This window comes from Muscardinus avellanarius (assembly GCF_963383645.1).
Source record: "Muscardinus avellanarius genome assembly, chromosome: 10".
In the NCBI taxonomy this organism is placed as follows: Eukaryota; Metazoa; Chordata; class Mammalia; order Rodentia; family Gliridae; genus Muscardinus; species Muscardinus avellanarius.
The window spans coordinates 112482984-112717627 of NC_137796.1; the positions used below are offsets into that span (position 1 = coordinate 112482984).

At 56.7% G+C, this 234644-nt stretch overlaps 12 protein-coding genes across 14 annotated transcripts; 7 read left to right on the forward strand and 5 right to left on the reverse strand.

Annotated features, from left to right (window-relative positions):
- Positions 1-20447: 20447 nt before the first annotated feature.
- On the reverse strand, positions 20448-34619 carry TELO2 (telomere maintenance 2; the record flags this gene model as incomplete). The annotated part of the gene is made up of 20 exons (XM_080703036.1): positions 20448-20554; positions 22361-22476; positions 22718-22782; positions 23039-23138; positions 23647-23738; positions 24509-24700; positions 26069-26140; positions 26299-26415; positions 26671-26768; positions 26932-27020; positions 27303-27404; positions 27556-27632; positions 28490-28626; positions 28710-28851; positions 28985-29053; positions 31294-31396; positions 32145-32292; positions 32588-32656; positions 33239-33516; positions 34285-34619. The coding sequence occupies 20 exons, from the start codon at positions 34617-34619 to the stop codon at positions 20448-20450; spliced, it is 2508 nt and encodes an 835-aa protein (XP_080559162.1).
- A 3554-nt stretch (positions 34620-38173) lies between these two features.
- PTX4 (pentraxin 4) lies at positions 38174-43994 on the forward strand (the record flags this gene model as incomplete). Its single annotated transcript, XM_080703272.1, has 3 exons — positions 38174-38314; positions 40841-41510; positions 43354-43994. The coding sequence occupies 3 exons, from the start codon at positions 38174-38176 to the stop codon at positions 43992-43994; spliced, it is 1452 nt and encodes a 483-aa protein (XP_080559398.1).
- Positions 43995-49802: 5808 nt separating this feature from the next.
- On the forward strand, positions 49803-84795 carry CLCN7 (chloride voltage-gated channel 7; the record flags this gene model as incomplete). 2 transcript variants are annotated; one of them, XM_080702306.1, is made up of 25 exons in its annotated part: positions 49803-49940; positions 61209-61280; positions 64972-65043; positions 65153-65218; positions 65629-65761; positions 66079-66188; positions 66953-67033; positions 68886-68948; positions 69050-69133; positions 73707-73800; positions 73914-73978; positions 74261-74377; positions 74785-74839; positions 75973-76033; positions 76578-76716; positions 77503-77596; positions 78912-79081; positions 80869-80920; positions 82240-82367; positions 82444-82529; positions 83175-83304; positions 83905-83964; positions 84035-84211; positions 84453-84533; positions 84709-84795. In XM_080702306.1, 25 exons carry the CDS (start codon positions 49803-49805, stop codon positions 84793-84795), a joined length of 2415 nt encoding a protein of 804 aa, XP_080558432.1. The 2 variants fall into 2 exon arrangements, with proteins under 2 accessions (XP_080558432.1, XP_080558433.1); XM_080702307.1 differs by lacking the exon at positions 61209-61280.
- A 78-nt stretch (positions 84796-84873) lies between these two features.
- On the forward strand, positions 84874-93519 carry CCDC154 (coiled-coil domain containing 154; the record flags this gene model as incomplete). The annotated part of the gene is made up of 20 exons (XM_080704012.1): positions 84874-84929; positions 85585-85647; positions 86630-86733; positions 86976-87165; positions 87238-87427; positions 87595-87641; positions 87907-88002; positions 88260-88383; positions 89635-89736; positions 89820-89948; positions 90044-90168; positions 90461-90587; positions 90680-90817; positions 91808-91927; positions 92073-92149; positions 92361-92478; positions 92593-92679; positions 92884-93071; positions 93167-93224; positions 93466-93519. The coding sequence occupies 20 exons, from the start codon at positions 84874-84876 to the stop codon at positions 93517-93519; spliced, it is 2193 nt and encodes a 730-aa protein (XP_080560138.1).
- A 588-nt stretch (positions 93520-94107) lies between these two features.
- Positions 94108-94911, reverse strand: PERCC1 (proline and glutamate rich with coiled coil 1; the record flags this gene model as incomplete). The annotated part of the gene is made up of 1 exon (XM_080702824.1): positions 94108-94911. The coding sequence occupies one exon, from the start codon at positions 94909-94911 to the stop codon at positions 94108-94110; it is 804 nt and encodes a 267-aa protein (XP_080558950.1).
- An 8310-nt stretch (positions 94912-103221) lies between these two features.
- Positions 103222-103687, forward strand: UQCC4 (ubiquinol-cytochrome c reductase complex assembly factor 4; the record flags this gene model as incomplete). The annotated part of the gene is made up of 2 exons (XM_080704013.1): positions 103222-103253; positions 103333-103687. 2 exons carry the CDS (start codon positions 103222-103224, stop codon positions 103685-103687), a joined length of 387 nt encoding a protein of 128 aa, XP_080560139.1.
- Positions 103688-107699: 4012 nt separating this feature from the next.
- UNKL (unk like zinc finger) lies at positions 107700-153408 on the forward strand (the record flags this gene model as incomplete). 2 transcript variants are annotated; one of them, XM_080702308.1, is made up of 15 exons in its annotated part: positions 107700-107788; positions 111149-111358; positions 124101-124277; positions 126159-126292; positions 127896-128031; positions 129677-129794; positions 131299-131383; positions 132289-132374; positions 135283-135345; positions 141210-141375; positions 149504-149596; positions 149875-150084; positions 152138-152358; positions 152505-152762; positions 153253-153408. In XM_080702308.1, the coding sequence occupies 15 exons, from the start codon at positions 107700-107702 to the stop codon at positions 153406-153408; spliced, it is 2202 nt and encodes a 733-aa protein (XP_080558434.1). The 2 variants fall into 2 exon arrangements, with proteins under 2 accessions (XP_080558434.1, XP_080558435.1); XM_080702309.1 differs by lacking the exons at positions 107700-107788; positions 111149-111358; positions 124101-124277; ... (6 more) ...; positions 141210-141375; positions 149504-149596 and having other exon boundaries at positions 149898-150067; positions 152109-152358.
- Positions 153409-155449: 2041 nt separating this feature from the next.
- On the reverse strand, positions 155450-165227 carry GNPTG (N-acetylglucosamine-1-phosphate transferase subunit gamma; the record flags this gene model as incomplete). The annotated part of the gene is made up of 12 exons (XM_080704014.1): positions 155450-155528; positions 155862-155982; positions 156071-156152; positions 156229-156360; positions 156429-156511; positions 156583-156697; positions 156768-156861; positions 156934-157017; positions 157083-157137; positions 164898-164965; positions 165035-165092; positions 165176-165227. 12 exons carry the CDS (start codon positions 165225-165227, stop codon positions 155450-155452), a joined length of 1023 nt encoding a protein of 340 aa, XP_080560140.1.
- Positions 165228-165365: 138 nt separating this feature from the next.
- Positions 165366-167348, forward strand: TSR3 (TSR3 ribosome maturation factor; the record flags this gene model as incomplete). Its single annotated transcript, XM_080702586.1, has 6 exons — positions 165366-165477; positions 165558-165768; positions 165961-166154; positions 166622-166798; positions 166907-166970; positions 167183-167348. 6 exons carry the CDS (start codon positions 165366-165368, stop codon positions 167346-167348), a joined length of 924 nt encoding a protein of 307 aa, XP_080558712.1.
- Positions 167349-168125: 777 nt separating this feature from the next.
- BAIAP3 (BAI1 associated protein 3) lies at positions 168126-176569 on the reverse strand (the record flags this gene model as incomplete). Its single annotated transcript, XM_080704015.1, has 32 exons — positions 168126-168229; positions 168316-168521; positions 168597-168720; positions 168787-168907; positions 168974-169054; positions 169151-169222; positions 169670-169778; positions 169851-169930; positions 170017-170085; positions 170171-170362; positions 170437-170529; positions 170615-170758; positions 170830-170953; positions 171109-171239; positions 171349-171400; positions 171482-171579; positions 171653-171709; positions 171792-171882; positions 171957-172081; positions 172530-172650; positions 172847-173115; positions 173202-173309; positions 173526-173628; positions 173736-173813; positions 173905-173949; positions 174198-174393; positions 174471-174537; positions 174682-174741; positions 175684-175791; positions 175947-176027; positions 176191-176278; positions 176439-176569. 32 exons carry the CDS (start codon positions 176567-176569, stop codon positions 168126-168128), a joined length of 3528 nt encoding a protein of 1175 aa, XP_080560141.1.
- Positions 176570-186928: 10359 nt separating this feature from the next.
- On the reverse strand, positions 186929-199000 carry UBE2I (ubiquitin conjugating enzyme E2 I; the record flags this gene model as incomplete). The annotated part of the gene is made up of 6 exons (XM_080704471.1): positions 186929-186992; positions 191703-191782; positions 191885-191994; positions 197845-197917; positions 198744-198827; positions 198935-199000. The coding sequence occupies 6 exons, from the start codon at positions 198998-199000 to the stop codon at positions 186929-186931; spliced, it is 477 nt and encodes a 158-aa protein (XP_080560597.1).
- A 15493-nt stretch (positions 199001-214493) lies between these two features.
- On the forward strand, positions 214494-227676 carry LOC308268914 (serine protease 29-like; the record flags this gene model as incomplete). The annotated part of the gene is made up of 11 exons (XM_080704016.1): positions 214494-214554; positions 214684-214864; positions 214998-215263; positions 216368-216534; positions 216644-216790; positions 217509-217558; positions 218555-218726; positions 218809-218936; positions 220332-220475; positions 225229-225370; positions 227497-227676. The coding sequence occupies 11 exons, from the start codon at positions 214494-214496 to the stop codon at positions 227674-227676; spliced, it is 1638 nt and encodes a 545-aa protein (XP_080560142.1).
- Positions 227677-234644: the final 6968 nt, after the last annotated feature.

Consider the following 234644-nt stretch of genomic DNA (forward strand, 5'->3'; position numbering starts at 1 on the left):
ACAGACTGGCTCAGACAACAGGAAATTCTCAAGACCTGGACGCAGGACATGAGGCGGGGGTGTTTACTTCTTAAATTTATGTCAGATGCACAAAAGCCCAGAACTCCAGAGTGGAGTCAGAGCTGTCCTCATGGGCGAGTTGTCTGCCAAGAGAATGTTAGGAATTGCATGGGGGCTTGAGAGTGTCCTGGGCCGGGAAGCTGCTGAAAGTAAGTGCAGCGTGCTGTTTGTGGGGGAAGCTTGCAGCCATCTCTGGGTCTCTGCTCTTCCTGTGGAAGAGCCCTGGTCCAGTCAGGGAAGGGGCCCTTCTCTCCCTGTGATTTACACACTGCAGCCTCAGCCCAGTAGGAAGGGGCCTGTCCTGGCGCCTTCCCAGCCTCCTCCTGCCCAGCTGCAGGCAGCAGTTCCAGCACATGCTCTTCCACATCCCCCTTGGTAGAGACTGCTCCTGGAGCAGAAGGCAGTGTAGAGTGACCAGGTATTTCTGTGACCTGGACAGATGTTTGTCACATTCAGGGCCAAGGAAGAAAAGTGACACTGAGTTAGATTTCCAAGTCTCTGTCTCCTGCCAAGCAAGAGGCCAGTGGGAGGTGAGGGGCCTCAGGGCAGACAGTCTGGCTCCCCCCACCTTGCTCTCCAGCCTCTCTGCTTACCTGTAAGTGGGACCTGGCTGGAGTACCACAAAAAAAAATTATTTTTATATGTGTGTGTGTGTGTGTGTGTGTGTGTGTGTGTGTGTGTGTGTATGTATATGTATATGTATGGCCGGGGGTATAGCTCAGAGATAGAATACCCCTGGGTTCCATCCCCAGTATGGCAACAATTTTTTTGTGTATTGGGGATGAAACCCAGGGGTATTCTACCTCCGAGCTACAGCCCCAGCCCTATTTTTTTATTCTTTATTTTGAAACAGGGTCTCACTGGGTTGCAAAGGGCCTCACTAAGTAGCTGAGGCTGTCCATGAATCATGATCCTACTGTTTCAGCCTCCTAAATTCTGGGGTTACAAGTGTGCACCACCACACCTGGCTTAAGAATAAACAATTTTGTGTGTGTGTGTGTGTGTGTGTGTGTGTGTGTTACTAGGGATGGAACCCAGGGGCATTCTACCTCCGAGCTACATTCCCACCCCTATTTTATTTTATTTTGGAACGGATTATTACTAAGTTGTGGATGGCCTAAGTTGCTAAAGCTGGCCGCAAACCTGAGACCCTCCTGTCTCAGCCTCCCAAGTATTAGGATTATAAGGGTATACCACACCCAGCTGAAGAATAAACTACACACACATACACATACACATATTTGGTTTGTATATTTGTAAACACTCACACATATATATACATAAACACATACACATATTTATACACATATGTAGATTTATAGATAATTTTTTCTTTTTTTGGCTATGGGGATGGAACCCAGAGGTATTCTACCTCCAAGCTACATATACCCAGCCCTGTTTTATTTCTTATTTGTTAACAGGGTCTCACTAGGTTACTGAGAACCTTACTGAGTTGCCAAGGCTGGTTTTGAACCTGTGATCATCATACTATCTCAGCCTCCCAAGTACTGAGATTTCAAGTGTGCACTACAACACTTGGCCTAAACAATCTTTTTTAAAGTTTTCAGTCATATGAACAGGATGACAGAGACCTCCTGTCAACTAGTGTCTTGTGATTAATGAAGCAGCCGCATGTGCCTTGCGCGCTCAGCTCGCACAGCAGGCCTGGAAGGGCACCGGCAGGCCGAAGAAAGCTCTGTCCTTCCTGTACGAGGACACGGGCTCGAGCTGTGCTGTGACCAAGTACTTCGTTTAGAGTCCAGACCTGACCACTGGGTCCCACGTACTCACAAGCTGCCATCCTAGAACCAGAAGGTCCCTGGAGAGCCCTCATCTGCTAAGTTGATGACTCTCCCATGGGATCCTGGCATGGGACCCAGAGACCCCCACGAAGGATCACTGTGGACCATTTATAGACACTGGTTCTTCGGGTTTTTGGTGTGGTGCCGGGGATTGAACCCAGGGCCTCATTTGTGGTAGGCAGAAACACTCTGCCACTGAGCCAGAACCCACCCAGACAACTGGTTTTACCCCCACAGTCATGGTGCACTCAACCAGCGCCTCAGGATGGAGGATACAGGCAAGCTTTGGGTTAAGTGCAAAGACGGCCTTCTGGCCTGAGGCCCCTGGCCGACCCAGCAGCATGAAGCTCTGCCACCAGAGTGGAACTGGCAGTGGAGAAGGAGCCCAGGCTGTAGCTGTGCTCTGCCAAGTGGGTTTCTGCAGCATCTACTGCCTCACCAGTACTGTTAGTCACTTGAACTCTGTGCAGCAAGTCTGTCTCCTCGAGAAAGGAAGCAGGATGGTGCTGCTCACGACTTGGGGCCTCCGCGAGGTCCTGCCCAGCCTGAGCTTCGCTCTCACCAGAGCAGCTCTTTTGAGTGTGCACAGTTGCTGACCCAGGAGAGGTCACCAAAGAATGAGCCTGGTGCTGGGAGGGAAGGTGGGCATGCTCCCCGGAGCCCGGGCTGGAAGAGGAGAAGCCTTCCTCGGCATAGCACGCTGACCCGGGTGCCGTGTGACTCAGTGTGGACTCCGCTCGGGCCTGACCTCCCTCAGGCAGTGCTGCTAAGATACAGACTTCACACCAGGCATTCTGCCATTCATGGGCGTGTTGAAACCAAAGCACTGACTTGCAGGAGAGGGCCTAGATGTGTGGAGTCCCAGCCACAGGGACAGACGCCCCACCCTGCGTGCTCCTGGCTGAGTGCTGCTGCTCCCAAGGAGAGCAGGTTTTGCTATAGTTCCATTCAAGTTGGGAACTCCAAGATGAAGGTCACCCTTTTTTTTTTTCTTTCTTTTTTGCGGGTCTGGGGATGGAACCCAGAGACATTTGACATCCAAGCTACACCCCTTGCCCAATTTTTTATTCTTTATTTTGAAACAGGGTCTCACTGAGTTGCAGAGGGCCTCACTAAGTAGCTGAGGCTGGCCGCAAACCGCAATCCTCCGGTCTCAACCTCCCAAATGCTGGGATTACAAGCGTGTGGCACCACGCCCGGCCTGGTCACCCATTTTTCATGGAACTGTCCACAATGGGACCAGGCCCAGCAACACTGCCCTCTCAAAAGAGGCCATTCCCTCCCTTGGCCAGGTGTGGGGGCACATGCTAGTAATCCCAGTACTTGGGAGGCTGAGACAGGAGGATCATAAGTTTGAAACCAGCTTTAGCAACTTAGCAAGACTGTTTCCAAATAATAAAAGGGGCTGAAGGTAGAGCTTAGAGGTAGAATACCTCTGGTTCAGTCCCTAGCACCACAAAAAATAACCTGCCCCCTCCCCCTGACCTTCTGTCTGGGGCAGGCCATCAGAAAGTGCCCAGTGCACTTGGTCTGCGGGCCCTGAGTGCCCTTACTCACCAGGACAACAGCAGTTCCTCATGGACAGCTAACTTGTAAGACCTTTGTGCTGCTGAGGCTGGGAGGCTGGAGGGAACTGCCCCTCTCGCTCCTAAGCTGGGGCTGCCACTGGCCAGTCTTTATCTGGAGGGAGCAGCTGGAATGTGGTGGGAGGGCCTAGGGAATGCTGGCTGCTCCTGCCCACACGTCTCCAGGCCCCTCCCTGAAGTTTGCTGCATACCTGTGTCTGTGCATATATGTGACTGTGTGTGTGCTTGCATCATGTGTGCATGCTGCAGTACTGCCATGATCCTAAAATAGGAAAACTCACCAGGCATGGTGGTGCACGCCAGTACTTGGGAGGCTGAGATGGGGTTTGCAGGGTTGGAGCCAGGCTCAGCAATTTAGTGAGGCCCTCTACAACTTAGTGAGACCTTGTTTCCAAATAAAAAATAAAATTCAGAGGTAGATCGCCCCTGTATTCCATCCTCAGTACCATACACACACACCAAAAAGAAAAAAGAGTAGAAAAATGCATTTCAGATGCAGCAGCTCAGCAGGAGTACTTGAGTGGCTGAGACAGGAGGATCACAGGTTTGAGGCCAGTGCATGGTGACTTAGACCACGTTTCAAAATAAAAAGAGCCGCCAGAGCCGGGCGTGGTGGCGCACGCTTGTAATGTCCGCGCTTGGGAGGCTGAGACAGGAGGATTGCACAGGCTCAAAGCCAGCTTCAGCTACTGAGTGAGGCTCTCAGCAACTCAGTGAAACCTTGTTTCTAAATAAAGTATAAAATAGGTCTGGGAGTATAGCCCAGAGGTAGAAAGCCCATGGGTTCCAGCCCCAGTACTACAAAAAACAAATACATAAATAAATAGGGCTGTGAATGCCCCTGGCTATCAAAAATGGGGGTGGGGGTAAATGAGTGATGTGTGCATGTATGCCTCTGTCATCTTGTACCCCATTGAGATGTATGACTAAAATGCACCTTTAAAAAGAAGAAGAGAGAGCCGGGTGTAGTGGCGCACGCTTGTAATCCCAGCATTCAGGAAGCTGAGACTGGGGGATCATGGTTCGCAGACAGCCTCAGCTACTTAGTGAGGCCTCTGCAACTCAGTGAGACCCGGTTTCAAAATAAAGAATAAAAAATAGGGTAGGGGGTATAGCTCGGAGGTCAAATGCCCCTGGGTTCCATCCCTAGACCCGCAAAAAAGAAAAAGAGCCGCCAGGCATGGTGGCATATACCTGTAATCCCAATACTTGGGAAGCTGAGAAGGAGGATCACAAGTTCAAGGACAGCCTCAACAACATAGCATGACTCAGTAACCTTAGCAAGACCCTGTTTCAAAACAACAAAAAAGGGCTAGGGCTGTAGCTCAGAAAGTGAATCTGGGTTCAATCCCTAGTACCTCGAGAATAATAAAGAGGGCTGGGGACATGAGGAGCTCGTGTGGCAGAGACGGTGTGACAAGCAAACTTGACCCATTTGCCTTTCCTCTGTTCTGTGTCCCAAGTTGTTTATTTACGAAGGCCCCCGTCTGAGGCCTCAGGCCCCGTGTCGAGATCTGAAGAGAGGCCATGCAGCATCAGAGACATCTGTAGGGTCTCTGAGGAAGGCCAGGTGCCCTGAGCCACTCAGAATGAGGTGCCAGGAAGTGTTCGGCCCAGGACCGGCCGTGAATTGATAGCCTGCTCCGGGCCGCTGGGTTGAGTTGAGGTGTGGTTCCCTCCCCCTTCTCCCCTCCTGCCCTCTCTCCCTGCGGGGTCCCCAACACTGGGTTAGTTTATGAGAGGCTCTGCTGAGTCTCAAGTCTCCTAAGTTGGGAGCAGGAGACGCCGCCCTGCCTTGGCGCCAGTGACAGAGGAGCCAATGGGGGGCTGACGGGACCTATCTCCTCTGCCACAGTGAGGCTGTCTGGGAGAGCATGGCACGCGTGTGTGTGAAGACCCAGCGGTTGGACGTCGCCAAGGTGTGCCTTGGGAACATGGGCCATGCCCGCGGGGCCCGGGCACTGCGGGAGGCTGAGCGAGAGCCAGAGCTGGAGGCCAGAGTGGCCATGTTGGCCATACAGCTGGGCATGCTGGTAAGCGGGCCACTTCCCCTCAGACCGACAGGCATCCCCCCAGGAGCCAAGGAAGGAAAGTTCCCACTCCTAGCTGTGCCTGCTGTAGAGAGGGCAGAGGCTGCCAAGCACAGACCCTCCTCAGCTGGGTTGGTGCCGCCCCGGGGGTGGGGGAAGGCCAGCAGGACAGAGGCCAGCTCTGGGTTCCTCAATGCCCTGTGTGGCTCCCCGAGGGGAGGCAGTGGGCATGCTGGTCAGGCCATTTGGTTGCAAACCTAAGTCCCTCAGCTTAAGCCCAGGGGATTGGGGATGTGGGTTGCCAGGCTGCCTCCTCCCTCTGCACTGTCAGAGCTCACTGCACACCTGCTCTTGCAAAGGGGCCCAAAGCAGCTGACGCCTTCCCAGGAGGGAGAGGCTGAGGGCCTGGCTGCACACAGGGACAGATACCCTACTCCAAGAAGTACCTGGAGACTCGGGACTCCTGCCATGCATCTGCCGCACAGCAGAGGCACACCAGAGGGCCTGCTCACTCGCGGGGGAGCAGAGGAGTTCCACAGGGGTGGGTCCCACAAGAGAGCCATCAGGGCAAAGGAGCCAGGCTGCCTTGAGGTGGTGTTCAGGCCTTGCTCTGCAGCTGCCAGGGAGGGTCACAAGGGCATGTGGCTTCCATCTCCGGCATGTCAGCCTCATGTGTGGTGCCCACATGCCCCTAGAGTGTCTGTCCTTGGCTTGTGCATGTGTCTTTTATTTAGTGTGTGTGTGTGTGTGTGTGTGTGTGTGTGTGTGTGTGTGTATGGGTATGGTAGTGGGGATGGAACCCAGGGGCTTTTCTACCTCCAGGCTATACTCCCAAACAGGGTCTTGCTAAGTTGCTGAGAGCCTCACTCAATAGCTGAGGCTGGCTCTGAACCTGTGCGATCCTCCTGTCTCAACCTCCCAAGCGCTGGGATTACAAGCATGCACCACTATTCCCGGCTGTGTCTTTCTTTTGAGCTCAGTGGTGGCAGCAGCTGTCCTGCTTGCCCTCTCCTGTGTAATGAGCTTCACAGCACAGCTGGCAGCTGCAGCAGGGTCCTGAAGACCCTGACCATCTCCTTAACTGTCCTTTTGTTGGGAGGGGCACTGGGGATTGAACCCAGGGGTATTCTACCTCTAAACTACACCCCGGCCCTTTTTATTCATTCTTTATTTTTATTTATTTATTTTGCTTTTTTTTGTGGCACTGGGGATAGAATCCAGGGCATTCTACCTTTAAGCTACACCCCCAGCCCTAATTTTTATTACTTTGAAACAGGGTCTCACTGAGTTGCAAAGGGCCTCACTAAGAAGCTGAGGCTAGCCATGAACCATGATCCTCCTGTCTCAGCCTCCTGAATGCTGGGATTTCAAGCATGTGCTACCACACCTGTCTTATTTATTTATTTTATTAGTACTTTTTGTGTGTGTGGTACTGGGGATGAAACTCAGGGACATTCTACCTCTGAGCTATATACCTAGTCCTATTTTATTCTTTATTTTGAAGCAGGGTCACACTGAGATGCAGAGGGCCTAAGTTGCTGAGGCTGGTTGCAAACTTGCCACCCTCCTGTGTCAGCCTCCCAAATGCTGGGATTACAAGCATGTGCTGCCATGCCCAGCTCCTTTTATCTTAAAACATGGTATCACTAAATTGCTGAGGCTGGTCTCAAAACTATGATCCTTTTTTTTTTTTTTTTTTTTTTTTTTTTTTTTTTTTTTGCGGTACTGGGGATGGAACCAAGAAGCATTCTACCTCTTCTGAGCTACACTCCCAGCCCTATTTTTTATTCTTTATTTTGAAACAGGGTCTCACTTAGTTGCAAAAGGCTTCACTAAGTAGTAGCTGAGGCTGTCTGCGAACCCGGATCCTCCTGTCTCAGCCTCCCAAATGCTGGGATTACAAGCATGCGCCACCATGCCCGGCTAACTATGATCCTCTTATCTCAGGCTGTCAAGTACTGGGATTTCAGGCCTCTGCTGCCATAGCTAGACGAGGCCTCACTGAAAGCATTAGCCCAGTGACTATGATGACATGCCTGTCTTTCTTTTCCAGGAGGATGCTGAGCAACTATATAAGAAATGCAAGCGCTACGACCTTTTGAACAAGCTCTACCAGGCCTCAGGCCAGTGGCAGAAAGCAGTGGAGGTGGCCGAGCTGCACGACCGAATCCACCTGCGCACCACCTGCTACAACTACGCCAAGCACCTGGAGGCCAGCGCCGACTGTGCCCTGGCCCTCAGCTAGTAAGTGTCAGGGAGGCGGCCAGAGTGGTTCTCACAAGAAGAATCTGCCTTGGCTGCTGGCTTCCTCCAGAGTGGGAACCTGTCCAGGGGAGCTGGGTTCCCTGGCAGCAGGGGAGCTACGGAGGTGTGGGCTGCCCTCCTTGTACCCTGGCTTTGAGGAAAACAGGACCTCCAACTCACCTTCAAGTGTCAGCTGCTGAGGCACAAACTGGGCTGGGGCTCCACTAGGACACAGGTGCTGCTGCTGGGATCTGGCTGCAGAGAAATTCCTCCCCAGTCCTTGAAAGCCCACAATGTGGAGCTGATGTGAAGCGCCCAAGCCTGCCTGCCTCCTGGGCCACACAGTACAGAATGCCCATTGCCCGTGATCACAGCACACAGGCCCCGAAGCTGCAGGTCAGGCACACACTTCCCACAGGCCATCGCCCTGACTCCTCTGACACGGCCATCACAGGGCCAAGACAAGAGGGAATAAGGCCCTCCTGTCGCTCCCCATAGCTACGAGAAGTCAGACACACACCGCTTCGAGGTGCCCAGGATGCTGTTCGAGGACCTGCAGTCCTTGGAGCTCTACATCAGTAAGATGAAGGACAGGTGAGTGTCCCCAGCGGGGTGCTTCTTGGGGCCCCTTGCTGCCTGTTTGTCTGGTAAGAGGGGGCAGCTATTCCTGGGACACGAGACCCCTTCAGGCCCCAGACCTCTCCCTTCCATCCTGCCTGCCCCTTGCTGGTCTGAGGGCGGTGTGGGGACAGTCATTTCCTGTGGCCTGGGGCCGCTCCTCAGGACTCTGTGGAGGTGGTGGGCCCAGTACTTGGAGAGTCAGGCAGAGATGGATGCCGCGTTGCACTACTACGAGCTGGCCCAGGACTACTTCTCCCTGGTGCGCGTTCACTGCTTCCAAGGCAACATTCAGAAGGTGAGTGATCCCGTGGGGCCGGCCTACACAGGGAGGGAGTCGGCTGGATGCAGACAAGGCCTCCTGGGTTCTTTGGGTCGTCCTAGGCTGCCGAAATAGCCAATGAGACCGGAAACTGGGCGGCATCCTATCACCTGGCCCGGCAGTACGAGAGCCAAGAGGAGGTGAGGCAGGCAGTGCACTTCTACACGCGGGCGCAGGCCTTCAACAACGCCATCCGCCTGTGCAAGGTAACCAGGATGCCCTGACGTCCGCCTGGGCAGCTGGCAGCTGGCGCCAAACTGCTCCTTCCAAGATTTTCAAACACACCTGTCAAGGGAGGGAGGGGGGGCGTATCCTGAAGCCTCACACCCCACCCCTGCTTTCCACCACTCGCTCCTCGCTCCACCTCTCTGAGTTCTTCCATCTGAAGTTGGCAAAGCACTGAATTGTCAGTGTGCGTTCCTAACATCCAACCTTCTGAGCTGGTAGTAGGCTGGCTCCTTCCCTACTACCTGGCCCTGCAAACAGGTAGACTCCCAGCCCAGAGTCATGTTAGGTTTTGGTTTTTTTTTTCTTGTTTTTTTTTTTTTTGGGGGGGGGGGCGGTACTGGGGATGGAGCTCAGGAGCATTCTACCTCTGAGCTATGCTGCCCATCCAATTTTTTATTCTTTTTATCGTTTGAAACAGGGTCTCACTGAGTTGCAAAGGGCCTCACTAAGTAGCTGAGGCTGTCTGCCTCCCCCAAATGTTGGGATTATAAGCATGTGCCACTATGCCTAGCTAAGTGTTTCTTACAGTGCTCTGTAAACTAGAACAGAAAGCATCTGAAAGTCCTGGTACACAGACAAAGACATCTTGCAAAGTAAAAACCAGGGTGGAGGAACTGGGGGTATAGCTGAGTGGTAGATGCTTGTCTACCATGTATGAGGCCCTGGGCTTCAATTACCACTGAACCACAAAAGGAAAAAATGTAAAAAGCCACAAATCCCAATGGCCTAGCAACACACCAAACAAAAGGGAAGCAGACTCCCCCAAGCCACATTCACAAATCTCACCAGGACCGGGTGTGCCAGCCTGGGACTGCCCACATCACCCTGCTGCCCTCCTGCAGGAGAATGGCTTAGATGACCAACTCATGAACTTGGCCCTATTGAGCTCCCCAGAGGACATGATCGAGGCAGCCCGATACTACGAGGAGAAGGGCGAGCAGATGGACCGGGCAGTCATGTTGTACCACAAGGTGAGCGCTAGCCCCAGCTGGGAACCTGCAGGGAGCTCCTGCTGTGGCCCTGGGCCCTGATGGGAGGAGGGCAGCAGGCCTCTGCAGAGACCAGGGACACGTGCTTTACAAGGCTGCAGGAGGCCCAGCCAGCTGAGTTTTGGGGCCCCTGGGCTGTCCATCACTATCTGCAGGCCGACCACTTCTCCAAGGCCCTGGAGCTGGCCTTCGCCACCCAGCAGTTTGCAGCCCTGCAGCTCATAGCAGAGGACCTGGACGAGAAGTCGGACCCTGCCCTCCTGGCCCGTTGCTCAGACTTCTGCATCGAGCACAGGCAGTTCGAGAAGGCCGTGGAGCTCCTGCTGGCTGCCAAGAAGGTGCAGGGCTAGTGGGGGTGAGCCCCGCACACTCGCACCCAAGCTGCTTCAGGGTGGGAAATGACCTGCGCCGTGTGTGTGTGTGTGTGTGTGTGTGTGTGTGTGTGTGTGTGTGTGTGTGTGTGTGTGTCAATTTCATAAAGAAGTGGGATATTTTGGCACTTACCTGTAATCCCAGTACTTGGGAGACTGAGACATAATTGCAGGTTTGAGACCAGCCTCAGCAATTTATAGCAAGGCCCTCTGCAACTTAGTGAGACCATGTTTCAAAATAAAAGTAAAATAGGACTTGAGAGTGTAGATCAGAGGTAGAACACCCCTGGGTTCAATCCCTAGCAATAAAAAAAAAAAAAAAAATCTGAAAAAGACTAGTAAGAAGTGAAGCTCCCAGATGTAAAAGGTATTATATTATGTAAGAACTAAAACAATTGGGACCTGATGCATGATGAGGCATCCAAATCAGGGGATGTTAGTGTAGAAATTATCCAGGCATGGTAGTACATACCTGTAACCCCAGGACTTGGGAGGCTGAGACAGGAGGATCCCAGGTTCATAGCCAGCCTCAGCTGCGTAGGCCCTCTGCAACTTAGACAGTGTTTCAAAATAAGGAATAAAAAACAGGGCTAGGGGTTTAGCTCGGAGGTAGAATACCCCTGGGTTCAACCCCCAATACCAGAAAGAAAGAAAAAAAAGACTAAGGGTTTTGCTTAGAAGTAGAATGCCTCTGGGCTGGCACAAGTTTGTAATCCCAGTACTTGGGAGGCTAAGTAGGGGAATCACAGGTTCAAACACAGCCTCAGCAGCTTAGTGAGGCTCTTAGAAACCTAGTGAGACTCTGTTTCCAAAAAAAAAAGAAAGTCTGCTTGAGAATGTAGCTTGGAAGTAGAATGCCTCTAGATTCAATCCCTAGTACCACCTCTAATCCCAGTACTTGGGAGGCTGAGACAGGAGAATTACAGGTTCAAGGACATCCTCAGCAGGTAGTGGGACTCATCAACCTAGTGAGACCCTGTTTCAAAATGAAAGATAAACGCCGGGCATGGTGGTGCATGCTTGTAATCTCTGCGCTTGGGAGGCTAAGGCAGGAGGGTTACACAGGTTCAAAGCCAGCCTCAGCTACTTAGTGAGGCTCTTAGCAACTTAGTGAGACCCTGTTTCCAAATAAAATATAGAATAGGTCTGGGAGTATAGCCTAGAGGTAGAAAGCCCCTGGGTTCCACCCCCAATACCACCAAAAAAAAAAAAAAAAGGAAGAGATAAAGCCAGGCCTGGTGGCTCAGGCTTATAATCCCAGCATTTGGGAGGCTGAGATGGGAGGATCGTGGTTCACGGATAGCCTCAGCTACTTAGTAAGGCCCTTTGCAACTCAGTGAGACCCTGTTTAAAAAAAATAAAGAATAAAAAATAGGGCTGGGGTGTTGTTTGGAGGTAGAACCCCCCTGAGTTCCATCTGTAGTACTATAAAAAAAGAATAAAAAATGAAAGATAAAATAGGGCTGAGGGTATAGTAAAAGAATTGTAGAAGCTGGGTGTGGTGGCACACGCTTATAATCCCAGCATTTGGGAGGCTAAGACAGGAGGATCGCGGTTCGCGGACAGCCTCAGCTACTTAGTGAGGCCCTCTGCAACTCAGTGAGACCCTGTTTCGAAAAATAAAGAATAAAAAATTGGGCAGGGGGTGTAGCTCGGAGGGCAAATGTCTCTGGGTTCCATCCCCAGACCCACCAAAAAAAAAAAAAATTGTAGAAAAAATAATTTCTCGTTTGAGTTTTCCCCCATGACAAATGCTTATGCTCTGGAGCTCTAGAGTGCTGAGAGCACAAGGGTGAGTGGTGCGCTGAGTCTCGCGTCCTCTGGGATGGTGAGTGTGGGGCACCCTTGGCCCTCCCGTGTCGGCCTCAGCTGTGCAGGGGACCCAGCTTCCTCTAAGGCAGATGTGGGGCACTGGGCTCTCGGCCCTGCCGCCACTCACCAGCTCGGGTAATGGCCTCTCTGGCTCTTGCAGTACCACGAGGCTCTGCAGCTGTGCCTGGAACAGAATATGACCATCACTGAGGAGATGGCCGAGAAGATGACTGTGCCCAAGGACTCCAAGGACCTGTCCGAGGAGTCCCGGCGTGAGCTGCTGGAGCAGATAGCCAACTGCTGCATGCGCCAGGGCAACTACCACCTGGCCACCAAGAAGTACACGCAGGCCGGGAATAAGCTGAAGGTGAGCCTCCTGCGCGCGGCTCTGGTGGGGTTAGGGTTAGGGTTAGGAGGTGCGCTCTGCTGGCTGGGGCTCGGAAGGGAGCCTGTGGGGGCAGGACACGAGGCCGCATCTTGCCTGCTCTCTGGTGAAACTCATGCTCTGGCCTACGCAGGCTGAGGTGCCGCGCCCAGCCCCAGCCCTGCTCATCCAGCCCTGGCTCTTCCCCGTCTAGGCCATGAGAGCTCTGCTCAAGTCTGGAGACACGGAGAAGATCGTGTTCTTCGCGGGTGTCTCCAGGCAGAAGGAAATCTACATCATGGCTGCCAACTACCTGCAGTCTCTAGACTGGCGGAAGGAGCCGGAGATCATGAAGAACATCATCAGCTTCTACACCAAGGGGCGGGCCCTGGACCTCCTGGCCGGCTTCTACGATGCCTGTGCCCAGGTACAGAGCCTCCTGGGGGCCGCGCAGGCCCAGGGCGGACAGTGGGCCTGGGCCTGACGGGTCTGTTTGCACAGGTGGAAATCGACGAGTACCAGAACTACGACAAGGCCCATGGGGCACTGACCGAGGCCTACAAGTGCCTGTCCAAGGCCAAGGCCAGGAGCCCCCTAGACCAGGAGACCAAGCTGGCCCAGCTGCAGAACAAGATGGCACTGGTGAAGAGGTTCACCCAGGCCCGCAGGTGTGTCCCCGGAGATGGCGCAAGACGGGAGGCGCCACCGCCCTACCGCTCATGTGCCCGTGGAGACCGTGCCAGAGCAAGCGTTTGCTCCCAGCAGACACTGGTGAAACACCCAATGTGCCTCTGGCTCCCTCAGCCAGGCACTGACCAGGAAGCCTGTTCCAGAAACACCCAGAGACCGTAGAGTTGGAGGGGAGGAGGAAGCCAACGGGGTCAGGAGGAGTGCGTGTGCTGAGTCCTTGGACCTGGTCAGAGAGCACGGGCTGGATAGGCTCATCCTGAGGGAGGTGCCGTTGTGTGGCACAGTGACAGGGGCCCTAGGGACTCTCTCCAACTGCTGCCTGGCTCTTGGTGTGTGGGAGGAGGTCCAGGCAGGCAGTACATCGTCTCGGTTTTCAGCAGTGGCCAAGAATTGAGATTGGCCCACTGGCTCTGGGGCCTCTGGAAGGAGAAGCCTGGACCTGCCGTGGTTCTGAGCCAGGCCCACAGCTAGGCTCACTCCCTGCCTTACCCTGCTCCACCAGACCCCTGCCCTCAAGTGTGCAGGCATGTACTCAGGCCAGCCCTTCTCTCTGCTTGGAAGGTCCTTCTTAACTGCCTCGGCAAGGCAGCACGTCCTTCCCCACATCCCTCCTCCACATGCCCCTAAGACCCCCCCAGGCCACCCTTAGCCTAGAAGTTTCTTCCCCTCTAGACTTCCTGGGGAAAGACAGGGTTAGAGATCCCTGATCCTGGTGGCCAGATACAGGGCCTGGCACTGACAGTGAACAGTGAGTGTTGAATAAATGGGTGGACTTAGGAATGAGCAAATGAAGGCATTGAGGTAACTTAGTTACCTTTCTAAAGTATATCATCCAGCTATTCCTCAGAGCCACCCTTGCAGCACAGGAGCCGGTCTGGCCTGACATGCAGCCTGGGCTCTGGGCATCAGGACTTGGGCCTCCTTTCTCCGGGCAGGACCTACACAGAGGACCCCAAGGAGTCCATCAGGCAGTGTGAGCTGCTTCTGGAGGAGCCGGACCTGGACAGCACAGTCCGCATCGGGGACGTCTGCAGCTTCCTGGTGGAGCACTATGTGCAGAGGGAGGAGTTCCAGATGGTGAGGCAGCGCGGCTCAGGCGCACGTTCAAGCGGCTCCCCGTCCTGTGCACCAGAGCTCACGTGTAGTAGCTGGAAGACTGTCGGCTACTATTTGACTTGAGTGACAGCCTTGTTGATTTTTGTGTGTGGCATGAGGGTTTGAAACCAGGGACGTTCTATGTACAAGGTAAACCGCCAGCCCTTTTTATTTATTTTGAGATGGAGCCTTGTTAAGTTGCTCAGGCTGGCCTCAAACTTGAGACCCTCCTCAGCTTCCTGAATCACTGGGGTTACAGGTGTGTGCCGTTGTGCCCAGCTTCACACTTTACGTCTCATCTTCCTGACTGAGGATGTGCACCTGCTGGCTCCTGGTCAGGAGTAGATAGCCGTTTCCTGTACATCCCTTCATTTATTATCATCCCTGTGCGGCTCTTTATTCTTCCTTGCTTCCCACCACTGGCCCTCCCTCAACCCTGAGCAGCCAGACCTCAGCCCTTCCCCGACTTCTGCCACCCTCTGTTCACCCTGCCTCCAGCTTGCTATATGTCCTGTGTACTCAGCACATGTAGGCAGTTGGTAAGCACTCAGGAAAACATCTCTCCATCCCTTGCTCCAATGAGGTTTGCAGAGGGCCATCCCACCAGCCCTAGCAAAAATTTCTGAATATGGGTTGATTGCTTGATGTCAGTGGGCCATCCAAAAAGCAGGGTTTGGTTTGGTTTGGGGCGGTGCTGAGGATTGAACCCAGAGGCATTCTACCTCTGAGCTATCGCCCTGGCCCTATTTTATTCTTTATTTTGAAACAGAATCTCAGTAAATTGCAGTCTCACAAGTTGCTGAGGCTGGCCATGAACCTGTGATCCTCCTGTCTCAGCCTCCCAAGTACTGGATTTACAAATGTGCACCACTACACCTGGCTTCAAATAGCAGATTTTATCTTTAATGATCTTTACAGATGTATTCATCTATTTACTAGTTTTGTCTTTTGTGGGGTGTTTCTATTTTTTGTTTTTGTGGTGCTAGGGATTGAACCCAGGGGCATTCTACCTCTGAGCTACACTCCCAGGCCTATTTTATTTTTTACTTTTTTTTTTTTTTTTTTTTTTTTTTTGGTGGTACTGGGGTTCCTGGAAGCCCTTCTACCTCCGGGCTACACTCCCAGATCTATTTTTATATTTTTGAAACAGGGTCTCTTACGCCAGCACAGCTGGCTTTGAACCTGCACAATCCTCCTGTCTCCGCCTCCCAAGCGCAGGGATTACAAGCATGCGCCACCATGCCCGGCTATTTTTTACTTTTCAAACAGGGTCCCACTAAGTTGCAGAGGGCCTTACTAAGTAGCTGAGGCTGGCTGGCTGCCAATGTGTGGTCCTGTCTCAGACTCTCAAGTACTGGGATTGTAAGTGTGTGCCACCATGCCCAGCCATTTTTTTTTTTTTTTTTTTTTTTTTTTTTTTTTTTTTTGGTGGGTCTGGGGATGGAACCCAGGGACATTTGACCTCCAAGCTATAACCCCTGTTCTAATTTTTTTTTTTTTTTTATGGTACTAGGTGTGAAACCCAGGGACCTTCTACCTCTGGGCTACCCTCACAGACCCTATTTTATATTTTATTTGGAAACAGGGTCTCACTAAATTGTTGAAAACCTCATTAAGTAGCTGAGGCTGGCTTCAAACCTGCATGATCCTCCTGTCTCAACCTCCCAAGTGCAGGGATTACAAGCATGTGCCACCACACCCGGCCCCTGCCCTATTTTTTATTCTTTATTTTTAAAACAGGGTCTCACTAAATTGCAGAGTGCCTCACTAAGTAGCTGAGGTTGTCTGTGAACCACAATCCTCTGGTCTCAGCCTCCCGGATGCTGGGATTACAAGCGTGCACCACCATGCCCGACTCCAGCCTATTATTTTTGAAACACGGTCTCACTAAATTGCTGAGCGCAGCCTGTTTTGGGAGTGAGCCCGAGAAGGGGTCCATCCCCAGTACCACCAAAAATTAATTAATTAATTAATTAATTGCTGAGCACTTCATTAAGTTGCTAAGGCTGACTCCAAACGTGTGATCCTCCTGTCTCAGCCTTCCAAGCACTGGGATTTCAGGCATGCACCACCACATTTGGCTTATTCATTAGTTTTATCTGTCCAAACAAAAATTGGTCTAAGAGTTTTACTAAACGTTAAGAAATATCAATTGGGAGGCTGAGAAAGGAAGATTACAAGTTGGCGGCTAGCCTGGGCAACTTAGTGATACCCTGTTTCAAAATAAAATAGGGCTGGGGTGTATAGCTCAGAGGTAGACCACTCCTGGGTTCAATTCCCAGTATCAAAAAAAGTATTATCAAGATCTAGCCAGGTGTGGTGGCACAAGCTTGTCATCTCAGTATTTGGGAGACAGAGACAGAAGATTGGCACAGGTTCAAAGCCAGCCTCAGCTATTTAGTGAGACCCTGTTTCCAAATAAAATATACAAAATAGGTCTGAGCCAGGTGTGGTGGCGCACGCTTGTAATCCCACCATTCAGGAGGCAGAGACCAGAGGATCACAGTTTGTGGACAGCCTCAGCTACTTAGTGAGGCACTCCATAACTTAGACCCTAATCCAAAGTAAATAATAAAAAATAGGAATAGGGATGTAGCTTGGAGGTAGAATGCCCCTAGTTTCTATCCCCAGTACTGAAAAAAAAAAAAGGTCTGGGAGTATAGCCCGAGGTAGAAAGCCCCTGGATTCCATCTCCAGTACAGAAAGAAGAGAGAGAGAGAGAGAGAGAGAGAGAGAGAGAGAGAGAGAGAGAGAGAGAAAGGGAAAGAAAAAGAAGGAAGGAAGGAGCTCACTGGGCATGGTGGCACACACTTGTAATCCTAGCATTCAGGAGGCTGAGATGGGAGGATCGTGGTTCGTGGACAGCCTCAGCTACTTAGTGAGGCTCTCCCCAACCTAGTGAGACCCTGTTTCGAAATAAAGAATAAAAAATAGGGCAGGGGGTGTAGCTCAGAGGTCAAATGCCTCTGGGTTCCAACCCCAGACCCACAAAAAAATAAAAATAAAAAAAGATCAAGCTCTAGCTGGAAGTGGTATAATCCTAGTACTTGGGAGGCTAAGATAAGAGGATCATGGGTTTGAGGCCAGCCTCAGCAATTTCGTGAGATCCACAACAATCTAGCCAGACACTGTTTCAAAATAAAAAGAGCCAGGGGGTTGTAGTTAAGATATAGAATGTCAGTGGATTCAACCTCAAACCCCCCACACACACAATGTTTTTTCTTAATTAGGGCTGGGAATGTGGCTCAGTTACAGAGCACTTGTCTAGTATGCACAAGAACCTGGACTCACTCTCCAGCACCACCCAAAAAAAGAATAAAAGCTACTAGAAAAGCTGGGCATGGTAGCACACGCCTGTAATCCCAGTACTTTGAAGGACAGGCAAGAGGATCACAGGTTTGAGGACAGCCATGGCAAATAGTGAGACTCTCATCAACCTAGAGACCGTTTCCAAAAATAAAAAATAGGAAGCCAGGTGTGGTGGCGCACACTGTAATCCCAGCATTCTGGAGGCAGAACTTGGAGGATCGCAGTTCCCAGGCAGCCTCAGCTACTTAGCGAAGCCCTTTGCAATTCAGTGAGACCCTGTTTCAAAATAAAAAGAATGAAAATAATAGGGCTGGGAGTGTAGCTTGGAGCTAGAATGCCCAATACCGGGAACAAAAAAAAAAGGAAGCCAAACGTGGTGGCACAGGCTTGTTATCCCAATACTTGAGAGGCTGAGATTGGATCCCGGTTTGTGACCAGCCTCAGCTACCTAGTAAGGCCATCTGAAACTTAGTGAGACCCTGTTTCAAAACAGAATAAAAGCTGGGCATGGTAGTGCACCCTTGTAATCCCATCATTTGGGAGGTTGAGACAAGAGGATCGCACAGGTTCAAAAACAGCCTCAGCTATTTAGTGAGGCTCTCAGCAACTTAGTGAGGCCGTTTCCAAACAAAATATAAAGTAGGTCTGGGAGTATAGCCCAGAGGTAGAAAAGCCCCTGGGTTCCACCCCCACCACACACACACACACACACACACACACACACACACACACACACACAAATAGCTGCTAGAAGCCAGGTGTGATGGTGCATACTTGTAATCCCAGTACGTGGGAGGCTGAGACAGGCTCTCAGGTTCACAGCCGGTCTCAGCTTTTGTGGCCAGTCTCATCAACCTTGTGAGGCCCTCCACAACTTAGTGAGACCTTGTTTCCAAATAAAAAATAAAATAGGGCTGGGGATGTAGCTGAAAGGTAGAATGCCCCTGGGTTCAATTCCAGTACTGCAAAAAACAAAATAAAATGTTGGTTACAGTCCCTAATCAGATGGATCATGGGGGTGAGCCCTAACAACCTGAGGCCACCTTTCTCTTCCTACCATTTGTCTGTGACCCACCCTGAGGATGAACAGGTGCCGGGCATGGTGCTCTACCCTGTGCCCTCACACACTCCCACCAGGACCAGATGAAATACCACAGGAGCACCTGACAGTTCCAGTTCACTGGCCTAGAATCGGGCCATTTCATACAGGAGACTCAATGTAGGCCCACATTTACAGGGGCAAACCTGATGCTTGTTCGAAGTAAAGGCACACCATTAACACTGCCTGCCCTCCACTCTCACCAGCACACACCCGTGGGCAGCACCAGAGGATCCGCCTTTCCTTGGCAGTCTCTGTGCACACACAGGGTGAGCGGCTCAGGGAGCATGGCTCGGAATTCTTTTTAAGCCACATTCCTGTGTCTGAGCTACCCGAAGAGACTCAGCAGTTCTGGTTTCCAGCTGCTCATACTGATCACAGCGTCACTCTTCAGAGCCTGGAACACATGCTGCCCCCTTGTAGATGCCGACAAGCCCCAGAGTGGCCCTGAGTGCGTGTTAGAAGGCAGCAGGGATGGCTTCCCCTGGCCCTTGGGGCGGAGAGCTGGTACCCCATGTTTGGGAAACCGTGAGACAGTGGGCAGATGACACAGCTTCCTTGCTCTCATGTGGACTAGACAAGTCACCAGTCATGTCCACTGGGCTGTGGAGTAACCAGTTGCCTCTGCCCTAGGCCTACAGGTACCTGGAGGAGATGCGGAAGAGACTGCCTTCTGCCAACATGTCGTACTACGTGGACCAGCGGACCGTGGACGCTGTGCACCAGGGCCTGGGACTGCCTGTGACGCGCATGGTGCCTGAGCGGGTCCGCCACAACAGCATGGAGGACCAGGAGGAGGTGGTAGAAGAGGTGGAAAACGACCTGTGACGGGCCTGGGTGCGGGCCGCATCCTGCCGCCGCCGGCGCTTCCTCTGGAGCTTGCCAGTTGCCCACAGCAGCAAGAGCAGCTTTGGTGGCAGGAAACCCACTTCTGTGTCGGAGCGGTGAGCAGGGCCGTGGGACGCGTGGCCCCGCTTCTACAGCCCAGGAAGAAGGGTGCTCCGTCGGTCAACCTTGTTTTCAGGCTTGTGCTTTTAAACCTCCCCATCAGCACTCCTGCCTCTGGGACTGGGGCTCAGATGTTTGGTGCAGTTCCTTTTAAAGGCCATTAACTCACCCTGATCTCCCAAACTTATGGGCCTGAGGAGCTTCCAGGACTTCATGCGCTAAGGCCGTCCCTGAGCCTGGAGGGCACCATACCATCAAGCATGCCCAGTTCAAGTAGGGACCACCACACCCGGGCCTGAGCCCTGATGGCTGCACCCTTGTCCCCAGTGGGGAGTGGGAATGTACTCCCCACCCACCAGCTCCACCCCTCTGTGACCCAATAAAATCTATTTTCTGAGGTCCAAGCCCCTTCCTGCCTTCCCTGCCCCCTATCACACAGAAGTGTGCCTGAGCTGATGTCCCAGTGAGAACCACAAAGGAAGACTGGGCGACACCTGCTGCCCTGTTTATTCTCCTGGGGATGGCGTGCTGAGCCCACTGGGGTCTCCAGGGCCAACCCTGCTGTGCGGCCTCTGAGCACCCGCCTCCTGTCCTCCCTTGGTGCTCCCTGGTGACAGAGCCCACGGGGAAAATGCCCCCAGGTCTTGCAGTCAAGCTGCCCCATCTTAGAGGCCTTCTGCATCTGGGGCTGGACACTCAGCCTTGCCAGGATATAAATAGCGGCAGGTGGGTGGCCTTCCTGCGCACACTGGCACCAATGGCCTCCAGACCTGGCAGGCTACAAAGCCCAGATGTTGCAGGGCTCGCTCCTGGAGGCCTCCTCTCCCCTACTGGAGATGGCCCAGGATCCAGCTGGCCTCTGTGGCAGGAAGCTTTGGGACTAAGGAGAGGAAAGGGGGAGGAGTCTGTCTCTGAGTTTCTCCAGAAGCAGCAGAGCTCTCAGCGCCAGCTTCCGGCAGTCCTCGTCCACATCCTTCTCAGCCACATCTGCCAAGGTGAAAGGGACACAAGCAGGCAGCTTTGCGAGGCGGCATCTCTTCTTCCCATCCCATTTCAGTCCCCCTGTGGGAGCCACCTGTGTGCCTTGAGGCCCCACTCGGACGCCTGGCAAAGGGCTCTCTACCAGGCCACTCCACAGGATCAGGAACCAGCCATGGTCAGGTCACACCACTCGTCACCAACCTGGGGTAAAACCAGCTCAAGGAAAGCAGCTGGCTAGACTCAGTGTGATGCAGTGGAGCCAGCGCCCCCCGCCGGGCCTCGTGTATGCACACAAGGGCACCAAACCCTATGAGCTGGGAACCCTCCCAAATGCCAGAGGGAATGGGGCAGAGGTTCTGAGCGCCCCACTCCCCTCATGGTTGGGAAAACGCCAGCATAAAGCTGGGGCCATGCTGTTTCTCCAAGACACAGGCTCTGGTGACAGAGTACACTCATGTGACCTGGCACCCTGAGCCTACATACTGGAGAGAGGCAGCGGAGGCTCACTGTCCCCAAGCCAGGACCACCCTGTAGAGAAGCCCAAATAATAGACCCATGCCCACCATCGCCCAGGCAGGGAAGGCAGCCTTCCGCCAAGAGTCCTGCCCAGAGCCCTCTACAGGGGTGCCCACCACAGCACCCGACAGGCATAGTCAGGGGAGCCTCCCTCAAGCCAGCCAGCCAGAGGAAAAGAAAGCACCAGAAGACACGCATGCCCCAGCACAGCTGGGAGCTCAGAGGGGCAGGGCAGCTGCAAGCGTGGAGTCTCAGCTGAATGCTGTGCAAGGACCAGATGGAAAGAAAAGGCCACCATCTACTAGCTGAGGCCTGCCGGGCAGGTCCCAGGGTGGCGATGGGTGGGCTGTCCAGAGGCCCAGAAATACAGAACCTGAGGGGAGGGCTCTCAGCACATGGAACTGGCCTTTTTTGTACTGGGGATGGAACCCAGGGGCATTCTACATCTGAGATACACCCTAGCCCTATTTTTAGTCTTTATTTTGAAACAGGGTCTCACTGAGTTGCAGACAGCCTCACAAGTTGCTGAGGCTGGCCTTGAACCTGCAATCCTGAACCTCCCACATACTGGGATTACAGGTGTGCACCACCACACCTGGCAAACCAACCATTTTTTTTTATGCTGGGGCTCAAACCCAGGGCATTAAACATGCAAGGCTAGCACGTTACGCTGAGCTAAAGCCCAGCCCCAGAACTGACTTTTTAAAGAGCGTGCATGGGGGAGGGGACCAAACGTGGCAGAGGGTTGCACTGGTGAGTCTGAGACAAGGGTCCCAGCCTTTGCTCTACTAGCCACATAACCTTTACAGATTTGGAATTATTTTTGTTTTTTGTTTTTTTGCAGTACTGGGGATGGAACCCAGGGGTGTTCTACCTCCAAACTATACCCCCAGCCTTATTTTTTTCTTTATTTTGAAACAGGGTCTCACTGAGTTGCAAAGGGCCTCACTAAGTAGTAGCTGAGGCTCTTCTCGAATTGTGATCCTTCTGTCTCAGCCTCCCAAATGCTGGGATTATAAGCGTGCACCACCACGCCCAGCTCAGATTTGGGGTTATTCTGAATACAGACTTCCACATGAGGCCACCTTCTATCAAGACCCCTGCAGAATTCCCCAAGTGACCATGACAACTGTCCCGCTGGCCCCCGTTCCCACCCAGGGTCACCACGCTTCTCAGTGCCAAAAGAGATGGAGTACCCATGCGGACAGGCTGGCCCATGCCCAGTAGCTCAAGCCACTCTGCACACCTGGATGGCCTACTGCCTGCCTGGCTGACAGCCCAGGCCCAGATACTCACCTGCCAGCCAGGAACTGGCTTCCAGGAGCTCGTCAGGCAGGTCCTCCAGTAGCCGCTCAGCAGGGACACTGAGGAGGACGGAGGAGACGGCAGACAGCAGGCCCCGGCGCACATAGCTACCAAGCAAGAAGGCAGGGAAGGGTGAGGCGGGGCTTTGTGGATGGAGCCCAAACTGGCCTTGCCAGGACCCAGGCCAGGAAGGCCTCCCACTGCCCAAGCCCTGCAGACAACGCAACCTGCAACAATGCATGCTGAGCCCTGTGTCCAACCCCCGACCCTGCTCGCATACTTCCCACTGTGGCAGCACCAGGCCAGGCTGCCTCAGAGACACCACCCTCAGCCTGGCAGGCCACTCACCTGTCAACATGGAAGCGAAGGGCCCACACGAACTCCAGCAGGGCCCTGCCCATGGGCACAGCCACCTGAAGACAGCAGAGAGACAGGTGGGCACATCTGCCACGTGCACTCCCCAGCCAGCACCCAGAGATGGGCTCCTGTCCCCAGCAGCAGCCAGCCAAGGCTCATCTGAGCTGAGGGTTTGCACCCAGTACCCCACGGAGCTTCTTCACACAGGCCTGTTGCAGGGCCAGAGAAGACGCCAGGCCAGGCGGGGCTCAGGTGATTCCACCTGTGCAGACGAGATGCAGTAGGACCCTTAGCTCCCACTCCCCAACTCACTGTGGTGTTAACAGCCAGGTACATCAAGGCCCCTAAGGTGTGGGTCAGTCTTCCAAGAACCAACTGGTCATCTCCCAAGAGGTCAAAGGTCACCACAGGCCTACGACACAGAACCAAGCGACTGATGCAGCCCCAGCACCTCAGAGCCGGCTGGCCTCCTGGCTCTGGGGGAGGTGCCTGGCTGCCCCACAGAGCCTTTCCCTGGCTACCACCTGACCCCACAGGGCACCAGCAGAGCCATGAAAGTCACTTTCAGATGCCCCGGCATGCTGCAGCCTGCCAGCACAAGCTGGGCCCTGGGTCAGGAGGGCCCTTCTTTGTCGCTGGGGACCTCAGAGCCTGAACGTGGGCAGGAGCCAGCTCCAGCCGAGGCAGGAGAAAATGAGCAATGGCGGGCAGAGTGCAGGGCGCTACACCACCCCCTCCCCAAACTAAGATCTAAGACTAATGCTTCCACTGCAAAGCTCATCGGCAAAGGGAACCTTCCAGCAAGCTCCGCATCACTTAATTTTCTCTTAAGAAACACGTTCCTGCCCAAAGCCCCACTTCAGACCCATTTTTGCAGTACCCGCCCATAGGTTGTATCCAGGCTCTAGAAAACCACACACCTGTCAAAGTGTTGAATGAGGGGGAAGAAGAAGTAGCCAGCCACGGAGTTGAATTCATTGGGGCCAGCTGCCAGCTCCCGCTGGGGACAGCCCTGCCAAACGTACACACAGTGCTCACTCAGGTGCGAGGCCTCTCACTCTGCAGAGGACATTTGGCCCAGGACGCTGCACAGCCCCCTAGGCTGCTCTGCCACCTGGCTCCAAGCCCCACGCAGAGGGCAACAGCCTCCAGGCTGCTGTGGCCAGGGTCTGGGGGATGCCCGGGACCTTGCCCAGCAGTCCAAACCTGCACACCGAACATTCACCCCTCACCATGGGGCTGCCCTGGGCACTGTGGGTACTGAGCAGCCCTCATGGCCTCCACCCTCACCCGTGACAACTCGTACCATCCCGACCACTGAACATCTCCATTTGTTCCTGATGGCACTTAGAGCACTTTTTTTTTTTTTTTTTTTTTTTTTTTGCGGTACTGGGGAGCCAAGGGCATTCTACCTCAGAGTTACACCCTCAGCTCTATTTTTATTCTTTTTTTTTTAAACAGCATCTCATTGTGTTGCAAAAGGCCTCACTAAGTAGCTGAGGCTGGCTGTGAACCACAGTCCCCTGTCTCAGCCTCCCAAATGCTGGAATTAAAAGCCTGTGCCACCACGCCCAGCTCTGTTCACTTTTTTAAACCACGATGGTCTGAAAAGCGTCAGTTTGTATGATAAACTCTCAACACAAGGAGCAGCAGCATTGGTGCCATCCCCACCCCAGTATCTGGGCACCCCTTATTCAGACAAAGCCAGGAGAAATCGGAACTGCTCATCCTGCCACCCCAAGTCCCCACGCCCAGGAGAGCCTGACCAGGGTCCCAGCTGACCTTGGAGAACCTCCGGGTCTTGCTTTTGATCCGCTCCTCCACGACCACCCGCCAGTTGGGAGCCACAGTGCTGGTAGGCTGAGAGACAGCTGGTGCCGGTGAGCATGGAGAGCCGGGCGCAGGGGCGCTGAGCTGGGGAGACCTACCAAGGCGCCCTGGCCGAGAGAGTTCCTGGGCAGCCAGAGTCAGGACCTATGGGGAAAGACCCGAGGTGGGGCCGTAGTGCTGGTCAAAGAGATCTTCTAAGAGTCCAGTTACCAACCAAGCACCACAGAGCCCCAGACCCGCGACAGTGGCCAGCAGCCCTTGCAGTCTGTGGGAAGGGGGCAAGTTCTGGCAACCATGGAGTCATCACCAAGTATCTCAGAATCCCTGTGCCTTGCTGGGAGAGGCAGGAGGAGAGTCGGATGAGAGCACACGTGGCCAGTGCCACCTGGAACCACACTCCCTTCTCCCAAGGCCTCAGCCTTATGTAAAAGCACCCATAAGACTGTTTGAGCTGAGCATGGTGGCGTACACCTGTAATCCCAGTAGTTGGGAAGCTGAGACAGGAGGAGTACAGGTTCGAGGACAGCCTCAGCAGTGTAGCAAGACTCAGTAACCTAGCAAGACCCTGTTTCAGAACAAAAAATAAAAAGAGCTGGGGGTGCAGCTAGGAGATAGAATGCTCCTGAGTTCAATCCCTAGTACCACAAAAAGAAGAGGAGGAGCCACCGCCTTATGTAAAAACACTGACACCTGTAACATATGGAAGAACCCAAAATCATACTCAGGGAGGGGAACCAGTCACGAAAAGCTGCGCGCCACCTGATCCCACCTGTGTGCGATGCCCAGGACAGGCATGTCCAGAGCCAGGAAGTAGGATGGGGAGGCCAGGACTGGGGAGACAAAGAGTCGGGGCGGCTCCTGGGGTGAGGCCCTGTCCCGGGACTACATGGAGCTGGTGTTCAATATTGCTGAGCATGCCGAGTCACTGGGTGATTTTTCACTTTAAGATGGTGCGTTCTTCTGGCATTTTCTTAAGTTTTTGGTTTATTATAATAAAATATACATACAACTTACCATTTGAACCATTCTTAAGGGCAGTTTAGTGGCCTTGAGCACACTCATGTCACACCCCCCCATCCATCTCCATAATTTCTCCATCTCCCCAAATGGAAATGCTGTCCTCTTTCAGTGTGAATGCCCTAGACCCTGGGGACACCGTCTGGCCTGTCTGTGCGCTGCCATTCTGCAGGTCATACACATGCAGCATGCCACAGGATGCCCTTTGGACTGGCTCTAACATGTTTTCAGGGTTCGTGTATGTTACAGCATGTGTCAGAATTTCATTCGCTTTTATAACTGGGCAGTGTTCAGTCACAGAGAGACCACATTTTGTTCATCTTTGAAAGGTGATTTTCGTTAACTCAGCTGCTGGAGCCCCAGCACCTACACTGGTGACCCTGCACACATGGCGGCACTCAAATAGCAGCCAGAAGCCGCCAAGGCCTCGGGTCCTCATAGAGGAGCCATCGATCACCGGCCATGTAGATTTTTACCTCCCCGCGGGACACTTACATCCAGGATGTCCATGCGCTGCCGGAGGCTATAGTTCAGAGCGTAGAACTGCGAGGTCAGATACTCGGCTACCTGGGCCAGGCAAAGCAGAGGCTACTAAAGGCCAGGAACCCAGAGGCCACAAGGCATGACTTCCAGGTACTACACAACCCACCCAGGTACGGAACAGGGCTGCCAGGGTGCCTTCCACTGCACCTGCTCTGGCTGGACCCACCAGTGCTGGGACTCACCCGGGCCGGGTCTGTAACTGTGACAGCCACCAGGGCTCTTTGGCGCAGTCCCTCAAATCCCACCACACAGGTCCTCTCCTCTAGGTGCAGCAGCACCTTGGCCAGCTCCACGCTCACCTGCACATAGGGGGCAGTGTGCCTTCAGAACCCAGCCACCTGACCTGGTAACGCCCCTGCCACCCTCAGCTCAGGGATCCTGGACTGCCCAGCCGCTGCTGCCCCAGCAGAGGCTCCAGGCTGTGGGTCTCCTGAGAAACGCAGCAGCCAGTGAGATACCTCCACCCTCTGCAACACAGGATGCAGACGGCACAGGGCTGCCATCACGGGGACCTGCCACAGTATGGCTTCTCACCTCCCCTCTGCCCCGCTCACCTCCCGTGTGGCCGCAGGGCTCCTGCAGACCAGGCCCTCAAGGGCCCGCAGCGCCGCCTCCCATCGCTCCACGTCCTTATCCTCCACTGTGACGAGTGCTGCGCAAAACCCAGACAGGCCCTGCTCAGGCTCAGCCCCGACCCCGAACGAGGGGGAGCGAGGGCCCAGTGTGTCAGGACGAGGTGAGGAAGGCTGTGTTCAGCCGTCCCTCCAGGAAAACAGCCACGGGCAAGACCTGCATGCGACCCCAGCAAGGCCCACCTTCCATGCAGTCCCGGATGTAGAGGGGCGCTTTGCTGCTCTTCAGCTCTGTGTCCCCTGACATGTCGTAGGGGATGAAGTCGTCGTCACTATGACAAGATGAAACAGGTGCTGAAGCTGCCCATCCCCAGGGAGGGAGAAGGGCGCTCGGTGTCCCCACCATCCCTTCTGGAGGACAGGTCTCCACAATGCGGAACTTCACTCCCAAGTCCCTGAAGCCTGAAGGGAGCGCTGCCAGCCAGAGGCCGAGGTGCCACAGCAGTAGGGCACCCCCGCACAGCACACCTCCCACCATGCTGGCACTCACACAACCCACCCTCTGCCACCATGGCCACAGGGCCCCCTCAGCTGCCGAAAGAGTGCCAACCTACCTGTCCAGCTCCGAGTCAGAGCCCTGTGGCGGAACCGTGGGGGCGCCACCATCCCGGGTCTCTGCAGAGCTCTCTGCCACACCAGGAGCCAGGGACAGGCCTCTAGGAAGCGAGAAACAGCGCTCAGTCGCCCCTAGAAGTGCTCCTGTCGCCTCCACCCACGTCTTCCCTGCCTTCTGTCCCGGGGACTGGAAGCCAGGACGATAAGGCGCGCGCAGACTCAGGGTGGGGACCTGGGATTTGGAGGCCTCACCCTGCCTCTGAAGAACTGTCACTGGCAGGCTGCAGGGTGGACAGGGCCCGCATCTCACGGCTCAGCTCGTCGTCACACTACAAGTGCGGAACACACCAGCTTGGTGAGCAGGCCATCCGAGCTCCTTCACAGCCTGGCCGCGGGTAGCCGCCCTTTCTACAGCAACTTGCAAGTGTCCACTTGGGGCTGAGGGCACCAGTGAGCAGTGGGTGGCTGAGGCTAGAGGGCCTCCTGCCCTCTGTGAAAGGGTTGGGGATCCCCTAGGATTCTGAAGCCCCCAAGCACATCCCAGGGGATCAGATGAGGGGAGAGGTCTGCCAGCAACAATGAGCAGGGCCTGGCATGGTCAGGGCCCATGCTGCCACACTAAGTGCACCACGTCCAGCTCAGGCAGCAAAGGCCAGTCCCCTGCTCTGCCAGCCCAGCCCAGGCCTCGCACGCCAAGCTGCCCAGGCAGGCCGACCCTGAGGCAACAGCCCCTTCACCAGCCTCACTTGGTTCCTCTCCAAATCTGTGAACACATCCAGGGCCTGCCCTGAGGAACACGTGTTCAGCCCGACTCCCAGGGAGCTGAGGCCTGGTCACCTCACCCCTCGAGAGCTTTGACCAACGTGAGATACTCCATGAGCCTGGACCCTAGGAAGGTGAGGTGCCCATGAGGGTTTTTTTTGTTGTTTTTTGTGGGTTTTTTTGGTGGCACTGGGGGTGGGACCCAGAGACTTTATACCTCCGAGCTATACTCCCAGACCTATTTTCTATTTTATTTGGAAACAGGGTCTCACTAAGTTGCTAAGAGCCTCACTAAGTAGCTGAGGCTGGCTTCGAACCTGTGCGATCCTCCTGTCTCAGCCTCCCAAGCACAGAGTTACAAGCGTGCGCCACCACGCCCAGCTCCCATGAGGTTTAAATGACATGGAGGGGATGGCCTGCTCACCTGGAATCTCAGGGGAGGCCCCTCGGGGTGGATCCGGGAGCTGATGACCTCGGCCACAATCATGCCCAGGCGGCGCACAGGCGGCAGGCTGCTGTCGAGGCGGCACTTCACGCCTGCCATCATGCTGGCCAGCAACTCTGGAAGCAGTGGAGACATGCATGCCGAGGGTTCTGGGTGCACCGGGGCGGGAGTGGGGGGAGTGCCTGCACTGCCTGCTCACCTTCCCGGCTGTCCCGCAGCTCCGGCTCCCCCAGGTGTGCCAGGCAGATGAGCACAGCTGTGCTGATGTAGCGCTGCTGCTCCAGGGGTGCGTGTCGGACGGCGCTGCTGCTGCCCCACGTCTCCAGCAGCTCCTTCAGTGCCTGGTGGGCAGCGCAGCCCAGGATCACATGGTGCCGGTGCCAGGCTGCTCTCACCACACCCATGGCCACCCCAAGGGGCTCCGGCAGCAAAGCTGGGAGACACCACAGGGTCAGAGGGACAGGCCACGCTTACCTGCACGAGGAGTGGACGCCGCTGACTGTCCAGAGCCAGGTACCCCAGAAGGCTCTGCAGCATGGATGTCTACAAGAGAACAAGAGTAGCCGGGCATGGTGGCGCACGCTTGTAATCCCAGTATTTGGGAGGCTGAGACAGGAGAATCGCGGTACATGGACAGCCTCAGCTACTTAGGCCCTTCGCAACTCAGTGAGACTGCTTCAAAATAAAGAATAAAATTGGACTGGGGGTGTAGCTCAGAGGTAGAATGCCCCTGGGTTCTATTTCCAGTATGGTGTGCGCACGTGAGCGAAGAGAGAGAGAAGTGTCCCATCTACCAGGCAGAGACTGCCCTCTCTGCATGGGCGTTCCCGGGGACCGGATGCCGAAAGAGTCTGGGCTCAGAGTAGTGGGCAGGGAATGCAGACAGCAAGAGGGGACCCACTAGGAAGCTCTCGCCTGTCCCAAAACCAAGAGTGTGGGCTTTTCAGGGGCACTCTACTTCTCACTCTACTTCTCTTATTGGTCAATTTCTTTTTCTTTGACGGTGCTGGGGAAGGAATCCAGGGCCTGTGCATGCCAGGCAAATGCCCTACCACTGAGCCACACCCCCGCCTGCACTATTGGTTGGGCACACAATTTTCTAAGGAAGTTTTCTATTTCATTGCAGTTGAGAACCAGTTGTCGCACTCCAGGCTGCCTGTCCCTCCCGTGGGGGGCACCGCAGCACGGGGTCTAGGCCTTCTCAGCCCTTCTCACCCAAGTGTGCGCCCCACATCGGCACCTCCCGTTCTGCCAAACTGTTTTTTTCTTTGCTTCTTCCTCTGGTAGAACTCCTAGACTCTCAGCTCCTACTGCTCTCCCTTTCCTTCGTTAGCATGGTTTTTGATGAACTTCTCTCCCTATTACTGCATCAAGTGAATTCTACTGCTTTTTTTCTTTATGTACTGAGGAGTGAACCAGGATACTCTACCACCGAGTCACATCTGCAGTCTTTTCTTGTCTTTTTTTTTTCTCTTGGAGACAGGATTTTGCTAAGTTGCCCAGACTGACCTTGAACTGATAATCCTCCTGCCTCCGTCTCCTGAGTCACTGGGACTACTGGCATGTGCCACCACACCCAGCTCATACTGTTTATTGCTGGCTTCTGTGCGTGGTATCTGCCTCCCTGCCTATAACGTGAAGTCTAGGAGAAAGGACAGTGGCTCTTGCATCCACAGCTCAGATCCAGCTCAGCACACGGTGGGCATCCGAGAAACATGTGCTGCATGAAAAGATGAGCGACCACAAGAACACGGTGCACCCACTGCGCTCTGGCCCCTCTGCCTCGGCCCTGCTCCTTGCTTTCCTCGCTCTGACAGCAGGCCGGCCCTCAAGTCACAGCCTGGCTGCAGGACAGCAGCAGCCATGTGCCTTCAAGTCCCCTGCGCGCAGCATTCCTAGGGCGCGCTGGCTCGGTGCCTGGGTCACAGTGGGACAGCAGGGTCCAGCCGCGGGGCAGGGATGTGCCGCCTTCACTGACAGTTCCCAGGCGACTGACCGCTGCTCTAAGACCTTTTTTTGTTTTTAGTGTTGGATACCAAACCCAGGACCTTGTGCCTGTGCAGCACACACTCTTCACTGAGCTATACTCCCAGCCCCTCCAACTCTACTGAGGACTGAACCCAGATGCATTCTGCCGCCAAGCTACACCCTCACTCAGCCATATATATATATGTATATGTATATGTATGTATATATTTGTATATATTTGTAGTACTGAGAATTGAGCCCAGAGGCATTCTACTTCCAAGCTGCACTCCAACCCTGTATTTTGTTCTTTATTTTGAAACAGGGTCTCACTGGTTACAGAGGGCCTAAGTAGCCGAGGCTGTCTGTAAGCCTGCAGTTCTCTTGTCTCAGCCTCCTAAGTACTGAGATTACGAGTGTACGTCATCATGCCTAGCTTCCTTTTTTTTTTTTTTTTTTTTTTGCAGTACTGGGCATGGAACCCAGGGGCATTTTACCTCTGAGCTACACCCCAGCCCTATCTTTTTATTCTTTATTTTGAAACAGGGTCTCACTGAGTTGCAGAGGGCCTCAGTAAGTAGCCGAGTCTGTCAGCAAGTCTCAGCCTCCCAAGTACTGGGATTACAAGCTTGTGCCACCACGCCCAGCTGCTCAGCTTCCTTTTTATTTTTCATTTTGAAACATAGTCTGTTTCAAACGTCCTCCATTCAGTCTCCCAATTGCTGGGGTTAAGGCCATGCACCACCTTGACTAGCTAATTCCACGTTTCCTAATGATTCCTCCTGTGGCGGGCAGCCTGCAGCCCCCCGCCTTCTCACCGAGCAGCGGTACTGCAAGAACAGAAGCTTCTGTGTCATCACGAACTGTGCCTTTTTACTCTTCACCACCAGGTTCCCCAGCAGTCGCGACAGGACTTCAGGCCTAAAGGTGGGATCAGAAGGGCCAGAGCTGGGTGGCAGGCGGGGAGCCCGTACACATTCCAGTACCATGATGGGGGGGGGGGGGCAGCAGCCACTGGCTCACTGCGGGCCTCCGGGCCAGCCCCTTCACTACCTATTTTGTTCCCTAACTCTCCCTCCCTCCCAAGCTTAACCGTGGAAACCCAGACAGGGCCTGGGCCCTGCTCCCAAGCTGCAGGGATCAACACAAGATGCGTCCTCCAGCTCGGCAGAGTCCAAGGCCACATATCACACCTAGAACAGGTGGCCAGCCTCTGCGGTCAAGGGCGGTAGACAGACGTATAAAGGAGTCAGCGCTCAGCTGTGTGCCAGTAAAACCCAAGTTACAAAAAGCACCAGATGGGCCATGGTGGCCCAAGAACAGAAGGTTGCAGACCCCTGATCTAGACTAAGATACCCCCGCATCCTTCAGCAAGCCAGAGCCTGGCAAGCCCCTGCCAGCATGGAGAGATGGGGCTCACTCATCACATAAAATTCCACCCAAAGATAAGACTGAAAAGAAGAGAGGGGGAGAAAAACCTAAAAAACTAAAGAAAACCCATGCACACTAACATCCAGCTTCACGTGAAGGTGGGGAGGACTAAGCTGGACACAACCCAGATGCCAGGAAGGGTCCACGCTGAGCAGGTGCCCTCTCAGGGGTGGTGTGTTCCCCAGAAGACAGGTGAATAGGAAGGAGGCGTGCCAAGTGCACAGGGCCGGCTGCTTACCCAGGAGCGGCCTCCACCAGCCCAGTCAGCACAGCCTCCATGGCACGGTCAGGAACTTGCTCCACCAGGCGCCAGCAGACCCGCTGCCACAGGCAGCTGCCCTGTGTGAGCTCCGCCAGCTGGGGTACCAATGTGCCCAGGATCTCCTCTGAGGGGAAACACAGAGGCCCTGAGACTTGGCAGCCAAAAGCAGATAGGGGCCACGAGCTCCAGTGTCCAGGGGCTCGCCACCGGCACAGCTGACCCCAAAACTGACATCAGTGGACCCAGGGCCAAGGCCAAGCGAGGGGACCCTACCGAGGGCTGGAGTCAGCTTTCCTGTTGCAGCTGTGGGTCTTGCAGGGATTCTCCCCTCCCCCAAGGGGCCTCCAGGGAGGCCAGGAGGCAGGGGAGTGACAGAGCATGGTTTTGTGCCAGCTCCCACCAGGGCAGGCCCTACTTACTCTGTCTTCCCTGGATGCAGACCTTCCCCAGGACTCGAGACACGAAGGACACCGAGCAGTCCAGGCCACCTGGACGGAAAGCAGACCCAACTGTAGGGGTGGGTCAGAGGAACACCTGACTGAATGGACACTCACCCTTAGAGGCGACTCTGAGCCGTGCAGTACCAGTCCACTCAGAACAACAGATCAGCTGACACCAGCCAACACCTGAATGGAACTCTTAACTTGAAAAGCTAGTATTATGTCTTAAAAGCTTCCACATTGGTGGACGCAGCTCAGTGTGAAGGACATGCCCATGCAGGCCAAGTGAACAGGCCCCATCAGATGATGCCACCCAGTGTCCAACCAAGAACTAAGGGACCAAGGCCAGACCCACCTACCAAGGTCAAAAGCTAAAGAGAGGGTGAAAGCTCTGCCTGGGGGTGTTTCTTCCTGGTACTAGGAAGTGAACCCAGGGCCTTGCATCTGCAAGGCAAGAGCTCTACCACTGAACTACAGCCCCAGCCTGTGGGCTGCCACTGTCTGAAGGGAGGGGTGTCATCTGACCTCTTGTCACTGCTACCCCAAGACCCCAAAGTCCCCAGAGGCCATGAGGGAAGGGAAGGAAGAGGATGACGGCCTGGGAAGAGGGACACCGAGGTAGGCACGCACCTCGGAGGGCGTCCACAACCGCCTGCAGCGCCCGCACAGCCTCTTCGCCCAGCAGCGGGACATAGTTCTGGGGGAAGAACTGGGCCAGATTGTCCTGCTGCAGACAGTTGCCCAGGCGGTCAGGCAAGCCCACCACCTTGCTGAGCAGCGTCTCCCGGAGCAGGGGGAAGCCAGGCCTCGCCTGTGGCCGACACTGCCCCTCCATCAGAGCTGCCATCCTGCCCTTGGTCAGAAATGTGGCCAGCAGCTGCGCCATCTTCATCAGATGGAAGCTGGGGCTGAACAATGGTGGATGTACTGAGTAGAGCCCTGAGCCCCTCCATCCATGGCACCCCCTCCCAGCCAGGAGGACCCCGCAGCCCCTCTCAGACAGGTAGCCCCAACAGCTCCATCAGCACTTCATCAGCACTGATGCCCTAACTCACAGGCTGAAAGGAAACGCTTTGAGCGCCACTCGGGCACAACCCATGGCTAGAGGACAAGAGGCCCTGTCCAGCCGCCCCAACCTGGAATCACACTGGACACTGCCACCTCCTCCCCCTCTAAAAACCCAGCCTCTCAGGAACAGTCCTCCTAAAGACTGTTGTGTGGTGTGATGTTGAACCAGGGAACCACATGGGGGCGGGGGTCCATGGCAGACATATGTCAGACAGGCTGTGCTTCCCTCAAAAATCTGGAATGTTCCAATGAGGCCCAAGAGCTGGCCGTGGTGCCTGGGAAGCCCCCTAGCAGGGCTGAGAGCCGGAGTGAAGGGCAGGGCCGCACAACAGCTGTGCGGTCTGCCCTGCTGGCTGGGGCAGCAGAGGCTGTCCAGAGTTGGCTACTGCCTGTGCCATGACGTAAAGAGCCCTCCTCAGGGCTCCAAGGGCCTTCTTGAAGTGCACCCAGGCCCACCTTGCCACCTAGTGCTTCTGTGTTCAAGTGCTCAGCAGGGCACAAGTTCTGTTCTCTCCCCTGTACATTTCATTCAGGATGCCAAATTCTCACAGAACTTAAGACCTGTCCACAATTCCTCAGGCCCCACCATCAGACCTGGCCCTGCTCACCCCGCCGCGCCCTCGACGGCCTCCATCAGCACCAGGAAGGCTTGGTCAGCAGGGCCCTCCAGGAAGAAGCTGGCCCAGAGCTCCTCCAAGCGGCCGTCGGGGCACAGGTCCAGCCAGCCCGGGCTCAGCTTGCCCGCCAGACATCTGAGGAAGGAGGAAAAGTGGGCCGCGGCGAACTCCTCCTTCTCCTCTGGGCGCGCGGCATCCTCGGTTTCACCCAGGTACCGCTTCAAGGACCCCAGGACAGAAAGGATGTGGCCACCGTCCTCGGAGGAGGAAAGGGTGTCAATGGCTTCCCGGACGGTGAGCCGGACCGCGGAGAGCGCGGGGTCCATCCTGCAGGGCGGACCTGGGGTCACAGGAAAGTGCAGGTGAGGCGGCCAGGGCTGCGCGCGGGTGACGAGGGCCCCCCAGTGCCCGGCTCTGGCCCGCCCGCCTCCATCCCGCAGGGTGCCCGCGTGCGCGGTGCCTAGACAGGTGGCCCTGACCCGTGGACGAGCTCGCCGTCCCGGCCGGGGGCACCTGCGGCGTCGGAGCAGGCCGAGTTCCGACCCCCGTGAGGCGCGCGACCCGGCGGGCGGCGGGGGCGCAGACCCGGCCCACAGCGCGCCCCAGCCAGCCCTGCTCCGGAGAGGCCGCCCGCGCTCACCGGAGAACAACCGCCGATTCGCCACGGGCCCGGGCCCAGCTCGGCAGCAGCCAGCGGCCGTCAGGAGCTCGAGTCCTCGGCGGGAGCCGGCCGAGCTGCGGGAGGTCCTCGGGGCCAGGCACCGGTGCGCGCCCGCGGCCCCTCGCGAATCTGCGGAAGGCGCCGCGCCGCCGCTTCTGCGCCTGCGCGGGGAGAGCGTGGGCGGGCCCGGGGCTGGGTGGGCGGGATCTGTGGCCCGAGTGGGCGGGGCTTGTCTCCCGGCTGGCAGGTGCGCGGAGGGAAGCCCAAGGAGGAACAGGCTGGCCGGGAGGGAGGCAGGCAGCTGGGCCGGCCATGGAAAAGCGAGTTTGCTCCAAGGTCTGGATGTGGTGATCCAGACTTCACTTGAGAGGCCAGCGCTGGGTGGAGTCAGCAGACGCCTTAGTGAGCAACCTCGGAGGCGCAGCAGAGCCGGTGTGGACAAGGCTGAGGCAGTCTCTGCCTGAGAGCCCCCAGGACCGGGCTACAGCCCTCTCCAGTTCCCCCAGTGCCTCCTTGAAGCCCACCCTCCAGCAGCCTCCAGCGAAGGTGTGCAGAGGACACACGTCTCACGCTCTTGCCATGAGAGAAGCCTCAATTCTGTGTGGGTTATGACCACAGAAGACCACAACAGGAGGTGATGCCAGCCCAGCTCCGCAGGCTGGACGTCGGGAGCCAGGGCTGTCGGCTCCCTCCGGAGGCTCAGGGCGGGTCCTTGAGCGGCTCTCCCAGCTCCAACAGTTGGCCCTGCTCCCATTCGCCTGTCTCGTGTGATTGTCCCCTCTGTCTCTTACCAGAACGTCTGTCATGGGAGTTAGGGCCAACTGGACGATCCAAGGCCGACCGCATGTCAAGATCTTCAGAGAGCATTTCCACACGCACTTTCATTCTCAGGTCCTGGAGCTTGGACATGACTTTTCAGGAGTATCATCGACCACACATGCAGCCTGTGCCCAAGAACAAGTTAGGAGAAGCTAGGTTATGTAGCACCTAACACTGCGCGTGTGTGTGTGTGTGTGTGTGTGTGTGTGTGTGTGTTTTACTGGGGATTGAACTCAGAGCATGCTACCTCTGAACCACACTCTCAGACTGGTTTTATTTTTTATTTTGAAACAGGACCTAAGTTGCTGAGGCTGGCCATGAACCTGTAAGACTCCTGTCTCAGCCTCTTAAGTACTGGGATTACAAGTATGTGTCACCACACCCAGCTCACCTGATTTAAAATTACATGATGAGCCAGGTGTAGTGGCACAGGCCTATAACCCCTGTATGTGGGAGGCTGAGACAGGAAGGTCTCAGGTTCAAAGCCAGCTGCAGCAATTTAGTGAGGCTCTCAGCAACCTAGTAAGACCCTGTTTCCAAATAATAGATAAGACTGGGACTATAAGCAAAGTGTGATGGCACATGCTTGTGATCCCAGCATCTGGGAGGCTGAGACCTGAGGATTGCAGTTCGCAGACAGCCTCAGCTACTGAGTGAGGCCCTCTGCAACTCAGTGAGACCCTGTTTCAAAATAATAAAAAGATTGGGCAGGGGTGTAGCTCGGAGGTCGAATGCCTCTGGATTCCATCCCCACACCCGGAAAAAAAAAAAAAAGACTGGGGGTATAGGCTGGAGGTACAATGCCTCTGGGTACAATCTCCAGTACCAAAAAATAAAATTTGCACAATGAACTGGGTGTGATGGCACACACCTGTAATCCCAGTACTTGGGAAGGTGAGGCAGGAGGATGGCAGGTTTGTGGCCAGCCTCAGCTACTTAGTGAGGCTCTCAGTAACTTAGTGATACCCTGTTTCCAAATAAAGTATAAAATAGGTCTGGGAGTGTAGTCTGGAGGTAGAAAAGCCCTTGGTTCTACCTCCAGTAACACACACACACACACACACACACACACACACACACACACACAAAGTAGAGGCCAAGCGTGGTGGCGCACGCTTGTAATCCCAGCATTTGGGAGGCTGAGACGGGAGGATTGCAGCTTGCGGCCAACCTTAGCTACTTAGTGAGGCCCCTTGCAACTCAATAAAACCCAGTTTCAAAATAAAGAATAAAAAATAGGGCTGGGGGTGTAGGGGTGTAGCTCAGAGGTAGAATGCCCCTGGGTTCTATCTCCAGTACTGCAAAAAAGGAGGAGGAGGAGGGGGAGGGGGAGGGGGAGGAGAAGAGGAGAGGAGGAGCCAGGTGTGGTGGCCCATGCTTGTAATCCCAGCACCAGCATTCAGGAGGCAGAGACCAGAGGATCATGGTTTGCGGACAGCTTCAGCTACTTAGGGAGGCTCTTTGCAACTCAGTGAGACACTGTTTCAAAAAATGAAAAGACTAAGCAGGGCGTGGTGGCACACGCTTGTAATCCCCAAGCTGGGGAGGCAGAGACAGGAGGATCGCACTGATTCGAACCCATCCTCGCTGGCTTAAGAGACCCTGTTTTCAAATAAAAATATAAAATAGGTCTGGGAGTCTAGCCCGGAGGTAGAAGGGCTTCCAGGAACCCCAGTACCACCAAAAAAACAAGAAAAAGAAAAAAGAAAAGACTAAGAGATAGGACTGGGGGTGTAGCTCGGAGGTAGAATGCCCCTGGGTTCCGTTCCTAATACAACAACAAAGAAGAAGGAGAAGAAAGAAGGAAATAGGGCTGGAGCTGGAGCTCAGAGGTAGAATTCCCCTCGGTTCCATCCTCAGTGCTGAAAAAAAAACGTGGGCCGACTTCTTGTAATAAAGACTCCTAAGGGAGAAATAAGTTAAGGTGACTCTGGGCCACCTTTCAGTTCCCCTCCTGAAGGGAGAGATGAGGCCTCGTAGGATTTGGCCATGCATGGCCGGACACTGGGCGCCAGTGCAGTCCTGGCTCCTGAGACTTCCGGGCCCCAGTCTGGTTCCCTGTCTTGCTTCGACTGCTTGTTGGGAACGTGAGACCATGTGCTCCTGCTAAAGCCATCAGCTCCCGCCCACCTTCGACCAGCCAGACAGGGCCTTGCACCCAGTAGAATGATTTTCCAAAGAGACTATTTGCATCTGTTTTAGGCTTGTTTCCTTGGAAATCTTGGATTCTCGGAGCTGTTTGGCTTGAAGGTAGTTGCTTTCATTACGACAGCAGGAAGTACCTGACCTCAGCCAGAGCCAAAGAAGGAAAACTGCAGAGCTGGGAGGAGTGAGGGGCGAGGCAGACACGGCTGGTGCCACTCCTGTGTCGGGGAGACTGCCGGCTCCCCTCACCTCAGCATGGGCTGCTCGGGGCGGAAGGCCCTGTCTTTCCTCCTTATATTTGTGCCCATGTATCTACATGGGGCTTCATTGCAAGAAGTCCATCCAACAGGGCAACGAAAACCATTTTTTGAGAGGCTTCGTAGGCTAGAAGAGCAGGTAGGTGTACCACTCTTGGGGCAGTTGGTTTTCTTAAATTGGCAACAAAAAGGGTGGATGGTACAGAAACATCTGTGAGAGTATGCGCTTGGTGGACATTGGCAGCTTGTGGTTCTTGCCAGCAACTAGCACATTCTCACCTACTGTTGGAAGCCAGGAAGGGGTTTGCTGGGCTCTGCTCTAAAGATGAGCCAGAGGGTGTGCAGATGAGGAGACTAGAAGGAGGCTCTGGAGGCCTGAGGAACACAGCTGGAGGGGCTGCGGGCTGGGCAGCATCCCTAGGCTGAGAGCTGTGAGGTCACTAAGCAGAGGGTGTGGCTGGCCCTACTCCTGTGTGGGGCCTCTGGATGGTTCTCCAGCACCAGTAAAGTGCTTACTATGTAGCCAGGCATGGTGGCTTGTGCCTTTTGTGTGTGTGTGTGTGTGTGTGTGTGTGTGATACTGGGGGTGGAACCCAGAGGCTTTCTACCTCCAAGCTATACTCCCAGACCTATTTTCTATTTTATTTGGAAACAGGGTCTCACTAAGTTGCTGAGAGCCTCACTAAATAGCTGAGGCTGGCTTCGAACCTGTGCGATACTCCTGTCTCAGCCTCCCAAGCGCAGGGATTACAAGCGTGCGCCACCACGTCAAACTGGCTTGAGCCTTTAACCCCAGTACTTGGGAGGCTGAGACAGGAAGACTGCAGGTTGGAGGCCAGCCTCGGCAACTTAGTGAAACCCTGTTAAAAAAAAAAAAAAAATTGGCCAGGCACGTTAGCACATGCTTGTAATCCTAGCATTCAGGAGGCGTGCTGCACCTAGAGAGGCGCATCCGCCGAGACAGGAAACAGACCAGCAGATGGCAGGCCGCCGGCCTGGGGAGCAGCCGCACAACACTATGAACATGCGCAACTGAACATACTAAAGCCACTCAATCAGAAACTTTATTTTATTAAAAAATTTGTGTGTGTGTGTGAGTCTGAGGATGAAACCCAGGGGTATTCGATGCCCGGCTTCAATCAGAAACTTTTTTAATTTTTATTTTTTTGGTGGTGCTGGGGTTCCTGGAAGCCCTTCTATCTCCGGGCTACACTCCCAGACCTATTTTTTATTTTTGGAAACAGGGTCTCTTAAGCCAGCGCGGCTGGCTTCGAACCTGCGCGATCCTCCTGTCTCCGCCTCCCAAGCGCGGGGATTACAAGCGTGCGCCACCACGCCCAGCCCAATCAGAAACTTTAAAATGGCTGATAGTTCAAGCTGAGCATGGTGGCGCACGCTTGTAATCCCAGCATTTGGGAGGCTGAGACTGGAGGATCACGGTATAAGGACACCCTCAGCTACTTAGTGAGGCCCTCTGCAACTCAGTGAGACCTGGTTTCAAAATAAAGAATAAAAATTAGGGCAGGGGGTCGGAGATTGAATGCCCCTGGGTTCCATCCCCAGACCCACAAAAATAAATAAATAAATAAATAAATAAATAAATAAATAAATAAAAGGGCTGAAGGATGTAACTGGGAAGTAGAAATCCTCTGGGTTCAATCCCTATTACCAAAACTAAAAAGTGCTAGCCAGCTGTGGTGGCACACACTTGTAATTCCAGCATTAGGCAGGCTGAGACCGGAGGATCATGGTTCATGGACAGCCTCAACTACTTAGTGAGGCCCTCCGTAAGTTAGATCCTATTTCAAAATAAAGAATAAGCCGGGTGTGGTGGCACACGCTTGTAATCCCTGCACTTGGGAGGCTGAGACAGGAGGATAACGCAGGTTCAAAGCCAGCCTCAGCTACTTAGTGAGGCTCTCAGCAACTTAGTGAGACCCTGTTTCCAAACAAAGTATAAAATAGGTCTGGGAGTATAGCCCAGAGATGGAAAGCCCCTGGGTTCCACACCCCCAGTACCACCAAAAAAAATTAAAAAAAGAAAGAAAGAAAGAAAGAAAGAAAGAAAGAAAGAAAGAAAGAAAGAAAGAAAGAAATATAGGGCAGGAGGCTGGGCATGGTGGCACACGCTTTTAATCCCCTCGCTTGGGAGGTGGAGACAGGAGGATCGCGCAGGTTCGAATCTAGCCGCACTGGCTTAAGAGACCCTGTTTCCAAATAAAAAAAAAAGCTATAAAATAGGTCTGTGAGTGTAGCGTGGAGGTAGAAGGGTTTCCAGGAACCCCAGTACCACATACACAAAAAGAGACGGGGTGTAGCTTGGAGGGCAAATGCCCCTGGATTCCATCCCCAGACCCACAAAAATAAAAAAATTAAAAACTGCTTGTGCAACCCATCCTGCCTGCCCCTCTGCTCACTGTGAGGACCCTGAGGACCACAGCAGTGATGTGACTGCCATGGCCATCCAGGACGTGGGGATCAGAAACTGGGCTGTGAGCCTGGAGTCCCAGGAAACCTGGGGTAAGCCATAGCAGTCTGCCCGCAATCCTAACAGCAATCGAGGTGCGATGCTGACCAGAAGCTCAGCACACTAGGCACGTCTAGAGCCTGGGCGGGAAAGCCTCGTCCCCGCCCCTGCCCCATAATCACAGTGTCCTCTTTACAGTTTCGGAGATTCCAAGAGGTGACCTTAACGCACCTGCAGAGCATTGCCAACAACTACAACGTGTCCTACAACATTGATGCCCGCTTCCAGAGCTTGGCAGAAGAGAATCAGGCCATTGCCCTGGCAGTCAACAGGTCACGCGCGGCCTTCCAGGGGGACGTGGCTCACCTGAAGACCTGGATGAGGAAGACCCGGCGCAGAAGCCGGAAGGTGGATTTGCGGCTGCAGGCCTTGGACCTGGCCCTGACCGAGAGGAGCAGGCAGCAGGCACGGGCAGGGAAGGAGCAGAAGGAGACTGTCTCGGGCCTGGCCCTGGACACACGGGCCCTGCAGGATGCGCTGACCCGCCTGATACAGCAGGTCCACGGCCAGGACACCAGGTTGGCGGCTCTGGAGGGTCAAATACAGATGACCACCTCTGGCACTGCTGCCCTGGGGCTAACTCCGGCCCCAACTCCAACCCAGCCTGCACGGCCAGGCCCAAGCTCCCAGCAACCACCAAGGAACAGACCTACACCCCAACACAGGAATCCCCCCCGGGACTTCCCTACCCATCTCCAGGAGATGCATAAACTCTCAGCCCCAAGCAGCCATTGGGCACCGGATGGGGCTGCTACAGCCCTGAGGGACCCTCCCCAGCCAGGACGGTCCTCCCAGGGGCCAGCAGAAAGTAAGTGTCACGGGCTTGTCCCCTCCCCACCAATGTCTGTGTCTCCTTCTCGCTCCTCCTGAGCCCACAGGTGTCTCGCTCCTCCACAGGCTTTCCTCCCAAGGGCGGTAAGGGGAGGAGCCCGCTCCAGGGCAGCGGGTGGCCACACTGTCCCCTCATCGGCTGGCCGCCTGCGTGCAGGTCCCAGCAGTAGGCCCCCTGGGTCCCTCTTATGGCAGAGGCACCTCTGCAGAGGTGGTCAGGTCAGGACCTTGGGAAGGTGACGCTCCTGGGGTCCTGGACGGCCCGGTGTGGTCAGAGATCAGTCAGAGTGAGGACAGTGACAGAGGCTGGAGGGTTCATGTGGAAGTCAGGAGGGGCCTCAAGCCCAGGTGAGGGCGCCTCTTGAAGCTGGGAAGGGCGAGCAACAGACGGCTTCTCCCAGGAACCTCAGAAGGAGCTAGCCCTGCCCACACGGTGACGAGCCTCCCAACTGCAGGGATACAAATTCATAACATAGACTGGGGTTTTGGGTTGTTTTGTTTGTTTGTTTGTTTGTTTGTTTGTTTTTGGTACTGGGAATTAAACCCAGGGGCATTCTATCTCCAAGCCACACTAGCACTTTTTATACTAAGATTACATGTGCCACTCTGCCCAGATAATCTGGACTTTGGAGAACATGCATGTGTGTGTGTGTGTGTGGGGGGGGTTCCTGGGAGGCATTCTACCTCCAAGCTAAACTCTCAGTTCAATTTTATTTATTTATTTATTTATTTATTTATTTATTTTTGCGGTCCTGGGGATGGAACCCAGGGGCATTCTACCTCCAAGCTACATCCGCAGCCCTATTTTTTATTCTTTATTTTGAAACAGGGTCTCACTGAGTTGCAAAGGACCTCACTAAGCAGCTGAGGCCAGCCTTGAACTGTGATCCTCCTGTCTCAGCCTCCCAAATGCTGGGATTTTATTTATTTATTTATTTATTTTTGTGGTACTGGGGTTCCTGGAAGCCCTTCTACCTTCGGGCTACACTCCCAGACCTATTTTTACATTTTTATTTGGAAACAGGGTCTCCTAAGCCAACGCGCATGGCTGGCTTCGAACCTGTGCGATCCTCCTGTCTCTGCCTCCCAAGCGCGGGGATTACAAGCGTGCGTCACCACGCCCGGCTCAAATGCTGGGATTACAAGCATGTGCCACCACATCCGGCCCCTATCCCTATTCTTTATTCTTTATTTTGAAACAGGTCTCACTGAGTTGCAAAGGGCCTCACTAAGTAGCGGAGGCTATTGACGAACTGTGATCTTCCTGTCTCAGCCTCCTAAATGCTGGGATTACAAGTGTCCGCCACCACGCCCGGCTCCCAGCCCTTTTTATTTAGAAACAGGGTCTCACTAAGTTACTGACAGCCTCACTAAGTGGCTGAGGCTGGCTTTGAACCTATGATCCTCAGCTTCTCAATTACTGGGATTACAGCATGTACCACCACACCTGGCTTCCTGGAGTGTTTTAAGTCACCAAGTCTGTGGTGATTTGTTATAGCAGCCACAGGAAGCTCAGCCAGAGGTCCTCTGTGGCGAGGCCCCAGCTTGGCTTCCTAGGCAGCCAACTCTGGCTCACCTGGACTCAGCCCTCCTCCCTCGGGAGGCGGCCCTCCTCCTCAGTTCCAGCTAGGGACCAGGGCTGCCTCCTAGCAGGAGAGTGAAGGAGACCTTTCCAGGCCAGCCTACAACAGTGCCCGAGGGAGGAAGTCTGGCGGCTGAGGCACAGGCCCATCCCACCTAGGGGTAGGGGCACCTCTGCAGTGCAAAGGCTTCTGGGTGGCCTCTGGTGCAGGGCTGACTCTCCATCCCTCTGTTTCTAGTTTGCAATGTGGGCCAGGTGATGGTTTTCCCCAACGCCTCCACGGAAAATGTGATCTTCCTCAGCCCCGGCTTCCTCAGCGCCCTCCGGGCTCTGACCTTCTGCAGCTGGGTCCAAGCACCCTCTGACCACCTGGGCACCCTCCTTTCCTATGCCACCGAAGAGAATGACAACAAGCTGGTACTGCACGGCCGAGACTCCCTGGTCCCCGGCTCTGTGCATTTTGTGATTGGAGACCCGGCCTTCCGGGAACTGCCCCTGCAGCCGCTGCTGGACGGCCGGTGGCACCACCTCTGCGTCATCTGGACATCTGTCCAGGGCAGGTACTGGCTCTATGTGGACCGCGGGCTGGTGGCCACTGGCTCCCACTTCAGGGAGGGCTATGAGATCCCTCCCGGAGGGTCCCTTGTGCTGGGCCAGGAGCAGGACAGTGTGGGGGGAGGGTTTGATGGCGCTGAGGCCTTTGTGGGGAGCCTGTCTGGCTTGGCCATCTGGGACCGGGCCCTGGCCCCTGGGGAAGTTGCAAACCTTGCCACTGGGAAAGAGCTCCCCACAGGTGCCATCCTGACACTGGCCAATGCCGTGTCAGTAGGTGGATTTGTGCAGAGGACCCACTGCACCTGCCTGGAGCACTGTCCGTGAGTCCTCAGCCTGCAGGCGCCATGGTCGCACTCTGGAGCAAGCCCCACCCAGCACACCGGAGCGCCCGCCTCCGGGGTAGGAAGCAGCCGGCAGGGGAGGGGCGCCGCCAGGGGTGTTAGGGACCCACAAAGGCTACATCTTCCCAGCTTCCTATCCGCGCGTGCAGCGCCCGCAAAGCCGCAGGTCACCGAGCGTGAGCTGGCCCAACAGCAGTGCTAGACAGCGGGTCTGCGCTCCGCTGCTCACAGGCCGGCCCTGGGCTCCCCTTCCCTTGGACCTGCAGAGAGCATCTGTGAGTCACTGCCATCTCTCAGGGCACTTGGGAAAGGTTTCCTCCAGACAATGGCTATTCCAACATCTCATGGACAGGGCCAGAGTCGGTTTCCTGGCCCTCAAAACCACAGTCCCCTTTCCCAGAAGCCCCAGAGATCCCCTCAACATCAGCTGGTCAGTCCTGTCCTGTTGCCCTGCGGTGGTGGGCAAGGCAGCCAGGCCACCCTTCAGAATAGCTGGGCAGTGCTGTCGAATCGACTCCCTGAGGCGTAACCGTCACATCGCATCCTCGCACTCCCAGGGCACGGTTCAGAGGCGGTCAGGAATGCACGAGGTGTGCAGCCAGCATCACCGGCTAGCTTTAGAGCACTTAGGTTGCCCGTCAGTGGCCGCTGCTCCCTCGGCCCTGGCACCCCTTGGCTGCTTTCTGCCTGGGCATCGGCCTGTCCTGGACACGGCGTGTAAGTGCCGTCCCTCCACAAGGGTCCTTCGGTGTCTGGCTTCTTTCAGCAGAGTGTTCTCACGTCCACCCATGTGTAGCCTGAATCAGAGCGTCAAGCTTTTGTGGACAAGTAATGTCCCACTGTATGCATGGCCACATTTTGTTTAACCAATCGTCCAGCTGATGGACATTTGGGTGGGTTGCTTCCAACTTTTGGTTATCGTGAATAAAGCTGCTATGAGCATTCTCATACAAATCTGAATTGATGTTTTTATTTGTATTTTTTGCAGTGCTGGGGATTGAACCCAGTGTCTTGTGTATATCAGGCAAGCCCTCGGTGGAGATAGATATTTTTATTTATCTTGGGCAGATGCTCAAGAGTAGATGAGTCACATGGTAAATTCACGTCTACACACTTTTTTTGAGGTTCAGATAGTGGAAGCAAGGGCCATTCTACCACCAAGCTACACCTTTAGCTCTTCTTATTTTATTTTGAGACAGGGTCTTGCTAAGTTACCCAGTCTAGCATGGAATTTGCGATACTCCACCACAGCCTCTTGAGTAGCGGGGATTATAGGTGTCAGCCTCTGCGCAGCTCGTATAGACTTGCAGAGAGACTGCCGAACTGCTTTCCAAAGTCGCATGACTACCTTCTGGCCAGCAGTACACGAAGGTTTCCAGTTTTCAACATCCAACACTTGGTATTATCTCTTTGACTTTTTTTTTCAAATTCCAAATTGTGGCAGGTAAAAATAAATAAACATGCATTGACAGCTAGAATAGGCATTTTTACTTCACTAATTTGGGTACTGGTATTGAACCCAGAGTCATTCTATCTCTGAGCTTACATCCCTAGCCTGATTTTATTTTATTATATTATTATTATTATTATTATTATTATTATTATTATTATATTTTTGGTGGTACTGGGGATGGAACCCAGGGGCCTTTTACCTCCGGGCTACACGCCTAGATCTATTTTATATTTTATCTGGAAACAGGGTCTCTTAAGCCAGCTGAGGCTGGCTTCGAACCTGTGCTAGCCTCCCAAGTGCAGGGATTACAAGTGTGCGCCACCCCCCACCCAGGCTATTTTATTTTATTTTGAAACAAAGTCTCACTAGGCTGCTGAGAGTCTTGCTATGTTGCTGAGGCAGTTCTTGAAACTATGGTCCTCTGCCCCTGGCCTTCCAAGTACTGGGATTACAGGCATGTACCACCATGCCCAACTGCATTTTTTTTTTTTTTTTTTTTTTTTTTTTAGGTACTGGGAATAGAACCCAGGGGCCTTCTACTTCCGAACTACACACCCAGCCCTATTTTATATTCTTTACTTTGAAACAGGACCTCGCTAAGTAGCCAAGGCTGGCCATGAACCTGTGATCCTTCTGTCTCAGCCTCCCATGTACTGGGATTACAAGTGTGTACCACCGTGCCTGGCATTGCTTTCTTGTTTTTTTTTTTTTTTTTTTTTTTTTTTTTTTTTTTTGGTGGTACTGGGGTTCCTGGAAGCCCTTCTACCTCGGGGCTACACTCCCAGACCTATTTTTACATTTTTACTTGGAAACAGGGTCTCCTAAGCCAGCGCACGCGGCTGGCTTCGAACCTGCGTGATCCTCCTGTCTCCGCCTCCCAAGCGCGGGGATTACAAGCGTGCGCCACCACGCCCGGCTGCTTTCTTGTTTTAAAAATAGGAGGGGAAACTGGACATGGTGGCCCACACTTGTAATCCCATCACTTGGGAGGCTGAGACAGGAGGATCACAGGTTCACGGCCACCCTTGGCTACTTAGTGAGGCCCTCTGCAATTTAGTGAGACCTTCTTTCAAAATAAAGAATAATATTAGGGTTAGGGCTGTAGCTTGGAGGTAGGATGCCCCTGGGTTCCATCCTCAGTACTGCAATAAATAAATAAATAAATAAATAAATAAATAAAGGCAAAAAAGCAAACTAGAGAAGGCCTACACCCAGTTTCCCCAGCCTCTGGCAGCTTCGGGAAACCCCTTACTTATGGGGAAGCAGCCAGCCCCACCCAGCTGCTGCCGTGGGGACAAGTTGTCCCTGAAGTCCCTCAGCCTCAACTCTCTAGTGGGGGTGGACACAGCACTCCAGAGCAATCAGCCCCGCGGCTCCACTAAAGCTGCCTGCTGCGTCAAGGTCAGGGAGGTGTTTAGAACTGGAAATTCTCATGTGCACCCCGTGGTGCTCCCTGAATCACTGGCTTCTGCTTCCCCAGGAAGGCTCAAGGTGATGCTCTCTCTCTCTCTCTCTCTCTCTCTCTCTCTCGCTCTCGCTCTCGCTCTCTCGCTCTCACTCGCTCTCTCTCTCTCTCTCGCTCTCGCTCTCTCGCTCTCACTCGCTCTCTCTCTCTCTCTCGCTCTCGCTCTCTCGCTCTCACTCGCTCTCTCTCTCGCTCTCTCTCTCTCTCTCGCTCTCGCTCTTGCTCTCGCTCTCTCTCGCTCTCTCTCTCTCTCTCTCGCTCTCGCTCTCTCGCTCTCACTCGCTCTCTCTCTCTCTCTCGCTCTCGCTCTCTCGCTCTCACTCGCTCTCTCGCTCTCACTCGCTCTCTCTCTCTCTCTCTCTCTCGCTCTCGCTCTCTCGCTCTCTCTCTCTCTCTCTCGCTCGCTCTCGCTCTCTCTCTCTCTCTCTCTCTCTCTCGCTCTCGCTCTTGCTCTCGCTCTCTCTCGCTCTCTCGCTCTCTCTCTCTCACAGAGGATATTGGATCCAGGGACATTCTACCTCCCTGTTAACCCCTAGCCCTTTTTATTTTTCATTCTGAAACACTGAGTTGCTGAAGGTCTAGCTAAGTTGTTTAGGCTGTCCCTGAGCCTGCCATCCTCCTGTCTCAGCCTCGCTGCCTCCATTTGTTCTTTTTTTTTTTTTTATTCTTTATTTTGAAACAGGGTCTCACTGCCGGGCGTGGTGGCGCACGCTTGTAATCCCTGCGCTTGGGAGGCAGAGACAGGAGGATCGCGCACTCGCTTAGGAGACCCTGTTTCCAAATAAAAATGTAAAACTAGGTCTGGGAGTGTAGCCCGGAGGTAGAAGGGCTTCCAGAAACCCCAGTACCACCAAAAAAAAAAAAAAAAAAAAAGAAAGAAAGAAAGAAAGAAAAGAAAAAAGAAACAGGGTCTCACTGACTTGCAGAGGGCCTCACTAAGTAGCTGAGGCAGTCCGAAAACTGCGATTCTCTGGTCTCAGCCTCCCGAATGCTGGGATTACAGATGTGCGCCACCACGCCCGGCTCTCCATTTGTTTTTTGTTTTTTTGTTTTGTTTTGTTTTGGTGGTACTGGGTTCCTGGAAACCCTTCTACCTCTGGGCTACACTCTCAGACCGATTTTTATACTTTTTTATTTGAAAACAGGCTCTCTTAAACCAGCACGGCTGGCTTTGAACCTGCGCGATCCTCCTGTCTCCGCCTCCCAAGCGCGGGGATTACAAGCGTGAGCCACCACGCCCGGCTCCCATTTGGTTTTATGTGAGTGTTCCCCTTCTGAAGAGTCTTGGGGTAAGCATCTCTTAGAGTGGGGTACTGAGAATTGAACCTAGGGGTAGTTTACCTTCCAGCCTTCGAGTCTGTGTGTGTGTGTGTGTGTGTGTGTGTGTGTGTGTGTGTGTGTTTTGCAGGGGATTGAACCTAGATACATTCTAACTCCAAGCTATAGCCCAGACCCCCCTTTTTTTTGTGGTACTGGGGATGGAACCCAAGGGCATTCTACCACCGAGCTACACCCCAAACCCAATTTTTTATTCTTTTTTTCTTCCCCTGTACTGGAGATGAAACCCAGGGGCATTCTTCCTTCGAACTGCAACCCTCACCTATTTTATTTATTTATTTATTTATTTATTTATTTATTTATTTATTTATTTTTGCGGGTCTGGGGATGGAACCCAGGGGCATTCAACCTCAGAGCTACTCCCTCTGCCCTATTTTCTATTATTTATTTTGAGACAAGGTCTCACTAAATTGTGGAAGGCCTCACTAAGTAGCTGAGGCTGTCTTCGAACTGTGATCCTCCTGTCTCAACCTCCCGAATTCTGGGATTACAAACATGTGCCACTACACCCGGCTTTTATTCATTTATTTATTTATTTATTTATTGGTGGTACTGGGGTTTCTGGAAACCCTTCTACCTCCAGGCTACACTCCCAGACCTGTTTTGTATTTTATTTGGAAACAGGGTCTCTTAAGCCAGCTGAAGCTGGCTTCGAACCTGTGCGATCCTCCTGTCTCTGCCTCCTAAAAGCGGGGATTACAAGCGTGTGCCGCCACGCCGGGCTTTATTCTTTATTTTGAAACAGGGTCTCACTGAGTTTCAAAGGACCTCACTAAGTAGTAGCCGAGGCTCTCCTTGAACCATGATACTCCCGTCTCAGCCTCCCGAATGCTGGGATTATAAGCATGCTTTGAAACTGGGTCTAATTAGGTTGCAGAGAGCCTATCTAAATTGCTGAGGCTGGCTTTGAACCTGCAATCCTTCAGTCTCAGCTTTCCAAGTACTGGGACAGCAGACATGCACCACCTAGCCTACACAGGGTAATTTTCTTTTCGCTTCTTTTCTTTTTTGTGGTACTGGGGACTGGACCCAGGGGATTCTCACTCCAAGCTATACCCCCAGCCCTCTTTTATTCGCGCGTGTGTGTTTTGTGTGTGTGTTACTGGCTGGGGATTGAACTCGGGGGCTTTTTACCTCTGAGCTACACCCCCAGCCCAATTTTATTTTCTATCAATAAGCAGGATGTTTTGTTTATTTCTAAAAACATGTGCTGAGGCTGGTCTCGATCCCGCGCTCCTCCTGTCCCAGCCTTCCAGGGACTGGGCTGACAAGCGTGCGCCACCAAGCCCGGCCCGGGTACGCTTCTGTCGGCCTGCGAAGTGCCGCGGCGTCCAGCGGGGCGGGGCCCCGGGGCCGAGCTGAGCGGGCGGCGGCGGCGGCCTGGGTCGGCCGGGACCACAGCTCCCAGGAGGCCTCGCGCGGGCTCGGCGCCGCCGCGCGTCACGTGGGTCCTCGGCGGTCACGCGGCGGCGTCACGTGACGGGGCGGTCACGAGGGCGCTCCGGGCCGGCGGGCGCGCCTCGCCGCCGCGGACCATGGCCAACGTCTCCAAGAAGGTGTCGTGGTCCGGCCGCCGCGACGACGAGGAGGCGGCGCCCCTGCTGCGGAGGCCGGCGCGGCCCGGCGAGGGGACGCCGCTGCTGAACGGCGCGGGCCCGGCCGCCGCGCGCCAGGTGAGCGGGAGGGCGCGGCGCCCCGCGAGCTGCGGGCCGCGCTGAGCCCGGGGCGGCCGTCACCGGCCGGGCAGCGCCCCGGGCCTTCTGCCTCCGACATCCGCCCGGACGCTCGGGGTCCTAGCGAGTCCCCGCTCAGTGTCCGTGTCATTGAAATGTACGGCCAACGCAGCCAGCAACAAGTCGGGGAAGTTGGCGTGTCAGCTGTCAACATGCACTCTGTCTGTCCGTGCATCAGGGGTTGGAAAAGGATTGAGGCCTGTTTATGCCCCCTGGGCTAGCCTGCCCGGGTCTACTGCAGTGCATATATATATATACATACTGGGGATTGAACCCTAGGGGATTCTTCTACTTCCGAGTTATAACCCCCCTCCCAGCCCTTTTTATTTATTTATTTGTATTTTATTTAGAAGTGGTGGCTTACTAGGTTGCAGAGAGTATCACTGAGTCACTAAGACTGGTCTTGAACTTTTCACGCTCCTGGCTCAGCCTACCAGTTGCTGGAATTACAGATGGGAACTACCAAGCCCAGCGAACTGTGTCAGTTTTGAGGCAATGAATTGTTTGGGTTCATTCCGAGGTCTTAATGTGTTTTGTAACTTGGCGCCTTTTGTTTGGTACTGGAGATTGAACCCAGGGTCACTCCACCTCTGAGATGTACCCCCAACCCTATTTATTTATTTATTTATTTATTTATTTATTTACTTTTCCAGTAATGGGGATTGAACCCAGTGGCATTGTTCCTCCGAGCTACACCCCTGGTCCCATTTTTTATTCTTTATTTTGAAACAGGGTCTCACTAAGTTGCAGAGGTCCTCACTAAGTAGCTGAGGCTGGCCGAGAACCCGGGGATCCTCCTATTTCAGCCTCCCAAGTACTGGGATAACAGGTGTTTGACACCAGGCCTGGCTTTTTATTTTTATTTTGAAACAGGGTCTTGCTAAGATGCCCGGGCTGGCCCTGACGCTGCGATTCTCTTTGTCAGCCCCCAAGTACTGGGATTACAGGTGTATGCCATCGTGCCCAGCTTTCAGGGCCCTTTTGAACTAAAATCCCAACCCAGGCCTACAACTCCTGTGGGAGGATTCTGGTCAGTGAAATGCGGGAGTCTGCTTGTCGGCCTCCCTGGCCCCTTGGGGTTTGTTGCAGGATTTCCAGGATTGACCAGTGTTGCCACTTTGATGCGAACAGAGTGGGCCAAGCACCACAAAGCACCACAAGGTCGCCGCTGTGATCGGGAAAGGCCAAGGAGTGGCCTGTTCATGGCTGGACCCTGTTGAAAGGTTTCAGCCCCTCAGAACCACGCGTGGTCCCTGTCCTGTTCCCAGGCCCTTCCTGCCAAGTGTGGGTGACGGCGGGACAGGGAAGGGGTGAGGTCAGCCAGCCAGTCATGGTCATGTGTGTGGGCAGTAGGAAGTGGAACGTTTTGAGGACACTTTGAAGGAAATCTGAGCCAGGAACAGTGGCGCCAGGGTGGGGCGGGCGGGGTGGGCCGGTGTGCATTTGTGGCATTCCTAAATGTAGGGCATTCTTGCGGACTCACGATGGGAAGTGGCATGACTTCCGACATCCAAGACCCCCAGGAGAGGGTCTGAGATTGGTTTGGGACATTTTCCTGCCCTGGTAACCCGGAGCCACAGACTGTACTTTGAGGGTGCTGGGGGGTGCTGGAAACCGGGGGTGTATTGAAGTGGCAGGGAAGGTCTTCTGATCATCCCCAGTGGCCCTTGAACTCTGCTGTCTTCCAGTGGGTGACAGTCATTCTCAGCCCCCTCTAGGAGGTGTGTGCCCTCCCTCCGACAGCCTCCCACTCGCATCTCCACTCTGTGGGGCCAGCAGCACGGGTGAGTGAGCCAGCCTGAGACGCAGGTATGGCCCAGAAGGGTGCAGAGAGCTGAGGGGTGCAGCTGCTTTGGACCTGGTCAGCGGCCACAGCGCACAAAATAAGGTGGGATGGGCAACCCTGTTCCTGGCCCTTGCCCGTGGTGCCTGCGCCTTGCTCAGCTTTTCGCAGGCCTGGCCCCTTCTGCCATTGGGTGCCAGCCGAAACGCCTCCTGTGCCCAGAGACCCTCAGGCCACCATGTCCGGAGAGACCTGTCCCTTGTCTTTTGTTGCTGTTGTCACAGCTGCACTGGCCTCACGCCTGACCTTCATCCTTTAACCGCCCCTCTCCCTAGGGTAGCCTGTGCACCCATAGTGCTTAGCATGGGGCCTGGATCATGGCAGCTGCCCCATGAATATTAGAATGCAGAGCAGTCAGCGTGGGACAGCCAACAGTCTTAAAAGTTAAAAAAATACGTAGAGCTTGGGCGTGGTGGCGCATGCTTGTAATCCCCACATTTGGGAGGCTGAGACAAGAGGATCGCAGTTTGTAGACAGCCCCAGCTAGTTAGTGAAGCCCTTTTCAGCTCAGTGAGACCCTGTTTCAAAATAAAAAGAATAAAAAAATAGGGCTTGGATGTGTTGCTTGGAGGTAGAATGCCCCTGGGTTCCATCCACAGTACTGCAAAAAAAAAAAAGTGTGTATATGCACACACATACATGCATGTATTATTGGGGGGCTACTGAGGATTGAATCCAGCGTCCCTCTACTTCCAAGCTATATCCCAGCACTATTTTTTTTTTTTTTTTGGTGGTACTGGGGTTCCTGGAAACCCTTCTACTTCCGGGCTGCACTCCCAGACCTGTTTTATGCTTTTTTATTTGGAAACAGGGTCTCCTAAGCCAGCGTGTGCAGCTGGCTTCGAACCTGTGCGATCCTCCCATCTCCGCTTCCCAAGCGCAGGGATTATAAGTGTGCGCCACCACGCCCGGCCCAGCACTTTTTATTGTGTGTGTGTGTGTGTGTGTGTGTGTATTACTAGAGATGAAATCCAGGAGCATTTACCTCCAAGCTACATCCCGAGCCCTAATTTTTATTCTTTATTTTGAAACAGGGTCTCACTAAGTTGCAGAGGGCCTCACTAAGTAGCTGAGGCTGGCTTCGAACCTGCAGTCATCCTGTCTCAGCCTCCCAAGTACTGGGATTACAAGGATGTGCCACCCCACCTGGCTTTCATTCTTTATTTTTTATTTATTTATTTATTTTTGTGGTACTGGGGATGGAACCCAAGGGCATTCTAACTACAAGCTACACACCTAGCCTGATTTTTATTCTTTATTTTGAGACAGGGTCTCACTAAGTTGCAGAAAACCTCACTAAGTAGCTGAGGCTGTCCACGAACTGGGATCCTCCTGTCTCAGCCTCCCAAATGCTGGGGTGACAAGTGTATTTCACCATGCCTGGCTCATTCTTTGTTTTTGAAACAAGGGATCACTAAGTTGTGGCGGGCCTCACTAGGTAGCTGAGGCTGGTCTCAAACCTGCAATCCTCCTGTCTCAGCCTCCAGCACTAGGATTACAGGACTGTCCTGTGACTGTGGCTGGCTACCCTGTTTTTAAGTACATAATTTGTAGTGTTAAATATATTCTTACTGTCTGCAGCCAATCTCCAGAACGTTTTCATCTTGCAAAACTGAAACTCTGTACCCACTAGTCTGCCTCCTCCCCCAGCCTTCCCAATCATCACTTTCTGTTTCTGTGGCTTTGACTGGACTGGGTGCTTCATGATAGGGAAGCAGAACTTCTTAGCTCCCCCTGTGTTGTACGTGTGTTGGTGCTTCATGCCTTTTTATGGCTGAGTAAGATCTATTGCACGGATAGGCCACAGTGTGTCTGCTGTCCGTCGGTGGACACTTGGGTGGCTTCCACATTGCAGTCACTGTGTATGGTGCGTTGTATATAATGTGTGGGGGGTGCTGGGGTGGAACCCAGGGGCTTTCCACCTCTGGACTATACTCTCAGACCTGCGTTTTACTTTATTTGGTAACAGGGTCTCACTAAGTAGCTGAGAGCCTCACTAATGCAGTCCTCCTGTCAGCCTCCTGTCTTACATAAACTTTTTTGAGACTACTTTGAATTCTTTTGGATCTTTACCCAGCTGTGGAATGGCTGGGTCACGTTTATGTGTGTGTGTGTGGTCCTAGAGATTGAACCCAGGGACATTCTACCGCTGACCTTCATCCTACCCTGATACTGTTTTTTGTTTTGAAATAGGATCTTTAAGCGCAGGGTGTGGTGGCGCACGCTTGTAATCCCTGAGCTTGGGAGGCGGAGACCTGAGGAGCGCGCAGGTTCAAAGCCAGCCGCGCTGGCTTAAGAGACCCTGTTTCCAATAAAAATATAAAATAGGTCTGGGAGTGTAGCCCAGAGAGGGTTTCCAGGAACCCCAGTACCACCAAAAAAAAAGAAAGAAAGAAATAGGATCTTAAGTTGCTGAGGATGGTGTCAAGCCTTCGATCCTCCTATTTTAGCCTCCCAGGTATTGGGATGACAGCAGCATGTGCAGCCCCACCTGGCTTCACTTGTATTATGTTTTTTTCTGAGATGATACCAGACTTTTCCACATTTTCCACAGCGGCTGCACCATTTACAGTTCCCTCTGGACACAAGGGTTCATTTCTCCACAGCCTCAACAGTACTTTTTTTTTTTTTTTTTTTTTTTTTCCTTTTTGGTACTGGGCTACACCTCTAATGCAATTTTTTTTTTTTTTTGGAGCAAGGTATCACTAAGTTGTGGAGGGTTTGCTAAGTTGTTGAGACTGGCCACGAACCTGCAATCCTCCTGTCTGGGCCAAGTGCTGGCATTACGGGTGTGCGTCACCACTTCCGGATGTGAGCTGGTTTCTCATTGTGGTCTTGAGCATCTTCTCCAAGCTGGTTGGCCAGTGCATGTTGGTGTATCTTCTCTGGAGAAATATCTGTTTCCATCCTTGGCTCCTGTTTGACTCCTGCTTGGATTTTTGTGGTTGAGTCATGAGAATTCTTTGTGTATTCTGCTTGTCCGTATCTAAGCAGATGTATCCGCTCCTGATTTAGAGCCTGCCTTTTGCTCTGTTGAGGTTTCTTTGATGGTAGAAGTCTTGTTTGATGTAACTTTGTCATAATTATGGATTTGCAGGAAGTCGTGATGCTGGTGTGGAACAGGCCTGTGCGCGCCCCATCCAGTCTCCTGTAGTAGTTGTTTTTTTTGTGTGTGTGGTACTGGGGGTGGAAGCCAGGGGCTTTCAACCTCTGGGCTACACTCCTACACCTATTTTATACTTTATTTGGAAACAGGGTCTCGCTAAGTTTCTGAGAGCCTCACTAAGCAGCTGAGGCTGGCTTCAAAACTCAGCAATCCTCCTCTCAGCCTCCCAAGTACTGGGATTACAAGCGTGCACCACCATGCCCAGCTTCAGAGTTTTTATTCTTTATTTTGAAACAAGATCTCACTAAGTTGCGGAGTGCCTCATAAGCAGCTGAGGCTGGCAGCAAGCCCGGATCCTCCTGTCTCAGCCTCCCAAGTACTGGGTTTACAAGCGTGCACCACCGCGTTGGGCTTAGTGGTTGCCTTTTGTATACTTGAGGATCAGTATGGAAGCCAGGTGCTCGCCTCAGTTCCACCTTTACGGGAGCCACGGCCATGACGACCTCCCTTGTTCCCTCTCTTCCTAGTAATGCCCCTCTGTTTGGCCCATGCCCTGCTAAGGTGGGGGCACCTGCAGCCCGCAGTGCACTGATCTGTCTGCAGCAGTGGGGTGGCAGGGCTCCCTGACTGTCCTGCTGTCACACGCCCTCTACGTGGAGGTCGTGGGTTTGCGGTGGCTCTACCACTGTTGCCAGCAGTGCTGTCAGTGGCGTGTGTTGCAGCTTTTCCCCGTCTTGCTGGCCTGCCTAGGCTGTCTCTTCACCTCTCCTGTGGTCTTTGGAAGCATCCAAGATGCACTTTAGGGCCTAGCTCCAGACACTGTGGTGCAGTGGCATGGCGCTAAAGGCCCTTGGCCTGTCCAGCTCACTTCAGTAAAGGGTGCGACAGTGCAGGTGGCCAGTCCTCTCTGCTGTGTCCATTGGGGCTGCCTCTTCACTCACCATCTGCCTGGCTGCTCAATGTGTGTGGCAGTTTCCCAGAGGAGGTTCCTTGGGTTTATGGTGGTCAGTAACCAGGCACTCTGTGAGGTCAGGCCTGGCTAGGCACACTGCCTGCCACATGCATCTCTGCTCAGACAGGGAGGCTCGAGGTCGACATCGGCTCTCCTCCTGGGCAAGCTCAGCCATAAGCTAGGACTTCCTTTTTGGATTGGCACAGTGGCCAGTGGGCTGGGAGTGCGCCTGCCTTCCTGCTGGTCGGCAGTTTGGGGCACCACTGATCATTTAAGAGGAGCAGGTGTGGCTGAGCGTGGTGGGCACGCTTGTAATCCCAGTACTTGGGAGGCGGAGACAGGAGGATCATACAGGTTCGAATCCAGCCTCAGCTACTTAGTGAGGCTCTCAGCAACTTAATGGGACCCTGTTTCCAGAAAAAGTATTTAAAAAAAAAAGGTCAGCCGGTCGTGCACACTTGTAATCCCTGCTCTTGGGAGGCTGAGACAGGAGGATCGCACAGGTTTGAAGAAGCCAGCCTCAGCTACTTAGTGAGGCTCTCAGCAATTTAGTGAGACCCTGTTTCCAAATAAAATATAAAATAGGTCTGGGAGTATAGCCCGGAGATAGAAAGCCTCTGGGTTCCACCCCCAGTACCACCAAAAAAAAAAAAGGTCTGGGAGTGTAGCCCAGAGGTAGAAGGCTCCTGGGTTTCATTCCCAGTGCCACCCCCCCCAAAAAAAAAAAAACCAAAAAAACCCCCAGCATATGTGCTTTTTCATGGGTGACTAGTTGCACTGACATTTATGTGCACAGTCATGTGGGGAATTCAGTGTCATGAAGTGAACTGTATCCGTGTTTTAAGATGAGTGGTGGCCGGGCGTGGTGGTGCACGTTTGTAATCCCCGCGCTTGGGAGGCAGAGACAGGAGGATCGCGCAGGTTCGAAGCCAGCCACGCGCGCTGGCTTAGAAGACCCTGTTTCCAAATATAAAAAATGTAAAAATAGGTCTGGGAGTGTAGCCCGGAGGTAGAAGGGCTTCCAGGAACCCCAGTACCACCAAAAAAAAAAAGAGGAGTGGTGGCTCCAAAAGGGTGTGTTCACATCCTACCCCCCAACCTGTGAATTTGACTGCCTCAGTTAACATTCTTACTGTTCTTACTGCAGTAATTCAGAATGACTGGCTACACCGCTTACAGGAAGGACAATTTATTTTCTCACAGGTTTTGGAGAGTGTCAGTCCATGTGAAGCTGGGTTTGCGGAGCTCAGGGCATTGGGGATGGGAAGAGAGAACAAGGAGAGGGAAGGACCTCAATCCCAAAGCCACAGCCCCAGGCCCACCTTAGCACCCAGCCCTGCATCTGCCACTGCCACCTTGTTTCTATGAGAGTTAGGGAGACATTCTAAATCCAAACCATTGCAGTGACCTTCTATGGAAGCAGGGTCTTTGCAGATCCCACTAGTTAGAACAAGGTCCTCCTGGGGCAGAGAGGGGCCTACCCCACCACTGGTGTCTTCAGAAGAGAAACCTGAGCTGGGTGTGCTGGTGCATACCTATAATCCCAGCACTTAGGAAGCTGAGTCCCAGCTGGGAGGCTGGGACCGGAGAATAGTGGGTTCGAAGCCGGCCTTGGCAACTTAGTGAGGTCCCTCGGCAACTTAGTGAGACCCTGTACCTAAAAAAGCTAAATGAAGAGCTGGGCATGGTGGCGCACGCTTGTAATCCCAGCACTTAGGAAGCTGAGACAGGAGGATCGCACAGTTTTAAAGCCAGCCTCAGCAACTTAGTGAGACCTTGTTTCCAAATAAATTATAAAATAGAGCCTGGAGGTAGAAAGCCTCTGGGTTCCACCCTCCAGTACCACACACACACAAAAATGAAAATAAGGCATAGCTTGGAGGTAGAATACTTCTGTGTTTAACCTCCAGTATCTACCCCCACCAAAATAAAAAATAAAAAAAGGAGAGAATTTGGACACTGAGACACACAGGAGATGCTGGGAGGACTGAGGCAGAGACTGGGGAAGTGTGTTCTTAGCAAAAGACGCAGGGAGCCTCAGAAGCTGGGAGGGGCAGAAGAGCTCTGTCAGGAGCACGGTCCCGCTGGCACCCTGCTTGGGGCCTGGCCTCCAGCGCCGTGGGCTTGCGTTCTGTTTTCAGCCCCTAGCATGCTGTCACTGGTCATGGCACCCTCAGGATCGGCTGCATCCCCAGCAGAGCTGGCGGTGTCCCCACTGTCCTTTGAGCCCTTGCTTTGCTGCGCCGTGCGTCCTTAAGGCGCCCATGGCCCACAGGCAGGCTGGGCTGTGCCCAGTACATGAGTGGAATTGTTCACTCATGTCTGGCTTCCATGTCCTGGTTAACTGGTGTCCACCACGTGTAGGACGCCAGGTAAGGCATGGGACACCTGTTAGACTTGCAGTGGGGGAAACAAGTAGCTTTTAATGTGTGTTCCATGCAATATTGGGGGCAGGCTAATAGTAAAGAAGCATTTATTTTTCTGAAATTGCTGAGGCTTGCCTCAAAAATTTTTTTTTCTTATACTAGGTATTAAACTCATGGACATTCTCTCTCTAAGCTACACACTAGCCCTTTTTAGTTTTTATTTGGAAATAGGGTCTCATTAACTTATTGTGGGTCTTATGTAATTTCTGAGGTTGGCCTGAAACCTGTGATCCTTCTCCTCTCTCAGCCTTCCAAGTTCTGGGGTTACAGGTGTGTTCTACCAGGCCCCCCTTGTCTGAAGTTCAGGTACAATGGAGTCCTGTGCTCATTGGCCCTGCAGCCCTCAGGCTGCTGCTCCTCTGCAGGCGCAGGAGGGTGGTCCGCCCGTGCCGCACGCCCACGTGCCTGGCGTGGTGAGCTTGTGCTCTCACGTGCCATGTCAGAATGGGAGAGGCTGCTCTTGGGCACACGCCTCCCGCCTGGCTTAAGAGGGCGAGGTGGACCCCAGAGACCAAACAGAAAGCAGCTGGGATGCGCAGTGGCCTTGCAGTGGCTTTGTGGTGGAAATTGGAAGTGCAGGCTCCTTGCATGGGCTGGGGCTTGCTCTGCCAGGGGACCCTATTCCTGGGGGAAGTGGTTTTTGTTGTCTCATCTGCGGTGCCCTTCTCCCAGGACTCAGGGCAGCCCACAGGTCTGTGTTTCTGTGGTGGGACCTGGACCTGGACCTGCTCCCTGTCCCCAGGGGAAGGGTGTGTGTCTGCAGGAGGGAGAGCAGGGGCAGCCGACCAAGCACCCTGTCACTGCCCTGGCTCTTGGAACACCTGCCCACTGACCACACGCATTGTTACTGACCGGTGAGGGGCACTGAAAGGAGAGATGCCTGGCACATCAGGCTGTGGGTGCACCGTGAGTGTCTCAGCTTGTCCTCGGCTCCTGGGGAGCGTGGCCCACTTCACAGATGGCTGAGGGGGCTCCTGTTGAAGATGGAGGAGGAGCCTTTGGCCCTGTGTCTGTGGCACCTGGCTGTCTGCAGTATCAGGCTATGGTCCCTGTGAAGCCTGGAGTGAGCAGAGAAAGATGGACTGTGGGATAGGAACCCCTGAGGGTGGCCCTGATTCTATTATTTTTTTAGATTAACGTTTACTTATGTAGCCGGGTGTGGTGGCGCACGCTTGTAACCTCAGCATTTGGGAGGCTGAGACTGGAGGATCGCGGTTCGCGGACAGCCTCTGCTACTTAGCCCCTCCGCAACTTAGTGAGACCCTGTTTTAAAAATAAAGAATAAAAACAGGGTAGGGGTTGTAGCTTGGAGGTCAAATTACCCTGGGTTCCATCCCCAGACCCGCAAAAAAACAAAAACATTTACTTATGTATGTATTTGCGGTACTAGGAATGGAACCCAGGGGCATTCTACCTCTGAGCTACACTCCCAACCCTACTTTTTCCTTTTTTTTGTGGGTCTGGAGATGGAACCCATGGGCATTCGACCTCCAAGATACACCCCCTACCCTGTTTTTTATTCTATATTTTGAGACAGGGTCTCACTGAGTTGCAGAGGGCCTCACTAGGTAGCTGAGGCTGTCCATGAACCACGATCCTCCTGTCTCAGCCTCCCAAATGCTGGGATTACAAGCGTGCGCCACCATGCCTGGCCCTACTTTTTTATTCTTTATTTGAAACAAGGTCTCACTGAGTTCCAAAGGGCCTCACCAAGTAGCTGAGGCTGTCCATGGACCTGGATCCTCCTGTCTCAGCTTCTCAAATGCTGGGATTATGAGCGTGTGCCACCATGCCCAGCTGGCCCTGATTCTTCAGGGACAGAACATGGCAGGCTGAGAAGTTCAGTTCTGGGACCTGTCTGGGATGTGGTTTAGGGGCCAGCTCCCCAGAGAGGCGGGACTCCACCGCCCCATCTCGGGGTCCTCAGGACCAGAAGCTTCCTGCTCTGCTTTGGCTTCCTTGCCTGCTGCCGTGGTCATGACCCCCAGTGGGCAGAGGTCTGAAAACACACTCCCAGCCAGCCCTACTGGTTGTCCCTGGGCCGTGAGGTGCATCTTGGTCACCAGGGAGCACTTTGGCGCCTCTGGATGAGCCTTCCTGAGGAAGGGCTGACGTAGGAGCAGGGTACATTCCGGAAGATTAGTTGGGGAAATGTGAGCAGCGGATTGCCTGCTGCTGGAGGCAGGGAGACAGCTCTGGGGACTGTGGCAGCTGCTGGGTGTTTCCCTTGGTGCTCATTTGCTTTCTAACACAGACGTCAGGGTGCCAGCAAATGGCTCTCCCCCAGCTGAAGACTTGGAACTAATTGAAACTGTAGACCTAAGGATGTCTTTGGATAGTGTTGCCTCCTGCCAGGTCACCTCCGCAGGCTTTGTTTCTGCGGGCCCAGTGGCTGTGTCCTTGACTGGGGTCCTAGAGTCAGAGGAGCATCACACAAAGGGCACTGGCCACCTCGTGCCTGCCCAGGCTGCAGCAGCAGAGGCCGCAGTGGCCAAGATCCACCTGTCCTGTGCCATCTCTGCCATCTCCTTGGGAGGCCGTGTGGGCACAGCTGAAGCCAGGCGGGTGCAGAGTGCCCTGGGCCTGATGCTGAGCTGCTGGGCAGCTGACCCCCCTGGCCAGCAGTGCGTGGCGAGGGCCGGGGCTCACGGCACTGGTGTTGGCCAGTTTGGGGACATTCTCCAGTCCTTCATCTGAGTGCCCGACAGCGCTGTCTCTGCCTAGAGCAGGAGGATGTGCGCTGGACTTTGTCGATGGCTGCAGAAGGTTGGGAGCAGGCCTGGGTCCAGCAGCTGCCAGGACAGCAATGGGGCAGGGAGTGAATGCACATCCCACCACGCCCGGTGTCCAGCTGCCTTCATGACCTCTCTTCTACTTTTAGTCACCCCATTCTGCATTTTTCCGAATTGGACAGATGAGCAACGTGGAGCTGGATGATGAGCTCCTGGACCCGGTGAGTGGCAGCCGTGCGCCCCGCTCGCCCAGGAGAGGGCTGTGGAAGTGGGGCGGCTGCTGCCTGGGAACGTGGCCCTGCCTGCGGCCAGGGGAGCAGCGTGGGTGGAAGGGCGCCCGGCCGGGTAATAGGCGGAGGTCCAGCAGGGGAGCGTGGGGAGGCGGGCCGCTTGGTGAGCAGAGTGGGGATGTCCTCTGACTCCCAGAGAGGCCCTGTCCGTGGGGCTGTGTTCTGAAGGCCCCTGCGTTCTGCTTCCTCCTGGGTGTTGCTGGCTCCGGTTAGTCCCGTGGCAGCTGGTGCTGAGCGCCCTCGTGTCTTCCCGCCCGCTTGTGCGCTGTCTTCATAGAAATGCCAGCCCAGATCCTGTGCTGTGCTGCTTTGGTTGGATCATTTGGCTTTTTGTTATTTGCTTTTCATTTTGCTCTCGGTGTGTGGTACTGGAGATGAAATCCAAGGCCTCAGACGCGCTAGACAAGCACTTTACCACCGAGCTCCAGCTCCAGCTCCAGCTCCACCACTTTTTTTTTTTTTTTTTTTTTTTTCGGGTCTAGGGATGGAACCCAGGGGCATTCGACCTCTGAGCTACACCCCAGCCGTATTTTTTATTCTTTATTTTGAAGCAGGGTCTCACTGAGTTGCAGAGGGCCTCACTAAGTAGCTGAGGCTGTTCGAGAACTGCGATCCTCCGGTCTCAGCCTCCCGAATGCTGGGATTACAAGCGTGCCCACCGCGCCCGGCTCTCCTGGATGTATTTCTTTTACGTGTGTGGTGCTGGGGATTGAACCTAGGTCTATTCTACATCTGAACCACATCTTCAGTCCCTTTTATTTCTTATTTGGAAACAGGATCTAAGTTGTTGAGGTTTCACGCTAAATTGCTGAGGATGGCTTTGTAACTATGATTCTCTTATCTCAGCCTCCTGAGTACTGGATAATGGGAGTACTACCATGCCCGGCTGCATGTATTTTTTAACTCCCAATTCTGTTCCATTTACTACATCTTTGTCCTTATATCACCATATTCTCTTGGTTACCCTAGCTTTATACTGATTTTTGAAACTGGGAAGTATAAGTTTTCCAACTTTGTTCTTTTTCTAGATTGTTTGGTCTGTTCTGGGTGTCTTGTTTTCATAGATTTTAGAATCATCTCATCAGCTTCAAAATAAGACAGGATAAAATTCATTCATTCTTTCTTTTTTCTTTGGTAGTACTGGGGATGGAACCTCTGTGCTAAACTCCTAGACCTATTTTGTTTGGAAACAGAGTCTAAGTTGCTGAGAGCCTCACTCCGTAGCTAAGGCTGGCTTCAAACCTGCGCAGTCCTTCTGTTCTCAGCCTCCCAAGTACTGGAATTACAAATGTGCATGCGCCACCATGCCTGGCTGCCAGCAGAAATTTCAGTAGAGGTTGCATTGATTCTTTGTTTCCGCAGTACTGGGGATTGACCCCAGGGTGTGCCACCTAGAGTTAGATTCCCAACCCTTTTTTTTTTTTTTTTTTTATGGTACTGGAGATGGAACCCAGGGACATTCTACCTCCAAGCTACATCCCCCAGTCCTATTTTTTAGTCTTAATTTTTGAAACAGCGTCTCAATGAGCTGCGAAGGGCCTCGCTGAATAGCTGAGGCTGTCCATGAACCACTATCCTCTGGGCTCCACCTCCCAAATGCTTGAGCCACCATACCCAGCTCCTTTCTTTTTTATTTTTTTATTTTTTTATTTTTTGCGGGTCTGGAGATGGAACCCAGGGGCATTCGACCTCCGAGCTACACCCTCTGCCATATTTTGTACTCTTTATTTTGAAACAGGGTCTCACTGAGTTGTGGAGGGCCTCACTAAGTAGCTGAAGCTGTCCGCGAACCGTGATCCTCTTGTCTCAGCCTCCCGGATGCTGGGATTACAAGCGTGCGCCATCACGCCTAGCTTCATTTCTTATTTTTTTATTTTGAGCCAGTGTTGCTAAGTTGTCCAGGGTGGCCTCAAACCTGTGAGCCTTTTGCCTCAGTCTTCTGAGTTGTGGGCTCACTATATGGGTGAGCTACACCCAGCTGCGGTTTATTTTCAATACTATTATAAGTTTTCTTAATTTTGTTTTCAGGTTGTTTGTTGCAATATGTAGAAATACAACTGGTTTTTATATCCTTCGATCTTTCTGAGAGTGCCTTTTTTCATGTGTATAATTTTGGAGATTGAACCCAGGGGTATTCTACCTCTGAGTTACACCCCCCAGCCCTATGTTTTATTCTTTATTTTGAAACAAGGTCTCACTGAGTTGCAAAGGGCCTCTAAGTTGCTGAGGCTTTCTGTGAACTGTGATCCTCCTGTCTCAGCCTCTCAAATACTGGTATTACAAGCTTGCGCCACTACACCCGGCTCCCAGCCTTATTTTTATTCTTTATTTGAAACAGTCTCACTAAGTTCCAAAGGGCCTCACTAAGTAGGTAAGGCTGGCTGTGAACCTGCGATCCTCCTGTCTCAGCCTCCCAAGTACTAGGATTAGGAGTTTGTGCCACCACGCTCAGCTTAAATTTTCATTTTGTTCTTTTTTTTTTTTTTTTTTTTTTGGTGGTACTAGGGTTCCTGGAAGCCCTTCTACCTCTGGGCTACACTCCCAGACCTATTTTTACATTTTTATTTGGAAACAGGGTCTCCTAAGCCAGCACGCGCAGCTGGCTTCGAACCTGCGCTATCCTCCTGTCTCTGCCTCCCAAGCATGGGGATTACAAGCGTGCGCCACCACGCCCGGCCTTAAGTTTTCATTTTGAAACAGGGTCTCACTAGGTTGCTGAGGCTGGTCTCAAACCTGCAATCTTCCTGTCCCGTTCTCCTAAGTACTGGACTACAGGTTTGTACTACCACACATGGCAGAGAATGTTTATTTTATTTTATTTATTATTATTATTTTTTTTTTGGTGGTACTGGGTGTGGAACCCAGGGGCTTTCTATCTCTGGGCTATACTCCCAGACCTATTTTATATTTTATTTGGAAACAGGGTCTCACTAAGTTGCTAAGAACCTCACTCAGTAGCTGAGGCTGGCTTTGAACCTGCGCGATCCTCCTGTCTCAGCCTCCCAAGTGCTGGGATTACAAGCCTGTGCCACCACGCCCAGCCGAAGAATGTTTATTCTAGTAGTTTTCTTGGTATATCTTTTATATCTCCTAGGATTTTCTGTATACAAGCTCATGTCATCTGCAGATACAGTTTCACTGCTTCTTTCCCAATCTAGATGGCTTTCGTCTGTCTCTTGTCTGATTGCCCCCTGGGACCTCCAATATGCCATTGTTGCCTACAGGCGGGGAAGGCCAGTGTCCTTGGCCTGGCCTCTTGGGGACGCTTCCAGGCCCCCCTGCTGGGCACAGTGTTACCTGTGGGTGCTCTCTTCTATGCGTTGAGAGTTCTTATCACAAAGGGCTGTTGGATTGTGTCAAATGCTTTCTCCATCTACCATGATCCTGTGGGCCTTGCTCTATGTCAGTAGCGTTTGGAATGTGAAAATAACCTTGCATCCCGGGACAACCCCTGGGCCATGGCATTCTGGAGTCCCTTTGCCCAGGTCTCGTTGGGGGCTTTGTGTTGTTCTGGCTACCCGTGGTATCAGGACGATGCTGGCCTTTGGGGTGAGGTGAAACATGGTCCTTCCTCCCCTGTACTTCATTCCTGAAGACAATGTGTGACTCTTTCCTTCCACAGGAAATGGACCCGCCCCATTCCCTCCCCAAGGAAATCCCGCACAATGAGAAGCTCCTGTCCCTCAAGTATGAGGTGGGCCCCATCCTCTTGACCCTGGATCCAGGCCCCTTCCTGTGCCTGGCTGCACTTGCACCTGGGTCCCCAGGTCAGTAACTGTGGTCCCTGCCACCCTGGTCTGCAGAGCTTGGACTATGACAACAGTGAGAACCAGCTTTTTCTGGAGGAGGAGCGGCGGATCAACCACATGGTGAGCGAGTGGGCCTGAGGGGCACCCTGGGCCACCAGCTGCCTGCTGTGCACCATCTCCCTCCCCTGTGGGTTCCAGAGCCACCCTTCCATCCTCTGGTTTGTGTCTTTAGTGGCCCTGAGCATGTGACCTCTGGCTCCAGGTGCTAGAAATTGGAGAAATGGGTCAGGTTGACTATGGATTTGTTGGGAAGATCACCCACCTCCCTCCAAGTTATGCAGTCTGCACCTGAGTGGTCCACGGTCATTGGGACATCGGGCAGTGGCTGAGACATCGACTTGCGTCCTGAGCACAGTGTGCTGTGCCTGGTAGTGGCCTTGGAGTTCCAGGAGCCATTCACGCTGGTGCCAGAGCCGCCCCTGCCTGGGCATCTGGCGGCCATGCCCCTACTGACCAGGTCTTCCCTGCAGGCCTTCCGCACCGTGGAGATCAAGCGCTGGGTCATCTGTGCCCTCATCGGGATCCTCACAGGCCTCGTGGCCTGTTTCATCGACATTGTGGTGGAGAACTTGGCCGGTCTGAAGTATAGGCTCATCAAGGATAGTATCCTTTGCAGCACAGAGCGAGGGGGTGGGAGAAGCTGAGCTGAAAGCACAGGACAGGCCCTGCGCTGCGAGATGTTCCCAGCTCCCAAGCCTGCTGTGTCGTGGTCCAGGAGGAGGCATGCCTCTCTGTCGTGCTGGGGCCAGAAGCAGTCTCGGCTGTCCAGTTAGTGCCATGGCCACGGGAGCCAGTGGCGGCTGTGCTGGTCTGCGCCTTGGGAGGCCGTGGCCAGCAGGCTGGCCACCCAAAGGAGGCAGGCAGGGAGCGGGGTGAGGGGTTCAGGTGGTGCAGCCGTGCCCATCCTTGACAAGTACCAGATATTGACAAGTTCACCGAGAAGGGCGGGCTGTCCTTCTCCCTCCTGCTGTGGGCCACGCTGAACTCCACCTTTGTGTTCGTGGGCTCCGTGATTGTGGCCTTTGTAGAGGTGCCTCAGACCCAGGCGGTGGGGTCCCGGCAAGTGGGTGGGGCCCTCTGGCTCATCCGTCCGTCTTGTTTGTGTGAGAATCATGGTCTGATTCTCGTCACACTAGGCGTCACAGACGGGATAGCAGAGTGAGCCAGGGCCCCTCCTCTCAGACCAAGGCACCTGGTAGTGCTTTCCAGCCCAGCAGCCCAGGCCTGCCGCCCCTGCACCACACAGCACGGTGCCTGCCCCGCTCACGCTAGCGGGATCTGCCCGAGATGCTGCCACAGCCAGACACTGGGGTGCCCCAGGGCCTGTGGGGCCTCGGGAGTGAGCTGGTCGCCCAGGGGCCTGGCAGAGGAAGGAGCAGGACCGTGCCCTCCTGCAGGGATGGCGTCTGCAGCTTGCTCCTTCAGCCCAGGGCCTCTTCTAAGCCCTCCTCTGCTTCCCTTTCTTGTCTTGGGCTGGTAGAAGAAAGAAGCGGCAGCATCCAGACCTTCTGTTGGGTGCAGGACAGCGGCCCACGCACAGGAAGCCCTGTTGCTTCTTGATTGGTGCCTGACAAGGCCCTGTCTGTCCTGTGCCCCCAACCCCTGTGGGCACACCGGGCCTTGCATCTCTGCCTGCAGCTCCTTCACCCTGTTCTGGGTGGGGGGTGAATGGGAGAACATTTTTCTCCCAGACGTGAAGCTCCTTCCCTGGGACTGGCTCCCCATGACTTCCTGGGCTGTAGGGGCTGCGTCTCTTCACTCTGCCTGCTCAAGGGCACCTCGCTTTCCTTCTAGCCAGTCGCTGCTGGCAGTGGGATCCCCCAGATCAAGTGCTTCCTCAATGGGGTGAAGATCCCCCACGTGGTGCGGCTCAAGGTGAGGTACAAAGTGACCTAGATGGGACGCCAGGTGCTGGTCTGGGTTCATATTGGAGCAGCAGGTCTTGTCCCTTGCCCTCCACACCTAGCCAGGCCATTTGTGCTGTTGAGGGTATGTGCAGATGAGCTAGTAGGCTGTACAAAAGGCAAAGCTTTTTTGAAAGTGGCAGCTGGGCATATGGCAGATACCTGTAATCCCAGTTCTTGGAGGCTGAGATAGGAGGGTTGCAGGTTCAAGGACAGCCTCAGCAGGTTGTGAAACTTTTACCAACCTAGCAGGACTGTTTCAAAAATAATAATAAAATAGGGATAGGGGTGTAGCTTGAAGGTAGAGTGCCCCTGGGTTTAGTCTCAAGTATCATACATACAAAAAAAAAAAAAACAAAAGGCAAAAACTAGTGTTTACATCTATTAAAGAAAAAACCAGACACAGTGACACATGCTTATAATCCCAGTACTTGGAAGACTGAGGCAGGAAGATGACCAGTTGGAGGCCAGCCTCAGCAACCTAGTGAGGCTATCTACAACTTAATGAGACCCTGTTTTAAATAAAAAATAGCCGGGCATGGTGGCGCACACTTTAATCCCCGCGCTTGGGAGGTGGAGACAGGAGGATCATGTAGGTTTGAAGCCAGCTGTGCTGGCTTAAGAGACCCTGTTTCCAAAAATAAAAAAGTATACAATAGGTCTGGGAGTGTAGCCCAGAGGTAGAAGGGCTTCCAGGAACCCCAGTACCACCAAAAATAAAATAAAATAGGGCTGGGGGTGTAGCTCCTAGGTAGAATGTTCCTGGGTTTAATCCCTAGCACTACACAAACCCAAAAAGGTTTTTCTTGTACCATTTAGAAACTTAGAATGTAGCCAGGCGTGGTGGCGCACAGTTGTAATCCCAGCATTTGGGAGGCAGAGACCAGAGAATCCTGGTTTGTGGACAGCTTCAGCTACTTAGTGAGGCCCTTTGCAACTCAGTGAGACCCTATTTCAAAATAAAGAATAAAAAAATAGAACTAGGGGTGTAGCTTGGAGGTAGAATGCTCCTGGGTTCCATATCCAGCACTACAAATAAATACATAAACAAACAAACTAAAAAATAGGGCTGGGGATGTAGTTTGGAGGTACAATGCCCCTGGGTTCCATCCTCAGTAACACACACACCAAAAAAAAAAGACGTACACTTTGTAAACTTATTGTGTAATAATAGTCGTGGAACCGGACATGGTGGTGCATACTTGTAATCCCCCCTCCCCCCATGCTTCGGAGGCTGAGACAAGAGGATCATACAGGTTCGAAGCCAGCCTCAGCTACTGAGTGAGGCTCTCAGCAACTTAGTGAGACCCTGTTTCCAAATAAAATATAAAATAGATCTGAGAGTGTAGCTTGGAGGTAAAAAAAAAAAAAAAAAGCCCCTGGGTTCCACCATCAGTACCACAAAATAATTAATAATAATAATAATAATAATAATAATAATAATAATAATAAAAAAATCCGGGCGTGGTGGCGCACGCTTGTAATCCCCGCCCTTGGGAGGCTGAGACAGGAGGATCACGCAGGTTCGAAGCCAGCCTCAGCTACTTAGTGAGGCTCGCAGCAACTTAGTGAGACCCTGTTTCCAAATAAATATAAAATAGGTCTGGGAGTATAGCCCGGAGGTAGAAAGCCCCTGGGTTCCACCCCCAGTACCACAAAAATAATAATAATAATATGTTGTGGAGGAAGGGCACTGGCCAAAGCTCTGCCCAAGATGTGGGCTGCAGTCAGCCTCGCTGGAGCCTTACACCCCTCGACAGGCCTGTGGTCCTGCTGTCCAGGCACTGAGTGTGTCTGTTCTCTGTTGTTTCCTTCTGTTCCAGACGCTGGTGGTCAAGGTGTCGGGCGTGATTCTGTCCGTGGTGGGAGGACTTGCTGTGGGGAAGGTAACTGTGTGTGAAGCTGTCCCAGGCCTGTGTTTGGGTCCCTGTCCTGGAAGGTGCTGAGGTGCTTAAGTGACTCTGAGCTCTGTTTACTCTGCTCCTAGGAAGGGCCGATGATCCACTCCGGGTCCGTGATCGCTGCAGGGATTTCCCAGGGAAGGTCAACCTCACTAAAGCGAGATTTCAAGGTGAGTACTCTCCCCCATGTGAGTTTGGACCTTGGATCAGTGGGCACCAACATCCCTCAGAGCTGGCTGCTGCCCCATGCAGAGTCCTTAGTGGGCTTTTGGGCCTTCCACGGCTCCTCCCTGACCATCTTCGTCCCTGCCGGAGGGACAAGCCTGCCCTGCACCCAGAAGCAGGCTCAGTCCATCACTTCTGCACACACACCCCCACGCGGCCCCTTGGGGCTTGTCCCATGGCTCCATGGTGGGCACAGGTGCTACGGACCAGCTCAGTCGGGCACTAAATCTGCTTGGGACCAGGGTTGCTGGAAGGTGGGCAAAAGGCTTCGGCTGTCTTCTGCAGAGGCCTCTCTGCAGCGATTCCTCTCCCTTATCAAATAAAACTCCTTCAAGTCCCCGTTCACAATGCTAAACGTTGGGATTCGTCCCTGGGGGCTTGGGAGAGAGATCTGAAAAATGACTGACACGGACAATTGCCTCCTTCTCGTGCAACTGACCACTTTATTTTTTATAAACAAGATTTTTTATATATCCCTATTTCCCAGTGATTCCCTAGTAGAAAAATGTAAACACCAAAAAACAATAGTGAAGTATAGAGTGAAGGACATATAAATCACCAACCATAAACAAGACAAAAGTAAGGCCTGTGACATCACGGGTCTTTTGTGATTGAGATCAGCCCCCTGACCCCGCAGGTGAGTCTTGTGACTCAAGTCAGCCCCCTTGGCCTTTCCTTGGCCTTGCAGCTGGAGGCTTTTAGAGCGCTAATTCCAGAAGAATAAAAGTCACACCCAAAATCATTTGAGGAATTTGGTTCTTAGAGTTCCCTTTAACCCTTTTGGAACCTTCTGTTCCTAGGGCTTAGTCCAATGTCCTCCTCTATCTAGCAACCTCCTTTGAGCTGGATGGAGACGAAGTCGGAGGTTCCAGCTTTCATACATGTAGTTGGCATGGGGGAATCCGTGCCGTGTACATCTATGATGATCCAGAGGATTGCAATGAATGTCTGCCGGATTTTGTCTGCAATACCATCTGATGTCTGAACACTTCAACACTATTAAACAACACTTAAAATATATTTTAGCAGACAGGGCCCAAAAAGCAACATGAAGTTTTTAGATTTAATTGTCAGATGTACTCCTTTAGCCTCTACCATCCTCTTTTAATAATCCATCTTCATTACATATGCATATCACAAACTTTCTGTTTTTTATCCTGGTCCTTTCTTTTCCCATTTGGGACAATCTTAGGATAAACTTTACTTCATACAAAATGCTTTCTTATTCTCAAAAGATTTCCTTTCTTTATAACCACCAGAACTTCATACCTGCACATTTATATCTGTCTTTTGTTCTGTCATAACTATTTCCTAACCAGGTGGTGCCTCCCTGTCTCTGTAGCACACATACTAAGTGCAAGGGTCAAGATTCTTCCCGGCCTCGCCCTCGGCTCTATTGTAATGATTAGAACGAAGGTCTTAGATAGGGAGGAACTCTGCATTTGTAATTGCTGCAGTTTGAATGCTCCCACAGCACCTAAATTCTGACTAGATTTTATTACTGCTTGGAGCAAAGCCGAGGGCGTTTAAAGGCCCAGACATATTTTACCAGATAATTTATCCCAAAGTTTTGGTTTTTGAACTCTTTTACACCATTGGAGCCATAAGTATAGAATCATTACCAAAAGAACAATAGCTTATAAAAGAATATCTAAGAGCAAGGGGTACTCTGGCCAGGGACAAAGCTCCCTTGGGGCTGCTTTCTTTAAGCATTTGCCGAGTCATGCAGACTCCGAGGAAGACGATGCGATGGCACACAGGCATGCATCCTGTGGGAGGGTCTGTAGCCAGGCCCAGCTTCTATGGTGGATGTGCCACCATAAGCAGTCAGAAGCGTGTATGAGCCAGGTATGGTGACAGATGCTTGTACTCCCAGCGCTGGGAAAGCCGAGACAGGAGGTTTGCAGGTTTGAGGTCGGCCTCAGCAACTTAGACCCTGTTTCAAAATAAAAAGTAGGAAGGGCTGGGAGTATAGCTCCGAGATAGAATGCCCCTGGGTTCAATTCCTAATACCAGAAAAATAAGCCTTCAAAAACTATGTGGCTGGGTGTGATGGCACACTCTTATAATCCCAGCATTTGGGAGGCTGAGACAGGAGGATCACTGTTTGCAGACAGCCTCAGCTACTTAGGCCCTCAGTGAGACTCTGTTTCAAAATAAAGAATAAAAATAGGGCAAGGGGTGTAGCTCATAGGTAGAATGTTCCTGGTTTCCATCCCCAGTACTGCAAAAACAAAACAAAACAAAAAAGACTATGTGGACACATAATCCTTTTTTTTTTTTTTTTTTTTTTCTGGTGATACTGGGGATGGACCAGGGGCTTTTCTACCACTGGGCTATATTCCCAGACCTATTTTATATTTTATTTGGAAACAGGGTCTCACTAAGAAGCTGAGGCTAGCTTTTTTTTTTAATTTATTTTTATTGGTGCATTGTAATCATATATCACATTGGAATACAGGACTTAGGATATACAAGCACACATCATCCAGTTAGCCCTCATCCAGTCCCCATCCCCTTTCCTCCCCCTCCCTGGATCCCATGCTTGTTTGGTGATTAACTTTGATACATTTGTTTATGTACCTTCTGAGTTTTTAAGAGGCTCCATCCTCCCCTATTCCATACCCTCTGATTGGTCACCTTAATTGCTTCACTATAGGGCCCTTTTATAACTCGACCTCTTCCTGTTACCCCTTTCCTCCTAGTTATTGCTGATTAGGGGAAGCATCTGCTTTTTATTTTCTGCAATATTTCTCTGTGCATGCCGCATTGCAAGTACCGATCCCACTCTTGACGACCCCAGTGGTGGCCTGGCTACCCGGTGGACTGATCCAGACCTCGCTGGCTCAAGCAGCGGCCTTGCCTCATGGGAGGCCTCAATTCTGGCCTCGCTGGCCCCCACACTGGACTAACCCCTCGGCTGGCTTCGATCCTGGCCTCGGTGGCCCCAGAACCGGCCTAGCCTCAAGGCAGGCTCTGTCCCAGCCTCGCTGACCCTGGCACCGGCCTAACCCCTTGACAGACTCCTCTCCTGGCCTCGGAGGCCCCAGCACTGGCCTTGCCTCACAGCAGGCTCTGATATTGACCCCGGCATCGGCCTAACCCCTTGGCAGGCTCCAATCCCGGCCTCGGAGGCCTCAGTAGTGGCCTTGCCTCACAGCAGGCTCCGATGCCAACCATTGGCTCCGGCACCAGCCTAACCCCTCGGCAGGCTCCGATCCCGGCCTCAGAGGCCCCAGCACCGGCCTTGCCTCATGGCAGGCTCCGATCCCGGCCTCAGAGGCCCCAGCACCGGCCTTGCCTCACAGCAGGCTCCGATCCCGGCCTCGCTGGCCCCAGCACCAGCCTAACCCCTCGGCAGGCTCCGATCCCGGCCTCGGAGGCCTCAGTAGTGGCCTTGCCTCACGGAAGGCTCCGATGCCGGCCACTGGTCCCGGCACCAGCCTAACCCCTCGGCAGGCTCTGATCCCGGCCTCGGAGGCCTCAGTAGTGGCCTTACCTCACGGAAGGCTCCGATGCCGGCCACTGGTCCCGGCACCAGCCTAACCCCTCGGCAGGCTTCAATCCCGGCCTCAGAGGCCCCAGTAGCAGCCTTGCCTCACGGCAGGCTCCGATGCTGGCCATTGCCCCTGGCACCGGCCTAACCCCTTGGCAGGCTCCAATCCAGGCCTTGGAGGCCCCAGCACCGGCCTTGCCTGAGGCTGGCTTTGAACCTGTGCGATCCTCCTGTCTCAGCCTCCCAAGTGCTGGGAATACAAGCGTGTGCCACCACACCTGGCACTTTTTTTTTCTTTTGGTGGTACTGGAGATAGAACCCAGGGTGTCTTCTACCTCCAGGCTACACCTCCAACCTATCTCATTTTATTTTATTTGGAAATAGGTCTTAATAAGTTGCTGAGAACCTCACTAAGTTGCTGAGGTTGGCTTTGAACCTGTGGTCTTCCTGTCTCAGCCCCCCAAGTACAGGGATAACAAGCATGTACCGCATTCCTGGCTGATGCTTTTTTTTTTTTTTTTTTTTGGTGGTATTGGGGATGGAACCCAGAGGATTTCTACCTCTGGGCTACACTCCCAGACCTATTTTATATTTTATTTGGAAACAGGGTCTCTTAAGCCAGCAAGGCTGGCTTCGAACCTGCGCAATCCTTCTATCTCAGCTCCCAAGCACAGGATTACAATCGTGCACCACCACGCCTGGCTTTGATGCTTATTTTTTGAGATAAACTTGGGGCGGTTTTGTCCAGTTCCTCACAGAGCCATCAGTGTTTTGATGTTAACATTTCTCAGGTCTCTGGTAGTCGACTCATGGACTGGCTGTGCTTTTGCGAGTGGTGGTTTTCTCAGCTGTGTGCTCTCGGCCTGTGTTCTTCTGTCACTGTCTGAAGGGTCGCTCTCCGCGGCTCTGGTGCAGCGTGATTGTGGGGAGACCCCTCCCCAGCCTTCCTTGATCTCTTCACCTCCAGCCCTAAGAGGATTGTCTGGGACGTGCCCACAGTGCTCTTGACTCTTGTGTTTCAGATCTTCGAGTACTTCCGCAGGGACACTGAGAAGCGGGACTTTGTCTCAGCAGGAGCTGCAGCGGGAGTGTCGGCTGCATTTGGCGCCCCTGTGGGTGAGGAGGGGCTGGGGAACCTGCAGACCCCCCCCCCAGAGGCCCCTCCCTGGGGCATGGTCCGCCCCCGGCCTCCTCGCCCAGCCGCTTTGCAGACCTGTGCTGCCTTGCAGGTGGAGTCCTGTTCAGCCTGGAGGAGGGCGCCTCCTTCTGGAACCAGTTCCTTACCTGGAGGATCGTGAGTGTGTGCTAATGCCTGCCAGGGGCCTGAGCCCTCTCCTGTAGGTTGGGCAGTGGCAATGGCGTCTCCTGCCCAGCATTGACGCTGGTGCTCACCCGCCCTGAGTCTCTACATCCCTCCCCTAGCTGTGTTCACAGGGCTGGGCCTCCCGTGTCTGGGCAGATCCCCGGGCTGGCCTGAGGCGCGGCCCCCCCTTCTCTGTCCACAGGGCTGGGCCTCCCCGTCTCAGGGGGCGGGCCCCGGGGTGACCCTGAGGCGCGGCCCTCATCTCCCCTGCAGTTCTTTGCATCCATGATCTCCACCTTCACACTGAATCTCGTTCTGAGCATTTATCATGGAAACATGTGGGACCTGTCCAGCCCGGGCCTCATCAACTTTGGAAGATTTGACTCAGAGGTAACCCGTCCTCCTGCCCACACTCCTGGGTGCCAGGGAGGGCAAGACCTGGACTTGGACCTGGGCTTTGGGAAGGTATAGCTCTTGGCCTCGGACTTGAGCTGCTTGTGTGGCTCCAGGAATGTGCACGGACTCTACCCGGCAGCGCTGGGGGGGGGGGCTGGCTCCTGTGTGGAATGGGATGTGCTAAGCCCTGAGGCCTGGCTGCATGAGCCCCCAGGACAGCCAGGCTGTGAGCAGGGATGAGGCCTGCTCCTAGCACCCTTCCTCCTGCCCATGGGGCCTGTATGGCCCTGTCTGGAGGTGCTGGAAGGTCCCACGCACGTAGGCAGATGCCACCTCAAGTCTGAGTGGCAGGAGCTATGGACACAATCCCTTACAGCCTTTGCTTTCTCCCCTCTGCACAGAAAATGGCGTACACCGTCCATGAGATTCCTGTCTTCATTGCCATGGGCGTGGTGGGTAAGGGCCCCTCCCCCAGGACAGACCCGTGAAAGCCTGTTTTGGACTGGGTGTAGTGACGCACACTTGTAGACCCAGCAATTAAGGAGGCTGAGGCAGGAGGATCGCAAGTTCCAACCCAGCTTGAGCAACTTAGCAGGACCCTGTCTCAATATAAAAAATAAAAAGGGCTGGGATAGCTCAGTGGTAGAGTGCCCAGGGTCCAATCCCCAAGACCACACACACACACATACCAAAAAAAAAAAAAAAAAAAAAAACCAACAACCTGGACTGGGAGAATGGGCCCTCACTGCAGATAAGGCTGAGTTCTCAGCACTGGAGGGCGAGACCTCCACCTGCCACGAGGCACCGCCTCTCTTGGGCTTCTCTGCGGGGCGCATTCACTGATGGTTGCTCAGAAAGAGCCAAGAGCTGTGTTCTGTTGCTGCTTCTCCATGGCAAAGTCCCCGGGGATATGGCCAAGGAATCAGAATGGCTGATGCTATCAATAATGAGGATCCCCAGCTGGGTGCTTTTAGCTGGGTGTGGGGCGCACGCCTGTAATCCCAGCATTCGGGAGGCTGAGACAGGAGGATCGTGGTTCGCGGACAGCCTCAGCTACTTAGTGAGCCCTGCAACTCAGTGAGATCCTGTTTCAAAATAAAGAATTAAAAAAAAAAAATAGGGCAGGGGGTGTAGCTCGCAGTCGAATGCCCCTGGGTTCCACCCCCAGATCAGCCTTAAAAAAAAAAATCAGGATCCCTCATCTAAGATGCTCGGGAGCAGATGGTCTTGATTTAGGATTTCTTCAGATTTTGGAACATTTGCATGTACGTAATTAGATATTTGGGAGAAAGGACCTGAGTCTAAAGTTTGTATCATGTGCTTTGGACGCATAACTTGAAAGTCATTTTGGACGGTACTTGTAGCGTGCCTGCGCTTGGACTGCGCCCATCCCGTGAGGTTGGGTGTGGAGCTTCTCGCTTGTGGGGCGCGTCTGCACTGAGTGTTGGGCTTGGGTGTTCTCATTAGGAGTACTTGGCCTGGATACGTTAACCCTGCCACCCGAATGCCCTGATGCAGAGGGCCCTCTGAGGCGCTGAGGCCTGCCTACCTCCCTGTGGAACTGAAGTTTCTTTGCTTGCTGCTTGTAGGTGGTGTTCTTGGAGCTGTGTTCAATGCCTTAAATTACTGGCTGACGATGTTTCGAATCAGGTGAGAAGGAGCTTCTTTCCATCTCGTACCCTGTCATGGCCTCTGGAGTGGCAATGGTAGTGCAGCACTGTGCTGTGGCCCCTTCCGATGGTTTGCACTGGCTCGACTGCTTGGGCCAGATGGGTTGGACATGAGGCTGCTGGAGAGGGAGAGGAACAGGCTTGCCTGAGGCAGCAGGGAGCCGGTGGCCTGGGGTGGCCCGCTGGACACCCTTGAGCTTTGGCGTGCTAGCCACCTGCACTCCCCTCTGTCAGGAGAGACACGAGTTGTTCTGGGCTTGCAAGCAGCTGGCACCAGCTTCCCGGGGTGCAGGGGAGGGTCGCTGCTGAGAGCCATGCCCCACACCTGAGAGACCTGAGCAGTCTCGCTGCTGGGGAATCTTAGTCACCATGGGGAAGAAGATAACCCTGGGACAGCCTGGAGTCTGGGCGGATTGATCATTAAACGTTCTTTGTCACCCTCCTGATATGTGTCCTGAGTTCAGAAGGCTGTGGCCACCGTGGTGCCGCCCACCTCCCTGCAGTGAGCCTGGTTTTGGTTCTAGGTATATCCACCGGCCCTGCCTCCAGGTGATCGAGGCCATGCTGGTAGCTGCCGTCACAGCCACGGTCGCCTTTGTGTTGATCTACTCATCGCGGGACTGCCAGCCCTTGCAGGGGAACTCCATGTCCTACCCCCTCCAGGTGGGTCTGGGGCTGGCTCACACAGGAGGGTTGGTGGCCAATGGCACCCCAGAAGGGCGTGGCCGGGATGCCTCAGGCTGGTCCTATCTACCCAGGCTCTCAGAAGGCCCAGACCGCCTGTGGGCACAGGGCAGGGCTGGCGCTGGGCTGCTCTCATGGTCCCTTTCCGGATGGTGGCTCGACAAGAGCCCTGGAGGAGCTTGGAGCAGACTCCCACGCCGTAGAAAACTCACATAGACCTCCACGCACTCACTCCTGTCAGCCCCAGAGTGAGAACCACCTGCCACCCATCCCTCCAGTGGGTAGCGCCCAGCATGGGAAAGGCAGCAGCAGCATCACCGCCCCAGACTGCGCTCAGCAAGAAGCCAGACACGCAGGCCACTGGGACCACGATTCCAGTGAGAGGTGCCCAGGTTGATCCGGGCCTGGTGACACACACTGGAAATCCCAGGACTTGGGAGGCTGAGACAGGAGGATCGTGGTTCAAGGACATTCTCAGCAACCTAGCGAGACCCTGTTTCAAAAAAATGATGATTAGAAAAGGGACTGGGGGTGTAGCTTGGTTAGGATAAAATGCTCCGGGGTTCAATCCCCAGTATCTCACACACACTCAGACGGGGGTGTGCTCAGAGCAGGGAGAGAAGAGCTGTTGACCAGCCCCCAACAAGGCTGGCTGTGCCTGCTCATAGTGTTTGGGCCTACACATGGGCCTCTAGCCACCAGTGTCAGTGCCAGGTCCATGTCTTTGCCCACAGGCCCTCAGTCCTGATACGTCCTTTCTTGTAGCTCTTCTGTGCAGATGGCGAGTATAACTCCATGGCTGCGGCCTTCTTTAACACCCCGGAGAAGAGTGTGGTGAGCCTTTTCCATGACCCGCCAGGTGTGTGCAGGTGTGGTCCTTGGTGGTGACACTGGGTGGGTCTTGTCCCAGAGGCCGTGGCCCTGGGAAGGAGGGGTGACCCCGGCACGGGGCCCAGGACAGCAGCCTGTGATCGGCAGGGCAATGCATGCCGCTGTCCGGGCCCACATGCTTTGGGTGCTGGGCACCTGGAGTGAGGCTGGCCACTGCCCCTCCTCCCTGGGGAGGCCATCCAGGAGGGGACCCTTTCTCTGACCTCTCATCCCACCCACCAACCCCGCTGGAGTCAGGACACCCAGCCTGTGACTTCATGCACAGGCACTCTGGCCTTACCTGGTCACCTGAGAAGGCCGCAGCCTGTGTCCAGCTAGAGCCCTGAGTGACCGGGCCACTCAGACCAAGCGCCTTTGTGCCTGTCTCAGGCTCTGTTCCCTCCTGACTTGTGTGGGCACCTCAGTTTCTAATTGTTTCCTATTTTGAGGCCCTGTCCTCAGCCCTGTGCGCACGCACACGTGTGCGTGCGTGTGTGTGTGTGTTGGGGGGTGGTTCACAAAATTCAACAGAAACCCTTGTAAGTGTAGGGGAGGTGAGCCCTGGGCCCTTCGTGAAGCAGCTGACCCTCTGGGTGGACATGTGCGCCGTGGGTAGTAACCACGTGGAGTGTGCCGGTGGCCTTCCACACAGGCACCCTTCCCTTCACTTACTGTGTCCTGGTGTTCTTGGCACACAGGCTAATGGTGTTCATGGCACCACCCTCTGCCCACCATACACCTGCCCTTCTACTTGGCCCAGTCTCCCTGCTTTTCTATCCTCAAGCCTGAACTCTCAGCACCTTGTCTAATGCCTTGCCTCCCAGGGCTTGGAGTTTAGCCTGGAGTGATGTCTCTGGGGCCCTGCCACCTTCCACCTTTCCCCTGAGAGGCCAGCAGGATGATCTCCACTGCCCCTGCTTTCAGGAAGGTTCTCTCTGGGCCACAGGGACCAGCTCTGAAGCCCTGGCCATGTTTAAGCCTTTCTTAATGAGTGGGTCAGCTGAGAATGGTCAGTGCCCATGGATGGAGCAGGCCTGTGCTGCCGGTGGGCTGTGCACTGCACCCCGCCCCGGGAGGGCCTTCTAGCCATGTGGCTACCTCCGGGGGTTGCTGCGTCAAGGGGGGTTGCTGCATCCTTGACGGTGCCCTGGGCAGCCCCCCCACACTGCTTCTAGTTCTCCAGTTCCTTTCTTTCCTGGGGAGGCTGAGAAGTAGAGCCTTCAGGGGAGCCACTGGGCTCAGCAGGTGAGCACTTGGGTTAGGCACCAGTTGTGTGAGCAGCCCAGCCGCCGCCTCTCCCACAGGCTCCTACAACCCCATGACTCTGGGCCTCTTCACCCTGGTCTACTTCTTCCTGGCCTGCTGGACCTATGGACTCACCGTGTCAGCCGGTGTCTTCATCCCATCCCTGCTCATCGGGGCTGCCTGGGGCCGCCTTTTTGGAATCTCTCTGTCCTACCTCACTGGGGCAGCGGTGAGTGGGAAGGGTCCTGGTGAGCCCTGGTCTGGGGGGTACTGCCAGCAAGAGCAGACTCCAGTGCAGGTGGGTGGGAGCATTGGCCCTGGGCGTGGCTGCAGCTTTGCACTCTGCAGATGAGTCCAGGAGGTACTTGATTCTTTATTAATGGGAGAATGTAATAAGAAATGTGCCAGAAGTCCAGGCCTGGCCAGGAGATGCTCTCCAGGGGTCCGTGCACTAGAGCAGGCTGCCCACTGCTCCAGGCCTGCAGAAGGGCAGCCTCCCAGCCTTTCTTTCCTCTCACCAGCCTCTTTAGAGCTCAGGCTTTTATTTTGTCCATTTTTTTCTCAGTCATTCCAATAAGATTTAAGAAATACATATATATATGAAAAGCTGGTCATGGTGGTGCACGCTTATAATCCCAGCGTTTGGGAGGCTGAAGCAGGAGGATCGTCAGCTACTTATGCCCTCCATATCTCAGTGAGACCCTGTTTCAAAAATAAAGAATAAAAGCTGGGCATGTGGCGTTTGTAATCCTAGCGTTTGAGAAGCTGAGACAGGAGGATCGCACAGGTTCAAAGCCAGCCTCAGCTACTTAGTAAGGCTCTCAGCAACTTAGTGAGACCCTGTTTCCAAATAAAGTCTGGGAGTATAGCCTGGAGAAAAGCCCCTGGGTTCTACCCTCAGTAACACACACACACACACACACACACACACACACACACACACACGTAATGATGATGATGATGATGATGATGAAGATTTTTTTTTAAAATAGGGCTGAGGGTATATCCCGCAGGCAGAATGCCACTGGGTTCCATCCTCAGTACTGAAAAAAAAAACTATTACTTTTTTTGTTTGTTTTTTGGTACTCAGGATTGAACCCAGGGCCTTTCTAGCTCTATGCTATATCCCCAGCCTATCCATATATATATAATTTTTTTTTTTTTTACTTATTACTTAGAAACAGGTTCTCACTAATTTTCTGATAACCTTGCTAAGTAGCTGAGGCTAGCCGCAAACCTTCAATCCTCTTGTCTCAGCCTCCCAAGTATTGGGATTACAAGCATGCACCACCACCAGGTTTCATTAAGTTGGGGAGGGCCTCACTAAGTTGTTTGGAGCTGGCCATGAACCTGCGCTCCTCCTGTCTTAGCCTCCCAGATACTGGCATTACAGGCATGCACCACAACTTCCAGCTTGAACTTTTACTTTCAAAGTGAACAGTCGGTGGCATTTAGTACATTTGCAGTGTTTGCACTGCCACAGTTCCGAGGGTGCTCTTCATCTGGAGAGGACCTGCCCCACCAGCAGTGCCCCCACCCCTGCCTGGCCTCCGCCAGGCTCTGCTGCCTCTGCATCGGTGTGGTTGCAGAGCGCGGCCTCTTGAGCCTGGATCTGCTGCGCATGCCTGTGTGGTTTGTCCGCGTGGTAGCATGTGGGGGTCTCACTCCTCTTCAGGGCTGAGAAACATCCTGTGTGGTCTTGGCGAGTCTGCACCATATGCTGTGCACACTGACTCCGGCTTCCTCTCGCCAGGGCCCTGTCTACTGGTTTCTCACATCCAGAGCACAGCTCTGGGTGGCGGTGTGGTTCCCATCCCTGTCCTGAGTGAGGCCCTCCTGGGTTGTTTTCAGGATTGGACTGTAGCCGTGGTGCTAGGGCAGAACACTGTGCATGTGTGCACATGAGCGGTGGGGCTCACTCCTGTGGGCGGGACCAGCCAGTTTCCTTGGTGTGCCCTGGTGGGTTGGGCAGAGAGCTGCGGCCTTACCCTGATCTCGCCCTGTGTGCCTCCACAGATCTGGGCGGACCCTGGCAAGTATGCCCTGATGGGAGCTGCTGCCCAGCTTGGTAAGTCCTGGCTCCTGTGTAGTTGGTGGATGGGTGGGCCCACTGAGGTCAAGAGGGGGCACCTGCCTCTTCAGGCAGGGGGTGACCAGGCCTACCCTGGAGAGCATAGCCAAGGCTGGCTTTGTTGAAAACGCAAAGCTGACTGGTGTTCCACACCTGTAATCCCAGTACTTAGGAGGCTGAGGCAGGATGATTGCAGGTTGAGACCAGCCTCAGAAACTTAGACTCTCTCAAAATAATAAATAAAAGTAGCCCGTACTTGGGAGGCTGAGACAGGAGGATTGCAGATTTGCAGCCATCCTCAGAAGCTTAGCTAGGCCCTCAGCAAGTTAATGAGACCATATTTCAAAATGAAAATAAGAGCCGGGTGTGGTAATGCACGCTTATAATCCCAGCATTCAGAAGGATCATGGTTCATGGATAGCTACTTAGTGAAGCTCTCCACAGCTTAGTGAGACCCTGTTTCAAAAATCAAGAATAAAAAATAGGGCTGGGCGTGGTGGCGCACGCTTGTAATCCCCGCGCTTGGGAGGTGGAGACAGGAGGATCGCGCAGGTTCAAAGCCAGCCTTGCTGGCTTAAGAGACCCTGTTTCCAAATAAAAATATAAAATAGGTCTGGGAGCATAGCCCAGAGGTAGAAGGGTTCCATCCTCAGACCACCAAAATAAAAAATAAAAAATAGGGCAAGGGGTTTAGCTCAGAGGTAGAATCCCCCTGGGTTCCGCCCCCAGTACTGCAAAAAATAAATAAAAATGAAATGAAAAATAAGAGCTGGGTGTGGTGGCACACACTTGTAATCCCAGTACTTGGGAGGCTGAGACAGGAGGATCACAGGTTTGTGGCCAGCCTCACCTACTTAGTGAGGCCTTCAGCAACTTACTGAGACCCTGTTTCAAAATAAAGAACTAAAAATAGAGCTGTGTGTGTAGCACAGAGGTAGAACTCTATGCCCCAGTGCTGTATACGCACGCTAAACAAGTACGAAATAGCGCTGGGGTATAGTGCAGAGGTAGAACAACTTTGGGTTCAGAATCCAGTACTGCAAGGGGGGAGTCTGTAGATCAGAGGTAGAGTTCCCTGGGATTCAGTCCCCCAGTACACGTAAAAGTGTGTGTACATAACACACACATATATGTGTGTGCACGTGTGTATACATGAAGGAACACGGAAAGTTGGCTGAGGCAGGAGTGGCCTTTGCCCCGTGATCACTGTCCTTGCAGCTGGGGTGTGGAGGGTGGCGGGCAGGCCCCGCACTGCAGAGATGCAGCCCGCGGGGCCCGGACCCACGTCACGAGGGCCGGGGCTCGTGGCTCCCCAGGAGGGATCGTGAGGATGACCCTGAGCCTGACGGTCATCATGATGGAGGCCACCAGCAACGTGACGTATGGCTTCCCCATCATGCTGGTGCTGATGACCGCCAAGATCGTGGGCGACGTCTTCATCGAGGTGCGGAGGCCCTCCTCAGGGCAGGGTCCTGGGGAGCCCTAGCAGCACAGTGAGTCTTGTCTGCGCCTGTCCCCAGGGGCTGTATGACATGCACATCCAGCTGCAGAGCGTGCCCTTCCTGCACTGGGAGGCCCCGGTCACCTCGCACTCGCTCACTGCCAGGTGAGGCTGTGCAGGGAAGGGGCCTGCCTGGAGGAGCTGCCCAGGCACCCAGGGCCTCATGTGAAGAGGGAGGGCTCTGGTTTCCTGAGCCTGCAGTGTGGCGGGAGGGCCCTCAGCTCCTGCTTCCTGGCCTGGCAGCTACATGCTGTGAGCTTCAGTGTGATTCAGAGAGGCCATTAGAGCCAGGTGTGGTGGTGCACGCCTGTAGTCCCAGCACTTGGGAGGCTGAGACATGAGGGTAGCAGATTCAAAGCCAGATTCAGCGGCCGAGCGTGGTGGCGCACGCTTGTAATCCCCGCTCTTGGGAGGCGGAGACAGGAGCATCGTGCAGGTTCAGAACCTGTTTCCAAATAAAAATATAAAATAGGTCTGGGAGTGTAGCCCGGAGGTAGAAGGGCTTCCAGAAACCCCAGTACCACCAAAAAAATAAAAAATAAAAGTAAAAAAAAAAAAAAAGCCATACTCAGCAACTTGAGGCCCTGTTTTAAAATAAAAGAATAAAATATGACTGGGGTGCAACTTGGAGGTAGAATGTCCCTGGGTTTCTGGTACCATTAAAAAAAAAAAGACCCTTGAGAAAGCGGCGGCCCGTGCACAGTGAACACCCTGGCCGTGAGCGCACTCTGGCATGGGCTTCCCCGGCAGGGAGGTAATGAGCACACCAGTGACCTGCCTGAGGAGGACAGAGAAGGTTGGCGTCATCGTGGATGTCCTCAGCGACACGGCGTCCAATCACAACGGCTTCCCTGTGGTGGAGGACGCGGACGACAGCCAGGTACTGCAGCCTGCCCTCGGCCACGCGCCGTGGCGTGGCGTGCCTTTGGTGGGTGTGGAGCCCGCATCTGGGGCAGGTGAAATGCGCCGACTGCAGGAGACAGCCGCGGCGGTCAGTGCACTGGGCAGAGGGCACCTGCCTGCGGGCTGCAGCCTCGGGTCCTCGCCAGACAGGGCTGGTCAGCGAGGCCTTGGTGGCTGCAACCTCGTATGGTGACATGGCGGGGTGTGAGCCCGGCCACCTCTGTCCTCTTACCGGGGCGCTCGCTCTCCTGCTAGGGCCGTTAGATGGGCGTGGGCAGCTAGGAGTTAATTTGGAGCAGTGCTCAGTCGTGTCTCGGGCACCTCTGGGCACTCTGCTCCTGCTCCCCAGGGTCCTGATGCACCTCATTCCCTCTCTGTGGGCTAGGGTGGCCAGGGTCGGACTGCCCTGCCTGATCCTTCCGGGCTAGTGGGGAGTGTGAGTGGGATATCAATGGCCGGGCCGGCGAACAGCCACCTCATACGGTGGGGATCAGGCCGGTGCCGATGTCCTGGGGCTGCCCACCGACCCCACCCTCTGTGGGCCCTCCAGCAGCCCCTCACCCTGCTTCTCCCGCAGCCGTCCCGGCTCCAGGGCTTGATCCTGCGCTCACAGCTCATCGTGCTCCTGAAGCACAAGGTACGCCCGGTGCCCGGCGGGGGAGCCCAGGGCACGGCCCTGCGCAGTGCCTGACAGCTGCCACCCGCAGGTGTTTGTGGAAAGGTCTACCATGGGCCTGGTGCGGCGGCGGCTGAGACTGAAGGACTTCCGCGACGCCTACCCGCGCTTCCCCCCGATCCAGTCCATCCATGTGTCGCAGGACGAGCGCGAGTGCACCGTGGACCTCTCTGAGTTCATGAACCCCTCCCCCTACACGGTGCCCCAGGTACCCAGGGCACAGAGCAGCGGGGTGGTGCGGGCCGGCTGGAATGCTGGGGAGTGGCACCTTGGCAGATAGAGAGGCACGGCCTTCAGTGTGGGAGCAGGCCCCGGGCACAGGCAGGACTGGAGGACGAGGAGAAGGGACAGCCCGGGAGCATCTCACTTACCGTCCTGAGCTAGAGGTAGCACGGGCTTTCGGCGGCTTCTCCTGCGTGGACCGGCGGACTGATGGCCCGCCCTTGCAGGACGCGTCTCTCCCTCGGGTGTTCAAGTTGTTCCGGGCCCTGGGCCTGAGGCACCTGGTGGTGGTGGACAACTGCAATCAGGTGAGTCTGCCAGGCTGTGCCTGCACCACTCGCTGCGTTCCAGGCGCTTGCTCTTGCCTCCCTCCAGGGAATCCGTGTCGGCGCTGCCCTTGGCCACCAGGCAGCCTTGGGCTTGTGCACAGCCGCGTGGGGCAGGGGCCCCATGGGGCTGTGTGACCTCTCCTTGCTCCTCTAGGTGGTCGGGCTGGTGACCAGGAAGGACCTGGCCAGGTACCGCCTAGGAAAGGGCGGCCTGGAAGAGCTGTCGCTGGCCCAGACGTGAGGCCCTGTCCCATTTGTGCCTGCACCTGGGTCCCTGGTCTCTGGGCTGAAGTCCTGCGCCCCTGGCAGCGCAGCAGGCATGAGTGTCCCCCAGACGGGGCAGCCATGCATGGACCCGAGCCTCGTGGGCAGCTGGTCTGTGTCTTTAGTGCTTCCCTGTACCCGAGCCCTCAGCTCCTCAGATGTCACTCCTCCGGGTTCCCTCGCCTCTGGGTCTCATGTGTGCAAGCAGCAGCGCTGCTTCTAAGCCAGTGGGAGGGTCTAGCAAGAGAGAGAGTGCGTGTGTGTGCGCGTGCGTGTGTGTGTGTGTGTGTGTGTGTGTGTGTGTGCACGTGCGCGCACGTGCGCGCCTGCATGTATAAGAAGGACACCTGATGAGCCGCAGAGCCAGCACTGCTTCTGTACTGTCCCCGAGGCCCTGTTCCACCACCCCAGCTCTTCAGGTCCGGATCTGCAAACCTGATGGCAGCCAAGAAAGGTCTCCCCTCAGCACCACGCACCCACATTGGTGGTGACCTCTCCTGACTACAGGCTGCCGCCTGGATGGCCTCCTGGCCTCAGAGGGCCCCAGGCCATCACAGTCTCTGTGGGGCTCTGGGGAGCTGAGAAGTCCCCTGCTCACCCTGTGGCTTGTTGGCCATTCAGCCAGGCCAGGGTAGATCTGGTGTTCCTCATCACCCCAGGCCCCTCCCATGGCCACTTGGGGCCGCCTCAGTCTCCTGGAACTGTTTCGAGGCCACAGGTCCTGCAGAGGCCTGGCAGGCGTGGCCTCTGCTGTGCTCCCTCCCAGGGAGTGGTCCTCCGCTGGCTTCCACAGGCACGTGGGCCTGAGGGTGCTGTGTAAGTGTGAGAAGTAATGGGCTCACTGCAGGAGTGAGCTTCATTCACTGCAGGCGCCAGCTTCCCTTCCCGCCGCCCGGCCTTAGCCAGGTGGGTGCTGAGGCGGCGGTGAGCCTGTGGACACGCACCTCCCATGGACAGCAGCCCAGCCCGAGGAGCTCCACAGATCTAGGCGCCCTCCCATGGGACATCGCGTCCTGTCCATCCCCCAGGCCTCGCACCCAGGGACTCTAGAGCCGCGTCCACCGCCCCTGCTCTGGCAGACGGCCTGAGCCTGGCTGTGTGAGAACGCTGCAGGAGGCCATTTCCCAGGGACCCCTCAGCCCCACACACCCAGGCCCTTCCTTGACCTCCTTTCCTGGCCCTATGTGTCTGGATGGGAACAGTGTACAGCTGAGCTGGCCCCAAGTGGCCAACAGACCACCAGGCCTCAGACTTGGTACCAAAAAAGCACGTGCAATCTGTTCACAACTGTTTTGTGTAGCGTACACGTTGAAATGATATTTTGGCTATATTAGGTTAAATAAAACAAACAATCAGAAGTCTTTTTCCCGGCTCCTGGCCTTCTTGGTGTGTGTTCTGGGAGAGTGAGGTCCCGAGCAGCCCCTGTGTAGCTGTCCCCTCTCGCCCTTGGGCCCCACCCTGTGGGGTGCTGGACTGGCTGTGCTTGGTCTGTTGGAGGTGCTTGTCTTCTGGCCTCTGGTCTGTGCCCCGAGGGCCAGTTGCTAGCTGCCACCCCTGGAGGAAGCCCCTTCTCAGGAGGGAGGCTGCGGCCTTAGAAGTTCTGGAGGCCAGCAGTTTGACGGTTGAGGACGGGGCAGGTTCCATGGCAGTTGGGCCGTGAAGTCACAAGGACCTGGTGGGGAGGGAAGATTCCAGAATAGCTCCCGTGCCCAGCTGCCCCTGCCTCCCTTGGACTGGATCCTCTGGGAAGGAGCAAGAAGTGAGGGCAGCTTCTCCTTCAGCCCTCAGCCCCACTTCCCTGCCGCTCCCAGCCAAGCCCCAGCCTCCCTGGTGTGGCGTCCAGCTCTGGGCAGCCACTGGGCACTGGGCCAAGGACCAAAACCACAGGTGGGAGCCGTTGGTGGAGCCATGTCAGGTGAGCTGGACACCATGAGCTCGGATCCTGGAGGAGCAAGGCCCAGGCAGGCCGCAGAGGCCGTCGGCTTCCCAACCCCCGGCTGGGTGGGGGCACCACCCTCTTTCTACTGTCCGGCGCTCCATAGGATAGGCAGGGTCCTGGCTGGGCCCTATGTGACTCTGACACTAACAGGCTGAACTCTGTAGTTGGCTGGTGTTGCTGTGAGCTTCAGGGTGAGCTCCTAGGGCTCCTCCTTGCAGAGCTGGCTGACACCCCCTTGTCAGGGTTGTCACCCCCCTCGCAGCAGAGCTCCATCAGCCTGGAGGACCTGGAACTCCTTCTGGCGGAAGGCCTGGCCAGCCCTGAGCCCTTGAGTCTGGAGATCTCAGAGTCCAGCCCTGCTGTCCCTGAGCAGGACTCTTCGAAGCGCTGGAAGCAGCTGGAACAGTGGTGAGCCCCCAGCACAGGACGGGGTGGGGGAGGCTGCCCTGGGTGCAGCTGGACCGTTGCTCTGTTGAGCAGGGTGGCCGACCTGCGGTCTGAGGTGGTGCGCCTGCGGGTGCACAAGGAGCGCTGTGAGCACGCCACACTGAGCCTGCTGCGGGAGCTGCTGCAGGTGCGGGCCCACGTGCAGCTACAGGCCTCTGAGCTCCGGCAGCTGCGGCAGGAGATGCGGCAGGCTGCCTGGGCCCCCGAGAAGGAGGTGCTGGAGGTGAGCCGGAGGCGAGCAGGGCAGCACCTCCAACCCATGAGTCACTTTCCCACTGTCCTGGGTGCTGGGCCGTTGTTCCCTGGACCTTGAGCCGGGCTCAGCCCCTGCCGAGGCCCAGGGCCCCGAGCCCTGGCTGCCTGCTCATCTCTACACCTTTCTTCTTGCAGTTCCCTGAACCCCAGAATCAGAACCAGATGCAGGCCCTGGACAAAAGGTACCTACACCCACAACACAGGCTTCAGCAGGAGGGAGAGGGGCTTGGACTCCCGGGCAGGGGTTGGCACCAGGGCCTCAGGGGCACCAGCCTCGGGTTTCCGTTTCCACGGTTAGCCTTCTGGCTCAGAAGTAGTACCAGTGCATGGTCTGACTGCACCTGGGCAGCCTGAGGCCCTGGGCTGGGTGGGAGGCTGACTGTGGGCTCTGCCAGACCTCCGGCCCCGGAGGCTGCCCAGCCTGCGGTGGGCCTGCTTGTGTGCCAGGCTGGTGGAGGTCCGGGAGACCTTGGCCCAGATCAGGAGACGGCAGGCACTACAGGACTCGGAGCGCAAGGATGCAGAGCAGGAGGCCAGCCTCAGGTGTGCCGCCACCTCTGGGAGCAGCCCCAGCACCGCCAGCAGGAGTCCCCTGCCTCCAGGCCTCAGACCTGCGACCCTCAAGGGGCCCCGCCCATCCACCCTCCCTGGCTCCCCCTGGGGGCTCTGGGGCTCTGCTCCTGTGTTACCCAGGCGGGTTGTGTGCCCTGGTCAAACACTAGTGCCCCAAGGCCCCACCAGCTCCCTGTGGCCAGGCCAGCCCTGAGCTGAGCACCATGGTAGCTGTGCCCTGGCCCTAGGCTGGCCAAGCTGACCAACTTGCTGAGGCAGGAGGAGCAGGGCCGGGAGGCAGCCTGCAGCGCCCTGCAGAAGAGCCAGGAGGAGAGCAGCCAGAAGGTGGACCGCGAGGTGGCCAAGATGCAGGTACACAAGGAGCTGGGCCCAGCCCGGGCCCCGGGCAGGCAGACCCCAGCGTCCCGCCCTAAGCCCAACTCCTCAGTCACACGAGCCACATTGCATGTGCTTGGCAGCCATGTGTGCCTGGTCACCACAAGCTTGGGTCTGCCCCACAGAAGGCCATGGTGGGGATCTTGGTCGCTGCTCCCTCCCTCTCTTATAGAATCATCAGGGCGGGGAGTTGGGAATTCCCAGGACCGGCCCCTCCCGCCATGACCCTCTAGTGGGTCTTCTGCCTCAGGGTAGGGTGGGGGACAGGACTGCCAGCTCCTCAGTGCTGTGAGCGCAGGACTGCGCCCTCCACACACACACACGGTGCCTCGCGGAGCCCGGCTCCCAGCTGCACCAGGTAGCTGGGCACGGCGCTCCCGTGTCAGCGCCTCCTCAGGAAGCTGTGCTGGCTGGGTCCCAAGGGCCGGCTCCAGAGCGCCAGGTGGGGAGGCCACCCCATGGTGCTGTCCCTTCTCCCTGAGCACAGGTGTGTCTGGAGGCTCTGCAGGGTTAGGGCCTGCACACCACAGCCCACGACTTCCTGTTCCTGTAAACGGAGCTCTATCAGCACAGAGCAGTGAGCATTCCCTTACTTACTGTCAGTGGCGGCCTTGAAGCCATAGCTGCAGAGCTGAGGGGCTTCAGCAGAGACCCTGCGCGCCTGAAGCGTCTGCTGTCTGGTTCTAGGGAGAAGGTTGCCCACCCCTTGGTGGGGGCAGTGGGGGCACTGGCAGAGCAAGGGCATCCCTGGGGCTCTCTGCTCCTGGGCTGTGGCAGCTCTGGCCCCAGCCCGGCCCTGGGCACCAGGGTTGATAGCACAAGAGCCTCGGGGCTGGGCAGTGCCGGGCGCCCGGGGCCTGTGAAGCAGGGCGCATGAGACGGGGAGCTGCTCTGTGCCTCGTCCCTCTCCAGGCCCTGGGTCTACGGGAGGGCCACTGCGGGCCAGGGTTCACACGGGGCTGGTCGCAGACGTGGGCGTCATCGCATGCGCACCACGCCCTCCCTGAGGCTTCAGCACGGGGCCCAGTGGCCACTGTGCAGCCTTTCTAAGTGCATCGGGGTCAGGGTGCCTGCAGCCCTGGGAGCCGGCCTTCAGGACCTTACGACCCATGGCTGGTCTTCAGGGGCATTGGCCCCCTGCCTTCCTTCCTGCCAAGGGAGATGTGACTTGGGACCGGGCAGGACGTCCTGCGAGCAGGCTGCGGGTGACAGTGAGCCGCCCCCCAGGCCCAGGTGACCAAGCTGGGTGAGGAGGTGAGCCTCCGCTTCCTGAAGAGGGAGGCCAAGCTGTGCGGCTTCCTGCAGAAGAGCTTCCTGGCCCTGGAGCAGGTGGGAGCCGCCGGGATGGGGGGGCAGCCTCACGAAGTGCCTAGGCCGGGGCCCAGGCTCAGTGGGCCGTGGTGTCCCCACAGAGGATGAAGGCCTCAGAGAGCTCACGGCAGAGGGCGGAGGGCAGCCTGCGGGAGGAGCTGCAGGGCCGCTGGCAGGAGCTGCGGGAGCTGATGGAGGAGCGCGTGCAGGCCCTGGGGGCGCAGCACAAGGTGGGACCCCCCTGGCAGCTGCAGTAGGTGCATGCTGGGTGGTGACCTGGGCAGCAGCTGGTGAGTACCGCGCTTCAAGACCGCTTCCACTGCAGCAGGAAGAGGGTCACTTGCTGGGGCAGTGCCGGGGCCTGGACGCAGCTGTGGTCCAGCTAACCGAGTTTGTGCGGCAGAGCCAGGCATCGCTGAACAGCGCCCTGCTGGCTGAGCAGAGGGCTCGGTGGGTACCCTCACTCCAGGGCCTGGTTCAGCAGGAAATGGCCCTGCCTCCCCGGCAGCCATGGGTGGAATGCAGGCTCTGCTGGACATACCAGGGCTGAGTAGGGGCCCTTTGGGGGTGCTCCCAGCCCGAACCTGACCCTGGCTCCTGGTGGTACAGCGGCAATACCCTGCCTTTTGATCACCGGGATCTGGAAGGTTCCAGAGCTAGCAGCCAGCTCCTCCCCCATCAGCCGGGAGCTGAGGGTCAGGCTGGCCTCAGCTGGGGACAGTTTTGTGACCTTGGCCCACAGGGATGCCCAGGTGTGCTTGGAGGAGGTCCAGGCCGGAGATCTGACCTCCTACGTGCAGGAGAACCTGGAGGCTGTGCAGCTGGCTAGCGAGCTGGCCCGGCAGGAGACGCAGAGCGCACTGGAGCTGGTAAGGGCGGCCAGGGAGCCACAAGGGGCCAGCAGGGACCATGCATACAGCTGTAGACACACACCTGGACCCTCCCTGGCCTCCTCCTGCAGCTCCAAGAGAAGAGCCAGGCCGTGGAAGGGTCAGTGGCAGAGCTGGACCAGCAGCTGAAGGACCTGGGTGACCACTGTCTAGCGCTGAGCTGGAGGCTGGACCTGCAGGAGCAGATGCTGGGCCTGAGGCTGTCTGAGGTGAGCCTGGCCCCAGGCCTGCTCACCGCACCTGAGCCTCCTGCAGCCTCGGCCCAAGGGCCCGGCACCACTGCCCAGGACCTCTGGATGCCCCTGGGGGTGGCAGGGCAGCCTCTGCCCTTGGCATTCCTTCCTTTTGGAACAGCTTCACTGACATGTAACTGACACAACAGACAGCTTACCCTTTGAGGATTTCAGTGGCTTTTAATGCACTCCCAGAGCCGGCAGCTGTCACCCTTTTCTTGTGGTAACTTGATCATCCTGAATGGAAACCCCAGACCCATTCGTGATCTCACCCATCCCCACCCCACTGCCAGCCCGCCACAACCGTGAAGCTGCCTCTGTCTCTGGGGTGCCTGATCTGGACACTTCATATTATGAGACGCACATCTATGGGCTTTCATCTCTTGCTGGGTGTGATACGATAGCAGTGCGTCCCTGCTGGAAGCAGCCAGGTGCTTCTTTCCCTCTGTGGCGTGGGAAGGCCCTTGTGGTAACAGGCCATGTTTCGTGCACCCACTCGTCTGTCCACAGACCTGGGGCTGCTGCTCCTTTTGGGCTTTCCTGAGTAGCGTCGCCGTGATCACGAGAGCCCGCCGGCCCTGCAGCCCCTCTGGGTGTGCCTGTGGTCAGAACAGCTCTTGGTGGGGCCTGCTTCCCTCCTGCAGTGTGGCCAGTCTGTCCTCAGTCTCTGTCCCTGTCCACTCACGGGGTAGCAGGGGCTGGCCTCAGCGGTGTGGCCCTGCCAGTCTGGGGCCTGCCTGGGAGGCCCAGAGCGACCTTGTCTGGCATGTCTGTCCTCCGAGGCGCCTGGCCAAGCTGTCCTGGAGTGCGTGTGGGTCTGTGTAAACATGCCCAAGTCAGAGGCGGACGTGGGTGTACCACGTCCTCCGCTCCAGGAAAGGGGCTTCTTGTAGCTCCAGTTGACCCCATCTGTGTGTCCATCCTCCCTCTCGGGGCTCCAGCCCTCACTAGGTGTCTGAATCTCAGGTGAAGACCCAGTGGGAAGGTGTGGAGAGGAAGTCGCTGGAGGACCTGGCCCAGTGGCGAAAGGAGGTTGCAGCCCACCTGCGGGAGGTGCGGGAGAAGGTGGACGGCCTTCCCCAGCAGGTGGGTGCAGGCCAGGGCTGCAGGCCTCGCCTACACAGGCTCAGCCAGCCTCAGGGATCCAGGCCCTTGCTAGGCCTGGAACAGCCGGGGCCCCGAGCTGGCTGTACTCAGTCACCCCTGGGACTCTGCCACCTGCACATTTTAGATAGAAGGCGTCTCAGACAAGTGTGTCCTCCACAAGAGCAGCACAGACCTGAAGATCTCGGCTGAGGGCAAGGCCAGGTGAGGCTCTTGGTGGGCTCGGGCCTCCCTGGTACTCCTCCCACCCCTAGGTGTCTGCAGCAGCCCTGGCCCAGCCTCCTGCCCTGGGCTCACCTCTGCCACCCCCTGGGCCCACTGTCCACACTGGAGGGACAGTGTGGCTGCAGCAGCCGGAGGGCCTCTTCTCTGCCGGCCCAGCCAGGCACCCACAGCCAGTCCTCGGTGCCCACAGGGAATCTGCACTGGGGGCAGTGCGGCAGGAGCTGGCCACCCTGCTCACGTCCGTGCAGGTGCTCAAGGAGGACAGCCCGGGACGGAAGATCGCTGAGATCCAGGGCCAGCTGGCCACGGTACCTCTCGGGGCCAGGGGGGCGGGGTCTGGCTACCTGCTGAGCTCCTGGTGCCCAAGGGATTCTGGGAGGGGCCGGCTGGCCCCTGTCTGCCCTCAGCCGAGCCCTGCTTAGTTTCAGAAGCAGATGATGAGATTGGAGAACAGCATCCAGGCTCACAAGACCATTCAGAACCTGAAGTTTAATACAGAGACCAAGCTGGTAAGAGGCACTCCAGGCTGGGCTGCCGGCACCCTCCACTGCCCGTCCCTGAGCCAGCCTGGGTCCTTCCAGCGGCCACGGAGTAGCCCACCAGCCATCTGCTGCCTGAAAGGGGGCTCCGGCCTGGCCCGGGCTGACTTCCCGCAGCCACGCAGCTGCCCCACCCCATGGCTCCTGGGCAGCAGGCCCCTCTGTGTCCTGCAGCGCGCGGAGGAGATGGCCACCCTGCGGGAGAGTGTGCTGCGCCTGTGGAGCGAGGAGGGCCCCTGGCCGCTGACGCTGGGCAGCAGGCGGGTGCTCATGTCCCTGGTGAGGCAGCGCTTCTTCATCAAGGATGTGGCCCCTGGCAAGCTGGTCCCTGTGAACTGCTGGGGCGTGTACCAGACTGTGAGGTGGGTGGCCTCCCACCAGCTGCAGGGTCTAGGCTGGGTCCCGGGGACAGTGGCGTACTGCAGGGGTCCCGGCTGCGAGCTGTGTCTCCCAGCAGGTGGCTCCAGTGGAAGGCGGTGCTCATGAACCTGGTGGCCCAGCAGAGGACTGGAGCGGTCTCCAAGACATCTCACCAGGGGCCCACGCCCCAGCTCCCAGCTTTGTCCCTTTCCCCAAAATAAATGTGCTAGCTCTTGTACCAGCAGAGCCTGAATCCCTGACTCCAGCCAGGGAATCCTCTCTGCAGGCCTGGGCTCCGGGCAGGGGTTTGGGCAGTGGCAGGCATCCAGTTCTTCAAGCCCCAGGACCACTGTCCTGCCCAGCCCAGCGCCAGGCGCAGCCACCTTGCCCTCCCAGGAGGAGGGGCTGACCGGCTGCACCAAGGGCACCTGGCAGCCCAGCCAGGGGTGAGGTGCTGCCGGCCAGGGGCCTTTCACCCCTCGTGCTGTCAGAGGAAGCGGTCTCTTGGCACTGATCTGGGGTGTAAGCCGTGCTTGCTTGTGCGATCAGGGGGCGCCCCTTCTCCCACCTCTCCCAAGAAACCCTGGGCTCCTGCGGTCCCTGACCCTGCTGCCTGTCTGGCCAGAGGAGGGCTGTGGCAGGGATCACTGGCTTGGGCCCTGGACACATTATCAGGCATGGTGTGGGCTCCTCAGGGCTGCCCCTTGCCACTGACCTGAATCTTGGGGGCCGATTTGGCAAAGAATGGGCCTCCCCCAGAGGGCCACAAGTGTGTAGGTGGCCAGCCATGGCCTTGGGGAGCTGTAGTTCCTGCCCAAGTCCTCTGTTCCTGTGGGCAGAGCTCTGTGGGAGCACTGGGACTGAGGGCTGGGGGCCCAGGTCTAGACACTCAGGAGAAGCCCAGATGCTCCTTCCAGGCCAGGGAAGGATGCTCGTGAGCCGGGAGCCAGATGTTGTGGTCATCCAGGGGAGAGGACCCGAGGAGCAGGGAGGAGAGTTAGGGGCCCTAGGAAGGCCTCTTGCTGCCTCCAGCACATCCTAGGCTTCGGCCAGCTGTACCGCCTCCAGGGCCTGGGTGCCCCCACCCTGCAGCTCAGGGCCAGCCTCAGCTGACCAGCTGGCCAGCAGGTCGCTGAAGTCTGGTGTGCCAGGGTGGAGCAGGCCCAGGGGGCTGGGTGCTGGCTCCTTCCAGAAGGAAGGAGGCAGCTTCCTCTGGGTCATAGGGGTGATGTGTCCATACTTCCGCTCCAGCCTCAGTCTGCGGCCGGCCGACGCCCGGGGCCCCAGGAACTGCCGCAGCCCGTAGTCGAAGAGCTCAGTCAGGGGCCCCAGGGGCAGTGCCCCAGGCCTGGTGAGGCCCGGCTTGCACACCCACCCCTCCGGCTCTGGCTCCTTGGGCGAGGGGCCCCGGGGCTCAGCAGGCTCCTCTTCATCCGGGGCCCCGCCCTGAGCCAGGCGCACCAGGTCAGCATAGTAGAGCTCCCGGGCTGAGTGGCTGGCCCTGTGGCCGTCCTCATAGATGTCACGGGCATCTGGGTCCTGCCCCTTGTCTTTTCGGCCAAAATACCGCTGGATGTCGCAGCTGATGAGCTCTGAGAAGCGTAGCAGCCGCAGCGGGGTCTCGGGGCTGCCTGGGCCTTGGGGGGCCTCTCCCGAACTCTGAGAGGCCGGGCTGCAGCCCCCTGGCCCCTCGGCTCCCAGCTCCTCCTCCTCCCCGTCCTCTTCCTCCTCCTCCTCCTCCTCGGAAGTCTCTGGGGGCTCCGGGTCTGAGGGCAGGAAGGGCTGGTGGGCTAGCAGGGGCAGCCGGAAGCCACAGAGAGGCCGGATTACACCTGCAGCCATGTCTTTGCCTGCGGGACTCAGGGACCTGGAGGTGGAGGGCCGGACAGGCCATCAGGGCTGGAGCCTTGATGGACTCAGCCCACGTGTGTGCCCCCCAGGAGGCCCCTTGGCTCCCCCTCCCTGGAGCCCAAGGCTGAGTGGGTGTGGTGGCCGGACAGTCGGTCAGGCTCTGTTTTGCAGAGTGAGGAGGGTGGGGTGGGATGGGGAGCAAAGGGGAGGGAAGTGGCTTGGCTCACCCCACTGGGGTTGCCATGCCTCTGGGCCAGCAGCCTGGCGCCCACCCCAACGAGGTCCGGAGCCCTTGGGCTGCCATAGGGGGCTGCAGAGGGCCATGAGGGCCCTGGCACCCCAGGCGAGGATGGGCTGGCCTGGCCCACTGCACCCCGCAGCTGCAGACCCGGGTTCAAGTGACTCTCGCTGGCATTGCTGAGTAGAGGGCACCTGGCCGCCCTGACCTGGGCACCTGCGGGGCGGGGAAGGATGAGGCTGCAGAGACCTCGGGAGTGGGGTCCTGGGCCCCCTGTGCCTATAGGAAGGCCCTAGGAGGCTGAGCCTGGGGCTGGGGAGGTGGGGTCTCTGGAGGAGACCCCGGGGACAATGTGCTGGAGGCAGCTGGGTGCTCCCAGGGGGAAGGGAGGAGGAAGGAGCCCGGCCCAGGAAGAGCGGGGCCCTGCTTGCCAGAAACAGTCCTTTCCCTGTCTGTAAGTGGCGAGGCTCTGGGGCAGAACTCTGCCAGCCAGCAGCAGCCTTGCACCCTGCTTGCTTCTTGAGGCCACTGGCCTCCTCTCTCCTGGGGTCCTTTTTGTGCTCACGCAGTGGCCCTAGTGCAGGTCATCGGGATGCCATTGGCCGAAAGCCCCCTGCAGAGCTCCCAGGTGACCCGCCCCAGCAGCCCTCCCCACCACCACGGGCCCTGGCTCCTACCTGGCCCCAGCTGCAGCTTGCTCCACAAGCCCACCTCCACCTGGGCCGAGCATTTATAGCCCTGCTCCGCAGCCGCCTGGGGCTGACAAATATTTGGCGACGGCATTGTCATTGCAGACTGGGCAAATAGAGCCGTTTGCTTTAGCGCCCGGCAACCGGGGCCCCGCGGGGGAGCACCCGAAGACCTGCCTCACCTGTGTGCATCCTGCCGGGGGACCGTGGAGTGTTTGCTGCAGGCCCAGGTGGCCCACACCCTGGACCCGAGGACCCTTATCTCTGCTGCTGATTGGGGCCAGGTCCAAGCCTTGTCAAATAGGCGGAAAATTAAATTTCATGCTATTTTGAGTTCTGGAGTAGGCCTCTCTAGAAGACATCCTGCTCGGCAGGCAGCTTGCTGCGTGGGCTGCGCTCCCCCCAGCAGGGGCCGGGGAAGCGACACAGGCCTCCCACACAGCATGGGATGGTCCTATGCAGCCGGCCCCCTCCAGCCCGGGGTCCTTTTGGGCAGCTGGGGCCAGCGTGCACCAGGCCAGGCTGTGATGAGGACCCAGCAAGTCTGCCCGCCCACCTGCTGGCTAGGCAGTCGACCCAGTAGAACCTGCTGCTGCCTGGGCTTGGGGGCTCTTCCTTCCCTGGTCCCAGACCTTCCTCTGGCCTTAGCCACCCCAGGCGCAGCGGAGGGACTCCTCAAATCCCCCCACGTGGTGCTGCGCCAGCTTCCTGGGGCTGCTGTAGCAGTGACCACAAACTAGGGGACTAGAACAGCAGCATTTGTTCTCACATGGTGTCCCCAGGGCCTCTTCCTTCCACAGACTCCGGGGCTCTGTCCCTGCTGCTCCCAGTCCCTGCGGTTGCTGGCGATCCTCCGCATGCCAGGGCCACATCATTCTCTTTTCTACTCCGATCTTTGGCCTACTTACTCCTACATCTCCAGATCGCCTCGTGTGTGTGTGTTACTGAGGATTCAACCCAGGGATGCTTTACCACTGAACTGCATCCCCAGCCATTTATAATATTTAGTATTGGGGGTTGCACCTAAGGGAGTTCTACCTCCGAGCTACACCCCTTCCCTAAATTGCAGAGGGTCTCACTAAGTAGCTGAGGCTGTCCTCGAACTGCAATCCTCCAGTCCCAGCCTCCCGAATGCTGTGTCCCAGCCCTTTTCTCATTTATTTATTTATTTATTTATTTATTGGTGGTACTGGGGGTGGAACCCAGAGGCTTTCTACTTCTGGGCTATACTCCCAGACCCATTTTCTATTTTATTTGGAAACAGGGTCTCACCAAGTTGCTGAGAGCCTCACTGAGTAGCTAAGGCTGGCTTCAAACCTGCGCGATCCTCCTGTCTCAGCCTTCCAAGCGCGGGGATTACAGGCGTGTGCCACCACGCCCGGCTGCCCTTTTCTCTTTTGAGACATGGCCTTGCTAAATTGCTGAGGCTGATCTTGAACTTGCGCCCCTCCTGCCTCAGTATCTGGGATTCCAGGCATGTGCCACCACGCCCCATGTGTCTCCAGACGAGGACACTCATCATCAAATTTAGGGTCTCCATCATCCAGAATGGCCTCAGCTTAGCTAGTCGCATCTGCAGTAACCCTGTTTCCAAATGAAGTCACATCATGAGAAGGATATCCACTTGTGGGGACACTTCCTCCTGGGCTGGACACCCTCCTCAGGGGTGTGGGCCTGCCTCACCAGCCTCAGTGGGGCCACCCTGTGGTGTGTTTGGAGGATTCTAGGGCCATTGCTGTGGCTCCGGCTGCTGTGGGCTCTGAGATTGGGATGGCAGCCCCTTCCCAGCCTTGCTTGCGCGGGCCGAGGGCCCAAGATGCTCACTGTGCTGAGTCTCCAGCTCCTGCCCAGGAGCCAGTAGCCATGTGGACACCGCCCAGCCCTCCCTGGTCCTGGCTCCTTGGCCCGGGGCTCCCCTTCAGGTGGGAGATGTCCCCTTCCACCCAGTGACATCCCAGCACGCTGGGACCAGAGCTTCCCTGCACTGGGCCTTTGCTGATCGCTGGAGGACAGATTTCAGGGCACCCTGCAGCCACTTGGTGCCTGAGGATGCAGGCAGGACCCCTGGCCCTGGGGAGGGACTGGGAAGCAAGCGTTCAGCCAAGGATGAGGCCTCCACGGCCAGGTGGGGGGCAGGACAGGAGGGGCAGCCAAGCTGCCTGTCTCAGGATGGGGAGGGTGGCAGCGGCAAGGGGCAGGCCACCCAGGTCCAGGGAGGGCCTTAGGGCAGGGGGAAGGCTCATGACCCATCATTCCTCGTCCCCGGCAGGAAAATGGGGAGGGGCTGTGCCCCAAGTGGGACCAGAACTAGCCGGGTGCGTCTGGCCAGGCTCCGCGTCCCTGCTAGGGGACTGTCCCCAGAGGCAGACCTCAGGCTTAACTGAGTCTAGGAAGCTGTAAAGACATCTTCCTGGTCCTGGCCACGCAGGGCCCTGGCCTCTCTGGCCTCCCCTCTGACCTGGAGCAGCCCAGCTGCCGGCCCAGCCGGCGGGAGGCCCAGGCCAAGGGTCCAGGCAGCTGCCCCAGGGCGCTAGGGCACATAGGCCCCTTTCTGGACAAATACAGCTCCTGCCCAGTCCCCGGGTGCGCCCAGCCTCCAGAAGGGTGGAGACCCCAGCAGCTCTCAGCTGGAGCCACAGCGTCCCCTGCTGCTCCATCTGGGAAGGACAGGCGGCCCAGGGAAGGGGCTGCAAACTGGCTGAGGCCCCCCACCTCTGTGTTGCAGGGCAGGCTCTGAAGGGGGAACTGGGAGGCCTCAGTGGGGGTGGAGGCCCCAGAGGGCATGTGGGCAGGAGCCTGAAGAGACTCACCCGGGGGCAGTGGAGGCTCCTGCTCCCTGCAGCCAGCCCCTTGCTGTGGTCTAGGCTGAGCATTGTGGGGAGAGGGAAGGAGATGAGGCTGCCTTGGTCCCATCTGTGTGAGCAGAGAAGTGGCTTTGAGGGCCATGCTGCAGAAAGGCGGAGCCCGAAGAGACCTCAGACACCACCATGGAGCCAAGCCTGGCAGAGCCAGAGATGCTGCCGCTGGCTCCAAAGATGAGGAAGGGGATGGGGGGCAAGGGATGCAGGAGCTCTGGAAGCTGCAGAGCACGAGGAACCCGTTTCCTCTGCAGTCTCTGGAGTGGGGCCTGCCGACACCGGAGCTCAGTGAGGCCACGTGGGCCCTGCCCCCTCCAGAGCTGTCCTGTTCAGCCCTGGAGAGTCACAGGCAGGGGACTGTGAAGGACCTCCTAGCCGCTGTGAAGTGTGGTCCCCCCCACCGCCGCGGGAGCCCCGAGCTCCAGGCCTGGGGGAGTCATGTCCCCCACCCTGGGCAGGCTGAGAGCGGGCGTGCACTGGTGTCCAGGCCCTTGCTCTAGGGCACTCCCAGTGGGCTCCTGCGAGGGCCTCCCTCCCCCTCCCGCTCCCACATCTCCTGCAGGTGAGCTGCAGCCTCCTGTGTGTGTGGTGCTGGGATGGAACCCAGGGCATTCGACCTCTGAGCCACATCCACAGCCCTCTTTTTTATTCTTTATTTTGAAACAGGGTCTCAGTAGCCGAGGCTGGCCGCAAACCGCGATCCTCCTGCCTCAGCCTCCCCAATCCTGGGATTACACGCGTTGCAACCTCCTTTTGCCACCTGCCCAGGTCCTCCAGACTTCCTTTCTGCACCTTCCTCCTCAGTCTTCACCTGGAATTTAGACACAGGTGAGGTCTGGAGCCCCAAGAGGAGGACAGACAGACAGACAGGTCAACTGGAGTCAGGAGGTAGGGACCACAGGGCGGATGCAAAACTCTGGAATGGGGAGGAACTAGAGCAGACAGGTGTTCTGGAAGAGGAGCTCGAGCCACATCTGGGGTGGCGGAGGGCGAAGCAGGAGGCCAGGGAGGTGCTAGTGTCAGTTCTGGTGATCCAGGAGGGGTCCCGTGGGGTGTGACGACGGGGAACAGGCCTGAGAGCAATGTAAGAAACAGAGCTGGGTGCCAGGCATGGTAACACACGCCTGCAAGTCCACTGCTTGGAGGCTGAGACAGGAGAACTGCGGGTTTGAGGACAGCCTCAGCAACTTAGACTCAACAATCTGGAGGCCCTGGGCACCTAGCAGGGGGCGATCAATGAATTACCTCCTTCTTTGCCCCATCTGAGTTTGAAGCCATGTTTGAGTTGGACCAGGTATCTGCAGGATGTGTTAATTCCAGCTTCGTTTCTGGTGAGGCCAAGGTGGGGAGTGGCAGGCCGATGGGACTGTGGGTCAGTGGAGAGATATGCCTTCCCAGAGTCATTGCCCGCATGCATCAAGCCAGCTCCCGGTGGGTGGCTAGAACCAGGCTGTGCAGCCTGGCGCCCCTGGGCCCCTGCTCCGCCTGCCGGGCCCTGGCTGAGAGCCTGGCTCTCACTGTGGCTGTGCTGGGCCCACTCCCCCGGCAGTCCCTACCTGACATCAGGCCCCAGGCCCCAGGAGAAAGGCTCTGTCCCCAGGCACTTTATATTGATCTTCCAGGGAAAATCAATAGCTCCAATATGTCAGCTCTCAAGTGCCGCTACAATAAATTGCCCGCCATAGAGCACACGAGGGCTGCAGCCTCCGCCCCATTAGTGGGCGTGAGGCCTCCCGTGAAATTCTCCGTGTGCTCTGAGATGAGCTGAGTGCTGGTTTATATCCCAGGAGAGGGGAGCAGGCGGGGAGGGCAGGGCGGGGAGGGAGGCACAGTGCTGGCACAGCACCTGGGCAGTAGCTGCCCTCCCTCTGGTGATGCTAGGAAGGGGTCGCTGTCACCACAAGCCAGACTTAAGACAGCAGAGGCCCCAGGCATGGCCATGCCTGAGATCCCAGCTCCTTGAGAGTCAGAGGCAGGAGGACGGCAAACCCCAGGCCAGCCTGGGAAGCTTGGCAGGACCCTGTTACAAAATAAAAATAAAAAGAAAGCCGGGCGTGGTGGCGCACGCTTGTAACCCCAGCATTCGGGAGGCTGAGACAGGAGCATCACGGTTTGCAGCCAGACTCAGCTACTTAGTGAGGCCCTTTGCAACTCAGTGAGACCCTGTTTCAAAATAAAGAATGAGCTGGGCGTGGTGGCACACGCTTGTAAATCCCCGAGCTTGGGAGGCAGAGACAGGAGGATCACATCACGCAGGTTAGAAGCCAGCCACGCTGGCTTAAGAGACCCTGTTTCCAAATAAAAATATAAAATAGGTCTGGGAGTGTAGCCCGGAGGTAGAAGGGCTTCCAGGAACTCCAGTACCACCAAAAAAATAAAAAAAAACAGTGCCAGGCGTGGTGGCGCACGCTTGTAATCCCCGCGCTTGGGAGGTAGAGACAGGAGGATCGCGCAGGTTCGAAGCCAGCCATGCGCGCTGGCTTAGGAGACCCTGTTTCCAAATAAAAATGTAAAAATAGTTCTGGGAGTGTAGCCCGGAGGTAGAAGGGCTTCCAGGAACCCCAGTTCCACCAAAATAAATAAATAAATTAATTAATTAAATAAAATAAATAGCCGGGCGTGGTGGCGCACGCTTGTAATCCCCGCGCTTGGGAGGCAGACAGGAGGATCGCGCAGGTTCGAAGCCAGCCGCGCGCGCTGGTTTAGGAGACCCTGTTTCCAAAATGAAAATGTAAAAAATAGGTCTGGGAGTGTAGCCCGGAGGTAGAAGGGCTTCCAGGAACCCCAGTACCACCAAAAAAAAAAAATAAAAAATAAATAAATAAAATAAAATAAATAAAAAATAGGGCTGGGGGTGAAGCTCAGAGGTAGAAGGTCCCTCAGTTCCATCCCCAGTACTGCCAAGTAAATAAATGATAAATAAAAAGGGCTGGGGCTTAGTTCAGTGATAGACACCCCTGGGTTCAATGCCTAGTACTGCAAAACGAACAAGCAAAAATCTCTGCTAACTGCCTCAGGGCTAAGGAGACCAGCTGTCCAATACCCAGACCCAGTGAGCCACCTCCCACAGGTGAGCGTCATCCCTGGCTCTGCGCTTCTCCTACGGCAGCCCTTGGCAGGCCTCAGCTGCATCGCCTTGCCATCGCCTCCGCCTCTGTTGTTGCCTTTCTCCTGTGTCTGTCTTCTTCGCTTGTGAGGACACGTGTCACTGGATTTATAGCCACCCCAGGGCCTCAGCTCAGCTAAAGGTGCTTGCACTTTTCCACGCTCTCGTTTACTGAGTGGGGCCCACGGGCCCTGTGAGTGGGAGGCGTCGCTCCTGGCTTACTGCTGAGGGAGCTGAGGCTCCAGGATCCAGGTGTCCCCCAGGAGCCTCATATCTAAAAGGACAAAGTTTCACCACACTGGAGACCCAGCAGACTTACACCTCTGAGCTGCACTCCCAGCCCTTTTTATTTAGTATTGATTTTGAAACAGGGTCTCACTGGGTTGCTGAGTCTCCTGTATTGCTCAGGCTGCCCTTGAACCTGTGATCCCGTCTCAGCCTCTCAAGTACAGGGATTATAGGTGTGTGCCACCACACCTGGTTATAAGTTTTTATTTTTTTCTTTTCTTTTGGTACTGGGGATGGGACCCAGGGACATTCTACCTCCGAACTACACCCCCCAGCCCTATTTTTTATTCTTCATTTTGAAACGGTCTCACTGAGTTGCAAAGGGCCTCACTAAGTAGCTGAGGCTGTCCGCGAACCGAGATCCTCGTCTCAGCCTCCCGCATGCTGGGATGACAAGCGTGCGCCACCACGCCCGGCTCGACAAGTCCCATTTCTAAATCAAACTGAACTTATTGCTGGCCCTACTTCCCAGAGTGGGTATAATTCAAGTTCAATTTTGCTGCCCAGGGCCTCTGCCTTCCCTAGAGCACATTGGCCTACCCTCTAAGTCCAGCAGGACCTGGTTTCTAGCTAACACAATGCCGTGAAGCTAGGCACACGGGAGTTAATATTCAGTAGGGCTGGCTGTGAAGTGCCCAGATCACACTACTCGGTCAGCCACCTTCTGTGGCAGCTGGCCTTCTGCACGCGCCTGCGTAGCCTACGACAGAGCCAGGCTCTGTCTGGAGGGCAGAAGGCTCCGGGGCACCTGGGGCGCCCAGCGATCGCGAAGCCCCTCCGCAGGGCCGCGTCCCTCCCGAGCGCGGCTGCTGGGATAACGGGCTGGCCACCCAGCGGGCAGCAGAGCACCGCCCCCGGGGGGCGGCCTCCCCGGGCGGACGGGCGAGGACGGCAGGAAGGCGGGTCGGCCCTCCGCAGAGCCCCGGGCCGCGGCCGGCGAGACCCTCGGGGTCGGAGGGAGCATGCCCTTCCGGCGCGCCGGCGCGGGCGGGGCCTGCGCGGAGCCCGGGGCCGCGTCACTTCCGGCGCGCGGCGGGGCTCACGTTCGGCCGTCGTGAGGCCGGGGATGGCGCCCGGCTTCCGGTCGGGCGCGCCGGAAGTGACGCGCGGGCCGGGGTCGCCATGAGCGGAGTGCTGCGAGCGCCTGCGGCCGGGTGAGCGCCGCGGGGTCGGGGCCGGGGCGGCGGCGGCGGCGGCGGCGGCGGCGGGCGCTCACTGCTCTCTCTCTTCCAGGGCCGCGCGGGCGCTGAGGCTCCTGGGCCGGGCTGCGCGCAGCCTGCACCCGCCGCCCGGCAGGCAAGGTCGGGCCGCGCCCGCGCCCGCGCCCGCGAGCGAGGACGAGGAGGACCTCAACCGCCCCATCCGGTTCTCCTCCAGCCGAGCCGCCCCGTCCCGCTGGACGGTGGGCCACTCCCTGGGCGAGGGGCAGCAGCGGCCCTGGTGGCAGGTGCTGCCCCTCAGCCTCTCGCTCATGGCGCTGGTCATCTGGTGCTTCCTGAGGCAGGAGAGCAGCGCGGACCAGTGGCTGAGACGCGTGCTGGGAGAGGAGGAGCCCCGCGAGCGCCCCGAGGAGCCGGGAGCTCCTTAACAGGGCGCCCCCGGGCCGGCGGGAAGGAACTGGCAGCGCCCTTGCACCTGAGGCCTTACCGTCCACCTCTGACCGGGCTTGCGTGCGGCTCGCTTTGGGCTCTTTATGCTGACACGAGTGAAGGCGCAGAAGCCAGCAGCTTACCGGACACCGGTGCCCGCTGGTTATGGCCTCGAGACTTTGCTGATCCCTAGAGAAGATTTTGGCTGCAGTGTGTGACGTCGGATTTTTAATGCCTGTGTACAACCTCACCATGTTTCCAAAGCAATTCTGGTGATCTTGCAGATCATTTGCTTTCTGGAACAGCAAAACTGGCAGAAATGTGAAACCTTATCGTGTATTGTAGTCACCTGTTGACGTTTGTTATACATACTAACAGAATGAAAATACGTCTTTAGCTGGATGTCATGTCCCACGACTATAATCCTAGCTTGGAGACTGAATCACTGGTTCGAGGCCAGCCTCAACTACTTAGCCAGGTTCTCAGCAGCTTAGACCCTGTTTCCAAATTATAACAACAACAAAATAGTCTGGGAGTGTAACACGGAGGTAGGATGCCCCTAGGTTAAATCTCCAGGAAAACACACACGTACACACACAGTACATTTTAATATAATATGCTAATGTTTAAGGTGATTCGGGTTCTTTCTTACTTTTTTTTTGCACCTTGTTAAAAGAATCTGGGTGCGGTGGCGCACGCCTGTAATCCCAGTACTAGGGAGGCTGAGACAGGAGGATCCAGGTTCAGGGACAACATTGACAATGTAGCGAGACCTTGTTCAAATAAAAAGTACAGTAGGAGCTGGGCATGGTGGCGCACACTTTCATTCCTAGCATTTTCAAGACAGACAGGAGGATTGCACAGGTTCGAAGCCAGCCTCAGCTACTGAGGCTGCCCTTTGCAACTCAGTGAGACCTTGTTTCAAAATAAAGAATAAAAAATAGGATTGGGGTGTCACTCGGAGGTAGAATGCCCCTGGGTTCAGAAAGTTCTTGGGGGGGTGTAGCTCAGAGGTAGAATGTCCCTAGATTCTATTTCCAGTATTACAAAAAAATCTAAATGCAAATCAAGGAATATGTTAAATGATTCCAGAAATAAGGAACATTTCCAGCTTCCTGCAAAGCTATTTTTAGCACAGCAAGAACTTTCTGAGTAAAATACAAGTGATAAGCATTTTTTTTTTTTTTCACAAATTAAGTGCCTTATTTTGGGTTACCTACATTCTATTTTTTTTCAAGTACGACTTAAGAAAGAACTTGCTTAATTTTAGATTAAATGTAAGATGCATAAAAGGAAACCTATTCACTTAAGCTTCTAGTGGGAGCTTTTGTTTTGGTGTGTGGCGCTGAAGGTAATGGGCTCTCTTTAGGATGGAGACGTGTGGAGAGCAGGTGTCTGGCCCTTGTCCGGCAGCGCCCGGCCTTCTCCCCAAGGCCTCAGCAGAAGCGTTCTGAGGTCTGCCCTTCATACGTCGGGGAGGAGGGCAGCGGGGGCATATGTGGTCACTTCAAGACAGGCTGACTTCTGAAAGACTGACATAGTCTTAGCTCCGGTTACATCGTCCCAGTGGGTGCTTGGTGTAGTTGTAATCTGTGTGGCTATGAGCCAGTTTTGTGTGAGCAGCAGTCATTCAAGCCAAAACCTTCACATACATACGTTTATTGATTGACACTGGGGATTGGAACCAGGGGCATTCTACTTCAGCTACACCTCCACCCCTACTTTTTGTTTCAAAACAGGACCTCACTAAGTTGCTGAGACTATCCTTCCTTAAACCTGCCTTGGCCTCCCAAGTACTTGGGTTGCAGCCGTGTACCACCACAGCCCATCAGAACCATTACTTTTGCTAGCTCCTGTAAGGAAAGTCAGAACTAAGTGGCCGAGGTGGCCCAGTACTTGGAAGGCAGAAACAGGAGGATTGCAGGTTTGGGGACAGCCTCAGTTACTTAGTGAGGCCCTCTGCAACTTAGTGAGACCTTGTTTCAAAAAAAAAAAAAAGAAAGAAAGAAAAGAAAAGAAAAATGGGCTGGGGGTGTAGCTCGGAGGTAGAATGCTTCTGGGTTCCATCCCCAGTACTGCAAAATAAATAAAATAGGAGCCGGGTGTGGCGGTACATGCTTGTAATCCCAGTACTTGGGAGGCTGAGACTGGAGGATTTGCAAGCTTCAGCTACTTAGCCTCTCTGCAATTTAGTGAGACTTTGTTTCAAAAATAAGGAATAAAAAATGGGAATCAGGCAGGTAGCACACACTTGTAATCCCAGCATTTGGGAGGCTGAGACAGGAGGATCATGGTTCACAGCCAGCCTCAGCTATTTAGGCCCTCTGCAACTCAGTGAGGCCCTGTTTCAAGATAAAGAATAAAAAAAAACAGGGCTGGGGTGTAGCTTGGAGGTAGAATCCCCCTGGGTTCGATCCCCAGTACCACAAAAAATAGAAAAATAAAAAATCGGGCTGGGGTAAAGCTCAGAGAATGCCCCTGGGTTCAATTACGAGAACCACAAAATAAATTCATTTCTTTCTTTCTTTCTTTCTTTCTTTCTTTCTTTCTTTCTTTCTTTCTTTCTTTCTTTCTTTGTGGTACTGGGGATGGAACCCAGGGGCATTCTACCTTTGAACTACACCCCCAGCCCTATTTTTTATTCTTCATTTTGAGAGACTCTCACTGAGTTGCAAAGGGCCTCCTCATTAAGTAGCTGAGGCTGTCTGCGAACTGCGATCCTCCTGTCTCAGCCTCCTGAATGCTGGGATTACAAGTGTGCGCCACCGCACCTGGCTGAAGAACATGCTTTGAAAGCATGACAAAAGGGCACTTTTTATTTTTGCAGTACTGACAATAGAACCCAGGGGCATTCTACCTCCAAGCTACACCCCCAGCCCTATTTTTTATTCCTTATTTAATTTATTTTATTTTATTTTTTTATTTTTGGTGGTACTAGGGGTGGAACCCAGAAGCTTTCTACCTCCAGGTTACACTCCCAGCCCTATTTTGTATTTTATTTGGAAACAGGGTCTCACTAAGTTGCTGAGAGCCTCACTCAGTAGCTGAGGCTGGCTTTGAACCTGCGTGATCCTCCTGTCTCAGCCTCCCAAGCGCAAGGATTACAAGCGTGCCCACCATGCCCTGGGAGGCCCTGTTTAAAAAAATGGCTGGGCTAGAAGAGTGGATTTGTATTAAATCCCTAGCACAACAAAAGCAAATAGCTAATTGTTATTCAGTATCAGGGATGGAACTCAGGGACATTTCTACCTTCCAGCTACGCCCCCAGTTCCACTTTTTTTTTTTTTGGGGGGGGTCTGGGGATGGAACCCAGGGGCATTCTACCTCTGAGCTACACCCCTGCCCTATTTTTTATTCTTTATTTTGAAGCAGGGTCTCCCTGAGTTGCAGAGGGCCTACTAAGTAGCTAAGGCTGTCCGCGAACCGTAATCCTCCGGTCTCAGCCTCCCGAATGCTGGGATTACTTACGAGCGTGCGCCACCACGCCCGACTGAGATATAATTCACATATTATTCAGTTTAGCCACTAAAAGGGCACAATTTTGCTGAGGCTGGCTTCGAACCTGTGATCCTCCAGTCTCGCTTCCCAAGTACTAGGATTAAAGCGTGCGCACCGGGCCCGGCTGAAGCGCGCGATTAAGCCATCGCCAGGGCCGTATGGGGGCGGCCACGGCCAGGGTCGAGACTTGGACGTGGGGTGGGCGCTCCCAGGACCAGCGCCGGCCACCTGCCTCTGCCCCGGGATTTCCTGGCCGTCCCGCGGCTCGCTCCGTCGGGGCGGGGCGGGGCTGGGGACGGGGCCAGCGGCGCGCCCCGTCGGGGCGTGGCCGGGCTGTGGGGGCGTGGCCAGCGGCGCGCCCCGTCGGGGCGGGGCGGGGCCGGCGCGCTCCGTCGGGGGCGGGGCCGGGGGCGGGGCCGCCGCGGCGGGGGGCGCGGGGGGCTCCGCGCGGGGGGAGATCCGGGGGCGGGGGCGCCGGCGCGGCGCATGCGCGCTGCATTGTTTTGACTGAAAATGCCGTCGGTTTCGAAAACGGCGGCGGCGGCGGCGGCGGCGGCGCTGAACGGGTCCCCCCCGCAGACCGAGAAGCCGACCCACTACAGGTCAGTGCCCGGCCCCGCCCTGGACGCCGGCGCGCCGCCGGGGCGGGAGGCCCGCGCCCGGCCGGCCTGCGTGGCCGCGAGCTGCCGCCGCCCGCGCCGCCGGGGCTGGGCCGAGCGGGCCGGGCGGGCCGGGGCCGCCGCCGCTGCAGGGGGGCCCGCGCCGGGGCCGGGGGGGCCGGCCTGCGTGGTGCTAGGTCTGCCGCAGGGACGGAGGCCGCGGTGGCTGGGGTCCGAGCGGCTGTCGCGCCGGGGTCGGGGCGGTGGGGTGCGGGAGGCCGCGCCGGGACCCAGGGGAGCCTGCGGGGCGGGGGTGGGGATGGCCACGTGGGGTCGGTGGGCTCCGAGGGGGGCGCTGCGCCTCGGGGAGGGCTGCACGCGAGGTCCGAGACTGTGCCTCTGGGGGCCGGGGACAGGGGCTGGGGTCCCCGGGGGGCTCCCAGGAAGAGGGAGGGGTAATGCAGTCCAGGGTCGCGGGGCTCCGAGTCGGGGGCGGCGTGCCTAGGATGGAGGCTGCACTTGGGTGGGGGCCGCGCTCCGGGTTGGAGAGCGCGCCTGGCCGGGCGGGTTGGGCCGCCTGGGTCCTCCGGGCTCCGTGTGGGGCGTTCCGTCCGGGACCGAGAGGCGTGGGAGGCCGCGACTGGGGATGGAGGCCGTGTCTGGGGGTGTCAGGGGTCCCGGCGATGCTCCCGGGCTGGGGAGAGGTTATGGCCACCTGAGGGCGCTGGGCGCCAGCGAGGGTCTTTGCACCTTGGATGGAGAGCCGCGTGTGATGTTGGGGGACCACCTCTGGGGTCCGGGAGTCCGCGCTGTGGGCCAGGGAACTGTCCGGGGTCGCGCCTGGGGTGTGGGGGTCAGGACTGGCTGGGGTCGCGCCTGGGGTGTGGGGGTCAGGACTGGCTGGGGTCGCGCCTGGGGTGTGGGGGTCAGGACTGGCTGGGGTCGCTCCTGGGTGTGGGGGTCAGGACTGGCTGGGGTCGCGCCTGGGGTGTGGGGGTCAGGACTGGCTGGGGTCGCGCCTGGGGTGTGGGGGTCAGGACTGGCTGGGGTCGCGCCTGGGGTGTGGGGGTCAGGACTGGCTGGGGTCGCTCCTGGGTGTGGGGGTCAGGACTGGCTGGGGTCGCGCCTGGGGTGTGGGGGTCAGGACTGGCTGGGGTCGCTCCTGGGTGTGGGGGTCAGGACTGGCTGGGGTCGCTCCTGGGTGTGGGGGTCAGGACTGGCTGGGGTCGCGCCTGGGGTGTGGGGGTCAGGACTGGCTGGGGTCGCTCCTGGGGTGTGGGGGTCAGGACTGTGTGGGGTTGCGCCTGGGGTGTGGGGGGTCAGGACTGGCTGTGGTCGCGCCTGGGGTGTGGGGGTCAGGACTGTGTGGGGTTGCACCTGGGGTGTGGGGGTCAGGACTGGCTGTGGTCACGCCTGGGGTGTGGGGTCAGGACTGGCTGGGGTCGCTCCTGGGGTGTGGGGGTCAGGACTGACTGGGATTGTGCCTGGCGTGTGGGGGTCAGGACTGGCTGGGGTCGCTCCTGGGGCGTGGGGGTCAGGACTGACTGGGATTGTGCCTGGCGTGTGGGGGTCAGGACTGGCTGGGGTCACGCCTGGGGTGTGGGGGTCAGGACTGACTGGGATTGTGCCTGGCGTGTGGGGGTCAGGACTGGCTGGGGATGCTCCTGGGGTGTGGGGGTCAGGACTGGCTGGGGTCACGCCTGGGGTGTGGGGGTTAGGACTGTGTGGGGTCGCTCCTGGGGCGTGGGGGTTTAGGACTGTGTGGGGTCGCGCCTGGGGTGTGGGGGTCAGGACTGTGGGGTTGCGCCTGGGGTGTGGGGGGTCAGGACTGGCTGTGGTCGCGCCTGGGGTGTGGGGGTCAGGACTGTGTGGGGTTGCGCCTGGGGTGTGGGGGGTCAGGACTGGCTGGGGTCACGCCTGGGGTGTGGGGTCAGGACTGGCTGGGGTCGCTCCTGGGGTGTGGGGGTCAGGACTGACTGGGATTGTGCCTGGCGTGTGGGGGTCAGGAATGGCTGGGGTCGTTCCTGGGGTGTGGGGGTCAGGACTGGCTGGGGTCGCTTTTGGGGTGTGGGGGTCAGGACTGGCTGGGGTCGCTTTTGGGGTGTGGGGGTCAGGACTGGCTGGGGTCACGCCTGGGGTGTGGGGTCAGGACTGGCTGGGGTCGCTTCTGGGGTGTGGGGGTCAGGACTGGCTGAGGTCACTCCTGGGGTGTGGGGTCAGGACTGTCTGGGGTTGTTCCTGGGTGTGGGGGTCAGGACTGGCTGGGGATGCTCCTGGGGTGTGGGGTCAGGACTGACTGGGGTCGCGCCTGGGGTTTGGGGGTCAGGACTGGCTGGGGTCACGCCTGGGGTGTGGGGTCAGGACTGGCTGGGGATGCTCCTGGGGTGTGGGGTCAGGACTGGCTGGGGTCGCACCTGGGGTGTGGGGGTCAGGACTGGCTGGGGTTACGCCTCGGGTGTGGGGGTCAAAACTGACTGGGGTCGCGCCTGGGGTGTGGGGTCAGGACTGGCTGGGGTCACGCCTGGGGTGTGGGGTCAGGACTGGCTGGGGTCGCTTCTGGGGTGTGGGGGTCAGGACTGGCTGGGGTCGCTTCTGGGGTGTGGGGGTCAGGACTGGCTGGGGTCGTTCCTGGGGTGTGGGGGTCAGGACTGGCTGGGGTTGCTTCTGGGGTGTGGGGGTCAGGACTGGCTGGGGTCGCACCTGGGGTTTGGGGGTCAGGACTGGCTGGGGTCACGCCTGGGGTGTGGGGTCAGGACTGGCTGGGGTCGCTCCTGGGGTGTGGGGTCAGGACTGGCTGGGGATGCTCCTGGGGTGTGGGGTCAGGACTGGCTGGGGTCGCGCCTGGGGTGTGGGGGTCAGGACTGGCTGGGGTTGCGCCTGGGGTGTGGGGGTCAAGACTGGCTGGGGTCACGCCTGGGGTGTGGGGGTCAGGACTGGCTGGGGTCTCGCCTAGGGTGTGGGGGTCAGGACTGGCTGGGGTCGTTCCTGGGGTGTGGGGTCAGGACTGACTGGGGTCGTTCCTGGGGTGTGGGGTCAGGACTGGCTGGGGTCGTTCCTGGGGTGTGGGGTCAGGACTGTCTGGGGTCGTTCCTGGGTGTGGGGTCAGGACTGGCTGGGGTCGTTCCTGGGGTGTGGGGTCAGGACTGGCTGGGGTCGTTCCTGGGTGTGGGGTCAGGACTGGCTGGGGTCGTGGGGGTGTGGGGTCACGACTGGATGGGGTCGTGGGGGTGTGGGGTCACGACTGGCTGGGGTCGTGGGGGTGTGGGCGCCCGTGCGGCGGGCACCTACCCACGCCCAGGATCCCAGGCCGCCCTCCGGTGGCGCTGGTGGCGGGAGCGAGCGCAAGGCTGTTCGTCTTTCTAGGTATCTGAAGGAGTTTCGGACGGAGCAGTGCTCCCTGTTCCTGCAGCACAAGTGCGGCCAGCACAGGCCGTTCACCTGCTTCCATTGGCATTTCCTAAATCAGCGTCGACGCAGACCGCTCCGCAGGCGGGACGGCACCTTCAACTACAGCCCCGACGTGTACTGCTGCAAGTACGACGAGGCCACCGGCCTGTGCCCGGACGGGGACGAGTAAGTGGGCTGGGGGCGCTGCGGGGTGGGGGCGCTGGCCCAGCATGGTGCTGAGGAGGGAATGCAGTTTTGTTCTCAGGCTCTCCAGTGATGTCCCCTTGAGGACGGTTGGAAGGAGTATGCATTTGGGATAGCTTGTGTGGTTCAGGCTTCTCTGTCTCTCTTTTTGAAATGTGGTACTGGGAACTGAATCACACCTGGCCGAAACTTCTCTCACTCTTGATTTCCACCCAGTTCCCTCCCTTCCCTTCCTTAGGACCTCCCCAGAAGAGACGGTGCTTAGACTTGTGAGGCACAAGTGGTCAGCTGCTGTTCAGTCAGCTCTCCACATGCAAGTTGTTTGGGTGTTTTTTTTCTTTATATATTTCAGCTTTTAAAGAATTGATAGGACCATATGTGAAGTTATATGCTTATAATACCAGTACTTGGGAGTACAGGAGAATCAAATTCCAGACCTCCTCAGCAATTTAGTGAAACCCTGTTTCTCAATAAAAAAATAAAATAGGGGTGTAGAACAGAGGTAGGACATTTGGGTTACTCAGTACTATAAAATAGTGATATGAGCCGGGCGTGGTGGCGCACGCTTGTAATCCCCGCGCTTGGGAGGTGGAGACAGGAGGATCGCACAGTTTTGAAGCCAGCCGCACAGGTTTGAAGCCAGCCGCGCTGGTTTAAGAGACCCTGTTTCCAAAAAAAAAAAAAAAAAAAAAAGTATGAAAATAGGTCTGGGAGTGTAGCCCGGAGGTAGAAGAGTTTCCAGGAACCCCAGTACCACCAAAAAAAAAAAAAAAAAAAAAAAAGATATGAAAGTTGTTTGCAGAGTATCATTTTATGTAAAATTTCCAAAGTTTAGGAAATTAGGATTTTGAAGCTGGGCGTGGTGGCACACACTTGTAATCCCAGCATTTGGGATATCATGAGAAAGGAGGACCATGGTTCAAGAACAGCCTCAACTACTTAGTGAGGCCCTTTGCAACTCAGGGAGACCCTTTTTCAAAATAAAGAATAAAAAATAGGGCCGAGCGTGTAGCCCAGAGATAGAAAGAATGCCCTGGGTTCCATCCCCAGTACTACAAAAAAAAAAAAAAAAAAAAAAGATTTTGAGCCGGTGTGGTGGCGCTTGCCTATAATTCCAGTACTTGGAAGGCTGAGACAGGAGGGTCACAAGTTTGAGGACAGCCTCAGCAATTTAGTAAGGCTCTCAGCAACTTAGTGAAACTGTTTTTCAAATTTAAAGAAATTAAAAATAGCTGAGGATTACAAGTGCACGCTTGTAATCCCAGCATTCGGGAGGCTGAGACTGGAGGATCACAGTTTGCAGACAGCCTCAGGTAATTAGTGAGGCTCTCTGCAACTTAGTGAGACTCTGTTTCAAAATAAAGAATACAAAATAAAGAATACAAAATAGAGCTGGGGGTATAGCTCAGAGGTAGAATGCCTCTGGGTTCCATCCCCAGTACTACAAAAAGAAAAATAAATAAATAGATAGGAAATAATAAAATATAAAAAGGACTGGGGTATAGCTCGGAGGTAGAATGATGCTTCTCTAGCACCACCGAAAAAAAAAAAGAGAGAGAGAAAAAGAAAGAGTTTTGAGCCGGACGTGGTGGTGGCGCACGCTTGTAATCCCAGCATTCGGGAGGCTGAGACTGGAGGATTGTGGTTCGCGGACAGCCTCAGCTACTAAGTGAGGCCCTCTGCAACTCAGTGAGACCTGGTTTCAAAATAAAGAATAAAAAATACGGCAGGGGCTGTAGCTCGGAGGTCAAATGGCCCTGGGTTCCATTCCCAGACCCCCCCCCCAAAAAAAAAAAGACTAAGAAAATAGGACTAGGGGTGTAGCTTGGAAGTAGAATGCCCCTGGGTTCCATCCTCATTACTGCAAAACAAAAGAAAAAAAGAAAAAGAAAAAAAAAGAAAGCTTTGTTTGAATTGGTTTTTTTCTTTTCTTTTTAACAAGTTTCCTAATGGTGTTACAAACAGATGTCTTTATTTTGAAATACAAATACAAAGTCCAAAGCAGATGGCATCTCCACGTCATGGTGTAGGGTCTCAAGAGGCTTTACCTCTCCAGGCTTTGGGGAGGATGCGGGGCGCTGTCCTGCCGTCCTGAGGGGGTCAGGGCTGCCTGGCCCTTTGAAGGGATCTGATTCTTATGTGCTCTCTGTTCTTTTTTTTTTTGCGGTACTGGGGGTACTGGAGTTGGAACCCAGGGTACTCTACCTCTGTGCTATACCCCCAGTCCTATTTATTTATTATTATTTTTTTGAAACAGAGTCTCACTAAGTTGCAAAGGGCCTCACTAAGTAGCTGAGGCTGTCCACAAACCTGTCTCTGGCTCCCACATCCTGGGATTACAAGTGCTACCACGCCCAGTTCTCTTTTTTTTTTTTCCTCGGGTCTGGGGATGGAACCCAGGGGCATTCAACCTCTGAGCTACACCCTCTGCCCTAGTTTTTGTTTTTGTTTTTGTTTTTGTTTTGGTGGTACTGGGGGTGGAACCCAGAGGCTTTCTACCTCCAGGCTATCCTCCCAGACCTATTTTATATTTTATTTGGAAACAGGGTCTCACTAAGTTGCTGAGAGCCTCACTAAGTAGCTGAGGCTGGTTTCGAACCGGTGAGATCTTCCTGTCTCAGCCTCCCAAGCGTGGGGATTACAAGCGTGCGCCACCACGCCCGGCGCTCTCTTTTTGAAGACAGTTTTCACTCTGCCAAACATGGACAACTGTTTCCTCCCTCCCTCCCTTTCTTTCTTTCTTTCTTTTCCTCTTTCATAGGGATGGAACCCAGGGGCATTCTAACTCTGAGCTATACCCCAACCCTGTTTTATTTTTTATTTTATTTTATTTATTTTTGGTGGTACTGGGGGTGGAACCCAGGGGCCTTCTACCTCTGGGCTATACTCCCAGACCTATTTTATATTTTATTTGGAAACAGGGTCTCTTAAACCAGCTGAGGCTGGCTCCGAACCTGCATGATCCTGTCTCAGCCTCCCAAGTACGGGGATTATAAGCGTGCGCCACCACGCCCGGCTTATTTTTTATTTTTATTTATTACTATTATTATTATTATTATTATTATTATTATTATATTTTTTTGGTGGTACTGGGGTTCCTGGAAGCCCTTCTACCTCCGGGCTACACTCCCAGACCTGTTTTTACATTTTTTTATTTGGAAACAGGGTCTCTTAAGCCAGTGAGGCTGGCTTCGAACCAGCTCGATCCTCCTGTCTCCGCCTCCCAAGCGCGGGGATGACAAGCGTGCCCACCACGCCCGGCTTATTTTTTATTTTGAAACAGAGCCTTGCTAAATTGTTTGAGGGGCTCTCAGTTGCCGAGGTTGTCCTCAGGCCTGTGATTCTCCTTTCTCAGCCTCCCAAGTACTGGGATTTCAGACATGTTTCACCACTCACAGTTTTTTTCCTTTTTGAGACCCTGTTTCAAAAAATACTTCAAGCCAGGTGTGGTGGCGCACACTTGTAATCCCATTGCTTGGGAGGCTGAGACAGGAGGAGCGCACAGGTTTGAAGGCAGCCTCAGCTACTTAGTGAGGCTCTCAGCAACTTAGTGAGACTTTATTTCCAAATAAATTATAAAATAGGGCTGGGGGTGTAGCCCGGAGGTAGAAAGGCCCTGGGTTCCACCCCCAGTACCACACACACAAAATAATTTAGGCCAAGCTGGCTGTGGTGGCCATGCCTATAATCCCAGTACTTGGAAGGCTGAGATAGGAGAATATCAGTTTCAAGGCCAGCCTTAGCAGTTTAGCAAGATACCCTGTTTCAAGGTCCTGGGTTCAGTACACACACACACACACACACACACACACACACACACTCCCCCCCCCACCTTAGTGGTTATTTGGGTTCCAGAATCTGAGTGGTATTGAGTTCTTACTAGGGGGATGAGCAGAACAGTACTGCAGTGAACACCTTCTTTTTTCTTTTTGTTTTGCAGTACTGGGGATGGAACCCAGGGGTATTCTACCTCCAACTACACCCCTAGCTCTATTTTTTCTTCCTTCCTTCCTGTCTTCCTTCTTTCCTTTCTTTCTTTCTTTGCAGTACTGGGGGTAGAACCCAAGGGCATTCTACCTCTGAGCGACACCCCCTGCCTTATTTATTTATTTATTTATTTATTTATTTATTTATTTATTTATTTATTGGTGGTACTGGGGTTCCTGGAAGCCCTTCTGCCTCTGGGCTACACTCCCAGACCTATTTTTTATATTTTTATTTGGAAACAGGGTCTCTTAAGCCAGTGCGGCTGGCTTTGAACCTACACGATCCTCCTGTCTCCTCCTCCCAAGCGCGGGGATTACAAGCGTGCACCACCACACCTGGCTATTCTTTATTTTAGAAACAGGGTCTCACTGAGTTGCAAGGAGCCTCACTAAGTAGCTGAGGCTGTCCACAAACCGCGATCCTCTGGTCTTGTCTCCTGAATGCTGGGATTACAAAAGTGCCCCATAGCTGGGCGTGGTGGTGCACGCTTGTCATCCCAGCATTCGGGAGGCTGAGACCAGGAGGATCGCGGTTCGTGGACAGCCTCAGCTACTTACTGAGGCCCTCTGCAACTTAGTGAGACCTTGTTTCAAAATAAAGAATAGAAAATAGGGCAGGGGGTGTAGCCCGGAGGTTTCATCCCTAGACCCGTAAAAAAAAGAAAAGAAAAAAAAGTGTGCCACCACACCTGGCTTCATTTTTTTTTTTTTTTTTGGGTGGAGGATACTAGGGATGGAACCCAGGCCCTTTCTACCTCCAGGCTATACTCCCAGATCTATTTTTTAATACTTTATTTGGAAACAGGGTCTCACTAAGTTGCTGAGAGCCTCACTAAGTAGCTGAGCTGGCTTCTAACCTGCGCGATCCTCCTGTCTCAGCCTCCCAAGCGCGGGGATTACAAGCGTGCGCCACCACGCCCGGCTGCAGTTTATTATTGGGCAACACACCAGGACTAGGATATTGTTTGATGTGCTCTGTTTGGACACATGCTGTGTACATCTATACCTAGTGAGATAGTGTCACGTGTCTCTCTTTTTTCTTTTCTTTTTTCAGTAGATGAAATCCAGGGACATTCTATTTCTGAGCTACACCCCAGCCCTATTTTTCAGGTCTTTATTTTGAAACAAGGTCTCACTAAGTTGCAAAGGGCCTCACTAAGTAGCTGAGGCTGTCCACGAACCACGATCTTCCTGTCTCAGCCTCCCGAATGCTGGGATTACAAACGTGGGCAACCACACCTGACTTTTTTTTTTTTTTTTTTTTGATACTGGGAATTGAATCCAGATGCATTCTACCTCTGAACTATAGTCTCAGTCCTTTAATTTTTTTTTTTTATAAGTTGCTGAGACTGGCCTGGAACCTGCCATCCTCCTGTCTTAGCCTCCAAGTGCTGGGATCATAGGAGTGTGCCACCACCCCGGGCTGCCACGTCTTATTACAGATTTGTTTGCAGCTCTTTTCCTGTAGGTGAAGGGCTTGTTCCAGCCCTTCAACATGCACTGGACAGGCCGCCTCCCTCGGGAATCTTGCCTGTGTACTTAGTACTCCTCCTGAAGTGGGTGTGGTGGCCTATGCTTGTGATCCCAGTGGGAGGCTGAGATAGGAGCATCACAGGTTTGGGACAGCCTCAGGAAGTAGTGAGGTTCTAACTCACCTAGCGAGGTCCTGTTTCAAGATAGGGCTGGGGTGTAGTCCTGAGGTGGGGTGCCCTGGGGTTCACTTTCAGCCCCCGGTACCCACAATAACAGAAACAAGTAGCGCCCCTTCCGTGGCGGGGGCTCCCGCACTGCACATGGAGTGGCCAGTTGGTCCCACTGAGTTGCTTATTTTGCATCATGCGGGTTGCCATGGAGACTGTACACATTTTAGAGCAAGGATGGGGTCTTCTTTTTTTTTTTTTTTGGTGGTACTGAGGATGGAATCCAGGGGCATTGTACCTCTGAGCTACACCCCCTGCCCTAGCTTTTATTTTGAAACAGTCTCACTGAGTTGCAAAGAACCTCACTGGTCTCAGCCTCCCAAATGCTGGGATCGCAAGCGTGCGGCACCAGGCCCAGTCTTTTATTTGTGTATTGGGTTTCAACATTTCTATTTTGGGGATAGAAATATTATTTATTTATTTTTTGTGGGACTGGGGATTGAACCCGGAGGAATTTTACCTTTAAGCTAAACCCTCAGCCTGATTTTATTTCTTATTTGGGAACAGGGTCTCGCTAAATTATTGAGGCTGGCTTTTTTTTTTGTTTTTGTTTTTTTTTTTTGGTGGTACTGGGGTTCCTGGAAGCCCTTCTATCTCCGGGCTACACTCCCAGACCTATTTTTACATTTTTATTTGGAAACAGGGTCTCCTAAGCCAGCGCGCGCAGCTAGCTTCGAACCTGCGCGATCCTCCTGTCTCTGCCTCCCAAGCGCGGGGATTACAAGCGTGCGCCACCACGCCCGGCGAGGCTGGCTTTGAACCCGTAACCCTCCTGTCTCAGCCTCCCAAGTACCAGGATTACAAGGAGCACCACCACGCCTGGCCAACCTGTTATTTTACCCATGAATGTGCACCAGAGAGCAATGACCCGTCAGCCAGTGCCAAGCAGTGTATCTGTCCTTGGTGCTGCTAGGGCCACTGTGGCAGAGTGGTAGGGTCCCAGAAGGCTGCCACCCTCCTCCCGTGGCAGCCCCCTTCCCTGCGGCTACCCCGCCATAATCCCGGTTCTGCAGGGTTCGGCCTCTCCACCCTGTAGCTGTCATTGCCTCACAGGGTGCTTGGAGTGTCCTTCCACATCCCCCATGGGCACCCCTGCGGTTACCCCCTTCCTGGGTAGTCAGTACACCCCCCATCACCCCATCTCCTGGGTGCCCTGAGCACTCCCACGGTCACCACCCTCACCCTCTAGGGCTCACTCCCGCCCAAAGCCTCCTAAGGTCAAGCCGGGCGTGGTGGCGCACGCTTGTAATCCCTGCACTTGGGAGGCTGAGACAGGAGGATCCCACAGGTTCAAAGCCAGCCTCAGCTACTTAGAGAGGCCCTCAGCAACTTAGTGGGAACCTGTTTCCAAATAAAGTATAAAATAGGTCTGGAGTATAGCCCGGAGGTAGAAAAGCCCCTGGGTTCCACCCCAGTACCACAAAACAAAACAAAAAAAACCCTCAGGTCTTCTGGCCCCTGCTCACTTAGTACCCTTGTTCTGGTGGACACGCCCCCATCGCAGTCTAGACTGTGATTGGCTGCTGCAGGCACACATGTCGCCATGGGAACTGGCCTCCATAATGAGCAGACTGCCTGGGTGGCCAGGCCTGGGGTGCGCATTCACACCTGTGCATGCCCAGTACAGGTATTTTTCAGGCTGTACTGGTATTTTTCAGGCTGTCAGGAAGTTACAGCCTCAAAGCTGCTCCTGGGCCCCATGTGGGTCTTTGCACTTGATACAGGTGCTCACGCTCTGGTGAGTAGTCAGGGTTTTCTGTTGTTCTTTTTTTTTTGTGTGTGTGGTACTGGGAGTGGAACCCAGAGGCTTTCTACCTCGAGACTATACTCCCAGGCCTTTTATTTGGAAACAGGGTCTCACTAAGTTGCTGAGAGCCTCACTAAGTAGCTGAGGCTGGCTTCGAACCTGTGCGATCCTCCTGTCTCAGCCTCCCAACCTCCCAAGTGGGGTGGGGGGGTGTTTACAAGTGTGCGCTACCTCACCCGGCTTATTCTTTTTTATTTTTTTATTTTTTTGTGGTACTGGGGGTGGAACCCAGAGGCTTTCTATCTCTGGGCTATACTCCCAGACCTATTTTTATATTTTATTTGGAAACGGGGTCTTACTAAGTTGCTGAGAGCCTCACTAAGTAGCTGAGGCTGGCTTTGAACCTGTGTGATCCTCCTGTCTCTGCCTCCCAAGCGCGGGGATGACAAGCACGGCCACCACGCCCAGCTCTTATTCTTTATTTTTGAAACAGGGTCTCACCAAGTTGCTGAGAGCCTCACTAAGTAGCTGAGGCTGGCCCAAACTGCAGTCCTCCCATCTCAGCCTCCCAAATGCTGGCGTGCGCCACCCTGCTGGCTTTTATTCTTTTTTTTTTTTTTTTTTGGTGGTACTGGGGTGCTCCCCACAAGGACTGGAGGGAGGTCCTGGGGACTTCCTGAGTCTCCACCACCACCACCACTACCACTACTACTACTTTTTTTTTTTTTTTTTGGTGGTACTGGGGTTCCTGGAAGCCCTTCTACCTCCGGGCTACACTCCCAGACCTATTTTTACATTTTATATTTGGAAACAGGGTCTCCTAAGCCAGCGCGCGGCTGGCTTCGAACCTGCGCGATCCTCCTGTCTCTGCCTCCCAAGCGCGGGGATGACAAGCGTGCGCCACCACGCCCGGCTTGGTGGTGCCCTGTATATCTCAGACGCGTAGTTCAGAGGGAGGATACCTCTGGGTTCAGTCCCCAGTACTGCACACAAATCAGGGCAAGAGGCGAGCCGGGCGTGGTGGCCCACGCTTATCATTCCAGTGCTCAGGAGGCTGAGACGGGAGTGTGGCAGCTTCGCGGACAGCCTCAGCTACTTAGGCCCTTCACAACTTAGTGAGACCCTGTTTCAAAATAAAGAATAAACAGTAGGGCTGGGGGTGTAGCTCAGGGGTAGAATGTCCCTGGGTTCTATCCCTGATACCGGGAAAAAAAAAATAGGGCTGGGGACTAGCTAATACCCCTGTGTATACTCCCCTGCTGTCAAGCAGGTAAGGAGCTGGGCTGTTAGTGGCTGAGCAGACACGCTCTTTGGCAGCTCCGTGCTCTGCGGCTGAGCTGAGGTTTATGAGGTCCACAGAGAAAGGCCGGAAGTGCTCCCAGGCTCCCAGGTCTAGCCACGAGACATGGCAGCACCCGAGTTCTCGCCGCCGTGGGGTGGAGCAGGGCCTGGAGGAGGTGCAGGGAGTGTTGCGAGAGGGTCCTGAGGCATGGGACACCTCTGGAGGAGTAAGGGGCGTGCTGTCTCAAGCTCTGTCCACTTGGTGCTGTGTTATTTCAAACTGAGGTCACTTAAGCATCTGTGACCATTTTCCTACATGGAAAAAAAGGCTGGTTTTCTTTTTTTTCTTCTTTTTTGGTGGTACTAGGGTTCCTGGAAGCCCTTTTACTGCCAGGCTACACTCCCAGACCTATTTTATATTTTTTTATTTGGAAACAGGGTCTCCTAAGCCAGCAACGCTGGCTCCGAACCAGCGCGATCCTCCTGTCTCGTCCTCCCAAGCGCAGGGATCACAAGCGTGCGCCACCACGCCCGGCAAGGCTGGTTTTCTTACAGGTAGCCAGCTATAAAGAGTCTTTTGGAGCCAGGTGTAATGGCACACACCTGTAATTCTAGCAGTTGGGAGGCTGAGACAGGAGGATGGCAGGTTTGAGGCCAGCCTCAGCAATGTAGGGAGACTCAGCAACTTAGTGAGACCCTGTTTCAAAATAAAAAAGCCGGGAGTGGTGGCGCACGCTTTGTGATCCCAGCATCTGGGAGGCTGGGACAGGAAAATCGCGGTTCCAGGACATCCTCAGCTACTTAGTGAAGCCCTTTGCATCTCAGTGAGACCGTGTTTCATGATAAAAAAAAAAAAAGTAGAATGCCTCTGGGCTTCATCCCCGGTACTGCAAAAAGAAAAAAAGAAAAAAGAAAATAAAAAAGAAAAATAAATAATAAAAATAAAAACATAGGGCTAGGGGTACAGCTCGAGGGTAGAATACCCCTGGGTTCAAACTCCCATTCCCTCAAAAAAAAGAAAAAGTCTTTGGGGAAGGATGTCCTTCACATACCAAGGCCAGAAAATACCCCTTGACCCCAGAACCCAGTAATTGGGCCGCAGTGGTCCTGAGTGAAGAAGCAGCCCAGTCTCCGGGGAGCTCCGGGTTCGGCAGCCCAGGCCCGAGGCCCAGTTCTCTTCCTGTTCCCTCAGATGTCTCGGCTTTGTCCTCAAGTATAAAAGCATGCTGCTTGGTCCTTCCTCTGACTGCCCCTGCTTGTGCGGGTCCCCAGGTACTTATCATTTGCTAAGTTCCTGCTTCCCTGGGGTTAACTGGTTCTTGCTTCAACTGGGTTCCTATATCCATGGCCCACACGGGAAGGGGCTGGCGATGGCCTGCCCTCATCAGCTCTGTGGGAGCCGAGGAGGGGCTGGCCTGCTGCCAGCCAGGGTGGATGGGTGGCACTGACCCCTGAGGAGCTGAGCGAGGCTGGCGAGCCTGGGCATGGGCTTTGCGGGGGCTCCCGCACCAAGAGAAGGCAGACCTGGAGGGCCCGCTGGCTGCCTCCAGGCCCTTGGCCAGCCACACAGGGCTGGTTCCTGGCTTGTCCCTGCTGTCCCGTTCCCTGGCTCCCACCTGGGAATTGTCATGGATTGAGAGCCTTATAGGAGGGCCCCAAAATAGGGGACAGACACTTGTTCAACACTGTCCTTCATAGCTGAGCGTGGTGGTGCATGCTTGTAATCCCAGTATTTGGGAGGCAGAGACAGGAAAATCACAGGTTTGAGGACGGCCTCAGCATAGTGAGACTCTCATCAACCTAGTGAGACCCTGTTTTAAAATGAAAACAAGCCGGGCGTGGTGGCGCACACTTGTAATCCCCGCGCTTGGGAGGCAGAGACAGGAGGATCGCGCAGGTTCGAAGCCAGCCGCACTGGCTTAGGACACCCTCTTTCCAAATAAAAATGTAAAAATAGGTCTGGGAGTGTAGCCCAGAGGTAGAAGGGCTTCCAGGAACCCCAGTACCACCAAAAATGAAAAAAATAAAAAAAATAAAAAATAAATAAAATGAAAACAAGCCAGGCATGGTGATGCGGACTTGTAATCCCAGTACATGGGAGGCTCAGACAGGAGGACTACAGGTTTGCTGCTAGCCTCAGCAACTTGTGAGGCCCTCTACAACTTAGTGAGACCCTGTTTCAAAATAAAGAATAAAAAAAAAAAAAAAACAGGGCAGGGGGTGTAGCTTGTAGGTTAAATGCCCCTGGGTTCCATCCCCAGACCTGCAAAAAAAAAAAAAAAAAAAAAAAAGGCTTGGGGGTGTAGCTCACAGGTGGGATGCTCCTGGGTTCAATACCCAGTAAAAACACACACTATCCATCCTAACAAGCAGTGCTGGTACGTTCCTGTAAGTCCAGTCCTTGCCAGGCTGAGGCAAGAAGATGACAGTTTCAAGGGCAGCCTCAGCAATGTAGGGGACTCTCAGCAACCTAGGAGACACTGTCAAAACAAATAACCAGTGGGCGAGGGGGCACAAGTCTGTAATCCTAATACTTGAGAGGCTGAGACAGGAGGGTTGCAGGTTCGTGGCCAGCCTCAGCAACTTGTTTATTTATTCATTTATTTATTCTTGTGGTCATGGGGATCAGATTAAACCCAGGGGCATTCTACCTCTGAGCTACATCCCCCAGCCCATTTTTTTGTCTTTTTCATTATTTATTTATTTTATTTATGTATTTTGCGGGTCTGGGGATGGAACCCAGGGGCACTTGACCTCTGAGCCACACCTCCTGCCCTGTTTTTATTATTTTGAAACAGGGTCTCACTAAGTTGCAGGGGGCCTCACTAAGTAGTTGAGGCTGTCTGTGAAGTATGATCCTCAGGTTTCAGCCTCCCGAATGCTGGGATTACAAGCGTGCACCACCACGCCCAGCTCGGTCTTTTTTATTTTTGAAACAGGGTCTCACTGAGTTGCAAAGGCCTCACTAAATAGCTGAGGCTGTCCACGAATTCTGTCTCTGCCTCCCAAATGCTGGGATTACAGGTGTACACCACCATGCCCACAGCAATTTTTTTTTTTTTTTTTTTTTTTCGGTATTGGGGATGGAACCCAGGGACATTGTATTTCCAAGCTACACTTTCATCCCTATATTTTTGTCTTTTTTTTTTTTTGTGTGTGTGTGTACTAGGGATGGATGGAACCCAGGGGCATACTACCTTCAAGCTACACCCCCATCCCTATTTTTTGTTCTTTATTTTGAAACAGGGTCTCACTGAGTTGCAAAGGGCCTCACTAAGTAGTAGCCGTGACTGTCTGCTAACCGCGATTCTCCTGTCTCAGCTTCCCAAATGCTGGGATTATAAAAGTCCACCACCATGCCTGGCAGTCTTTTTAGTTTTGAAACAGGGTTTCACTGAGTTGGGAAAGGCCTCGATAAGTAGCTGAGGCTGTCCATGAACCATGATCCTCTGGTCTCTGCCTCTTGAATGCCAGGATTACAAGCATGTGCAACACCAGCCACAGCAATTTAACAAGGCCCTCTAGCAATTTAGTGAGGCCCTGTGTTAAAATAAAAGAATAAGCCAGGCATGGTGGCACACGCTTGTAATCCCAGCATTCGGGAGGCTGAGACCGGAGGATCGCGGTTCGCGGACAGCCTCAGCTACTTAGTGAGGCCCTCTGCAACTCAGTGAGACCCGGTTTCAAAATGAAGAATTAAAAAAAAAAATAGGGCAGGAGGTATATCTCGGAGGTCGAATGCCCCTGGGTTCCACCCCCAGACCCACAAAAATATAAATAAATAAATAAATAAGAGTAGGGTACAGCTCAGAATAGAAAGCCCCTGGGTTCAACCCCTAGTACCACATACACAAAAATAATAATAATGTCCACCCTTCTGGCCATCCAGACACCTGCACGAAAGAAATGGGTCAGTTGCCCCAGGTGCTCATGCAGGTGGACAGGGCAGGCTGAGGGTTGGCTCCACGTCCCCAAGAAGCAGACAGCGTGTTTGTCCCTCTGCTCCCCAGGTGTCCCTACCTGCACCGAACGACGGGGGACACGGAGCGCAAATACCACCTGCGCTACTACAAGACAGGCACTTGCATTCACGAGACAGATGCGCGTGGCCACTGTGTGAAGAACGGCCTGCACTGTGCTTTCGCACATGGCCCCCTAGACCTGCGGCCGCCCGTGTGTGACATCAGGTGAGTGCGCCCGGCTGAGGCCGGCTCGCCTCTCTGCTGCTTGCAGCTTGCTGGACCAACGCCCGTCTTCTTTTCTGAGCCCCAGTTTTATTTTTGTTTTTGAGAGGGACTGGAGATTGAGCCCAGTGGCTTTCTACCTTTTTATTTTCTCTTTTTGAGATAGGGTCTCGTTAAGTTACCGTGTGCTGCCCTTGAACCTGCAGCGCTCCTATCTCATCATCCCAAGTACGGAAAGTATAGGCTTATGCCCCCGAGCCTGGCTGCAGCTTTATTTTCTTTTTTTGGGGGTGGTACTGGGGATGGAACCCAGGGGCCTTCTACCTCCAGGCTGCACTCCCAGACCTGTTTTTTTTTTTTTTTTACTGTGTTTCAAAGGGCCTCATTAAGTAGCTGAGGCTGTCCGCAAACCATGATCCTCCTGTCTCAGCCTCCTGAATGCTGGAATTATAAGCGTGGCCACCACGCCCGGCTACTCCCAGACCTATTTTATATTTTATTTGGAAACAGAGTCTCACTAAGTTGCTGAGAGCCTAAGTAAGTAGCTGAGGCTGGCTTCGAACCTGCGTGATCCTCCTGTCTCAGCCTCCCAAGCGTGGGGATTACAAACATACAAGCATGCACTTCCACACCCAGCTTGAAGCTTTATTTTCTTTCTTTCTTTCTTTCTTTCTTTCTTTCTTTCTTTCTTTCTTCCTTCCTTCCTTCCTTCCTTCCTTCCTTTCTTTCTTTCTTTTTTGTGGTACTGGGGATGGAACCCTTCTACCTCCAGGATACACTCCCAGACCTATTTTTTGTATTTTATTTGGAAACAGGGTCTCTTAACCCAGCACAGCTGGCTTCAAACCTGCGCAATCCTCCTGTCTCTGCCTCCCAAGTGTGGGCATTACAAATGTACACCACCACGCCCGGCTATTTTTTTACTTTTAATTATTTGTTTTGGGGTTTTTTTTTGTGTGTGTGGTAGTAGGAATTGAACCCAGGGGCATTATACTTCTGAGCTACATCCCCAGATAGACTTTTTTTTTTTTTTTTTTTTTTTCAGAGATACAGGGCAGCAGGGGAGAAGACAGAAAACCTTCTCTCTGTTCTTATTTATTTATTTATTTATTTTGCGGTACTGGGAATGGAATCCAGGGGCATTCTACCTCCGAGCAACACCCCCAGCCCTATTTTTATTCTTTTTTTTTTTTTTTTTTTTTTTTTTGCAGGTCTGGAGATGGAACCCAGAGGCATTTGACCTCTGAGCTACACCCCTTGCCCTATTTTTTATTCTTTATTTTGAAACAGGGTCTTACTGAGTTGCAGAGGGCCTCACTAAGTAGCTGAGGTTGTCCAAGAACCACGATCCTCCTGTCTCAGCCTCATGAGAGCTGGGATTACAAGCGTGCGCCACCATACCCAGCTTAGACTTTATTTCTTAATTGGAAACAAGGCCTCACTCGGTTGCCGAGAGCCTCACTAAATTGCTGAGGCTATCCTTGAATCTGCAACCCTCCAGTCTCAGCCTCCAAAGTATTAGGGTTACAAGTATGTACCACCCCCCTGACTTTTTTATTTTGAAACAAGGTCTTGCTAAGTTGCTTAGGCTGGTCACAAACCTGCAATCCTCTTGTCTCAGCCTCCCACATACTGGGATTACAGGTGTGCACAGCTGCACCTGATTTAAACACAGCCCCGCCCCTACGTGGTTGGGATTTGAGTTGGGCCTCAGGTCACAGGACAGGCTGCTTCAGTGCTGCGGAAGACCCTGTCCTGCACCCTGGAGGCAGTGAGCTTGGTCTGTGACCGAGCCAAGTGGTGCTGGACCATGACCCTGCTGACTTCCTGCACCTCGGGGAGGGCTCTGGGCTGGGGGGTTGACTGCTGTGCCGTTGATTGCAGGGAGCTGCAAGCCCAGGAAGCCTCGCAGAATGGCCAGCTCGGGGGTGGGGACGGCGTGCCTGACCTGCAGCCCGGGGTCCTGGCCAGCCAGGCCATGATTGAGAAGATCCTGGGCGAGGACCCCCGGTGGCAAGGTAAGCCAGGGCTGGTGGCAGGGGAGAGCCGCTGCCTCCCCGGCGCCTGCTCCGCTCCAGTCAGGCCGGGTGGTAAGCTGCAGGGTGAGCCAGTGGGGACCACGCTCCTCCATCCAGGACTGACTCAGCCCCTCGGGTGGCCAGCAGCTCAGCAGGTGCTCCCTAGCACCGGACCTCACGTCAGCCAGTGCCTGGGCAGGCATAGCCCCCACGCTGCTTCATGCCCTGTTCAGCAGTGCCAGCGGTGGTCCTCAGTCCCTGGATCTCGTTAGAAACTCGAGTCAGTGGGCCTACCGCTTGGAGATGCAGGGCTGTGGGGGCAGTGAAGAGGGGTTTTTCCTTCACTGCAGGAAAATACATATAAAATTTGCCCTTTTAAAGTGAGCAGTTAGCCGGGCGTGGTGGCACATGCTTGTAATCCCAGCATTCGGGAAGCTGAGACCGGAAGATCGCGGTTCACAGACAGCCTCAGCTACTTTTTTTGTGTGTGTGGTACTGGGAGTGGAAACCAGGGACATTCTACCTCCGGGGTTACACTCCCAGATCTATTTTTTCTTTTTTTTTTTTTTTTCGGGTCTGGGGATGGAACCCGGGAGCATTTGACTTCCGAGCTATACCCCCTGCCCTAGTTTTTTTATTCTTTAATTTGAAACTGGGTCTCACTAAATTGCGGAGGGCCTCACTAAGTAGCTGAGGCTGTCTGCGAACCGCGATCCTCCGGTCTCAGCCTCCCAAGTACTGGGATTACAAGCGTGCGTCACCACGCCCGGCTCTCCCAGACCTATTTTATACTTTATTTGGAAACAGGGCCTCACTAAGTTGCTGAGAGCCTCATGAAGTAGTTGAGGCTGGCTTTGAACCTGTGTGATCCTCTGGTCTCAGCCTCCCAAGTACTAGGATTACAAGCGTGCGCCACCACGCCGGGCTCTAGCCTCAGCTACTTAGTGAGGCCCTTTGCAGTGCAGTGAGACCCTGTTTCAAAATAAAAAGAATAGCCAGATGTGGTGGTGCATGCTTTTTTTTTTTTTTTTTTTTTTTTTTTTTTTTTTTTTTGGCAGGTCTGGGGATAAACCTCAGGGGCATTTGACCCCCAGGACTCGCCCCCACCCTATTTTTTATTTATTTGAAACAGGGTCTCACTAAGTTGTGGAGGCCTCACTGAGTAGCCGAGGCTGGCCATGAACCGCGATCCTCCGGTCTCAGCCTCCCAGGTCCTGGGATCGCAGGCGCGGTCCCCACGTCCAGCCAGTGAACCATTTGGAAGCGCGCCTCCCAGGTCTTCAGTGCGCTCAGAGCAAGCAGCTGTCCCTCCCGCCTCCACGGGCATTGCCCGAATGCTGCACTTGCAGGGGCGCCTTCTGCCAGCCCGACCCTGGGCATTCTCTGTCCTTGCCCTGTCTCTGCACCTTCGTCCCTGCTCACACCGCTGCAGAGTCCTCGGGCGCCCTCTGGCTGCAGGCGTCTGGCTTCCTCGTGAGGCTGAGTGGCTCCCCCCAGCCTGCATGGGCTGCAGCCCTCTGGCCTTTTGGCTGCGCTAGTGTTGCCTGGAGGACCCGGGGCCGGGTTTCCATGCACCTGGTTCCATGCAGAATTGGTTTTTCAGATACCAACTTTGTGCTGGGCAGTTACAAGACGGAGCAGTGCCCCAAGCCACCTCGCCTGTGCCGCCAGGGCTACGCATGCCCACACTACCACAACAGCAGGGACCGCCGGCGGAACCCCAGGAGGTTCCAGTACAGGTGAGCCGGACAAGCCCCAGGGCCTATCTTGCAGGGTCACACGCCACGGGTCCGCTGCGGCGTGCCTGCATGCTGCACCTGTCGTCCCTGGGGGCCTCCCCACTCTGCAGGTGCCTGCCATTAGGCTCTACCTTCGTGCCCTTCCTCCTGGTACCCCTGGCCCCAGCTGCGGGCTGGAGTGGTTTCTCCCGGCTTGTCTGGTGGTCACTCCTGGGGTCCACCTCTTGGGAAAGGAAAGATAGGGCCCATGGGAGGCAAGACCTGAAGACCCGAGTGTCCCAGGGATGACCCAGCTCTCTGTACCCAGCACACGCTCAGCTCCACTTGCCACTCCGCAATCCCTGGGCCATGTGGATATGTGGCGCCTCACTCACCCGGGGCGGGAGGGGGGTCCAGGGACGGGAATCGGATTTTATGGTCAGGGCTGGTCAGCAGGAGCAAGGCACTGGGGACTCAGTGCTCGGTCTAGACAGCCCACGCCCCTCCCGGGCCTCACCAGGCGTGGGCCCTGGCATCCGCCTCCTCCAGGCAGGTTTTGCTCCTCCTGCCCCTCCTGCCGCTTCTCCACTTCCCTCTGGGTCTGCGGCCCACGGGGTCTGGGCCGCCAGCCCCTCTAGCCCAATTTTCTGGGCTCAGCCTTTTTGCGCTCTGGGCGCTCTGGTGGGCCCCTCGGCATGCATGCCGGGGGGCCTGTCTTCTGGGGACAAAGAGGGTTGGTTTGTGGCTTCATAGCTCTTCTCTGAATAGTTTCAAAATGAGGATGTGAACAGAGAACTGCAAAATAGGAGTTTCAAAGTCTGGCCTCTAGGTGTGATGGTGCATGTCTATAATCCAGTACCTGGGAGGCCGAGACAAGAGGATTGCAGGTTTGAGACCAGTCTCAGCAGCTTAGCGAGACTCTCTGCAAACTAGTGAGACCCTGTTACGAAGCAAGGCCAGGCATGGGTGCGTGTTTGTAATCCCAGTACCTCGGAGGCCGAGACAGGAGGACCTCGGGTTCACGGTCAGTCTTAGCTACTTAGTGAGACCACCTGCAACTTACTGAGACCTTGTTTCAAAATAAAGAATAAAAAATAGGGCTGAGGGTTTAGCTCGAAGGTACAATGTCCCTGGGTTCGATTCCCAGTACCACAAAAATAAATATATAAGGGCTCAGGGTATAGCTCAAAGCTAAAACTGCCTGGGCCCAGCCCCAGCGCCTAAGTAATGAACAAGTAAGTAAACAAGCAGGGCTGGCAGCGCACGCTTGCCATCCCAGCAGTCGGGAGGCGGAGACAGGAGAAGCACAGGTGTGCAGCCAGCCTCAGCTGCTGAGGCCCTCTGCAAGTTAGACCCTGTTTCACAATGAAAATCAAATAGGACATAGGTATAGATTGGAGGTAGAATGTACCTGGGTTCAATCCCCAGTACTGGGGAAAAAAAACAAAATAAGAAAATAATGAAATTGTAGGATTAAGTCTTGGGCTCGGTTTTTGGGCAGCCCTTCTGGACACCGGGTGCTGGCCGCGGCCTGCCATGGGCCTGGTGCGGCTTGGGTCCTGGCCTTGCTGGCATCAGTGGGAGCTTGCCTTTTCTCCTGCCCGGCAGGGAAGGGTCCTCGCCAGGCACAGGGTGCAGGTCCCTCCATGACCGTCCTTGTCCCCAGGTCCACGCCCTGCCCCAGTGTGAAGCGTGGTGATGAGTGGGGCGAGCCCTCACGCTGCGACGGTGGGGACAGCTGCCAGTACTGCCATTCCCGCACGGAGCAGCAGTTCCACCCCGAGGTAGGCGCCAGGACCGCAGGCTCAGCGACTCCCAGAAGAGGCCCAGCCTCAGAGCCATCAGCACAGAGAGCGGGCATTAAAACCCAGACCGACCCCGAAACGATAAAAAGTCACAACACACCAAGTAAGGCCGGATTGACGGCAGCCAAGGAGGTGGCATGGGGCTGCCCCTGGGGAGCTGGGCCGCATGAGCCAGGCCATCTCACCTGGGGCTGCCAGGCGCCGTCCTCTGCAGAGGAGCCTCGTGGTGAGGCCCTGGCCTCCTGGCCCAGCCTCAGGCGGCGAGGCTGTCAGGCTGGGTTTCTCCGGCACGCGGTCACCCAGGAGCTGGGAGCACGCTTGCTTCCTGTGCTTGCCCTGAACCCAGGGCTGCCCGCCCTGCTCCTCCTAGAGCCAGGCTGTCCCCGCCGGGCCCGAGCGTGCGCTCCTGTCCCGCCGAGTGGGGTGGCAGAGGGCCCTGTTGTGGAATGGAAACACGCATGCGTCTCACAGGCACTGCTTGAGCACCTGCTAGATACCAGACACCAAGTTAGGTGCATCTTTCCAAGATTGTCAGGTGGGGAATGGCGTGGCCTGGGATTTGACCAGTAGCTGCCACAGGAACACCACCACATGCAGACTCGTTCCTGCAGTTTCTGCAGAGAGGAGGGACTTGGGGACCAAGGGTGTCCAGTGCAGAAGCAGTGTGTTAGCTTCCTGTTGTTTCTTTGGGCCTGTGGCAGGTCAGCCTGCCCTGATGGGAGCCATGGAAGAGCACACCTGTTCACCTCGTGGCCAGGAAAACGAAGAAGGGAAGCCAGGCGTGGTGGCGCACGCTTGTCATCCCAGCACTTGGGAGGCTGACATAGGAGGATTGCAGGTTGAAGGCCAGCCTCCGCTCGCCACTTAAGTGAGGCCTCCACAATTTACTGAAGCCCTGTTTCAAAATAAAGAATAAGCCAAGGGTGGTAGGGACGCTTGTAATCCCAGCATTGGGGAGGCTGAGGCAGGAGGATCGCAGTTCTTGGACAGCCTCAGCTATTTAGTGAGGCCCTTGGCAACTCAGTGAGACCTATTTCAAAATAAAGAATAAAAAATAGGGCTGAGGGTGTAGCTGGGAGGTAGAATGCCCCTGGGTTCCATCCCTGGTTCTGCAAAAAACAAAAACAAAGAATAAAATAGGGCTGGGGGTGTAGCTCAGAGGTAGAATGTCTCTGGGTTCAATCCACAGCACTGCAAAAGGAAGAAGGGGCCAGGGTCCCACAGTCCTCCCTGTGGGCACTGCTGATGACTAAAGCCCCGCATGAGGCCCTCCACCGTCCAGCAGCAGCACGCTGGGACCACGCCGGGGACAGTGGTCCTGGGGGATGCCCTAGATCCAAGGTGTAGCAGGTGGCATCCTCACTCTGATGTGGAGACGGGTTATGATTTGGAGGTCTGTTGTACTGGGATAAAACCAGTTCTAGTCTCACAGAAGCCCAGATCCAGCCTGGCCCTGCTAGTTTATCCTATTTTTACTTCCTAGATCTACAAATCTACAAAATGCAACGACATGCGCCAAGCTGGCTACTGCCCGCGGGGGCCTTTCTGTGCCTTCGCTCACGTTGAAAGTGAGTACCAGCCTCCTGCCTGCACCTGCACGCGGGCACTGCAGCGCCACAGACCCCAGGGACCTCTGAGGACCAGGAGGGCGGGTGGGAGCCTGGGTCCAGGCTGGGGGCTCAGAGCGCCTGCATGTGCCCAGCAAGCTCTGGGGGGAGGGATTAGCGCCACATGAGTGAGGCCCCTCTGGGTGGAGCCCAGGCCCTGTGTATCTACTACAGGCCCGGGCCAGGCAGGGTGCAGGAGGACTCTGGCACACACCTGTAATCCCAGTACTTGGGAGGCTGAGACAGGAGGATCGCAGGTTCCTGGCCAGCTCAGCAGTTTAGCGAGGCTCTCAGCAACCTAGCAAGACCTTGTTTCCAAATAAATAAAATAGGGCTGGGGTGTAGCTCAGAAGTAGAATGCTCCTGGGTTCAATCCTCAGTACCACAAAACAGAAAATAAATAAACTTAAAAAGTAAAAAGGGAGCTGGGCGTGGTGGCGCACATGCTTGTAACCCCAGTACTTGGGAGGCTGAGACTGGAGGATCGCAGGTTCAAAACCAGCGCTGACAACTTAGCAAAGCCATCACAAATTAGTGACACCCTGTTTCCAAATAAATAAAATTGGATTGGGCTGGGGTTTAGCTCAGAGGGAGAATGCCTCTGGGTTCAATCCCCAGTGCCACCAAAAAAAAAAACGTAAAAAAGGGGCTGGTGATGTATCTCAGCGGTAGAGTATCCCTGAGTTCAATCCCCAGTACCACAGGAAAGAAAGAAAAAAAGCTTCTGCTGCCCGTGGCTTGTGCTGCCGCCTCCACCGTCCTCCCCTCCCGGGAAGCTGAGTGCAGACTCGGGGCCCAGTGCCCGCGCCCGTGGCTGCCTGCCTGCCAGTGGCTTCTCAGTGCCCGCTGCTCCTCTTTCTTGGCAGAGACCCTTGGGACGGCGAGCGGCTGGGGGTGCCGCGATCTCAGCTCTGTCGGCAGCGCCGCGGCCCTCGGCGGCCAGCCTGGAAGCGTAAGTGGATGGCGCTGAGAGGAGGCGCCGTGCCCAGTTTAACTGAACTGGGGCCAGAGGTGGAGGGCTGCGCGGGTGGTGTGCTGGGGAGGAGGCGCATCTTCCGTTCCCGCCGAGTCTCAAGGTCTGGCCATGTTCGCGCCTGGCTGGCGCAGGCGAACTGCCAGTGTGCACTCAGTGGCCCGGCACACCCCAGCTTTTAGAGCCTGCGCTGCTCCCGGCCCCAAGTCTAGGTTGAGGGGCCTTGGGTATGATGAGGAGGCCGAGGCGTCTGCTTCCACCTGCAGAGCGGCTACCCAGGCTGCGGGCCACCAGGCTACGGGCAGGATCTCGGCCAGTTTTCAGAAATAGAGCAAACAAAGGGCCGGGGCAGAGCTTGGTGGCAGTGGTGCCCGCAGGTACGAGGCCCTGGATTCAAGCCCTGGTCATGCAAAAAGGGAAAAAGGCAGTAGCTGATTCCTGTAGAACCGTGCCAGGGATGGGAAGCGCTCAAGCTCAGCAGAGCCGCACCGCCCAGCGCTGCTCGTCCTCGGGTGAACGGCTCTTGCCAGACAGTCTAGGGCTTGGGGCACCTGGGTTGGGAGCAGGCCCCCGAGTGTCTGCTCACATCAGGCGAGCCCCGCCACTGGGCAGGGCTTCCCCACTCCTGCCTTTCTCAGGCTACCCACGGGCTGGAGTGCACCAGGATGCAGGCTCCACTTGCCCCGCTGTGACGGTCCCAGCAGGGAGCCTGTGGTGGGTCAGCCTGCCCCTAGCCCCCACCCTGCTCACCGAGGGGGACCCCTGGGCCCATCTCCGCAAACGGGGCTGCAGTCATGAGTCCAGGTACCTGCGGTGAGAACCCAGGGGCACTCTACCTCGAGCTATGCCCCCAGCCCTATATATATATATATATATATTTTTTTTTTTTTTTTTTTTTTTTGCGGGTCTGGGGATGGAACCCAGGGTCATTCAACCTCCGAGCTATACCCCCTGCCCTATTTTTTATTCTTTATTTTGAAACCGGGTCTCACTAAGTTGCAGATGGCCTCACTAAGTAGTAGCTGAGGCTGTCCATGAACCGTGATCCTCAGGTCTCAGCCTCCTGAATGCTGGGATTACAAGTGTGCGCCACCATGCTCAGTTTCTATTTTATTTTTTATTTGAAAACAGGGTCTCTCTAAGTTGATGCAAGCCTCAAACTTGCTGAGGCTGACCGCGAACCGCAATCCTCCTGTGTCAGCCTCCCAAGTACTGGGATTACAAGTGTGCACCACCATGCCTGGCTAAACTCAGCCCTTTAAGCAATTTGGAAGCCGGGAATGGTGGCACAGGTTATAATCCCAGCACTTGTTGGGAGGCTGAGACTGGAGGATCGCACAGGTTCGAAGCCAGCCTCAACTACTTAGTGAGGCTCTCAGCAACTTAGTGAGACCCGGTTTTCAAATAAATTATAAAATAGGGCTGGGGTGTAGCCTGGAGGTAGAAAGCCCCTGGGTTCCACCAAAAAATAGAATAAAATAAGCAATTTTGCAGGATTTAGCACACTGTGCTGGGCAGCCACCAGCTCTGTCTCTTTGGAGAACTGGGCTGTGTTGCACAGGGCGGGACTAGCGGACAAGAAGCAGGGGAACTGAGGACGGTGAAGCTAGACCCATTGAGTGTGTGAAAGCCGGGCGTGCTGCCCCATGCCTGTGCTGGCCAGTTTGTGACAGCCTCAGCTACTTCGTGAGACAGGAGGATCGTGGTGCAGGGACAGCCTCAGCAGTTTAGCAAGACCTTGTTTCAAAACAAAAGATAAACTATGTCTGGGAGTGTAATTCAGAGGTAGAATGCCCCTCGGTTCAGCGTCTAGTACCAGGTGTAATGGCACACGCCTGTGATCTCTGCTGCCCAGCCGGCTGAGGCAGAATTTTAGGCTTCAGATCAGCCTGGCCAACGTAGCAAGATCCTGTCTCAAAATAAAAAATAAAGGGCTGGGAATTATATAGCTCCGTGGTAGGACATTCCTAGGTTCCATCCCCAGTAGCACGAAAAGGAGGGAGAGAGCGAGCCATGGATTGAGATGCTCCCATCCACACACTAAGGCCTCAGTGAAGCGCCCACCTCCTGCGACCTGGGGATTGTATACCATCGTAGCCGAGAGCAGGGAGGTGCCATGTCGGGAATGGAGAGGCACAGGGCTCGGGCTCGGGCTCGGGGCCAGCGCTGTGGCAGGGAAGGCCATCCTGGTGACCGTGCTGAGGAGCGCAGTCTGTACCGAGTCCCGTCACAGAACACATGCCTTTCTCCCGGGCAGAACAAGCGAGGCAGGGGCCTCTGCTACTCTGCTTTCTCGCTGCCTTCAGTTCATGGTAGCCCCAGCTGAGGGGGATCCTTGGGGTGACCTGGAGCCCCACTGGGTTCTTATAGTTTCAACACGAGCCTTGACTGCAGGTTGTGGCCTTGTCTGGTCCATGTGAGGTTGTTGACCCAGGGTATGTGAGGATCACCCTGCTTCACAAAGCAGTCCAGAGGCAGAGGCCAGGGCCCAGGTGTGAGATGGAATCAGCAGAACCGACAGGAAGGCAGCCATGTGAACGCCTTTTCTGCTATGTGAGACTTTAAGATTAGCATTTTCCAAATTCTATTTTTTTTCTTGTGGTACTAGGGATGTTCTACTAGTAGATGTCTACTAGTAGATGTCCAGGGGCATTCTACACCCGAGCTATACCGCCAGCCCTATTTTTTATTCTTTAATTTGAAACAGGGTCTCAGTGAGTTGCAAAGGGCCTCACTAAGTAGCTGAGGCTGGCCTCCTGTCTCAGCCTCCTGAATTCTGGGGTTACAAGTGTGCGCCCCCATGCCTGGCTCCCAGTTCTAGAGTAGCTTAGGTCTGTGTCTGTTTTCAGTTGACCTTTCTCTGACATGAGTAACTTTTCCATTGCAGGCCATGCGGAGAGACTTGGCCACCGAAGGCAGCCAGAAAGCCAGCGAGCCGGATGGCAAGCAGGTACAGCTTCGCACCACTCCGGCACCGGGCAGTATGCCATCCCTAGGGCGCTTTACCACCCTGGCTCGTGTGCGCTCTGCTCCTCTGGTTAATGCCATTGTGCTTTGTAATTACCTTTTCACTTGTATTCATGTGTCCTTTGTTTTGTTGTTTAAAAATATTTGTGTCAGCCAGGTGTGGTGGCGCACGCTTGTAATCCCAGCATTTAGGAGGTTGAGACAAGGAGGATCACGGTTCACAAACAGCCTCAGCTACTTAGTGAGGCCCTTTGCAACTCAGTGAGACCCTGTTTCAAAATAAAGAATACAGATAGGTCTGGGGGTGTAGCTTCGGGTAGAATGCCTCTGGGTTCCATCCCCAGTACCAAATAAAAAAAAATGGTGTCAGTCCTGGCATGGTGGTCACTGGTATGTGCCTGTAATCCTAGTATTTGGAAGGCTGAGGGGGGGATCACTAGGTTGAGGCCATCCTCAGCAACTTATTTATTTTTATTTTTTATTTATTTATTTATTTATTTTTTTGTGGGTCTGGAGATGGAACCCAGGGGCAGTCAACCTCTGAGCTACACCCCCTGCCCTATTTTTTATTCTTTATTTTGAAACCGGGTCTCACTGAGTTGCAGAGGGCCTTGCTAAGTAGCTGAGGCTGTCCGCGAACCGCGATCCTCAGGTCTCGGCCTCCCGAATGCTGGGATTACAAGCGTGCGCCACCACGCCCGGCTCATCCTCAGCAATTTAGAAAGACCCTCAGAAACTTAGATCCTGTTTTAAAATAAAAAGGGCTGGGGATAGCCAGGCATGGTGGCACACAACCTGTAATCACAGTACTTGGGAGGCTGAGACAGAAGGATCACAGGTTCATGGCCAGCCTAGCAATTTAGTGAGGCTCTCAGCAACTTAGCAAGACCCTGTTTCCAAATTTAAAATAGAAAACGTATATTCTATTTCTCTCTATATTTATATATATGTAACGGGGCTTGGGATGTAGCTCAGAGGTAGAATGCCTCTGAGTTCAATCCCTAGGACTATAAATACATTTGTGTGCGTGCCTGCATGTATGTGTGTGTACATGTATGAACGAACCCAGGGGCATTCTATTTTTTTTTTTTTTTTTTTTGGTGGTACTGGGGTTCCTGGAAACCCTCCTACCTCCGGGCTACACTCCTAGACCTATTTTTATACTGTTTTATTTGGAAACAGTCTCCTGTGCGATCCTCCTGTCTCTGCCTCCCAAGCGCGGGGATTATAAGTGTGCGCCACCACACCCGGCTTCCAGGGGCATTCTACTTCTGAGCTTTACCCCCAGCCCTATTTTATATTTTTTGCTTTTATGTTTTTTAATTTGGAAACAGGGTCTCAAGTTGCTGAGAGCTTAAGTTTTGCTGAGGCTGCTTCAAAGCTGTGTTCTTTCTGTCTCAGCCTCTCTAACACCGGGATTGAAGCCGGGCGTGGTGGCGCACGCTTGTAATCCCAGCATTCGGGAGGCTGAGACCGGAGGATCGCGGTTCACGGACAGCCTCAGATACGCAGCCGCTTTGGAGGGTCCTGGAAACCTCCAGGGCCTGGTGTGGTGTCTACGGCCACTCTAGCCACGCTCGGCCATTGTCTGCTTCCTTAAAGCCTGGGACGTTTACTTTGTGTTTTGGTGTGTGTTGTACTGGTGACAGAACCCAGGGGCATTCTTTTTTTTTTTTTTGTGGGAATGGGAATGAAACCCAGGGTCATTCTACCTCCAATTATAGCCTCAGCCCTTTTTTTTTTTTTTTTTTGGTATGTGTGTGGGGGTCTGGGGAACGAAACCCAGGGGTCATTCGACCTCTGAGCTACACCCCAGTCCTGTTTTTTATTCTTTATTTTGAAACAAGGTCTTACTGAGTTGAAAGGGCCTCACTAAGTAGCTAAAGCTGTCTGTGAACCGCGATCCTCCTGTCTCAGCCTCCCAAATGCTGGGATTCCAAGCGTGTGCCACCACACCCGGCTTCCAGCCCTGTTTTTATTCTTTATTTTAAAACAGGGTCTTGCTAAGTTGCTGAGGCTAGCTTTGAACCTGTGATCCTCCTGTCTCGGCCTCCCAACTACTGGGATTACAGGTGTGCGCCACCACCCAGCTATCCCTAGGGCCTCACTCAGTTGCAGAGGGTCTCACTGATTGCTGAGATTGGTCCAAACCTGCGATCCGCCTGTCTCAGCCTCCCACATACTGGTATCATAGGCACGTGCCATCGTGGCCATTTACCCTGGCCCTTTTTTTTTTTTTTTTTGGTGGTACTGGGGATGGAACCAGGGGCTTTCTACCTCCAGGCTACACTCCCAGACCTATTTTTTATATTTTATTTGGAAACAGGGTCTCTTAAGCCAGCCGAGGCTGGCTCCGAACCTGCGTGACTCTCCTGTCTCCGCCTCCCAACCCCGGGGATTACAAGCGTGCACCACCAGGCCCAGCTTTTTTTTTTTATTTTGAAGCAGGGTCTCAGTAGTTTCTGAGGCTGGCCTGGAGCCTGCACCCCTCCTGTCTCAGCCTCTCCAGCCCTGCAGTTGGAGGCGTGGGCCAGGACACCTGGTGGCCTTAATTCCCGAGGGGCGTGTCCGCTGTGCTCACTCTCTCCTGAGGATCGCCCACAGCGGCTGCGGGGAGTGAGCTGTGAGCCAGCCTTGTGGCACCACTATGCAGACATTCAGAGCCCGCAGGTTGCAGGCCTGCCTCCTGGCAGGCATTTCCCCAGCAGCTCAGGTGACCATTGGCATGTTCTGGCAATCAGGGTTTGTGTTTCAGTACAGGGGATTGAGCCCGGGGGCACTCTGCCACGAAGCTACACCCCAGCCCTTTTTATTTTTTGTTTTGAAATAGGGTCTCACTAGGATACTGAGAGTCCCCTACACTGGTATTGAACCTGCTGTCCTCTCGTCTCAGCCTCCTAAGTACTATGATTACAGGTGTGCACCACTATGCCAGGCAAAGCTGGCATTTTTTTTTTTTTTTTTTTGGTGGTACTGGGGTGCCTGGGAAGCCTTCTACCTCTGGGTTACACTCCCAGACACCTATTTTTTATATTTTTTATTTGGAAACAGGGTGTCTTAAGCCAGTGAGGCTGGCTTTGAACCTGCGCGATCCTCCTGTCTCAGCCTCCCAAGCGTGGGGATTACAAACATGCGCCATCACGCCCGGCTTCCCAGACACCACGGCCGGCTTCTTTTTTTTTTTTTTGTGGGTCTAGGGATGGAACCCAGGGGCATTAGACCTCCGAACTACACCCCCTGCCCTATTTTTTATTCTTTATTTTGAAACCAAGTCTCACTGAGTTGCAGAGGGCCTCACTAAGTAGCTGAGGCTGTCCGCGAACTTGATCCTCCGGTCTCAGCCTCCCGAATGCCGGGATGACAAGCGTGCCTACCACGCCTGCTGACACTTAAATGAAGGTGTACATAGTTCTTCCAGACATGCCAGTGCAGGCCGAGTGGGTTACTGCGTGGTGTAGATGCAACATGTATAGTATGTGCACTGGGAAACCACAAGCCTACATGGCTGGCTTTTTTGATACTTGTTTCATTGCTGCGACCTGGGTGCTGTGATCTGCAGTGTCTCTGAGGTTTCCTGGGTTTAGTTACATATTTGCTACCAGGAGTCCATGAAGCACATTTAAAAAGTAGCAGGTTATGATGGGAGACTACAATGTACAAATAAAGTGTAAAAAGAAAGAAAGTACATTTTGAGAAGGTAGCAGGACAGTTGAAAGCGAACGTAACTTAATTTAGTTATTCTGTGATAGCTTTTTATTATTTACGTATTTATTTTTATTTTTGTGTGTGTGGTACTCGGGATTGGACCCAGGGGCACCTCCAAGCTCCTCTTTCAGCCTATTTTATTTTTATTTGGAAACAATCTCAGTAGGTTGGTGAGAGTCTCACTACTGCTGAGTGTCCTCAAACCTGCGATCCTCCTGTCTCAGCTTCCTAGTACTAGGATTACAGGTGTGTGGCACCACACCAGCTTGTGATCACTTTTTAAAGAGTAATTGAGTCTGGGATAAGTGGTGCACGCTTGTCATCCCAGTACTTGGGAGGCTGAGACAGGAGAATTGCAGGTTCGCAGCCAGCCTCAGCTCATCGGTGCGGCCCTCTGCAGCTTAGTGAGACCCTGTTTCAAAATAAAGAATAAAAAATAGGTTTAGGAGTATAACTTGGAGGTGAATGCCCTGGGTTCAAACCCCAGTACCACAAAAAAAAAAAAAAAAAAGCAATTGAACCCCTGGTGGAGCTCAGAATCTGAGACAGGAAGTGTTGGCGGCAGTGTCCAGGCGTGTCCTGCGGCTCACGAGACTGTGGAGGAAGGGCCTGGGCACCCCGCACGCAGAGCGGACCCGGGCTTTCACACAGGCCACCCTGGGCCGGCCTCGTCTGCGCAGGGGCTCTCAGGCAGGCGGCTCGGCCCCGCTCCTCTGTCTCTCATGGTTCCAGTGCTTTCCAGGAACGGGGCTGGGCGGTGTAGGGCCAGGTTTGTCAGGCAGTTCTTGCTGCACCCAGTCCCGGGGCCCAGACCAGAAGAGGGGTCCCAGGCTGTGTCTTATCCATGGGCTGACGTGGCGCCAAGGGGAAGGCGTGGTGCTGAGGCCGGCCCCCATGGCTGGCCCCGTCCCCCCCACCCCTGCGCGCCGTGTGGCCCGCAGGTCCTGTGCCAGTGCCTCTTGCGGCCACTAGGGCGGCCCGGGTCTCTGTCGGCAGCCTTCCAGCCACTCCCTAGCCCCATCCCCTTCCTGGGCAGCGCAGCCTGTAGCCTCCAGGACCGCCCTCCCCCTGGCCTGTGCTCGGGCCGCACTGGCCCCGGCACTTGCAGAATGCAGGGCTCATAGCTCAAGGCCTTGGGGCCCACGCCCCCTCTGGAGGTGGAGCCCAGCGCCCCGCGTATGCAGACAGGAGCGCGGTCACCTCCTCGTCCTGGGACACGGGCCTCGTGACCCAGCACAGCCGAGCACGGAGCCGTGGCCCAGCCCCTCGCGGAGCTCACCCCTTAGCCAGGAAGGCTGGCTTTTCAGATGGTCCCTCTGAGCCCTTCATGTCACACATAGGCCCTGGCAGCCGGCACAGCACAGAGGCAGGCAGAGAACTTGAGCCTGTGATGGCTTCGGGGTGTGGCGCAGAGGCCCTTTTGATTTGGACATAGGTCTTGCTAAGTGGCTGAGGCTGGCCTCAAACCTATGATCCTCCTGTCTCAGCCTCCTGAGTACTGGAATCACAGGTATGAGCCAGTGTACCTGCTCCTGGCCAGTTTTTCTTAAACTAGTGGTGGCACTTCTTGTGACCCACCTTGTCACCCCACCCGAAGGTCACTTTTCTTGATGTTTTGCCATTCCAGCCACAAGGCTTTGCTGCCATGGCTTTGAGTGGTGATCGGCCGTGGGCTCCTGGTGCACCGTGTGGGGCTGGCCTCGGGGCCTCGTGGCTCTGCGCTCCTGCCTGTGGTTACCAAGCATTGTCCAGTGGCGTCCTCCATGTCTGTCCCGGCGCACCGCTACGCACTACTTCCTTTTCTCTTTCTCAGTGACGATGGGAACTGCCCACTTCCTCAGGGAGGAGGTCAGGGGCGCAGCGCTCGGTCTTCACTGGGTCCGTCCTGGGTGCGGGTGGGTGAGCCGTAAGGGGGCAGAGGAGGGGCGGCAGGCGCCAGCTCTTGGCCGCACTCGCTGGCCTGGCCTTTGCGGGTGAACACCTGCCGCTGAGCACCGTTTCCTGTGGAGATGCCCGGCAGACACTGAGGCGCAGCGGCCACCCAGCTCCTCTGCGGCCCTGAGAGCTGTGGGTCACGGCGGCCGTGCGCTCTCGTGCGCCGGCCTCGGCGGCGCTGCTCATGTTGTTTGTGTTTTTGAACAGAACCACCTCGCTGTGTTTGCAGTGCTTCGCCCGCCGGCCCCCAGCGGCAGCTCCAGCGTGGCGTCCAGCGCGGCGTCCAGCGGCTCGGGCAGCTCCTCCCCCACCGCACTCCCCGCCCGCGCCCTGCCGCTCGATCCTGCGGGCAGCACCGTGGAGGCCGTCCTGGGTGAGTGGGGCTTCCCTCTTCCCCCCAGCTCCCTGTATCTGTTCTGCTCAGGGCCGCTTGGCCCCGGGAGGGCCAGGTGCACACACCTGGCGCCAGCACCCCCACTGTGTGGGCTCACGGGGAGGCTGCACCCGGGTGCAGTCAGGCTCAGCTGCACAGGCACCAGAGAGGGAGGCGTCCGGGGACTGACTGCCTAGCGCTGTGGGGCCGGCGGAGTGTGGGAGGCGTTGGCACAGCTGGCAGGAGTCATGAAGGGCTGGGGTGCGGGAACTGATGGATGGGGGCTGGGCAGTTCGCTCGGGTCCTGGCCAGACCTCACAGGGTCCAGGTCTGGGTGGCGCTGGAGCCTGTCACACGTGTGGGGGCTCCTCGGAGTGGCCTGTGGGCCCGGTGCCCAGCTGGCCTGCCCCGTGCTTCTGTCCCTGCAGGCTGCTCCTCTCCCACATCGTCTCCTCTGGGGCTCTGGGCAGGAGGTGGGTTGGGGTGGGGAGGTGAAGGTGGGTGGCGGCGCACCTTCGTCAGGGCCCTTGTCAGCCAGCCAGCGGGGCACCCTGTGATGCTTGCAGCCTGAGGGGACTGGTCAGCACCTGCTGGTGGCAGCGTCATTCTCCCTCCTGTGTGGCTGCAGTAAGTGCCAGCTTTGCAGGCCTGCTACAGCCTACTTGGGGCACATGTTATGTCCCAGGAGGGCAGAGGAGAGAGCCTCTTCCCGCTGCCCCTCAGCGCACAAAGCATGGCCCTCAGAGGCCCTTAGAGATGGTCCTGTCCTGCGCGTAACTGGGAGGGAAGCCGGGAGCACAGGCGTCCTGCTGAGGCGCCCGGCCCAGTGCAGCCTGTGCGCAGCTCTGCCTGGCCGGGCCTCCTGGACCTGCCCCACTCGCGGCACACCATGTTCCTCCCACCTCCAGGCACCACTTTTCCAAGTCCCCAGGACCTTCTGGGCCAGCATATCTCCCCGGGTGGCCCTGGGGTTCCTACGTGGGCTCTACTCTGAGCCTGCCTTATCTAAAATGAAGGTTTGTGCCAGCCTCATGGAGCCACAGGGGCAGTGGAGGCCTTGATGCTGCGGGCTCCGGGCCTGAGGGGCTCTTACCAGGAGGCCAGGCCGCCTGCTGCACATCCTGAAGTAACTCGACAAGCCTGTAGAGGTTCTGGTGGAGCTCACAGGTAGACTGCCCTGGGCTCAGTGCCCAGCGTCCGTCCGTCCATCTGTCTCTCACATGCACGCGTGTGCACTCCCACCTGTGGCCACACCTCCAGGAGGGTTTGGTCTTGGAGCAGCTGCTCGTCCCATTGGTGAGAGTTGGAGTAGTTATTAAAAGACACATCTGTGCCAGCGTGGTGGGCACGCTCGTCATCCCCGCGCGGGAGGCGGAGACGGGAGGAGCGCGCAGGTTCACAGCCAGCCGCGCTGGCTTAAGAGACCCTGTTTCCAAATAAAAATATAAAATAGGTCTGGGAGTGTAGCCCGGAGGGAGAAGGGCTTCCAGGAACCCCAGTACCACCAAAAAAAAAAAAAAGCCACATTTTTTTAAGTACTAGGGATTGAACCCAGCGGCTACCCCCTTCTACCTCCAGGCTACACCCCCAGCCCTATTTTTTATTTATTTTGAAATGGTCTGAGTTGCGAGGGCCTCACTGAGAGCCAAGGCCGGCTGTGAACTGCGATCCTCCTGTCTCAGCCTCCCCAGTGCTGGGACTACACGCTTGTCACTGCACACCTCAGACTGGAAAGTATTTATTTGCCTATTAATTTTTCTAACCATTATTTATTTTATTTTATTTATTGGTGGTACTGGGGGTGGAACCCAGAGGCTTTCTACCTCTAGACTATACTCCCAGACCTATTTTATATTTTATTTGGAAACAGGGTCTCACTAAGTTGCTGAGAGCCTCACTAAGTAGCTGAGGCTGGCTTCGAACCTGTGCAATCCTCCTGTCTCAGCCTCCCAAGCGTGGGGATTACAAGCCTGTGCCACCACGCCCGACTCTAACCATTATTTAAAATACAAAGAGTGAGCCTGGTGTGGTGGCACACACTTGTAATCCCAGCATTCGGGAGGCTGAAACCAGGCTGAAACCGAGGAACGGGGTTCTTGACAGCCTCAGCTACTTAGCGAGGCCCTCTGCAACTCAGTGAGACCAGGTTTCAAAATAAAGAATAAAAAATAGGGCAGGGGTGTAGCTCGGAGGTCAAATGCCCCCTGGGTTCCATCCTCAGACCCGCAAAAAAAAAAAAAAAAAAAAAAAAAGACTAAAAATTGTGTGTGGGTGTGTAGCTCAGAGGTAGAATGCCCCTAGGTTCCATCCCCACTGCCACAAAAAAAAAAAAAAAAAAAAAAAAATACAAGGTGTGGCAGCCAGGAGTGGTGGAGCAGGCTTGTAATCCCAGCATTCCGGAGGTCGAGGTTCGCACCCACACTCAGATACTTAGGCCCTTTGAAACTCAGTGAGACCCTGTTTCAAAATAAAGAGTAAGATACAGGGCTGGGATTGTAACTCAGAGGTAGAATGCCATTGGATTCCAGACCCCAGTACTGAAAAAAGAAAGAAAGAAAGGAAGGAAGGAAAAAAGGAAGAAAGGAAGGAAGAAAGAAAGAAGGAAAGAAAGAATAAGGTGTGGCCAGGTGTGGCGGCACATGCTTGTAAATCCCTGTACTTGGGAGGCTAGACAGGAGGACTGCAGGTTCACACCAGCCTCAGCTACATAGTGCGGCCCTCCACAGCCTAGTGCGACCCTGTTCCAAAGGAGCTTGGAGGTAGAATGTCCCTGAATTCAGTGCCCAGTACTGCAAGGGGGCAAAATACGAGATGTGCCTCTGCCCTGCTCCATGTTCGGTAGACTTGTAGTAGCACATGCTTCTGTTGGCCAAAGTATTTCCTGAAGCATCCCTGGCCCACGCGTGTGATCCCGGTGCTTGATGGCTGAGATAGAATCCCAGGTTCACAGCCAGCCCCAGCATTTAGCAAGGCCATCAGCACCTAAGACCTTGTTTCAAAAGAAAATCGGACTGGGCTTATAGCTCCCAGGTGAAATGCCCCTAGGCTCAGTCCCCAGTCACACACACACACACACACACACACACACACACACACCTCCACCACCATCACCCCCCCCCCCAAAGAAAGAAAAGATTTCCTCAATCCACCCAGAGGAGGTGGGCAGTCCTCCAGGATCGACCCTGCCTCAGTTCACAGGCCTGGTGTTGATGCCCCGCCCCAGGGCTGCCCCCGCCGGCGCCCAGGCCTCAGTGGCGGTGTTAGAGGGTCTGAAGCTAAAGAGGGGCCACTGGGTGCGGCTCCGCGAAGGACCAGAGCGCGCTGGCGAGCCGCGGGCCCGCGCGGGAGCGAGCGCCTGGGCCTCTGCCGCGCTCGCCAAGGCCGGCCTGCGCCTGGGGCCGCGGAGGGGCCTGCGCCGTCCCGGGGGCGGGGCCTGCGCCGTCCCGGGGGCGGGGCCTGCGCCGTCCCGGGGGCGGGGCCTGCGCCGTCCCGGGGGCGGGGCCTGCGCCGTCCCGGGGGCGGGGCCTGCGCCGTCCCGGGGGCGGGGCCTGCGCCGCGTTTGAATCGGCGGCGGCGGCCGGCCGTGAGTCAGCACAGGCGGCGGCCCTGCCCCGCCGGGCGGCGGTCACTCGGCGCCGTCCCCAGGGCGCGGCCGCCGGGGACTGCAGCGCGGGGCGGGCGGGCCTCCCGCCGACCGCTCGGACGGCGCCCCGTGGCCGGCAGGTGGGCTCTGGCGGGTGGGGCAGGCCCGGCCGCTTACGCAACCAGGTTCGCCGAGATCTGCAGCTCCTCCTACGAAGTGGGTTCTTCTCGAGGCACGTTCCGGAAGACCTGGGTCTGACCTTGGGATCCCTGAGCTGAGGCGGGCGGGCTGGGCGAGCCCGGGAGGGGCCCGGGAGGGGCCCGGCGGCGGCGCCCCCCCTCCTCCCGGGAAGCTCCCCGCCATTCCTGGGCCCGGGTCTGCGCGGAGCCCACCTTCGCAGCTGTCAGTTCTGAAGTAAGGCTGGGGCGCTCCCCGCCCAGGACTTCTCTGCAGGTCCTCCGCCGGCCGCTCGCGCTTCTGTCCCAGTTTGGCCTCGCTGTTGCGAACTCGGGCTCTGCTGCGCTGCCCTGCAACCCTGGGGGCACCTTCGTGCTGAGCCCTGGAGAGAAGCAGACCAGATTGTCAGCCAGGGGAAGGAGAGCGCCCTGCCCTGCCTCGCCTTTGTGCGGTAGTGCTTCAGAAAGAGCCTCTGGAGCCTGCCAGGCCACAGGGAGCCAAGGGCCCCAGGTCCGGGGCTAAGTCCAGGCTGCCAGGCGACAGGCTGGAGAGGTGGCCAGGACAGGTGCCCTGGGGGTTGGGGGCAGGGCTGGGCCTCAGCCAGCACTGTCCAGGGCACTGGCCTCCTGCGGCCGACTCACAGGAGTGGAAGCAGGGACTTCGTCCTTGCTGTCGGAGGCTGAGCCAATCCAGGATCCGTGGGGTGAAGGAGCAGGGGTGGAGGGCCTCTGTGGGGCATTGACCAGTGTCAAGGTTCTAGAAGGCCTGAATCAGGACACACGGAGTCAGCCCAGGAAGTGCAGCCAGGGGCAGCCACAGAGCTGGCTGAGGGCCAAATGTGCCCCAGGCTGCCTGGATCTTGGCTAGTGTGCCAGGGGAGTTGTTTAGAATTCCCAGAGGTCTGCTCAGCAGCCAGCCCTGGAGAAGGGACCCTGCGCTCTAGAGAGGCTGAGAAGGTACAGGGTGGCGGCAGTGCCTGCCAGCCTCTCTCCATGGGAGGGAGGGATGTGTGTGGTCTACCACCCAGGGCCACAGGTGAAGGCCGCAGAAACCAGTGCTGGGCATGCACCAGGCACAGGACAGGTTGCCAGGCCTGAAGAGGGCAAGCATGCACCAGCTCTGCAGGGATGTACTGGGCCGGTGGCCGAGCTGAAGGATGGGGCCTGGGGAGGCTGGGTGGCCTGGCATGCACTCCCTGCAGGGGCAGAGGGGCTGATCTGAGGATGGAGGGGTTCTGGGCTGGGGTCTGGGGGGGAGGGCGTGGGGGAGGGGTATCTCCAGGTGGACCCTGTGGTTATGGATTGAAGTGTGTTTCCTAAAAGAATTGCTTTAAATTTTACGTCCCAGGACCTGTGGATGCAGCAAAATTCATAAGTAGGGTCTTTGTGGGTGTCAGCAAGTTAAAGGCTTTGTTGGGGGGGGGGCATTCTACCTCTGAGCTATACCCCAAGCCCTATTTTATTTTATTTTATTTTATTTTGTGGTACTTGGGTGGAACCAAGGGGCTTTTCTACCTCTGGGCTATACTCCCAGACCTATTTTTTATATTTTATTTGGAAACAGGGTCTCACTAAGTTGCTGAGAGCCTCACTAAGTAGCTGAGGCTGGCTTCGAATCTGTGTGATCCTCCTGTCTCAGCCTCTCAAGTGCTGAGATTAAAAGTGTGCACCACCACACCCAGCTGTTATTCTTTCTTTCTTTCTTATTTATTTATTTATTTATTTATTTATTTATTTTGTGGGTCTGGGGATGGAACCCAGGGGCATTTGACCTCAGGGCTACACCCTCTGCCCTATTTTTTATTCTTTATTTTGAAACAGGGTCTCACTGAGTTGCAAAGGGCCTCACTAAGTAGCTGAGGCTGTCCTCAAACCATGATCCTTCTGTCTCAGTCTCCCAAATGCTGGGATTACAAGTGTGTGCCGCCATGCCTGGCTAAGATTTTTTTTTTTTTTTAATTATGGGTGATGAACCCAGGGACATTCTACCTCCAAGATATACCTCCAGTCCTATCTTATTTTTATTTTGAAACAGGGTCTCACCAGATTGATAAGAGCCTCACTACTTGCTGGGGCTGTCATTGAACCCGTGATCCTCCTGTTCTAGCCTCCACGCGCTGGGATTACAAGTGTGCGCCGCCACACACAGCTAAAGCAGGCCCTGGCAGCAGCGGGGTCCCGTAGGGGAGTGTGTGCCGCAGACACACGAGACTAACTGGTGCGCTGACACAGGCTTGGAATCCCACTACTTGGAAGGCTGAAACTTCTCAGCCAACCTTAGCAACTTAGCAAGACCCTTTGCAATTTAGTGAGACCCCGTTCCCAAAAATAAATAAATAAAACAGGGCTGGGGATGTAGCGCAGAGGTAGAATGGTGCCCCTGGATTTCATGTCCAGTACTGCAAGAAGAGAGACAGAGCAAGCAGGCTGTGGCGGGGATATCAGGCGTCAGTGAGGGCGCCCGGGGCTGGTTCCGGGCGAGCGCCAGCCTTGGAGGCCAGGATGGGGGACAGTGCACTGCCTCCTGTGGCCTGCTGGCCGCACACCAGCGCCTGGGTCCCAGGACGCCAGCTCCTTAGCAGTGCCCTGCGTTGCATCCTTCACTGTCTGCGCCTGCGCCAATTCCTCAGGTGGCTGCTCTGAGTGGCAGCTCCCACAGCCTTGGCCACGGCCCGGTGCTCACCACGCACGCTGTTAGGGATACCCACCGACTGGACTGGGTGGAGCCTCTTCCCAGAGCCCGCTGCTCAGCCAGGTAGCCTGGTGGGGCCTGGTCTCACCCTCCTCCAGGCACCACTCGGTGTGATAGCTTTCTTTTCCTTTTCTTTTTTTCTTTTCTTTCTTTTTTTTTTTTTTTTTTTTTTTGATACTGGGGATTGCGCTTGGGCATTCTACTTCCAAGCTAAACCCACAGCCCCACTGCTCTGTTTTATTTTGTTTATTTACTTATTTATTTATTTATTCATTTTGCAGTACTGGTGCTGGGGATGGAACCCAGGGGCATTTTACCTCTGAGCTATACCTCTAGCCCTATTTTTTATTCTTTATTTTGACACTGGGTCTCACTAAGTTGTAGAGGGCCTCACTAAGTAGCTGAGGCTGTCTTTGAGCCACTATCCTCCTGTCTCAGCCTCTCAAGTGCTGGGATTATAAGCGTGTGCCACCACACCCAGCTTTATTTTTATTTTATTTTATTTATTTATATTTATTTTTTGTGGCCGGGTGTGGTGGTACACGCTTGTAATCCGCGCGATTGGGAGGCAGAGACAGGAAGATCGCGCAGGTTCAAAGCCAGCCGCGCTGGCTTAAGAGACCCTGTTTCCACATAAAAATGTATAAAATAGGTCTGGGAATGTACACCCCCTGCCCTGTTTTGTATTCTTTATTTTGAAATTGGGGTCTCACTAAGTTGCAGAGGGCCTAAGTAGCTGAGGCTGTTTGTGAACTGTGATCCTCCGGGTCACAGGCTCCCAAATGCTGGGATTACAAGCATGCGCCAGCACGCCTGGCTTATTTTTATTTTAAAACAAGGTCTTGGTAGGTTAATGAATCTCACTACTTGCTGAGGCTGTCCTCAAACCTGCACTCTTGTCTTGCAAGCCTTCCAAGTACTGGGGTCACAGGTTGTGCGCTGCCACACCCGGCCGGTGTGATGGCTTTCTCAGAGGAAAACGAAGCCTGTTGGACTTGCCCGGGGGCAGGGGGACTTGGCAAAGCTTGTGCTCAGCAGCTGGAGGGCTGGGCAGAGACAAGGCACGGGCGCTGGCAGGTGGCCACCCTGCTGCAGAGGGGAAAGATGCTAGCGCCCCTTGGGGACGGGTGGGGTGGCATGTGGCTTCTCAAGAGTGTGGTTCAACACCACTGGGAATTGAGGGAACGGACAGGCAGGGCCGCTCAGGACCTGGTGTGCAGGGGAAGGTGCCACCGGCCCACGGTCAAGTCCCCGTGGCCACCCTGCCAGCCCACCCCCCACGTGGAGCACTTTGCTGTAGCCCAGTGGGAGGTGCGCTCGGGCTCTCCACGAGGGAGGGGCTGTGCTCAGCACTGTGCAGACTGCTTTTGTAGGACGAGGCCTTGGAGGGACATCAGCTTCTGGGTTGACAGTCTGCGGCAGCTTTGGGAGACAGCGGCCCCGAGGTACCCTGGCTTGGGAGCACCAGCCAGAGCTGATGGCCGGGGGAGGGCGGCTTTTGGCCCTGCCCACCGTCCAGGAGTCAGGAGCCGCTTACTGACTGAAATCGCCCTCCTGAGAAGTCTCGTGTTGCGGGGAGGGCTGGCTTTGGGGCCGCAGCCTGGCGCGGTGCCAGCCACCTGGGGACCCGGCTTCCGCGGTGCGGGTGCTGTGGGTGACACGCGGCTTGGCCCACAGGTTCTGCCTTGGACCTTCGTGTTAGTGACATAAATATTGCGTCCCTCGACAGAGATCTGGGAGAGCAGGACGGCTGTGACCTTGGACAGACAGGTGAGCGGCTCTCCAAGGCTTTTGTGACATAGCGCACTACATTGCCCTATCCTGAAAGCTCCTGTTTTTCTCTGATTTTAAAAGAAATTAAACCATTTCGGGGGCTCTAGACACCCTAAGTACTGAGCCAGCACTGTCTGCCCAGGCCCCTCGCTCCAGGCCCGCCCAGGGCCAGGCTTTCCTGGCTCCATCCCCCCGCAGCATGGCTGAGTACCCGCACCCACGGCAGGCCTCCTGCCATCGCTGCCCACCTTTCTCATTGGCCGCCTCCTCTCCAGGTCCCAGGCCTCTGGCGGGCTCTGCGCCCGTCACCATCCCAGGCTCCCTGCCGCGCTCGCCGTCCCTGCAGTCATCCTCGTCCCTGTCCACCTCCCCGCTCAGCTCGCTCTCCCAGTCCTTGCCGGGGCCGCTGGTCTCCTCAGCCATGACGCCTCCCCAGCAGCCGCTGCCGCTCAGGCCGGAGCCGGCCTCGTCCTACGGCTCGCTAGGTGAGTCCCTGCCCGTGGGGTCTGCCCCACGCCGGCTCAGCGCGGTCCTGAGGCCGAGCCGCGGGGAGCTGCGCCGGGCAGGTGGGACCCTGGGCCTGCTCGGGCTCCAGCCTGCCGCCCAGGCCGACTAGCTTCCTGGCACCTGTACAGGCCGTGGGACCGCAGCTCCCACGAGTGGCAGGCATGACGGGGCACCAGTGACGGCACCGCTGGCCAGCACTCTCTGTCCACCGAAAGCGATGCTTACCTCTCGTAACCGTGTAAAGAATGCACATTCATTTTTTTTTTCTGTACTGAGGTTGGAACCCAGGGGCCTTCTACCTCCGAGCTACACCCTAGCCTTATTTTTTATTTTGAAACAGGGTCTCATTAAGTAGCTGAGGCTGTCCATGAACTGCCATCCTCTGTCTCCCAAATGCTGGGATTACAAGTGTGCACACCACGCCCGGCTCGCATTTTTTTTTTTTTTCGGTACTGGGGATGGAACCCAGGGGCATTCTACCTTCAAGCTATACTCCCAGCCCTATTTTTTATTCTTTACTTTGAAACAGGGCCTCATTGAGTTGCGAAGGGCCTCACTATATAGTAGCTTAGGCTGTCCTCGAACTGTGATCCTCCTGTCTCCGCCTCCCAAATGCTGGGCTTAAGGTGTGCACCACCACGCCCTTCCGTGTGAGCTGCCATGCCAGGCTCGTATTTACTTTTGAGATCTGAACTCACCATCCTCCCACCTCAGTTTCCCAAGCAGAATACACCATGTTTATTTTTCTGAACTGCAGATCAAATCCCGGGGGCATTTCTACCTCTGAGCGACACCTACAGTCCCTCTTACTGTCTTTATTAAGGTTTTACTAATAGTAGTGGTGGTGGTGGCACTAGGGATTAAGTCCAGAGGTATCCACCTTAGCTACGCCCCCGACTTTTTTTTTTTTCTTTTGTATTTTGTGGTACTGGGGATTGAGCCAGGGGCATTCTACCTCTGAGTGACACCCCCAGCCCTAATTTTTTATTCTTTTTCTTTTTTTTTTTGCGGGTCTTGGGGTGGAACCCAGGGGCCTCTGAGCTACACCCCCTGCCCTATTTTTTTAATTATTTTGAAACAGGGTCTCACTGAGTTGCGGAGGGCCTCACTAAATAGCCGTGAGGCTGTCTGTGGACCTCGGTCCTCCGGTCTCCACCTCCCCAGTGCTGGCTTCCATGCCCAGCCGATGTTCACTCTGAAACAGTCTCCTAGGTTGATGTGCTTGCCTCTCCACTCCCTGAGGCTGTCCTCGGACCTGAGGTCTTCCTATCTCAGCCTCAAGCCCTGGGTGATGGAGTGCACCACCACACCTGCACACCCCCAGCCCTTTTCTTTTTCTTTTTTTCTTTTTTTTTTTTTTTTTGTGGGTCTGGGGATGGAACCCAGGGGAATTTGACCTCTGAGCTACTCCCTCTGCCCTATTTTTTATTCTTTATTTTGAAACTGGGTCTCACTGAGTTGCAGAGGGCCTCACTAAGTAGCTGAGGCTGTCCGCGAACTGCGATCCTCCAGGTCTCAGCCTCCCGAATGCTGGGATGACCAGCGTGCGCCACCACGCCCGGCCCTCATCCCTTTTTGTTTGAAACAGGATCTTGCTAATTTGCTAAGAGTCTTGTTGGACTGCCGAGGCTGGCACTGAGCCTGACCGTGAACGTGTGATCCTGTCTCAGCCTCCCAGTCCCGCCTGCCGGCGTGCACCACGTGTTCCCCTAGAACACATGCATCTAGCACTCCTCGTGTACACGTGGAGCGGTGGGCGTCGCCCAGGAGCTCTGCGCTGTGTGAGGGCTCTGGGCGCTCCACACAGTGCAGTCACACGCACCCCGCACCCCGTGTGAACTCGCCCAGTGGCTGGGAAGGTCTGGCCCGGGTGTCACCGTCGGCCTGGAGCCTCCTGAGCGCCGAGGCCTCCCGGGGGGTGGCTCCTGCAGCCCCGGGAAGCCTCGGGGTTCTGGAATTACAGGGTCCTGGGAGGAACGTGCCCTCAGACCCACTTGGTCAGCGCAGCGCGGTCTTCCCCGCTCTCCACAGGTCTGAACGGCGTCCCCGGAAGCATCTGGGACTTTGTTTCTGGCGGCGGCGGCGGCGGCGGCGGCTTCTCTCCCAGCCCATCCCCCATCCTGAACCCTGGCCCTGCTGCAGCCTCAAGCGCAAGTCCAAACAGCGCTGAGCTGGCCCGGGTCAGGCGGCAGCTGGATGAGGCCAAGAGGAAGATCCGGCAGTGGGAAGAGTCTTGGCAGCAGGTGAAGCAGGTGAGCACGCGGGAGGGTCCGGAGCGGGAGCCGGGCCGTGGGAGTGAGGCCCAGCTGGACGTGCAGGCGGTGTGTGCCGTGGGGCCCTGGCGAGGAGCGGCATGGACAGGGCTGGCCGCTCCCTGCACGGGCCCCTTGGGTTCCAGGCCTGTGATGCGTGGCAGCGGGAGGCTCAGGAGGCCAAGGAGCGGGCCCGCGTGGCCGCCAGTGACCGGCAGCTGGCCCTGCAGAGGAAGGAGGAGGTGGAGGCCCAGGTGAAGCAGCTGCAGGAGGAGCTGGAGGGCCTGGGCCTGCTGTCCACACTGCCCGGGCTGCGGAGCTGCGGCGACGTGGGCACCGTCCCTCTGTCCAAGCTGCACTCGCTGCAGAGCCAGCTGCGTCTGGACTTGGAAGCCGTCGACGGGGTGAGTCTCGGTAGGAGGCGCTGGCTTGGGTGCCGAGGCCTGGCCACTTCCACCCCTCCCTGCTGCTGCCACCACCGAGGCGGCCCTGTCCACTGCGTCTGGGGGCTTCACGGAGGTTGCGGCATGCCCAGGGCCCTCGAGCTCTCCGTTTCATTCGCACTAAGCAGGGCTGGAAGCTCCTTCGCGCCAGGCGGTCTCGCCAGGTGTTCTCTGCGAGCATCTGATGTCCACGGCCCCCTGCACCCCACCTGAGCTCGCGTCTTCCCTGGCTCTGCCTCCAAGGTGTGTCCCGCATCCACACCGGGGCACCCAGCCCCACATGGCCAGCCAGGCCTGGTCCACCAGGGAAGGCTGAGGCCCCCCCCCCCGAGCCTGCCCTGCGGGCCTCCAGGTCCCATGCCCCAGGCTGCTCCCAGGCTATCTGCGGCAGTCTTCCTGCCCTGCAGCCTGTACAAAGGCCCCAAGCCCCACCAACAGCGTCTCCCCACAGGTGATCTTCCAGCTTCGCAGCAAGCAGTGTGTGTCCTGCCGGGAGCGGGCCCAAGGCACCGTCCTGCAGCCTTGCCAGCACCGTGTCCTGTGCGAGCCGTGTGCGGCCAGCGCGCCCGAGTGCCCGTACTGCCAGGGCCAGCCCCTCCCCTGGTGACCAGAGCCAGGGCCTCGCTCCGTCCTGGTGAGCTGCAGCCGCCTCATGCTCCATAGCATGAGCTCACTTCTGGGCCACCTGCATCAGGACGTGAGTTCCTGCCCACTGTCCACCCGACGGCCTTTTGTATTACCATTTCTTATCTACCTTGTCCCACCAAAGGTTTCAAGATATTCTAAAAAATCTAAAAACAGCACAGAAGCCACCCGCCTGTGCCCACGTGGCTCTGCGCCCGGGTGGGCCGAGCACGGTCAGTGCCGGGGTCCTGATGCTGCTGTGGCCAGGCCACTGGGAGGCGGGGTCTCTTCAAAGCACTTTGTTACCCAAGGATTTTAGTTAGGTGTTATAAATTGTATAAGCTGCTTTCTAGGTCCGTGTTTTTAATATGCGATAACATGAAGCTTTATATGTGTACTGTGAACTTGAACTTTCATATCAGTTTATTGTTAACTCATAGTATGGTGGATATATTAGATTCCGTATTCTGAAACTACTTAGGAGACGAGCATTTATCTAGTAGGGAGGGGACCTAGGATTTTTACATTTCCAAATTAAGTACAAATAGTATTTATAAGCAGAGTGATTATTGAAAGACATATACGTTTAGACATTTTTAATTTTATGAAAGGACAGTTTCCCTGAACGTGTGCCACACACGTGCCTGGGCTTTCTCTCCCGTGTCAAGAGAGGGTGCCGAGCGCCCCATGCGTCTGTGACCCACGGCCACTTTTCCAAGTGCCTGTGCCTGGCTAAAGAAGCGGAGGGCTGTGTGCTTGGATCTCCCCCTTGAAGCTCTGAGAGACAATTGATGCTAATGAAGGCTGCGGAAGGGATCCTACATTGGAGGATTCTGAAGCTCACTCGGAGGCTGCTGTGTTGCTAACAGATCTGTAACGGGCAACGGTGCTTTGTAACTTCTCAGACGTCCGGGCGTCCGGCTCGCTTGTGCTGAGCGCCGCGGACTGTGAATCCAGAGACATCTGCCTCCCACACCGTGGCCTGAGGCTCCGGCTCACTTGACGGGAGGTGCCGTGGTGGCCGTGTGTGGAGTCCCCAGTGACCTCGATGGGACCCGGAGGTACCTCAGCGAGGCAGACCCTGGCCCAGCTCGATTCCCCACCCCGACGCTGCTGGGATGGCGGCGGGCCAGGCCTGGCAGTACTGCTGAGAACATGTCCACGCCATGACTCGAGCTGTCCTGGTCAGGGCTGGGACTGTCCCTGCGGCCCTCAGGCCTGGCCCTCGGAGGGCAGCCCAGGGCCATTGTAGGGGCGCTGGTGGGGGCAGGCCCCACCCCAGCCTGGAAGTGACGTCACGTATCTGCTCCTGTGGCTTTGCCAAAGACTTTTAATAGCATTTTCTAAAGTGCACAGTGACTCGGTAAACATTTCTATCAGTGACCAAACTAGAATGTATTTAATGCAGTAGATTTAAAAGCGTTTTTTAATGAGATGGGTAGGAAAGTCTTGTCAGTTTGAAGGCAGTGGGTCTGGGGTTCTGCAGCTGGCCCACTGCTAAAGGTGACTATGGACTTGGCTTAGTGAGTGTTCTGATTACAGTGATGACGGCTCATCAGCTCAGTACCTAGAAATGACGTATATTTTGTGCTACTGTTTTCACTGTTTTAAGATTATTTTTAATATTTATGCACTTCCCATTTCAGGCCTCTGGTCTCTTTTGGGACAATGTTTATTATTGGTATCTAGCCTAGACATTTTCAAATTATAAACAACTAAGAGCGGGTAAGCTTTAGGTCTGTGTAGAAGCTACTCTGGCCAGTGCCCCAGGACCAGCGCTGGGGCTGCAGGTGGCACTGGCGGTGGCACTGGGGTCGCCTGCTCTTCTGGGAGTGGGCGATGGGTCAGCAGTGCAGGAGCCTGGGGTGCCCGCCTCCTTGTGGGCTCTGGTCTGCGTGCCAAGGCCCACAGGATCATCTGGGTGGCCCAGGAGCACAGCAGCACGTAGAAGGCTCCAGAAGCCAAGGCCACACCATGGTGACCGGCCATCGCTCTTTGCCGCCTCCCGTTTTCTGACTCTAGTGTTACAGCATGAACAGCAGATTGTCGTGTGTGACCACGGTCGGTAGGAGCCCTTCGTCCAGCGAGGGCACTTCACGGGCACTGGCTCATGGGGCCCGCGTATTTGCTCTCAGCGTTTAGGTGAGAACGCCATGTGAACAGAACTCTCAACCCGGAAGGTAGTATTTATAATGTATAGTCATTTCCTTGTAGTGAGTTGTTTAAACACTTGTTTAATTTTTTACACTATAGCATTTATGCAATGGTTTACAGAACTCATGGGATTATTTTTATCAGTATGGAAATTAATTAAAGCTTTGGATCTTTAATCTTTATTTTGTCTGTGTCTCTGAGCACAATAAAGCTTGGCCGGCAGGTCCCTGAGCGCGTCTAAGAGGAGCCGGGCGGCCTTAGGCTCTGGATCATGGTCTCCACCCCTCGTGGCCGCGGCCGCAGCCGCAGTCACAGGACAGTCCCTCGAAGTCCAGGATCACCACGCGGCCGCTGTGGGAGCCCCCCTGTGGGAGCCCGCTGGCCCAGGAGCTCAGAGCGGGAGCTCTCTGCAAAAACAGCAGCTGTGGTCAGGGCCTGGCCGCACTCGCCGAGGGTGCCCGCAGCGTGCACGGCCCTGGCCCCACACTCACCTGTGGGCCTCTCGTGGGGAATGCCATGCCGGCTGAGCAGATTAGTAAGCCTCTTTATCTCCTTTGAGAGTTCCGAATGCGCCTAGGACAAGATGTCAGCCACACTTGAGGCCCCGGGGGGGGGGAAGGGGGCAGCCAGGGACCCCTTCCCTGACTACCTTCTTGCACTCGTCCAGGGTCTCAAGCCCCAGGCCGCCGGGCCCTCCTTCCTGCTGGGTGGGTTCATTGTCTCCTGGGGCTTTGAAATAGCCAGCATCCTCAAAAAGTGCCCTCAGCAACTTCTCATAGCCCTGGAGGTGGAGGAAACAAGGGAGCGTGCGGCAGGGCCACGCGGCAGGGCGCCCGAGCCCCTGCTCACCTGGGGGGTGATGAGCTCGTCGGCCAGGTCCTGCTCCACCTGGTCCCACCGCTGCTGCAGGGCCTCCGGCAGTGTTGGGTACACTGGGAATCCCAGAGAGGCCGGCTTAGCTGAGCCCCACACGGGGCCCGCCGCGGCCCGCCCCAAGTCCTACCTAGCAGCGAGTGGGGGTGGCAGGCCAGGGGGGTCTCAAAGGTCAGCGCATAGACGCAGGTGCTTGGCTCAGACACGTGGGCCAGCCGGTGGCTTTTTCCGCAGGTGAGCTCCACCTGGGGAGGGCACCTCAGTGGATGGGTGGGTGGGGAGACCCAGCCCGCCCTGACACCTGCGCCCACCTACCTTGCTCTGCCGGCTCCGAGAGCGGCAGGAGTCACCATCCCTCATCCACATGCCCACGAAGGTGTTGTTGGCAATCTCCCACTCATGCCAGATGCTGGAGAGGACAGCACGTGAGGCCGGGCCGGGGTGGGCCAATGGCAGCCGCCCGCTGCCCGCCGCCACTCACCCCAGGATCCCGCTGTAGGCGTTCCAGCGGAAGGTCTGCTCGTGCTGGGTCACGTTGTGGAATGGGCAGAACTCATACTTGTACCTGGGGGCACAGGGAGTCAGGGGTCCCCAAGCCCTGCCCTGGCCCCCGCCCCAGCCCACACTCACGTGGACTCCACCAGGCTGAAGCACTTGCCAGAGAGTCTGGAGAGGTGAGCAGGCCCTGGAAGGGGAGCACCTCAGTGAGTCCCGCGTGGGGACCCAGACCCCCGAGGCGAGGTGGCCAGGACAGCTCCTGACAGCAGCAGCAGGTTCAGCCCTGGGGGGCCAGGGACCTCCAGAACAACAACAAGTCGGGGGACACAGCCCGAGGTTTCCAGCAGCACAAAGCCACCCCCAGGCCAGCACCTGTCCCCTCCTGTGGAGGCCTCGGCTCCAGAGTACGAGCCCGGGGCTGCCCAGCACCGGCCCCACAGTGCCTTCCTCAGCTCTTGGTGGCACCCAGCAAGCCCAGGAGAACCCGTGCGACTAGAAAATGGACAGCGAGCACTGTGCAGGACAGAGGGCGGTGCGGGCTCCGGAGAGCGAAGGCCCCGCGGGCCCCAGGCTTGGCGCACACAGCCAGTCTGCAGAGACTGCAGAGCTGTTTTCCAAAGGACCGGCTTGCAACTAAAAACTCAGAAGGCACACAACAAGACGAGGCACGTCCCACTCAAGGGCAAAGGAGAAGCTAATGGAGGCCGCTTCTCCGGGCAGCAGCGGCCGGGGGCAGAGCGCTCTTTTTTGCAAGAGACAGCTCTTGACGGCCTCTGCTCCGAAAGCTGCGACAGCCTGGCTCTGCTGGGTGTGCAGGGCGTGTTTTCCATCCCTTCAAGCACGTGTGTGTGGAGCCTACATGAGTCTTAGGGCAGCTACAAGACATCAGCCCCCATGTTCAAGAGCACAGGCGTGGGCCCGGCCAGCAGAACCACCAAGGACAGCTGCTCAACTCCAAGCGAGACGCTGCAGGAGCTGGGTGCATATTTCCATTAGGGGAGATATATGGGGGCAAACAAAAAGCCACGCACAAAACCAACCCGGAATCTATGCCAGTGAGCACAAGTGTAAAGATAGGATTGAGGGGGGTGTCTGGGGATGGAGCCCAGGGGCATTCAACACCCTAACCCCCTGCCCTATTTCTTATTCATTATTTCCTTTTCTTTTATGGTGAGGATGGAACCCAGGAGCTTTTCTACCTCCGGGCTATACTCCCAGACCTATTTTCTATTTTATTTGGAAACAGGGTCTCACTAAGTTGCTGAGAGCCTCACTAAGTAGCCGAGGCTGGCTTCGAACCTACGTGATCCTCCTGTCTCAGCCTCGCAAGCGCGGGGATTACAAGTGTGTGCCACTCTTGGCCATACCTACACACTACTTCTGATAAGTGATTAGAATGCCCCTGGGTTACATCCCAAGTACTGAAAAAAGAAAAGAAAAAAAAGCAGGCAGAGCCCTTTCTCCAAGGAGTTATGTCAATAGCCTACAAGCGTGTGAAAGACGCCAGCGTCACTGATCTCAACGAGAGACGGCGGTATAGCATTAGAATGGCTAGAACCGAAGCCAGTCCCGGATGTGCCACAGCTGTGATCCCAGCACTTGGCAGCTGAGGCCGGAGGATGGCGGGCTCACGGCCAGCCTCAGGACCTGGCGAGGCCCCTGCAGCTTCAACACTCGAGACTGGAGGTGTAGCTGGAGGTAGACTGCCCACACCAAACAAGCCAAACAGTACACAATGGACCTGGTGCGGGGTGAGGAGTAAGACTGCGTGCACTGTGCTGGAACTGTGACCGTCTTAGCCTCCCTGAGAGATGGGCAGTTCCTCAAACAGCAAAGGCAGCGCTGCCTGTGCTCCTGCCAAGAGGGGAAACCAACCGGAGCTGGCTGGCCGCTGCTGGCCACCGCAGGCGGGGAGGGGACAGGGCTGTAGAGACCACAGACCCGCACCCTGTGCTGGTTACGGCAGCAAAGGTCCTTTGAGTCATGTTTTACTTTGTGATGCTGGGATGCCGCCAGCCGCGGGCCCTACACAGGCCAGGCAAGCAGTCCGCATTGGGGTACACCCCAGCTTCAGTCTTTTTCTTTTTTCAGTACTGGGGATGAGACCCAGGGACATTCTACCTTCAAGCTACGCCCCTAGCCCTATTTCTTATTCTTTATTTGGAAACAGGGTCTCACCAAGTTGTGGAGACCCTCACTTTACTAAGTAGCTGAGGCTGGCCACAAACTCGGATCCTCCGGTCTCAGCCTCCCAAATGCTGGGATTACAAGCGTGCGCACCACGCCCGATTCTGATTGATTATTCTTTTTTTGGAACAGGGTCTCACTAAGTGTCAGATGGCCTCGCTAAGTAGCTGAGGTTGGCCACAAACCTGTGATCCTACGGTTATAGCCTCCCAAGTACTGGAATTACAAGTGTGCACCACTACACCCAGCTCCCTATTTTTACATTTTTATTTTAGAACAGGATCTTGCTAGGTTGATGTCTCACTAATTGCTGAGGCTGTCCTCAAATCTGCAGACTTCCTGTCTCAGCCTCCCAAGCACTAGGATCACAAGCATGTGCCACCACATTGGGCTCCCCCACTTAAACAAGAGCGCTTTAGTTCTTGTCTTTAGAAACCATGAAGACGACTGTGGTGGTACACACTTGTAATCCCAGCACTCGGGAGGCTGAGACAGGAGGATACCAGTTTTCGGTCAACCTTAGTTACTTAATGAAGTCCTTTGCAAAAACTCAGCGGGACCCTGTTTCAAAATAAAAAATATATTAAAAATATATAAAAGCCGCGCATGGTGGTGCACGCTTGTGATCCCAGCATTTGGGAGGCTGAGACAGGAGGATCACAGTTCGCGGACAGCCTCAGCTACTTAGTGAGGCCCTCTGCAACTCAGTGAGACCCTGTTTCAAAATAAAGAATAAAAAATTGGGCAGGAGCCGAGTGTGGTGGCGCACGCTTGTAATCCCAGCATTTGGGAGGCTGAGACCTGGAGGATCGCGGTTCGCGGACAGCTTCAGCTACTTAGTGAGGCCCTCGGCAACTCTGTGAGACCTGGTTTCAAAATAAAGAATAAAAAACAGGGCAGGGGGTGTAGCTCGGAGGTTGAATGCCCCTGGGTTCCAATCCCAGACCCGCAAAAAAAAAAAAAAAGCAGGCGGTGTAGCTCAGAGGTCAAATGCCTGGGTTCCACCGTCAGACCCGCAAAAAAATAAAATAAATAAAGACTAGCCGGGCATGGTGGTGCACACCTGTAATCCCCGCGCTTGGGAGGTTGAGAAAGGAGGATCGTACAGGTTTGAAGTCAGCCTCGGCTACTTAGTAAGGCTCTCACCAACTTAGTGAGACCCTGTTTCCAAATAAAATAGAAAATAGGTCTGGGAGTATAGCCCAGAGGTAGAAAGCCCCTGGGTTCCACCCCCAGGACCACAAAAAAAAAAAAAAAAAAAAAAAAAAAATATATATATATATATATATATATATATAGAGAGAGAGAGAGAGAGAGAGAGAGAGAGAGCGCGCGCGCGCGCGCACACACCAGGCTTTGTAGCAAACACTTGTAATCCCAGTACTTGGGAGGCTGATACAGGAGGATCTTTGGTTCATGGAAAGCCTTAGCTACCTAATAAATAAAAAATAAAATAGGGCTGGGCTTGGTGTTGCACGCTTGTAATCCCCGCGCTTGGGAGGCAGAGACAGGAGGATCGCGCAGGTTCAAAGCCAGCCGCGCTGGCTTAAGAGACCTTGTTTCCAAATAAAAAGCATAAAAAGAGGTCTGGGAGTGTAGCTCAGAAGTAGAAGGGCTTTCAGGAACCCAAGTACCACCAAAAAATAATTAATTAATTAATTAAAATAAAATAGGGCTAGGGGTGTATCTCAAAGGTAGACTACCCCTGGTTTCAATCCCTAGTACCACACACACAAAAGGACTGCATATGTGATTCAAAAATAGGCCTGCAGCTGGGCAAGGTGGTGCACACTTTGGAACCCCAGTACTTGGGAGACTGAAATGGGAAGATTGCAGGTTCGCAGCCAGCCTCAGCTACTTAGTGGGACCCTGCGCCAAAATAAATAATAATGGGCGGGGGTATAGCTTAGAGGTAGAATGCCCCTGAACTAAGTCTCCTCCCAAATATAGACAAAAAAAAGAAAGAGAGAGAGAGAGAGAGAGAGAGAGAGAGAGAGAAAGAGAAAGGCCTGCACCGCTGCCGAGGAACCACCTGTGCCATGCCCCGCAGTGTTGCTGGCGCTGACAGCGAGAGTTGGCCCACACACTGTAACCCCGCGCCCACTCCCCCGCACAGCTCGGTCCCTCTGACACACCAAGCCACCCCGGCCGGACCTGGCTTGCTCTTCTGGGGTTCGGTTTTGTTTTTTTGTCCTTCAACGGATGTCACCCATTTGGTATACTTGACTGATCCCAGGCCACATTACCTTTGTTGCTAAAAAAATACATATACTAGCCGCGCACGCTTGTAACCCCAGCATTTGGGAGGCTGAGACCGGAGGATCACAGTTTGCGGACAGGCTCAGCTACTTAGTAGGCCCTCTGCAACTCAGTGTGACCCGGTTTCAGAATAAAGAATAAGAAATAGGGCAGGGGGTGTAGCTTGGAGGTCAAATGCCCCTGGGTTCCATCCCCAGACCCGCAAAAAAAAAAAAAAAAAAAAAAACATATACTGTGATTAGACTTTTTCCTTCCGCCCATCTATCTCGTGGCGTGGCAGAGTTCTGACCCACTAACCCAGGTAACTGCGCGATTCAGAGACCTTTCTCAAGAAACAAACTATTTCAAACACACGCCTTACGAACTGACGAAGTTCAGGTATCACGTACAGGTCTTTGGATCTTTGTGTTTTGTTGAACTGGGGATGAACCCAGGGGCATTGTACCTCTGAGCTACACTTATTGAATTTTAACTTAAGAGCCGGGCGTGGTGGCGCACCCTTGTAATCCCCACGCTTGGGAGGCTGAGACAGGAGGATCACAAAGGTTCGAAGCCAGCCTCAGCTACTTAGTGAGCCTCTCAGCAACTTAGTGAGACCCTGCTTCCAAATAAAAAATATAAAATAGGTCTGGGTGTATAGCTCGGAGGTAGAAAGCCTCTGGGTTCCACCCCCAGTACCACCAAAAATAAATAAGTAAATAAATAAAATAAAATAAAAAATAAAAATAAATTTTAACTTAAGCCAGGCGTGGTGGCGCACGCTTGTAATCCCAGCATCTGGGAGGCTGAGACCGGAGGATCGCAGTTCGCGGCCAGCCTCAGCTACTTAGGCTCTATACAACTCAGTGAGACCCGGTTTCAAAACAGAGAATAAAAAATAGGGCAGGGGGAGCCGAGCGTCGTGGCACACGCTTGTAATCCCTGCACTTGGGAGGCTGAGACAGGAGGATCACACAGGTTCGAAGCCAGCCTCAGCTACTTAGGCTCTCAGCAGCTTAGTGAGACCCTGTTTCCAAATAAAAATATGAAATAGGTCTGGGAGTATAGCCCAGAGGTAGAAAAGCCTCTGGGTTCCACCCCCAGTACCACCAAAAAAAAAAAAAAAAAAAAAAATAGGGCAGGGGGTGTAGCTTGGAGGTCAAATGCCCCTGGGTCCCATTCCCAGACCCGCCAAAAAAAAATTTAAGTTTTGCCACAATAAAAAAAAAAAAATTATGCCCGTTGTGATGGCGCATACTTGTAATCCCAGTACTTGGGAGGCTGAGACAGGAGGATTACAGGTTCAAGGTCAGCCTCAGCAACTTACTGAGGACCTATTTCCAAATAAAAATAGGTCTGGAGAGAGGTTCAACGGAACCCAGCACCACCAAGAAAAATGTGTAAAATGTATAGCCTCAAGACTCGGCCCTGCCCGACACACAGAAGTCTCAGCAACCGGGAACGCGCGTAGACAGACTCGCACACAACTGACTGTTTAGCACACGACACAGCTCCAGGCTGTGCTCCTGGGCTGTCTGCAAACTCTTCCGCGGCTGTGGCGGTCACTGCAGTGGGCCAGCCCGGCCCGGCAGGGCTGTGTCCATGGTAAGCAAGGCTCCAGAACAAGTATTACGGAGCACCTGTGCGTTCCAGAGGCTCCTGCTGCCCTGGGTTTACATCTGCAGTCTGGAGGCAACCCAAAGTCCACGGCCGGAGACACCCTGAAGGTACGGTACACAACTACAGCAGGGCGCTGACGCGGGCAGTGCCTCGTAGCACAGCAAAGGCAACTCAGCAGAGTGCAGTGCGCACACCTGTAATCCCCGCGCTTGGGAGGCTGACAGGAGGATCACAGGTCCCCGACCAGCCTTAAAAGGGTAGCGAGACTCACCCGGCGTGGTGGCGCACGCCTGTAATCCCCGCGCTTGGGAGGCGGAGACAGGAGGATCGCGCAGGTTCGAAGCCAGCCGCGCGCACTGGCTTAGGAGACCCTGTTGCCAAATAAAAATGTAAAAATAGGTCTGGGAGTGGAGCCCGGAGGTAGCAGGGCTCCCAGGAACCCAGTACCACCAAAAAAAAAAAAAAAAAGTAGCGAGACTCTCGGCAATCTAGCAAAACGCTGTTTCAAAGCAAAACAAAAACCTGGGCATGGTGGCACACCCTCGTAATCCCAGGACTGGGGAGGGCTGAGACAGGAGGACTGGATGTCAAGGACAACCTCGGCAATTTAGTGAGGGTCTCAGCAACCTAGTGAGAATAAAATAAGGAATAAAATCGGCCTGGGGGTGTAGATTGGAGGTAAAATGCCTCTAGGTTCAACTCCCAATACCACAAAAAACAAAAAGGGCTCGGGGTATAACTTGGGACATTGAATTCCCCTGGGTTTCCCCCCCCCCCCGTTTTTTGTTTTTTGCAGGTCTGGGGATGGAACCCAGGGGCATTCAACCTCCGAGATACATCCCCTGCCCTATTTTTTATCCTTTATTTTGAAACCGGGTCTAAGTTGCAGAGGGCTTCATTAAGTAGCTGAGGCTGTCCGCAAACTGCGATCCTACAGTCTCAGCCTCCCGAATGCTGGAATTACAAGCGTGTGCCACCACGCCTGGCTTCCCTGATTTTAATCCTCAGTAGTATTTAGGAGGGAAAAAATTGCATTCTTTATAATCCAGCCATTTCACTTCTGAAATTCTGCCTTAGGAAATCACTCACAAGGGTAGACAGTCAACTACATGAACGCTCTCCACAGCACTATTTATTTATTTATTTATTTATTTATTTATTTTTGCGGTACTGGGGATGGAACCCAGGGGCATTCAACCTCTGCGCTACACCCCCTGCCCTATTTTTTGTTGTTTATTTTGAAACAGGGTCTCAGTGAGTTGCAGAGGGCCTAAGTAGCTGAAGCTGTCCCCGAACCGAAATACTCCGGTCTCAGCCTCCCAAATGCCAGGATTACAAGCGTGCGCCACCACGCCCGGCTCCACAGCACTATTTCTAACGGCCAAAAAAACAATGTAAGCCACCTAAATACCTGCCATTCTTTATATGGCAGGCAGTGAAAAGAATGGCAATTTATACCCAACACCATGGAGAATCCCAAGACACACAGAATGACAAGACAACGATCAGCCAAGTACTTGTGTGATATTACCGATAAAAAGAGGAAAAGGGCTGGGCGTGGTGGCACACGCTTGTCATCCCCGCGCTTGGGAGGAGGGGACAGGAGGATCGCGCAGGTTCGAAGCCTCCACGCTGGCTCAGGAGACCCTGTTTCCAAATAAAAAAATGTAACACAGGTCTGGGAGTGTAGCCCGGAGGTAGAAGGGCTTCCAGGAACCCCAGTACCACCAAAAAAGAAAAGGAGGAAAAGACAAAGACCGTGAAGCTTGCTACGTTTTCTGCTTGCACACTTGAGAATGGCCGGCCGGTTGCCGGCGACTACTCCACGAGGGAAGTGAGCCCGAGGGGGAGCCGGCTCCCAGCTCCGGTCCCGGCACGGCCGCCCCGCAAGGCCCAACTCACCCGACACCGGCGCGGGCTCGCGCCGGGGCTGCAGGCGGCTGGTCTGGGGCAGGAACGGGTTGTTCAGCCTAGGAGCGCGGCAGGTGAGCGCGGCGGGGGCCCGCAGCCCGGCCCGCCGCCGCCGCCCGCGAGCTCACCCGAACGCGTTGGGCTCCTCCACCACCTTCATCCTGGCGGCGCCGGCGGGCGCGGGCCCTGCAGGATGGAGTCCGTGAGGCGGCGCGGGGCGGCGCGGGGCGGCGCGGGGCGGCGCGGGGCGGCGGGGGAGAGGCACTCACCGCGCGCCGCCAGTCCGAGAAGCAGCGCCAGCCGCGCCAGCGCCGCCGCCATCGCGCCGCGGATCGCGTGCGCACGCGCGGCCGAGCCGGAAGTGGCGTCGCCGCGCCGGAAGCGGAAGTGGCGCTGCGCGTGCGCAGAGGCCCGCGCGGCGGCGGCGGCGGCGGCGGAGAGCCGGAGAGCCGGGCCGCCATGGGCCGGCGGAGGGCGGCGCGCGGGCACGGCGCGGAGGGCGGCCGCGCTCGACGGGCCCCGGGCCGCTCCCTGGACGCGTTCGCCGAGGAGGTGGGCGCCGCGCTGCGCGGTGAGTGAGTGGCCGGGGGCCGGGCCGGGCGCGCCGGGGAGCCGTGCTGAGGCCCGGGCCCCTTCTCTCTCCCGGTGCAGCGTCCGTGGAGCCGGAGGCGGCCGAGGACGAGGGCGGCCCGGCCCTGCCCTGCGCGCTGGCCATGTGGGAGCTGGGCCACTGCGACCCCCGACGCTGCACGGGCCGCAAGCTGGCCCGCCTGGGCTTGGTGCGTGGCCTGCGCCTGGGCCACAGGTTCGGCGGCCTGGTGCTGAGCCCCGTGGGCGTCCAGTACGTGTCCCCGGCAGACAGGTAGGCGCAGGGCCGCTGGGCACGAGGGCCTGCCCCGGCCGTCGGGTCTGAGCACGCAGCCCTGCCTCCGGTGCACGTTCCGTCCAGGGCTCCCTTATGCGTCCCTTCGAGTCCATTCTTCAGGAGAGCCCTTTGTGGGTGTTTGGGAGTAGTGGGACAGCGTCCCTAGTGAGGCCGTCTCGTCGCTGGCAGGCAGCTGGTGGCGCAGTCCGGAGTCGCTGTCATAGACTGCTCCTGGGCCCGACTGGAGGAGACGCCCTTTGGGAAGATGCGAGGGAGCCACTTGCGGCTGCTACCCCACCTGGTGGCCGCCAACCCTGTGAACTATGGGCGGCCCTGCAGACTCTCCTGCGTGGAAGCTTTTGCTGCTGCCTTCTGCATCGTGGGTGAGTTTCAGGCTTGACCCAGCCTGACCTGGCAGCCTGCGACTGTACTCCCAGGACCCCTGGAGTAGCGTGAAGGACGCACAGCCCAGGGTTCCACTGCCAACTCCATCTGCAGCCCTTGGCCTCGGGGCGTTGAGGTGGAGACAGAATGGGATAGCTGCCTTCCCGGGCAGGGTTACTCTCATGGGCAGCACTGCCCTGGAGTCCTCCTCCTCCACTCGGGGACCATATGATTCAAGGGGAGTCCAAATGGACACATGAGACCCGGGGAGTCTTGGCTTGCTGGGGGTGTTTGTTTCCCAACAAAGGACAGGGACCTAGGGGACCGGAGAAGGCGAGGGCTGTGACTGAGCTGGAGTCTGCTGGGGCCTTTGGCTCCCTGGGAAGGCGGCTCCTCCCAGCAGCCAAGGTGACGGGCTCACTCGAGGGGTTGCTGTCTCTGGGGTTTTGCTTTCCCACGCTGTCAGGCTTCTCAGAGCTTGCTGTCATTTTGCTGAGGAAGTTTAAGTGGGGCAAGGGCTTTCTGGACCTGAACCGCCAGCTCCTAGACAAGTATGCAGCCTGCAGCGGCCCAGAGGAGGTGGTGCAGGCAGAGCAGGAGTTCCTGGCCAGCGCCAAGGAGAGCCCTGTGGAGGAGGACATCGGTGAGCCTGCGTGGGAGCGGGGAGGAAGCCCTGGAAAGCCCGAGGACGGAGTGGGGCTCGGCCCTGAGTCACTTAGGAGTCTCTTTCCTGTTTCTCCCCTGGGTTCAGATCCCTTCGATGTGGATTCAGGGCGAGAGTTTGCGAACCCCAACAGGCGTGTGGTCAGCACCCGGTAGGTCCCGGGGCTCCCCCCGACTCTGGCCTCAGCTTCTCATGCATGTGGGGGTGCTGTGCTGAGTGATCTGTGGGTGGTGACTGCAGAACACAGTGGAGATCTGCTGGAGAGGGTTTGGCTTAGAGTGCAGGAGTGAGAGGAATGTGCGTGGCTCTGGGTGAGTGCTGCCGAGGGGACGGCGCCACGAGGGGACGTGCTCCTCCTTCTAGGCTGCCCACCGACACAGACGACAGTGACGAGTGTGAGGAGCAAGGGTGCAGTGACAAGGACGGAGACAGCGCCAGCTCTCAAGAGGAGGAGTGTGCGGAGCGAGGGGCCCAGGCTAAGGCCCCAGCTGAGATTTGGAAAGGAATCAAGAAACGGCAGAGAGACTAAGAGTCACAGACACATGTATTGTCGAAGCTGGGCGGTCAGGCAGTCTAGAGACGGCAGTGGACATGGGGAGGGCTGGCCTGGCACAGTGCCCCTGCAGCTGCAGCAGAACTGGGTTCCTCTCGATGCTGGACAGCATTGCTGGGGGTCCTCCCTTGAGGCTCTCAATGAAGCCACCAGCCAGAAGCTATCGGCTAGCATGAGTCTGTTTTTTGGCGCTTGGCCTGGGGATGGGGGGGCTGCCTGGGTGGGTCTGGGACATGGGGCAAGCGCTGCTGTAGGCATACACGTGCTCGTGAAAGGACGGGTGATCGGCTGGCCCAGGGCCCTTCCCTCACCTCCAGCGGTGCCTGGCATCCTGCCTCCCAGTGCCCTTCATGCTGACCTGTGCCTCCGGCCTGCGGAGGCCTTCCCCTTGCCTGGGAGGGGCTCTGCAGCAGTGACACTGGGCACGCTGAGCGGCCCCCACCTAGTGTTAGTACACCTGCTTCACTTCCTGGCTGCGACACGGGGGGACAGAGGGAGACGCCTTGCCCAATGCCCTGGGGGAAGAGTCCACTGAGATGGGCTGTCTGCCTCCTGGGGGCAGCTCCCCACCTCCGTTACTTCAAAGTTTGCCACCCATATTCAGGGTGGGGTGCGCTGGGGCGCAGGGATTCATAGCACACACTCAAGGGGCATGGCCAGGGTGGGTGCGAGCCACAGAATCAGCCACAGCACGCAGGTCACGTGGCGGTCGTGGGGGACATGGAAGCGGGGTTGGGCTGCTGAGAGGCGGGCTCAGGGGTCCGCCTCCATGCACTTCTCCAGCTCCTTGAGTTTCTTGACGAACTCCTGTGCCTCCTTGTTGGTGCGGCCTTCCAGCATCCTCAGCGCAGACCTCACTGTGGGCAGGCGGGAGAGCAGGCAGGTGTGTGAGGACCAGGCCAGGCGCAGCCCACCCCCTGGGCCCCACTGCCACCCCACTCACCCTGGGCCCGGGGCCGACGCAGGTGCAGGGTGATGGGCTGCCCAGCCCTCGCGACCGCACCCAGCTGGGGCCTGGCGATGCCGCTGATGCTGCCCAGGCCAAGGGCGGCCTCCCCAGCGAAGTCGTTGGTGGACAGCCAGTCGTGGTCCATGACTGTGAAAAGCACGCAGGCGCCGCGGCGGCGGCATGCCTCTGCGGGCACGGAGCTGTGGACAGGGCAGGACGGAACGCTGCTGCCACTGCAGGGGGGTGTGGGGGGTGGGCACAGGGAGGGCACTCACAAGTGGAAGAGCTCGTCGTACACCGGGTGCAGCGTCCGGGCCTTGACCTGTGTCCTCTGGCTGCGGACCAGCGGGAAGAGGTGTGGTGGGCCCAGCTCCACAATCACAAAGGGGTCGCTCAGGCCTGGAGGGACACAGCCGTGAGCCTGCCGGACCGCCGTGACCCCCACCAGCCTTGGCTGCGCCTCACCATTGGCGTCCAGGGGAAGCAGGTCTGCCGCGTGCAGCACCTCCACCGCCAGCCGCTGCTCGGCCGCCTCGTAGTGGCAGCGGACGCTCAGGCGCCCGAACCGGTTCTGCTCCAGAGCCCTCTGCAGAGAGGCCAGTGAGCAGGGCGCGTGCGCCGGGCGGGGCCTCCCCAACCCCGGCCAGCCTACCTGCTTGAGCTTGTCCAGATAGAACTGCTCGATGCACTCGCGGGTGGAGCACTTGTGCAGCCGCAGCTCCTCCTCCAGCCTCTGTGGAGGGAGCCTGGTGACCTGCCCGCCGGCCGCCCGCGGGCCTCCCGGCGCCTGCGTGGGATGGGCCGGGCTGCGGGGCAAGACCAGGCTCACCTTGTAGCTGCCGTCTCTCAGGCTTTCCAGGGGTAGGCCCTGGCCCTCGGCATGGAAGAAGCTGACCAGCGCCTGGGGCAGAGAAAGGCGAGAGACTGAGCCTGAGTCCTGGGAAGCAAGGCAGAAACACCACCTCGCCAGCATCAGAAGTCCCAGGGATGCGGGGGGGGGGGGGGTGGCGCACGCTTGTCATCCCCGCGCTTGGGAGGCAGAGACTGGAGGATCGCGCAGGTTCGAAGCCAGCCGTGCGTGCTGGCGTAGGAGACCCTGTTTCCAAATAAAAAATGTAGAAATAGGTCTGGAAGTGTAGCCCGGAGGTAGAAGGGCTTCCAGGAACCCCAGTACCACCAAAAAAAAAAAAAGTCCCAGGAAGCCTGGGGAATGCCGGCACCTGAGGCCAGACGCCGGCCAACAGGGCCCAGGCACTAAGCTGCAGGGTGGAAGCGCTGCCCGTGGTGTCCCAGAATGGCCGCCAGGCAGAGGCGGGCACCCCGTGACCCAGGCTCCTTGCTGCCCTACCTCCAGGGTGAAGTGGAAGCGGCCATAGAAGTCGGCAGAAACGTCACTGTTCGCACCCAGGGCCTGCAGAATGGCCTGCAGCAGCAGCTCCCACAGGGCCTCCAGCACCCTGCGGGGACACAGCTTGGTGACCCCGCCCCTGGCCGCTCCGCCCCGGCGCCCGCCCGCCGCACCGCCCCACCTGCCCTGGTTCTCCTTCACCAGTGAGGCGCTCAGCGAGGCCAGCTTCTCGTCCAGGTACTTCATGAGTGGAGCCACGGCCTGCGGGCGGGGTCCTCAGGTCAGGCCTGGGGCCAGACCCCGCCTGCCCCTCACTTGCGCTCCTGCGCACGCGCAGTGCTGCCTACCTCGTCGTTCTGAATGGAGTCGGGGGAGAGACTGATGTGCTGCACATACTTCCTGATGTCGGCCACCATCTGAGGGGAGGGACGGACGCCGGGACGCTCAGCACCGGGACGGACGGACGCCAGGACAGCCCGCGGCGCGCCCCCCAGGACCCACCTTGGAGGTGAGGTGCGCCGTGACAGTGCGGGCCTCCCGCTGCAGGTCCTCCTCCAGAGCCTGCGCGCAGCTGAGCAGGGGCCGGGGAAGCACTCCCTCCAGTCCCAGGGCCCCCTCAGGCCACGCCAGGCCACGCAGCGCCTGCCCGGACGCCCTGCGCACCAGCTCCACGTTGTTGAGAACCACACAGAGCTGTGGATGGTGGCCAGAGGCAGATGGCCGTGGTCCAGGCGCCATCCGGCCCCCGCCCGCCCCTGCTCACTCACCGGCTCGCTCACCGCCTCGCCGGTGGCCCCGGGCTGGGTGTCCACCTTCTTCCGCAGCAGCTCGGTGTAGAAGAGGGCGGCCTCGCACATGTCCTGGGGCAGGAGACGAGTTGGGAGCTGCTGCCCTCCCTGGGCCGCGTCCTCCCAGCCTGCTCCCCTCGTGCCCCAGCCGACGCACCTGACTGAGCTGGGTGCCCAGACCCTGCGCCTGGGCAGGGTCAGGCCATGCCAGGCGGACCCACAGCTCCTGGATGAGGCCAAGGCAGAGGCTGGCAGTGGCCGCAGAGCTGCTGTGCTTGGAACAGGCGTCCACGGGCTCCAGCTGGGAAGGCAGGAGGTGGCGGTTGCAGGGATGCGGGACGAGCCCATGTCCTCAGCCGAGCGCTCACTCACCGTGTCCACATCCACAGCACCCTGGAGGCGCCACTTGGCCTGGTCCCGCAGCACCTGCAGCCAGAGCTTCACGGCGGGCAGGAACGGAGTATGGATGCCAGCTAGCGCCAGAGAGCGGCTATCCCTACAGCAGAAACTCACTCAGATCCCTCACCAGCGGGCTCAAAATCCAGAGCCTCCCTCGGATGGCCCCATCTCTTCCCGCCAGAGCCTCCCTCGGGTGGCCCCATCTCTGCTGGCGCCCATCTGGAAAGGCAGGCGCTGGGTGAGGGCACCAACCGGCCAGGGATGCAACTCCAGAAACGCTGAGTGTCAGCCAGGGTCAGGTAGAGCTCAAAGAGCCCCGAGGCCACCTCCAGGGTCATCTTGGGACTCAGCTCCTCCGCCAGCACCCACGCCTCTTCGGCCACCTGCCCAAGGCAGCGGGATCAGGCCACCACCACGAGGGGCTAGGGCCCCTCCTAGCCAGGACGTCTCCCCACCCACACCCAGCCAGACCCACGCGAGGGCCCTCCTCACCAAACGCTCCAGCTGCCGGAAGGTGAGGGTGAAGAAGTCCACCTTGAGAATGCTGCAAGGGACAGGGGTCAGCCCTGCTCTCCTCTGGGGTCCCGCCCCAGCCCAGACTGCGCCCGCCCCAAGCCAAACCTACCCATGGAACAGGCTGGCGTAGATGCCGTAGCAGGCCTGCAGGTCCTCGTAAATGATGTCTGCGATCTCCACTAGCCCTGGCAGGCGCTGCGGCCCTGGCTGCAAGGAAGGCTGGCTGGTACTGACCTCTCGGCTCCCGCACCCGCTGTGGCCGCGCCCACCCTGAACGCACCTGCTCTCGAGGACTCTTGGTGCTCAGGAGCCTTTCGTACCACTCCCGGTTGCCCCTCTGCAGGGTGTCAACGAGACAAAACGGTGGGTGGAAGGAAGAAGGGACGGGGCGGGGGCAGGGGAAACAGGCCCAAACTCACCTTCAGGGCAGCGGCGATGTCCATGTTGAGCTCCGTCTCGAAGGGACAGATCTCGAAGGAGGGCTGGAAGAGCTGCAGCTTGTCCAGGCACCTGGGGAGGGCGGCACACTGAGAGGGCCCGCCCTGGCCGGCCCGCCGCCCGCCCACCCTGCTCCCAGCACCCACTTCAGCAGCAGCTCCAGGCGGTAGACGGCCTTGCTGTTGGTGGCGGGGAAGTAATCACGGAGCTGGCGCAGCAGCTGCAGCCCAAACTCAGAGAAGGCGGAGAAGCTGTCTGCCAGGCTCTCCTCCTAGGGATGGGACTCTTCAGAACAAAGGCACCCGTGCCTCCCTTCTGCAGCCCTGCTCACCTCCACTGAAACACCGCTACCATGGCCAGCAGTGCCCGCCCGCCGGGGCCAGCCCAACACCTCCCAGTGGCCTTCCCGGAGGTGCCTGCCCGGGCTTCCACAACCCTCACATTGCACCAGTCTCAGGTCCCTCGCACCTGGTCTTCCCTGTGCACCCTTCTGTCAGGGTCCACTCCTGCTGCTCAGACCCTCACCACCATGGCTGCGTCCCACCGCCCAGTCCCCCTTCCTGAGGCCACTCCACGCAACCCACCACCCCTTAGTGGACACCGTGTGCTCTCCCCACCGCAGTGCTGTCTGCTGCTTTTCAACTCCCAAGAGGGCAGGACTCTCCTTCACTGCCCCAGCACAGGTCACCCACAGCAAGCGTGCCCATGGCCCTGCCCACCTGCTCCTGGGGCAGCGAGGGCGCCTCCTCCCAGTGTGCCTGCATGTCCTCCAGCAGCCCCAACAGGTAGCCGTAGTCCAGTGTGCGCATCTGATGGTGGCGGCTGCTCACCTGCCAGTGCCTGCCCCCAGCCCGAGGTCTCAACTTCAGGCAGGCCTCGGCCACTCGCAGCCCGCCCTCCTTGCCCCGCCCACTCGCAGCCCGCCCTCCCAGGTCCCGCCCACCCGCAGCCCGCCTCCCGCGCCCCGCCCCTGTGTCCCGCCCAGAGCCCTGCCCCAGCCGGGCCCCGCCCACTCCCCGCCATCCCGCCCACTCACAGCACGGCCAGTTGCAGGGCAGAAAGGTTGCTCTGGGCTCCGTGCAGACAGAGAACGGTGGTCCCGGGACCGCTGAGCTCGCCGCGCCAGCTGCTGGAATTGGGCTGGGGGAGGAGGCTGAGGTGAGCAGAGCCGAGAGCCCCTGCCCCGCGGCTCAGGGGGTCCGGGGGCTCTACCTCCACGCGGTGCTCGAAACGCAGCACGCGACTGAGCAGCAGCAGGTAGGACAAGAAGCCGAATCGCCCGCGCTGGCTCATGGCCGTGTCCCTCTGGAACACAGAGCCCGTGGTCACCGGCTCTGCTCCGGCCCCACTGGCAGGGCGCAGGGCCCGGCAGCCCTGCCGGGGCTCCGCACCTCCGTGGTGATCAGCTTGAGGACCAGGTGGCAGTCGCCCTGCACGCGGGAGGCGCTGGAGCGCGGTTCCAGCTTGAACCAGCGGTCTGCACCAGCCACCGGCACCTCCTGGAAGGAGAGGGCGTGTTAGAGGGACACCCTCCTTCCCCTCCCACACACACTTCTGGGGAATGTAGGGTGCCCCAAAGCAAGAGGCACCTTGGGCAGCCCGGGAGGGTGGAGGCCCCGGGGGACGGGGCCACTGGAGGTGTCCCAGGAAGGTGCGGGCACCCCATGCACACACGTGCTTCCTGGGCGGGACCAGACCCCCGGGAGCCCACGCACCCGCACGGGAATGTTGAGGCATCCCAGGAAGTCGTCGGTGTGGTCCTCGGTGGGCCCTGCCGTCCCGTTTGCGCGGGCGGACTTAACGATCTGTTTGAAGTACCTGGGCACAGCCAGGTGGGGTCAGGCCGCTGGCCCTCGGGAGCTGCTGCCCACTGGGCCCTGTGCTGGGCTGCGGCCCAGGTCAGGGCTCCCCTGACTGCCTCCTACCTGCTCACGCCCTTGAGGCCAATGACTTCATTCAACTTCCTGCACGCTTCTGCCAGCGACACGTCCTCATCGTGATCCCTGAGGGGGGTCTGGCTTGTCTGGAGCTCCTGGCCCACTCAGAGCCCCCTACTCCCTCCCAGACCAGAGGCGCCCACTCCCTGCCCTGTACCAGATGTCCAGGTGCAGCTGGTCCGTGTTGACATCCTCAATCTCACTGCGGGGAGGACAGAGGGATGCCCGTGGGGGTCCTGGGTGAGGCTCTGCCCAGGCCAGGGTAGGGCAGCCCCGAGCTCCAGGCAGGCTGCTGAGCTCACATCTGGACTCTGCCACCGGGCATGACACCCCTCTCTGGGCCTCAGTGGGCCAGTGACCAGTGCCCCTTCGTACCTCCCTGGGGCAGTGCTGAGACCAGGACACCTGAGCCATCACCCTGGGGCACTCGGTCACGGGGTGGGGCCTTACAACAGGAAGTGCTCCTTCCAGACGGGGTTCAGGGTGCTGCTCTTGACCTCGGTGACCTGGATGCATTTGGCCGGCAGCGGACCGCTGCGCTTGCTGGCCTTTCGGAAGCTGAAGCGCTGCTCCTTCTGCCCGCTCGGCCCCCGTGGGCTGCCCGAGGCCGGCAGGATACCCAGCATGCAGTACGGGTCGCTGAAGCCTGAGTCGCAGGGCGTCTCAGTTCAGCCCCATGCCCGCTAACGCCCACCGCCACAGGCCCGCCAGGCCCCCACTCACCATTGGGGTCTTTGGCCAGGAGGTTCTTGGCTCTCACGACGCACACTTTCAGGGCGTATGTGGGGGCCTGTGGACAGAGGGGTGCTGGGGGCCTCGAAGGGAAGGGCTGGCAGCCCCAGCGAACATGAAAGCCCCCTCCCTCATGACCCTGTGTCCCTGCCACACAGTACCATGGCTGGCCAGTGCCAGCCTGGACAGGAGATGGCCTTACCTTGGCCTTCTTCACACGCTCGATGGCCTCAGCGTGTTCCTCAGGGCTGGTGCCAAACACCTGTGGACGGTGGGTAGGTGGGAGGGCCGGCGAGCCCCGAGAGACCGCCCCTGCCCTGGGGCTCAGTGCCTCGTGGAGTGAAGCCCACCACCTGTGCTGGTGCCAGGCCAAGTGGTGAGCGCACACCTGTGGTGCCGGGTGTGGGGACGTGGGGCTGTGGTGTGCTTGTGGGACGGGGTTTAGGAGAGGTGCTTGCCCACCCGCCCCCCACCTCTGTGCACCTGCCTGTCCTCTCACCTCGTGTCCTCTGACCTTCTCCCTGTCCTTTTTTTTTTTTTTTTTTTTTTTTGATGTACTAGGGAGGGAACCCAGGGGCATTCTACCTCCGAGCTACACCCCCTGCCCTATTTTTTATTCTTTATTTTGAAACAGGGTCTCACTGAGTTGCAGAGGGCCTCACTAAGTAGCTGAGGCTGGCCGAGAACCGCCATCCTCTGGTCTCAGCCTCCAAATGCTGGGATTATAAGCGTGCGCCACCATGCCTGGCTCCCGGCTCTAATTTTTTCTTTTTTCTTTTTTCTTTTTTTTTTTTTTTTTTGAAACAGTCTCACTGAGACTCTGGTCTTTTGTTTGTTTGGGGTACTGGGGAGTGAACCCAGGAGCATTGTACCTCTGAGCTACACCCCAGCCCCCTTTTTCTTGCAGTACTGGGGATGGAACCCAGGAGCACTCTACCTCTGAGCTACACCCCAGCCCTATTTTTTATTCTTTATTTTGAAATAGGGTCTCGCTGAGTTGCAGAGGGCCTCGCTAAGTAGCTGAGGCTGTCCTTGAACCTCTGTCCTCCAGTCTCAGCTCAGCATGCCGGGCTTATAAGTGTGTGCCACCATGCCCGGTTCCCTGTCCATCTGTGTTGGTGGAGGGGATGTGGGCGGGGGAGTCAGAGGGAGAGTGTCGGCCCTCCCCCAGGTGGGTGCAGGCAGGGCGCGCAGGCCGGCTCACCTGCTGAAGGTAGCCCAGGAGGGCCTCCTCGTCGTCCACCTGGTCAGGGCCCATGGTGCCGGCGCGGTGGAGGACCGTGTACAAGCCCTCCTCGTAGAGCATCTCCACCTGCAGAGCAGTGGAGCCCGCCGTCCACTCCCAGCCTGCCCTCTGCTCCCCACCGCCCGTCCCAGCCACCTTGCTGTTTACCCATCACTGAGCCTGGGCCCCACAACCCTGGGAAGAGGACCTAAGCCCCTCTGGGGGGCCAGTCCCTCCATTACCTCCTCCTCGGTGAGGGCGCGTAGGCCTCGGTTGCAGTCCGCAGGCTCAGCGGGGGCTGGTGAGCCGCTCCGCAGGAGGACCTGTGAAAGGCGCGAAGAGAGAGAGGGTCTGGGGGGACTCTGAGCCCAAAGCTGCCCCCCAGGCCTGCACCGGAGGAAAGAGTGACTGGAGGGTGGCTGCTGGAGGGAGTCGGGCAGGCCCACGAACCGGCCCGGGATAGGCCCCCGCGGGGCACAGCCTCACCTCGGGGCACGGCAGGCCCTGTCTGCCTTCCCCCTTCTTCAGGATCAGGCGCATGTGGGCGAAGAACTCCACGCCATCCCCAGGTTTCCTGGAGGGAGGCCCAGGTCAGCGCTCAGCTCACCACCTGTGGCCCCGCCCGCACACCCAGGGCCACAGCCCCAGGCCCTGACCCTCGGCCTGTGCCTCCACCGCCTGGGCTGTGAGGTCGGTGAGGCAAAGGAGGCCAGATGCCAGCCCTCGGCACGCACCAGGCCCCAGTGGCGGGCTCCTGCAGGTCGGCGCTGGCGCTCGCAGGGCCCTGCTCTGCTTTCCTGCGGAAGGACGGGCACACCTGCACCTGCCTCAGCACGCTGCTCTTGAGCTCCAGCAGGGCTGCCATGACGACCTGTGGAGAGGGCACGGCCGCAGCGTGTCACCCGGCGCCACTGAGGCCACGGAGGGAGGTGGCGAGACAGGAGCGCCCAGGGTGCCGGCCACCTTGCACGGAGCTAGGCCCCGGGGGGCTTCCTGGGCTCCTGCCGCCACACCTGCTGGGGGGGAGGGACTAAGCCACGCGGCTTTGGGGAGGTGGTGGTGGTGGGTGGTGGTACCCAACACGGAGCTGCCAGGCGTCACTGGGGAGGGATGTATCTGCCACGCCCCCGTTCAGAGCTAGGACCTGGCTGTGCCCAAAGCCCCCAGGACCTCGTGATGGGAAGGTGCTGGGGGGCGGCCCGTGCGCACTGCGGGCCACGAGGTGTCTGCTACCCTGACCCGCTCACAGAGGCCGAACACGACCTTGGTGCCTCAGAGGAGTGCGTGTGACGCGGGGCCCTGGACACCAAGGCTGGTGGGCAGCTGCTCACAAGGTCCTCACCCACCAAGCAGCGCAGAGTCACCCGGGGGCCCATCAGGAAATCCAGGGGGGACAGGACGCCAGCCAGCAGAGCTGGCTCCCCACAATGCGAACGGTAACATGAGCTGAGTTGACGCACTCCACTGGGAAAGGCCGAGTGTGCGGGATGCAGCCTGCCTCCCTCCCCACCCATCCCTGTCAGTCACCCTCCTGTTTCCATGGCAACCGAGCCACTCTGCTGCATCCTGTCTGGAGGAGCGGGAGCAGCCTGACCGTCACCGCTAGGATGGAGAGTGGCCCTCTGGCCAGGAGTCTTGGCAGGGACTAGGGGGCAGAGGGGCTGTGGTGACCATCCCGGCCCTAGGGCCGAACACAGGAGGACCCCTCCATTCCCCGTGGCAGGCCCAGGACCCCCTGAGAGATCCTGCTGCCCTCACACTAGCCGGTCCCCAGGCCCTGCCACCTGTGGGGAGGAAGGCTCAGCGCCCCAGCAGACCTCAAGTCAGAGGGCGGGGCAAAGCTCGGGTGCCTGGCCTCAGCAACACCCCTCCACTGCACAGCGGCCCAGACACCCACCTCCGCCCTGGGTCAGGCAGCAACCTGTGGCTTGTCCCCTCCTTCCCAGGGCCGCCCTGTCACAGCACCCGCCCTCGGGCTCCCAGCCCCAGCCTTGCTGGCCTTGGGTTCACAGGACAGGCGCCACCCCTCAGCTGACCACGGAGTTTTGCACTGCCTACTGGGGGTGTCCTATCCTGCTGATGCTGTCTACCCAGGCACATCAGTCCTAGCGGAGGGGCTCAGCGGCCCCCACTCTGCTCAGGAGCCCGGGAACTGATGGCCATGTGGGCTGCTTACTTCTTGCTTCCTCCCAGCGCAGCATACCTGGCTCCAAACAGATGTGAGCAAGCTCCCGCTGCCCCCTGAGCTGTCCACGGGGAGGGCCAGCGGCCCCGCCAGCTCAGGCCAGCAGCCCTGGACCACTACCCTCATGCAGGTGGACGAGCTGGTCCCAGGACCTGGGGGCAGCAGTCGCAGGCGCCCTCCCTCTGGAGTTGAGCGAGAAGCCGCTCCCCATGCCCCGAAGCCGGTAGAGCAGCCACTGCTTGAGCTGTTGCCAAGGCAACCGCCAGCCGCATCTGTGTGACGGGGCCATGGGGGCTCGGGCCCAGAGACAAACATGACGCAGGAAATAAGCAGCCTGCGCGGCCAGCGGGCTGCGGTGTCTTGGTGGAAACGAGGTTCAGGGCAGGGAGGGCCCAGGCGCCCACCTGCATCTGCCCCCAGCCTCTCACCTGTTACGCCTCCGGCCAGCCAGAAAGGGGGTGCTGTTCTGCTCCCCTGGTCTCAGGGCAACTAAGGTGTGGGGCTAAGGAGCCCACCCAAGGCCACGGAGCCAGCAGGTGGCGGCCTGGGAGTCGCTGGGGTTTCCTGAGGCTGGGGACCAGCTGCCCCCAGCCCATTGCTAGGACAGATCCAGGAGCAGGATCTGAGCAGCGGTGGCCATGAAAGGAGGCTCATCCTGATGCTCAGAACCCCTCGGTCCCCTGGCGATGCTGGGCTGCCCAGCTGGGCAGCTGCTGCCCAGCAGCCAGGCTCCAGAGCCACCTGCCAGCCAGGCTCCTCATGGCAGCTGCCGCAGCCTGTGCACTCTGCTCAGTGCACGTGTGGAGACCAGGGCAGGGGCCGGCGAGGCCCTGCCCACCCCGTGCAGGGCAAGCCAGGTGTAGGACCCCTCTTTCTCGCCCCACCTAGCCAGACGTGGCTCCACCCCTGCTCACGGTCTGCTCTGCCCAGGCTGGGGCCACCGGGCCAGCACCCCCACACTGGTGGGGTGGGCAGAGTCAGGGCCAGCAGGGAGGTTTTGTTGCCCCGACTCCGGCTGGGCTGGACCTCATCTAGTGACCGACTGTTCCCTGGCTGCAACGTCTTGGCACTAGCCTATTTCAGTCCAGGGCTGGAGCGATTTACCCAGACAGGATTCGAACCCGAGACTCTCAAGCCGAGCGCCCCCCATTTGGGTCCAAGTATTGAGGCAGTGTGGAGGTGGCTGAGCAGGGAGCTGCAAAGGCCTCCCTGGGCTGGGGCTGGGGTGAGGGTGCATGCTCCTCAGGGGCCTGGGGTCCCTGGGGACCGGGGCGGGCTTGCTGGTCTGTGTAGGGGAGCAGGATGTGGCCACAGGCTGACTCTCCAGGACCCCTCCCTCTCCGTGTTTCCCCTCTACCCCAGCCCCCAAGTCCTTGTGGACTCCACGGGCTCCAGGGTCCCCCCACCCAGTGGCTTCCCACGCAGTCGCCCCGCACAGTGTGACGGTGTCCAAGTGTAGCTCACCTGGTGTGCCCTACAAGAGCTGCTCTGGGGGCAGCCTCCCCTAAGCTGGGGAGGGGCAGGAATCCGCACTTAACCAGGGTTCGTGGGGTGGGGGTCTTAGAGCTTCCCTAAGCCTGAGACCTGTGGAATGGGGGTGCCCGTGGAAGCCGGAAGACCAGACGGCCCATTGTCCCCAGAGCCCCTTACCTGTTTTACTCACCTGTCTCTGCTGAGACCCCTCCCTCCCTCCCTCGGAGATCCGAGGGGAGGGGAGGCTGGTTTGGTGTATATTTTTGCCCCTGACCCTCAGAACCTCCCTGCCCCGGCCGTGAAACTTAAACCCGGGGTGGGGGGGATGCCGCCTCCACTGGAAGGGATTTCGGGGGCGTTGGGAGGGGTCTCCAGGCCTGGCGAAGGGAGGGAGGGAGGGGTCATGGCGCTCCCCGCGGGTTTGGGGCCGCCGGGTTCCCGGGAGGATGGCGTCTCCGGGGTCCTCGACGCCGCCCCCATCTGTGGCGTCCCCTGGGGAGGGGGCTGCGTCGTCGAAGCCCTGTCGCCCGGCGCAGGGACAGCGCGACAGGGGTCTCCGGCGCCGCACGCCCCTGGCAGGAGGATGCGGCGCCGCCCCCTCTTCGTGCGCTCCGCAGTGCGGACCCCGGGGCCGCGCGATCCGGGGGGAGGGCCCGGGGAGGGGGCGGCGGGAGCGAGCCGGCCGCGGCCCCGCCGTGCCCAGCAGCGCGGCCTCAGTTTCCCCAGGGCCAGGGCGCCTTCTGGCCCTTGCGGTCGCCCCCAGCTCGGAGGCGGCCCCGGGCCAGGGCGCGGGAGCCCGAGGGGTCGGCGTCCGTCTGTCCGGCCGCAGCGGGCCCGGGCCGAGCCCCGACGGCGGCCCGACGGCACTCACCGTGGCCCGGCGCGGGTCCTGCGGGCGCCGCTCCCCGGCCTGGGACGCAGAGTGACCGCGGCCGCTCGCCGCGCGCCGGAGACAGCACTGCGGGCGGGGGGCGGGGCGGGGCCGCTGCCCGCCTCCGGCCCCGCCCACCGCCGCAGGCCCCGCCCACTGCCCCCGCCAGGGGCGGCGCGGCCCTGAGACCCACAGGTGGGTGCGGAGAGGAGCGAGCGGGCTGCGGCCGCGCCTGGACCCCGCGTGGCCGCGCTGCCCTGCTCCCGGCCGGCCGGCGGGGTGCCCTCCCGGGGCCCCGGGGAGCCAAGGGAACCCAAACCCAAAGGACGCGCCGGCGGCAGGCGCAGGCAGGCTTCCCTGGGGAGGCCGCGCGGCCATCTCCAAAGCCCTCCCGACCACGCACCGCGGGCCTGACCACTCTTCAGAACCGAAGGCCACAGTCCTTTGTCCAGTCTGGACAGTCCGCCGGACCCCCACCGGCGTTCTTCCCTGCCCAGCCCCTGGCCCTTTGTGGTCCCCATCGCAGTTCTCAAATTTTAGGGCACCATGGCCCTTGGAGCGCCGTGAAAGCCGACCACTGAGCCAGGCTGCTGGCGGTGCCTTAATTCCAGTACTGGGCTGGCTGAGACAGGAGGATGGCGGGTGCAAGAACCACCTCTGAGCCGGGCGTGGTGGCACACTTGTAATCCTGGTACTTGGGAGGCTGAGACAGGAGGATCACAGGTTCACGGCCGGCCTCAGCTACTAAGTGAGGCCCTCGAGACTTAGAGCCTGTTTCAAAGAATAGAAAATAGGGCTGGGGATGTAGCCTGGAGGCAGAATAGCCCCTGGCTCAATCCTCAGTATGTGCAAAAACTAAAACAAATAAAACCCAACAATGTAGTGAGACTTTCAGTAACTAGTGAGACCCTGTTTCAAAAATAAAACAAAAAGCCTGGCGGTGTCCAGGGCATACCCAGAGAGCCGCACAGAGGTTCTTAGGCTCCTTGGAAGGGCACAGCAGGCCCCTGGGCCCAGGCCTGACCTTGGCAGAATACTGGTGGACACCCTGCAGCGGGGATGCGTCTGAGACTTGGAGAAGTTCTTAGCCCAAAGGGCCTGCCCCTAACAGCTGGCCTCCAGCATTGCAAAGAGCAGAGAGGCAGGGCTGGAGCCGGTGCAGCTCAGGCCCACAGGCAGGGCTGGCCCAGAGGAGCGGAGGGAAGGCTGAACTGGCCTTCCCGTCCTGGGCAAGCCCAGGGAGGATGTGGGTTAGGGTTGGTTCTCCCCTCTCCCCAGGGTGCTGCCACCTGCTTAGACTTGCGGGTTCTGTACCTCTCTGCCGGGGGACAGGAGACGACAGGGATGTCAAGGTGGGTCTCCTGCAGGACATTCAGCCCCTGCCTGCCTCCATCCTGAGCCAGCCTTGGGGGCCAATGGGGCGTAGAGGGGAGAGCTGAGTCAGTGTGTCAGCGAGCAGTGGAGGGGCCTGCGCCCCAGCCCGGCTCTCTTTCTGCAGGGGACAGAGTTGGTAGCTGAGCTCCCAGGATCTGGAGCCAGTGCCCCCACCCCTGTGGGCTTGCGTCAGGTTCTGCCAACCTGTTGGAACAAACACTGCCTGGTTGCCATGGTGATCATAATGGCTTTGGGGTGGAAGGATGAGACTGCAGCTGCTGTAAACAGGAAGTGGGGGGGCACTGCCCGGCTGCCAGGGAAGGGCCAGCTCAGCCCACCCCGGGCTCCGGCCTTGGGGCTGGGGGGGCCCTCAGAAGACTCTCACCATTTTCTTTATAGGTAGGAAACTGAGGTCCAGGCCTGGGAAAGGGCTGGTCTGAGGCCACACAGCAAAAGCCACAGACCTCAGTTTCCCCAGAATAAGATTATCCCCAGAGCCGGGTGTGGCAGCTCATGTTTGTAATCCCAGTACTTGGGAGGCTGAGACAGGAGGATCACAGGTTCAAAGCCAGCCTCAGCTCTGTAATCCCAGCATTCTGGAAGCTGAGACCGGTGGACAGCCTCAGCTACTTAGTGAGGCCCTCTGCAACTCAGTGAGACCCGGTTTCAAAATAAAGAATAAAAATTAGGGCGGGAGGTGTAGCTCAGAGGTCGAATGCCCCTGGGTTCCATCCCCAGACCCGCAAAAATAAATGAATAAATAAACAAATAAATAAATGGAATAAAAAATAGGGGTGAGGGTATAGCTCGGTGGTAGAATGCTCCTGGGTTTCATCCCCAGTACCATAAAAACAACCAACCAGGCATGGTGGCGCAGGCTTGTCATCCCAGCATTTAGGAGGATGAGACAGGAGGATCTGGCTTCAGGGACCGCCTCAGCTACTTAGTGAGGCCCTTTGCAACTTAGTGAGACCCTGTTTCAAAATAAGTAATAAAAGTCGGGCATGGTGGCGCACGCTTGTAATCCCCGCGCTTGGGAGGTGGAGACAGGAGGATCGCGCAGGTTCAAAGCCAGCCTCGCTGGCTTAAGAGACCCTGTTTCCAAATAAAAATATAAAAATAGGTCTGGGAATGCAGCCCGGAGGTAGAAGGATTTCCGGGAACCCCAGTACCACCAAAAGAAAATAAAAATAAATAATAATAAATTAAAAAATAATAATAATAAATAGGGCTGAGTGCGTAGCTCAGAGGTAGAATGCCCCAGTAGGAAAAAAAAAGTAGAAGCCTGGCTGTGTGCACCCTCAGGACTGGAAAGGCTTTGGCAGGCAGGGGTCCTGGTTTTTCACAGGTGAAGGCCAGTCAGTCACAGTGCCGCCGCCCTCTGCTGGGATCCTTTAGAATTGCAGGTGCAGCTCTCAGCCAAGCTGCTCCCAGGGACCCTCCCCTCCGAGGCAGGGACAGGGAGGGCCGGTCACTGAGGGCTCCTGGGGCTATAATACCCCAGGACTGCAGAAGAGGTGGCTGGGAGTGGCCTGCCTGAGATGCTGGCTCCTGGACTGGGTCACCTGGGTCCACACAGGAAGCTCAGTGAGACCCTGCTGGCAGCACTGAGCAGGTAGAGTTGGCGCCCGTATTGGTGTCACTGTGGCTTTGTGGTTTATGGGGGGCTCGTGTGAGGACAGAGAAGTAGGTCCTGAACAGGGCTCTACAAAGCACCAAAAAGTCCACAATGGGACACAGTGTCCACTTTGGGTGTCCTGACAGCCCCTGGTGTCTACCTTTGGGTGTCCTGAGAGCTCTGGCGTGGGTGGGGCAGGGTGCCAGGCCCTGTTCACAGCAAGAGAGCCCATTCCTGCGCTCATTCCCTGTCTGGCGGCCCACGGAGGCAGAGGATGAGGGCATCTGGAGGAGACAGAGCAAGACAGGAAAGACAGAGCAAGACAGGACTGGAGGTGCCTTCACCCTGAATCTGGACCCAATTCCTTTCTCCAAGGGTGGAAATCTATCGCCGCCTCCTCCTCCTCCTCCTCCTCCTCCTTGCGGTACTGGGGATGGAACCCAGGGGCATGGTACCTCTGAGTTGCACCCCAGCCCTATTTTTTAGTCTTTTTATTTTTATTTTATTTTATTTTATTTTATGGTCTGGGGATGGAACCCAGAGGAGGTATTCGACCTCCGAGCTACACCCCCTGCCCAATTTTTTTCTTTTGAAACAGGGTCTCACTGAGTTGCAGAGGGCCTCACTAAGTAGCCGAGGCTGTCCACAAACCGCGATCCTCGGGTCTCAGACTCCAGAATGCTGGGATTACAAGTGTGCGCCACCACGCCTGGCTTTTTTTTTGATACAGGGTCTCACTGAGTTGCAAAGGGCCTTTCTAAGTAGCTGAACCTTGATTCTCTGGTCTCCGCTTCCTGAATGCTGGGATTACCACGCCCAGCTGGCTCCTCCTCCTTTTTTCTTATTTTTTCTTCATGGTGCTAAGGATTGAACCCAGGCACATGCTACCTCTGAGCTACACCCCCAGCCCTATTTTTATTTACTTATTTTATTTTTTTACTTTTTTGTGGTACTGGGGATAGTACCCAGGAGCTTTCTACCTCCAGGCTACACTCCCAGACCTATTTTTTAATATTTTATTTGGAAACAGGGTCTCACTAAATTGCTGAGAGCCTACATAGCTGAGGCTGGCTTCGAACCTGTGCGATCCTCCTGCTTCAGCCCCCCAATTACTGCGATTACAAGTGTGAGCTACCACGCCTGGCTCCCTATTTTTGTTTTATTTGGAAACAGGGTCTCACTAAGTTGCGGAGGGCCTAAGTTGCTGAGGCTGGCTGCAAACTTGCAATCCTCCTGTCTCAGCCTCCCAAGTACGGGGATTACAGGCATGCACCACCACGCCTGGCTTGTCCTACAGTTTCCTTGTGCTATTTGTCTTTCCCCAAGAGCTCAGATGTGACCACCTTTGGGCAAATGTGAGTCTTTGGGTCAAGCCAGGAGGCAGGCAGGAGGCACAGGCCGCTGGCTCTAGGCCTTTACGGAACCCTGCAGTCCAAAGCTAGGCCTTTCTCTCTGGCTCTGGTGGCTTCCTGGGAGGGATCAGAAGCACCTGGCAGAAGACTCCAGAGGGGTCTTATGTGCTGGCCCTACAGAATGCTCCCAGCTCTGGCCAGTATCAAGGCAGCCAGCAGGTCCCCAAACCCAGAACTCCTTGGGCCCCCCTGCTGTAGCTGGCTCAGACTGGTTCCAGCAGGCTCGGATCAGTTCTGGGTCCTTCACCCTGACTCGTAGTCATGGCAACCCCCAGCCCACGGTCCTATCAGCAGATCCAGGATGCCAGGTGAGAAGGCCTGAGGCTGATAAGGGTGCCCAGGTAGCCAGAGGCTGCCTCTGCAGGGCACAGCACAAGAACTCAGCCAGGCTATGGCCAGACAGCGTGGACGGTGAGGAGCCCGGGGCTGGCTTTGCACAGCCACCCGCAGGGGCAAGGTAGGGGCGAGAGCCCTGTGCAGCGGCCAGGTCTCCAGGCCTCTCCACAGCAGCCCGTCTAAGAGCAGGAGAGACGGAGGGCCAGGCCCACTCTGCTTGGGGCAGCCTCCAGGCCAAGGCTAGATCTCTGCCACCAGGACACCCAGGAGCCGTCAGGGTGGAGACGGCACTCTCCAGGCACTTGGCTGCCTGTGGGTGCTGCGTCCCCCTCCCTGGGGCCCGCCCCAGGCAGCGGTGAAAAAGCCCCAAACTCAGGGTTCCAAAGGGGGAACCCCGCTACAGCCGGCCAGGGGGTGCAGGGGAGTGGGGAGATGTGGTTCCACCTTGGCTGGAGCCACTGAGTCTGCTGGTGAGAGCCTGAGGCAATGGGGAGCCCCTGGGCAGAGCCCCGGGCCTGGGCAGGCTCCCACCACAGCCCAGGAAAGTGGGGACGGGCAGGAAAAGACACAAGCTGAGGGCCACTTTGTGGAAATGTTTTAATTCAAATTCTTAGATACAGTGGTTAATCTGTTACCCACAATTCCTTACTAATACGAGGCCTCATGCTGGGAACAACCTCCTCCCTCACAGTAAACACAGAATCATCAATTTCATGTTCTCATGTTACAAGATTCACATCTTTGTTAAGCCGAGGACCGTGTACAAAAGGGACATTTCATTTCTGGAGTCACTACAATTTGCTAGAAACATCAATTATTTTAGAATACTTTTAACTATAAAATATATTTCCATATGTTACCATATACATGTGTAACCATTACTAAGTGTAATCAGTCGTTACAAAATATGACATTCTGGGAGCAGGCAACAAATGTCCAACCCCACGGAATCCCCAGGTGAGGCCCTCTGCAACATGGACTCCACCGAGAGCCGCCGCCTGAGACGAGCCAGCAAGGCACTGGGACCGCGCCGGGAGCCGCCGTCCAGCTCGCGGAGGAGCCCTGGCTCTCGGGGCGCTGCTCAGCCGGCCTCAGGAGCGACGGGGACCGCACTCACTGGCAGCCCAGGGGTCCCCCAGCATGGCCGCACCGGCGGCTCCACCTCGCGCAGGAGCGTGCGTGCCCACGGCACCCCAGGCGCCCCGTGCCGGGCCGGGTGCCCTCGCGGAGCTGGAGCGGGCCGCCTGGATGGCGGGCAGATGCTGGCGCCGCAGCAGGGCTTGCCGGGCCCGGGCCGGTGTCCTCCCTGGGCGCCGCGGCGGCACGGAGCAGCTTCTGGCCTGCACCTCCCAGGGCCGGGCGCCGCTGCCCAGAGCGCGACACACGTCTGTACAGTCCTATTTACAAAGCAGGACCAGAGGGCCGCGGGGGCTCCCCGCGCCGCTCCTCACACCTTAATGACCATAACGCAACGAAACCTTTATATAAACAGTTTATTTACTCTAAACAGCAACACAGACAAAACGCCATATAAACACAAAGGAAGTGATGCAGGAGACACTGGCCGCCGGGGCGGCTCGAGCGGGCGGGCGGCGGGCGGGTTTGTACAGCCGGCGGCGGCCATGAAGCTGCGGTGCGAAGCGTGCCTGTGTCCAGAGTGGAACCAGCTCCGAGGGCTTGCCCAGTATAAAAGTTGATAATTTTACAGCAGTTGAAATACTGACATCAATATTAAAATAAAAGCAAGTTTTACGTAACAATCAAAAAATACAAAAGATCGAAGGAAGAGACCCTGTGTGAAAACGGGGCAACTCAGCGAGTGGAGAATGGTGCCAGTGGCGGAGATGGAGGCCGCCGCCCTCCCGCCTGGTGACTGCGCGCAACGAGACTTGCAAAAGGTGTAAACAAGTTCTTGCCAGACCAACCCCTTCCTTTCTGTGGTGCGCGGCCGCTGCTTATGAGGGCGCAAACTTCTTGGCTTGTGCTCGAACCCTTTTCTCATACTCCACTCTGTTTTGGCTGAGGTCAAAAGAGAAAAGACAGGTTAGAAGGGTCACAGCTGCCGGGCGCGGCGGCCACGCTGCTGACGCCCGTGGGCTTGAGGACAGCCTCAGCGGCGTAGCGAGGCTCTCAGCATCTAGTGAGACTGTTTCAAAACAAAAACAAAAAAGGGCTGGGGTAAGCCGGGCGTGGTGACGCACGCTTGTAGTCCCAGCATTCGGGAGGCTGAGGCCGGAGGATCGCGGTTCGCAGACAGCCTCAGCTACTTAGTGAGGCCCTCTGCAACTCAGTGAGACCCGGTTTCAAAATAAAAGAATAAAAAATAGGGCAGGAGCTGTAGCTAGGAGGTCAAATGCCCTCCATCCCAGACCTGCAAAAAAAAAAAAAAAAAAAAAAAAAAAAAAAAAAAAAAAGGGGGGGGGCCTGGGTAAGCCTTGAAGGTCAAAGGCCCCTGGGTGCAACCCACAGCAGCAAAGCAAAGCAGAAGGTGGCCATGGCCACGAGGGGAGGAGGTTGGGGCACCCTCTGCAGGGAGACTCCACGGCCCCCAACCCCACCACGCAGAGCGCGGGCCCCAGGCTGCGAGCAGGGCCGGGCCAAGGAGGCCAGCGGCCTGACCAACAGTTTCTGTGCCAAATTCAGTCTTTTTTTTTTTTTTTTTTTTTGCGGGTCTGGGGATTGCACCCAGAGGCATTTGACCTCCGAGTACATCCCCTGCCCTATTTTTTATTCTTTATTTTGAAACAGGGTCTCAGTAAGTAGCTGAGAACCTCGATCCTCGGGTCTCGGCTTCCTGAATGCTGGGATTACAAGCGTGCGCCACCATGCCTGGCTTCTTTTTGTTTTCTTCTAATATAAATTTATTTTGCGGTTCTAGGGACCGAACCCAGGGCCATTCTACCTCAGAGCTACACCCCAGCCCGATTTTCATCCTTTCTTCATTGTTGTGTGGTACTGGGGTTTCTGGAAGCCCTTCTACCTCTGGGCTACACTCACAGACCTACTTTATATTTTTATTTGGAGACAGGGTCCGAACCTGCGCGATCCTCCTGTCTCCGCCTCCCAAGCGCCAGGATTACAAGCGTGCGCCACCACGCCCGGCTCATTCTTTATTTTGAAATGGGGTCTCACTGAGTTGCAAGGAGCCTCACCAAGTAGCTGAGGCTCAAACCGTGATCCTCCAGTCTCAGCCTCCCAAATGCTGGGATTACAAATATGTGCCACCATTCCCAGCCACTGTACTCTTAAAAAACAAAACAAAACAAGCATTCGGGAGGCTGAGACCGGAGGATCGTGGTTCGCGGACAGCCTCAGCTGCTTAGTGAGGCCCTTCGCAACTCAGTGAGACCCTGTTTCAAAATAAAGAATAAAAAATAGGGCAGAGGATGTAGCTCAGAGGTCGAATGCCCCTGGGTTCCATCCCCAGACCCACAAAAAAATAAAGTAAAATAAGAAAAAAAAGACTGGCCGGGCGTGGTGGCGCACGCTTGTAATCCCAGCACTTGGGAGGCTGACGTGGAGGACCTAGGCTTGTGGCCAGCCTCAGCTACTTCGGGAGGCCCTATGCTACTCGGTGAGATAAAGTATAAAATAGGGCTGGGGGTGTGGCCTGGAGGTAGAAGGCCCCTGGGTCCCACCCCAGTACCACCAAACCAACAACAAGAGCACAGTGGCCAGGCTGGGTGGCACATACCTGGCCACCTAGTACTTGGGAGGCTGAGAAAGGAGGATCGCAGGTTCAAGACTGGCCTCGGCAACTCAGGAAGACTCTCAGAACCCGGTGAAACCGTTTCCACAAACAAACAAACACAAGCCCCAGGGGCTGGCGCGCGCCCTGGAGGCAGAATGGCCCTGGCGCAATCCTGGCACAAGGGCGCAGCGCTCCAAGGCGTGGCCGGCCTGAGCAGGCGGCAGCGGAGGTCGCCACACTGGTGCTGAACCTGCGTGGACACCGGCTGGCTCACGCGCTACGCTGCGAAGCTCTGGGCTCGCGGCCCTCCTGCCCTGGCCCCCAAGGCGCTGACGAGTCCTCAGCCTCAACCAGATGCAGTAGTGCATGCTCCCAATCCCAGGACCTGGGAGGCCGAAACAGAGGATCCCAGATTTGAGGCCAGCCTCAACAACTGAGCCAGACCCCGAGCAACTTGGCAAAAGCCTGTTTCAAGATAAAAAATAAAATAGGAGCCGGGCGTGGTGGCGCATGCTTGTAATCCCAGCATTCAGGAGGCTGAGATCGGAGGATTATGGTTTGAGGGGAACCTCAGCCACTTAGCGAGGCCCTCTGCAACTCAGTGAGACCAGGTTTCAAAATAAAGACTAAACAGTAGGGCAGGGGGTATAGCTTTGAGGCAGAATACCCTGGGTTCCATCCCCAGACCCCCCCCAAAAAAAAGGGACAGGGGTGCGGCTGGAAAGTAGAATGGCGAGTTCAATCCCCAGTACAGAAAGAAAAAAAAAAAAAAAGAGAGAGAGAGAGGGGGGGGGGGGAAGAGCCAAGCGTGGTGGCGCACGCTTGTAATCCCAGCACTTGGGAGGCCGAGGCAGGAGGATCGCGCAGGTTTGAAGCCTGTCAGCAACGTAGAGACCCTGTTTCCAAATAAACTATAAAATAGGTCTGGGAGTATAGCCTGGAGGTAGAAGGCCCCTGGGTTTCACCCCCAGAACCACCAAAACAAACAAAAAATGGACGGTTGGCAGAGATCAAGCAGTGCAGGTGAAAAGAGGCGCAGCAGGCTGGCGCAGCGACCTGGGCGAGCCCACCAGCTGTGGAGGCCGCTCAGGAGGGACGAGCGGAGGCCACCCGGGCGGCAGCCATGCGCCCAGAGCAGCCGCCGCACGAGGTGAGGCGAGGGCCACAGGACGCGGGCGGCCAGGGATCCACACACCAGCTGAGCCGCGCGGCCAGGACCGGATCCGCGGCGGCTTCTGTTCAGGCGCAGCGCAGGCTTCAAGTCCCAGAACTTGGAGGCCGAGACCAGAGGGTAGCAGGTTTGAGAAACCAAAAGGGCTGGGAGTGTAGCTGGGAGGCAGACTGTCTCTGGTTCAATCCCCAGCACACACACACAAAGGTGGATGCCAGCCAGGCGGTGGGCACACTCGTAAGCCCCGCGCTTGGGGGGCGGAGACAGGAGGAGCGCGCAGGTTCGAAGCCAGCCGTGCTGGCTTAGGAGACCCTGTTTCCAAATAAATATAAAATAGGTCTGGGAGTGTAGCCCGGACGTAGGCGGCCTTCCAGGAACCCCAGTACCACCAAAAAAAAAAAAAAAAAGGTGGATGCTGGCCCATGCTGGCACCTTCCAGGGGGCACTGTGGGCCTTGGAAGGAGGCCTCCAGCCGACCAGGCCACTGGGCCAGCTGGGGACAGTGCTCTATCCCCTTGGGGAGGGCTTGGGGGAGAAGGGGCGTGTGCCCAGCCAGTGGGGCTGTGGAGAACCCTGGTGAGGGCCAGGCCCTGGAGTGGCCACTGCTCAGGACACCCCACAGGGCCGGACCGTTAGCCTTCCGCCTCCGTTACGCTGCTCCCGTGCTCTGCGCCCCCACTCCAGCTCTGCTTTTTTAATTTTCATGTTTTGTGGGTCTGGGGATAGAACCTAGAGGCACTTGGCCTCTGAGCTACACCCTCTGGCCTATTTTTACTTTGAAACACGGTCTCACTGAGTTGCAGTTCTAGGGACCGAACTAAGTAGCTGAGGCTGCTGTGAACCACGATCCTCCCGTCTCAGCCTCCTGAGTGCTGGGATTACAAGAGTGCCTACCACGCCCAGCTCCTATTTTATTCTTTATTTAAAAACAGGACCTCACCAAGTTGCAGAGGGCCTAGGTAGCTGAGGCTGGCTGTGAACCTGCGATCCTCCTATCTCAGTCTCCCAAGTACTGGGATTAGATGCACGTACTACCACGTCCCACCTTTTTTTCTTTTTGAAACTGGGGATGAAACCCAGAGGCACCGCACCTGAGCACAGGCAGGCATGCATCACCGCTCTGGGCTCTGGTTTACCTCGTCCTTTTTTTGAGCACTAGGAATTTTACCTCCAAGCCACAGCCCCACTCCAACTTTATTTTTTTGCGGTACTAGAGATGGAACCCAGGGGCATTCTACCTCCGAGCTACACCCTCAGCCTTATTATTTTTTTATTCTGTATTTCTGATACAGGGTCTCACTGAGTTGCAAGGACCTCACAAAGTAGCTGAGGCTGTCCAAGAACCGTGATCCTCCTGTCTCAGCCTCCCAAATGCTGGGATTACATGCATGTACCACCAGGCCCGGCTCCTACTTTACTCTGAAACAGGGCCCAAGTTGCTGAGACTGGCTTCCAGTCTGCGACCCTCCCGCCTAGCCTCCCGTCCCGGCAGATGGCACCTGGCTTCAAGGCTGCGACCCTCCCACCTGGCCTTCCGCCACGGCAGGTGACACCTGGCTTCCAGCTTGCGACCCTCCCGCCCGGCCTCCCGCCACGGCAGGTGGCACCTGGCTTCCAGCCTGCGACCCTCCCGCCCGGCCTCCCGCCACGGCAGATGGCACCTGGCTTCAAGGCTGCGACCCTCCCGCCCGGCCTCCCGTTACGGCAGTGGCACCTGGCTTCCAGCCTGCGACCCTCCCGCCACGGCAGGTGGCACCACAGCCAACGCAGTCCTTGCTCACTGCAGGGCGCTGGCCACAGCTGCCTCGCCCGTCAAGGCCCTCTGCCAGGCAGCCTGCACCACATCTCCAGGGCGGCTGGTACTAACCAGTAAATCGTGTAGGCCTCTGCTTGAGCTGGGTCTTGGATATTTGGTTCATTTAGAAGTTCCTGTATTCCTAGTAAGATCTGCGTGAGACAAAAAGGACAGAGAGAGGACGGTGAGCCAGGCGCCCTGCAGTGGCCGGGCGCGGGCGGGCGGGCAGGCGGGCGGGCGCGCGGCAGCCGTACCTGTTTGATTGTGATGGCTGGCCTCCAGTCCTTGTCCTCCTCCAGGATGGACAGGCACACTGTCCCCGAAGGGTACACGTTCGGGTGGAACAGTGGTGGCTCGAATTTACCTGGATGATGGGGAAGGGTGATGCTTTCCGGAGGCAGCACTGTCCTCACACACGCCACCCTCCCCTTGGGCTTTCAAGGAAGAAAGCTCAGGAGGAAGCAGGCAAGGGCTGGGGCGGAGGGCGGAGCACACGAGGGCGGCCCAGAGGCAGAGCAGGCCTCGTGCTGAGGGCCTCCGCACAGCGCCCGGTGGGACCCTACGTCCCAGCTGCACCCCAGCCCTCTCTACCCAGGCAGCGGGGCGGAGCCCAGAGCCATTGCACCTTTTGACTTTTGTTCTGAAGCAGGGTGGGCTGCTGAGAACCTCCCTGAGCTGCTGCGCCTGATGCTCCTGTCTCAACCTCCCAAGTACTAGGATTGCAGTTTTGCACCACCAGGTCCGGCCTATTTCTTATTGGAAAATAAGATGTCACGAGGTTGCCTAGAGCCTTGCTAAGTTGCCGAGTCTGGCTCTGAACACGAGATCCTCCATCTCAGCCTCCCAAGTCCTGAGGTAACAGGTGTGCACGCGCAGCCCGGCTCACGGTCCCTCTTTACAGAAGTCGCCCACAAGCAGCGCCGCTCCGAGGCCACTTCACAGCTGACACTTCAGTACAGGCCTCCCGTCTCCTCTTTCACAGTCAACGCCTCCCTTTTCTCTTTTTTTTGCGGGTCTGGGAATGGAACCCAGGGGCATTTGACAGCCAGGCTATACCCCCTGCCCTATTTTTTGTTCTTTAGTTTGAAGCAGGGCCTCACTGAGTTGCGGCAGGCCTCACTAAGCAGCTGAGGCTGTCCGAGAACCACGATGCTCATCCCAGCCTTCCGATGCTGGGATGACAGGCGTGCCGCCCACCACACCCAGCTCCTCTTTACTCTCAAACATGATTTAGCCGGGCGTGGTGGCGCACGCTTGTCATCCCCGCGCTTGGGAGGCAGAGACAGGAGGATCGCGCAGGTTCGAAGCCAGCCGTGCACGCTGGCTTAGGAGACCCTGTTTCCAAATAAAAATGTAAAAATAGGTCTGGGAGTGTAGCCCGAAGGTAGAAGGGCTTCCAGGAACCCCAGTACCACCACCACCAACAACAAAAAAACATGATTTAACTGCACCCAGAGAAGGACAAGGCTCGTGCAGCCCGATAAATTAGCAGGAAACAAATACCCAGCCCTGCACCAGGAAACTCCCGCTACACCGCCCTCCCAAGCCCCACACCTGCCGCCTCCCTGCCCGCCTGTGTGCCCAGCACAGATGCCCGCCCTCGCAGGCTCGGGCACAGCATGGCAGGCCCGGCCGTGGCTGCCACCTCTTCTGTCTACTTAGTCCTGGGGACCAAGCCCACAGGCACTCTTCTACATTTGACCTACCCAACCAACTTTAAAAATAAAAAATAATAATTTTGGTTTGATAACAGTCTTATTTCCTGAAGCTGTCCTTGCACCCGTGATCCTGTCTCAGCCTATCAGATGATAGCCACGCACCACCATGCACAGCTTGTTGTTTTTTTTTGTGTGTGGTACTGGGATTAAATCTTTGAGCTATACCTCCAGGCTTATTTTTTATTTTAAATTTTATTTTTTAATATTATGTTTTAATTAATTAATTAATTAATTATTTTGGTGGTACTGGGGGTGGAACCCAGAGGCTTTCTACCTCCGGGCTATACTCCCAGACCTATTTTATATTTTATTTGGAAACAGGGTCTCACTAAGTTGCTGAGAGCCTCACTAAGTAGCTGAGGCTGGCTTCGAACCTGTCTCCACCTCTCAAGAGCAGGGATTACAAGAGTGCACCACCACGCCCAGCTTTTATTTATTTTTTATTTTTGAAACAGGTTCTTGCCAAATTGCTGAGGCTGGCTGTGAACCTACACTCCTCCTGCCTCACTCCCGGAGCAGCAAGATTACAGACATGCGATACCACACCCAGCACACTTGCCTGTTGTTTTCTTTTGGTGGTACTAGGGACTGAATCCAGGGGCATTCTACCTCTGAGTTACAACCCTGGCCCTATTCTTTATTTTGAAACAAGGTCTCACTGAGTTGCAAAGGGCCTAAGTAGCTGAGGCTGTCCTCGAATCATGATCCTCTGGTCTCCACCTCCCCAACGCTAGGATTATAAGCATACACCACCATGCATGGCTCTTGTTGTTGCTTTAAATAATAAATTATCAAGGGGGGTGGCAGCGCACGCTTGTAATCTCATCATTTAGGAGGCTGAGACAGGAGGATCGCTGTTTGAGGCCAGCCTCAGCTACTTAGTGAGGCCCTCTGCAACTCGGTGAGACCCTGTTTCAAAATAAAGAATAAAAAACAGGGCTGGGGGTGTAGCTTCAAGGTAGAATGCCTCTGGGTTCCATCCCTGCTACCACAAAAAAAAAAAAAAAAAAAAAGTGACTAGGGTTGTAATTTAAATCCTATTAAACTTTCAATCAGCTGGGCATGGTGGCCTACACTTGCAATCTCGGCGTTTGGGAGGCGGAGACAGGAGGAGTGCACAAGTTTGAAGCCAGCCTCAGCTGTTTAGTGAGGCTCTTAGCAGCTTAGCGAGACCGTTTCCAAATAAAGTAAAAAATAGGTCTGGGAGTGTAGCCCAGAGGTAGAAAAGCCCCTGGGTTCCACCCTCAGTACCACAAAGACAAAAACCAACCAGGGCTGGGGACTGAACCCAGAGCGTCTCGGGTGCGAGGCATGCAAATGCTCTACCATGATACGCTCCGACCTCCCGAGCAGCGGGCTGGCCCAGGCCTGGGATCCTCGTCTCGACCTCCAAGTTCACAAGCGTGAGCCACCACACCGGCCTTTTATTTTTATTTCGAAGCAGTTTCACCTGCTCCGCTCACTGGTGCTCTGTGATGCAGAGGCCTTACCCCCGGGCCGCACAGCTGGCCAATCCCGTCCCACCTGGGCTTCCTCTTCACTATCTTTTTTTTGGTGGTACTGGGGTTCCTGAAAACCCTTCTACCTCCGGACTACACTCCCAGATCTATTTTATAGTTTTATTTGGAAACAGGGTCTCTTAAGTCAGCACGGCTGGCTTCGAACCTGCGCGATCCTCCTGTCTCCGCCTCCCAAACGCGGGGCTTACAAGCGTGTGCCACCGTGCCCAGCCCCACTATCTTTTAATTGTACTTTTTGTGCCAATCATCGGCACTCTGTGCCTTCCTCTGTCTTCGTTTTGGTTTGTGGGCCTGGGGATTGAACCCAGGGGCATTCTACCAGTGAGCCACATCCCAGCCCTATTTAATATTTTATTTTGAAACAGGGTCTAAATTGTGAAGGGCCTAAGTTATTGAGGCTGTCACTGAACCTGTGACCCTGTCTCAGCCTCCCAAATACTGGGATTAAAAGTGTGAGCCACCACACCCAGCTTAAATTTTACTTTAAAACAGGGGGTTGCTAACTTGCTGAGGCTGGTCTGGGCCCTTGACCCTTTCCTGTCTCAGCCTCCCGTCCTGGGACCACAGGCATGGCCACCAGGGCCGGCTCCCTGGGCGCTCCTGGCTGCGCAGAGAGCACCCGTTCCTCACCCACCACACTCGTGGCCTCGTCTTTAGAAGAAGGCGACTCTCTTCTCTCCCTGGCCTGGCCCTCCACACGTGACCGCCCCAGGTGGCCTTCGGGGCCATCCACTCCGCTCGGGGGGCTGCTGTCTCCAGAGCCCCCGGCCTGCGTCCTGTGAGGCCTGGTACCTGCCAAGTGGCTCTGAGCCTCAGCCTGGGGCTCAGCCGCGCCGCTGTGAAGCGCATATTCCCAACACTGTGCCCCGGTCCACTGCAGCAGAGCTCACCTACTATCCGGGCTGTCCCGGGTTTCTTCCAGAAATACCCTCTCATCTCCAGCGGAGGGGCGGAGCCCCGACCGTTCCTGGGCCTCACTCCAGGCACTGACGCCATGACTAGTGGTTTCCCTTCGACACTTTGGTGACCTGCGACCCCTACAAGCCAAGTTCTGCCCGTGACCTTCTCCGCCACCGGCTCTTCCTCCCCCACTGCTAGGTGACTCCACCTCGTGCCATTTGCTCGGGACTCCAGCATGGCTTCAAATGGAAGCAGCCACAGTGGCTGCATGTGCTCACTCTTAGGTCTCTCCCTCTTAATTAATGGGCAGGACAGGCAGACGTCAAACAGCCAAAGCAACGTAAGGCAGCGGAGTCTCCTCCCGGCAGCTCCGGTAATGGGTAAGTTTCGTCACAAGGCTTATAACAGCAGGACACTTACTCTTTCTTCTTTTTTGGTAGTACTACTGGGGATGGAACCCAGGGGCATTCTACCTCTGAGCGACACCCCCCAGCCCCGTTCTTTATTCTGTATTTGAAACAGGGCCTCACTAAGTAGCTGAGGCTGGCCAGGAACCTGTGATCCTGTCTCAGCCTCCCAAGTACTGGGATTACAGAGGGTAGCACCACACCCGGCTAGAAAGTTCTTGTTGACTTCTGACCCAGCGGAGCGAATGTGCACCTCCGAGGCGGCGCTGTGCTCAGCGCAGGACGCTGTCCTGACTGACTGCCGGCCACGCTGGTGTCTGGCCACTGGCGCGGAGGCACAAGGGTACCCCTTCCCAAGCTTTTTTCTTGGTGTACTAGGGCTTGAAACCAGGGACATTCTACCTCTGAGCTATATACCACCAAGCCCTATTTTAGTTTCTTTTAAAACAGGTTTTCACAAAGTTGCTGAGGCTGGCCGTGACCCCGTCTCAGCCCCCCAGTGCTGGGCTTACAAGCGTGGCCACCACGCCTGGCTCCTTCCCAAGTCTTGCTAAACTGCACTGAGACCACCTCACAGTAGCCCGCACTTAACACACAGGCCCCATGCTGCAGATGACAGAACGCAGCCACGAGCTGCGGACCGCGAGCGACAGTGGCGCGCAGCGGCAGACGGGTGGGATGAGAGCTTGTCCCGTCTTTTTGGTACCGGGAATTGGGCCCAAAAGCATTCTACGTCTGAGCTACACCCAGCCCACATCCCTGTAGTTTTGAAACAAGGCCTCCCTGGGTTGCTGATATTCTTGTGTTGCTAAGACTGCACTGCTGAGGCTGTCCTCGAAGAACCTGTGACCCTCCGTCTCAGCCTCCCAAGTAATGGGATTACAGGTGTGCCACCACTCTTAGCTCTATTTTGAAACAGTATCTTGCTAAGTGGCTGAGGCTGGCCTTGAACTTACGATCCTCCCATCTCGGCCTCCTAGGCACTGGGATACAGGTGTGCGCCACCAAACCCTGCTGTGTTCTCTTTTCTTCCCTCACTGTGTTGGGGATTGAATGCCAAGTACTCCTCCTACCACTGGTCTACACCCCAGCCCTTAAGGTGAGATTCTGAACCTGGGCGTCTGCGTGACTGCCCTCCAGAGCTGCAGTACCCACAGACACCAAGTGCAGGTCCTCAAAGCCAATGCCACGAGGGCTAGGAATGCTGGCCTGGACCTTGAAATACTCCCAGTGGTCAGCTGGGACTGGCGACCAAGCCGGCTGTGCTCCCCTCCCACCTGGGGCTGAACGCAGACCCCGACCCCCGGCACCTAGGATCAAGGCCGACCTGCCCAAGCAGCCTCCGTGCCCACACCCAATACTATGGGCACAGGGCAGGGCGCCACACAAGCAAGGCTCCGACAGCCCAAGACCTTTTTTTTTTGCAGGTCTGGGGTTGGAAACCAGAGGCATTTGACCTCCGAGCTATACCCCCTGCCCAATTTTTCATTCTTTATTTTGAAACAGGGTCTCACTGAGTTGCAGAGGGCCTCACTAAGTAACTGAGGCTGGCTGCGGACCACGATCCTCTGGTCTCAGCCTCCCAAATGCTGGGATTGCAAGCGTGCGCCACCACTCCCGGCTCCCAAGACTCTTCAAAACGACTGCAGGCCTCTCTGCAGAAACTTACATTTCGGTGGTGAAGACGGATAATCATCTTTGAAAAGCATCCGCAGCTTGAACAAGCCTCCTTCCCATGGAGTCTGTGGGGAAGCGAACCGCGGTTAGACTTGCTCTCACCCGCTGCAGGCTAGGACGGGCCGGGGCCCAGGCACCAGTCCCAGCCGCCACCCGGCCCACACAACCAACGGCACGGAGGCTCTGGAGAGGATAGGCAGGGCACCGAGGGCCCTCACGGGCTGCCCAAGGGCAAAGCCTGGCGTGCACAGCCAGGCCTGGCACCTGGTCCCCATGCCACCTGAGCCACCGCTTCAGATCCCTGCCGAGACTGCTGCTGCACAAACAAGACAGTCCCCACCTGTGGAAGGGGTGCCGCGGTGCACCTCCCACCCTGAGTGGGGAGGACTTGATCGGCAGAGGCTGGGGCTCGTCACACCCCTTGGCTTGGCAGCCGTGCTCACAATGGACCACAATGCACCCTGCTTAGGAGAAGACTCCACCCCGAGGGAGGCGGTCAGAAGGTACACAGCTGAGAGGGCGACCCTGCGGGTGTGAGCCCCAGCACAACCAGACACTGGGCGCGAGAGCGGGTGTGGACCTCACACTCGGATCCGCGTGTGCTGACAGCGGGCTCAGTCTGCTCAGGCAAGCAGAGGTAGCAGGAGGCGCCTGGAGCCTGGGCTGGGCACCTTGTAAGGTGGCCAGCTCACCTGCCACTGGGGTTACAAGCAGCCCACACGCTGGGGAACAGGTAGCGCCCAGCACCTGGACTGTCGCCAGAAGCTCCTCTCTATGCACACTGGCTGGGTGTCCCCACCTGCTGCCCATCCACTGCGCCCCTCGCGACTGCTGGGGTGTGACCCCCACCAGCTGCGGCCCACTCCAGCCTGGCCGGGCAGTGGCTCTTACCCCCTTCTTGCCCGGGATGGCGCACTCCCAGTTCATCAGGTTCATCGTGCCGTCGGGGTTCTTGGTGGGGACGGCCACAAAGCCCTGGGGAAAACAGCCAACTCAGAGCCAGCTCGCCTGCACACCCCGCCCAGCAGCCAGGGCCCACAAGCAGGGCCAGGCCCTCCACAGGGAGGCGGAGCCCTCCTTACAAACGGGTGGTCCTTCCTCCAAGCCTTCCTCTCCTGGGCCAGTCTGCTGAGGGCGATCCCCGACATATTCACAGTCCCTGGAACAGATGGGCGCGGGACGCCGTTAGCAAGGGCAGATCGCAGGCCTCGCCTCAGTGCCCTGGCCAGGCTCAGCAGGCTCTTCCCGAGAAGCAGAAACGGTCGGCCCCCTTAGCAAGCTGCCCTGGTCTCGCCTGGCACTGCACCCTCCCTGGCCACCTCCAGGAGGGCACCATGGCCGAGCCCCTCCCCGTGTCTCTGCAGCGTGAAGACGGGACGGAGACAGCTGCCTGGGGGTTCAGGGAGCACCGGGGACAGCACACCCGCCCCCTCTCCTGCCCTGTTCCTCCATCAGGCTCCAGGCAAGGGAGAGACCAACAGGGGAGCCAGGAAGCTAGTCTGAGCCCGGCGGCAGGATGGGGCACTGCACTCCAGTGTGCCAGGGGTGGCGGCTGCTGGAACCCCAACTAGGATCATGCCCCAGAATTCAGACTCAGTCCTGGCCCCCTCAGCAGCCAGACCACCCACCTGCCCTCAGAGATGTGCTGGAACCTGTGGGGTGGCTGACCCCAGGGAGGGCCATCACAGTACACCTGGCCCAGGTCCCGGGACCCAGCAGCACCTCCACCAGACCCCAACCCACCTACCGCTCCCTCCTCCCTTAAAGGAGAGGGTACAGAGTCCCGTATGCTTGCTGGGTACTGAAACCTTAAGCCCAGAAGTGTCTTCAAAGTCCATAGGAGGCCCGGAGACAGCCCCAACACACAGGCCCCACCTGCAGAGGGGTCTCTCTCAAGGGGCTGACACTGAGGTCAGGGGTGGGTCTCCCCCTGCTGCTTAGAGGGGAGTCCCATCTTGAGTGGAAGCCTGGCCCTCTGCCACCCACCAGGCTGCACTGGGCTAGGAGATGGCAGTCTCCCATAGTGGCCAAACCTGGGCCTCTGGCTTATGTGGGATGGCTGTTTCTCGGCGACCTCTGGTTGGCTCCTGCCTCCACTGCCTCCTGCTGCTCCTCAGCCCCTGGACTCAGGCCGGCGCCTCCCTGCCAGGCCTCAGCAATCCCGCCACACCTTTTCCCAGACGCACGTGGGAGTGCCTCGCTGCCCCGGGAGCACAGCTGTTCTGAGTGTGGCCCTCCACGGACGCCACCTGGCACAGCAGAGATGCAAGGCCACAAGTCAGGAACTCTGGGTGGCTTCACCAAGGTCCCCATGGCTTCCGTGCGTGTGGCAATGGGGTTCGAACCCAGGGCTATTCTCTCTGAGCTACATCCCCAGCCCTATTTTAATTTTGAAACAGGATCTCACAGCCGGGCGTGGTGGCGCACGCTTGTAATCCCAGCACTTGGGAGGCTGAGACAGGAGGATCGCACGAGTTCGAAGCCAGCCTCAGCTGCTTGGTGAGGCTCTCAGCAACTTAGTGAGACCCTGTTTCCAAATAAAAAATATAAAAAAGGTCTGGGAGTATAGCCCGGAGGTAGAAAGCCTCTGAGTTCCACCCCCAGTACCACCAAAAAAACAAAAACAAACAAACAAAAAAAAAAAACCAGGATCTCACTAGGTTGATGAGTCTCACTACTTGCTGAACTGTCCTCGAACTTGTGATCCTCCCCTGTCCCAGCCTCCCAAGTGCAGGGATTACAAATGTGCGCTGCCATGCCTGGCTCCGGGTGGCTTCTGATGGCTCTCTGACCAAGCAGGTGAAAGCGGAAGGAGTTGGGGTTGCCATCTGAGGCCACCAACAGCCTCCTGCGTCACCCTCAGAGCCCACGTCAGGAAGCTGGGTGAGGATGCCACAAACCACCAATAGGTCACAGGTGTGCCCAGCACTCAGGTCCCCAAAAGAATGAAGCGCAGGCCATCAGGACAAGATCAAGAGGTCTGATCCATGGGGCCACCAGCTCCAGCACTGATCCCAGAGCACACAGGTCAAAAGCTTCTATCTTACCTGGCCTCCAGATTAAGTCCAAAATAGACAAGAAACAGGCTTAGACCCTGCAACGTCCAGGTGGCGAGCCCCTGTGGGCCACTCCCCCAAGTGCAGAACAGGTGTGACTGCTAGGGGCTCTGCCTGCAAGCCCCCTCCCCGGACCCATGGGGAACATCTGTCCCTTCAGCAAACTTAGCATGGATGGCATTCTTCTAAGCACATGGACAGTAAGACACAGGTCGCTGTGTCGAAGTGGTGCCCCGACTGAGACGGGCACCACCACGAGCAGCCAGGTAAGGCTGGGCAGAGCCACGAGAGTTTGCAGTCAAGTGCCCGTGCAGAGCTGCTTGGTCACATGGGCTCCAGGGCCAGAGGCGGGCAGGCAGGATGGGGTGGACCCCAGGTCTCTGAGCCACTGGGCCTGGGGCTAGAGCAGAGAGCAAGAGCAAATAGCTTGGTTTCCACCATTCCTCAATTCCCGTCTGTCTCCTGGTTCTTCTCAACTGAGCCCAGGACCACTACCCCACCCCAGAGCTGAGGGTAAATGTACAGTAGCTTCTAAATTATGCCTGGCCACTAGCTTCCCTAGTTGAGAGTGGGCTCCGCTGTGTCCAGAGGCTGGCTAACAGGAGGCCGTTTAGTTTGCAGAAGTCCCCAAAGAGTCTCATCAGGGCAGGGCAGCAGGTCTCTGAAGCCCCAGGTCAGAGCTTTGGACACTGACCAGCCCGGGCAAGGACCCAGGAGAGGCCCTGCCCACTGGCGGGCCCCCCCACAGGCCACCTCTGAGGCTCAGGGACAGGATGAAGCTGCCCGGAGGCACCTGTCCTAGCACCTAACTGTGGTTGTCTTAGTCGTTCGGTGAGATGGGACAGTCTTATGAAATCCCGTGCTTCTTCCCAAGCCTCAGCTGCTGTCAATGTCCCCCACACAAACGGACACCAGAGTGGCCCACAGGAGATGCTGCACCGGGAGCAGAACCCCAGGGCACACATGCACTGATCCTGGAGAAGCCTGGACTCTGCGACGGGGGTGCTCTCACACCCACTGGCCTCCTGGTACCCAGGAGGCAATCTGTCTCAACACAGGAAGACTCATTCCAAATCCCACTTACAATCCAATCTGCCTCTCCAAATTAACTGAGGGCCACTTAATGAGCAGCAAATACTACTAGGTTTTTCAGAGCAGGAAAGTTTTATGATGCAAAGACAAAAATAACTTTAAACTATCAAAGACAAGCCGGGTGTGTGGTGAACACTTCTAATCCCAGTGTTAAAGAGGAGACAGGAGAAGCACAGGTTGGAGAAGAGCCTCGGCAAGTAATGCGATGCTCATCAACCTAGTAAGACAGCCTCTGTTTCCAGTAAGATCTAAAAATCGGGCCGGGGATATAGCTCCAAGGCAGAAAACCTCTGGGTTCAATCTCTAGTTCCACACACACAACTATCAAAGACAAGCACGGCACTAACCCCACCAGGGACAAGAGCCCCGGCTCTGCCTCGCCTCCCTCCAGGGCTCCCCCTGGACTGGCTAGGACAGCTGACGGCGCGGCCTCGGAGCCACTTACTGTTACATCAGCCTGTGCAAGGTGCTCCCCCAGACTTGCTCATCTGTAACACGGGCGCCAGACAGGCCTGGGAAGGCCTTGAGCGCCCCCTTGCCACTCCTATGCACGTCTGCAGTCCCAAGCACCCTGCCTGGCCACACTGGATCTGTCCCGGGACCCCAGGCTGTTTCGGAAGCCAAGTTCCAGAGCCTAAGATGCCTCAGACAAGGGGCTGACGCCGGCCACTCCACACGCCTGGCGAGAGGACCTCTTCGTAAGCAAATCCGCATCAACTTTCAGCTCTGTGCTGGCCTCTTGTTGGGCAGGCGAAGCACCGACGCGCTAAGGCAATTTCCTTAGAGCAAGGAGCCGGGGCTAGGCTCCCAAAGAGGGAGGAACAAGAATCCTCCCAAAGGCAGGGCAAGTCCACTAGCCGAGCAGGGAAGCTCGGATCCAACGCGGCTGCTGCAGGCCGCGACCCGGGCCGGCGACCGCGGCCTCGCCGGCCTCCGGCTCACCCCACCACCGGCGCCGGCAGCCCCGCCAGCCCGCGGCGGACCTGCGGCCACGGCCTCCCGCGACCAGGGCTCGCCTGCGTCGGGACGTCCGGCCGAGCCCACCCGAGGCCAGGCCGGGCCCGGGCCGCCCCAGAGCTGCGGCGCCGGCCACCAGGAGGCCGTGGGCGGCGGGGCGGCGGCGGGCGGGAACGGCGGGCCGGCGCGGAGACCATGGCGGGAGCGAGGTCCTGGCGGAAGGGAGGGAGAGGAGGAGGGCGCCGGGCGCGGCCCGGAGGCCGGCGGCTCGGCGCTCCGCGGCCCCGCCACGCCCGGCGGCCTCGCGCCCCGACGGGGCGGCGGCCCGGGCCCGGGCGGCGCTCACCTGGCGGCCGCGGCCCGGCGCGTCGCGGCGGCAGAGACGGCGGCGCTCCCTTTGTCTCGGGACTTCCCTCCGCGCCGCCGCGCGCAGCCCCGCGCGCAGGACCCCGCGGCGGGGGCGGGGCCTGGCCGGGCTGCCCCCCGCGCGCCTGCCCGCGCCGCCGCGCCCGCGCCCGCCGCGCCCGCCGCCCCCCGCCCCCGCCGCGCCCGCCGCCCGCGCCCCCGCCCCCGCCGCGCCCGCCGCCCGCGCCCGCCCTCCGGGGCCGCCCGGGAGCCCGCGCCCGGCCCGCCGCGCCAGACAGGCGGCGCCGCGGACGCCCGCGCCCTTAAAGGGGCCGCGTCCCCGGCGCGAGGGAGCGTCGGAAAACTCCCCTTCGCGAAGCGCGCGTCCGCTCGAGGACTCGCCGGCGAGCCGCGAGGGCAAAAGGAGGGCCGGACCCCCAAGGGTCCCCCGGATGCCCGGCGGGCACTTCCCCGGGCACAGGCCCTGGAGGTCTCCTTGGGGTCACGGCCTGGGCCCGGGGAACAGTGACCGCTGAGGCCTAAGGATTCCCCGAATCGTCGCAGGACGGCGACCATCCCCGGAGCACGGCGCCCTGTGACATCCCCTGCCATTGGCCAGTGCGGGGCGTTGGGCGGGTCGCTCCCCGAATCTGCCCAGTGAGCTGCGCCCGTACAAACAGCCGAGCGCGCGCACACCGACGGGAGGAGACGCGCCGACGCTCCCTAACCCCGGCCGCCCGCAGGCCCGCCCCGCCCCCAGCGGCGCCGCAGCGTTCCGGTCGGCGGCCGCGGCCGTCGGGGCTCCGGGGAGCCGCTGGGCGCGGACGCCCTCGGGGACCGGCGGCCGGGGCCCCCGCCGCGCCCGGGACAGTGAGCACCCCGCGGCGGCGCGGCCCTCCGCTCTCTCCTCCCTCCGCCGCGTCTCCGCCCCTTACTCGCGGCGGCCCTCCGCTCCTCGGTGGGTCCTCGGCGCGGGTCCGGGGGGCCGGCCGGGCGGAGCAGGGAGCGGGGACCTCGGAGCCGCCGCCGCCGCCGCCGCCGCCGCCGCCGGCCTCCAGGCGCAGATGCGCTCCCAGGGGGAGTCCCGGGTTGCCGCGGCGACCCAGCGGGGCCTGGGCGGGGACGGATCCGCGGGGACCGCGGGCCTGGGTGCTAGGCAGTGGCTCACGCTGTTGCCGGGCGCCTGGTTCAGAGCACCGCTAGGAATCCGCACGGCCCGGTGCCACGGTGAAGCCTGGCCCGAGTTCGTGGCTGTGGGGCTTTCTGGAGAAAAGTAAGGGCCCAGCAGCCGCCACGGGCAGGGAGGCGCAGGACTGGCCAGGTGTGCGGGCATGGAAGGGGGCTTGAGGACCGTGGTCTGGGGAGGCCGATTGGGTGTGGTATGTGATTGTGGAGGGCCTGGGCCTCAAACTGTCCAAGGAGAGCCACAGATTGTGCAGAGGCAAGACAAGCCCTGCTTCCTCTTCTGTGGGTGCTGAGTGGACAGAGGAAGACCCTGGCCCTCAGTCCTGGGTGTGAGCACGGAGAACTCCTGTGCCGGTGGATAACCTTCCTGCTGGAGGGAGAGTGGGATGGACCACCTCACACCTGGCATCCTCAAGTCCAGAAGCCTCCTGTGGCCACCTGTACCCACGTCGGGACTTGACTGGGGCCAAGGGAAACCCAGGCAGGTGTGTGTGTGTGTGTGTGTGTGTGTGTGTGTGTGTGTGTGTGTGTGTGATTTCAAGGCCTGGGGAAGACTCCTGCCCATTTGCAGTAGGTGAAAGTACCTGGGTTATAGCTCGGAGATAAAATGCCCTGGCTTTCATCCCCAGGGCATGGGGAAGAAAAAAAAAAAAAAAAGCAAAAACCCAGACCCCTACCTCACACCATCTATAAACTAGTGGTTCACAGTGGATTGAAGACCTATATATAGATCTGAAACTATATAACTCTTGGAAGAAAACAGAAGTCTTGATACTGTTTTGTAGTACTGGGGGTGGAACCCAGGGGCCTTCTACCTCCTACACTCCCAGACCTATTTTATATTTTATTTGGATACAAGGTCTCACTAAGTTGCTGAGAGCCTCACTAAGTAGCTGAGGCTGGCTTCAAACCTGCCGGATCCTCCTGTCTCAGTCCCCCAAGCAGGAGGATCACAAGGGTGCGCCACCACGCCTGGCTCTTGACACTGGTTTTTGAAGCGAATTCTTGGATATGACACCAAAAGCACGTATAACAAAAGCAAAATCAGGTGAATTGGACTTTTTAAAAATGAAACACCAGCCTGGTGTGGTGGCACAGTCCTGCAATTCCAGTACTTGGGAGGCTGAGGCAGGAGGATGGCAGGTACAAGGACAGCCTCAATAATTTGGCAAGGCTCTCAGAAATTTAGTGAAACCCTGTTTCCAAGTAAGAAATAAAATAGATCTGAGGGGGTAGCTCAGAGGTAGAATGCCATGCTCCTGGGTTCAATCCCCAATACCACAAAGAGAAAGAGAAGGAGGGAGAGAGAGGCTGAAAAGGCAAAACAACAAAATCAGAATGGGAGAAAATACTTCCAAATGTACTTGTGTCTGATGAAGGGTTAATATCCAGAATATATAAAGAATACAACTCAACAACAAAACACAGTTCCTCCCTCTTCATGCAGGTCCTAACGTCCTCTGCCTCCTCCTCCTAAGGACACCGCTCCCCTGCCTGGGGTCTCCCTTGCCCTGCTGACCCTTTTAGAAGATACATTGAAAGCCGGGCATGGTGGGCACACTTGTAATCCCCACGCTTGGGAGGCTGAGACAGGAGGATCGCACAGGTTCAAAGCCAGCCTCAGCTACTTAGTGAGGCTCTCAGCAACTTAGTGAGACCCTGTTTCCAAATAAAGTATAAAATAGGTCTGGGAGTATAGCCCAGAGGTAGAAAGCCTCTGGGTACCACCAAAAAAAAAAAAAAAAAAAGATACATGGAAGCCGGGCATGGTGGCGCACACTTGTAGTCCCAGCATTCAGGAGGGGAGGCTGAGACCGGAGGATCATGGTTCGTGGACAGCCTCAGCTACTTAGTGAGGCTCTCTGCACCTCAGTGAGACCGGTTCCAAAATAAAGAATAAAGAATAGGGCTGGGGGTGTAGCTTGGAAGTGGAATGCCCCTGGGTTCCATCCCCAGACCCGAAAAAAAAAAAAAGATACATTGAGTAGCTGTGCCCCTGATTCTGCGGGCCTCCTCATCTAGCTCCTGGGGGGACCCTCCAACCTGGGAGGCCCGGGTCCTCTGGCTGGACCCACACAGGCTGGTCCTAGCAGCCTGAGGGTGTAGTGCCCCTTTCCTCCCCATGGCAGGCCACCCGGATGCCCGTCACTGCTGACCGCCACACCACTGTCACCAAAGAGAAAGGTGGGGACCAGGCTGAGTGCCAGCGACCGGGCTGTGGCCCACCCTTAGCCTCCGTGTCCCCACCATGTTGGGGCTGGGGGTGTAAGAGGGCAGGTCTCCAGTTCTGCTTCTACCTGGCCATCAGAGAGCTGAGGGGCTGGAGCGGGAAACAGCTGGCCAGCCCCAGCGCTGCGGAGAAAAAGGGGGCCTCCAGTCCAATGTAGGAAGGGCACGGGCATCCTGTAGAGCCCGGGATGCCCCCACCTGGCCTTTCATTCACCCGCTCGCTGCCAGGGCATGGAGCCCTGAGCCAAGGCGGGTTCGTGCTTATTTAGGGTGGGGGCCAGGTTTGCCGCCCAGTGCTCCTCCAAGTGATGGCCAGACTGCGCCATGCCGGAGTGTGCCCCCGCCCGCGCCCGAGTGCACCCGGGCTCCCTGCACACCGGCCTGCTGCTGCCTCCTGGTTTTGCTCCCCCAGGCGACAGCCTGGAGGCCCCTACCACTTCCTCTAAGCCCCGCACCTGGGTGGCAGGCGGCTAGTGGTGCCATGAGAAGACAGCACTAAGAGTTCTGCAGAGGAGGCTGCGGAGGAGTGGACGTCCTCTGAGGGAGGAAATCGGGGAGGTGTCGACAAGCACGTGAGGGAGGAGGTAGGCAGGAGAGGCAGACAGGGCCTGGGGCCTCCGTGGGAAAGCTTCATTGCCTCAGAGGCAAACCGCCAGCGCTCCTGAAAAGCCCAGGCCCCTAATGTCAAGTGATAACCAGCGCAAGCCTCTGGAGAGTGACCAGAGCCCTGCAAAGTTCCAGTTCTTCCTGCTGCTAGGCAATCCCAGGAGCGTCCAGGAAGCAGCGTCTGGGACACCCAACTGCGGAAAAGCCTCAAAGCAGGACACTATCTAAGCCAGGCGTGGTGGGCACACTTGTAATCCCAGGACTTAGGAGGCTGAGACAGGAGGAGCGCAGGTTCACGGCCAGCCTTAGCTACTTAGGACCTCTACAACTTAGACCCTGTTTCAAAAAAAAAAAATTTTAAAAAGGGACACTATCTAAATCCCTGGAAAATGGCCGGGCGTGGTGGTGCACGCTTGTAATCCCCACACTTGGGAGGTGGAGACAGGAAGATCACGCAGGTTCAGGTTCGAAGCCAGCCGCACTGGCTTAAGAGACCCTGTTTCCAAAAATAAAAAAAGTAAGCCGGGCGTGGTGGCGCACGCTTGTAATCCCCGCGCTTGGGAGGCGGAGACAGGAGGATCGCGCAGGTTCGAAGCCAGCCGTGCGCTGGCTTAGGAGACCCTGTTTCCAAAATGAAAATGTAAAAATAGGTCTGGGAGTGTAGCCCCGAGGTAGAAGGGTTTCCAGGAACCCCAGTACCACCAAAAAAAAAAAAAAAAAAAAGTATAAAATAGGACTCAAATATCTAAAACTCCTAGAGTAGCCACTCTAAATGGTCAGGCATTCAGGAGTCGCCCCTTTTGGGGAGCTGTTGTTGAGAGAAAGCAGTGTGTAATTGAGGCGTTTGGCCTAGCAACTCCGGGGTAGTGTCCAGGAGACCTCGCTGGACCTCGGGGCCAGGGTGGGGGGGCGTGGGAGAAAGCAGCTGGCCATTGGTGGTGCGTGGCTTGACTACTCCCAAGTAGTGTTCAGAAGGCGGCTGCTAGACCCCAGGGTCCCCGCTGCTTGCAAGGGTGGCCTGCCTATTTTTCCCTTCCCCATTCTCTTTATTTTAATTAATTAATTAATTAATTTAGTGGTACTGGGGGTGGAACCCAGGGGCTTTCTACCTCCGGACTACACCCCAGCCATATTTTATATTATTATTTGGAATGCAGGGTCTCACTAAGTTGCTGAGAGCCTCACTAAGTAGCTGAGGCTGGCTTCGAACCTGTGCGATCCTCCTGTCTCAGCCTCCCAAGCGCAGAGATTACAACATGCGCCACCACGCCTGGTTCCTTCCCTGTTCTCTTTACAATAAACTCCCTATTTGTTGTCTTTGAGTGTCATTCTTCACACTTAGTAGACAAAAACCCTGGTGAGGAAAAACATCCATTTCAGCGGTGTCTAGACCTTAATGGCCAGCTGAGCGAAGGCTGCGGGTGGCCCTCCCCTGGGAGGATGCTGGGTCCAGGGACCTTTTGTGGGGGGCAGAAGGATCTGTTCTCCGTCGCCTCCTGGTGGCCACGCTGGGTGGGGCGGGGCGGGGAGGTGCAGGGGCACCCAGTCCCAGCAGGATGGTGGGCACTGGCCTGAGCTAGGACACCCAGGGGACACCCACAAGCTGGGGTGTCAGGACAGACCTGTTCCCCAGCTCTTGATTGACGGCTGCAGACCACCCACCTCCGCCTGGTAAACTCCTGAGGTGGATTTAGAGGCACCGAACTGGCTTATATCTTCGTGCAGGTACACGTGAGCACGCACACCCACACAGGCACGCTCACCTGGAGCAGGTGTTTGGGGGATGTTTAACATCCGCGGCATTAGCCTTTGGGGGCACAGGTAACTCAGCTTTCACACCCCGTCCTCCATGTGAGGATCCGGCCGAGGAGAGCGGGGATATCTGTGCATGCCCGGCACCGGAGCGGCGGCCTCAGCAATACCTGGGAACGGCTCAATGAATGTATCAGCTTCCCTGGGTGGGCACCAACTGAAGACGCCAGAGGTGAGGGGAAAGCGCGGCTTCAGTTAGAAGACAGCTTGCTCTCTCGGCACCACGGGAAGACTGGCGAAGGCCGTGTTCTCATCCTACCCCTGCCTCCAGCAGCCCAGCACACGTCCCACCCAGGAGGCTGGCAGGTGAAGGCAGAGGGCCCACAGCAGGCAGCGCGCTGTGCTGGAGCTAGGGGCCGGGAGCCGCAGGAGAGCCTGGAGGAGAGGACGGGCGTCCTGCTTCAGCCCCACACGCCTGCCCTGTCCTCCAGCGGCTCCCCCTGCAAACCCCCATTTCGCTGTCATTCTCTGTGAGGTTTTCTTTGCACTAGCTGCCCAGGAGCAGAGATGCAGGGGACAGAGACAGGTGCAGCCGATGTCACCAAGAGCGCCCAAGTTCTCCTAACCGTGGCCGTGCCTCTGCACCTGTCATGGGGACCAGTGGCAGCCCACAGGCAGGTCCCCAGCTCACCCGGGACCAGCAGGTTTCACATTATCTGAGCTTCCTGTCCCACAAATCCAGACTTCATGCCCTGAGGGGGAGCGACTGTGCCAGATGCTGGGCACTTTGGCTCCCTGCGTGAGACCGTCAGCAGGAAGAAGTACCACCCTCAGCAGGTGCAGCCATGTCAGGGTGGGGGCTGCTGCGCCAGTCTCTTGATCCCCCCCCCCCTCCCGGTCAAGTGGGAGGCAAAGCACACAGGTGGCCACCAGGCCTGGGAGGAACATCGCCCTCTGGAGGACGCTGGACCGGCACGGGGTGCTTGCAATCTTGGGTGCAATTGGGGGGGTTGAGTAAGGTGGCAGTGGCAGTACCCAGGGAGGGTGTCGAGTATGGTTTATTTTTCTGGAAAGGGGGCAGTAAGCCAAGATGTTTGGGAATCTATGACCTAAACTGTTTCAAAAGGTGGCACAGGTCTGAGATGTGCTAGGCTCCAGAATATATTTACATTTCCCTCACCCCTGAATGGTATTTACTTAGATAAACATTCTAGACTCTAACTTATTTTCTTCACCATTTAAAAACATTGCTTGCAGCTGGACATGGTGACGTCTGTTTGTAATGCCAGTATTTGGGAGGCTGAGACAGGAGTGTCACAGGTTCGAGGCCACCCTCAGCAAATTAGTGCAGTAGTCAACAATTTAGCAAGACCCTGTTTCTAAGTAAAAAATAAAGTAGGGCTGGAGGTGTATCTCAGAGTTAGAATGCCCCTGGGTTCAATACCCAGTGCCCCTCCCCACAATAAATAAATAAAAATTAAAAATCCCAAAACATTGCTTGGTTGTCAGCTTGGACCCACTATTGCAGTTGAAAAACCCCATACAACCTGACATCTTTTCAAAAGATCAGTGTTAGCCGGGCGTGGTGGCGCACGCTTGTAATCCCCGCACTTGGGAGGCAGAGACAGGAGGAGCGCGCAGGTTCGAAGCCAACTGCGTTGGCTTAAGAGACCCTGTTTCCAAATAAAAATATAAAATAGGTCTGGGAGTGTAGCCCAGAAGTAGAAGGGCTTCTGAGACTTGGAGGATCGCGGTTCACGGACAGCCTCAGTTACTTAGTGAGGCCCTCTGCAACTCAGTGAGACCCAGTTTCAAAATAAAGAAAAAAAATAGGGCAGGGGGTGTAGCTCGGAAGTCAAATGCCCCTGTGTTCCATCTCCAGACCCGCCAAAAAAAAAGTCAGTGTTTTCTTATTTATTTATTTGTTTATTTATTTATTGGTGGTACTGGGGGTAGAACCCAGAGGCTTTCTACCTCCAAGCTATACTTCCAGACTTTTTTTATATTTTATTTGGAAACAGGATCTCACTAGGTTGCTGAGAGCCTCACTAAGTAGCTGAGGCTGGCTTCGAACCCACGCGATCCTCCTGTCTCAGCCTCCCAAGCACGGGGATTACAAGCGTGCGCCACCACGCCCGGCCAAGATCAGTGTTTTCTGCAATGTAAAGGACAGGATCAGCTGGGCGTGGTGGCGCACGCTTGTAATCCCAGCATTTGGGAGGCTGAGACAAGAGGATCCGGGTTTGCGGCCAACCTCAGCTACTTAGTGAGGTCCTTTGCAACTCAGTGAGACCTTGTTTCGAAATAAAGAATAAAAAATAGGGCTGAGGGTGTAGCTCTGAGGTAGAATGCCCCAGGATTCCATCCCCAGTACCACAAAATATAAAATAAAATAAAATAAATAAAATAAAAATAAAAAGGGCTGGGGATGTAGTTCAGAGGTTTAATGCGTAGAATGCCCCTGCGTTCAATCGTTCAATCCCCAGTACCAAAACCAAACAAAAAACGATTCCTTCTCTAAAATTTCTTTCTATTCAGATAGTCATCCAGTTTGCCGGAGCGCAGCTTGGCTCGCAGTGGATGCCGGGAAGGGCTCCCTGCTGGACCAGCGTTGGGGCTCCTCTGGGGGAGGGGCAGTCTGGGTACAGGTGGGTGCCTGGCTAAGGAGGAGGATTTCCCCGCAGGAGGCCCAGACCTGGAGCTCCGCCTCCTTCCTCACCCCTAGGAATCTGTGTTGTACGGAATCTGCTGGAACAGCAGGAAGGGAGATCCACGTCCATGCCCCCGTGCACCCACGAGTGTGCACGCTCACACACACACGCATGTTCAGACACAATGCTCACACGCATGGTCCCTGGGAGCACAGGCCGCTGTTCCGGGGCACCATGCCCGTGACCGGCTGGCGGCCTGCCCACCGTGTCTCAGTCCTGGGCAGTTGGTGGACTCACCGTGCTGCAAGGACAGCAGCGGGTGGATGGGGCTGGGCTCTGCCAGAACGCCGTGCCCGACCCTCTGAGAACCCCGCCAGACCGGAGGCCGTCCATGCAACCTGAGTGCGGGATACGGGCAGAGCGGCCCCGGTGCCCGGGCAAGACGCTCTGCCAAGTGGTCTCGGCAGCATTTTGGGCCGGAAGCCCCGACCAAAAGGGGAGGTCTGGCTTGGCATGACTACAGCCATCTTGGGCGCCCTCTGTCTTTCCTGCCAGGTGCACGCAGCCAAGCTCTATGGAACAAACAAGGTTGTTAAGACAGTCAGTGGAGCGTCTCCTGCCGGCTGCTGACGCCAGGACTGTCCCCTAACTGACGCTGGGGGTATTGTTCGCCCCAGTGTGCTCAGTGACCCCCCGGCCACCTTTGTCCCACTGAGCATATATGCCCCACCTCCTGCCTCGGGGTGGGGGATCCTCCAGACTTGCTGCCCGCAGGGATAGGCCTCCTGCGCCCGGGCCCCATCTGCCTGCTCCTCGGGTCTCAAGGCACCAAAAGAGGGGTGAGTCCCAGGCCTGGCTCCGAGCCGCCGGCAGCCTGGAGAGCAGGGTGTGACCCCACCTGTCCTGGGTGGATAGCGGGGAAACGTGCGGTCCAGGTGCTTACTGGGTCGGGCTGCAGACCGGGTGGGGTGGGATGTGTTTGTGCCTAGACCAAGGGGTGTGTGTGTGTGTGTGTGTGTGTGTGTGTGTGTGTGTTACTGAGGGTGGAATCCAGGGGCCTTCTACCTCCAAGCTACACCCCCAGTCCTATTTTTTATTCTTTGTTTTGAAACAGGGTCCCACTGAGTTGCAGAGGGCCACACTAAGTCGCTGAGGCTGGCTTCGCACCTTGATCCTCCTGTCTCAACCTCCCAAATGCCAGGATTACAAGCGTGTGCCACCACATCCGGCTCCTATTTTATTTTTTATTTGGAAACAGGGTCTCATTGAGTTGCTGAGGCTGACTTCAAACCCATAATCCTCCTGTCTCAGCCTCCCATGTGCTGGGATCAAGGTGTGGGCCACCTGCCTGGCTGACCAGGGTCTTTCCAGCTGGGCTCTGTGGACACACACAGCTTGGCAGTCCCTTCCTGTGGGGCATGGTGGTGCATGCCTGTCATCCCAGTGCTTGGGAGGCTGAGACAGGAGGATCACAGGTTTGAGGCCAGTCTGAGCAGTTTAGCAGACCCTGTTTCACAATAAAAAAATAAAGCCAAGTGTGGTGGTGCATGCCTGTCATCCCAGTGCTTGGGAGGCTGAGACAGGAGGATTGCAGGTTCCAAGACAGCTTCAGCAATAGAGACTCTCAGTGACTCAGTGAGACCCTATTTCTTTTCCTTTTTTTTTCTTTTTTTGGTGTTCCTGTGGGTGGAACCCAGAGGCTTTCTACTTCCGGGCTATACTCCCAGACCCATTTTATATTTTATTTGGAAGCAGGGTCTCACTAAGTTGCTAGTTGCTGCGAGCCTCACTCAGTAGCTGAGGCTGGCTTCAAACCTGCGCGATCCTCCTGTCTCAGCCTCCCAAGTGCAGAGTGCAGAGATTACAAGCGTGTGCCACCACGCCCGGCGTGAGACTCTGTTTCAAAAAAAAAAAAAAAAAATTAAAAGGAGCTGAGGGTGTAGCTTGAAGGTAGAATGCCCCAGGGTTTAATTTCCAGTGCCGTAAGTAAGTAAGTAAGTAAGTCAATCAATCTAACAAAAGGGCTAGGGCCTGTTGTAATCCCAGTACCTGGTAGGCTGAGACAGGAGGATCAGGGTTCGCAGCCAGCCTCAGGTACTTAGTGGGGCCCTTGGCAACTTAGTGAGAACCTGTTTCCAAATAAGAAGTAAAAATATCGGGATAGCGAGCCAGGAGTGGTGGCTCACGCTTGTAATTTCCGCGCTTGGGAGGCTGAGACAGGAGGGTCGCACAGGTTCGAAGCCAGCCTCAGCTACTTAGTGAGGCTCTCAGCAACTTAGTGAGACTCTATTTTCAAATAAATTACAAAATAAGGCTGGGGGTGTAGCCTGGAGGTAGAAATCCCCTGGGTTCCATGCGGGTACCACCAAAAAAAATTAATAATAATAATTGGGTAAGATATTATACACTCACAGTACACATAGGAGTGCTTATCTCTGTGGGATGAAATGGACCCAGGAGAGCGCAAAGGGCGCTGGGTTGGCCCATGTCCCTGCTGACTCCCAGCAGCGGCCCAGCTGGGTGGCCTGTGGCTGGCGTGCCCGGTCCTGCACTTCTCCAGTACACCGCCCCGTGCTTCCAGGAGCTGGCACAAAGCCACCTGACTGGCTGTGGCTCGGCCCTGCCCAGCCTCACCCTCTGCAGGTCCGGTCCCTGAGCACCGCTCTGCGTGGGCCTCCAGGCCAAGGACTCGGCGCCCCACACCATGGGCCTCGGGCTCACCCTCCCACTGCCTGGGGCCCACCTGCGCCCTGCCTCTGTCTCTGCAGATGCTACACCTGCTGTTCCTGACCCTTCTCCTTGTGGGGGCCTCCAGGGCTGGAAACCCAGGTGAGCCCTGACCATGCAGCCCCGTCCCAGGGCTTCCTGTGGGCCCGTCCCCAGGAGCCCGGGGCTGCGGGCACAGGCTGAGCATGGCCAGTGAGGTCTTGCTCCCTGACCCTGCACCGTTGCTTCTAGCACCTGTCTCCAAGAAAGAGCCGGTGGGCATTGTGGGTGGCCACAATGCCCCCCAGGGGAAGTGGCCGTGGCAGGTGAGCCTGAGGGTCTACAGCTACCACTGGGCCGCCTGGATGCACACCTGCGGGGGCTCCCTCGTCCACCCCCAGTGGGTGCTGACCGCTGCACACTGCATTCGCCAGTGAGTCGCCCCATCCGACCTTGGGCTGGATGTGGGCTTAGCCCAGAGGTGTGGACAGGGCCTGGGCCTGGAGCCTCAGGCTCCCCATGTCCGGGCCTAGAGCGCGCTGCTCTCACAGAGCCTTCGTTTCCAGGAGAGATGCCGACCCAACAGCCTTCAGGGTCCACGCTGGGGACGTATTCCTCTATGGGGACTCGAAGCTGCTGCGTGTAACCCGGATCATCATCCACCCGGACTACGTGAACGCTTTCCTGGGCTCGGATGTGGCTCTGCTCCGGCTGGCAGAGCCCGTGGAATGCTCCGCGGATGTCAGGCCCGTCCAGCTGCCCTTGGTCTCCCTGGAGGTCTCCCCCAAGGACCGGTGCTGGGTGACTGGCTGGGGCGCCGTCGGCATGCTGGGTATGCATGGGGTGTGGGCTGGGGAAGGATTCACGTCATGGGGCCAAAACTTGTGTGAGAACCTCTGGTGGGCTGGCGCTGCCAGGTTAGCTACTGGAGGGAAACTTCCAGAAAGCAATGAGGGCGCTTCAGCCAATGCCTGAGTCTCCCTGGGGTCTCAGCAGCCCTATGCCCGTGGCCAGAGTCAGCCCGAATGACTCAGTGCTCTGGGGAGGAAATCCTAGTTCTGATTTTTTCTATATTTATTTGTGGTCCTGAGGGTTGAACATAGGAGCATTCTACCTCTGAGCCACACACCCAGCCGTGTGTGTGTGTGTGTGTGTGTGTGTGTGTGTGTGTGTGTGTGTGTGGTACTGTGGATAGAACCCAGGGGCATTCTACCTCCATGCTATACTCTCAGCCCTATTTTTTATTCTTTATTTTGAAACAGGGTCTCACTGAGTTGGAAAGGGCCTCACTAAGTAGCTGAGGCTGTCCTCAAACCACGATCCCAAGCCGGGCGTGGTGGCACACACTTGTAATCCCTGCACTTGGGAGGCACAGGTTCGAAGCCAGCCTTGGCTACTTAGTGAGACCTTGTTTCCAAATAAAATATAAAAATAGGTCTGGGAGTATAGCCTGGAGGTAGAAAGCCTCTGGGTTCCACCCCCAGTACCACCAAAACAAACAAACAACTGACAGCCTCAGCTACTTAGGCCTTTTGCATCTCAGTGAGACCCTGTTTCAAAATGAAGAATAATAGGGCTGGGGTGTGGCCCGAGGTCCGGTCGAATGCCCCTGGGTTCCATCCCCAGTACCGAAAAAAAAAAAAAAATAGGCAACAACCAAGATAAAAACGCGCTAAGGGAAAGCCGGAGAAGTTTGTTGTTCTCTCCGGTGCTTCAGCAGCTGCCGGCAGACAGGATCCAGGGCAGAGGCGACCGTGCGCCCGGCACGACAGCTCGACAGCCCGCCACACACTGTTCTAGGGGAGTGAGGCTCAGGGAGGCTGAGAGGCGCAAGCTGGAGCTGTCCCCACTGAGGGGTATCCGAGGCCCCCGGGGCTGGAGCGCTGGGTTCTGGACAGGCCTGGATCTGCCCCCAGCCCCGTCTCTGTCCTCCCAGCACCGCTGCCCCCGCCCTACCGCCTGCAGCAGGTGCGTGTGCAGGTGGTGCAGAGCCCCGTCTGTGAGCAGAGATACCGGAATGCCACCGGGCACCACCGCGGAGACAAGAGGATCATTCTGGACGACATGCTGTGTGCAGGCAGCGAGGGCCGCAGCGCCTGCTACGTGAGTGCCGCCCGGCGCCGGCACCTTCCTCCGCCTGCACCTTCCTCCGCCTGCACCTCTGCTCATCTGGCCCTGGAGATAGCATCAGCAACTTGTTCTCCTCCTCCAGGGTGACTCTGGTGGCCCCCTGGTCTGCAAGGCATCTGGTTCCTGGAAGCTGGTGGGGGTGGTCAGCTGGGGCGTTGGCTGTGCCCTGCCCAACATTCCTGGGGTCTACGCCCGCGTCCGGACCTTCGTGCCCTGGATCCAGCAGCAGGTGCAGAGGTTCTCCTGAGCCAGCCTGCCGGCCTTCCGCTGGTCTGCTGAGCTGGGGCGCCCCGCTCCCCGAGCCTGTGATGTCGCCTTGGCCCTCCTGCACCCAGCCTTCTCCTCTGGCCTTTGGGGTGCCAACGACTCCCCTGGCCCCTGGGAGGAAGGGGGGCTGGGCAGGGTGAGCCCCGTGCGGCCCACAGTGATGTGAGCTGATTTGCTTTCTGCAAATTATGAGTAAAGATGTAATGAAAACGCAGGCTCAGGCCTTTTGTTGTTGCTGTTGAGGGCCTGGGGCTGGAACCAGGGGCGTTCTACCTTCAAGCTACACCCCCTGCCTGATTTTTTATTCTTAATTTTGAAACAGGGTCTAAGTTGCAGGAGCCTCACTAAGTACCCAAGGCTGGCTGCGAACCTATGATCCTCCTGTCCCAGCCTCCCAAGTACTGGGATTACATGTGTGCGCCACTGCGCCTGGCTTTCACGCTCAGGTTTTCGTGTGAGCATAAATCCCTTTTCTCTGGGAGAAACACCCACAGTCTTATCTGGATGCCATTTCCAAAGGGGGAAACCCAGGCTTGACCTGGCAGGGCAGGGCCCACAGGCACCAGGTCTTCGCTCTCCAGCCTTAGTGTTCCGTGTCCCCGTGGGTGGCTCCTGGTCTCCTGGGGAGATGTGTGCTTTCGGCCTGGTCACTCTGTCCCTCAGGGGCACCTGTGTCCCAGGGCCCAGACCTGGCCAAGATGCACGGGGTGGCTGAGTTGGTGGGTGAAAGGTGGAGCCCACGGTGCTGAGCGGCCCTAGGCAGAACCCACAGGGGACGGACCCCACCCCTTGGAGCTCCTCTTCCTCCTCCTCCACACCAGCTTTGCACCAGGACCTGCCCACTTGGGCAGCCAGGCTATGAGCTAGACGTCACACCCATGGCCTGGGTCTTACCCTGAGTCCCCACTCCATGTCCCTGGTCTGATGTCCCCAGTGAAGGCCGGTGAGGACATGGGCTTTCCTCCAGCCAGGCCGCAGGGATCCTGGGAATATGGTGGGTGGGGGAGGGGGGACTGGCCAGGGAGGAGACCAGGGCAGGCCTAAGGCCAGGGCCCTGCGGCTTTCCTGCACTGTAGACCAAGCCTCTGGCCTGAATGAGCTGGGTGGAGGTGGGGACCAAGGGCCAAGCCCAGGGGCGGGGCAGGGTGCGGGTGAGCCTTCAGGGTTCTCGCCTTGCTCTATCCTCCCCGCCTCTGGACTCCGGTCATTCTGAGAGCCCCCTCCCCTGCAGCCCTGGCCTGAGCCGCTGGCCGTCAGCTCCTGGGCAGAGGTGGCGGTGGGGAGCCTCACGCCTGGCCCCTGGGATGCATGGGGTCTCCGACGCTCTGGGCATGCAGTGGGGTCTCTGCCCCCTGCCCCCGGGCCAGCCCCGCTCTGGCCTCACCCCTTCCCTCCTGGGGCTGGTTTTACAGGGAGCTGCAGAAGGGCGGCGTGTGGGGCACTTGCTGAGGCGCCCGACGGAGGCACAGTCGGGGTTCCCTGGAGTCAGCCCTTGGGAGACCTCCTGACCCTCTGGCTGGGCCTGCTAAGAAATTTGTTGAGCCTTCAAAAAGAGGGAAGCAATGCTTTCTCCTTCTTCCTTTTCGATGTCGTTCTTTCAGGGCCCGGCCTCCCATTTGCATCCTTCAGCCTCCCAGGCAACAGGAGCAGCTGGTAGCTGGGACTACAGGCTCTGGGGTCGCCCCCTGTGGGGAAGCGGGTGCTATTTCTATGTTAACGCCCAAAGCCCTCGGAGGACGCTGGACGCTGGCCGAGTGGTGGGGCGCTTCTGGTCGGCGCCAGAGAACCCCGACCCCTCCCGGGAGGCGGGTGAGGAAGGCCGCCACGCACGCAGGCTTCACCCGCCCCGGGGCCGCGGCCCAGGGGCTTCACCCACGAAACTGACCCGGAGCTCCAGGGTCAGCGCCGGGGCGCACCACGGCCCCAGCCCGTGGCCTCGCGCGGGGCAGACCCGGGTCTCCACGCACCTGCTGCCTGCAGACCTGCGCACACATGGCCGCTCCTGATTGGCTGACGGCTGCAATGGCAGCAGCCCCGATTGGCTACAGGTCTGTGGCGTCCGGGGGGCGTGGCCCGCAGCCCACCTGCTGCTCCAAGACGTCAGTGCGGTGCGAGCTGGGCTCCTACGCAAGCAGCGCTCCAAATAACTTTTCGTGGTGTTAAGAAAAGACACGTGGGCCGGGCGTGGTGGTGCACGCTTGTAATCCCAGCATTCGGGAGGCAGAGACGGGAGGATCGTGGTTCGCGGACAGCCTCAGCTACTTAGGCTCTGCAACTCAGTGAGACCCTGTTTCAAACGTAGAAAGGACTAAAAAATAGGGCTGGGGTGTAGCTCGGAGATACAATGGCCCTGGGTTCCACCCCCAGTACCGCAAATAAGTAAATAAATAGACTTAAAGTAAAAAAGAAAAAAGTAAAGACACGTGGACAAAAATTGCTTGGCAAAGCGATTTTACTTTTTTGCAAAATAGGACGCCCCAGGTATGCGAGAGCGCACACCCGACAAAGAACCTGGTGGGCCTTAAACCCCTGAAATCGCCCCTCCCGCGCTGGACTTCTCTTGTTCTAATGGGTGGAGTTACAGCTTCACCTCCAGGGTCAGCTACAGGGAGGATGGGGGAGGGTCAGCACCTGCACTCTCTTAAGAGATGCTAATTTTGAAAAGGAATGTAAATTCCTACCAGATTACAAATTCCGGTCTAAATGTAGGGTGTATTCTCCCAGCAGGAGGGGCCGAGGGGACCCCTGGGGAGGTGGGTGCTGGCCAGCCCTGGCCACCGCTGGCCTGCCTCCTATCAGCCTTTAGGCCGGCCCCCGCCCTGTGTGGTGCTGCCACTTCTGAGCCCCGGTGCTGCAAGTGTCCGTGGGTAGCTCGGAGGTCAAAGGCTCCTGAGTTCCATCCTCAGAGCCCCCCCCCCACCCCCGCAAAAAAAAAGATCTTACTAAATTGCTGAGCAGTTTGCTAAGTTGCTGATGCTGGCCTTGAACCTGCCATTCTTCTGTCTCAGCCTTCCAAGAACTGGGATTACAGGTGTGCACCACCATGCCCATCTCAAAACACTTTAAACACCTAAACGTCCCAGTAAGGACTGAGATGTAACTGCAGCCCTTGGGAGGGTGGGTGGTAACGACGAGGGAGCTGACAGTCCCAAAGGGTGCAAACGTCGGGCTCAGAAAACGCTCAGCACAGCTAGGCCGGCACAGCCAGGCCGTGGCACATGCTTGTAATCCCAGTTATTTGAGAGGCTGAGACAGGAGGATCATAGGTTCAAGGCCAGCCTTAGCAATTTAATGAGGCCCTCTGAAATCACAGTTTGAGGACAGCCTCTGCTACTACTTAGTGAGGCTTTTGCAATCCAGAGAGACCCTGTTTCAAAATAAAGAATAAAAACTAGGGTTCCCTCAGAGGGCCTGGGAAGGGCCTGGTCTTCCTTCTAGACAGCCTAGGGCAGATAGCTCAGGCGCTCGTGACAACCGGCGCTGTATTTTGGCCCTGTCCTTAGGCCCCCTGGATTCACCGCAGACCAGATGGACAAAGCCCCAGGTGGTCAGCCCATCCTGTCTGGCTGGGGTCTGCTGACCAGGGTGCTTAGGAGTCCTGGGCGGAGCTCCTCCTCCCAGTCTCCAGTCACGGCCAGGACTGGAGGGTAATGGAGACCCCCTACGTCAGGGGTCCCCTTTTAGATGTGGGGAGACTGAGGCACGGGGGAAGCTGCCTGATCGCCCACCAGGGTGTGGCTTCACAGACAGGGATCGGCCTCCAGACTCCGAGGCTCAGGAGCACAGGTAGGACTAAGGAGCCGCAGCCCCACCCTCTGTGGTGCCAGGGCCTCCTCCCTGGAGGCCCCCGCCCGGGTGCTGCTGGGAGAAGGCGGGGCCTAGGCAGTCAGCACAGGAGAGCAGGGTGGGGGCCGGGAGCCCAGGTCACCCAGTGCAGGGGTGGGGTGCAGGATCTTCATGGAACCAGATCCTCTGAGGCCCGACCCCCAGGCCATCCCTGGGACACCATGACTCCCACCTGTCTGGCTCCATTGGCCTCGGCCCTGGGGACTTCTCTACCCATCACCAGCGTTCTCCAGGGCCCTCAGCATCCCTGGATATCAAGCCTGCTGTTCAGAGACACTCCCAGCCATCCTGTCCCACGCCCTCTGACAGTGACCACTTTCTTTTCCTCTGGTGGGAGAGCACAGGGAGGGCGTCCTGGCCCTGGCACGTCCCCACCTAATTGTCCCCTGAGGTCCGTGGAACTGTTCAGGTCAGTGTGCAGTGGTGGTTTCCCCTGAAGGCCCGTGGCCTTCCCCACCTCCAGGACACATGGGATGGAGGCTGGACCTCTGCCTCAGGGGCTGCCTGCCTGTCCCCCCAGAAGGGGAGACCCAGGCCTCCCTCCCGAGCCAGCCTCACCGTGTCCATAAGTGCAGCGGGGCTGGGATGGGCCGGGTTTTTCTGGGGTTCTCTTTTGCCTCCTGCCCTGTTCCCCCTCCCAGCCCGGGCTGTGGGACTCAGGCCTGCCGCTCTGGGCTTCCAGCATCCAATTCTTCCCTTTCCACGCCCGCCCTGTCTTCACGGAGCCCATTCCGAGTCTCCATCCCTCTACCCCACCACACAAACCAAGTTGTACAGGCACCCGCTGCCTGTGCGGGTGTGTCCCGCGAGTGTTTGGGGGACACTCCTTGCACACCAACCAGAGAACAAAGGAGTGTGCAGAGAACAAGGGAGTGTGCAGGCCCGCCCGCGCTTTGGCATGTGGGGTCTCGGAGCCTGCTGTCCCCTCCCTAGGGCGGCTGCAGGGACGGAGGTAGAGGGGGCCGGGGAAGGACCTGCCCAAGAAGCCCCCTGCCCCCTGTGTTAGAGCCTCACCTGACATGGAAGTCAGTTCCAGAGGGATTAAAGGGTTAGCACGTGTGTGCGCCTGTACTTCCATAGTGACTATAAACACACAGCTCATCTCTAGAAGTAACTAAAGCTGGGTGTGGTGCTCCATGCCTGTAATCTCATGCCTGTAATCTCATGCCTGTAATCAACGGGAGACTGAAACAGGAGGATCGCAGGTCTGAGGCCAGAGTGCCGTAACTTAGTGACAATGTCTAACATTTAAAAAACAAATCGAAGCCGGGCGTGGTGGCGCACACTCGTCATCCCCGCGCTTGGTAGGCTGAGACAGGATCGCACAGGAGGATCGCACAGCCAGCCTCAGCTGCTTAGTGAGGCTCTCAGCAACTTAGCGAGACCCTGTTTCCAAATAAAATATAAAAAAGGTCTGGGAGTGTAGCCCAGAGGTAGAAAGCCTCTGGGTTCCACCCCCAGTACCACCAAAAAATAAATAAATACAAATAATAAATAAATAAATAAATTGAAGAGCTAGAGTGTATAACTCATTGTAGTGAAGTATCGTCCCTGGTAAGACACCCACACAAAAAAATAATTTTCAGCAACTGCTAAAGACAAAGTAATAACACATCCATTCAGTTAATATCTTAAAATCTTGGGAGGCTAGCCGGGCTTGGTGGCGCACGCTTGTAATCCCTGGGCTTGGGAGGCGGAGGCAGGAGGACCACACAGGTTCAAAGCCAGCCTCAGCTACTTAGTGAGGCTCTCAGCAACTTACTGACACCCTGTTTCCAAGTAAAATATAAAATAGGTCTGGGAGTGTAGCCCGGAGGTAGAAAGCCCCTGGGTTCCACCCCCAGTACCACCACCAAAAAAAAAAAAAAAAAAAAAAATCATTAAAATATGTGGAAAACCCCAGTACCTAATTGCCAAAGAAGCAGAACCAAGCTACTGGAAAACACGGAATGGAGTCCAAGCGGAGTGGAGTGCACACTGACACAGTGTAAGGGTGCAATTTTATGTGTGACTTGAAATAATGAAATACGTTCTTCCGCGGTGAAGCAGAGGGACACGTGGGTGTGGAGTCCTCGCTGCTCACGTGATACTGACTCGCCACCACCTATCAGCACCGCGCCTCACTGCGCAGGCTCAGGACCACCCGCCTCACGCTGTCTGGTGTGTGTCCAGTGCTGCCCGCATTCAGAGGCCACCTGTCTAGAAGAGGCCATTGTCCCTGGAGGTCTTGTGGGAGATTTTTTTTTCTTTTGGTACTTGGGATTGCACCCAGGGGCACTCATCTCCAAGCTACACCTCCAGCCTTTTATATGTTTTTATTTTGAAACATTGTCTCCCTCGGTTGCTGGATTTTAGACTAGAAACATCCCAGGAATGCAGTCAGCATGGCCACATTACTCAACCAGGTGTAAACAGGAGGCAGGGAGGACTTCCGGTGGAGCCCTGGGAGCCTGAGTCACATCCCCAAGGTCCAGTGGAGGGTGGGCACGGTCCTCTGGGGACCAGCTCCCCCAGCGGGCGTGTGCGCTCTGTGCACAGGTGCTCAGCCTCACTGACCACCACCACGGGTGAGCTGGAGTGACACCTGTGACCTGGGCCACATATACTCAGGAGAAGAAAAAGAGCCGGGCGTGGAGGCGCAGGCTTGTAATCCCCGCGCTTGGGAGGCGGAGACAGGAGGATCACGAAGGTGAGAAGCCAGCAGCCGTGGCTTGAGACCCTGTTTCCAAATAAAATATAAAAATGGGTCTGGGAGTGTAGCCCGGAGGTAGAAGGCCCCTGGGTTCCATCTCCAGTACCCCCCCCCCCCACACACACACAGGCTCATTCAAGTTGCAATAAAGAGCAGGAGGATTATTGAATCTGAGATCCAATTTTTCTTTTCTTTGGTACTGGGTATTATTATTATTATTATTTGCGGTACTGGGGACAAAACCCAGGGACATTTTACCTCCAAGCTACACCCCAGCCCTACTTTCACTCTTTATTTTTTAATTATTTTTTATTTTTTGCAGTACTGGGGATTGAACCTAGGGGCATTCTACCTCTGAGCTACACCCCCAGCCCTATTTATTTATTAAATTATTTATTTTTGCAGGTCTGGGGATGGAACCCAGGGGCATTCTACTCCCGAGCTACACCTCCTGCCCTATACTTCATTCTTTCTTTATTTTTTATTTTTTATTATTATTTTTTTTGCGGGTCTGGGGATGGAACCCAGAGGCATTTGACCTCTGAACTACAACCCCTTACCAATTTTTTATTCTTTATTTTGAAACTGGGTCTCACTGAGTTGCAGAGGGCCTCACTAAGTAGCTGAGGCTGTCCGCGAACCGCGATCCTCCAGTCTCAGCCTCCCGAATGCTGGCATTACAAGAGTGCGCCACCACGCCTGGCTTTTATTCTTTATTTTGAAACAGTGTCTCACTAAATCGCTGGAGGGCCTCACTAAATAGCTGAGGCTGTCTGCAATGCTGGGATTACAAGCATGGGCCACCACAACTGGCCTATTCTTTATTTTGAAACGGTCTCCTTAAGTTGCAAGGGCCTCACTAATTTGCTAACCCTGGCCTTGAACCTGCGATCCTCTGGTCTCAGGACCCCACGTATCCTGATGGCATCCGCCTTTTCGCTAACACCCCTTCCTGCTGGAGTATCAAAGCCAGGCTCCCATGTGAGGGTCACTTCTGTCCCCTCTAATCCGGTAGAAAGAAGTCAACAGGGAAGAAAACCAAACTTTTTTTTTTTTTAAACCTTTCTACCTCCGAGCTACACTCCCAGACCTATTTTATATTTTTATTTGGAAACAGGGTCTCTTAAGCCAGCGCGGCTGGCTTCGGACCTGCGCGATCCTCGTGGCCAAAAGGTTAATTTTTCACTCCTTTGTTTTCCTGGTCTGCACTTTTGAAAGTTACTGGTCAGATAGCTACTTGACGAGCGTCTCCGCTTGGGTCTGTGTACTCTCCATGTGTAGACTGGGCTGTGGCTTTGAGGGAGCATCCTTTTCTTTGGTGGTGCTGGGGACGGAACCCAGGGGCATTCTACCTCTGAGCTACACCCCCAGACCAATTTTTTTCATTCTTTATTTTGAAACAAGGTCTCACTGAGTGGCAAAGGGCCACACTAGGTAGCTGAGGCTGTCTGTGAACCCGCGATCCTCCTGTCTAAGCCTCTCAAATGCTGGGATTACAAGTGAGTGCCACCACGTCCAGCAAGGACCGTCCTCCTTGTCCATGCGTCCGGGACACTTGCTACCAACAGCCTGCAGGGCTGCCCGCCAGTGTGATACTGGTGAACGACACCCACAGGTCACCCTTCTGCTTCCTACAGGCGGGATGGGGCGCGGTGGGGAGGGGTCCCGGGTGCTGCAGGGAACCGTGCTGGGGCAGGCCAGGGCCCTGACGCTCCCTCCCGTGGGGACCCAGGGATGGCCCTGGGGGTCGGGACTCAGGAGCACTTGTTTCCTGGGCTCCAGGCCCCTGTGAGACCCCCGCTTGTGGTTTGGGGTGGAAGGGGTGGGAAAGTCCCAGAGCCCCAGGCGCCTAATCTGCTCAGTTATCAGGCCCCAGGCGCGCAGAGGCCGATTAGGAAGGCCGGCTGCGCACATCGGATCTGCGGTGGAGACCACGGGATCTGCGGAGGCCCGGCTGCCATGGGGCCTCTGGTCACGGGGCCTGAGCTGTCCCTTGTGGGCTCAGTTGGTTCTGGGACAATCTTTCTTTCTTTCTTTCTTCCTTTCCTTTCCCTTCCTTCCTTCCTTCCTTCCTTCCTTCCTTCCTTCCTTCCTCTCTCTGTCTCTGTCTGTCTGTCTGTCTGTCTGTCTCTCTCTCTCTCTCTCTCTCTATTTGGTGGTGCTGGGGTTCCTGGAAGCCCTTCTACCTCCGGGCTACACTCCCAGACCTATTTTTATATTTTTATTTGGAAACAGGGTCTCTTAAGCCAGCAAGGCTGGCTTCAAACCTGCGCGATCCTCCTGTCTCTGCCTCCCAAGAGCGGGGATTACAAGCGTGCCCCTCCACGCCCGGCTACTTTCTTTCTATTTATCTATTTATTTACATTTTTGCAGTACTGGGGATGGAACCCAGGGGCATTCTACCTCTGAGCTACACCCCCAGCCCTATTTTTTTATTTTTTATTTTGAAACAGGGTCTCATCAAGTTTCAAAGGGCCTCACTAAGTAGCTGAGGCTGGCCTCAAACCGCAATCCTCCTGTCTCAGCCTCCCAAATGCTGGGATTACAAGGGTTCACCACTACACTCAGCTTCTTTTTCTTTTCTTTTCTTTTAATTACTATTTTAGGGCTGGACATGGTGTCTTGCCAAGTTGTGGAGACCCCTGCTAAGTTGCCGAGGCTGGCCTTGAACCTGCGACCCCCCGTCTCAGCCTCCCAAGTACGGGGATTGCAGGTGTGCGCCCCCGTGCCCAGCCTTCTGCATCATGTAAGAGACTTTCAGGCAAGCCCTTCGTGTACTCACCCGGGGGCCTAGCCCCTCTCTGCCACACAGTATGTCTGATCTAGGGACTCGCTGCTCAGTGCTCTCGGGGTACAGAGCTAAGGAACACACACAGTACACATGCACGTACTTATGGACACGCCTGATGCCGCCTGGCCTGACCTGAGCCACAGGAAGGATGGGGCAGAGCAGAGGAGAGGGCGCGGGTGCGTGTGCGTGCCTGTGTGTGTGTGTGTGTGTGTGTGTGTGTGTGTGTGTGTGGTGTTGGGATGGAAGCCAGGGCGGTCTACCTCTGAGTTATATCCCCAGCCCTGTTTCACTTTATATTTGGAAGCAGGGTCTCATTAAGTTGCAGAGGGCCTCACTAATTTGCCTGGCTGGCCTCAAAGCTACTGTCCTCCTGTCTCAGCCTCCCGAGTACTGGGCTTACGAGCGCGCGCCACCACGCCCGGCCCAGCTGGATTTTGAAACAGGGTCTCCCTGAGTTACCCGTGCCGCCCTCAAACCTGCACGCCTCCTCCTATCTTGGCTCCCCAGTGGGGTCACGGCGGTCCACTCCTCTTTTTTTTTTTTTTTTTTTTTGGTGGTACTGGGGTTCCTGGAAGCCCTTCTACCTCCGGGCTACACTCCCAGACCTATTTTTATATTTTTTATTTGGAAACAGGGTCTCCTAAACCAGCGCGTGCGGCTGGCTTCGAACCTGCGCGATCCTCCTGTCTCAGCCTCCCAAGAGCGGCATCTTTTTTTTTTTTTTTGCTTACTGGGGATAGAACACTGGGGCATTCTACCTCCGAGCTACACCCCCATCCCTATTTTTATTCTTAATTTTGAAACAGGGCCTCATTGGGTTGCAGCAGGCCTCACTAAGTAGCTGAGGCTGAATCCCGATCCTCCTGCCTCCCGAATGCTGGGATTACAGTGCACCACCATGCCCGGCTATGGCGCACGCTTGTCATCCCAGCATTGAGAGGCTGAGACAGGAGGATCCGGGTTTGTGGCCAGCCTCAGCTACTTAGTGAGGCCCTCTGCAACTCAGTGAGACCCTGTTTCAAAGTAAAGAATAAAAAATACGGCAGGGGTGTAGCTTGGAGGTAGAATGCCCCTGGGTTCAATCTCTGGTAACACACACACACACACACACACACACACACACACACACACACACACGTACATAGTCAGGGCAAGATTGGGACAGGCCTGCCTGCAGGAAAACTAAGCAGGCCTTTAATAAAGGAAAGCAGGGTCTCTGCTGCCGTGGCTAGGGAGCTGTGGCGGCCTCCGAGGCTGGCCTCACTGCGCGCACCCCTAGCCCTAGCGTCCAGAGGTGGCCTTACCTCGTCTACACGCCACCTTCGAATCCCCTCCCCAGGGGAAAGTTTCCGGCATGGCAAATCTGACATGGGTGCACCAAAGCCGTGGGGAGAAACGAAAAAGCAACCCCAAGTCCATGCACACGAGGAAGACGACGTCCAGAGGGAAGACACACTTCGCGGAGCACGCCACGCCACGCCACTCCCAGAAAGCAGCCTGCGAGCCCTTTGGACCATAGCCCCTCCATCATGGCTGGCGCCCCCCCCCTTCTCGTGTTTTACTGGGGTCAAGCCCAGGGCACTCTACAGGGGCACTCTGCCGCTGAGCTAGCCCCCAGCCCTCCTATTATTTTCGTTTCTTTTGAAACAAGGTCTTGCTCGGTTGCTGAGGGACTCATTACAGTGCTGAGGCTGGTGGTCCCTAACCTGCGATCCTGTCTCAGCCTCCCAAATACTGGGTTTCAGGCGTGTGCCACCACACCCGGCTGGCCTTCTCTTCAACTCTATTCCCTATTAAATATGCGCTTTCAATTTGAAGCCTTTCTTTCAGGAAGAAAGCACAGGGGAGAGCACCCCACTTCCCTGCTGACGACGGCGTGTGTGCGGGCCCCAGGACACCCACTCTCCTGATCACCAGAGCTTTGCAGGAAGCCGCCAAGGCCCCGTGGACACAGTGACTGGATGCCGTGCGGCGGCGTTTGTACCTGGCAGGGATGTCCTCGCCTTCCCCCAGGTGGTACCCCAGCCTCCCTGAATTCCCCACCACCCCGAAGGCTCTGCAGCCACACACAGCCCGCTGGAGGCCGAGGTCATCATGGTGGACCAGGACCTGCAGTCAGCCCCGGGCCCGGTCGGCAGCCCTGTTCTGCCAGACCTGCCTCGTGTGCCTGGGGGTGCCTGCCAGGAGAGCAGGGGAGCCCGGGCCCAGAATCCCCCGAGCTCACCTCACCCTGCTGTGCCCATGGGATGACTCTGGAGGGCCCTGCGCTGCCAGGACCGGGTGGTCGGCTGGGATAGGTCTGCACTGCTCTGACAGGGCTGGGATCTACGCCCGCGCCCCTGTCTGTGTGAACTGGGTGGGCCACCAGATCCCAGAATTAGGGGTGTGGCTGGGACCCCCGGGGCTCCCCTGCTCTCTCTCCCATTGGCCTCCTCTTGCCCAGACTTTTGCATCCCGGTGGCCAGCTGCCCTCTGCACAGAGGCTGGCTCCCTTCCCCATCTCTGTGCCTCCACGGTGACCCGCAGGACCTTCGGGCGGCCTGTTACCTGCTGAGGGCCAGCGTGGCAGGATCTGCTGACCCCCGGGCTTTCTGTTCACGTTCGCCTAACCCCACAGGGCCAAACCCAGCCCGCAGCCCAGGCCTAGCTCGGACCACTGCTGGGCCGGCGGACCCTGCGGACGCCCAGGCCGCGCGCAGAACGGCGGCCCCCGCCCGCGAGCATGGCCCGGCGCCCCCTGGTGGAGGCGCGGCGAACGGCAGCGCCCCGAGCGAAGCAGAACCTGTGGGCGGCAGGGGGGCTCGGAAATGCAAGGGTCGGCTGGGGACGCTGGAGAGCCTCCAAGTATCTCCAACACTTGGAAGTCAATACCATTTGCTACAGAATAAAAAATTAAACTCTAGGTATAAGGATAACACATTCTCTTGTTTTCATTGTTGCTTTAAATAATAAATATCCAAGCGGGAGTGTTGGCGCACGCGTGTACTCCCAGCATTTGGGAGGCTGAGACAGGAGCGTCGCGGTTCGCCGACAGCCTCAGCTTTTTTTTTCTCTTGGTGGTTCTGGGGGTGGAACCCAGGGGCTTTTCTATCTCCGGGCTATACTCCCAGACCTATTTTATATTTTATTTGGAAACAGGGTCTCACTAAGTTGCCGAGAGCCTCGCTCAGCAGCTGAGGCTGGCTTCGAACCTCTGGAATCCTCCTGTCTCCGCCTCCCCAGCGCTGGGATGACAAGTGTGCCCACCATGCCCGGCAACCCTTTTAAGTCTTGAAACAAGTCGCTCAGTTTCTTGCTGGGGTCCGGGTGCTGTCCTGAGCCTTTCCCCCTCCATCTCAGCGGCCGAGTCCTGGGATGAGGACGTCGCCTGGTTTAGGGGTCTCGTTCTGTGCACTTCACTGTGGCTTTCCTCCCCGCTGCTTGCTGGTGTCTGCGGAGAAGGCTCCCAGCGCTCCCGTGTCTCTGATTTCCAGTCGTTTATAATGCGCATCGGCGTGTTCGTCTTCGTTTTCTTCCATCTACATTTGCTGAGATTGTTGAATCGTTTGTTTATAGTTTCACCAAATATATGGAAAGTGTGAGCCATTCATGCCTCGGGTTTTACTTTTTTTTTTTTTTGAGGGTCTGGGGATGGAACCCAGAGGCATTCAACCTCCAAGCTATACCCCCTGCCCTATTTCTCTCTCTCTCTCTCCCTTTCTTTCTTTCTTTCTTTCTTTCTTTCTTTCTTTCTTTCTTTCTTTCTTTTTGGTGGTATTGGGGTTCCTGGAAGCCCTTCTACCTCTGGGCTACACTCCCAGACCTATTTTTACATTTTTATTTGGAAACAGGGTCTCCTAAGCCAGCGCGGCTGGCTTCGAACCTGCGCGATCCTCCTGTCTCTGCCTCCCAAGCGCGGGGATTACAAGCGTGCGCCACCACGCCCGGCTTATTCTTTATTTTGAGACAGGGTCTCACTGAGTTGCAGAGGGCCTCACTAAGTAGCTGAGGCTGTCCAAGAACCATGATCCTCCTGTCTCAGCCTCCTGAATGCTGGGATGACAAGCGTGCGCCACCACGCCCAGCTCAGATATTTCTTTTATTTATTCCTCCTCCCTCTCCTCAACTCAGCCGGCTGCGGGCTCTGGCTCCCCAGCCTACAGCGCCCTGGGCCCCTCACCCTGGATGGCACCTGGCTTTCTGCTTCTGCTGTGTTTGCGTCTTCAGTACCAATCAGTCAACAGTGCCACCTCCAGTAGAACATGGCTCCCAGCCAGGTGCGGGCGCGCCTGTAATCCCAGCGCTTGAGGCTCAGACTGGGGGATTGTAGGTTTGAGACCAGCCTCAGAAACTTAGGAAGGCCCTCTGCAACTTAGTGACACTCTGTTTAAAAAAATAGAAAAAGCTGGGCATGGTGGCGCACGCTTGTAATCCCAGCATTCAGGAGGCTGAGACAGGAGGATGGCAGTACGAAAACAGCCTCAGCTACTTAGTGAGGCCCTCTGCAACTCAGCGAGACCCTGTTTCAGAAATAAAGAATGAAAATAGGGCAGGGGTATAGCTCGGAGGTAGAATGCCCCTGGGTTCAACCTGCAGTCTCCCCACTTCCCCCCAAAAAAGAACGTGGCTCCTATTTGGAGGAGGGGAGCCTAGAGGACTGGGAGAGGAGGGCGTGCCGCTCCTGGGGAAGGACCCTGCGTCCCGGTGGTCCCAGGTGGCGGAGCCCTCTATGGGAGACCACCACTTCAGGTGACTGTTCCTCCTCCAGAGCTCCTACTTTCCCCAGCTGGCAAGGAGGTTTGGGGCTTGCAGTAAACTCTCCCGGCCTACAGGACGTAGGCCTCAGGCTCTGCCTTCTCAACTGCTGATTGGTGCAGTGCCCACCAATCACACCAATCTCATTCTCACAGCCACTGATGGCCTAGTGTCTACCAATCGCAATATTCTCCACCGATGACTGGCCCACTGCCAGCCAATCACAACAATCTTACCCTTAAGGCCACTGATTGGCCCACTGCCAGGCACAGAAATCTCATTCTCACTGCTTCTGATTGGCCCACTATTGTCCAATCACAGCAACTGTACCCTGGCAGCAGCAGCCCTCTCTCTTATACTAGTCCAGGTCTGAGCCAATCAAAAGCATTCCTTGGAAGCCCAGTGTCCTCTGACTCAGCCGTGCCACAGGCCCTGCTTACTGTTCCCATCTTCTTGCCACCAGTCTTCCCCTGAGGCCTGGTCAGCCTTGGTCTTGAGAGGGCCCTGGGAGTTTGTTAGAGAATGGATAGGGAACGAGGTTGATGTGGGGACACCCCTGTGTGCCCCCATTCTGCCCCAGGGGGTCCTGACGAACTCGTGAAGATGGCCGGGTGGGGTAGACGCAGACTCTCCTCTGCTGGGGCTGGGGGTGGCAGTGAGGGCGGTGCACAGGGTGGGGCTCAGGAGCCTGCCCTGGATCTGGGAGCAGCAGGCCCTGGAGAGGCAGGAGGTGAGGTGGGCACAGGAAGGGCAGAGGTCAGCCCTGTGTGGAGGGGCCTCCAGGGTGATGAAGGGGGGCACTCTTCTGTCTTATATTAATCGCCATGTTCTGTCCCCTCTGGGGGAAGAAACGCAGATGCCGGAGATAACCTGGCTCCCTCCTGCCAGCTGCGAGGATAAGGCCCCAGAAGACACTGCGGGCTTCACCTGGGAGCTGGGCGTGATGGGGCAGCGGCCCCTTCCTGGCCAGGGCACTTGGTACTGTTCCTGCCCACGGCTGATTCCTCCTCTGACCAGGAGCCTCACTGGGCCCTCCCCCAAGTGAATCTAGGGTGGCTGCGCCCTGCTCACAGACTCGAGGCCTCCGCCGTGACAGTGCCATCCGTGGCACCTGCCGCTCAGATGCAGGCTCCTGCCCTGGGTTCCTTGTGGGGACCATGGGCGGGCAGTGTGCGGTCCCTGGGTGCCACAGTCCCTGGGCTCCTCGGGAGCCCTCTGTACCTGGGCAGGGGACAGCAGCCAGGGCTCGACTGGAGATGGGCGCCATTCCAGTGCTGAAGGTCCTGCAAATGTCCAGAGCTGGCCCACAGCAGGGATATCTGGGAGCCCACACAGAGGGGCTTGGCAGACCCTGAGCAGCCCCTCTTACCCTGTCCAACAGGCTGAATTAGGGATCTCAGCCGCCCAGAGCTGCAAAGCTGAGACCCAGCTGCATGTGATGGTGCATGTTTGTAATCCCAGCATTCGGGAGGCTGCCTCAGCTACTTAGTGAGGCCCTCTGCAACTCAGTGAGACCCTGTTTCAAAATAAAGAATAAAAAATGGGCTGAGGGTGTTGCTCAAAGGTAGAATGCCCCTGGGTTTCATCCCCAATACCGAAAAAAAAAAAAAAAAAAAAGCTGAGATCCCACTGGGGGCCTCATCGTCTGCTGCCTGTGGCCACCAGATGGGCATCTGGGAGGTGGGGGCATATGTCACGTGGAGGTCCGGGTCTGAGTCACGCATTTCCTCCAGGTCTGGACTGTGGGGTGGTGCACTCTTCCTCTGACCCCGTTTATTCTGTTCTGGAAGGATAATTAGGGAGGGCAGAGCAGGCTGAGGAGAGAACGGGAGCGGGCAGGGTAAGCTTCCCCTCTCAGAGCCCCTGGCTCCTGCGGGCGCTTGGAGACCAAGACCCACCTGAGCCCCAGGGCCAGGCTCCGGCCCACACCCATACTCTGCTGACCTGGCCCTCAGGCCCGGCCGGCTGCATGCTGCCCCTTCTTCTCTCCCTGCAGATGTGGATCCTGCTGGCGCGGGCGCTGCTCCTCTTGTCCAGTGCGGCCCACGGGGTCCCTGGTGAGCCCCGCGCCGCCCAGTCCCTGTACACCTCAGGCCAGAGAACGCCAGGCTCGCCCTGTGACGGGCAGGGCTGACCGGGCTCAGCGGCACCCTGTTCTGAGGTTGCTCCCTGCCCCAGCCCCAGGCCCGGCCTTGCAGCGAGCGGGCATTGTGGGGGGCCAGGAGGTCCCCAGGAGCAAGTGGCCCTGGCAGGTGAGCCTGAGAATCCACACGGGATACTGGATGCACTTCTGCGGGGGCTCCCTCGTCCACCCGCAGTGGGTGCTGACCGCCGCGCACTGTGTGGGGCCATGGGTCTGGCCTGGGCTGGGTGAGGGCGGGTGCCCAGCCCCGGCCACTCGGGAGGCTGCGAGCGTGGCCTCCTCACGGGGCGCTCCCCGCCCAGGCACATCACGAAGCCGGAGCTCTTCCGGGTGCAGCTCTGCGAGCAGCATCTTTACTACCGCGACCAGCTGCTGCCCGTGAGCTGGCTCGTCCCCCACCCCAACTACTACAGTGCCGAGCTGGGGGTGGACATCGTCCTGCTGGAGCTCAGGGACCCCGTGAGCGTCTCTGGCTGTGTGCACGTCGTCGCCCTGCTGCCCGCCTCCGAGACCTTCCCCCCGGGGACGCCGTGCTGGATGACGGGCTGGGGTGACATAGAGGACGGCGGTAGGTGGCAGGGACCGCCGGGGACTGGCTGCACCGAAGCCCCAGCCTCAGATTCCCTTTGAGGACCAGAGCAGGCACTGACCCACCCTCTCCTTCCACAGAGCCCTTCCCACCACCATATCCCCTGAAGGAGGTCAAGGTCCCCGTCGTGGAAAACCACCTCTGTGACACCAAGCACCACACTGGGCTCTACACCGGGGACAACGTTCCCATCGTCCATGAGGACATGCTGTGTGCCGGGGACAAGGGACACGACTCCTGCCAGTTGGCCCCTTCCCCGTGCCCGCCTTCCCGGCCTGGCGCCAACTGTGCTGACCCTCGCCCTCCCTAGGGCGACTCCGGAGGGCCTCTGGTCTGCAAGGTGAAGGGTGGCTGCTACAGGCAGGCGTGGTCAGCTGGGGCGAGGGCTGTGCCAAACCCAACCGGCCTGGCATCTATACCCGTGTCACCTACTACTTGGACTGGATCCATCTCTACGTGCCCAAGGAGCCCGGAGCTGTGCTGGCAGGACTGCTGCCCGGGTCAGGAGAGAACCAGCACCCTCCTGGCCAGCACGCTGCCCCCTCCTGGCCCCTCCCGCCCTCCCTGCCCAGGTAGCTGGCAGCGGACGCGTCCTCTCGGCTGGGCCTCATTAAAGTGCATGACAAGCAGCCGCGGCCGCCACTGTTTCTGTTTGCGTCTCTGGGGTGGGTGGGGTCCTCTGTGGGGTTACTTGAGGTGGGGTCTCCTCTCCAGCCCCCGCCCCTTGTCCCCGGGCGGCTTCTTGCTGCATCAGCTAAATGCGTATTGCTGAGTGGTGGCTCCCGGGATGGCCTCACAGACGAACAGAGGCGCCCGGTGCCCGGCGCACCTCGGCCCCCGCTGTCCTGATGCCCGGCCGCCATGGCGCAGGCTCCCCTCACCTAGGCCAGGCTCTCTCTAGTCGGCTTGGAACATCCTGGCAGCTTGCCTGCCTGCTGAGCGCCGCCCAGGCCTCCTCACTTCTGCGCAGGGTGAGGCCATTTCTCCTTGGTGCTGTGTCCGGTGCTGGGGGGTCATGGCT